The 287,006-nt window shown below is 41.1% G+C and overlaps 17 protein-coding genes and 1 pseudogene across 24 annotated transcripts in view; 8 read left to right on the forward strand and 10 right to left on the reverse strand.

Annotated features, from left to right (window-relative positions):
• Positions 1-3,045: 3,045 nt before the first annotated feature.
• Positions 3,046-27,382, forward strand: LOC137880574 (semaphorin-4G-like). The gene is made up of 16 exons (XM_068721990.1): positions 3,046-3,525; positions 8,876-9,151; positions 13,650-13,798; positions 15,039-15,101; positions 15,230-15,328; positions 15,479-15,572; positions 15,653-15,766; positions 16,764-16,918; positions 17,798-17,973; positions 19,070-19,214; positions 19,981-20,203; positions 21,301-21,416; positions 21,517-21,671; positions 22,202-22,260; positions 22,780-25,333; positions 26,475-27,382. Exons 2-15 carry the CDS (start codon positions 9,022-9,024, stop codon positions 23,781-23,783), a joined length of 2,682 nt encoding a protein of 893 aa, XP_068578091.1. The 5' UTR covers positions 3,046-3,525; positions 8,876-9,021; the 3' UTR covers positions 23,784-25,333; positions 26,475-27,382.
• Positions 27,383-45,090: 17,708 nt separating this feature from the next.
• Positions 45,091-84,097, forward strand: lzts2a (leucine zipper, putative tumor suppressor 2a). 2 transcript variants are annotated; one of them, XM_068722024.1, is made up of 9 exons: positions 45,091-45,324; positions 61,798-61,894; positions 76,730-77,383; positions 78,266-78,928; positions 79,067-79,189; positions 79,370-79,516; positions 79,823-80,338; positions 80,750-80,854; positions 80,992-84,097. In XM_068722024.1, exons 3-9 carry the CDS (start codon positions 76,763-76,765, stop codon positions 81,172-81,174), a joined length of 2,358 nt encoding a protein of 785 aa, XP_068578125.1. In that variant the 5' UTR covers positions 45,091-45,324; positions 61,798-61,894; positions 76,730-76,762; the 3' UTR covers positions 81,175-84,097. The 2 variants fall into 2 exon arrangements, with proteins under 2 accessions (XP_068578125.1, XP_068578116.1); XM_068722015.1 differs by lacking the exons at positions 45,091-45,324; positions 61,798-61,894 and adding an exon at positions 65,192-65,499.
• Positions 84,098-84,864: 767 nt separating this feature from the next.
• Positions 84,865-98,074, reverse strand: pdzd7a (PDZ domain containing 7a). The gene is made up of 15 exons (XM_068722001.1): positions 97,882-98,074; positions 97,094-97,231; positions 96,728-96,902; positions 96,035-96,211; positions 95,398-95,545; positions 94,098-94,158; positions 92,878-93,405; positions 91,653-91,808; positions 91,023-91,195; positions 90,088-90,179; positions 89,890-89,981; positions 89,631-89,699; positions 88,063-88,728; positions 87,641-87,741; positions 84,865-85,362 (listed from the first exon to the last, which is right to left on the reverse strand). Exons 1-15 carry the CDS (start codon positions 98,072-98,074, stop codon positions 85,186-85,188), a joined length of 2,946 nt encoding a protein of 981 aa, XP_068578102.1. The 3' UTR covers positions 84,865-85,185.
• Positions 98,075-100,731: 2,657 nt separating this feature from the next.
• On the forward strand, positions 100,732-109,779 carry sfxn3 (sideroflexin 3). Its single transcript, XM_068722049.1, has 11 exons — positions 100,732-100,821; positions 102,824-102,996; positions 103,119-103,289; positions 104,649-104,747; positions 105,228-105,303; positions 105,415-105,500; positions 105,607-105,734; positions 105,912-105,961; positions 106,137-106,186; positions 106,283-106,330; positions 106,440-109,779. Exons 2-11 carry the CDS (start codon positions 102,833-102,835, stop codon positions 106,534-106,536), a joined length of 969 nt encoding a protein of 322 aa, XP_068578150.1. The 5' UTR covers positions 100,732-100,821; positions 102,824-102,832; the 3' UTR covers positions 106,537-109,779.
• A 241-nt stretch (positions 109,780-110,020) lies between these two features.
• On the reverse strand, positions 110,021-115,534 carry LOC137880616 (peroxiredoxin-like 2A). 3 transcript variants are annotated; one of them, XM_068722079.1, is made up of 6 exons: positions 115,457-115,534; positions 112,426-112,611; positions 111,874-111,965; positions 111,626-111,766; positions 110,824-110,988; positions 110,021-110,744 (listed from the first exon to the last, which is right to left on the reverse strand). In XM_068722079.1, the coding sequence occupies exons 2-6, from the start codon at positions 112,568-112,570 to the stop codon at positions 110,649-110,651; spliced, it is 639 nt and encodes a 212-aa protein (XP_068578180.1). In that variant the 5' UTR covers positions 112,571-112,611; positions 115,457-115,534; the 3' UTR covers positions 110,021-110,648. The 3 variants fall into 3 exon arrangements, with proteins under 3 accessions (XP_068578180.1, XP_068578171.1, XP_068578163.1); XM_068722070.1 differs by lacking the exon at positions 115,457-115,534 and adding an exon at positions 114,304-114,437; XM_068722062.1 differs by lacking the exon at positions 115,457-115,534 and adding an exon at positions 113,564-113,812.
• A 139-nt stretch (positions 115,535-115,673) lies between these two features.
• On the reverse strand, positions 115,674-118,073 carry LOC137880629 (peroxiredoxin-like 2A; annotated as a pseudogene).
• A 6,586-nt stretch (positions 118,074-124,659) lies between these two features.
• Positions 124,660-134,996, forward strand: mat1a (methionine adenosyltransferase 1A). Its single transcript, XM_068722036.1, has 10 exons — positions 124,660-124,917; positions 127,073-127,150; positions 127,583-127,705; positions 128,848-128,960; positions 129,839-129,982; positions 130,547-130,672; positions 130,759-130,851; positions 130,931-131,113; positions 131,248-131,381; positions 132,948-134,996. The coding sequence occupies exons 1-10, from the start codon at positions 124,851-124,853 to the stop codon at positions 133,048-133,050; spliced, it is 1,164 nt and encodes a 387-aa protein (XP_068578137.1). The 5' UTR covers positions 124,660-124,850; the 3' UTR covers positions 133,051-134,996.
• A 5,834-nt stretch (positions 134,997-140,830) lies between these two features.
• zgc:154058 (Transmembrane protein 150A-like) lies at positions 140,831-161,963 on the reverse strand. The gene is made up of 8 exons (XM_068722116.1): positions 161,717-161,963; positions 160,991-161,227; positions 156,998-157,045; positions 156,150-156,236; positions 154,849-154,916; positions 149,861-149,988; positions 145,060-145,237; positions 140,831-144,340 (listed from the first exon to the last, which is right to left on the reverse strand). Exons 2-8 carry the CDS (start codon positions 161,053-161,055, stop codon positions 144,078-144,080), a joined length of 837 nt encoding a protein of 278 aa, XP_068578217.1. The 5' UTR covers positions 161,056-161,227; positions 161,717-161,963; the 3' UTR covers positions 140,831-144,077.
• Positions 161,964-162,846: 883 nt separating this feature from the next.
• Positions 162,847-166,421, reverse strand: ftr14l (finTRIM family, member 14-like). The gene is made up of 7 exons (XM_068717494.1): positions 165,834-166,421; positions 165,622-165,717; positions 165,245-165,478; positions 164,989-165,148; positions 164,733-164,858; positions 164,004-164,140; positions 162,847-163,549 (listed from the first exon to the last, which is right to left on the reverse strand). Exons 1-7 carry the CDS (start codon positions 166,230-166,232, stop codon positions 163,169-163,171), a joined length of 1,533 nt encoding a protein of 510 aa, XP_068573595.1. The 5' UTR covers positions 166,233-166,421; the 3' UTR covers positions 162,847-163,168.
• A 1,594-nt stretch (positions 166,422-168,015) lies between these two features.
• On the forward strand, positions 168,016-174,091 carry si:ch211-198a12.6 (uncharacterized protein LOC563253 homolog). 3 transcript variants are annotated; one of them, XM_068722128.1, is made up of 2 exons: positions 168,016-168,171; positions 170,526-174,091. In XM_068722128.1, the coding sequence occupies exon 2, from the start codon at positions 170,644-170,646 to the stop codon at positions 172,303-172,305; it is 1,662 nt and encodes a 553-aa protein (XP_068578229.1). In that variant the 5' UTR covers positions 168,016-168,171; positions 170,526-170,643; the 3' UTR covers positions 172,306-174,091. The 3 variants fall into 3 exon arrangements, with proteins under 3 accessions (XP_068578229.1, XP_068578238.1, XP_068578247.1); XM_068722137.1 differs by lacking the exon at positions 168,016-168,171 and adding an exon at positions 168,336-168,966; XM_068722146.1 differs by lacking the exon at positions 168,016-168,171 and adding an exon at positions 169,019-169,433.
• Positions 174,092-175,518: 1,427 nt separating this feature from the next.
• On the reverse strand, positions 175,519-195,801 carry stox1 (storkhead box 1). Its single transcript, XM_068722158.1, has 4 exons — positions 195,369-195,801; positions 180,406-180,558; positions 176,738-179,417; positions 175,519-176,077 (listed from the first exon to the last, which is right to left on the reverse strand). The coding sequence occupies exons 1-4, from the start codon at positions 195,697-195,699 to the stop codon at positions 175,924-175,926; spliced, it is 3,318 nt and encodes a 1,105-aa protein (XP_068578259.1). The 5' UTR covers positions 195,700-195,801; the 3' UTR covers positions 175,519-175,923.
• Positions 195,802-205,239: 9,438 nt separating this feature from the next.
• Positions 205,240-223,820, reverse strand: ccar1 (cell division cycle and apoptosis regulator 1). 2 transcript variants are annotated; one of them, XM_068722177.1, is made up of 26 exons: positions 223,795-223,820; positions 222,504-222,665; positions 222,157-222,332; positions 221,870-222,031; positions 221,047-221,079; positions 220,461-220,657; positions 220,146-220,272; positions 219,412-219,525; positions 218,468-218,657; positions 218,157-218,301; positions 217,896-218,051; positions 217,143-217,368; positions 216,701-216,814; positions 216,286-216,452; positions 215,210-215,420; positions 213,949-214,032; positions 213,620-213,808; positions 213,184-213,375; positions 212,813-213,034; positions 212,589-212,718; positions 212,203-212,291; positions 210,698-210,838; positions 210,472-210,592; positions 210,130-210,312; positions 209,156-209,361; positions 205,240-206,231 (listed from the first exon to the last, which is right to left on the reverse strand). In XM_068722177.1, exons 2-26 carry the CDS (start codon positions 222,613-222,615, stop codon positions 206,151-206,153), a joined length of 3,768 nt encoding a protein of 1,255 aa, XP_068578278.1. In that variant the 5' UTR covers positions 222,616-222,665; positions 223,795-223,820; the 3' UTR covers positions 205,240-206,150. The 2 variants fall into 2 exon arrangements, with proteins under 2 accessions (XP_068578278.1, XP_068578270.1); XM_068722169.1 differs by having other exon boundaries at positions 217,896-218,075.
• Positions 223,821-223,974: 154 nt separating this feature from the next.
• On the reverse strand, positions 223,975-229,338 carry zgc:110319 (uncharacterized protein LOC796111 homolog). The gene is made up of 8 exons (XM_068722313.1): positions 229,229-229,338; positions 228,616-228,716; positions 228,350-228,485; positions 227,593-227,659; positions 227,388-227,499; positions 227,233-227,296; positions 225,054-225,228; positions 223,975-224,733 (listed from the first exon to the last, which is right to left on the reverse strand). Exons 1-8 carry the CDS (start codon positions 229,336-229,338, stop codon positions 224,665-224,667), a joined length of 834 nt encoding a protein of 277 aa, XP_068578414.1. The 3' UTR covers positions 223,975-224,664.
• Positions 229,339-230,479: 1,141 nt separating this feature from the next.
• Positions 230,480-234,531, forward strand: si:dkey-228d14.5 (uncharacterized protein LOC796266 homolog). Its single transcript, XM_068722331.1, has 7 exons — positions 230,480-230,631; positions 231,786-231,833; positions 231,918-231,980; positions 232,063-232,130; positions 232,212-232,342; positions 233,001-233,178; positions 233,864-234,531. Exons 1-7 carry the CDS (start codon positions 230,567-230,569, stop codon positions 234,055-234,057), a joined length of 747 nt encoding a protein of 248 aa, XP_068578432.1. The 5' UTR covers positions 230,480-230,566; the 3' UTR covers positions 234,058-234,531.
• Positions 234,532-235,191: 660 nt separating this feature from the next.
• On the reverse strand, positions 235,192-241,927 carry eif4e1c (eukaryotic translation initiation factor 4E family member 1c). The gene is made up of 7 exons (XM_068722343.1): positions 241,889-241,927; positions 240,790-240,881; positions 237,289-237,384; positions 236,823-236,886; positions 236,526-236,639; positions 236,296-236,435; positions 235,192-236,169 (listed from the first exon to the last, which is right to left on the reverse strand). Exons 1-7 carry the CDS (start codon positions 241,904-241,906, stop codon positions 236,055-236,057), a joined length of 639 nt encoding a protein of 212 aa, XP_068578444.1. The 5' UTR covers positions 241,907-241,927; the 3' UTR covers positions 235,192-236,054.
• A 2,197-nt stretch (positions 241,928-244,124) lies between these two features.
• On the reverse strand, positions 244,125-272,933 carry tet1 (tet methylcytosine dioxygenase 1). Of its 2 annotated transcripts, XM_068722191.1 has the most exons (12): positions 272,651-272,933; positions 269,806-272,081; positions 250,796-253,073; positions 250,242-250,332; positions 249,677-249,770; positions 249,087-249,295; positions 248,845-248,995; positions 248,508-248,597; positions 248,209-248,346; positions 247,914-248,090; positions 247,605-247,749; positions 244,125-247,474 (listed from the first exon to the last, which is right to left on the reverse strand). In XM_068722191.1, exons 2-12 carry the CDS (start codon positions 271,912-271,914, stop codon positions 246,420-246,422), a joined length of 6,537 nt encoding a protein of 2,178 aa, XP_068578292.1. In that variant the 5' UTR covers positions 271,915-272,081; positions 272,651-272,933; the 3' UTR covers positions 244,125-246,419. The 2 variants fall into 2 exon arrangements, with proteins under 2 accessions (XP_068578292.1, XP_068578300.1); XM_068722199.1 differs by lacking the exons at positions 269,806-272,081; positions 272,651-272,933 and adding an exon at positions 257,475-257,600.
• Positions 272,934-274,420: 1,487 nt separating this feature from the next.
• On the forward strand, positions 274,421-281,754 carry slc25a16 (solute carrier family 25 member 16). Its single transcript, XM_068722209.1, has 10 exons — positions 274,421-274,666; positions 274,862-274,990; positions 275,894-275,986; positions 276,082-276,215; positions 276,425-276,488; positions 276,921-277,042; positions 277,193-277,259; positions 277,390-277,552; positions 277,670-277,738; positions 278,849-281,754. Exons 2-10 carry the CDS (start codon positions 274,894-274,896, stop codon positions 279,003-279,005), a joined length of 966 nt encoding a protein of 321 aa, XP_068578310.1. The 5' UTR covers positions 274,421-274,666; positions 274,862-274,893; the 3' UTR covers positions 279,006-281,754.
• Positions 281,755-282,399: 645 nt separating this feature from the next.
• alox5a (arachidonate 5-lipoxygenase a) overlaps positions 282,400-287,006 on the forward strand; it is a 5,907-nt gene continuing 1,300 nt past the window's right edge. Inside the window, exons 1-12 of the mRNA XM_068717506.1 lie at positions 282,400-282,673; positions 283,569-283,767; positions 283,884-283,965; positions 284,051-284,173; positions 284,772-284,878; positions 284,965-285,137; positions 285,230-285,376; positions 285,466-285,669; positions 285,742-285,828; positions 286,093-286,271; positions 286,464-286,585; positions 286,937-287,006. The exon at positions 286,937-287,006 is cut by the window's right edge and continues 31 nt beyond it. Of these exons, the coding sequence (XP_068573607.1) occupies positions 282,524-282,673; positions 283,569-283,767; positions 283,884-283,965; positions 284,051-284,173; positions 284,772-284,878; positions 284,965-285,137; positions 285,230-285,376; positions 285,466-285,669; positions 285,742-285,828; positions 286,093-286,271; positions 286,464-286,585; positions 286,937-287,006 (1,643 nt within the window). The 5' untranslated portion in view covers positions 282,400-282,523. The remainder of the gene's footprint in view (positions 282,674-283,568; positions 283,768-283,883; positions 283,966-284,050; positions 284,174-284,771; positions 284,879-284,964; positions 285,138-285,229; positions 285,377-285,465; positions 285,670-285,741; positions 285,829-286,092; positions 286,272-286,463; positions 286,586-286,936) is intronic.

The raw sequence follows: 287,006 nt of genomic DNA on the forward strand, positions 1-287,006 counted from the left end.
TTGGAGATACTGTAATATACTTTTACATACACCCTTCATTTTCAGACATGTATAAAGTACTATGTTTTATTTATGTCATCACATTTTATCTTACTACATGGCTAGTGTTCTTATTTCGACGAATGCGTTTATTGCTGAGCGGACCTGTTCTCTCATCAAACACATTTCATTGTACTGTTGATCCTGTGTGAACTTACATTAGAACAATAAAACTGAAACTGGGTTAAAGACGACAACCTCAGAAGGAAATAACAGAAACACAACTAGTGTACCAAGTACTGTAAATGCTTTTGTATTTATCCATCATGCCAACACCTTGTGGTGCTCCATCTTCTGCAGGTTAAACAAATTACAGGGCTGAAGTGACTGCTGGTGACTGTGTGTGTTCATCTTTCACACCAAAGACTCCCTGTGTTAGGAGCAGAGCTGATGCTACTATGTCCCTGTGTTACCCACAGATATATGGCACATAAAGGGAACATGACAAAGGGTCCTTTGTTCTCCAGTGGTACATATATGCTCTCCCATGGTCCTATATGTTCCCCCCACCCATTCTCATTCCTAACTCATCACTATATAGACGCTTGGTCAGGACCCATTGGCGTCACTTTGGTTTAAGCAGCAAAACTACTTTAAATTTAGTTAGGTTTAGGAAAATATCATGGCTTGGGTTCAAATAAGTATGTTTTTGATAACCTGATAATAGGAACAGGCCGGTTCCCCAGCTCTTTAAAGCACATCATGGGAACTTGAAAAGGATGTGACCTAGCTCTATTTGCTAAATATGGCATGAGCTATAGTGGGAACCAGTCAAAGGGAACACGGCATGGAGTTGAACACAGAGATCTGGGAAAAATTAGTCCCTGACAACATCAAATCTTTTTAAATGTTTTAATTAAAGCATTTTGAACTGGGGAACAATGAACCCTAGATACTCTCCTCTTTACACAATGATACAGTGAGCTTAATGCTTTAGCATGCTAACATGCTCACAATAACATTAAACCTAAACATGCTGATGTGGAGCAGGTTTACAATGCACACTGTGTTGATCTAGTGGGTTAGCAGCATGCTAACATTAGCTTACTAGCACTAAACTAAAGTCAGCAGGATTCATCCTCTGGGGACCTTGAATGTCTGTAGAAAATGATATGGCAATGAATCTCATAGTTGTTGAGATATTTTAGTGGTGCACCAACAGACTGAATGACGAACAATGTCCACCATGTTCACCACCTTAGGTTGTGTTAGATCACATTCCTCAAACAATGTTTAGATCTAGATATATATATATATATATATATATATATATATATATATATGTGTGTGTGTGTATATATATTAAATATGGCTAGAATTTCAACTGACTGGTGTTAGGTCCTACTGCATGCTGTGTTGTGCAGATAGATCTCTGTCACAGACTGGTAGGCAAAGTGAAACAGTTCAACACATTTATTTTTTAATTATTATTCCAGCACACACTGGGAGACACAGGACACACGAGTGCTGCACCCTTTGATGTAGGCAAACTTAATATATCCACGACATACTGTATGTCGTCATGTGAACCAACCGGTACCTCTGTTGCCATGGTAACCAGGCACAGTGACACCTCTTGGTCCATGAGTTCCTCCGTTGGGTCCCTTTGTGAGCTTTATGGGGGTTAATGCAGCTGAACATTTAAGACACAACCCCTATGCTGCACAAATCCCCTGCTGCATTGCAATAATGAGTTGAGATAAAAGGCTGAATTCAGCATCAACACTGCTCACTGAACATGACTCACTACATTTATAATTGATACACACATTCATAATGGATTAAAAGTACTGATAAAGACTTTTTTTTCAAAAAAGAAAGTCATACATGGAATGACAGATAGCAGCTGTTTTACACTTCATAATCAGAGCTCTCGTTGATCCCTGCAGCACATGAGCCCTTTGTTTTTATGAGCAGTGTGAAGGTCTGCAGGGTGAATACACACCGATACATATCTGATCTATGTTGTTACTGTTGTCTTTTACGCAATATGTTGATTAAAGTACCATGTATATCTCCTCTGGGCATGTTATTTTATTGGGTTTGTGTCTCTCTGGGTATAGGAACAGGGCAAAGTGATGGATCTGGCTTTCCTCACAGACACCCTCATTAAATGTTGAGCTCCCATGTACATAACACCCACATTTACTGAGATATGAGATACGCTGCACCATGAATCTCACCCAATCTAGAGATGGAAAATTTAGATATTTTACCCGAGGGTCTGGAGGAGAGGAAGGCGAGGAAACAGATTAGCACCTTAAGGTGGAATTATGTCTGCAAGCCTGAATGTGAGTGATGGGAGTCTTGCATAAAAGTGTTTTGATAAAGAAAGAAAAAAACAGAACGAAAGCTTCAGTGACGTCCATTGTCTTCTGTGAACCTGCAGTAAGCATATATCGTTTGATATTGATCTTTGAACCAGGAATAACAGGTTTTTTGGCCACTTGCGGACATAAGTCGTGAACACAACGCTGACATATGAGTTTAACTGGTGAACTTAACTGCTATTGTAGTTTTATTTACATGTCCAGCAGTTACTGAACACCATCACTCATCTGGAGAGTTTTCCCAATTCTCAAATCCAAAGTTCGTCTTTCTTTCGACGAACTAAACAATATGGTATTATGGGTATTGGCACACACAGTTAGTATGTCCCAATAGTAGTATGTCAAATGCAGTATGCAAAAAATAACAGAATGTCCCTTTGCATCGCATTTTGCATTCTACAAGTCAACGTGCTTTTCTGGCTATTCTGACCCACAATCCTCTGCGCAGCTTTTATATGAGCAAGAGGGCCAAAGTTCGAGGTGAAATGTTATGACAAAGTATGTCCCAATGCAACAATGTGTACTTAGCTAGAGCAGCTGCAGTGTGTACTTAAAGTAAAACAAATAAAAAGTATGCGACGTTGAAAAGTATGCAGTACTGAATAAATACAGGGCGTACAAAATGTAGAATCCACAGTCGTAAATAATGTGCGGTCAGATCAGTCAAACGTATGTGACGTCCTACAATCAGCACACCTGGTTGTGTGTAATCCCCTCTGTGCGCGCTAGGTGTCAGTGTGACGCCACCCTGCAGCATTGATTGGACAGGTTGCATCCACTTTGCCCCAATACTGTGACTGTCCTCGCGCTGGCTAGATCTCGTGATACCGATAGCCCACAAACAAAAGTGTCACAGCGAACCAGGAACCGTCTCTTTATCGAATAACAACAACAACAAAAAAAAAAAAACGACCGGCCTACCTGATTCAGAGGTAGGTGGAGAAGAAGTGGTGAAGCGTCGTGGGAGGGCGGGCCACCTGTGACGGCACATGAGTGGAGAAGAGCCTCGAGTCAGTCCCACTGTTAGTGCTCGTTGTCGTTCAGTGGGTGTTTGTGTGTTTCAGAGGGTGTTTCGGCGTTTAAAGTCCACTTGGATTATCTTGAGCTCAAGGAAACGTTCGTATCTTTCTCTTCGGGGAATTTGTACGTGATTCAGGTAAGACACACTTCATATTTCACAACCGCTGCTGAACCCACAGAAAAATACCTTTGAGTGTATCTTAATGTTTCCTACAGTGATACTTGTGGTGTGGTATGATTCTGTGTCGTCGAGGTGGAATATTTGTAATCTCCTAAAATCTTTATGACAGTTATGCAATGGTCCTGTGCGGACTATAATATGTAAAGGCTTTAATAGGCTATCCTCTTATTAAAATATAGGATCATTTACGTTTCATTGTGGGATATTTGCCGAGGAGTTGATCAGAGAGGTGTAAGTTATCAGAATTGGCATCATAAATGTGTGTACAATTGGCTCATTGCTGTATTTGAAGCACCCAGTGACCCCTTCTGCTTCACTTTACTGCACCACCGCGTTACAACTCATCAGGGGCTTCATTTGGTGGACTGACTTTCAATCCGTGAGATATATATCAACAGGGATGTGGGCGAACTGGGCAACATGCAATGAGTAAAGCTGCGTTCTGTGATTCGCATGGAAAAGATTTAGCAAAAAACAGCTCTGATTAGAGTAAACCAGAGCTGTAAACACACACTGATGATGTTGAGCATGATTGATCTGTTTAAAGATGAGTAATCAGCCATATCCTTTGTGACTGTGATGTAATCCTTTTAGTATGGGGAAACCCATTGGACTCACTTATCTACCTGCTTCAAGATGCAGTGATGTGGTAAATGGAATGAAACTCCTGGAATGTATGCAAAGATGTGGTCATTTAACACAAAGTATCTTATTGTTATGTAGATTGTGTCCTTGATGTTCTCTTTCTATAATTGATCCCCCCCCCCCCCCCCTTCAATTCTTCAACTGGTTTTAAGCTATTCAAATGTTTGACCGTGTTTCACACCGCGTTCCATATACCAAACAAGTGTTTGCACTTTATTTGTCCAAATAATACTCTTACTAATAACTATTGGTATTCCTGTCAACATCTACTGTATGTCTGTCCATGCTGGAAGTGGGATTCTTCCTCTGTCGCTCTCTTCCTCACCAAATCAAGGCTCTAAAGCCAGATTATGAAGCCCTTTCGAGGCCAATTTGGAATTCCATATACTCTAAATGAAAACGTTTAAAGACATGATTTGACTGTATGCCTCACATTTTCTTAAATGAGGTTGATAGTTGTGTTTTTGAGTGTCTAAACTTCCCTCCAGACCCCCAGAAACATCGAGTTTAGACTTTAGACTCTCAATCATTGCCATCTTTAGACGGCTGTTAACTCCAGAGTGGAAAGATTCAAACAAATGACACAAATAAGCTGTGAAATGGCGGTAAAGAACATTTCAGTAACGCACTGACCTTACGCGGTTGTGTCTCCTTTTATCGTGTTGTCATAGTATCTCCAGTGTCGGTTTACAGAGCTCAGTGTTGCATTCACAGAGTGACTGTACAGAGTGTAAAGCTACAGTACTGGGAACAAGTAGAGTTCAGTTGGCTTCCTCTTGTCTGTGACACAAGTGTGTTTTAACGCAGTTTGTCTGTCAGTTGAAACACAGCTCAATGGCTTTGACTGTCTTTTCTACTATTTGTCACACACACACACACACACACACACACACACACACACACACACACACACACACACACACACACACACACACATCCAACAAAAAAACAGAGCATTTCTAGTCTTTTGAGACGATCGTCTGTGGATGGAGCTGTCACCACCGCAGTGCTCTAGTCTCTTCCATTCAGGCAGGTTCATAGACACTTTATAATTGCCTGATATAAATCCATCTGTGTGAATGAATGTCATGGGACTGAGAGCTGGCAGCGAAATCAGGAGGAGGACCGATTAGAAAGGTTAGGTCGTGAGTGGTACAGTCACTGTGGATTTCCTCCGGGCCAGCCCTCATTTTATCTTCGACTTGTCTCTTTCTACATTTTCTAAATTTTTTTTTATTGGTGTGCTCAGTGGCCAATTAACTATTGAAACCTTCTGCATTTAGGGGATCCGGGGCACTCGGAGCAAGTCGGGACTAATCTGGATTTTTTTAGATGAAAGAGAATCAGTAATGTCACAATTACTGTCTCTTTGCTCTGCGCTGCTGGACGTTCAGACAGCATTTTACCTCCTTGCTCTCCGATTTCTCTCTTTTTATTCTCTCTTTCCATCGTATTCCTGTGAAATATTTACATCTGAATAGACTCCTCTTCCTCTCAGCATTATGAGACCTCATCAGTTGACTGACAGACTGATTGACTGTTAGACCCCGGCAGTCCATTCATGTGATTTGGTGTGCATGAGTCAGATAAATGACTTACAAAGAGCCCCTCCATGCACCTCTTCTGCCATCTTTTTAAGGGGAGCTTGGACGAGGCTGAGAGGCCGATTGACACACCGTTACAGAGTTTGACAGGCCCCAGGAGAAGCAGCACATCCTGAAAGAACGTACAGCTGGAATAATTGGTGTCCCCAAGGTATATTTGCCATACTGGGAACAAGATAGAGCTGTAAAAACTTTAAAAAGTAGACGCTAGTTAAAAAGTGGTGTCTCCCAAATGGCTTCGTTTCAGGAAGTTGTAAAAGCAGCCTTGTTTTCTCTGTGTTGTGAAATGATCCTGATGTTTAGAAGTCAGGGAGTTGTACATTGTTCTTCCCTCCTACATTTAACATTTCCAAAGCATTTAGATTGATTCTAGCCATTGGTTGAATTTCACTCCAGTAGAGATATCCTTTGACAGATACCTAAAAATAATGATCAGGGACGGTTTTATAAACTCTTCCAGTGTATTTTGGGAAAGTCCAACATCCAAGAATGTATAATCTTGCTGCTCAGAAGTCATATTTTAATGCAAGTACGTGACAAGTAATGATTATTTATTAATACGTTTTTTTAATTAATCGATTAATCGTTCAGTCTATTTAAATGTCACAAAATAGTGGAAGATACCCATCAAAAGTTGTCGGAGCCAGTGCCAAAATCTTTTTAATAAGCAAGCTTTAGTCAGAGACCGTCTTTTAACAATGTAGTAAAACTGAGTTAAACACCAAATGGTTGATGGTTCCTTTTCTGTCAGACAACTAATCACTTCATTGTTTCAGCGCTAAACTAATTAACTTTTCCTTTTCCAGGACGTTCATGATAACTTATTGTTTTTACTGGCCAAACACAGATTAATTAGCAAAACAGTCCTTACTTGCAAGTGTATCACTGTGCAATTTATCTAAAAACAACAATGAATAAATGTTCAGCGTGATGTGTATTATCTCAATATATTTTACTTAAATCTACTGCAGGTTTCACGTCTCTCTTCTGAGTTCTGCAGAGAAATCCACCGACACAGGTGACCACAGAAAGATAGAATATTAATCTAAAAACACATTTAGTTTGTTTTTGGAAATGTTCTGAAATAATACACGGTTTGTTAATTAATCGGCCGAAACATGCAAAACCACAACTGTGGTCCTTTTTATTTATTTATTTATGTATTTATTTATATATATATATATATATATATATATATATATATATATATAAACATAAACATATATAAACAATGAAAGTAGATTTCACTATGATTTACACCATGTTTAGGACTAAAATCACATGTTACCATCAGCACCGGCGCCCCCCAGGGGTGCCTCAGTTTGCCAGTCCTGTTCACCTTGTGCACTAATGAATGCACATGCAGCACTGCTAACAATTACATGATAAAGTTTTCTGATGATACAGCCATCCTGGGTCTCATGTCTGACACATCAGATACAGCTGTATACAAACATGAGATTCAGCACTTTGTCCAGTGGTGCGACAGACACTTCCTCATCGTCAAGAAAACAGAGGAGATGGTAGTCAACCTCAAATACATTGGAGACCACTCACCACGACCAGAACATAGCACAGGTTGACTCTTACAGATACCTGGGCATACACATTGACAACAAACTGACATGGAGTGTTCAGGTAGAAAATGTCTGCACTAGAGTCCAACAGCGGCTACACTTCCTTCGTAGGCTGAGGGTCTTTGGTGTCCAGAAAGTGTTGCTCCTCTTCTACCACGCCGTAGTTGAGAGTATCCTGCTGTTCAGCATCTCAGCCTGGTTTGGCAACCTCAGTGTACCGTTACTACCAGCAGAGTGTCTCTCTGACACACACCTGCTGCAGTGTGTGTGTGTGTGTGTGTGTGTGTGTGTGTCACATTATGCAATGCTCAAGCCAGCTGTTGTCATGGTGTCAACCCTGAGGGACTGCTGGGACTTTCTGTGAGAGTGAAGTCACCACAGATGCTTGTGCTAATGGCTGCACTTTTCTGCTCTTTTCTTTGCACCTGTGTGTGTGTGTGTGTGTGTGTGTGTGTGTGTGTGTGTGTGTGTGTGTGTGTGTGTGTGTGTGTGTGTGTGTGTGTGTGTGTGTGTGTGTGTGAGAGAAGGAACAAGCAGCCTCCCTGGACATTTGGCTCTTTAGTGTGCAAGAGGCATTCTTTGTTGAAGTAAAGCACTAAGGAGTGTGGATGTTTACATTTGGAAATGCAGAATAATTTTAAAGGGACAGTTAAAAATCTAAATTGCATAATTTTGTATTTATCCATCTAGGTTATGGTGCGAGTTGCCTAATTTTGGAGGTATTCTTTCAGCAATCATTCCTACATGAAACTGCTCACAGCATGGTCTGTTCTAGAGTAATAAATAGCACTACAGGTACGATGACAAATATGCATTTTTGATTTCGGAGTGAACTGTCCCTTTTAGAGACGGCGGTGTATATAAAGAAAGACGGGTATGCTCCAGTGGATGGAATGTGTTTTCAGTGTTGGTGTACATGCACTGGTCCATGTGATTGACACACACACACACACACACACACACACCTTAGTCGTGGTCATATTTCACAATCTCTCCCCTCATGCGTTTGGCTCCTCTCATGGGCGTCTACTGTTTGAACCGGTTTCATATCTTATCGACCCCACCAGCGTTTTAATTCTCAAGTGTTTGCTTGTGACATCGGCACGTAGCTCTGTTTGCCGGTCATCGTTTGGTTAATGATATTTGCCGTTGTGTGTTTGTACTGGGCAGCTGCTGCTTGCACACTGCAAGACTTTACAACGTGGAGAGCCGGCCCCCGGTCTCGAGCAGCAGCATTGATCTACGAAAAGCACCCAATATTTTATTGAGCGAATGCACTTTGTGTCTCTTTCATATCTCTGTCGTCATCCTTGTGAAATCCTCCACATCAGCTTATTTAATATGTTTGAACCTGGACATTCAACTTCACCAGCTTTCCTTCTTTTTCAACTTTTACTCTGAGGTGACACTTTTTAAGTTATTTTTGTACATGACTATTAACACAGATGGTTTTGTGTGTGTGTCTCTTATTTTTTTCAGGTTTCTTTGGCCGCCTGCCAGTGAGTGGGTGTTTGTGAGTCGTTGGGTGAATATGTTGGTGTGAGTGCCTTTTGCATGTGTATACGTCCTGGTCGGAGAGTGTGTGTGCGTGTGTGTGTGTGTGTCCCGTGAGACGCTCGACGGAGATGCAGGGAGCTCGATCCTCTGCGGTGCGGCTGCTGCTGCTGAGCTGCTGTGTGTGTGCGGCAGCCGGCTACCCGTTCAGAACGCCCCTGGACCTGGACGTGACTCCACGCATCACCGTGCTGAACAGTGGTAAGCAAGAACTCAAGCACACGGATTCTTGAACAGCTTATGGTGCAACATGTTCCTGTCCAACGGTCAAATCTTTATCATTTGACAGTCAAACGTTGAACTGTTTTTTAGTTAAATATCTTAAGATTGCTCATAACTCAAATATTAATGCAGTGCTTTACATTCAGACCAGCAGTAACATGTTTCTTTAAATACAGATTATCTCCTTTTGGGGAGAAACTCTTTATATTGTTCAGTGTCTTCAGTCTATTGCAGGTGCCGTCTTCTTTCTCTTGATCTTGTTTTCAGTTTCTTTATTTTCTCTCTCCACTCAATCGCATTTGTGTGCACACCACCTTGTGCACACACACCCGCTCGCCTCCGGTAATTCTTACACCTACTGTTCTGCAAATCATGATTTTTTTAATTTATTTTTTTACCAAAGTGTGATTATAATTGATTTACCTTGTGTGAGTGATGGCATGTAGCCGGAGGCACATGAGTGAATGGCTTTCACACTTGGATCTATGCGGAGCGTCCAGGGAGACCGACACCACCGGAGGTAGTTTAGGAGCAGCGTAACCATGACAACTATTGTAGTATGGCGTAAGATGGCCGTATACAGTCATTTTTCGTGTGTGTGTGTGTGTGTGTGTGTGTGTGTGTGTGTGTGTGTGTGTGTGTGTGTGTGTGTGTGTGTGTGTGTGTGTGTGTGTGTGTGTGTGTGTCCTTAAACAGTACTGTTATTTGATCCTGGACTTTATTTGTTGATACACAGACGTGTGAAAGACATTTTCTCACGTCTCACCTTCGACTTGCAGCCAAATTTACTCTGTTAGATCTACTCGTAGAACAATATCCCTCCTCTCCTCTCCCCTTCTCTTTTTCTAAACCGTTGCCTTTCTCTCATACATCACCTACTTACACTATCTCTATCCATGTTTTTCCCCTCCTGCTACGAACCTCTCTTGATACCTTTATCTCACTTTCTGTAAATCATCGGTTAGTGCTGAAGCCGGCCCACAGGTCCTCCTACACCTCTACACATCTCCTCGTCTGCTGCCCCGTCACTCTCTCATCCACCCCCCCACCCCTCCTCCTCCTCTACCATGCATCTCTCTGCCTCAGCACCTAAGCTCTGTCTCTTTTCCTTCATTTTGTCTATATTAGTTTGTACTTTTCATTGATTCTCTGACCTCTTTCAATTCCTTTCCCTCTGGTCTTTGTTTCTTTTGCGTCCCTCCTCCTGATGAGAAGACTTCGATATGCAAACTTACCTCTAATCCATTTAATCTCTGTTTCTTAGCAACCTAAAGAAGGCAAAGCCTCCAAACTTGTGTGGGGTAGTTAAATCAAACACGCACGCATACACAAGCCGTGTTCACTCCTCATCGCAACGTCGCCATAAAGAAGGTGAAAGAAATTTGAGGGAGGGACGGTCATTATGGGTTATTAATTTGACGAATTCACAGTTTTGAGGGAACAAGATGCTAAAAGCTGTCAAAACAGAGAGATAGCAGGTTGTTAAAAAGAATGAAAAGACATCTAAATACCTTTTCATTACGCACACTGATTTCAACCTGTCAGGTATTTTGGGAATTATAGTCAGTGGATTCAACTTTGTTTATTCAGCACTGCCTGTCGGCCCGCCAGGATACGCTCGACCGTAAACAGACCTGACAATGAATTTAAGGCTGTCACGTCACAGCCCGTCGCCTACAGGTTCAACTGTGTGTTTGTGTGTGTGTGTGTGTGTGTGTGTCTGAACACTGTGTACTGTGCTGATCAGCTGAGGTCCCTCCAAGTGTTTGCTCAGGTAATAATATTATCTGGGCTTCTCTCTCTGCTTCCCTATGGAATGCATCAAACGGGTCTTTTCTCTCACGATCTTGTAAGATACAGTTAATAAATCTTCCTCTGCTGCGTCTCACTCTCAGCGAGGTAGTTTTCAGTGACATGGCTCCAGCTGTCAGGCATTGTGTGTCCTATTGCTCGGATTACACTGAGGAAAACTTAGGCGTTGTCTGTGCTATAATGCATTGTGTTCACTCACAATGAGGCACTCGTATCACGTAGGGAGAGGTGTTGTTCTGAAAGTCCCACACAGGTAGTACTCTTCTTCCTCCTGCTGAGAATGAGTGAGGAAAAGTAGACACCTGATTACCCAGGAGCAGTCTGGGAGGGGAACTGACTGCTGCTGCTGCTGCTGAAGTGAGCAGTGTGGATTGTGTTTTGCAGCAGCTGAGAGGAATCTTAATGACGGCTTACTTGATAACCATGCAGTCTTCAGTGTGGAAGAGAAGTGGTCGAGGAAGCAGGAAGTCTGACACTTTCGAGTTGAGCTACTGTAGACCAATAGGCAGAAAAAGTGTCTCGCTATCATGTTTCTATTGCTTTTAATTGCTGTAAACACTCCACCCCAGCTGATAGATAAGTATGCTCAGCGTTAGTCACATCAGATATTTTAATTAGACATTAAACTAAAGCTTTGCTGTCATTTTTCATGCGGTCACATAACAGTTGTGGGGATCTTTTGTAGGTTAAAACATGCCCCTGTGACTGTTGACTGTGGTGTCATGAGTCCTGATAGATCGTATGTTTAGGACTTGCATAACTCTCTGGCATCTCAGGACTGCAGCGAGTGACCTCATGACATGACATGACATGACATGACGTGTGTGTGTGTGTGTGTGTGTGTGTGTGTGTGTGTGTGTGTGTGTGTGTGTGTGTGTGTGTGTGTGTGTGTGTGTGTGTGTGCGCTGTACAGCGTGCGTCTTTGCTGAGTGTTTGTATGAGTGAACCTCATTACTGTCTCGTCCTGTCGAAACATATGCATCCCAATATAGCCTGGGAAACTGGACAGGGTTCATGCACACAAAGCAATAAAACCTCAAACCACAGAAACCCACATTAAGCAGAAGTGGATCTCTGAAATCTGATGTTGTGTTGGGCCTCTTTTCATTATCTTCTCCTTCCTCAGCAGAGCTGTGTGGGATAAGCATAATCCCTTGGCTTTTATTGTCCATGGTGAGGTTGTAATTGCATCTCTGGTCAGTGCTATGTATAAATTATGTTTGTGAGGCTGAAAACACCAAATTTAAAGGATTTTGTATCTAAGCTAACAGCAAATATCAGCTCTTATGTATGACAATGATCCACCAAATAAATATCTTCCTCTAGCGAAACCATGAGGTTGATATTTGTGGTTTTGAGTGCAAACTATTGGATGCATTGTCATGTAAAGACATCAATGTTCACTGATGCTGTATGTGCTGTTTGTCCGGTTATGTATTTGTCCTTTTTTTTTTTTTTTTTTGTCTGGCGAGGTTTGTTTTTATTTATTCAGGTCTTTCTTTCGAAAAAGATCTTACTATTTAATTTAGCTATTATAAATATTAACATTTGATAGGACAGAAACCTTCAAACTTTGTGGCCTTTCTGCTTAATAAAAGACTAAATTGTTGTCAATTAATTTTCTGTTAATTAATAATTGACTAAACATTTCAGCACTAACAATGAAAGGGAAAGTCGGTGGATAAACAGTAATGACAGAAATGCCTACCCTAAAGCATCGCTACTGTTAAAAAGCAGCTATGATAAAAGATCTTGCTTTTCCCATTTTGTTGTGTGTGGGTTTGTATTTCTGTTATTTCTGACTGAAAGCAACGAACTTTGAGGTCATGAAAGTGATTTTCTGTGCAGCTGCAGTACAATGAAGTTTAATAGAATTATTTTTTCTTGCAGTCTAAAAAAAGAATCTCTGATTTGAAGCGAGTCCCTCAGAGTCAAAGAGCGAGGCCTTCTTAGCGCTTTGCACTGACGTTCGGCAATCATACAGAGAGAAATCCATCACAAGCGATGAATAGATTTCTGTTTCTCCCTTTATTCTCATGCTGTCAGGTTTGATTGAAAAAACTCTCACTCTTGTGCTTTTAAAATGTCCTTACTCTGATGGCAAGAACTTTATGCAAATTCTTCTAAAGGCATTCGGGTGTCTAGTTTTTTTTTATTGGTTTCTTTGTTTAAATTATCACATAAAAATCCAGATGACAATATAATCTGTTTGTGTTTAGGTGTGCTGCATAATATAGAAATCACTCCAGTGTTGCTACAGATGATAAATATGTCCATTCCTGGAGTATTTGAGAAAATATGATTGTGAACAGAGGAAGCTTTTGAAAAGCAGCAGTGGACAGTGTTTGTGCAGAGATATTCCCAGGTGATAATGTGTGTGTGGCCATATGAATGAGAATCAGGCTGCTATGTCCAATAATCACACCGGGGATATGATCCCGATATTATCAGTGGAAGCTCAACAACAAAAGAAAAACTTGTTTTTGTCTGTCGGTTTTTGCTCCCTCTGACTTTCAGTGTGTCGTCTCGTTATGTATTTTAAGGACACTAGAGCTGTTTTGATAAGTAGATGTAGCAGAACCAGTCGTAGTGTTACAAGTCATGTTCATTAACAACCAATCCTTCTCTCCTTCTCTCCTTCTCTCCTTCTCTCCTCCTCTCTCAGGTCTGCAGGGCTGCAGACGTTTCCAGTCCTCTGCAGTGAGCTACAGCACCATGTTGCTGGAGGCTGACAGTGAGCGTCTCTTCGTCGGGGCCCGCGGGGCTGTTTTTGCTCTCAATGCCTCTGACATTTCAGCCGGCTCTGCTCTCACTGTGAGTTTGTTTGTTTTCTGTGTCGCTTCATGTTTTGCACCTCCGCTGCCATATCTTTAACTCTGCCACAACTTCATTTGTATTCCACAACACAAGAACTTTTTTTGAGGCAACATTATTTCGTTTTTGAGGCAAAACTATTTGTTCCCACGTCACCCCCTTGTGTGTTTGTTTATTGTGTGTAGTTGTGTTACTTTTAGCACAGTAACTCACAGTTTCACCACCTGAGCATATTGCTGCATAAACTTACATATTAATGTGAAAAAAACAGAAAACTAACTACTGTATCGTCTCACTCTAAATAGATACAGAATTCATGTTAATCTCATCCACACATTGGAGTATGTTGACACAGAAATTGTTTCTAATTTATGCAGTAATTAGCATACTATCTACCTCAATCTAGTGTTGCCAGTTTTAACTTAAAACCCCACAGACCCAACAAAGAGTTAAAAAGGTTCATTCTGATTCTGATTCATATTCCAGGTTGGTGATTATAATATAAAGTTATGATCCTCACAATTCTCTTCATGTCAAACACAATTTTTGACACTATTTATGGCTGGAATTTATAAGAGATTCTGCCATTGCCATTCAATGACTCTACACTCATTAGTTACCTTTCTATATAATATTTACATATCTGGTCTCAAATGGCGTGAACATGCACAAGTTATTCACAATGAACAATGCATCCATGTGCAATAAAGTAATGACAGAATCCAGAATAGCATAACAGATGGTATTTAAAGATTTAAAGAAAACATCAAATACCATTTAAATGTTAGTTGCTGGGATTGAGTCTCAAACTATGGCATGCTGCAGGATAATGTCTTCAAAGTTGACCGTCACTTTAAACACCCAGGGAAGCTGAAAATCCTCTTTCCCCGTCATGCTGCTGTGTTTGTTACCTGGTGACAACCTGACATTAAGCTGTAATGCTAATTATGTTAATACAGCGTTGGTGTCTGTCATTAGGTATAATTACTGATGTGTTGTGTGTAACATTCCCTTGCAGACACTCCTGCAGTAAATGCACCTGTTACAACTGTCTTTGTGTCATAAGAGTTTAAAAAGATTCGATGCTGTTCAACAACGCAATGACTTCCCACATTACTCTTGATTATCTGCTGTCAAATCTGTTGTATTTTATTAAAATGTATGGAGGTCAGTGATGTGAAACCATCTAATTTGTTGTGTGCTCTTCCTGTCTCACTGTATCATATGTGGTGTGTATTAGATTGAATGGGAAGCCTCCTCTGAGCAAAAACGTCAGTGTCTGCTCAAGGGAAAAGACAATAAGGTAGGCATTTAGTTCTTCTAAGTCCTTTCTTTTCATCTTTTCGTACTGGCTTCTCTCCTATGTATTGATAATCGTTTCTTCACCATAACACACACACAATATTTTCCTTCTTTCTCATCCTCTTCCAGACGGAGTGTTTCAATCACATCCGCTTCCTCCAGAGGTTCAACTCGACTCATCTCTACATGTGTGGGACTCATGCCTTCAGACCCCTCTGTGCATACATAGTATGTCAATTCAAAACACATTACAGACCTTTCATTGCTGTTGAATCCCTTTTGATATTTAATTTCTTATATCTCTGTGATTCCCTTATGTATGGTTTTACGGTGGGACTAAATGTCTTCCTCTTTACCCAAATGTTTTGTCCTGTATAGAATGAGGAGAAGTTTGTGATGTCGTCTCAGCCTGAAGAGGGCAGAGACAAATGTCCCTACGGCCCGACGACAGGCTTCACTGCCCTCATCATCGGTATGCCTTTCAACAGTTATCAGTCATCTCCAGAGTTTTACCAAAAGACTGTAGAATCTGATCCATTGGTTTTCCTCTAGACCAGCAGATGTATACAGCTTCCCAGTACGAGTTTAGGAGCTTTCCAGATATCCGCCGCAACTCTCCGTCCCCCACACTGAAGACAGAAGATGCCCCTACACGCTGGCTGAACGGTGAGTTAATCTCCTGGAATAATAAAAGCCCTTCAGCATTTCTAGGTGGCAGGGTGGTCTAATCTGCTGAAGCAATTTAGACACTGATTTTCATCAGCGGCAGTTAATCAATAATACATTATTGTACTTCTATTGATTGCTCCAACTATTGTTAAAGCGCTACAACTTAGTTTTACATTGACAATTATATTTTTATGCCTTTGCGCTGGCAACAGCTGTTGTTGTTGTTGTTGTTGTTGTTGTTGTTGTTGTTGACAGATATTTTTAGGTTGTCTGTTGGATTTTGATGAACTTTTCCACTAGACCCACCGTTAGGTTCTCACTTGTGGTTTTAAACAAAACAACTTTTTGAAGGCTTGTCATGAATCTGGTACACACAAACTTGATGATCCCTAAACTTTTCATCTTGCGTCATCATCCGTTCAATTTGTCCAATATATATGACATTCTCATGAGCCTCAGCTGTTTGTGTTCAGAGCTAATTATCAATGCTAATCCACTAAACTAAGATAGTGAACATGATAAACATTATACCTGTTCATAGTGAGCATGCTGGCATTGGCGTTTATCGTAAAGTACAACTGTGCCTAAGCACAGCCTCACAAAGCCACTAGAATGACTTTGGACTCTTATGTTTGTTTTTATATTCCTCCCAAAGCCTGGTTTGGGGTTTAAATGACTCAAATCGTTGTGTTTTGCAGATAACATCTTCTCCTTTTATTGTTTTTTTCACCATCTGTTCTAACTGTGTTAGTGCTTGGATTACCATTCATTTTCTCTTGTCTTATAAGTAGCCATCTCCTCTGTTAAAGATGTGGTTTTTTTTTTTTTACTGTTTTGTTTTTTGGTTAGACAAGTAGAATATTACGTTAATAATTATGTTTGGGGAAACTACTATACTTAGTTATAGGGTATCAAAGGCAGGTTGTTAATTCCTTCATCAAAAAGGAAACAACAACACAGCATTAGTCAGTGCATCTTTTCCTCCCCCATACAGAGGCAGACTTTGTGAGCTCGGCGCTCGTGAGGGAGAGTTTGGGCAGCAGCACTGGCGATGATGATAAGATCTACTACTTCTTCACTGAGAAGAGCCAGGAGCAAACGACAACCTACAGCCACAGCAGGGTGGCACGCGTGGCTCGCATTTGTAAGGTGAGTGTAGATTTAAAAAGGATGCAGGATATGATTCACAATTAGGAGAGAAGTCTAGCTTGAGTGAAGTATTTGATGATGATAGAAGGGGTTGCTGTAATAGATGAGGGGCTGGATGGGGAATGCATTTGTATCATGGCCCCATTGAGATTAGAGGAGCAGAGTTTGTAGCTGATGAATGGGCTGCAGCGTCACTGTGGCTCTGGGTGCGAGGGATGGATGACTGCAGGGGAGAGACGGACTGTTTAGCATCCTCTGCTGCCTGAAATGTGAATGATTTACATTTCCTGCTGCCCACGAAGGAGTTAAGAATAACGAGAGCTCACTGTACAGCATAATAACCTTGTTGTTCGCTCCTGTGGCACCTTAAAATCAAGTCAGCTCTCAAGTTCTCTCCTTGAAGATGTGGCAGCATATTTGTTTATTCATCTTAATAGAAATGCCCTGCGGCGGCATGTGTGACATTTGCAATTTGCCACAGGCTGAATACATTTTAAAGTTTTGATCAAAGAGTGATGTCATTTGCTGGATTTCCAAAAGAATCGTGGCCTTGAGTCAAGCTTTTCCAATACGAACGTGTCAAGAATTTTTCACTCTTTAGGTGTGCTGCAGTCTACTGCGGGACAAAAATACACACTTTTTTACACCAACCTGTAGATTACAGTGGGGAGTCTCACAATACCTATGGGAAGCCATAATCTTGTTTCGTTATTGCTTTCCAATGCCATCTGTTGCACTCTGTAGGGGGCTCAGTTCCCCTTGTATGCCACCTTGAGTTGATTGTTCGCTCTGTTTTTCATTTATCCAAGCCTTACCTCATATGACCCTCTCCCCTCCCTCGTCTGCTTCTCCTTTTCTCCCTCACCCTTCTTCCCTCAGGGAGACCGGGGAGGCCGTTTAACTCTCCAGAAACGGTGGACGTCCTTCCTCAAGGCCAGGCTGACGTGTTCTCTGCCAGAGTACGACTTCCACTTCAACATGCTGCGCAGCATGTTTGTCATGCCTGGCCTCACGCCGCAGGATACGCTCTTCTACGGCATCTTCGGCCTGGAGTGGTGAGTGGGAACGTGTGTCAACGGGGACTTTGAGGATGCAAATGTAAAAGAGTGAGAAAAAGATGAAACGCAGCAATCGATACATTGAGAAAGTTGGAGGAGACAGTAGGGGACTAGATGAAAGAGAGGGGAACTTTTTCATTCGAACGATGTGGAAAAAAAGAAGTTCGATCGAGGGGTTTTACCGCAGTTTGAGGAGAGAATATTAATTAGAAAGCAGTTTAAAAAAAAAAAAAAAAAGTTAAGGAGAAGTTAACCTGTTAACTCCACACTGTAAATAACCACTGATGAAAATAATACTGAAAAGGAGATGTTTTGCATTCCTATATGAAGAATCGCGTGAAAGACTCATTTCCTGTGACTGCTTCACAATAAATGTCACTCCATGGTTTGCCAGTTAAACACATTTAATGTGAAACAGTGGATAAAAAAAGTATGTTTATGTTCAGCAGTAACTTAAACTGCCCTGACACCGTAAAAAGAGAGATTCCCAAAAGCTACTATACAGAGAGATAATTACTGAATTCTTCAGTAATGCATGTAAATGCATCAGATGGCTGTTGCAGAAAAAATGCAGACTATCAACAGTATCAAAACTGTAGTTTGTTTTCAGGAACACCTTTAAGGTTATAACTGCAATGGCCCTTTGGAGGAACTAGTTTTCACTTTTCAATGTGGTGCATTCACTGCAGGGGTGTGTCAGCTGAAAAGTGAATGTTATGCCAAAGCAAAAGGTTTTGTGGTGCAGAAAGCATAAACAAACAATGATTATCTTTTCTGCGTTTCTGTTGTTGGGATGCTGCTGTGTCCTTTTGAGCTCTAACTCCTACTACACCCCTCTGAAATCATTTTGTATCACTCTCCTCCATCCCTCCTACTTTTCTCAGAGATGTATGACTTCTATGAATCCTCCTCCTATCTCTGTCAGTGCCCCCCCCCCCCCCCCCCCCCCCCTCCGCTGTGCATCTTTCTAGGTGCACCGCTGATCTACTGTACTTCAACTGCTGTCCCTATGGCAACACTGGGTTTACCGCTGTTATTGTTTGTGGCCTGTGCTCTGGTCTTTTTCTCACTCTGTCTGTGTTGCTCTCTGTAGGAAAAACGTCAAGGCGTCTGCAGTGTGTCGATTCTCTCTGTCTGAAGTCCAAGAGGCCTTTCAAGGACCTTACATGGAGAACCAGGACTCTGGCTCTAAGTGGAAGGAATACACTGGAAAGATCCCTGACCCACGACCTGGAACGGTAAACACACACATGCACAAAGACGCAGACACTGCTTCCCTCTCAGCCTCTTTAACTCAAGATGAAGAACAGGAGAAAAGTCTCCCTCCCATACGCCAACGGAGAGAAGATGAAACTGATCCAAAGTAAAGATTACGAAGAAAAGATGCAGAAAGATGATAGAAAAGATGAGGCTCAAAACACAACCAGCTTATGTCACTGAAACCCATTTCCATGCCGATTAACTCCAGCCCGTAGCTTTTGGCGACAATGGCTTAGTGCGGCAGTCAGGGCCGCGGCATCGTTAGCAGACGCAGACATTATCCACTGTAGTGTCATTTCAACACTTTGTAGGACTTAATTCTAACGTTGCTATTAAACGGAAAGGAACGGTCAAGGGCTTTAACTTGGGACCGTGAAAGCCTCTTAGAGGAGTTGGCTGAAGCTAAGATGTTCCCTTAGTCAGGTACTCAGAGAGCTGAGTCGCCTGCATGTCAGCTCAAGCCGGATGCTGAACTCACACAGTCTCATTGTTGTCCATGCGAAAAGTAGCGTTTTCCCCCCCGACCAAATCTTACACAGGCGCGCATTTTCTTCTTGATCCTTTAATTTTCCCCCGCAGACCATCTCGCTAAGCCTCGTGACATCCTCTCTGCCTTCCACCATCCGTCTCTGTTTACAGAGAACTTTATTACATGTGAGCCAAAAATGTCTCTCTTCTCCCTGCAGCCCACATCCTGCCTCGTGACTTGCTTCTCATCGCTCTCTTTGGCTTCTTTTCCTGCAGTGCATCACTGACGCTCTGAGGGCCAGGGGCATCAACGTCTCCACCTCCCTGCCTGATGATGTGCTGAACTTTGTCCGGAGGCATCCTCTGATGTCCCGGCAGGTCCAGCCTTCAGACAGACGACCACTTCTGTTCAGGCGGACCACAGACTACACACACATGGCCGTAAACATGATCCAAGGCTTAGATGGACAAACATACCATGTATTGTACATGGGCACAGGTGTGTATGAATTCATGTCAGGTATAATTGTGTGATAATAGTTCGATATTTGGGAAATGTCGAGAGTTAAATGAGAAGATTGATTCCACTCTCATGTCTGTTCAATAAATGTAAAGCTACAAGTAGCTTAGCTTAGCATAACTATTGGAAAGGAGGCCTGGCAAAGGTAGCAAAATCTGCCAAAATCCATTGTTTTACTTATTGTTGAGTCACCGTGGTCAGGCTAGCTGTATCGATTACTAGCTGCATATATCTATGATGTATTTCTGTCAGTGTTTTCCATTCATTTCACTATGATTTGAGAACAGAGACCCTGTTAAAAATGGTAACTCATTATTTTGTCAATTAATGTTTTGGTCAAATTTACAATACTGTTCCATGATTATTAGGTTGTTGATGTGTTCAAGGAGTCTTTAGACTCAGCTGCCAAAAACAATTGTAGTGTCCAACGTTTTCTTAGGCCACTTAGTCTGCAAAGTATCTTTCTTGCGGAAATCCAAAGTCCATGAGGCAGGAAAAGTGTTGGAACAAGGGTTCATTCAAAGATATACATCATGTTCTATTTCTACTTCTACTTCCATAAACAATATACAGAACACAAATATGTGCTCAAGTGGCTCATACAGCAATGCATTAAAAGTGTACAGAGAATCAAACCCACTAGCTAAAAAAAGTAAAATAAACCATGTGAATAGGACAATTACATTTAGTTTGTTTCTTGCATTAAAAACATTTTTTGCGAGAGAACTCCACATCTTTGATGTCTGAACTTTCTCGAAAACACCAACCACGGCTGCAACTATGATAAGAAACACAGGCAAACGAGTGGATTGCCTATCTTAAGTGTTAGTTTCAAGTGTAATTTATATATAAATCAATCCAAAACACAGTGATTTGTTTTGGAAACTGGTTGACAGAAATGCATGTTAACTGTGTTTGTAGTACTGGCTGCTGCTGGTTGGTATGGTGTTTAATTCTGATGTTTCTCCTCTGTGTGTGTGTGTGTGTGTGTGTGTGTGTGTGTGTGTGTGTGTGTGTGTGTGTGTGTGTGTGTGTGTGTGTGTGTGTGTGTGTGTGTGTGTGTGTGTGTCGCTCAGATGAAGGCTGGTTACATAAAGCTGTAGAAATCGAGGGTCAGCTTCACATTATCGAGGAGCTTCAACTGTTCGAGAAAGCACAGCCTGTTAACAACCTGCTGCTGTCAGCAAAACAGGTATCGTGTTTGACCATCACATGCGCACGCACGTACGCACACACATTTAATGAGTAATCTCTCCGTCCTAAAGTGTTTAACTCATCTCTCTCGCCACCAGATGAGTGTATACGTGGGCTCTCCATCAGGAGTGGTGCAGCTTCCCCTCTCTAGCTGTCACAGATACGCCTCCTGCTACGACTGCGTCTTTGCCAGAGACCCTCACTGTGCCTGGAATAGAGCCCAGTGTGTGGACGTAATGACTCAAGCAGACAGGTGGGTGCTGAAGCGTGTGTGTGTGTGTGTGTGTGTGTGTGTGTGTGTGTGTGTGTGTGTGTGTGTGTGTGTGTGTGTGTGTGTGTGTGTGTGTGTGTGTGTGTGTGTGTGTGTGTGTGTGTGTGTGTGTGTGTGTGTGTGAGAGATCGGATGATTAAAGCGCTGCAGGTGCCCTTTTGTGTGTTTGTTTTGACTAACCTCAAGTATCACAGTGCCCTGTAACAGTGTCAGCTCCCAGAACTGTTGCATAATCACATCTCTGGCAGAAACTTGATGCTGCCTGTGATGGTGAACAGAGCATGCAGCTGTGTACTGATTTGAACCTGGACAGATTTGCTTACTCGGTAGAAAGCTGTTATGGAGGCGATAAATGATATGAGACAAAATACAAAATACACAAAATACAAATAGGAGAACATGTAGATCTCAATATACTTACCAACAATATTCAATAGTTTTAATGTTACTGCAAGTGCGTGTTTAATATTTGCATGAATATACTTATTGTTATGTTTTCTCCTTCGTTACAGATCCACTTTAATCCAGGACATCAAACAGGGCAGCAGAGGATGTGAAAACACACAAGATGGTATGCAGAAATCTCATCTGCAGCTAGGTGCTGCTGCTTAAAGTTTGCTTTAACCACAGTTAATGATGAAAGGGAGATTAAAAATAGAATGTGTTAGGAAGGACTCAAAAGATGCTTAGTTGTCATCAGATGACATGAAGGCCTCTTTGAAAGTTGATTATGCACACTGCGTTGGCAATATCCTCTTTTCCCTTCTTTAATCACATTTTTGCCATCTCTGGAGAGAATTCGGTTTGATATTCAAGGCAGGCAAATGCCTTCTCTAACTTCACAATTTCAATCTGATAAAATGTAGCGTCGTCTGCCCCTCCGTTGTTCCCTCTCTGTGCAAGGTAAAGCGATGGCAGGAATTAAAAGATATGGAATTGGAGTTTATGCCTCAATAACTTTGGACAGTCTTTGATCAGTTAAGTAGGTGTTTAGTAATTACCATATGAAATGAGTCAGCAGCTATGTTGGTGAGTTTTCCAGTAAACTTAATGTGAAATTAGACTCTGTGTATTCGTATCTGTGTTGCAGACGTAGTCGTGCGGAGCCGCTCTGTGCGGGTGGGCGATGACGTGCTGCTGCAGTGTGAGCTCAGCTCAAACTTGGCGACGCCCCTCTGGACTCTGGATGGCAGCGAGCTGCAGGGCTACGGCCTCAACTCTGGCTTCAGAACTGGCACAGACGGCCTGCTGATCATCGAGGCCCGGCAGGACCAGAGCGGGCTGTACACCTGCTACGCTGTCGAGAACAACATCCACGTCGCCATAGTTGCCTTCAATATCACCATCCGCCTGGACCTGCCCCCTCCCCCACATGTTGAGCCAACCGAAGACCCTTACAGTTTCTTTGCCACCCTGCATGCCTCCACTGAGCATCCCTCCTCCGAGAGGCCACCGGCCCCGGCCCCTCTCCTCCCCCACTCAGAGCTGCTCTCCCCCAGGAACATGGAGGCCATATATCTGTCCCTCATCACCATCCTCGGAGGCCTGTGTGTAGTCCTCACCGTGGTGCTCGTCTACGTGGGCTTCTGCCTGCGAGTGGGCAACAGAGGGAAGTACTCGTTACGAGCCGCCGCTTCAGCCTACTCGAACAGTAAGAGGCACCACAGGAACAGAAAACAGCACAGAAACTCCTCCCACATGGAGCTGAAGACCGTCTCAAGCCACTGTAACGGTAATGGCATTTGTAATGGACTTTCAATGCATCACAATGGCAACATCCAGGATGGAGGCTTCCTCCAGATCGTCCCTGGAGAGGCTCACTCATCACCCAACAAGGAGTCCCCTCCCCCGGCCCCTCCTCTCCCACCAACTCCGCAACATCCCTCTCCAGAGTGTGACTTCCCCAACGGGTTGTCGGCCACGCTGCCCAGCGTCCTGCGGAGGATGAACGGCAACAGCTACGTGCTGCTGAGGCAGAGCGAGTCTGAAAGCACGTCACCGCTCTGCTACTCCTTCTCCGAGGAGCTCAACAGGATCTTAGAGAAGAGAAAACACACTCAGCTGCTGCCCAGGCCGGACGAGAGCTCCGTGTAGAGAGATGTGGCTCCCCCTGTGGTGGGAGGGCAGCTGTGTTTTTACCTGGTGCTGAAGTGCCTGTCATGTGACCCATTATTGTTAAGGACTAACGCAATGAGAGAGTCTTAACTACATTCTTTACTTTTGATTTTTTTTTTTTTTTTTTTTTACGAGTCCATATTGAGACATTCCTTCTTTTTTAACTTGTGAGCTGCTTGTTAACCTTAATTCCCAAATTTCCCAATACATAACATGTGAGAATGACAAATGCCAGTGAAGGATCGAGTATGAAATGACAAGAACGTGCAATCTACCTCACCTTTCTACTGCCCAGGAGGACCTCTGCAGTCGGCCTGTAGTCTGATCCGAGCATCAAGGCACAGAACGGGACTCACAGACTCCAGCGAGGAGCGAAGCCCTGTGGGAATATAAATACATGTGAAGACTTCTGCTGTGTGGCGGCCATATTTGGCTCGATTCAAACTGGAGGGCAGCTAGCCAAAGTTTGTTTGCACTGACTAGTGCACAGATGGCCTATGCATTTTTAAACATGTCGATCACATATTATAAATATTGAGGGAGGTGGACATGGTGAGTGAGGGGAATTTGGTGTGAAATATTTTCACTTTTAATACTGACTTAATCAATTGCAATAATCAATTGCAATATTATAATAATCATAACATTGTGTTATGATTATTATAATATTGCAATTGATTATTGCAACTCATGGCAGCACATAATGATTTATACCAGCCATCATTAAGGAATGGTGAACTAATCATTATTTAATATTACTACTAACCCTAATTCGGAGTTAAGTAATTAACTACATTGAAGATACATTTTACATTGTTTTAAATGAATCATTATTGATATAATTTACTTTAATTATTGATTAATTTCTGAAAATATTGATAAAATTAAATCAATAACTTTTACTGACACAATTACCTGATATACAGGTAAACTTTTAATAATTGTAAGAGTATTTTGAAACACAACTTATCATAAATGGTTAAATATTGCCTTAAGGTGAAGCCTCATGTTGGCCTTTAATATAACGTCGCAACTCATGTTCCTACAAACAGTTAACAAGTAGCCACATAAACATAAATTTACAATAACATTATTTGGGTCCATTTTATATACAATTCATTAGATGGTAAAGAATAAACAAGGAAATAATGTTTAATCTTTACAAAATTGAAGAAATATTGAATATTGATTATTTCACCAAGTGTTAATAGACAACCTGAAGGAAATATGACAGTATTATTGATTCTGATGCACTTTAAATAGTTTTAAAACACAAGGTAATATTATGGACATTGATTCTGCAACCTGTCAAGAACCAGCAGGATGGAGGAGCGTTTTGATTGGCTGTTTCTCAGTATGAAGAGCTGCTGCAGGGAAGGACACAACTTTGTCTGCTGGACCTCGTTCGACCCAAGAAAAATTGGCCGTGTCTCCGCTGAGCCTCAATCCACCGCTGAGCAACGGCCGACATGAGCCTATAGTGCAGAATGACATACTGTGGGGTACAGCATTCACCGAAAGTATCAAAGGTAAATCATTTTCATATCTTGCCAACACATCTCCTACACAGGCACGTTGCCAAACGAGCACTTAAAGGAATAGATCACGGAGATAAGAGTGTGTGGTCACTTAATCAGTGCATATAATGGATACATGCAGAACACAGAGCACAGAGTGTTATCTCACAATTCACTGGATTTATCTGAATGCTAACAGCTTGTTAATCCCACTGATGGGCTGTTTATAATTTGGGGAGAAGTTCAGGTTCAGAGATGCCCGAATGAAAACATCTGCTACAGTCTGATTCACAGATGTACTGTATCACCTCAGACATTTATGAGAGAAACCCAATCACTGATCACATTAAAACAAACACCAAGGCTCAATTTCTAGAAATCAGGGTGATGGAGGAGCTCCAGTTTCATTCTTGACATTTCTTTTGCAGTTTACAAGGAAACTAATATGTTTAATATTTTGTTCTTTTCACTTGCATCACAACTTTATCTTCAGACTAATCACTATCATTCAGTATCACACTGTATATTTCCCTTATCAGTGTCCTCTTGCTGCATCTCCCTGTCAGAGGGCAGCATTAATTAAACACTTGTCTGACCTTATTGCTGAAGGCGGGAGAGGAGAGACGGAGTGAGTTTGATAACTTCCCTGGAGATTTACACCCTCAAACTCCCAATGATTTGCTCATACCCTCTGGGTCAGACTGGGGTTTTGTGTTTCGTTACTATTTATCAAAATAGAAACGCAAAAGTATCAAGTCCGTATGCTGCCTGTAGCACTTCATAAACCACCATAGACGATGCTGAAGCGCACTTGCATCACTGCACTGTGGGGTCAGGGTGTGAGATACTGTACCTTCTGCGGTGGTCCGCAATAAGCCAAACTTTTCAGTCAGTGGCACTGATCAAAGACATGAGAGGAGAAGCACACTTCTCACTTTAAAAGCCTTTATTAACATCAAATTGGTTTTCATTCCATACTAGTGTAAAAACACTTAAAATCAGTGTTGCTAATGTATAAATACTTTGAGCTGTGTTTGAAAAAGCCCAGGCAACACAGTCATTTCTGATGTTCTTGCTTTTAATTATAGTAATGGACAATAGAGACACATTGTTGGCACTGGCCTGAATATCCTTTCCATCTTTTTCGTTGCAGGTGTCATGTGCACAGCTCAGTTTGAGTTTCTCTTGATTTCATTCCATCTCTCCACCAGAGTCCGGTGGCAGGACCCGCTTTAAAGATGTTCTTTAAATGAGCAGTGAAATAATATTCAGCTTCATTACTGGACAGCGGAGCCAGAAGAGAAAGAGAAGCCGGATAAGAGCAACAGCATGAGAGTGCAACTACAGCTCTGCTTCACCACAACTGGAATGAAAACTGTTGGCTGCAGTGTCCTACTGAGCAACTTTTGTTCTTTCGGTCAGTTTGATGCAAACTTATTAGACCAAAAGTATGATGGCCTTTTTTCCACACTTGCTGCATGAATTATGTTTTCGACACTGCTTTTCTTTTCTTAAAGTCAAGGAAACAACAATAACTCTTAATAGTAATGTAAAGTGCCACGGTCGATGTTTAAAAAGAGCTCTGTGAGCCTTGAATGCAGAAGAAATGGATTTAAAGAAAAGAAGTGTATTTATTTTGTAATTTTGTACATTGTGTTTTGGACGTTATTGTCATTGTTGCTGTTAAGTTGCCACTTGTGGACACCTTCCTGACCGATAGGAGGGTCACAAGTTGCCTGTGTTAAATCAAAATGTGATGAATAGAAGCACGGTAGTCAAAAGCATGCAGAGGCTGAACCAGCACCACAGAATTTAATATTTATAACCTACTAATGGGAGGAAAAACACACCAGTTTACTTATTCACTCTAACCTATTAATTAGGGATAATTTAGCTTTTCTCTCACTGTAATGTCCACATATTAGTTTTTATCGCTGTCGGCATGTTACCTCATGCTTGTGCACACAGTAAATTCTTTTACTAAACTAAATGCAAAGAATAAATGGGCAGTATGTTCCTTGACATTTCAGTCATGAGTTCAAATAAAGCTTTGTACTTCAACCTCTTCCTCTCCTCGTCATTGCTTGTGTATATTCTCACATTTATCAAAGATGGATAGATGAAACTGGTATGTTAAGAGGAGGCTGAGCGAATTGAATGAGGGAATAAATGTTGTCAGACTCTCAGGCCTTTGGCTGTAAATAAACACGACACAGACTGGTATGGAAAATGTTGCTGGGAGGTTGATGTTCCAGGACTGGTTCAGATCCAGCTGGTGTGTCTAAGGGCATTGTTGTTGACAAAAACCAAATGTACAATACATGTCCTGTGGAAGCATTACAGGAGAAAATGTTACCACAGCTTTTATAAAGAGCAGCCGATCCTATTTTTAATCTGAACCGTTTGAACTGATCTTTCAGAAATGCCACAGTCGATATATACCACAGATTTTTCCATCATCCATATGACCTTTTCTCATGTTGCTGTGTGAGCCGGCAACACCCAGGTTTCACACAATAACTCAGTTGTTGTAATAGATTACTGGCAGCACGACAAAACACCATAAATAGGACAGCCGTGTCATGTACACACAGACGAACGCAGCCAAAGGGCCAGTTGTAACAGTGCCAGGTCAGGCAGCTTGACATGCGATTAACAAACTGTCATGGTTGGTGTATTATTTACGTTAAAGCTGCCTCGGTTTTAATCAGGGTCAACATCGAGAGCCTGCTCTGCATATTTTTATTTAATTTACTGAAAATGTGTTGATTTAATAAAATGCTGCTTCTTCAATGAGATGTGTGCTGATCACCGTCCTGTTTTACACAACAACTGACTTGATCAAAGTTGTGAAAGTGCAGGTATTGTAGCCTAAATGTACACATGACAAAGGAGAGGTGGATCAAAAGATAAATCTGACTACAATGTTTTAACATCTAAATGATACATTAGCATACCAATTTGTGAAGGCATTCATGTTTCTCCAAATGGTGCATCATAATGACGTTTGTGTCTTCAAGTGTCTTCATTTATGACCTAGACTTTCTAGAACTAATCACAATCCCATTAGCTGTGCAATAGTGTTAGTTAAATAGTCAAATATTAGCATATTTATACTTAAGATGTTGGTTAACATTACCAATGATTAGCATCAGCATTGTAGCAGTGCCATTGTGTTATGTTCATGGTGGCATTAGCATATAGCTTCATTTATAGTCTCACTCTAGTTCTCTTGTGAATTACTGGATAATTTGACCATTTTGGGGCTTCTTAAAATGATTGAAATCAAACCAACTTTATTGTCACTATCCCTGCAAACAATAAAACAGTCCTGTCAGTTCAAGATAGTAACACAAAAACACTGCTGTATACACTATAAACATACTGTACAACATACATAGTGACAGTCTTTCTTCATTGAGGCAAAGACATTGAAGTATTGAACACTTTTAATCACTATTCATTATTCAACTTTCAACTGCGTGTTATTGGTGAGAAATGTGCTATTTTGTTGTTGAGACACACTGACAGAGATTTATCTCCCTGTGCTATTTGTAAAGCACTCTGTCTCTTAGAAATAACCCGTCAAGTAACTTCATCTGAGATTAAAACATCTAGCTGTAAATGAATATCATCCCAGGAGACACGAGATGAAAATGACAGATGATAGTGAAAAATAAGATTTTAGCTTGCAGACATTAGTCTTATATCAAGGTAACCTTCAATGAGAACGTATAGAAATCATATCGTTCCCACTCCTCTTGTTCTTCCTTTTTCTACTGCTGGCTCCATCATCTCTGCTCTTCTTTGTCTTGTTTATTTGTGGTTCTAGATTCTCGTTTAGACGTCAGCAGAGGTGTATTTGTGTTTGTCGGAGAAAACAACAAGATTAAAAAGACACACCCATAAAAGCGTGTGTGTCCTCATATTAGACACAGACACACGAGTGTCACATGGAACAAATCAGAAAGCAAAGTCAGAGTGACTCATGAAGATTGGCGAAAAGACAAATAGCTTTTACGTAACTATCTACCCATTGTTGCGCAAAACTACTGAATACACTCACAGCTTTTTGATGAGGATACAACATAACAAAGAAATGAGAAATACTGAGCTGGATTTAATGTTTGATGTTTGATTTCTAAGGGTTCATTTTTCTTCTCCCCATCACCCCATCAAAAGACATTCCCCATTCGTTGCCTGATTCTTTGCTCCCCATGTGATGTTGGAAATGTCACACAGACAGAGATGTGCATGGTTTTCGAGTTTTGACAGCCAGGATGAACTAAGAGGATCCTGAGCCTCAGTAAAGTACAGTACAGCTAATGCTGCTGGGACAAGCGTGACACAGAGTCCTCTTTAAATCCTTCCCTCTAGTCTCGCTGCTGAAAAATAAATAAAAGGATAAACAAGTAAAAGAAAACCAAGTGTTGTATCCATTCAGTCTGTATATTAAATGAAAACACTGATGGTGTTCAGAGTCCACTGTTATTTCTGTGTGCAGTCATTGTATAGCTACATAAACAGCCTCCTAATAGTGTCAGTTGCTGTTTGGTTTAGTGGACGTCACCGTTATGGAACGCCTGTCTATTGAGCTGACAAATGGGGAAGTGTGTCACGCTGCACTTCCCCCCCCCCCCAAAACAAACAGAGAGTGTTGTTGTTTCATGCAAACAAGCAGCTCCTCTGCCTCCTCCCAGACCGGTTTGACGCCAGAAAAGCCGCGCGTCTCCGCTGTCACACACCGCGCACTCCCATATCAATCAGCCCTTTATCTGCTTCCTCAACTCCACCCGACCGGCTCGCTGTCTGTCTGTCACTCGTTGCTTCAGACAAGACGCATGCCTGTCAAACGCAGACAGCCTGGCATCTGCAGAAAAACCAGATGAACCTGCGCAGAATTTCAAGTTGTGTCCTTGAAACCCCCCCATGACAAACTAGGTCCATTATTGGTGATTAAGATCATTCCGGAATTGCCAAAATTGGTATTTAAAGCGTATTGGTTGTGTTGTAATGTAAGCTTAATAAACCACTCCAGGCTTTCGTTCCAGTGGTCTGGTCTAAACAGCAGCCAATTTCCTCGGATTTTGTTTCTGACAGAATCCAACAAAAATCAATACGAAGGCAGCTTTTTTCCCCCCAAAACAATCGCATTAAAAGATGCCCTGTAGTTTTGTGATCATGCAGTAGCAGTGGAAGGAGAAGGAAATTAGAGTTGTAGCCACCAGGTAGGGCACAGACACACCCGGGTGACACGTCACCTGGAGGATCAGCTTGACAACAAACACATTCTCAACCATGTTCTCAACCATTTTTTGCGATACTTCCACTCCAGATAAATGTTTTGATAGCAGCTCACTGCAGTTTCATTTGAAGCTTTGTGAGCAATAACACGATACTAACTCGAACATGTGATGTTGTTCCTCTCCTCGGCATTATATAACAGTTAAACAGATTTAGACAAACACAGACTGCTGCTCAGGTGTTGTGTACCTATGCAGATGTAAAGCCGATTCACAGTGACAGTTGACACAAATATCCTGGAGGGGCAAAGACAAATGTCTGATCTTGGGAACTTTTAACTTTTCAAATATTGACAGTGTGAACACAGCTCAGCGCACACATCTTGCTCAGCTTTGATGTTTTTGGAATCGGCCAGACAGACGAGAGCACTCAGTTTAAACTGGGGCCCAGTAAACTGTGCTGCATGTCATGGTTATATGTTCACTGTGTGTGTGCTTCAGTATTGACTGTGTGTGTGTGTGTGTGTGTGTGTGTGTGTGTGTGTGTGTGTGTGTGTGTTGCAGGGCCAATGGTTTCCCCTTTGGACACGTCATTCTCTCACCTGTGGCGCCACCTAGTGATTCTCTATTTACAATAATATCAAATGTACTTCTGCTGTTCACCACTGGAGGTCATAGACAGTCTGTTTATGGAAAATCCTCCAGTATGAATTCTCAAATCGCCTGCAAATATACTGGGACATATATGCTGAAGTTTCAGTGTAACTCCATATGTATTAAGTTTCCTGCCCCAACACATTTAATCATATTTTCCCTTTAGGCAGGACACACCCACCACATACCGTACTTGTCTGAAATCAAACAGCTGTGGAGATAATCCAAAGGAGACAAAACAATCCGAGATGTAAGTAATCTAATTGTGTTTCATGTAGTATGTGGGTATTAGTATTAACTTTTTTCTAGTCCAGTGGCCACTGAGTTTCCACTGCCTGCTTGGCTGGATGACATCTGGACTGAAGGAGCAGGATTACCTCTCTCCATAAGTTTGATGGCACAGACTCAAGTCAAACGGCCTCAATGACTGATGAAAATATTGATGATTCAGATTGTGGCAGATGAGCCTGAGTTGATTTTCTCTAATTGTGAAACTCTCTTGTTGACTTCTCCTTAAAGACAAACACAACTCCATCTGGCAAAATAAAACAAGCCTGCAGGCGGACATAGTGAGTAGGAGACTAACCTTGACCAAGAAAACCTGGCATCAATTCTTCTTGACAGCAAGCATCCAAACTGATGAATGTGTCACCGGACAACAGTGAGGCTGAACTACCGCCAGCTCCAGAGGCGCTGGTCCATAACTGACCCTGACCTCTGACCTTGCTGTGCAAAAAGAAAAGTCCACAGGGTGATCCAAACATTAAACACTACAACAACATAACATGCGTAACTGTCACTGCGTGGCAACTTTAAAACCTTTCAAACTTTTTGTCTGAGGTAAGACGTTTTGGATTCTTTCATGACCACACCAATCCCTTGTTTAAATTAGTATGTAAATATCAACTAAGATTAATACAAATAAACACTCCAAAATCAAATCACAGCCATAATATTGTATGCAACTGTACAACAAAACAATTGTTTTTAATGAACAACACTGTGACACTTACAGGATGGTTGTTATGAATAGTATAGTAAGACACACTCAATAAGTTGCAGCAGTGGTGGAAGAAGTACTCAAAAGATAGAAATACCACAATAAAAAATACTCAAGTAAAGGTCATGTATTCCAAAATGTACTTATATTATCGCTAAATGTGCTTAAACTAGCTAAAGTAAAAGTTGTCATTATGCATCATGACCACTTTCAGAATATCATATTATTAAATAATATAATAATATATATGTAAATGATAAATATAACTATATATGATTATAACTACAACTACAACTGTCAAACAAATGCTTCCCTCTGAAATTGAAGTAGAAGTATAAAAGTCAGGAAGAAGAAAGTGAAATTCCTCCTCACAAAAGCTACAAAGTCTTTCTTTAACCATGTGTGGTCAGTATACAGGGAACAGAGAACAATGAAGAGTACAACCTTCACTGCAAAAACAAGAGCCTGTTAGTCAGGAAACAGTGTTGCAGATGAATTCATTTGCAATAAACGTTAACCTTATTTGCAGCCACAGGTCTCAGTGAAGTTCACCCGTGTTGCTAACCGGAGGAGAAGTTAGATTGGTGGCCGCTTAACTGACTGGAAAGCTCTCTTGTTGAACAGCGCGTACCCTCCATGCATACATTTAATCTCACAAGCAGAATATCAAATCAATTTCAAATTCGTGTGAGCGTGGTACAAATGAATAAGACCAGTTATACACACACACACACACACACACACACACACACACACACACACACACACACACACACACACACACACATTGAATCTGTCATGGGGTCCCAGCTCTTGTTTCACTGAGTGTGAAACACAATCAACATCAGGAAGGAAAGGCAATTTCAGGCTTCAGCAACAACAACACTTGTCTGTATTTCAGTGTCATTCTTGTTTAGGGTGGATGGAGAAGTCAGACGTATAGTGTGAGTGCATGTGTGTCTCATTTCTGCTGACTTACACAATTTCCTACCTACTGCCATCATTTCCTCATGTCATTTTTTATTATTGGAGGCACATGTTGCCAGCACTGTCCATGCGTCAGTACACTGTCAAATTATTTCACTGGAATACACTTTGCTGCTGCCATATATCCACCATCAACGCTGATTGTGGGTGTAAGGCAGGCTGACCTAATAGAGCCTTCTTCTGCCACATGTGCATTAAGTGTTTATTTATTGATTTCATATTTTTTCATTTTTGACTAAATTGAATAAAATTTCGAAGAGAGGAATTCAGACTTTGTAGATTCAGATTTTCAAAGTAAAATGCAATGCAATCCATATCAGTGGTGATTACATTTCAAAATTAAATATTCAGTTGCTGCTAAAATAATGAAGGTAATGATAACTGAGCGAACTCAATCTGCTGATGAAGACCAATATGGTGAAAGCTCCAGAACCAGTAAATAAGTGGACCTTGAGTTGAGATGGTTTTGTTAAAAAAAACATAATCTGTGACAGACTGCTGTTACATCACACATAGACACCAGAATACAGGCAGTAGGGCACAGATGAGATGACATGGAGATACTGACCGTCTGTGTGTGTGTGTGTGTGTGTGTGTGTGTGTGTGTGTGTGAGTGTGTGTGTGTGTGTGTGTGTGTGTGTGTGTGTGTGTGTGTAAGAGAGAGACCATGAGTGTGTGAGATGGTGCATAAATGTGTGTAACTGAATGTGAAGGCTTAGGATGGGGCGATGATAGGGGTAGAGTTAGTTTTAGGGTTGGGTTTATAGTTAGGATGTGTGTGTGTGTGTGTGTGTGTGTGTGTGCGTGCGTGTGTGTGTGTGTGTGTGTGTGCGTGTGTGTGTGTGTGTGTGTGTGTGTGTGCGTGCGTGTTTAACTGAGTTAGGGGATGCAGCTCCAATCCTGGATTAAAGCTCATCTCTCTCTGTGTTTATCTCTCAATGGACTATCTGTGAGGCAACAGAGGGGTTTGACCCAGTTGGACACAAACACACACACACACACACACACACACACACAAATGCACACACACACACACACACACACACACACACACACACACACACACATAAATGCAACACAGTATACAACAAGCACAAAATGATATACAGGCAAAAGCACACAGAACTGCACCATAGAATAATGAGGATATTACTACCTTGATGATTGATTAATAGAAATAACTGTACCAGGTGTCCAGTCAGCAGGGAGCAATTCATGACTTTCTTTGTGTGTGTGTATGTGTGTGTGTGTGTGTGTGTGTGTGTGTGTGTGTGTGGGTGTGTTTGTGAATCCACTTGTTACCTTCTCTTTACACTTAGTGAGCCATTATCCTGCAAGCTCTGCATTGCAGCAGTTGCGTTTGCCCCCCCCCTTCATCATCATCATCATCATCATCATCAATACCTGGTCCAATAACTGATGATGCAGTTAGTGAACTGGCTAATGGGAACAAGAGTAATATACTTTACTAGCTCCATCTATTTTTATGAGGAAGCTAAACGTTATCAACTTAAATCAGCAGGTTCTTTGACGAGGCCTCGTGTTAACCATCAGAGGAGGGATTGAGGAGAACTATGCAAACAAGTATGGCAGCATATGTGCTAAAAGAAAAAGCCAGGATGTTCCTTCAAAAGTCAAATTTCTGAGATGTTGTTCTGCTTGTTACTGCAGGTTGTGCTTTTTTTTTTTAGCTGAAAGGGAAGGTCAGACAGTCTCCGGGGTTGATATTAGTTCAGCTCTGGAGCACCGGTGAGCCCTTTTCTTCTCCTTCCTTCCTGATCACGGCTGATAGGAGTTTTAACGGTGTCGCAGTTTAGTGTTTGTTATGAGCCCAGGGGTCGACCCAGCGGCCTCGGTAACTACATAAGTATGTTCTTTTTACTCTCCCAGTCCTACCCTCTCTCTCTTAGAGTGAAATATGAAGTACTGTGAAGATAAAATGATGTAGTCGTCCAGAGAGATCTCTTGGAGCCTTCAAGTCCTGAGGAAACAGAGAGAAATAATTGTGGGGTTCAGTGGAGGTCATGGGAGGAGCACATCAAGCATGTTTTCAGTAAATTCTTCTCCATTACACTGGAGTTTTTTTTTTTTTAAAGCAGAGTTCGAGTGGCTGAATTCCAATAACGATTGAATAATCCCTAAATTATTGAATGATGGTGTTATTGAGGTTGCTCTACCTCAAATCATCTCCAGATTTCCACCCTTTTGAATGGCGACGAGAAATAACCGAGAGCAGAAGACTGAAACCTCCCCTCATTTCTTTCCAATCCTTGTTTCTCCATCCAGACCCCCAAATGTTAATCTCTTATGTAATAATGGTCCACATACACACACACACACACACACGCACGCACATGCTTTGAATTATTTCTCAAGCCCCCGCTGTAATAACACTTCCATATTTTTTACAGCCTTCTGCTATTAAATAGAGCAGCCCTGACTGACCCTGGGCTGTAGAATAATAACAGCAGCCATGCTGTCTCCAACTCCTCTGGGAGAAGATCCTGGCATTTGCCTTCTGATGGTGAAACACTGGCAGTTTAGAGCACACTGTTGGGCATACAATCAAAGAGAGACTCAGAGAGAGATGCAGAGGGGGTCAGGGGGGAGACTATGGATGGAGACTCTAAAAACAGATGCCGGCCCTGTCTCCCCACATTAGTGCAGTGTACCCTCCTTGCTCTCCTCCTCTGGCCTTTTCGCTTCCTCTCACATGTACCTCTTACCTCTTGACATAAAAACTATCTTGCGGTCCCTCCTCACCTCTCTGCTGCCACTTGTTTTGCTCAAAAACATCCTAAAACTCTTATCCAGCAGTCCTGCTTTGAACTCTGATAAACCCTGATGTGCAAGAAAATAATGTAAAGTTATCAGCTATTCTGAGCTCTCGATTGCATGTCACGGTCTTCAAGTTGAGTTCAAGAATGTTCTTTAGCGTTGGATCCTAGATCTTGCCTGTTTTATTGTCTCATGAATAAGCCATGTAACTAATAAAGGCGTTTTATTACAACTTTCCCATTGCTGCTAACGTCAGGGCCTGAAGTTAGCATCTCTTTTAGCCTTGCTAGTGGCTAGTCCCTCTATGATGGCAACATTAATCCACCACTTTGGTCCAGACTGAAATATCTCAACAACTATCAGACGGATTGTCATTCAATTTTGTTCAGACATTCATGGTACCCAGAGGATGAATCCTCAGATCCCCAGATTTCTCCTTTAACACCACCTCAAAGTTTTCAGTTATCCCGTCAGATGTCTCAAAATCTGCTAGATGGACATTTGAAGATCTCACCCCTATTTTTCTATAATAGAAGGAACGTAATTATATTTGGTACATGGGTGTGGAAAACGTGTGCCAGGTCAGGGGATTTCTATTTCTTGCTTAGTAGAGGGGCTTGAGCCTGACTCCTCCATCTGAAGACTGTCTCCTTACCCTTTCATTAAAACACACACACAAACACACACACCCTCTGCACATCCTTTTACTGTGACAAACAAAGAAGCCGTGTATGACTCATACTGTGTTCCTCGGAGCTCAAGGACCCTGCAACGACAACATTTATGACTCCAACTCAGACATACTGTAGCATTAGCACGAAAGGCACTATAAATGAATGTGTGTGTTTGTGTGTGTGTTTGTTTGTGTGTGTTTGCTTGTGTGTGTTTGCTTGTGTGTGTTCACGCACATCTGCTGAGTTTCTGGAGACGGTCACGCTGTTTGCATCACCTCAGCCAACCCAAACATTTCCACAGCTGCCTGTTATAATCTAAAGACCCTTCATTCTGTTTCCCACACAACAGTGCCTCTGTCTGCAGGTGCGCTTGATTTAAGACAAAGTTTTGTTGTGATGTTAATTTCCTGTATGTGGTGTGAATGAGCATGATGACACACACTGAGCACAAACTCTTTTCCAAGGTGTCTTTGTGTCTTGACCCTCACACACGAGTCTGTGTGAAAAGGTGTGGAGGTGATTTAAGAGTTGTACCGTCCTGCAGCCGCGTCCTTGACATCTTTTGATATTAGAAACATGCTGGTAGCTTGATCTCGCCATCGTGGCAGGAAGCAATAAGTCACCCACCATCAACATGTCACTGTCCAACCTTCAACATGTCCAATATTGTGAACACAGACACACATCCTGTGACTGCATTTGCGATCACGAAAAAAAACATAAACGGTGCAATGTGCAGTCAAAAATAACATATGTGCAGCATGAAAGCATATCTTATGGATTTATAATGGGAGTGAGGTGAACAAAATGAGTTAAAGGTCTGAAGACAGAACACTTGGTCATGAGTCAGACATTTTAAAGGTCAGTAAACTCTGATTCCACCAAGGTCACTGAGGCATAAAATGTTATTATTCATGCAGAGCTGACGGCAATGAACAGAAAGTTATTACAAGGGTTGCAGAATTCAAAATTACAAGTGCTCTGCTGAGTGTTACATCATTTTCGTTTTTTTCTTCAGTGCTCTCATTCATCGTTTCTCAAAACGTGCAGTAATCTCATCATTAACCTGCAGGGATGGACAGTTTTCCTGCAGCCAGATTTACACAACATGACAGCGTGCTGCCTGCAGCCTTCGTCTGACTAAAATAACCATCTGCACTGAGTTCTCTGGGACACGTGCAGCATAATTCACTGCCACTTACTGCTAACTACAAACACACACACACACACACACACACACACACACACACACACACACACACATCATGTAATCTGGGTCAGTATGCTTACTATGAGATGTGACAGTTTCATTTCACAAAAGAATACAAACTATAAACTTCATTGCAGCTATTTTTTTGTATGAGTATGAGCTGCAATTTATTACTTCTATAGTTGCTCCAGTCATCCATGAAAAAAAGAAAATTACAAGGAAGACGTGTGCATAAATAAGTGCATAAATAAGCCCGAATATGTATATGTTTTACTAAAAATAATGTAGCAAGTGAGAACATTTGACTGTAAGTGGGTGCAGGATTTCTCGTGTGTGAGTGTATGTGCTTATAAGTACTTTTGTGTGTTTGAAAAGGGTGTAAGATTATAATTATACTCAACCTACCGTTTTATGTCACATAAAGAAATTAAACCCTCAAACCTTAAAAGCACTTATCCTGCGCTCACATTCTGCACGTCCAAATGTGTCTGTGGCAGTTCATTTAGATACTATGACATTTACTCACTGTTTTTTTCCCATATCAATAATGTAGGATTATAATTGCTCTCCTTTGAAGTGGCTGTTTAAATAATCCAGGGAGGATTGCTCTCGGCATCCCATTTTCAGCTCAACAAGGAAAATGAGCCGCTGCAAAAAAAAAGAAAAAAAAGAAGAAAATCCTGAATCTGGAGGTTGAGGCTGAGAAGCGGTTTCAGCTACTGAAGGTAACAAGTTTTAATCTGACACAAGGAGGTACAGCATAGGGATGACTTTTGATGGAGCATTAGTGAAAATCAAAACACTTAGTTTAATGATCTTGATTCTCCCTTTATGATTTATGAACGTCGATGCCAATGTGGAGAGAAATCCTTGTGTGTTGATTGTAACTGACAGCTCTGACAACAAAACCTAATATTCATGCTTTTAGACTGCCATTTTTTTCTGCAATCAGAACACATTGTACCGTAGCTGCACTTTAAATGTCAACACAGGTCAAGTCATTTATGTTTAGCCAACCAAAAAAATGCACTACCAAACTATAAAGAAGGAATGCCAAGCACATCACTATGAATCACTATACAAAAATAATTGAATTGAATTGAATCACTAATGGCTTTGTATGAGACTGGACTCCTTTGACGTGGAAATACCCCTTTAATAGTCACTGTAATCGCAATACATTGTAATTTACAAGCTATGCTTTCAGAATCGTTTGCAACAATATATAGTTAATGTGAGAAAATCCTTAATTTAGAAAGATATTGGTTGTATTACAAAATAAGACTTTTGTTCTCTGTAACTTGGAGCTATAATACGACTACAAGCATTCTTTTAAACAACTCCAGATCCTTTTTGAGCTTTGTCTCAGTACATATAAGCATGTTTTTCTTTAGAGACAGATTGGAAAGATGAGGAAACAAAATTCTTGCATACATTTATAGTATAAAAAAACAGATTACATAACCCTTTCCTGAAAAGCACAGCATGTTCTCATTGGAACTTGATGAGGAGAAAAAGTCTTATATCCATATTCTCACAGCAGTGTCATGTGTTTATATCGTCATTTCTAAAGCATGTTATGGTTGTATTTATATATTTTTATGAGTATTAATGATGTCTTGCCTGTATGCAGGAGTTTGGTCAGAGTTCAGCTACAGTACAGTGGAGCAGGGGATGGATGAGCATATGGGACGGTAATTAAAATGTATGAACGTGCATCAGGATGGGGAATAAAAGGAGGATGAAAGTGGTGGCTGGCGACTGAATAAATTATCAATGTGGTTATTTTGGTTGCACAGACAGGCTCCTAATGAGCATGTGTAGAACAGCGGTATTAAATAATCATCTTCAGTGCGTGGTGTGAGTGAGTTTGTGCCGCCACGGCCCCGACTGCAGCAGCAGCAGCATCAGCAGCCAAGTATTTCATAGAATTAGACAGAAAGTGAGACACTGAGCTGTCATTTAGCTTTACAAGCAAAGAGATGAGAAGCTCTGAAGAGACAGCAGTATCAGAACAGAGATGAAGCTGTTTTCTGCCCCAGTTCCTCTGCTTCCCAGCCACACTGATTCTGATTATAGACAAAGAATCCATCGCCGGATGAGCTCGCAAGCTGGAATTTGAGGGAATAAAGTGTTTCATGCTACACTGCACTCTCCTGATTTGACCATTATGGAAATATGGAAATAACACACAGCGCAGCTCTGGGATTGGGAACCTCTAATTGGGTGCTTGACAGAGATGTTAGAGTACTTGAAGCATTTTTAAAGGGCCAAAACAAAGATAATGGCATTATTCAAAATCCCACGTTGTTGTTTTGTTTGGCAGATTCATCCTGGATGCACTTTGAGCTTCATTGTTTATTGAACTGCTGAAATTCATCTACTTGGCAAACAAGGCATAAACAATTCATGAGTCGTTAAACATCAAGTTTGGATGAGTAAAGGGTGCTTTATGTGGAAACAAAAGAAAACAAAAATGCAATAATGCACTAGAGGAATGATTACAAGTTCTTGTGATCAATTTTAGAAGCGTTGCCGGAAGTACTTTGTTACTTCTGAATCATGCTGAGGCTGAGGGTCCACTCTGGTCAGGTATCTGGCGGTGGATGAAGACCCTGAGGGGACAGAGCATGTGTGAGTCATATGATCCAGGCTTTCGACCTTTACACAGACAGACACAGACAGACCAAAGCGGATTGGAAACAAAGGCTTGCAATGTATTATTTCTGCTGAGGCATGAGCGTGAGGAATTCTCCATTAATCTGTTTCATCTTGTTTTATGGAGCTGCTACACCAAACGCTGTGTGAGATGTGTTAGTAGAGTTGTTTCTCAGAGTCCCCCCACCAGGAGCCCCGTGCCTGTTCTCACGGTATCAGAGCTGCTGCGGAGGCATGTGAGTGTGTGCTTGACTAACACAGCATGTGTAACTAGTGGAGCATATACACTGTATATCTATATACTATAGCACCTTACCATGCAGTGGTTCTAATCCAAGTTTGAAATATTTTTATGTTTTATTTTTAGGAGGAGGAATGAGTCCTAAAACCCAGAAATGAGTCTCAAAGTTGGTGTTTTTTTTAAAAAAAAAGGGTTTTCGGTTAGCTGCCTGAAATAAGATCTGTGGTTAACACAACCTTAATAGATTTTAACATTGTGATCCACGATATAAAATGCATCAGTCTTGTGAATTCTGAAGCTTATAAGTGTTGCTCACAAGCGGCTAGATGAGACAGAGACTCGTTATGTACTCACTCTCATGCAACCGTGGCGTAGTTAGCTTATAACCTAACGTTAGCTTTTTATTTCTGGCAATTCACGCCTGGTGTTCATTTGTGAAGATTATCTTACAAAATGTTTAAGTATCATAAACGTGTACAGCCACAGAGCTAACCAGTGCGATGCTTCTGTGTTGGCCTACAAAAATACGTCATCCCTGCAGCACTCTAATTGTCTTTACAAGTCTGCGGAATCTACAGCCATGTTAGAGGCTGTAGACTAGTGCACAGCGGTGCTTTGATCTAAATGCTAACATAAGCATGCAAACAGTGACAATGCGGAAAATCCTGATGTTCAGCAGGTCTAATGTTTATCACTTTCACCACCTTAGTGTGTTAGCATGCTAACATTTGGCCTGATGATGACAATAGAAATAAAGTTAAAGGATTATCAAAGTTATAACAATTCATCCTCTGGAGAACATGAATATGTGAAACCAAATTTAATGTCAATCCGTGTAAGCCTAATAGTTATTTTGCTGTGATATTTAACTATGAATGTGAACGTGCCGGTGAAGCTATAGACTAAAGTCAGCAGATCACCAAAGTTATTAGAGTTCATCCTCTGTGGATCATATGTACAAAATGTCAGAGCAATTCACCCAACAGTTGTTCAGATATTTCAATCTGCACCGAAGAGGTTGAGCGACTTACCAACTGACATTGCCATCCATGGAACCACACTGCCAACACTTGCTAAAAATACACATTTTAAACAAAAATATGAGAAACAATTAGATGAGTAGGACTTTTTTTTCTGCAGCATCTTCCTCTCAGTGATTATGAAATAAACAGTCTTGTCTTGTACAAACGTCACAGGCTGCCGAGGGCAAGAACTGCATTTAGAATACACACTTGAGCACACAGAGATCTACTCAAGCGCACACACACACACACACACACACACACACACACACACACACACACAGCTGCAACAGCACCCAAACACATACTTTGCATATTTTGTCAGAAGACAATAAACTAACTGGGCTTTAGTGATGTTGGAAAAATATGTGATGCTCTACCCACAAACATGAAGCCCAGAAAATGTTTAACTTTAATCTTCTGCAGTTTAGTAAAAAAAAAGATCTCCAGCCTCCCCGGCCTAATGAAGTAGACTCCAAAGGGAACCCACTGGGGAAAAGGAGAGGTTGCAGCACATTTGCACGTTTCAATTCAGCTGGAAATCATATTAGCATTGTGGGCTGCCGAAGCCTGAAGTTGAAATGAACCATGGAGGCGATTTAAAGGAGAAAGGGATTGAGAAAAGAAGGGCTGATGGTGAATTGGGAGGGTGGAGGCTGAATGTGGCAGAGAAGGAAGAGATGAAGAAGGGAGGTTATTGGACAGAGTGGGATTAGGAGAAGAAAAGTAGCAGAGGTGCTTGACACTCTGGAGGGAGAGACGAGCAGGAGGAGAAACAGGGCGCAGAGTAGAGGTGGGGGTTATGTACTTGGCATTGGTGCAAGATATAAATTGGCATGTTTTACGCAGAGGAAGGGAGGTCAGTTGGAGTTCAGCAGTGACAGGCCTCCTGAATATCCTCCTCCTCAGGCAGGAGGACCGGCTGCACATCAAAGGGAATAAGGTGTTGCTGTGGAGGCTGCAGTGTAAGATAATAGTTTAAAGCTGCGCTTTGTTTGAAAACTATATGCAACTACTACTACTATGCAAACTAGATGTTTCTACCTTCATGTTTGAGCTGTGTACAGTTGTATATAATAGTGAAAAAAAAAAAGATTGTTTACGTCACATACTGTATGTGGTATAAATGTGATGCTGCACTGCAGATGCATCCACCTTAATGAGCTCTATAATGCCGAGACATAAAAGGAGCAAAAGAAATCAGTGGGAATCATGGCACTCTCTTAAAATACTTGTCATTTTCTCACTGGGGCATTTTATGCCTTTACACATGAGTCAACAATAGAGAGATGACAAGAAATCAGGAGGGAAAGAGAAGACAAAACAGGGACGTTGAAATTCATGGTGCATGGGCCAATGTTCTTAATACATATGGAGGGATTTAAATTATTCTTGTTTTAAGAATAACAACAAATCCAAAAAGAAGTGAAAACATGTCCAATTGAAAAAAAATTGGATTAACTTGCAACTTGTTAAGATGAAACCATTTTTCTTCATGAAAACGTCTGTGTAAATCTATCATGAATGGCCAGTCTATCACACCTGCTCGGATAACGCTGTATGGTTTTACATTACTGTGGCAGCTGCTCATTTTGACTGACAGGGATTTTTGCACTTTAAGATCTTGTGGAAATCAAATCCACACATCCCTCAAACAAATTAGGTCATTCAGCCTTTCATACAGCTCCTCTTTCATGGCTGAATCAGGCAGGTGGCAGTCTATTGTGCTTAGAAGAGAAGACCCCATATTGTGTTTCAGGCTTGTTAGAGTGGACAGGAGGCAGTGGGCGGGAATCTCTCAACCTGAGAGTTCAAAGCCATTAAGGAGCTCACCTGTAACCAGCTGGCTCCCCTGATCTGGTTGTTAAAACCTCATCATAGAAATATTGTGGATGATTTATTTTTCATGTCAACACTATCCCTTTCTTCGTATGAGCAACACATCCCTCACAAATCATCAGAGTTGCATGTGTTTAAGTACTTTTCAGTACTTTGGCTCAAGCCTTTTAAGCAGTATTTGAGGCCTAGAGTCCCCCAAATGCAGCCCATGTAAATGACTGTTTCATAATATGCATTTTATGGTTCCACAACCATCTAAAGACAGTGGGTCCAACCCAGGGGTCCGGACCCCCAAAGAGATCCCAAGATAAATCTGAGAAAGTCACATGATTAATAAAAGCATAACAAAAAAAAAATAGGTATTTCTGTTACACCAAATTAGTTAGATTTGTTTTTCTTTAGTGAAATCGCTCTTAACTTATGTGCACAGTAAGGCATATGACAAAAGGTCTCAGGTAGATATTTGTTTTATTGGGTCACAAGTTAAAAGGTTAGAACCTCTGGTCAAAGACATGGATGTAGAAGGAACAGTTGCTTATTGTTGTAAATTGATTTGAAATCATTCTGAAAAATAACACAACTTCCATAAATACTGAAATGAAACCAGCAACTAGCATGTGAGGCATTTAAAAATAGGCTGGGTTATGTATTTTGGAAAACATTTTGTTATTTATTTTATATTTTGCTCAAATGTTCTGACAAAAAAGACGCTGTCATCTATAGGCCATCCAATCACTTCAGTCGGTCCCATTGAAATGATTGGTCAGTCCGCCTACCTGCACACCTGTGTGCTCATCACTCATCGCCTGTTACCATACACTTCCACAAGCTGCTACCTTAACAGCTGTGAGTACAAACAATATAAATACATTATATTTCTATGGTACTGACAATAGCCATGTTCGTGCTTCTCTTTAGTGATGACGGGCTGTCAGTAACTTTCTCGCTAGCTTTAGCAACTTTTGAAGCTAGTGCTGCTAACGCTAGCTCCTTTCATTAAGAAAGAGTTGGCAACACTGGGATTGGTTTTTCTGTTGGAACATTTTAAATGTAGCGTACAACACTACTACACTTAAACTGCCAACTATACAAATTAATGAGTCTATTAAGTAGTAGTGACAGTGATTTACTACAAAAAGTAACCCTATATTTAATAAATAAATAATGTATATCAGAATATAAACCCACAAAAAAGAAACAAATTGCAAGTCTAAAACCAATATGCACCGGTACAAAAATAAGCATCTAACAGTTACTCTATTATGATAAATACAAAGTATCAAATTCATAAACATCCGCTGGAGAAATTGCGTCATCGGTCGTCGCAGCCCCCCCTCGCGGAGCCCCTTGCCCTTCCTTCCCCGGTCCTAAACCTTTCTGTTGTGGATCAGCAGCCCCTTCTGGAGCACAGAGTCAGCCCGCCCCGCTGAGCAGCAGCCCGGGCTCCGCCGGTGACGGTACCGAACACGCTCAGCCTGGACAGCAGCGTCGGATCAGCAGCGGATCCTCCGGACGGGTTTGTGTTGGAACAGGAGCACCAACTACAGAGGGAACGACAGATAAATAAGAGAAGATCTTACTCGCCGCTTGCTGTTTGCAGAAAAGTTGTACCCCGCAAAGAAAAAAGGCGACCGGATACTCGCACAACACATTTACTGTTGGAGGAAACATTGCTGGTGAAGAACATCTTGCTGGAGGTGAGTAGATCACGCAGCGTGCAACAGTGATTTAGTGGGACACTTTGTATTTTTGGTGCTGCATTCTTCAACAGGAAGGTTAAATAATGTTATTGGCTTTGTTTTATAGTGTCCTTATCTTGTTTTTATAAAACTAGCTAAACTTATTTCATGCTGTTGGCCAATTTGTGCAAAATGAATCATAAACAAGTGTTGTTTATGGCCATTTATGTCAAAATGGAGGTTGATGATACTAAGTTATGGGGTGGATGGTGCTGCGTCAGAGTGTGCATGGCTTAGTCTACATGATTAATTGGTTATTGACATTTGACTTGTCTGAGTGATTAAAGTACTTGAGTGTAATGCGCAGTTGTTACAGTTGAAAGCAGTGACTGGGTTTCCAGTTTGTTCCTTTGAATTCAGCTGTTTTTCCTCACGAACTAGTGTGTGTGTGTGTGTGTGTGTGTGTGTGTGTGTGTCTGTGTGTGTATGTGTGTGTGTGTGAAGAGAGAGAAGGGGTACAAGGGAGAGAAACTAGAGAATAAGCATTGCTCTGTTATCTCCATCCAGCTGTTTCAGTCATTGGGGTTGCGGCTGCCCCTTGCAACTGGCACACACACATACACACACACACACACACACACACACACACACACACACACACACACACATATGCATAACTGCTCTTGCATATCACTTTTCTTGTTACGTTAGTTCTGCCTCTTGATATCTGCAGCTGTTTTTGTTTAAAGACCGAAAGAAGCAGAGAGGACGAAGGGAATGTGATGAAAAGGAAAAAGTCACACAAAGAGAGAGAGAGGGGGACCTTAGCACCACTTGTTTTATGCTCTCAAGGCCCACTTTAATATATGGATTAGTTAGTAGTTGAACTGGAAACGCCCAGGGTCTTATTGGACCATAAATAATCCACACAGGAGCAGATAGAAATGCTGAAGTGTGCCTGAGATGCTCTCCATCTTCTTCTCATCTGTGGTGAACACCCCTCGCTGCGGCTGATTGATGGGTTTGACGTCATGTTCTCGCAGCTATACGACTTAAACTGAATGCAAACATCAAGACACCCAGCGCAGGGATGCATAAACGCTGCAAACATCGATTCCTGGTCTGCACGGAGTTTAACTTTGTGTTTCGGCATCATCAAGCCACCTCACTGGGAGACCCTATATCATCCTGCGCTGTCACCACAGCACAGGCAGGGAAAGGATGGAGGACGGTGGGACACATACAGAGAGAGAGAGAGGGGGGATTTGGTGGTGGTGGTGGTGGTGGTGGGAGGTGATAACCAAGCTGTCAGGCGATCAGGATTGGAGCGGCTAAAGAGGGGGGGGGGGGGGATCATTTCTATCACATGGCTCCTTCACAGACTAGAAGCCCTGAGGGGGCGACATGTTAGGCAGCCGAGCGAGAACATGACCAAAGTCATGGTTCAGCATTCTTTTGATAACATGTAGTCCTGAAACACTTTGGTTTTTCTGGTCTTTTTCTGCTCTCCCTTTGCAAGTTTTACATGACTATGAACTACATTTCCCTCCGCTTTCTGCTTCTACTGTCGAATAAACCGACCTCGTCTCCATTCATGTCTCCATTGAGTTAACAAATATGTGTGAGTTGAGAACTAGAACACAGCCAGAGGCACAACCACAGCTGATGCACATCTGCACAGTACTTGCTCTGACGATGCTGAAACACTGAAGACACGCCTACTGCTCAAAATGCAGCGGCAGCTTTTGCAGTTTAATTTGCTCATTAGATAATCTCAGCTGAAAATAGCACGTAAATGTGCGCACAGGGGGCACATCTGTGCACTCGGCGCAGCACTCTTACATAACAAGCAAAGGAAAGTCCCACATTAAAGTGATGTATAGAGGGAACAGTCTGATCCACACCTGCAAGGCTCAATTATCAAAATGCCTCTCCAGCCATCTGGGATTGAAACGATGCAGACTTCCATTTTATTTTGCTGCAGCGGTGATGATGTGTGAGTGGTGGCTGTAATTAAAAGCACGTCAGCAATATTTAATTCGTTGTCATCCATCATGATGTAACAGATCCCAAAAGCTTAACACAAACAGAAACTCCTCCTCATAATGCTCCTATTAAACGCCACAGTAGGTACGTTTGAGATGAACCAGGAAGTGTGTGTGTCGCTTTCTAGTGTCATACTGAGCTTTCATGTGTAAAGTGGGCGCACCATAGACTCCTCTGAGAGATGTGTGCACTCAAGGGAGCTCAACAGATGTGTTTTCTTGGTTTCGTCTCGCGTTTCCCCCTCCATAACCCATTTCACGTCTCAAGTTTCATGTCAGACAAGCAGGTCTGCTTGATGTCATGCTGCAGTTCCGTTTTCTAGATGCAGGTCGTGGGAGTTCTGTTGGTTCTGGGATCCAGTTTTGCTTGTGATTCCCCTCAGCTGAGATGTGTCTGAACAGCGGGAGCGTCATTGAGATCTCCCTCAGAGTTTCTCGCTGTCAGCCCGTTAAAGCAAGAGTGAGAGCACAGCAGGGGAGAGAGGAGTCGTCAGTCAGACTCAACACACACACGCACACACACACACACACACACACACACACACACACACACACACACACACACACACACACACACACACACACACACACAAACAGACTACTCTTGTATGTGAGACTCTAATTAGTAGCTGCCTGGGTTTGCAGTGACCTTTCTTTTTCTGCTTTTAAAGGCCCGTTCTGGAAGTATTGCAACAGCATCATTAATGGCTTCAATTTTATGTTCATGCGGTTCTATACGATTGATTATCTGCATCTGCTGTAATCAATCTGTTTCTAATATACAGCATTTTGATGCTGTAACTTTTAATGACACACCAGCAGATGGATCTGTCAGAGCACAATACGCTGGTAAGCTCCTAAAGTTGACAGTAAAATGAATTGTTGGTTTTGAAACGAAGCACACATATGTGGAACATTTGTAGATTAGTTCATCGACTTGCATTCCAGAAATGTTACTGTGGCCAGAAGTGTGGTATATGTTTTTTTTTTTATGTCTGCCAATGATTATTTCTAATGATGGATAATTTCTAGCATTTAAAATGCTTTGAGAGTTTAGCTTTGAATGTCAAGCTGTTATACATTTTACTCCAAAACAACAGTGTTTTTTTTTTTAGTTTGAGCCTTCCAGAAGGTTTCATGTTTACATCCGACTAACAGCTTTGAATCACAAAACACCAGTCATGCTCATCTTGCTTTTTAGTTTAGGCTCAATTTGAGTTTATTGGACTTGAATGGAGCTTTATTATAGACCGTGCACTGTATGCCTAAATACTTAGCCAGGCTTCATTCAGAGACATTAATCTCATTGCTTTATGAGTTTATTAAACCATTGTTTGACTTAGTTTTGTATTACAGCTTCTTATGAAACGGAATGAAAAATCATAAAAAATCTGTTTGAAATATGATATTGTTTTTTTGCAATAATCGTAATTTTTGTTGGTTCTGCTGGCTGACTTTCCCTGATGGTTCACTAAACAAGCTGCATTTTGTCTCTTCTTGAGTATTGAATAGTTAGCTGCTCTGACAATTAAATTATAGATTTTAGAGCTTTTTAAGAGGCCTGACTGCTGCTGCAGCAACTCCATAATATCATTTCATTCCTCATTAAATATTTAAGGACATCTGAGGAGTTTTCTGAACTCTTGAGTTATTGATAAATCCAATCCCAGAAAGATTACAGCATTCTTACAGTATGCTAAAGGAAATGTTGATGTCAGTGCAAACTCCCAAACAGTGACGTGTGCTGATGGTTTCCTGTAAAGCAGCCTCTTCTGCAAATCATTTCTACTGAAGTAATCAGTTTTTTTTTATTATTTATACACAGCCTTAAAACTGATACAATGAGGACTTTTTGTATTATGCCTGACATCTAATCTCTCAAAATAAATGAATGAAGGGTTCACACTCTTGACATTTTAATTTTAGGTTATTCAGGCATCATGCAGACTCATCTAATTACTAATCGAGTGATTGCAGTAGAGGCCGTCACTGGTGCGCTGATGAAGAGGACCAGGTCTGTGCAGTGCAATCAAATACATCTGTGCCATGGATAAGAAAACAGAAAGAAAGAAGGGCAATGCGTACAGATTTAAATCTTTCCGACAGTCCTTGAACACATCATGTGTGACAAAGCAACTGAAACTAAGCTTAAAATTGTGATATTTCATCAAACTTATTATATTTAAAATGGTGACAAAAGCAAAAAACGCTCCGAAACTGCTAGGGGTTCAGAGGGTTAAGAGCACATTTCCGATAAAACATAAGATTTAAAGTTGTTTTTTTTTGTTGTTGTGCGAGAACTTTAACAGATGAGTTGATTAAATCAGCTAATCAATTAGTTGACAAAATCATATGTGTTAGTTAACTAAGAATGTATTTGAGAGAGGGCATCCCTAAAGGTTGTGCTTACTAAACATCAGCGTGTTCAGATAACTAGTCAAGAGGAATATGGAGCTACAGGAGCTCCATACAGACATCTGCTCTGCCCGTTCATCAGCTGCACAGACTCTGGTGGACCACTCCTGTCATCGTCACGTTGTCCTCAGTCTCAGCCTGTCATTACCCCCTTTTGACTTTTACCGACTTTAAAACACCCAAAAGCAGCCGCCATTAAAAGCTCCGTGAACTTGCTCACTGCCTGTGTGTTATCATGCTCGTGCAGAGAAGAGACATGAAAACATGAAAAGAGACTCAAAATGTGTTTTTCTTGCGTAAGTAGATTGCATGTCAATTAAATTGCTGTTGTAATCTGATAGCTGAGATGGCTGGGCGGAGATGAGCTCTAAAGGCCTTTGCAGTCTGTAAGAAGAGTCGGAATCAATGCAGAGTGGAGTAAGTCTGTGTTTAATGGACATTAGTGGGCAGAGCTCTGGCACAGATCTCATTAGAGCCAGGAATGCTGAAGTCTGCCAACTGCTCCAAATATCCATTAGTAGGCCAATCAAAGTGTGTTTTCTCAACACTCGTGTCTTCGTTCACTTTGCCCTCAAAGATACAGTAGAGAAACTGCTATTACACACTGAAATCAAGACATAGTCACAATTATGCGTCAAATAACGCAGCTTAATCAGTGCTCTAAGCGCCAAAACCATGACGCTCTACGCAAAGGGTAAACTTTTGTCATCACAGGAATTTAGCTTTAGGCAACAAAAAACACTTAGTTAAGTTTAGGAAAAGAGCGTGGTTGACATTAACTTGACTAGCGAGTGACAAAGGAAATTGCAGTTTTAAGTTCTCAAAATGGAAAATCCTGCCTGAGTGCAAAGTATGAGTACCATCCCTGCACATGGAGACAGTTTTCATCCATTCGAGCGCTGCCCTGCCTTCCTCCCTCTCTCCTCCTGAGGAGACGGTAAAGTGGCCTCATATGTCACAAAGCGTCACTTCACTGCTGTCAAGAAGTTGATGTATGAGGACCGAAATGGCCAGTGCTGAAACAGCAGACCACACACACACACACACACACACACACACACAGATACACGCAAACGCAAGATTGATGTATGACACTAGTATTAGGTCCAGAATGGAGGCACTTTGCCCGGTAGCAGATGAACGGTTTTAGGAAGCCGGGAGACGACTTGCAGCTGCAACAATCAGATGGTTTTTATTGGGAGCAATCTTGTCTCTGTGAGAAAATCCATTCAGGAGTCAAGAGACGTGTTTCTTCTTCTAGCTTGAAATCAGAGAAGAAATCTGTCTCTTTACGTGACTAACAACACCCCTCTTTCTTACAAGTGAGAGAGCGCTTGATTAAGCTGTTTGTTGATTTGCTTCTATTGGAAACCTGATTTGTGCCAACAAGGGAAGCAAAACATGAATTATTGATCCGGTTTTAAAAGCTCATCGGCCCCCACGCTGGTGTGGCTTAGCTGTAATTTTCTCAGGATTTTTAGAGGGGCCTCTCAGATATGATTCTGTCTTTCCAAACACCCCATTTGTCTAAAACAACTACCTCAGCAGAATTGAATCAGTGAGTTCTTCAGCATGGGGCACCTCTGAGCCAATAGCGTAAGCAAAGATCTGTTGACACCCAGTTGTTTGGAGATGTGTCTGATTTATAGATTAGGTTTCCTCCACCCTCTTGGCGGAGTGAAGCCGTCTCAGAGGATGCGTCTGCCAGATGACCTCGGCAGAATGCGCATCACCCCCCCCCCCCCCCCTTCTGTGTCAGCTGACTAGCTTGGGTAAACTGTGGTCAGCTTGTCTCAGAGGAGAGAGACGAGGGGGAGGCTGGGAAGTTTTAACCATGAGAGAGAGTTTACATCATGACCCCAGTGTATCTCTGCATACTGTATCGGTTAAACTACGTAATTGATCCCTCCTATTTAATTGCTGACAGATGTCTCCTCCCTCATCTCTTCCTTTCTCATACACACATGTTGATGCCTGATGTTCCCAGAACTCTTCCGGGAACCTCTGGGATCCCAGCCCTGATAACGTAACTCCCACCACCCTCGCGTCCGAGCCAGCCCTCGTCCCTCAGCGGTCCCGTCACTCGTGGATCGCCAGGACTCGGCTGGTCTGGGAGCCGTCCTGTGCTTGTGAAACATTTGGAAAATTTTAAACATAGTTGCGGTTTTATGAAGTTATGCTGTCACTGGTTCCCTGCTCGGCTTCAGGGGGACTTGGGCTCACACTGACGAGCTGAATCGTGGAGGTGTTGTCTGGCTTTGTGTCGCGGTGTCTTTGTCTGTTCTGCATTATCCTGCAGACAATTGGTTATGGAGGATTGTGTCCATCTGCTGAGTGAGATTTCTTGGAAACCAGAGACACAGTGCGGATAAAAAGATGAAGGACAGGGTTCGTCTTGTGGCTGATCAGCAGAAAAGTGAAACCAAGTCCTCAGCATGATACTGTGTGTGTGTGTGTGTGTGTGTGTGTGTGTGTGTGTGTGTGTATGCACACGCGTGCGTGCGTGAATGTGTGTGCATGTGCGCGTCCAGCTGAATTTAAAATGTGCTAAACAATGAGTCCAGTGTGATTCTTTTCACATGCACGCGTCCTCAAGCCTCCCTCGGCTTCCCTCTGCGATTTGACATTCAAAAGATGTATTGTCCAAATAAGCCTTTGATATTCATATTATTATCATTAACAGGCTGGATCAGCGCGAAGCTCGCTGTGTTTGGGGTCTTGCTGCCCCCCCCGCCTCTTGGCCCAGACTGAGGGAAGACATAAGTAGGTCAAAGTTTAGTGGAGCGTCCTGTCTGAGCAGGAGGATTGGAGAGGTGGAGGGGGGTTAATAAACAATTTCATAATGCCAGTGTAGCTTACTTCTATAGAGAGCTTGACCGTCTGCCTTCTAGGAAAACGTTGCAGGTCATCTGCACCAGTAACCATTTATGAATGTTGTATTTCAATTGTAACTGAAGGGCTGGTGGCTGATTGTAAAGCAGACTCATTAAGACCCAATTTATTTTTATTGTGCAACAAAGCTCTCAGTTTAAACCTAGTTTTGGTAAACTCTGATCTTAGATTAAATTAATCCTTGTTGGTGCAACACAGCCTCAAGTATTTAGCCATGCTAGCGGCTCTGTGAGGCTGTACTTACGATGGTTTGAGCTAAACGCTAATGTCAACGTGCTTATCACTAAACACAAAGTACAGAAGAGGTCATTTTGAACTAGAACTACTCCCATGCGATGTAATGTCTTATGTTTCCTTGTGAGATGATTCAATCAATAGTTGTGTGCTGTAATACCTGATATGAGGTCCGGTGTTATGAGCTCACTCTGCTGGCCTTGTTGACCCTTCTGAGCCAAGCGTACCTCCACAGATTAGGATGTCTGGTTACTGGTGGGGGACTGGCTGGGTGAGGGGTCAGACTGTCGGCTGAGACTTGAGAAGAGAAGAGCTGGAGGGTTGAGGGTCATGTGGTGGGAGCTACGCCTTTGTTTTATGGGTATTGTATCATTACATTTGAAGACATGTTGTTACCGTAGCTCCACTTTGACAACGGAATTGTCTGGCATTTGATAATAGAAAAGATCTGGAATATGTATAGTTGCTGTCAGCTGAGTTTGTTTAACATGAATATGTCCCAATCCTTTCTGTTCCTTCCTCACTATGAGAGAGCTTTTAAAAACTCAGACGTTACCGTTGATGGTAAAATAAAGTGTCAGCAGACCAGGATTTGCTGCTGTGCAGAATTTAAATCTTAGCTCTTGTCTGCTGTCAAAGATCAAACAAAAAGATTGAGGTGGAGACGGAGCGGTTTTGGAGAGGTAGCGGTGGCGGATACAGAGATGAACGGATGAAATGAGGCCAGTGTCATCCTGACTCGTTTACTATGCAGGATTGGGAGGGGATTAGCCTTGCTTACATAACTCCCCGATCTCCCCCCTTAACTAGCCCATCTCCCCCTTTTCCTCATCCCACACACTCTCTTCTGGGATCACAAGATTGTTTTGGGCCTTTTTGTTATTCCCGTATTTTGAATATCTTTCTTTGTTTATTTTTGTCTTCGGGAAAAAAAATCCTCAGAGACGAAAGTCAGAAGGAGACTGACAATGGGGATTTGGGGAGATGATGAAGGAAGGGACGGAAATTAGGAAGGGACAACGGCATGCAGGGAAGAAACATGGAGTTGGTCGAGAAAATGTTGTGCAAAGTGAATGTGATAAAAAGTCTGCAGATAAAACAAGAAGAAAAGATGAAAACAGGAGAAAAAAAAGGGGGGGGATTGTTGGGGGTGAATGAGATAGTCTATATATAGTTTATCCCTGCTGTTAGATCGCCTGGCCTGGCGCAGCAAAGCTCAGCATCCATGTCAGTCCTCATGTCAGTCTCCATTAACTCTATACACACACACACACACACACACACACACACACACACACACACACACACACACACACACACACACACATAGTATATAGCCTATACCCTGAGGCCGTTGTGAAAACGTGTGTACACGCTGACCTTTGCCACTGAGTAAAAGAAAATTACACTCTGACGGTTTGTGTGTTTATGTGTGGCGCTGAGGTGCTAGAGTTAACAGTCAAGCAGTCTCTGAATTAAATATTCTGTGAAACGTGGGGGGTTCAGTTTAAAACATACACAAAATCAAACAAACCCTGATTTTGCTTCTTAATCTTGGGAATAAATTAACCGTGCACCATCCTCTGTGCCCTTCAAGTTCTTTCCTGTTTACATTTGCATATCTGTGTTGTCTTTGTTGTTTTGTCCTCTCACATACATGCAGCTACAAGCACGCATGCAGGTGAATGCATGTGTTTCAGGCAGAGAAACTACATCGAACATGTGGTCTTCCCTTCTGGCTGACTTTGATGACATCGGTGCACTCGTTTATGGTACTTGCTGCAGGCAAATGCACACACACACACACACACACACACACACACACACACACACACACACACACACACACACACACACACACACACACAAAGACACATCACAGGCAGAGAAACAGCTCCCGTTTTAAACTAAATTCAGGTTTTTTTTTTCAGTGTTTCTGCGAATAACGTAATGTAGGAGTGCTGGCTCAGGGTCATTTTGGTTCCCTTTTAACGCTTGTTCAGTCCCAGATTTGCCTCTGCTACAAATAATGCTTTAATTTTGTTAAGTTACGTCAATAACAAACTCTTACCACTAGCAATTTATATTTATTTGGGTTTTCTGAGGGAACTATAGCTACAACTAAATAGATTTTATTTTTGAATCAGCCCACTGTGTGAAACGTTACATTGCATTTTTTTGACTTTCAGCTGAATGCTGCGAGGACTGGCCAGCTACTGTATAAGTTCCTGTATGATTCATGGAACAGTCTCGGGGTTACACAGGACCTCGTTTGTTTCTGCTGTTTCTGCCCCCGGCTCACCCTGCTCCAATAACACACACACACTGTGGCTGTGGCCGAGGACACACATATACAGAGCACTCATAGACGCAATAATTCACAATATATGCACATGTGCCGGTGCCTGCACGCTTGCAGACAGACAATAATGAGCCGTATCACTCCCATCATGTTGTGTCACACATACAAACAGATTTTAGAGGCAGAACTTCGAATCTTGAGATAAATATTCTTTTTACTTGTTGTTGACCTCAAATTTAATATTGTGCTCTTTTGCTTCACTCTGTTGTTGGTTACTGGTCTTAGTCTTAGAAAGAAAGTTACTACATTACTCAAGTACTATACAATATTGAGATACAAAATTTCCATTTTATGCCATTTTATACTTTGACTTCATTACATTTATGAAGAACATTTATCTGGCACAAATGGGTTCATTTTCAGATTTTACATAAATGAAACATATGATAAGATCATCAAATAACTACATTGGCTTGTTTTTGGCTTGTGACCCATTTACCAAAAAATAAACTGTCCTGTTGCTTGGAGTATTTTGTCACATTTCACTCCGGTCTATGAGTTTCAGTCTATGATGGTTTCATTTGAATATGCGTTTGAGGCCCAATTAGATACGATTATCCAAAGTTTCTCAGAACAGCACATGTTGCAAAAGAAGAAAAGTAAAAAAATAATGAAAATTTGCAGAAATTGTATAATATAACAGTATGACTCATTCTGCATAATAAATACTTTCAGTTTTCATATTTTAGTTACATTTTGCTAATAATACTTCTGTATTTTTATCTACAGAAAGTAGGATTTTGAATGCAGGACTTGTAATGGAGTATTTTTATATACTGGTATATTGGTACTTTTACTAATATTTCTTCCACCATTGGTCTATGAACTACGTACATATACACCCTCAGAGCGGTTTCCATTTGTTCACAAACCACCCTGACATAGTTACATGGTGAAACGTGATGGAGACAAAAGTCTTTCACTTTTCTGCAGCCGGCGTGACAATAAGCGTGACAGCATGAATTCTTTACATTTAAGGTCAATGCACAGTTAAAGTGCAGCCAGATGCTGACAGATGCTTCAGTGTGTTTCCATGGAATATGTGCAGATCTCACGTACATAGCAGACAACCCTGTCTCATTGTGACTTCTCCATGCACACGATGTTCCTACGCTAGGAATTTGTGCATAGAAACTGACATAGTGAAAGAAAAGCTGAAGACAGGGAGACATAAAATAATATGTGAGGATGATTCACATCCTGCAGACAGACAAATTATTACAACAGCGGCAGGCTGATAAAGCTGGAAACAGTCAAAAGACAAATCTTTGGCTCTGGCTGTGGGTGAAGCGCTGAAAAGGCAAATGAAAACCTTCCTGAACTTTATTTAATTTTTTTATTTCTCTTGGCAGTCAGGTTTTGCTTCTCCCGTCCACGTCTCACCATTTCCACACAGAAGACCGTCATTAGTCACCAGCTGTCTGTGAAAATGCAACATCATCCCTTTTGTTTCTAGTAAGATTTCCAATGCAGAGGTTGTGTGCTGCTGTGGCCGAGCTTCAGCAGCTGCTCTTAAGATCGGTTACAGAGATAAATTCGACCCACCGCTGCTGCCCCCCCCCCCGATCCCATGTCATCTCATCTAATCTGGCCACCGAGGAGGACGACTTGAGATGTGAAATCTTAGAGGAACATTACAGGGTGGAGGGGGTCGAGAAAGGAGAGTTAGAGGAGGAGTGTATCGATTAGCCGTTTCACTTCGCTGAGTACTGTACATGACGAGGTCATTCTCGTCTGGCAGAGGTGGAAAGAAACATTTACTCAAGTGCTGCGCTTCAATAAATACCATTTTTGAGAAGCACATGATGGGTTTATAAAAGACAAAAATGTTTAAAGATTGTGACCCCCTACAAAAAATACAGCGTCTAATTTTTTCTTGTCACATTTCTGATGGCTAAGAATCTTCTCGATTCGTGAGCTTTAAATAAATGTTTGAGGCCTAAAGACGTGAAACGATCCATTATTTCACAATAAAAGCAAAAATGAGAGAAAAGTAAAACCAATGGAGTTCTGCTTGTGTAGCAGAACTTTGTCGTTATATTCTTTCCAACCCTCATTAATCATCTCACCACCCCTCAGATTTACATAAACCAGCTGCAACAGAACCATGCTTACACATTGATGCATCAGCATTAATGATCTTATAATCTATTATGTAATGATGTATCTATGTTCTGCAGTACTTTTATTGGTAATACGTCTGTACTCTGACATTGTTCTAACTTAATTAAGTAAAGGACATCGTACTTCTTCCACCACTGGTCTCATGCTTTTCTTCCAGGTGTTCACTGCTGGATGAAGATATTTAAGAAATTAATTAAAACAAAGCTGGAGGGCCCAGTTTTGTACAGGATGTATTCAAATAATTATTTCTCCTATTAATTGTTGTAACAACAGCGTTCCCCTGAGGTCTGAATATTAAGTCTGTTTTTTTTTTAAGAAAAGCCTTCATTACATTGCCAGACTTCAACAGGCTGCCCTCTAGTGAGCAGTACTGGATCTACTCTACAGTGAGCCTGACCTGAGCTCCTTGATCACAAGTGAAGTGCAAACTAACCGCACTGGAGTTTAATATATACAGCAGATAGATCTATCAGAGCAGCACGGGCAAATGCAGTTGTTTTTTTTGTAACCTATAAGATGAATGACCCTCATTAATCATGGCCATTTGTCTTCAGTTGTAAGAGTAGAAGGTCAGTGATTAAACCTTGTTCTCTGTAGCGTCGCCAGCTCTCCGTCTCTATATCTCTCTGTCCCTCCCTCGCTCAGAGGTTCAGAGAGAGAGAGTTGCATTTCGCTGCTGCTCTGCTCTGCTTTTCATGGCTCTGATGTTGTCTGCCACCAAATCCCTGCTGAATAAAAGTCAGAAATTGAAGCAGCAAATCATGTTTTATGTATGTGTGCTTACACAATGAAAGCAGGCTGGAAAGTGGGCCAAGCATCACACAGGGCATATTATGGCAACAAAGCAGCTTTCCACTTTCTTAGAAAAAAAAAAAAAAGACAGCGGCAGGCGGCAGTGCCAGGCTCAGAGTACAATATGGGTGTCTGGTTAATGACAGCGGAAATGGAAAGACGGATACATAGAAATTGCAACACCTGGATGCTCTATTCCTGGGAAGTGTTTTACTTGTCCCACCTACTCTATTCTGGTGTTTGTCATTCTTGTCTCCTTTGTTTCCTTTTGCAAAAGTCACCTTGGCACAGATTTAGCCACGCCTTCTGTGTGACGGTAGCTCCTTTATCCTTTACCCTCCTTTACTCCTCCCTCATCAGCACAGCATTGGAACACAGCAGAGACCTGGAGTAACCCAATAACTGTAACGATGGAAGCATTGCGATTAACAGAGTGAAGGCATGCCGGCTGCATAACCTTAATAACACCCTCAGCTGAAGTTAATGCTGCAGCACGCTGAATCATAGTGTCATTGTACTCACATTAACTGTGGTCCCCATGAGCACATATGCTGCTGACTAATCTATCTACCAGTGATCTATAGGATTAATAATCTCTATCTAATCTGCGCCCATGGGTGCACATCAGCCCATCATACAGGGGTGAGATGTCATCTCCTGATTAGAGATAGTGCTTGAACTCCGAGCCCTGCAGAGATTATTACAGCTTCGCCGGTCATGTCGTTTGGCCTGAGGTGGGTTTTATGAAAATTAAAAGATGGCTCAGATCTATGGGTTCATGTGTGAATATAATGTACATGTGTGTGTGTGTGTGTGTGTGTGTGTGTGTGTGTGTGTGTGTGTGTGTGTGTGTGTGCGTGTGCATGTTTATGTTTCTATAAGCCTTTCCTTGATTTGTGGACACACTAGCCGGGTGACTGTATGGCAATGGCGGTCGGTCAGTCCAGTACTTTGGTCCAGAAGTTGGCACATACATTCGTGGTTGCCCGAGGATGAATCCTAGGGACTTTGGTGATCCCCTGACTTTTCCTCTGGCGCCACCATGAGGTTGATTTGTGGTTTTGAATAAAATAAAATGTCCCGACAACTATTATTATATGAATTGCGACATTCATGTTCCTCTTCAGGATAGGTTAGGATAACTTTGGTGATCCCTTAGCTCATCTAGTGCCATCATTAGGTCAAAATTATGATTTGTCCAATATTTCAGTTATTGACAAAATACCAGACAAAAACCTTTTTTATGTGTTCGTCTTAGAACTTTAACCCTTTCACAGTGTGCTATCAGTTCATTAAAGTTAATTGCAACCATTTGGTTACCTGAAATGTCTGAATAAACCCCCACCCTGTTATTTCACCAATTTCAGCCAGAATCCTCCCGTGTCCCCCCAGGGAAGACCTCGGCTGTCTGTCCTCCTGGGGCTCCCTGTTAGGACAGACTAATGTCTTTACTCCCATCAGCTGCAGATGATCAGGCTGTGTCACACCGGTGTTCTCAATAACAAGTGCAGGGCATGTGGCCATTAAATCAGGCCTCAAATGGCTGAAACACAATAATCATCTAATGGCAGGAATCCCAGATCCTGATTGCCACTTTAATTAGTTCCTACCTTCCCCTGAAGCCTAACTGACCCCCACATTTCATGGAAATCCATTCATAAGTTTGTGAGATTTTCTGTTGACCGACCAACATATGATTTCCTGTCATGTTTGCTCCATAATAATGCTGTTTGAACTCCTCTTCTTCTCCGCTTTTGTGGTGACGGGTAAACAATGCACTCTTCTGCATGCTTCTGGGGTAATTAGTATTATGCCGTTCATGTGGAAGCTGTATGATGATTTCATCCGTTGTTGATCAAAGTTCGACCTGAATATCTGATTTTCTATGTAGCCAAAAGACAACATCCAACTCCAGCAGTTGCTTTGACAATACATTTGTATGACTGTCCATATTTCTACAGTCTGTCTGTTTATGACAATAGCTGTGAAAGAGCCCCGTCAGCATCTGTTGGTGGCTCCTAAAAGCAGCTCTGAGGCTCAGGACTGACTGACCCCTGCACCGGGACACGAGACCCAAAATCAATAGTCGTATTGGATCACTTATCAGAATGTAACAAACTGACTGATTACCTCATTGGCTGCATGTGTGGAGAGTGGAGAAGTGATAGGAAGGGAGCAAAGAGACAGTCGGGGTGAGATGAGAAGATAAAAGAAATCATAAATGAAAAAGGGCAAATTTGCATTTTTGGAAAAGAAGATAATATCAATAGTGGACAAATGGAAGAAAATATTGTTTATTTTATTGGACACCAAGGAGTGGTTGTACTGACAAAATTAAACTTCATAAGGTTTTACCAAATACCTTGCCACTACAGTCTATATGCTGATATTTACATACAAGAATATTTTTTAGAAGCAAAATGTAGTTCTGTGCATATGACCAGTAAATGCACACATTGCTCATCTGAACTCAGATAAGCTCAGAGATTTGTTTTGATTAACTCTTATGCAGCCCAAACTAGGAAACACTGATTCAAGATATTACATTATAACCAAAATCAATATACCACCAAGCTCTACTGCCTTTTTAGCTCATTTCCTTTTATAATTTTGTCTCTCTTTTTATGAGTCAGAGAAGGGTTCTCCACACTTTGAAGCAGGAAGCACATGCAATGACAGAATCTCACATTCATATGTTTAATGTGTGAGTTTCGAGTTTGTATCAAAAAATGCACAGTATTATCATTGTCATGTTAGAGTTGGGGACATCGTTAGATGCTTGGTATTTTGGGTTGTATTTGTCATTGCGTGTTCAGAGGCCGGTTCCACAAAGATAGACTTTAACTATTGATCTAACTAATAGTCACACTTCAGACATCTAAATTCTGTCTTGATTGTCTTAAGTAGATGCCTGCATTTGGCAGAAGAGAGATGGCAGGAAATGAGGAGAGATAGAGATGAGGAATGACATGAAACAAAGGTCTCCGGCTAGAGTGGAACTGGGGACATGGCGTTTCATGGTCGGCACCTCAAACACTCAGTGTCCTTTAATAACCAACGATAGTCGATATTTTATGAAATTATTAACAACGTGAAAACTGTGTGAGAATGTGAAAGGAGTCGCTCCCCTCTGCATTACCATAGACTGAATATGAGAAGTGAGCGTAGTCGTTTTAAAGCGTCGAGTTGGCCATCGCTATCTTGTGTTTTTTTGCAACCAGAAGTCACACAAGGAGTGGAGTTAAGTATAACTTCACTTGTCAGACCCGGACGTTGCTGCCTCGGCATTACAGAGTTGTATAGTGACTTTCACCTCATTATTTAGATGTTCGGCCCGCAACTTTACTGTTTCTGTTGACTCTCGCCACTCTCATACTGTTGAGTGAATATTGGGCTTAGCTTCTTAAGGTGCACACGAACACAACTCCAAATTAATGAAAATGTTGCTCTTTAACTGCTGGATGTGTAAATATTGTCAAGTTCACCAGCTTAAAAGGTCAATGCTGTGTTCACTACTTGCTGCGCACAAGTGACCAAAATTTTTTATTTATTATGATATAAATGCTGCAAACATTAGTGTAATTTGAGGTGAGGTCAGTATTAACGCTTTGTGTTTTTTTCCCTCAGGCCAGAGTGCAGGAGGAGAGGCTCAGAGAGGAGCGAGGTCCTGGGATGAGAGCTTCACCCAGTCCTTCAGGCGGAGCACGCTGGGAGACACTCTGAGGTAAAGAACCACACACAAATAAAACACCCTCTGCAGACAAAACCCTTCTCTGACGACGTTGACCTTCCATATTTGCTGACTCATGCGTCCCCCGCTCTTCCTACACCTCTTGTTCTCTCTCTCTCTCCCTCCCTTTCGGTGTTCTTTTTCTTTCCCGTCTTTCTGGGCGCTCGGGACATTGATCAATGGTCTCGGTTCTTTGTGTGGGCTCAGTTTGGAGTGACCCGCTGTGGTCACTTTGTAAAACACACACACACACACACACACACATGCACACATGCACACACATTTATGGAAATGGGGGTCTTGGCCTTTGTCTTTGAAGTGTCCGGTTAGGGATTGGGTTTTGAGATGGATGACAGTTAGAGTGTGTGTCACAAGGGGGGAGGAAGGTTTAGAGGAGGAAGAGATGAGGGGTCAAGGGGTCAGATATTTGTGGCTAAGCCTGTGTTGTTCCATACGGCAGCCGGGTGACAGCAATACCTCAAAGAAGTCAGAGAAGGTGTGTTAGTCCGTTTACACATCTAATTTTCTCTACACTCCCTCCTCCGCAAAGCCTCCCTATAAACTAGTTTGTGTCAATCGGTGTTGGATAGCTCCAACACAGTTTTTTGTTTGTGTTTGGGTGACGAGCAGTCTCACAACAATGAGTTCAAGGCCTCCGGTAAAGGGCTGTGTTTGTGAGATATGTTGGGTGATAATAATGTGTGGTCCACACAGCAGCAGCTGTCTTCCTCTCTTCTTTCCACCGTCTCCATTACAGATCTCCTGTCTGCTCTGGTCTCCGCCTTTCTTCCAGTCAAGCTCACCCTAACCCAGCCCAGCTGTCCCCTTCCTTCATTAGTTGGCTCACAACGATGCCCACTGCCTGCTGAGACAAAGTCACTTTCAAAATACATAGGACTCCTACTTAGTACCTTATTTTTTGGTTGATACGTGTTTGATACAATGTAAAGCTGCAGAAATCAATATTTTTTATAAAAGCCTGCAAAGATGCATTTTAGCATCTTTCAGGTCTTTGTTATAATTTTAAGATAAAATAGAAACTCCTGCTGATTCTCTCTCACACACATACACACACACACACACACACACACACACACACACACACACACACACACACACACACACACACACACACACACATTGTAACACACATACATAATAGACTCAAAAGCTTTCTGGTGTTGTATTTTCAGCATGGAGACGGGGGCTGTGTTAATGGCAGTAAAGTGCCAAGTCAGAGAACAGGAGTGAACTTTCTTCTCACTTGTTACCGTGGGACCCAGAGGGAGGTATAGGGCAGTTCCAGTAAAGAGAGACACACACTCCTCTACAGCGTTACTCAGTCCTCCTAGAAGCACAAAAGGTAAAACCTAAAGTGGTTCATTTTGTGTAGTACACAGCCGAGCAGTCTATGTGTGATTTGTAAGTAGCTGTATAGTTTGTACGTTTACCATGTTAACCATCTTACTTAAGTTTGTCATTATGCAAATATTTGCTTATTAGAACTAAACACAAAGTACCATTGAGGCTGATGAGAATGTTTTATAGTTTTGGAGGTATTTGCAAAGTATTGGCCAAATCAAAATGTTGACCTGATTATTGTTAGAGGAAAAGCGGATCCTCCATAGACTGTTTATAAGAAGTGTTTTATGGACTACTGCTTTGGAGCTTCGAGTTTGGCATTTTTGCCATCGTCATCTTATTTTTTGGAGACAGCAGTGACCATATTAGTAGAGAGGAGGGAGGCTAGCTAATGCTAGCGACTATGGTTAGCAAGGTACATCCATAAATTACGTTAACTGTGATATTAGTTGGGATGCCAATTTTGGTTAGCAAAAAATATGCTTAGAACAAAATGTACTTAACAGCCTTTTAGTACAACCGAACACAACACAACGCCATGGTAGTAACCTGTTAATCACAAGGTAGCCCCGCCCTAAAGCATACCCTGCTTTATCGTCTATTTTACTCTAAATGGGACCATCATTTGCTAAATGAACATCCTGCTGTATTGGAGAAAACTTGTAACTAGCGATTGAGATCAGAAACTCTTGTTCCTGCTCACTATTTGAAAGAAGGCAAGTCAAATTCCTCAATTCACCAGAGTTATTATCAATCATCCTCTGGGGAAAAATGGCTATATTTTACTAACTTTCATGGAGATCTATCCTCTAGTTTCTGAGATATTTCAGTTTTCGGTCAAATTGACTGACCAACAGTCCACAAGCAATGCAATAAGTGTGGCTAAACATGCTAAAATATTTATATATACATCTATTGTTTCAGTTTTCTCAAATGCGAGGTTTTGCTGATTTTCTTTGTTTTGTTTAATTTCAATTTGAATGTCCTTGAGTTTTGTACAATCCGTCAGGCAAAACACAACATTTTAAGCTCCAGGAACTTGTGATGTTTCACTTTTTACATTGGTTGCCAACCAGGTTTCAAGATAAACCTGAGAGGTCACAGGATTAAAGGATAGCAAAGAAAAACAACATTTCTGCCACACAAAATTTTATTTAGTTTTTTATGTAATTTGTCAATTTTTTTTCTTATGAAATAATACATACCTCCCTCCAGCTGCATAGGTTGTTTTTTTAAGAGAATCATCCTGAGAACAATGATGATGAGAAGTCACAACAAGGCTTCTTCTGATGGTGTCACATGCCACAAATGTAGAATAACCGCTATTTGCAAACAAACAGCATCAACACATCTCTCAAAATACAAGCAAAACCTTTTGAATCTCTCTCCACTCATTCTGTTATACCTGCTGATTAATACTCTACACAATAGAGCGTGTGGAGTGTGCAGGCACAAGATGAGCAGAAACATGTTATGTAATATACCCCATTTGAGTGAATTGACCCCCTCCCTCCCTCTGTAGCGGCTGCAGCTCTTAATGTAGTCGATGTTGTTTCATAATTGCACTGCTATGTAGCCAAAGGATAGATGCTGAACATTTTGGTGAGAGGACGTGTTCCCCTGAATACCCCTGTGAGTTATTCAGCTCGCACACACACACACACACACACACACACACACACACACACACACACACACACACCAAACAGAAAGAGTGGATAAAATAATTAAAAAAAAGTTAAATCTGACGCAGGATTGTGTCGATGCAGAATGTGTGAAAGAGAAGGGGATGGATGAAGCTCAGGCTGAAAGGAGAAAGGGGTGGAGAGAGAGAGGCAGAGGAGAGTAGTGTGTGTGTTAAAAGAGGGGAACCAGAGGCAGGGGGGCTGGTGGACAAAAGTGAGAGAAGGGAGGGAGGAATGAGGAGGAGGAGGAGGGGGAGGCGGCGCTAAGGCAGACAGCAGGGAAGGAAAGCTGAGAAGAGGAACAGTGGAGTGAAGTGAGAAGAGAGAGGAGGAGGAGGGCTTCCATTTGAAAGTCCTTGTGTCAGGATATGAGGTCCTGGCACGCTGCAGGAAGCTGGAGCGTTGTAGAGAAGAGGTAGACGACGGGGGAGACGAAGGAGAGACGGGGAGAACCTGAGCCAGCAGAGACTGGAGTGATTTGTACTTTTCTTTTTTTTTTTTACCCCGAGGGACAGAGACAAGTGGAGGCAGCGATGCAGAGCTCTCACTGGGGTGAGTGTGGAGTGAGGAAGAGAGTGTGTGTGCTGGTGCATGTGTCTGCATAATAAGTGTGTGCGTACTAAATTCTCCAAACTCAGGCTCTCTTCACCCTGCCCTTTATCCCAGTTTGGCTCTGTTACAATTTTAAGACAAATTTGCCTGAGGTAACTTTGTATTCATGAGCACCTTGAGTCAGTGTGAAGCCGCTTAAGAGGGTGTCGATTGCAGAAATAACGGGAGGTTTGTAACGGAAAGAGTTTGAGTCAAAAGTTGCTCGGCAGGCCCATTAACGCGCCAACACTGATTTTAACAGGACTGGAAAATAGTTGTGGAATGTCAGTGAAGGCCAAAAAGTTGTTGTCTTCTAAAATCTGAGTGAACTGAGATCTAACTGGATGAATAATGATCCCTGGAAAACTTGGTTTCCTGTCAGTTTGCCAGAGATTGAAGGTAGCTGGATGATTCAGAATCAGCTGACTGGCATTAGCTTGAAGTTAGTTTTCTAAAGTTGTTAGCTGCTCTAAATGACTCTGGAGACCTTTGGCCTGCACAAGCTTGGACAGACAGACCCGCCAGCTTGGATTTGTTGAGGTGGGATGATGAGCTTTTGGTGTGAGCCCAGGTTTTCTAATCCCGACCCTGTAATCTGCTCATTACGGACTGGCGGGGTATTGATTTGAAATTTCAGCCTTTCGAAAAGCTGTCCCACCCTCTGAACGGTTAGCCTGGAGGAGGAAGAGAAAAGAGGAGGAGGAAAGTGTTATTCAATCTGTCTGCACACACACACACACACACACACACACACACACACATTCAAGATAAGAAAGAGCATGAGGCAGCAGATAGATTTCTACCAGAGCAGACAATTAGGCTGCATCTCAGAAGTGTGACCAATACAAAACATGTTTTTATCCAGAAGACTCAAAGGGAATCTTGGGCTTCTTTTGATGATGAAGCACTTTGGGAGACACAGGCTTCGGTTGTTTCTCTTCAGTCTTCCCTACGCGTGTAATTACAAGACTCCTCGTGTGCCCTGGGCCACATATTGTAGTTTCTCATCAAGTTTTGTTATGGCCCAAGAGTGATGTGTCAGCATTGTATGTTTATAGTCGGGACGGATAGAGGGCCATCCATTCACTCAACTCTTTGTAGTAGCTGTGTGTTTGACCATGTCATGTTGAGGTTTTGTTTGAGAGAAGACTGTAATTACGCAGACTGGGTTTTGGCGTTTTGAAGGAGGGACGTTCCGCTCTATAAACATCGAGACTGTCAGTGAGCAGGTGACGAGACACAAACGTTGACGTAAAGTTTAACTCAAGGGGAGTGAGAGTGGGGGACACAGAGGCCGAGAAGATGTGTTACCTCATCTGCTCTGAACAAAACAAATGAAGTAAATGTGTCTCACGTGTTGCAGGTCACATACCTAACACTTTCCAGCTGTGTTGACTCATGCTTCCTGTGTGGTTGTATGTGTGTATATGTACAGCTTTAAGTAGCTCCAAATAAAAGGTATTGGGTCCTCTCTCTCCTTTAGTTTCCCATCCCTTTCCACTTCTTTCATTAGGGTCCGATAGCCAGGTCCAAGTTGGTAAACTACTCCGATTTGTTAAGCTGGACCAACAAACAACTCATCAAGTCTCTCTCTCTCTCTCTCTCTCTCTCTCTCTCTCTCTCTCTCTCTCTCTCTCTCTCTCTCTCTCTCTCTCTCTCTCTCTCTCTCTCTTAGATAGTCTTAGAGGAAACAAAAACATTTGTTAAAGGATTCGAAACAGGATTCAGCTTCTATTTTGACTCCCTGTCCTCAGCTTCGTTGTTTTCCAGTAATCCCGTCGAGGTAAATGTCATGCCAGGTATTTATGAAAAGCCTTGAGTTGAGAAGCATGGTGGAAGACTGAGAGAGAGAGAGACAGAAACACAGGAAGGCCGAGAGACAGCGAGAGATTAGACGTCGGCCTGGCCTCTGTTCAGTTTGCTGAATGAGTGTTTTCCACGCCAGTTTGCCCCCCCCTCCCCTCCATCTTTCTCCAGTTTACAGCGAAACGGACAGTGCGTCTGAATACGTGTGCACATGTGCTTCTTTGCCTTGTCAGATATTTTCTCAGATGAGTGGAAGTGAATTATACATCGAAGCTGGCACAGTTTAAGTGAGGCGTTGCTACTTATGTAATAGCTGCTGTGGAACTCATTTGCCTGGCTGTATTTAGTAGCACTGTGTGTGTGTGTGTGTGTGTGTGTGTGTGTGTGTGTGTGTGTGTGTGTGTGTGTGTGTGTGTGTGTGTGTGTGTGTGTGTCGGTAGCATTGTGTGTGTTAAATACTGTGATTTCACTCTGAAGCTGTGACACCTTTGCTGACTTAACTGCTCTCCTAGAATCAAGGCTCCCGTCACTTCCCTCCTCCTCTTCCTCCCTCACATTCTGGGTCACATTGTCAGTCAAAGTGTTGTTGTTTTCAGTGTGAGATAACAGGCCCCTTCTTCTCTGCTCTCTGCCCTCTGTTCAACTGAAACAATGGCCTTCCACTGTTCATACTGCCAAAGCAGCAGGTGGGTGAGGAAGGGAAGTTTAGGGAGGGACAACTTTACTCTTCTCTCTACATTTGGGACAATGAAAAATCAGAACAGACTGAGGACCTGGATTTTCCAAAAATATATTTAACTGTAAATGGCATGCTAAAGTCAAAATGACCTGCACTGATGAGAGATCAGAGCTACCCCTAATTATTGTATTAAGTCCAAGTCAAAGAGTGAAGGCTGAACCGGCCACTGATCCTGACAGACAGTAGTCCACTGGCCAGACTAATCTCCGTGTCTCTACCACCGGCATTCTTGGTATTTCCAGTGTCTGCGGGTCTGACCACTGACCGCCGCTGGATAACTGTCAGTGACTGGAAAACCTCCTGGAAAATCCAACATTTGGAGCGGACCAGGAATGTCCCCTTTTTTTACTGATACCTCAATTTCCTTCTATGCCAGCTGACTGTAAACCAGCACTCTCCAGCTCTCAATTGCTGTGCAGGGCTGGAGAAGGAAATGTGCATCCAGGCTCAAAAACTGTCAAGTACTGACATCAAATGTCTTGTCTGATTCATAATTTATTTACTTATTATTTGTTTAGATAGTTCCTAATTTTACTTATAGGAACAGTTTTGTTGTCACGGTCAACTATCCAGGAAGTCACTGCTTCTGGCCAAGAAATAGCTCAGGCTCATAATCCCTCATGAAATCACAAATTGTAATCTCTATACAAACAAAATGTTGCATGTTAATTAGTTATCTTTAGAGGTGCTGGTAGGTGGATTTTGTTCACTTTGGACAGAGCCAGGCTACCTGTTTCCAGCCTTTATGCTAAGTTAAGTTAACAAGGTGCTGGCTGTAGCTTCATATTTGCCGTACAGACATAGCAGTGGTATCAATCTTCTCACCTAACTCTCGGTAAGAAAGCAAACAAGAGTATTCCTCTTGAACTTTGGCTTCTTGCCTCTTTTGTTTCAAAAGAGCTATTTTGTTGAAAAACTGCATTTCTGGTATGTCAGATGATACCCTAGTGTTGCTAAAACAAAAGAATGACATTCAGAGGACAGCTTTACTGTTAATGTTTACAGTAATTATGTACCGCATGGTGAAGCTTGACGTGGGCACAAACATATGCTTTGCAATACCTTGACAAAATATTCATGCTCTATTCCTTTAGTCAGCTAGTTTTCTCTGTGAAGAGACCAACAGGACAGCTCAATTCAAACAGGTCCTTAAAATAAGCATGTGATTGACAGTTTGTGTCCCCAAATGACTATAGTGTTTTCACAAGGCTGTGACGCTGCTTTCATGTCATTGACGTCTACTGCATCCCATTTCAATAGATTGCTGGCTGCTCTCTCTGTCAACCCCCACAGGGACTGTGTGAGTTTCTCTGCAATTATATATGCGTGTGTGTGTGTGTGTGTGTGTGTGTGTGTGTGTGTGTGTGTGTGTGTGTGTGTGATAGAGAAACAGAGTCGAGGCTTCGGTCACCCCACTTCTCCAGCAGCCTCTCACGTTGGAATTGAGGCCAGATGCTTTGAGATGCTAAAGAGCCAAACTGTCTGCTGTCAGACTGTCACACACACATACAAAACTCACTCACTCATTCACCTTTTCACTCACTTTCTCTTTCTTCCTTACTTCCTTTTCCCTCTTTCCCTTATCCTGTCTCTCTATCTCATTTTCGCCCTGTGCATGAAAAATGTGGGCCTCCGCTGCCATAGCAACACTCCCAAACAGAGGGAGAAGCTAAAGTCCGTAACAGCAACAAGTCGGTTGTAAAAGAAGAGAAGGGGAAAAAACAGCACTGTGGGAGGACCTGTTGCCAATTACTCCTGCACACTTTTTCGAAACCTTATTTCTGTGTTGTTGTTTTTTTTATCACCACAGAAAACCTGAACTCACAACTTTTGTTAAGCTACAATGACCATGTTACTTTGCCAAAGAGGACAATGTCTCCCTGGTTTGAGTGAAAAGAGACTTGGCAGTGAGGGTCTGACTCTGGGTTAATGAGGACTGAGTAGGTTTGCACGCATTCAGCACTCACACACACACACACACACACACACACACACACACACACACACACACACACACACACACACACACACACACACACACACACAACCACTGCAAGACTTTAAAGCCAAGCCATGTGGGGGTAGGTGACAGTGAGCGACCACTCAGACAGACAGTCATTGTTTTGGAATAGAGGCATATTATAACCTCAGGTCTTCTGGCAAAACATTAAAAGACTTCAACTCATTTTACAGTGGAGTCGACTGACTTCACTCCAATACCATTTTCTTGTCTGTTTGAAGTTTTATTGTGGACTTTCAGTGAGTGGATGCGTGACAAATAAATGGGAGAGTAGATTAGGTGTTGAGTGATTGCCTCGCTGAGGTATTGTGTGTGTCAGTGTGTTGCTGCCTTGCCTGTACTTGTGGATTTTCTTTTGTTGGAGGCCGTGGAGGATTATTGCGACTCACCTAGCCTGTTGCTTTCCTCTCTACCTCTGTCTTTATGTCTGTCTTTCTCTCTCTCTCTCCATCCACTGGGATCACTGGTCTCAGGATTAATCAAGGCCACCCAGGTTCTGTTTACCAAAGTTGAAGTGTTTGGGTCCCACTGACTACTGTTTTGTGTTTTGTTCGGTGAAACTCTACCAGGCAGTGACCACCCATGAAAAAACGAAGTTAATCAAATGGTTATGAATGATTCTTATTATCACTCCTATACAGATACTTTCACCTTTGTCCACACAGTGGCCGCTCTGATCTAACAATTCTATACTTTCCACCTGTTGCTCTCCTCTTCACACTGGCTTTGCCTTCGGTTAGTCACGCTGTGGTGTTGCTGTTAAAGAAGGGGCCGATGAAAATCTAGCTGCATGGACCAGTGAGCAGGGAGCCGTTGGAGAGGGGGGATGGAAAAGAAAGGTATGGAAGAGAGGAAAGGGATATGGGTGAAAATAGTCAGGAACAGGAAAGAGGGATGAAAGTGGAGGAAGGAGGTGGAAGACCTAAATAAAACCATGGAAGTTAGGAGGATGTCACCTAAAACAATGGTTAAATCTGCACTAATCAATGTTTTTATATTAGTAATGGACCTAATGGCTCAAAGTGAAAGGGGTCGCTGAGAGTTAACACACAACTCTGCAGTTCCCCTCAGCTCTACTTTAGCATCGTTTAGCTCATTGTTGTGTAAAGCAACAACATCCGTACACTACCTGCTCAGCACCATACACAGTGGAGCATTTATCAGCTAAAGAGCCAGATATTTCCCTCAAGAGTTGGTAGAAACCAAAACAGAGTTAAAAGGAGAGTGAATATTGGACATATATGTAGTGTTCACATGATTCCCAAGTAAAAGCTAATGTGGCTCCTTGTCTGCTGGATATACGTAATTAAGCAATTGTTTGCTAACATGCTTGCCATCAAATTTATAAGGTGATAATGTGTAAATGTTGTGTGCTAAAAAATTAATTATTGCAGATTTAAGTGAGACAGAGTTACAGAAAATGTAGTTTAATCAAGTAATCATTTAAAGATTTTCATTGAGCAAGGAACGTTTTCTGGTTCCAGCTTCTGCAATTTTGTCAGCCAGCACACTGGAAACATTGCATTTGTTTGTATCTCCATGAAACAAAACCAAGCATTAGCATAATGGCTAGCACTGCACTTTTATAGTATGCACATTATCCACGTTTTAACAAGCTTCCACAACAAATCTGCTGCGTATGCTCCAGATCTCATGACAACATGCACCCATAAACTCTCTGGTTTTCCAGGACTGAGGACACTTCAGCAGGGTTTGTTTTCAGTGATAGCTCACATCACCTAAGACTATCTCTCCTTGTCTGTTATCGTTACAATATCTGAAAGAAGCAGACATGTGGAAGTAAGATGATAAAAACGAGAAAGGTAATGTGTTCGGTGTTCAGCAGAAGAGGAGCTGGTAGGATATGAAATTATGTTTTCCTTTTAAGAGATCTTAAGGTGCTCAGACCTCGGTGCCAAATAATGTCTGAACAGGATTATAGATTCCTGGTGCCTCTTTGGAGCCACTCTTTGGGCTACCTGGTATTGGAATTCCCTTAAACCCCCACCCAGCCTGCCTTTGTGTTCTTGCCGCTAAACCCACTTCTTATTCCCGCTTTTTATAACTCCGCCCAGCAGAGTCTGCGGAAAAGCTCGGAGGTTGCATGTGATTGTGAGGGGCGATCTGCTGCTGCTGAATAATGGACTTCCTCTCCTGGCGTTATGAACAGACTTACCATACCGGGATTATTTCCCCATCACTGACCCCACTTCTGGATCCTATTAGCGTGCAACATCTGAACCCCTTTCTTCAGTCAGTTTTGCTCTTACTCATCCTGGGCCAGTTGGTGGCATGTGGAGGATAAACTCTCACAACCACTTGGTGTATTTCCAGTTCCTGTCAGAAGCAGTGAGGATGCTTTAAAGCCATTCAACAATCGTTTGATAGTTTTAGAGTGTCAGGAAGTGGTGTAAAGTGGCCCTGGGTTGACCCCGTAATAGCTGGCTGCAACACTATTGGAGTTTATTTTTGAACGATGAATCAAATACCTCACTGACAGAAACGCCTCATGAAAGACTATCAGAATGATTTCAGGCACTTGAGATGTTTTCTATTTTTAGTGACAATGTTTCCTGTCTGCTTGTCTTCTGCTGCTGACAGCAGAGGAGGATGTGTGTAATGAGGAAGGTGGAGGAGTGGAGGGATGGTAAAAGTATTTTCACTTTCTCAGAGGATTGTAGCCAGGAAGTGGAGGAGAGGAGGGCTTCAATGACTTAAAGAAACAACCAGTGAGCAACATCAGAGGGGGAAATTAGCTTTTTGGGATTTGTTGCCCGAGTAGCCAGAACAAAAACAGACCATTGGAGGTCAAAGGGGTGGGAGGACAGAGTCAGACCAGCTCCCCTCCACTCATCAGGGGGTCACAGGGTTAGCGCTGAGGGGGATCACGGTTGACGGTCACACAGGGTTGTTAATTCTATTATCCCTGCCTGAGAGGTCCTTGTCAGGCCTGGGAGTGAAGAAGAGGTGGGCACGGCTAGATAAAAGGTGAAAGGAGGTTCTGAGGCATGATTATTTTTGGCATGGAAAGAGATCACATACCACACATATCTTAATCTCCTTGACTCATGTGTGCTCATGAAGTCTGTCTCCTTTCTTTCACTCCTCCTCGCTCCCTGTCGCATACTCACAGACATGCTCACGATTTAGTCAATATAGCCAACCGGCAGGAGTTCAACCACCCTGCTGTGTGATCATTCACAAATAATTAGACCGATTTTTTTTTCCCTCAATTCCCATGTAGTGCTGGATAAGACGCTTTTTGATCTGACAGCCACATCATTTGAAGCATACTGAGGCCCCGGGGCTAACAGAATACAAGCTATTGTTTCACAATGTTGTGCTGCACTTAAAGTTAGAAGAACTTTTAAATGGTAATAAAACAGACTCAATGTATTCTGATGCCTCTATATGACCTACATAAGTAAACGAGACCATCAGCAAGATGATAGGCTGGTTTTTATATAGTTATTCTTAATGCTTGCTTGGAGGGAAAGGGATGTAAGAGAGAACCAGAACCAGGACTGCACGTAGTAGACTGTCTGACAATGGTGCAGCAAAAATAAAGGTTTTCTAAAGGGACTCTGGTGCTCGGAAACACGACCACTTCACACCAAAATCAACACACTCAATATCAACACAAAATAGTAAATGTTTGTCCCTATGAGTACATAGATAGAGGAAGATTATAGAGGGAGTTCTTAAGTTTTAAAACAAAAACGTATTAGTGTGGATGTAGCCTGAAGTTTCTCCCTGGGCTCTTTACAAGCAAGCCCACTACTCCTAATGCTTAGAGTGGATTGAATGCAGAATTCAAATTTAATGTTTATACCTGTATGTACCTGACCATTGTGATAATGTTTAATTGTTTGGTTAAATTGTTCTCATTTCATCAGACTATTTTCTATTCATGACTTGCATGAATGATGTGGGCCCTGTTGATGCATCCGGGGGTTTTGTGTGTGTGGATCTTCATGTACATGCACGCTGGTGTGTGTGTGCGTGTGTGTGTGCGTGTGTGTGTGTGTGTGTGTGTGTGTGTGTGTGTGTGTGTGTGTGCGTGCGTGTGTGCTAGAGTGTCAGTCAGTATGATTGTGTTAGTCCTGGCAGTGTGCAAACATAGATGGCATGGATTATTCCACTAGGCCGAACAGATTTGGACTTGGCTCCACAGACTGAGGATATGTGTCCCCTCTCTGTCCCCCCCGGAAACTAACACTGATAATACTATCAGCAAATGGAAGACTTAATCTGCTGCCCCTTATTATTGTGTTGTTAATAATATGTATCCATGTTTATCATCCTAAAAATAGTGCAGTGACCAAGTGAGGCGATTATTCCTTTCTTCAAAGATAATTTGATTGGCGTGTGAGCACTGTGATCTTGAAACAGTGAAGTGACTAGTTTTCAAATCCTTTTAGAAGTAATGCACGGACGACTGCTCACCAGGTTCAGACAGGGACATTCAGGAAAATCACAGAGCAGCTGCAGATGGTGATGACCGTGACTCATTCTCTCTCTCTTTGTCTGTCATCCTCAGTCTCTACTAAATCCATTCGCTTTTTCCTCTTCCTGTCTCGTTAATCACATTGACAATTATTAGTGGCGTCACCAGAGACATAGAGTGTATTTAATGAGGGATGAGCCTTTACTTGGGCGTCTGGGGATGTGATGTTTCAAATAAACAGCTGTTAAGTGGCTCTAGATAATGAGTTTTGTGAGTGGCAACATGCCTAAAATCAACAAATAATTTGGCTTCATTGCTGAAATAGTTTTTAATTGTAATAAGTTTGTATGTAAAGTAAATGTGTCACATTTTGATATTGCAATTAGTAAAGATGATGCATTCAATGATTGATGCATTTGAACAATTTAAGAATATTAATAAGATGATTTGCTGCACAATTCAAAGCTGACAGAATAGCTATTTATCATATACTGAGTCTCATTCACATATTTTGAACACATGGATGAGATGCCAAGCACCAATCACATTAGAGACTGTCAGTGGCCTGCAACAACCATGGTAATTATGTGTTCTTGTTTAATTAAAACACATGACATCTACACTAGCACTAAGGTGCAAATAATACAATTATTAATAGCAGATTTCCATTTAGCTGCCTCGGTTTGAGGGTTCTGGTACTGTCATGCTGGCTCACTGTCCCACCGTCATGATATTAATACCGGGACACTTGAATACAACAGAGTCATTGTCAATGTTATTAGTAACACCTGTGTCAAAATGTCTTCTGTTTTTTCTTGTTTTCTGCTGAACTTGCAAATGGAAAACGTATTAAAACATGCAGCACCCAGAAGTTAAATGAAATGCAGCCATCATCCATCTTATTATTTGCACCTGTGCTTTTCCTACTGTCTTGAATCAAAAAAAGACATCTTTGCACAGGTGTAACTGACAGCGGTAACAAGGGCCTGTTTCATTCAAGTGAAACAATATGATCCTGAAACACATTGATGGAATCCAGCCGTCATCAAACTGTCCACTGTTAGGACAGTGAGAAAAAAAAATGTCACTTCAATAAATCTTTAGTCGGTGTATCCTTCTCTGGAAATATGTGGAAAATACAACTCAAGAATAAAACTCAAGTCATAATCTTTACTGACTAAAACCAGCTGCTTGACAGCAATAGCTCAGAATTGTAACACATCTTTTTCTTGTGTCTGCTTGCACATTTACTGCACTGCCCACTTTGAAAAATCAGTGAGCGTTGATCACCTGACACAGTTCAGTCTAGACATTGGTATCGCTACACTCTGGTGAAATATGTTAAAGATGCTGTGCTTGTAGTGTCAGTTTTCATCGTATCATGTCTTCTATCTCTATGTGTTGCTGTGCAGCCTTAATTCAAACTACTGGTTTTCACACAGTGCAGCTCTTTGCTGGGTCCTAGTTCCTGCCCTGTTGGTGCATTATAATACTACTACTAATAAAAATATGTATTATAATGATTATAATTATGATAGCTTTGTTTGTATTTATAAGAGGTTATCAACAGAGTGCTTCACATACAAAACAAAACACGGCAATAACAAATACAAATTAGTCAAAGAGCAACATACTAAATAAAATAGTAAAACCCATAAAACATGATAAAGAATAGAGTCAGATGAAATCACGGAAGGCACTGCGATAAAAGTACACCTCGGGGCTCTTATCTCAAAAGCTCTGTCCCCCTTAGTCTTCAAAGACTGAAATAGATAGAAGGGCCCTTCCAGAGGATCTCAAAGTATGAGCAGGGGCAAATGGGGGCAAAAGATCTGAGAGATATTGAGGAGTCAGACTATTTAGTACCTTGTAAGTAATTACCTTGAAATTCATTGTAAAAAGTACTGGAAACCAGTGTAAAGAGGCTAAAACGAGGGTGATGTATGTTTACTCTGGTTAAAATGGTAAACATGGTATATATTTTTGCATTATGATTCACTCAGATAAGGCAGAATACATTACTTAGGAGAACTTTATTTACATTTTAGTGGGCTAAAGGGCCATAAACTTGGCTGTGACGTCATTGGCAGTTAGAAAAATGTATTATGTGTTATAAATATTGAATAGCTTCATCTGTTGCAGCTAGATTCTGAATACCTTTTCTTATTTTCTCTCTCAGAGTGCGTGGTGTGTCTGACGCCGTCGGGGTGCCATGGCTTTGGTTCAGGCATTACCTGTGACCGTGACTGACCACCCGAATCCAGGTCTCGACGTGCAGCAGTGCCAGCCACTATCATCCCATTCCCCCTCAGGCCCCTGCCCCGGCCCCTGTGGGCCCTGCAGCTCCGGGATCGCCATGGGTTCTGTCAGCAGCCTCATATCAGGCCGGACATATCAGGAGAGACACTGCCGGGCCGCCAGCGAATTCGCCACCAAGTCACGACGCTCCACGCCGGCCACCAGCTGCTTCCGACTCCAGGATAACACCCTCCGCAGCGGGAGCTCCCTGGAGCAGCTGCTGGTTATCAGCAACCAAACGCTTCCCCAGGCTCAGGTTCTTCCTCCGCCGCTGCCCACCAAGAAGCAGCCCCGGCCTGGTAACTCTGCTGGGACAGGCGGTGGCACGTCTGCTGGAACAGTAGATGGTGGCACGAATGGAAACTTGGGGTTTGTGAGCGACGAGGTGGTGATTGGAGACTGGAACGATAACCTGGTAGTGGCAGCTGCAAGTCCCTGCAGTGACTCAGAGGACCAAAGGGACAACAGGACTCTGAATGGCAACATTGGAGGGCCTCCTCCCAAACTCATCCCAGTGTCCGGGCAGCTAGAGAAGGTAAGAGGAGCAGACTGTAGAGCTAGACCGATAGATCGGTCAGGCAGAGATACTCAGCTTATTGCAGGTGTTTCAATGTATATGTTGGCTGATAAGTAACAAGAACCTGCAGCATAGAAAACAGTTTGTTTCACCTGAAATTATTATTTTAAATGTGATATACATCGAGGGCAATAGGCTGGAATATTAAGAAGAAACACTACCTCACTGGAAGTGTTTAAGATCCTTTGAGCATGATACTTAATCTCTACAAGCTCCATAAGTGCTGTTTCTTCTTCTTTAATTACAGCTCAAGACATTAAATATCATAGCGAGGACTTTTTCTCTGCTTTCCTTAGAATACACACCAATGTGAGCCTTTTTGGCAGCAGATTACCTCAGCTGTTTAATTGGCTATTTATTTCCATCGATCCAGAGAGAAGCTTAATAACTGGCCTTACGGTTCTGATGGATCATTTGACAGCTGCTCAACTTGCAGACACATGATCAGTGTCAGAGCTTGCTTACATTCACATTATATTTAGTGAAACCTGAGGAAGATTGTTGAGAAAAATGCTTACAGAACATATGAGGAGCTTTCACCCTCTGTCTTTGTCTCGCCTCTTCCTCCAATCTTCTCCCTCTTTGTTTCTCTGCCCTTTAATCCCCTCCCTCTCTTGCCTGTCTCTCTATATCTTAGATGATAGGAAAATCATTAAGAAAATTGCTTAATGAAGCTCATGAATATCAATTAAACCAAATGAAACAAATCAGAGTCTGGGGGGGTGACCTGCAAGCATATCACTCACCTCTCTCTAATGAGTTTTATTCAGCCATTGTTAATTAGCGCTGCTGAGCTTTTATCAACCACTAATGCTATTTTTTATAATTATGTACTTTCAGAACATGGAAAAAGTGCTGATCCGTCCTACAGCGTTCAAACCGGTCATTCCCAAGAATCGTCACTCTGTGCAGTACTTGTCACCACGGCCAGGGGGCAGCAGTCTGTCAGAGAGCCAGGCCAGCCTCAACCTCCTGCTGCCCCTTGGAGCGTCCAACGGCACCAGCGGTGCGAACGGCATCGCAGGGAGCACCAGTTCCAGCTCTGAAGGAAAGCGCAACTCCTACAGCGGAGGTCGTAATGCTCGGGGCAGCCAGTCCTACTCCATGTCAGATTCAGGGAGGAACTCCCTCTCCAGCCTCCCTACTCACAGCAGCACAGGCTACAGTCTGGCCCCCAGTGAGGGCTCCAGCTCCGGGTCTGGCTCCGGGGTCCAGCTGGAGCCCGTGCAAGGCTTGGGCCGAAACACTTCAGGTGCAAGTGGGAGCCATGGCCACACTAACTCAGACAGTGGACGTTCCTCATCCAGCAAGAGCACAGGCTCGGGGTCGCTAAGTGGGCGCGGGCAGCCGCTGTCGGACAGCGGGTCCTGTGGACACTCGCCGCCACTCGTGGAGGGCTACGAGGCGGTGGTGAGGGAGCTGGAGGAGAAACTGAGGGAACGAGACCTGGAGCTCCAGCAGCTCCGGGAAAATCTGGATGAGAATGAAGCTGCCATCTGCCAGGTGAGACATAAAGACACTCGCCACACCAAACTGACCCAACCTATGACCTTTAAAACACCAAATGAATAACTTGATATAATGTGAGTACAGATAAAACATTTACCTCTGACCTCTCACTTGTGTCTTCTGCTCTGAAAGGTGTATGAGGAGAAGCAGCGTCGCTGTGAAAGAGAGATGGAGGAGCTGAGACAGAGCTGTGCATCAAAGATGAAGCAGGCTTCTCAGAAGGCCCAGAGGGCACAGCAGGTGCTACAGTTACAGGTATGCTAAGTACTTAAAAACCTTTTAAAACATTTACAAAGAAAGAAAGACACAAATGTCTTGTGCTTTAGTTGTGAGTCTAGAGATCCCTTCTTTGGGGGTGCATGTCTTATTCTACATCAACATATCGGTTTCAGTATTTAAGGCAGTTGTAAAAGATGGATGTCTGTGTGGCATCAGGTATTTCAACTACAGCAGGAGAAAAAGAAGCTGCAGGAGGACTTCTCCTCGCTGCTACAGGACAGAGAGACGCTGGAAAGGAGGTGTGCCACCATCCAGAGGGAGCAGACCCAGCTGGGGCCACGTCTGGAAGAGACAAAGTGGGAGGTGAGTGAGAGTCAGACACTGGAGAGGTGTTGGGTGAGGGTGATTAAAGTGATTAAAGGTCACTCTTTGAGTCTGGCAGGGGACCTTTGCTTTAATTTACTGATAAAAGCATAAAATGCCTTCAAAAGAAAGGTGTCAGAGTTGACACCAACCTCATAAGCAACTAAGCTTGAAAGTATCTTAGGTTTACCTTGAAGGAGCAAACAAATCCAAAATGTCAGTTTATAATCTCATAAGAGACCATTTGAACTGTATTTTCAGCACTTTCATCATCTTTCTCTAATTTTCTTGCTCGTGACCCTTCAGGTGTGTCAGAAGTCAGGAGAAATCTCCCTCCTGAAGCAGCAGCTGAAGGAAATCCAGTCCGAGCTCAGCCAGAAGGCCGGAGACATCGTGGTGCTGAAGGCCCAGCTGAGAGAAGCCCGTTCTGAGCTGCAAGCCAGCCAGGCTCGATCCCACGAGGCCGGGTTGGCCCTGCGGACACGATCTCTGGAGCTAGAAGTCTGCGAGAATGAACTCCAGAGGCGCAAGAGCGAAGCTGAGCTGCTCCGGGAGAAACTGGGCCGTTTGGAAGAAGAGTCGGCCCGCCTCCGTGACACTCTGTCCATTCACAGCGGACACTCTCTACCTGGAAATCTAAGCATGAAGGGGCAATGCATGAGCCTCTCCCTCCAACAGGGTAGAGGAATGGCAGGGAGGGGCGGTCCCAGTCCGTCTTTGTACCGAGATGCAGAGGAGACTCATCTGGTCTGGGGAGGGGAGAGTGATGAAGCCAAGGCTCAGAGGCAGAATGCAGAAGCAGTGTTGGGACTCAGACAACAGGTACAAGGTTTTTATTAAGTAATGAAAATGACTTGGTGAGGAAAATATTGTACTTTTTACTCTATTACATTTATTTCCAATGTTATATATTCAACTCCAAAAGTTAGAAGTTACTATTAATGACATCAAAATGCTCCTGTCACATTAATGCATCAGAGGTAATAATTAAACATTGTAATGTATGATAACAATCCCAATTTTTCTGCATAATGAGTACCGTTAGTATTTAAAACAGAAAAATACATGTTTCTGGTAGTACTTCTGTACTTTTACTTAGTACAAGCTAAATATGAGATTTAGCAATGGAGTATTTTTACACCGTGGTGTTACTTTAACTCAAGTAAAGGAACTAAATACTTCTTCCACCACTGAAACGGTGCAGTTTGTAACATTTCTTTCTCGTTCATGCAGGTGGACAGGCTGAAGGCTGAACTCATGTACGAGAGGAGGACCAGTGAGGAACAACTGTCACGGTTTGAGGATGAGAGGAGGGTGTGGCAGGAGGAGAAGGAAAAGGTAAAAAGTAAAAAGTTTGACTTCTTAATGATTGACTTTCAATCTCTGTCATTTTCATTCAATGTCATACAGGACAAAATAGCGTACTCTGATCCTCCCTACTGATTTACTTACTTCCCATACTTCCCTCCACACAGGTAATCCGCTACCAGAAACAGCTGCAGCAGAACTACATCCAGATGTACCGCAGAAACCGGGATCTTGAGCGAGTGATGAGGGAGCTGAGTCTGGAGCTGGAGAACAGGGACATGGAGGACTATGAGGTTCACAGTGGCAGCAACGACATCCACTTTGAGGAAATCACCGCCACTGAGATCTAAACACACACACACACACACACACACACACACACACACACACATGCTCTTATAGTAATATGTGCACAGAAACATAGAAACACAACACACAAAAGACTCTGGGGATGTTAACCAAACATTGAAGTCCAGGCCAAATACTGCACTATCTTCACCATGGCTTTACCTGGACCACTGAGCAAGCATTCACAACTCGTCACTGTCAAAAGGGAAATCTCCCAAAGGTGCATTCTTACTTCAGTACTCCAATAACTCCTTATAAAGTGTCCCTTCTGGCACTTTTAACAGGTTTTACTCCACTACAAAGCCAGCACAAAGACTTATTTTCTTCGGTGGGAGCAAAAGCAATGAAGAAAGTCTTTTTTTCCTCAGACCACGTTCAAATCAGGGTATCAAAAATAGTCGGGAACTTGAAGCAAAGAATTTGTATTTACAGGCACAGCAGTGTGGTCAAAGTACAGTCACCCCTTTCGCGATAGCACACAAGGTTAAACACCCGGCCACCAGCATGTAATGATGCATCATGGCAGCAGTCCCATCAACAACACCGCTGCTGGCTATTAATGATGATCTCATCAACCGTCCAAACAACAGCAACTGCACTAGTCGTCCAAGTAACTGCCGAAGGGAAACTAACACCAAACATTTGCTCTTTGTATTTCATGGTGTTCAGAGGATCAGCAGTTCATTTTAAAAATGATAAAAAAGGATAAGAATATTGTTGTTCCTGTGCTCGATTTCCTCAGCAGTGTGTATTTAAAAAAGAATGTATTGTGACTGTTATCACTCCAGAGAAATGCAGTATAAATGGTCATCATAGCCAATTAAAGAATCTGCTCACCCAGGGAAACATGGTACCGTTTTGCACAACTTTTCTGCGCAATTTTGTTCGGGAGACAACTCGTTCCTGTGGAGCAAATCATCAAACTTCAACAAACCAGTTTTGACATTCACATGTGGACATCCTAATCTGTGATTTCCCAAACCACCAGGACACAGAAACCAAACGTTTAAAAGACGCTGCTTATGATTTCTAGACCACCAACATTCTTGCTGTTGCATCCCGACCAATGTGTCAACTCAGACAACACAGCAAGCTCTGACATAAACATGTGCATTTTACAATTATGTAGCACAATAGGAAGCAGACTGTAGCATGGAAGATATCACCAGGATGCTGTTGATTCTCCTCTCTCTCTTTCTATTTCTGCCTTTGTCTCTATGTCTGCTCTCTCTTTCCATCTCTATCTCTGCTTTTTACTCAACTATTTTTATAACAGTCAGCAGTCGGGAAGCTAAAAATGGAGCATATTCTTTCAGTTCGGTCGTGACATCACTGAGAGATTTAAGGCATGCTTATTCAGAGTTTCCTTTTATTCTCCCTCATTCCCATTTGTGCTCTTTATTTGGCTTTTGCCAGCCAAAAGCCAAATAACACTTTTTCATTTCCCCTAGACTATAATCTTCACTGACTGCTATACAGGTAGCAAGACTGGCATGCCTGCATGTCTTTGTTATATCAGATTTTAGAAGATGGTGGTTCAGATAGCAGTGAGGTGAGAATTTGCAGATGCAGTAGTTCCAGCGCCGAGTGTCCTCAAGGCAAGTTGGCTGTTAAAGCCCAGAATATAAACCGGTGGGGAGCATGTTAACATTTGAAGCTGTTTTTTTCACAGTATATGCAGGGCTGTGTATAACACTGAGCATGATGGGTCTCTACGGGAACAAAAAGTAGTAGGCTGAGAACTTTTATTTTACAAAGAGTCTATATCAAGGAATAACAGTTAAATGGAAATCTATATAATGGAGGAGATGTTGTATATTTTTCTATATATAGCACCTGAAGATATTTTGTTGTAGTACTGATATAAGTGTGGGTTTAACATACAACGTATAAAAAACTTCTATATGTACATAAATATATATATCACATACCAATATTTCAAATGATGGATCAGTTATAAATGGAGGCGGCAGCATAGAAAGAGTGCACCTAATACTGTAATGCATGAAAATATGTGTACATTATGTAATCTGTGTGATACAAACTTTGCAGCTGATCAACACAGTTGGGAGCTTTTATTTTAGGCTCTTTTGACCTGTTGTCTCTCCATTTTGATTGATCTTTCATTTGATTGTCAGTATCATAATATCGCACCGATTCATGTCTTCATCTTTGGGTTTCGTGCTCGTCGTTAGTTTATAAAAGCATGAGACGGGTCATTTTTGACTGACTTCTTCGTTAAGTTGAGGTCAAAGCCGATGCGAACCAAGAAAGTGTTATGTTTCTTATACTTGAAAACTCAATCGAACCCCTTTCAGAAAATGTGATCAGCATATTTGATCAGTCTATAATTTGCATGACCTTACCACATTCACTGTGGTTTGAGAGATTTTGTAGATTATTACAAGCCTGCATCAATTAACATAAAGCCATGGGAAGTGACTTTGATTGGAGCAAGTTGTGTTTGTCCCACCATATTTAATTTGTTAACAAGACCTAGACTGTTACTCGCTCACCACAGATGAGGTTCAGATTAACACAGGTGATGCAAACCAAACTGAAATGTACTGTGTGCGTCTCTGACTTCCGCTTTTTCCTCACATCTCAGTTCTCTTCATCGTTGCATAACTGTTTTTTGTGTAAATATGTAAAACACTAAATAGTATAACAGAGTGACATTGTCTTTTATTTAGACAAAATATCTATTTCAAATGTAGCCACTGTGACTAGACCAAAGCAACGTAACACATTTTCTTTTTTGTGGCATTTTTCTCATCCTTTTGTGTGCATTTTTTTTAAATGTTTACTTACATTGTGTCTTCAGTAATTCATAAAGTATGTAGTTGTCCATGTATATTTTTATGTGTACATTTCTTGTACAAATGACTGTGTTTTTAATTAAAGAACAAGTTGTCACACCTTAAAGTTACTGTTGATTTAACTGCTTTTTTACCTGAAACACATCAAGTGTGAGCAACGTATGCATACTGAATGAATGTTTATTGCAGTCAATCAAATACCTGAAGCACTTTGTAATAACTCAAAAGGCATAGACACGCTCAATTTCATCTTTACATTTAATTGCCTGTCTGAATTGAAACATTTCACCTTGAGGTTTCTGACTTTTTCATTTATCAATGTTTTTGTTTTTTCCCCCACTGGCCATCTGCAGAAGTAAGGCACTACGCACACTGATTCCAGTTACCTTGCTGCCCATATCTCCTCTACTCTACTTTGATTTAAACTGTGCCACTGGCCTTCATGTCCTGCATTTCTCATTGACATGTTTTTCCAACTCCTCCACATGTCTGTATAAGCTCAGGCCACAGCGTGGTGTAATTAAGCCTCTAAAGTGGCGGATTGCTCCAAAGCACAAGCACTTCTGCCAGAAAAATGCAGCACAAAAATACTGAGCAGCAATTTGTAATAATCCCCCCAGACATCCACTAAACCCAAACTATCAGTTTTGACATAATACAGGGGTTTAATCTGGGTATAAATCTCTAAATCTCATAACACAGGCTGAGGTAATCTCCCTCTGGCAGGCCTGCGGGGCTGCAGGACTGAGATGCTCCAACTGAAAAGTGCAGACCACTGGCTCCACAATCAGCAGAGGTCATGTCAAACAGTGGCACAACTTTAACCGAGGAGGAGTTCATGAACCACATGATCTTATCATACTTACTTACTTTTTGTCTAGTTAATGTGCAATATATGCGTTTAGTAAAAACAAAGCAAAAAAGTAGAAAAAGTGATCTATAACAATGTTAATCTGGATAAATAAACAGTTTCAACATGTCCACCTTTCTCTTTGACATAGTTACTGTCATAACTCTGCCTTACAGAGGACAAATGCTTCTGTGCATCCATTCCTCTCCACTATGACTGGAGATCTATACATCCCATATCCTCTCTTCTGGAATGAACCCTGTAGTTTATTCACTCCCGCAGGAGTTGCAGGTTTTGGTGTCCTTCATGCCTGAACTGCAGTCTAACTGTGAGGCACACAAAGGTTAGTCTGCAGGTCTCCTGGGGCTGGTGGGGGTTGTAGGGACCTTCGAGACCTTGACCACAAAAACCATCGGATCTTTGGCCTTGTTGCTGAACGCTCTGCGAATTACATCCACCGCGTGCTGATGAGTCACTCCCTGCAGACTCTCGCCATCCACAGACAACACCTCATACCCTGCCTGCAAATGCAAACACAGGGTAAACATCTTAATGTGCAAAAACTCTTTCTAAACAAAGAATAGGATTGATTATTATTCATATGTCATGATTACGTGTATCTCTGTATGTTTTTCTTCCCATCTGTATCTTTTTTTTCTGAAGCGATCTGTCCCTTATACACAGTTCCCATAAATCTGCACTGATTGTGTCCCTTGGCGGGAACCTGATTTATGCCAGAGAGAATTGGGGCCCTCCCGTTAGTTTAATATATTCACACTGAAGGCCGTCACTAGTGCACATATAAAGTTTCCCCTTCAGCACAAGGTTATTGTAAAAAGAACATACACTGAGACAACCACACACACACACGCACAGCTGGGACCGCTTTCTCGTTGTTTCCTGCAGGATGCGAGCAGAGAGTGGCAAAACTTTGGAAGCCTGAGGAGAGGAACTTCCTCTGATGTCATCAGCATTTGACGAGGATGCACCTGCCTCGTGTGCTCAACCTCAGTGAAGGTTAGCAACACATAACACAAATACACAAGGCCATTGTTGTATTTCCACCAATCACGTCTTTTCCCTTTCCCTTTTCCTTTCCAGTGATTAGACACAAAGAGATTTGTTTTCCCTTTATTCTGCACTATTGCATTTGATCTATTATAGGTCAAACATATTTGTATAGGAGGCGGTTAGACTTGTGCTGCTCTGTGTTTGCCCAGACAGGTTTTCTTACAGCTCATCACACAGTCTGGTATTCACCAAAAACCTTATAGCCTTCCGTGAGGACAGTATCAAAAGATTTAGCTCCATTTAACCAAAGAGGAGATTAAAGTGCTTTTTTTCATTTTTGAAAAGTAATTTATTTGAATTAAATAGATCCCAACCTAATCTGCCCCATCCTCTTTACAGCCATTTATGGAGTGCATTTATGAGGTTCCTCTTTTCAAGCCAATGGACATCACGATCCAAAAATAACACGGCCTGTAAAAATGACTACAGCTTGCATGAAAAGATCAGTGAATCGTTCACAATGTGGTTTACCAGGCCATTACAAATAAATTCAACTAGATTATTTAGCTAAGGAGAGGAGAAGTATTGGCTCCATGTATTACCTATTGTAATGGAAACACATATGAGATGCTCATTGTGGATGATAGAAAATATTACTAAATCTACCAAAATATATAGAGATATTCTCTAATTTACCTCTAATGTCATCGAGCCAAACCTCTGCTCAGGTCTGTCCCTGAAACAAATTTTATAATGTGGATAAACGTTAATTCTTGTGAGGCCACACTGAGAAAGGCCATTGTATATTAAATTGATTATCAGTTGTATGCACAGATTGCAGAGTGGTTGGTTTGGACAGAAGGGGTCTTGCCGCATTACTCTGAAATTTGGTTCAGTCATTGATGGTTCCCAGAGGGTGAAATACAATCTGTCTCGCTGTGTCACGTTAAGGTTTTTACACATCCCAATATCCTGCTTTATTTTCCATTTCCGCCATTCCTTTCACTTTGCTGCTCTTACTGATTTCATGCTTTCTCTCAGTTGTTTACATCTTCTCTTTTTTTATATTCTCCTTGCTTCTTCCAAGATTGGGTGCTTACCATGTGTCTTCATATTGTGTGACTGCAGGCACTGAAGAGGGAAGTCCTTGGAATTTGAAAGCCTGAGAAGATACTGGATTTCCCCTATTTTTGACACTCTAATCAGGTATTAGACCTGGGTATTGGTAACTAGCTCTTAGGAAACACACCTCTTTTCAAGTATCTTAATGCACGTGTTGTTTGTCTCTAGTCCAAAATTAGCCTGTGGTTAACTATAGTGAATGAGTGTGTGTATCAGGTGTGTTTAAGTGAACCAAGCCAAGATCACGGATGACTGTTAAGCTACTGTGCAGGCAGTATATTACCAATACATTAGCAGACCAGCACCTGTGTGTACCTCATCAATAATGGAGGCGATTGGCTACTTGAGATGCCTCTCCACTATTTTCGTCTCCATTCCTCATTGCACACCTTCAACCTCTCCGTCATAGACATGCGTACTTATAGCAACAACAACTCAACCACAGGACAGAGGTCGGACAGGTTCATACAATACAACCAAGATGGACATTAATGTGCTTTAAAACCATGGTGTTAAGAGGGAATGTTTAATACTTATGTTCAATGTGTTTATCACCATTTGCAAGAATAATCATAATTTTTCATTTTTTAAATCCTTTGTCATTAAACTGACACCCATTTTGATATATTGAGGTGTGTCTTCCTGTCTCTGCCATATTTAACTCACCTTGAGAGCCTCATTCATAGATGCAGCTCCTCCTGGGAAGACTTTCTCAATCTTTATCATGGGCTGGACTCTAGACTCCATACCTCCAGAGATACTAATACCTGTAAACACACAGAGAAATACAACATTCATAAACGGGATTGCTTGACAGTATTATATTCAAACTAGTCTCATAGCGGGTATACTCGTTGGTCATTTTTAGTTATCATTAGAGCATTAACTCTTCCCTTCAGTTTAGTGATACCCTGACCTCTACTGGTGAGGTAATGGCTATGGGAGGATGAAAACATTCAAATGGACAGTTTACAATAGTCATTTAGCTGTTTTTACTGTATGTACTTGCAAGCATATTGAACACACTGAAATCAATCGATTAAACTTAAATCAAAGTGGAAAATACACAGTTTCTGTATTAAACTCACCCAGTGACTGCTTGGCCTTAGAGATGGTCAAAGTGTTGATTTCATACTCCTCAGATGGCAGAGTTAGTCTTCTTTTCACACCATTTTGTGAATGTCCATTTAGCTGCTGACTGCTCTCTCTGCCTGGGGATGCACTCTTGTCTCTCGGGGCCTCAAACACATCATCCAGAGGGCTTCTCCCTCGCCGCGGTGAAGGCACACGTACGCTGACCTCTGTGTAGCCCTCCTGCCTGCTCCGTCTGCCATCTATGCTGTCAGGACTCAACTCCCTCAGCGTTCTCCCATGCCCGTTCCTCACAGGCGACCTCCCTCGTTCAGGAGCTGCATCTCCTCGGTCGGACACTGACAACAAGGAGACCTCGCCATACTGCGACGCCCCGCTCTCTCTTCTGTTTGAGGAGTGATGGGTTTGGCGCCCATGTTGAGCGCTGAGAGGTGATTCTCTGAGGAGGAAGCTGTGGGGGGGTAAGGGGCTCAGGGAGCGGGAGCGCACATTGGTAGAGACATAGTTGTCCACAGGTACATCCAGCAGAGGGGTGAAGGCACGAGATGGAGGCAGATAGCCTGACTCTTGGCTGGACAAACGTAATCTCTCCAACTCCTCAATCAGCTGACACTCCCGCAGTTTGTCCTGGACCGGCTGGAGGTGGAACCCACCCCTGTAGTCTGGACAAACATTACATCTGTAATTCAGCTTTAACCCTGCAAAAGTTTATTTTAAAACTTCTGTTGAACTTCTGCATATAAACACAGTGATGACTTAAAAGATTACTCCACAGATTTAGCATTGCACTCACGATGGACAATTCAACAAATTATCAAAAGTGCACAACCAGAGATATTGCCTTTTTTATTCTTTTTCTTACTTTTCAAAACCTGGTGCCCACATTACCCACAATGCAACCGTTTGGATCTAGAAAAGCACTCACTAAACGCTCTTTGAAATGTCACTGTCATCTTATATTCATAATTTCTTTGCAAAACAAATCCTTTGTGAGTCTAAGCACCAAACTGAAATAATAACGTTGACCCTATGACCCCTAACCTGTGATTTTGGAAAGTGAGACGGCTGCAGTCGGTCTAAAGTAAGACTGTATTGATTGTGTCTCAATGACTCTTGAATGAAGAAAAGGATAAAAGCATCTCTGTGTTGTTGAAGTGTCACAATGGCCAACCAGGCTCGTCTCAGCCCTTTCTGTTGGCCACAGATATGTAACACAAGCCTCTGCTTCAGCGCAGCCACAGGAAACCTGAGATATTTTGTGCATGGCAATGTGTGTGTGTGTAAGTGTGTTTTATATGAAGTTGGAAGGTGGCTGTGTGTGTGTGTGTGTGGTGTTTCAGTTTGACACTACAGATATGAGGTGAGTTAGGATAGAAGTGAAGTGAGGGAGGAAAAATAAGAGCGGGAGGGGAAGGAGACAAAAGGTGAGAGGTTTAAGCCCCTAGTGTATCTTGTGTTGCTCTGGGATTAGAGGACATCAAGCGGACGGAGAGGGTGACAGAAGAAAGAGGTGAGGTCTCGAAAGAGAAAGGGTAAGAGGAAGGAAGAGATACAACGAGTGTACCTGGGATTGGGGTGATGAGGTGACGTCGAGGGGTTCCACTGCGAGGGGAGCGCAGAGCTGGAGAACGAGCTAAGAAGAAATAAACTAGATATATCACTGGTTTTCCATGAATCCTTTATCTATGGATAACCTGAGCTGCGTTTTCTAATTTATATATTTCTTTTTTATCTTTCATGCATACAGGAAATTGTGAATTTACGTTGAGCTCTATGAATAAAAAGAATCTGAAAAGTGACGTTAAGTACATTCCTCTGCTTACCAGAGCGACTTTTGAGGATGTCGTATGCCTCCAGCTCAAAGGGCATGACCATGCTGTCAAACTGACCCAGCTCAGTAGTAGGTATCAGCATCCTGCAGAGGATATTGATCAGCATCAGTTACATGCATATCAAAACATACAGTATGTATATATATATAAAAACAGAATTATACTGTACATATACTCTATGTATCTCACCTTATTTCTCTGAGAAGTAGCAGTTTCTCTGGCCTGTCCAAGATTGCCAAAATGGGGCGCACTAAATCCTCAATCACAATGTCGGACAAAAACTGAGGGAAAAGTTAGATTGGTACACAAATTAGAGGAGAAGAATCAGAACAACCAACTAGTGTGGTTGGGTATATAGAAGGATTTCCATCAGGCTATTTTCTGACTTTTAAATGGGTTAAAATTCAGTTTACTTGTCACAAGGAGTAATACTCAGCATGTGAAAACAGCCGTATAATTTCTTCTCTGGCTCTGGAGGGAGTTTGGAAAAAACAACCCTGATGATGTCATAGAGATGTCATCAGAATTGTCTCGGGACAGAAAGTGTGCGTTGCAAACTGAAGCTGTTAAGTTTGAAAGAAGAAAACATTTAGGAGGAGGAGTGTCAGTTCATTGTGAGTCCCCATACTTTACCGAAGTGTAACACTAAATTCCCTTTAACTTAAGGTGTATAAACCATCAACTGTACATTGTTATGATCGACATGATATGTTGCATGATGTTACTGATTTGTTGCATGTACATTAAATATTAGCTTTTCCAAGAACACCACTGCACTCTGCTGTTTTCAGTCTTTGGTGTTTAATTATTGTAACAGGTGAGTCATACTGTGCTAAATAGACTTGATATATTCTGCAAGGAGCTGATCCCCTGAAATTGGCCGCTGAGTGTGAGATGGTGCCAGATGAGACAAGGGGATCAAATGATGGCTGATATTTGATCCTAATCATCAACGACATGCCAAATCCGTCTTTTTTCACAGCCGCTGCCAGACACATCTATCACTAAAGGACACTCTGCAACACGAGGAACAATACTGCACACTTAAGCCTGAAAGTAGTTTGACAAAACTAACAGAGGAGAGTGCCACTGAGGTGTTAGTAATTTCAGATCGGAGAACTCACCCGCCGACAGTGTCTCATCACAGCTGCCACCTCATCCTGGCTGAGCAGTTTCTTTGCCATGTCCTCCACGTGCTGCAGGGTCTCTGGTCGGGGCAGCGGGCTGCTGTCTTTAAGCCCAGCACGGGATTCCCTCGGGGAGGTCAAGAGCTGGAAGGATCGACCCTGCTCCTTGTCTGAGGAATTAAAGGGAAAACGGAAATACACAAGATCTGCATGATGGCATGAGATTTCAATACAAAATGAAGATTTTATCTCACAAACCCAGGGATGTCCATGCAAAATGATGAATTGAAGCAGATGAATTCACATCTATGTCTGATGTTTGTCGGTTCCCATCCCATATCACTACTGACGTTAACTTATGAACGTCCAGAAATGAGCGAACAGCTGCAATGGACTTGAACACCGCAAATGACAAAAATATGATCTGAAACAGGACACTATGCATTTTGCCTGCTTCCAGACCTCTGAATTGCTGCCCATATCTCTAATTTGTTCAGTGATTCAAATATGATAACTGAAGTGAAACAAAATGGCAATTCAGTCAAAACCGTAGGCTATATTTTGCTTGGTTGAATGCAGAATATGTGCCTGGAAAGAAAGATAAAAGGTCTGTGACTGTGCTCTCACCTTTGTTGGCATGGTGAGATGGGGACTTGGAGCGGCTTTTCTCTTTACGGTCTTTCTTGAAGAACAGGTTGACAAAGGTTTTAGATCGCTGCAGGCTGGTTTTACCCTCTCCAGAGCTCTTCTCCTTCTGTTGTCTCTGCTTTTTTTGTCTGTCCTCTATAGGTGGAAAAAACAATACAAAATAGCATTCAAGTCCCTCTAAATCAAACAGATACTGTATATTTTCCCAGCCAAATGCTGTGAAACATGATGACTTTAAATGACTTTAACATCTGCAAAATTATGTAAATGAATGCAAACAAGTAATTTAACTAAATCATACAAAAATCTTCCATTAAGTGGTGTTGAACCATAGCAAGAATAGGACATTCTGCATCTCTGTGTTTGGTGTTGAAAACATAATTCATTCGTACTTCATTCATTTCATTTCTTTGTACTTGTCCATGCTTAAATGTTGGCTGATAAACTCTCTCCGCTATGAATACAGACTGTTCATTTCTCTTCCAGTCAGCTCCTCTGTTCAATGCAGTAAATCTGCCACTGTGTAAAGTAACACAGTAATACTGATGAATTGCAGCGACGCTAACCTGAACACACCCCTATCTTTTAAAGGCACTACAGCGAAGTGCTCCTGCTTACATAACAAATGGCAAATCGGCCCTGAGCTTCACCCCAAGCACCCGCTGGCTCCTGGAGGTATGAATGAGCTAGATGAATTGAAAAGGAAAGGCTAATAACTCAACAGCCCTGCCAATGCTTGGATGAGATATTCTCCATATGCTTGTTCTTGTTCATTTCTCACAGAGGTATAACAACTGAGAGTAAAGGATGGTGATTAATCAGAAGCTTGCGTTGAACTTTGTGCTCTTGGACAAATTGTGTCTGGAGCTTAAATCAGCCATGTGGAGTCTGATAGAAAGATGAGGGATCATTAAACTGATTGATAGCCTGCAGAAAGATCTGTGAGGATTTGGGAATTGATCTCATTACAGGAATGCAGGTACTGCCACAAAAATCAGCTAGAGAACTGAACGTGATTGTGGCTACAATACTCACCATGACGTGTTTCTGGAAATCGATGATACTACCTCTATAATCAACAACCACAATACAGAGTACAACCTGACTGATAAGTGAAGTTGCCTCCCTCAAACATGTTTTGCACAGTTTTTAACTGGAAATTCTTGTTGTTTTGCCAGAATTTCGTTGAACCTGCAGGTCTCACCTGACACAGTGATATGGCTCCGGGAACGTCTGATTGGCTTTCGTGGTCTGCTCAGGGCCATCAGCGCTGCCGTCTTAGGTGAGTGTTTCACTACTTCTTGGTCCCCAGGTGACAGCGTCCTCGTACCTCCCTGCCCTCCTTCTCCAGGTCCTCCCATCTCCCTCGGGCCTTCCCCTTTCCCTCGTATGACTGTGTCCTTCAGCAGCAATGTGGCACCTACAGTCCGGCTAGTTTCTGTGGCGACCAGTCTGTCTGGGTACGACCCATTAGTTGTGGGGTGGTCTGGTTGGTTCGGGGGGTGGGGGTCGGTCTGCATGGCGGTGTCAGCAGTTCGCTCTGTGCTGCTTTGACGTCGGGAGCGGTCCTCCGTGGAGATGGCGACGTCTACCATCTCGGAGCCAAAGACATGAGGGAAAAGAACCTGGGAGAGACCACTGAGGGAGCTGAGAGGGGTGCTGGAGGACAGCGAGGAGGCAGAGGAGTTGGAGTCTGAACCCTGGGAGGATGGTGCAAGGCCCCCATTGGCCACTGTAGAAAACAATCCATAATTAAAACGAACAATGGTGATTAGTGTGTGTTTGAAAATATTATTGAGTGTGTGCAATATGAATAAAACTGTTCAATTGTTATATCTGAGCACAACAAACACACAGACAGACACAAGCTGCAGGGTGACATAGTGAGTAAGATTTGCAAAGCTTAATTTCGTCATTTTACACAATCGGCTTTGTTTGGATCAAAGTCTGTCTGCTCTCATGTCCTGTTAATCCTCTGAACTTTTGAGAGACAGAACATGAACCCGGAGTTGTTCTATTTCTTTCTTTTTTTAATGAAACTCCAAAATGACTCTGCATCTTGACCTAGATGTCAGGTCGTGCTCTGTTCCAGACGACTGAGCTGCCTTTGAGTACACTGAATTAATCCCTGTCTGTGTTCAGAAATATCAAACAAGGACTTTGACTCCTATGAATATGTATAAGCAGGATACATGTGGCCCCTGTTCCACTTTTTTAAATAAGATTTCCAAGTAGAATCAAAGTGACTTCGCAAATGGAAATGATGATTAAAAACTCCAAATCACAAGGTCACATCTTCATTATTTTTGTTCTATAATACTTAGTTTAATGTAGGTCATTCTTTTCATACTACTGTTCAAGTCATTATTTCTATAAAAACTCATCTCTCTCTTGTAAAATCATATTGTGGTATAGTCAACATACAATTGTCGAGCCAGCCATATTCTGCCACCATCTCCTTGTATGCAGGGTATCTGCCAGCTTCCTGTTGAAGTGCAGAAACAGGAAATGTTCAGCAAATGTTTATCATAACATAAACCGTGATGATAAAACTACAAATTGTTACATATCAAAATGTGTCTTACACATTATGTAACTCTGTTACCACAAATGGGTCTAATATAGGACAGAGGGAAGACATAAATTTCAGCTTTCTGTTGATTATAACCTGATCCCTGACTGCCTTTGAATAATGAACGTCGTCCCTGGCTGTTTTTCACACGTGGAACCTGAGATCAGAGGAGTAAAATGAGCACACAGCAATGTCAGCGAGCTAAGAGAGCACTCAGACACACTGCACAATACACATGTGCCCATTCATACACACAAACACACACACAATTCCTTTATCTCAAAATGACACAGGTTAAGTGGCGCGGCTTTGAACACATGCGTACACAGACATGCGTAAAGAACTCGAGGGCTGTAAGCCAGCTGCCTGCTCTGCTGTTCAGCCTCAGTCTGTCCCCTCCTGAGAAGAGCTGGTGTTGTTTAACACGCTGTAACATTTATTATGTCACAGCACTTTAAAGCACCCAATCAATTGTTATGTTTCAACCGGAGCAAATGATTAACACTGCAAAACAACACTGAACCACGATGTATAAAGGACCAAGTGGAACACAGTTCTGAAATCAGACGAAAACCTGCATTAACTGTTCTTTTGGACACTTGAGGGGAACAAGCTGTAAACACAACATTTATATACTATCACCTTATGAAGTTGATGTGGTTATCGTTTTTGATGCTTATTTAGATATCCAGCAGACATGGAGAAACATCAGCACTCATTTGGAGTTGTGTTTCTGTCCATCAGATGAATGTAAGCCCAACACTCACTCTCCTTTTAGCTCTATTTTCTTCTCCACTGACTTCTATTTCGCTCTTTAGTTGCTTAATGGTCGACAATATTCACCAGCTAGTCGCTAATAGTGTCTGTCTGCTGCTTGGGGCTGAGCATGTATTATACATTGGGTTAGAGTTTATTAGCTTAAAAAAAAGGGATGATTAGAGCGGTAACCAAAATCAAAAGTTGCAGGTCAGACTGAAACAATGAGCTTAAAGAGGCTACAATGTGCCATAGAGCTGAGGGGGACTGCAAAGTTGGGTGATAATTCACTGTCATTACAAGCTACAGTATCATTTGATTCATTATTAATGTAAAAACTATTGATTTGTAGACTTTTAAATTTCACCTCAAGTTTATCTATAAAATGTCTCTCACCCTGATGGTCAACATGACATGAGTGTGGCTCTTCAGGACCTCGACTGCATTGCTATGGGTGATGTCATCAAAGCTGATCCCGTTGGCTGCTAGGATTTGATCGCCCATCTTGATGCCATGCAGCTCTGCAAGCCCGCCCGGGTCCAACCTGAAGAGATTTAGACACACAAACAGTATTAGGTTATACTTGACTTATTATATCAATCAACACTTTCACGTCATTTTCTACTCTACTAAGTATTTAAAATATTTTATATATACTAAATGTATGTGTTTTGTTCACACTACAAACTAATCAAAGCAGCTTCTTAACTTTTGTTGTAATAGTGATGAAGTCAACAACATTTGCCTGCCACAACCTTCTAATTGAGGTCTGATTGCTTTGATTCAATAAAACAAGGACAAACAAACAAAACAAAGCAAATGAGATTATCTGATTTTTAAATTGAAGTGGGAAAATTGTGTTGTTAATTGCCACCCTTTTCTCCTTTTTGCTCAAGGACACTTCAATGGGCTAAGCTCCACTGCATGCACCCACTGCACCACCCTGAATAATTTTGTTCTTCTGATGCCGATGGCCTCTTCAGGTAAAACAAGCATTCGCTGAATATGTTTTCAAACCACACTTGTTTCATACTTAGAAACATAAATTCCTAGTCCGAACTCTTTGCCTCCTCTGATGTTGAAGCCCAAACAGTAGTCATCTGAGGTGGTGAAGAGATGTACGATTCTGCGGAGAGCGCTGTCTGAACTGGCCTCTGACGGTGTTCGACCGCTCTCCTCCACCACCATCCGCCGGTGAATCAGATCCACCCTACGCACACACACACACACACACACACACACACACACACACACACACACACACACACACACACACACACACACACACAGACAGACACATGCAAAAGATGACACATATGCATGCCGGAGATACACTGCTTTCCTCTGCTGCAGTCAGGCCTGTCAGTATTGGTTAATCAAATAGCAATAAAGGTCATAGAGGTAATCCATCCACTGCTGCCACATGAAACCAAGATACAGTATATCCCACAAGAAAGATAACCAGTGTGAGCTACAGTTAAGCAACAAGACTTCACAAAACAAGGGCCATGCAAAGGTCAGTGGTGGTAACAACAAGGTTGTAGTCTGTACTTTGCATAACAATAGAGCAAAGTACAGTGATAATATTCAGTTACAGTTTGATAAAGTTGTTGAATTAACTATGAAGTGTAAATATTTAATCGTAGATCCAATGTACAATATCATTTTTGGCAGCATTATTCACATTGACACAACTGAGCAGCACCTCTCAGCTGTTTGGCCTCACCATGTGGTCTTCTCCTTGGAGTAGCGGATGCCGGGGATCTTGCCCACCCGTCTCACCACCATCCGCAGCCTGTTATTGCCCGTCAGGACCTTCACAGCGCTGCTCATGGTGATGCTCTCCAGGCTCACCCCGTTCACCTCCACCAGCTTATCACCCACAGTCAGCCCGGCGTGCGCTGCAGACACAGGTGGAGCTCAGCATGATGCACAAGAGTAAATGTCACATGGAAACAGAAGACCACATGCCCAGATGTACGCTCACTGAAAAATAAGCTTGCCATCACCGTGAGAAACATATTCACACACACACACACACACACACACACACACACACACACACACACACACACACACTCTTCCTAATAACCTGCAGAGCTGTCATCCTCCACCTTGCTGACAAATATGCCGAGTCCATGTTCAGAGCCCCCGCGGACACTGAAACCCAGACGCCCATCTGGAGTCTTGTCGACTGTCACTGTGTGAATGTCTTCACAGTCATCCCCTCCTGCAACACAAAACTAAGTCAGAACATCATTCAAAAGTAATTTAAAACTGAATGAAAACCAATTAATTTGCAGAAAGCATTTATTTGGGGTAAAGAGAAGTGAAACATAAATATTTAATATCTAATACATTACAAATTTGACCAACTTCATGCCAATTCCTCAAACCTAGAAATATTAATTAAATGTTCCTCAAAGTAGTGTGAACTTTCCCAACCATGAGTCACTGAGATATTCATCTGTTCTGTATCTACTAGGGCTGCAATTAACAATAATTTTCATCATTGATAATTTTGCAAATTATTTTCTCAATACATTCATGAATTGTTTCATCAATAAAATGTCAGAAAATAGTTCACAGAGCCAAATGTTAAATCAGCTATCTACTTGTTTGGTCACAAAACTAAAAGATTCAGTTTACTATTATATGAGAATAAGAAAAACAGCAAATATTTACATTTTAGGAACCAAAACCACTTAATTGTTTTGGGTGAGTGGATGAATAATTGACTCAACAATTAATCGACTAATCATTTAATTTCTATTATCTATTGCATTATTAATAATACCTGACTAACAATAGTCCTGAATGTGCCTCTGCAGCCAGTGGCCCTGTGTGTGTTACAGTGATTATGGAGGACTGTGAGCTCACCATCAACAGGTGCGTTGATGAGAATGACTCTGCCCATCGGTGAGGAGGACCTGTGTCTGTGGCGGTGCTGTTTCTTCAGCATGTAGCGTGTGGTGCTGTGGGAACCCCCGGTCTGGCCTCCATGGTTTAAGTGGGGGTGCCCCCCTCCATTTGTCATCTCCCTCCAGCCAGAGGGGTGAGAGGAGTGAGCCATGCTATGTGTCTGGCAACTCTTCCCTCAGTCATCCAGACAGGAGGATATCTGTGGTCCACTGTCCGGATGGAAGAGGTGCAGCCTGGGATTTAGGCAACGGAGGTGAGGAACAAATGTGGTGGGGAACTGGACTCTTTTTTGCTCTTGCTGGTCCAAAAGGGATGATAAAATACTGCAGTTGTTCCACACTGCAGGGAACTTAAAAAGCTCTAGGTAACATCCCTGATCATCATTAAAACCAGTTTCAGACCATTATTAAAGCTTAGCAAAAGAAACCAGGATCCAAAATAAAAAATGTGACGTAGAAAAACTCAAAATTAAACTCAACACAGCTGAATGAACAAACTACACATTCATTTAAAAACGATGGCAAAAAGTAGAGCTCCATGATTGAACTGTGGACCTTTCTTTGTAGGTGAAAGAAGTTGGTATAATCCACTAGTTTCCTTTGCAGCCTCTGAATCCATCTCCATAGAGCCCGTGGTGCCTTGTACCCCCTGCTTCAGCTGAGAGGCTGCCGGCCTGTCTACAGAGAAGTCAGTGTTGCATGGTGATTCCCCTCGGGTCATGTTTAATTAAATGGATATCTGTTGTGAGGATTATATGCTGTGATGAGTAATGATATGTCAGAAGTTCCAGATGGGATAATAGCAACTCAAACTCATTTTAATACAGTAATGACCTATAACCTTGAATAGAATAAAAATAAAGTAGAATATCTCTCCTTACATTGTGTCAACCGAAGAGACGTTGTCATTGAACTTCACAAGTTTTTCTATTATTTAGCACCATGGACAGCGACACGACATAAAACAATAAGGTGAGTTTTGATGGTTAAGTATCATCTATAACTAACTAACTAAACTTGTTGACTACTTGTTGACATTGTTCCGGTAAACTTGAAGGCGTCTTGCTTCAGTCTAAATTCCTGTTAATTCCTTGAAACATTATAAAAACGCTTGAGAAACAACATCATGACATTGCGTCTAAACTAGAGTAAACAATGAATGAGAGCCTTACCTGCTGTGTCCATGTTGTGCCGGACGAGCTCGGACGGACGCTCACTGGTCCGCCTCGCTGACGCATAATCGGACACCTCCGGATTATTAGTGCCGCCTCAGTTGTTCTCCCGGTGACAATTATTGTCTTAAGGTGTAAGCCTTTTACATAATACTCTGCAGCTCTGCAGCCATTAGCGATGGACTAATGATGATTAAGCACACTAATTGCACTTACATTGCAGTAACACCGCCTCAAGACTCTGTCAGTTTGTCCTCAGGTAGACCTTGTTGTTAATATGTTAATTAAGTCCATATTTCCCCGTTAAACTACAGAGAGGTGGGTGTGGAGAAAGTGATCTGTGGATCTTCCTGACTGCCTTAATTCGCTGTGACTGTGAGGTGGGTAAACAACCCCACCCGGTGGTCAGATGTGTCACATCACAACTTGTATGCAGATCAGATCCCAATCTCCGCAGATATGACCAATCATATTAATTACACTCATGGACGGGTTATGAGACAATGCGCCCCTGGCTCAGACATGCAAAAAAAGGCCGTACCTCTCCTACATACCAGTAAAACAAACACATTTTTAGTTGTTTAGCCTCTTGTTATGGTTTTGTGTCTCTTCCTGGTTGGTACTTGTCTCTTTGATTGATATTTTGTAGGGGAAGGCCAGGGGGGAGGCTGTGACACCTTGGGCATGTGTCCATTCAGTAATCCATCCATGATAACACTAAACATATGGTAGCCAAACAGGAAACATTGACCTTGAACATGTGTTTTTTTGTATTAGCTCTGCTACATTTTTCACATTTTGGTGTGATTGAGTAGTGTAAATAATCACAGAATCATAGGAATCATAAAGGTTGTTTTAGTTGGGCATAATCATTATTCAACTTTATTAACAAAATCAATGCACATCATAAAGCCATCATAGCTTGAACAAATGGAGCGAGGATAATACATTTACATACATGAATGTACAGTATATCATAATTGTTTTCAAAAGAGTTACTATAAATACAACCAAAATAAACATAACAAAAAAAAGAAAGACAACAACATGCTTCACCCACTTCATAGCACGTTTTTTTACTGAAGAATACACACATACAATATGAATTAATTAATAATGTAAATTAGAATGGAAGGATTGCAGTCAAAATAGTTGCAGGGTGTGACATACTGTACATTACAAATATTCTTCTAGACCTTCACGAAACTTTGCTAAACACAATCATTCAACGGTATTGTCATTTTAGACATTTATATGACTTTTGCTGGAACGATTGACAATTTATACAAATTCTATAAAGTATAATAACACATGGGTGAGCCAGTCAGCTGTTTGTTAACCAATCATGTGTTGTCTACCTCCCACGCCCACGGGTTTCCAACAACTCATGTCTTCCATGACAAACACCGCCCCCATACGTCACTGCACGGTGCTGCTTTCAGAGGCCTCCACAAAGCTCCGATTTTCTAGGTCCAACTTCTGTGCGACTGATTTGGGATTTGAGGAAAAGTAGTGTGATTCTAATATATTATAATATCCGATGAGACACATGGTGAAATGAAGTTAAGTTGGGTACAACAGAAAACAATTTATACTTTCCCTATTTGCCTTCCTGTCATTTGCGGTAAAAATGCGTTTTACCACACTTATAAACGTACCAGAAGGCAGCATAGCTCCACACTGTGATATTGAGAGGTCATACATTTTCGAAAAAGAAAGCCAACCAGGTAACTACGTGTGATTGCTGACCGCGTTCACATCTTTAATGAATTAAGATGATGAAGCACGATTCGACTAAGTCAGTGTTTACGCCGCCTCAACGTGTGTCCTTGTGACGTTAACTAAAGCGCTAGCTAGCATAGTAGCTTGTACACTACCTAGCTAGCTGGCTGGGCGTTAGTTTACCAAGAGAATAAGTGAAGTGGGTTTGATGGCGTGAAAAGGTCTAGCTCAACACATGATGTTGTGGGGATTTTATTAGCTTTGAATGTCCTGTTTTAGTATTCTTTCATCCAGTATGTGTGTGTGTATGTGTGTTTCAATGGTACTATCAGCTGCCTTGCTAGCAAGCTAGCTGAGGGGAACCAACAGAAACTAAAACACCCGGCAGCGTGTCGTGACTTGTGTGTGTGTGTGTGTGTGTGTGTGTGTGTGTGTGTGTGTGTGTGTGTGTGTGTGTGTGTGTGTGTGTGCGCGCGTGCGTGCGTGCGTGCCACGCTGTCTTTTTGATCAGCTACTTGCAATGTGACACTAAAGTGTTCAAGTGTATTTGAGAAGAGCAGAACAATCAGAACTCGTTGTTGTGTTCAGCAAAAATATTCAGTGTCTGTGTCTTTGAAATCCACCATATCAGCTGTTATCTCGCCCTGGAGGAAACGTTATGTTCTTGGGTTTGTAGATATAACCAGATATATAGCCAGAGATATAACCAGGTCATGATCTTGTCGAGCCCTGAACACTGTCAGGCTGGTGCTTAAATATTACATACAGAACATTCCTGTGATAGTTTAGTGTTCTGTCACGCACAGAGATGTCTCCTGTACACTGACTGACTATGTACAAGGGTAAAGAGCTAAAACAACCGTTTAACAGAATAGTAATGGGCAACTGTTTTTCATTTTAAACCAAAAATGTCTCATATTTACTTGTCCCAACTCCTCAAATGTGATGATTTGCTGCTTTTTGTTGTCTTAAGTGAGAGTAAAGTGAATATCTTTGGGTTTGTCTGACAAAACACAATTTCAAGGAGTCACTGTAGGAAATTATATTCAATATTTTTACAATTTTCTGACATTACTCAGTAATGTGAATCATTACCAAAGAGTGGGTCGGGACTCACAGGTGGGTTGCCAGAGATTTTATGAGGGCCGGCAAAAAAAAATCGGAATTTCTTCCATAAACTTTTATTAAACATTTATATCTACAGTATACATGTTGACTTGAATGTTTTGTATTGTTATTATCTAACCAAAAACCCATTAATAAAAACAACAACCAACTGACTTCTAGATAAGGGAACCGGAATTGCAAAATGCAAACTTGTTTCTGGGTTTTAGGACTTTTTGCTGCAGGAGATACAAACACCACAAGTGCTGACCTACATTTCTAGCAGGATTTAGTTTTCAGTTTAGTTTCTTATATATTGTACTAACAGCCACGACTAATACAGGAGGATTGAGATCAGACTTAAACTGATACATGTTTTAAAGAACCTACAGTCTGACAAAACAACAGTAGGCCCTTTACAGTTTTGAACTTGACACAGTGAGAACAACACTTAGAAAACGTTCTCCATGTCTAGCTGTGTGCTTTGTATTTCAACGTGTATTGAGATTCAGAACATGCTAATAGAAAGTCAACCTGGTCGACCAGTCTGTTTACAGTTGTTTGCTCAGAAATGTGTGTACTTGTACTCGGTTGTATGCTGTTCAGTGATGGAGGAGAGGACTTCACCTCAATGCAGCTCTGAACTGTAGCAGAGCTATTAATAGAGCAGAGGTGGAGGCTTAACTGGGCATCCAAGGTTTGTTTTAATGATCAGCAATACTTACTCGATATCCTCCAAAACATCTCAATAGAACAGGGAACGTTTCCATCAAATTTCTTTTCTTTGATCAGACGTTTGTCAATTGAAATAATAATTTTTCATTTTTAGACTATACTTTAGTCTTAAGCGTAGATTCGTAACATAGTGTGAATACTAATTAACATGTCTGCTATTGATTAAAGAAAGCCAGGATGTCTGAAGAGCTGTCCCTCAACATAAACATCAAGGAGCCAAGATGGGACCAAGGCACGTTTATGGGGCGCGCCAAGCACTTCTTCATGGTCACAGATCCCAGGAACGTCCTGCTGTCCTCTGAGACTTTGGAGGAGGCCAGAGGGATCATGGAGGACTACAGGTAGAGGGGTCAGGAGATAAGAGGATAGAGTAGGAGTACAGAAATAAATGTTTTTGAGAGACAACTTCTGTTTTTAAATATGTGGAAAATACTACATCACTCCACTGTTTTGACTCCTTCAGGGCCGGAGTCGCGAAGCCCGGTCTGACGGAGGATGCGCTCTGGAGAGCCAAATACATCTACGACTCCGCCTTCCACCCCGACACCGGAGAGAAGATGGTTGTGGTTGGCCGGATGTCAGCTCAGGTGCCGATGAACATGTCCATCACAGGCTGCATGCTCACCTTCTACAGGTACAGCAGAGGTTTCAATGCATGATTCAATGTTTTCTAAACACCAGCCTGAAAATGGCTTCATCAGAATAGAATGGAGAAAGTAGATGAAATAGAAAAACAGAAATGTGCTGAATATGATAGTTTCCATGTAATTTAAATGTAACACCGCATACAACACGGCATAGAAATAGAGATTTTAATCCCTCCACAGAGTGAAAATCCTCTTAAAGAATAAAAATGTCACTCATCGCTGAATACTGATGAATCATTGGGCAGCTGAGAGGACAGTGAAGTCATGTGATAATGTTGAGCTGAAACAACAAAATGATTAAAAACTAAAAGTAATTCTTATAGTTTGAGATATTTATCAAGTGGAAATTACAGGTTCACAGGTTTTAAGAAGTGGTTTATCTCAAATGAATAAATAATAAATTATTCAGTCTCATTTATACTAAAGCTAAAGGTGGAAGTCTTAAAATAGTTGAAAAAAATGGCAATGTGAAATAAAAGCCTCATGCATTTAAATTTGCACAACAGGCTTTGGAAAAGAGACATTTTCCAGTAAAAATTCCTGGAATTAGATACAAATTAACTGACTGTATTTAATATTTTGTCCATATATATTTATTTCATGATGTCTTGTTAATTTGTTTAACATAGAATTATTACTAGAATTACTTTTGGAATTTTGTCTGGTGATTAAACAAGTGATCAATGGGATATTACAATGTCATGTTTGCATACTACCACAGGAGGGAGCCAAAGTATGACATTTTTAATTCTGTGCATGGTGACTTTAAATAGTAAAAATTGGCAAAACATCTGATTATGTATCAAATGAGAGAAAATACAAACACTTGTAGGCTAACTTGTACTGATTGATTTAAAAACAAACAAGAGAAACGGTTTTACTTCAAAAACCCCGTTTAGTCCTAAAGGAACAGAGTATAATATATACTCTATAATATATATATATATAATCTGAGACAAACCTGTAATTTGGGCTAAAGAAATAAACCTGTGGCTTGATTAACATGACGGATGATTTCATAGCTGCAGGAAAAAAGAACAAACATCTCTAGCTACAATGCTCCACTAACAGGTGGTTCTTGATCTTTATCTACCAACTTTATTCAAAACTTAACTTCTGGGTTTTAAATACTTGATATTTACAGAGTGAAATAAGTAACGAATGATGGTACATGCAGTGTGCTTATTATAGTGAATAACCCACACTCTCTCTATTGTGTGGACTGGAGACAGTACGGTATTTTTGCTTGTATGCTCTACCTGACAAACTTTGTCAAATTTGTTCTGTGCACTGTGAAATCTCACTTCTTTAAACACACTGTCGTTGTCGTTCCCTCTCGTTGACAGGACTACTCCGGCTGTGGTGTTCTGGCAGTGGGTTAACCAGTCCTTCAACGCTGTTGTTAACTACACCAACCGCAGTGGAGATGCCCCCATGACCGTGAAGTACGGAGGACTCCTCACTTCCCTTCCACTCTAGATCTTTCCTGTCCTCCCTCTAAACTAGTGTCTGTAAGGAGGCTGAGGGAGCTGCTGTCCTCTCCCCTTCCCTCACAGCGGTATTACGTTCCACAGTTAAGCATGTTCAGCCCCACGTAACCATGCACTCATGCTGATATAGGTTTTATGCTCCCGGTTGGTGTCATGCCAAACTTGCATTTGCATACTCCTCTCATCATTGTACTGCAAAAAATATCCTTCAGATGCTGCTGAAATGCATCACATGCATGTATGAAGAATAAGGGGGTTGCCTCTGTACATCGCAAACCTAGCATGAATCTGCACACTTACTCAGGCAACTCTACTTTAGTTTACCTGATTGTCAGCCACAGACGTCATGTGCTGCATCTATTTATGATGTGTGCAAATGTTGAAAAGGAAGTGGGTAATTAATGGGTGATGTGCATCCACTCTGTCTCTTTGCAGTCAACTTGGTGTAGCCTACGTCAGTGCTACTACTGGAGCTGTGGTCACTGCCCTGGGTCTCAAGTCTCTAGCTACTGTAAGTGAATAAACAGAGTAAACGGATACAGAGCAAAGATCTGAATATCTATATGTACATTTGTGCAGAGATTTGCTGTCTGTATGTGTTCTTGATTCTGTATCTTTGCAGCGTCTCCCGCCGATCGCCAGCCGGTTTGTCCCCTTTGCTGCTGTTGCTGCTGCTAACTGTATCAACATTCCCTTCATGAGACAGAGGTGAGGTCTCCTAAAAGCCGAATCCCTCTGCTTTGTTCCCTCGGCAGCTTTTAGGAACTCTTTGACGGCTGCTGCTCTACATGACTTCGTTTTTTGTTTCTTCCAGGGAGTTGAAGTACGGCATCCCTGTGATGGATGAGAATGGAAACAGGTTAGGAGAGTCTGCCAATGCTGCCAAGCAGGCCATTGTGCAGGTGGTGGTGTCGAGGATCGGCATGGCAATGCCAGCAATGGGTAATGTCGACATTATATCTACTGTCTTTGCCACCGCACCGTGGTTTATAGCACGAGAGATAAAACTCTCACCCTGTGAGACGCATACTAAAGAATACTAAAGCATGCTTAAGTTAGAGGTTCTCTTTCATGAAACGGAACACTTCACCTAATTTATTTTGATTTTTTTCTTTACAGCCATTCCCCCTGTTATAATGAATGCTTTGGAGAAGAAAGCTTTCATGAAGGTAAGCAGACTGCATCCATCACTGTCATACTGTTGTTGTTTTTAGTCAGTGGATTAACTGGGTCTGCCCGGTCTGTATTGTGTGAGGCTGAAAAGAGTCCTGTTGCATTCCACATGTTACACATACATTGAGACATGCAGACAAACATGTTGAACTTGACTTTGTCTCCCTGTAGCGGTTCCCAATTCTAAATGCTCCGGTCCAGGTGGGACTCGTCGGTTTGTGGTGAGTAATTTACACATAATGGACTCTATTGTCTGGTCTTTCAAAGGTAAGAGTGACACTGTCTAAAACCTCCCTTTCCATCTCTTTGTTTTTCAGCCTGGTGTTTGCAACTCCACTGTGCTGCGCCCTCTTCCCGCAGAAAAGGTACAAACAGCCACACACTCTCCTCGGAGGAAAAGGCGATCAAACTTGTACATGCAGTGTTATCTAACATGTCAGCAGCGCTTTAACGTGTTCAACTATCTCTTTGCAGCTCTATGAGTGTGAGCGGGCTGGAAGCAGACCTGCAGGAGAGGATACGACAGACAAGTCCCAACACCACCACCGTCTACTTCAACAAGGGCCTGTAGGACCAGCCAACACATCGACACGCACACGCACAAGACAAAGATACACTCACACACATGCTATGTACACGTCTGTTGTCCTGTGGGCGCAAGTGGGAGGGCAAAACTGAATTTATTTGTTTTTTGTTGTTGTTGTGTGTTGCTGCATTTTTTTATTTTAATTTAACCGCATGGAGCTGCTCCATGTATAACAGGGTTTTAGGGTGTTGATTGTTGAGTATTGGCAGAAGGAAAAACACTTTGAGAAGGAAGAGCACTGACTGTTCTCTCTGTACATGGCATTCCTTAGAGAAGAAAAATGGACTCCTGTGTTTTTTTTAAAAAAAAAATTTTTATTATTGCCGTGTGTTTTCTGTCTTCCTTTGGTCAAACCTGCCGATAGGGAGGCAACTCATGAAGTTACTGATTTGTGTTTCACTCTCAAATATTTCATGTTGCATTCAGGTTAACATAAGTTTGAGGTACTTTGGTTAATTATTCGTAACTCCAGACTCAAATGAAGGCTTGTGCTTTTAAGGCTTCTGAATTATTTTGTTTTGCCTAGAGCCCCCCTCCTTTCATTTAGATTTCCTCTTTCCAATTCCTGGCTAGTCAGCATTGTGGTATTCTGTTTTGAAAAGTAATATTTGAAGCTATTACACACTGACTAAAGTATGTTGAAATTATCGCCACCAATTCATTTCCTCCTCGTAGTTCAACCATGTAGCTCTACTGTGTGTTGATTAGCTTTGAATAATCAAACCCTTTGTTGTACTCTTTAACCCCTGCAGCTTCTTGCTCTCTTCAACTCTCCTGAAGTGTACTTATGCTCCTTCATATTCATAGACTAGGTCATTACGTGCTAGGTAGAATGTGGCAAAGAAAATATGTAGACATGATACTGCAAAAGCTCCCAAAGCACAGCCATAGAGCGCATCGGTGAACACTGAGTGTGCTTTCTATCAACATAAATATGTACTGTTGAGATCACTTTATGAACGAGTGCAGTCGCTATCTTTAGTGGCATATTAATGAAATATTTGATTGTTGTAGTTTGTGGTGCTTGTTCGGAGGTTGTCAAGTGGAGGAATATACTTTGTTGTGTCTAATTTCAGGTCCTTAAATTCGGACACGCAGGGTTCTGATCAGAGCCATTGATGTCCTCATTGTTTCCAATGAAAGTAGCTCATGTTGCGTGACAGAGTCAAAATACTAAATGCTTATTTCTAGGTAGGGCAGTGGGTAACGGTGTGCACAGTCTTTGTTGTGGCTTTGTGAAAGTGGTCAGTTTGAGCTTCTCTGATGAAATTCATTCACATTGTTACTGAAACACGTGACTGTCCGGTTAGATAGTGTTGATTGTGTCAGTGTGGAAATATCAGCTGGATTTATCCCTGTGTTGTCTCTCTGGATTATGCAAGAATAGGTATATTTTTCTTTGATATATAAATACATATATGATGTACAATATATTATGGAGCACATGTGCATGAGGATTTTTAGGTATTTTAACTTGAAGGTGTGCCTCTGTTAGTGAATCCACCAGATGGGCCCACATATGCATCAGAAGAGTTTGCTGCTAATGAGCGAGCGCACCTCGAGGGCTAATGAGTGTTCAGATTAGAGGATCGGTCCTCCAGCGGGACACAGTCACAGAGTACTATGATTCAATGTTTGTGCAAAGTGATGTTTTGTGTATGATAGTCAAAGAAAACGCTACCCAACAGTAAGATTGTTCAAACTTCCATTCACTTCCATCAAGCATCTGTAGTCACTCGAGTTTGTGTTTCAGGAAGTTGAAGTTGAACATTTATCTAAAGTAAACTGATTGTGGGTGTTAAGGGACTGTAGCAAACTGCACAATTATCAACTTCTGTACAGAAATGCACAATGATTGTGTTTAAATGTGATACTGAAACTGAAGTTTAATTCCAAAGTGCTCTATGGATCATTTTAACTATCCTCAAATATACGACTCCTCACTTCTGTATGAGAATGTGGAGGTCTTTGTATTACTTTAAAACGATGGATCTTATTTTGGAATGAAACTCTTTTTTTCAAGGTTTATCATTGTCATTCATATTTTCATTGAAACATTTAACAGCCGGACAACAGCTACAGTTTGAGTCCCTTGCCCCCCCCCCCCCCTGTAACACAAAGACATGATCACATGCACTGCAGGACAGTGTTTCAGAGTTAGCATCACTAATGTTTCCGATATTTGATATGTACCCCGGCTGCATCATTAGGACATAGTTACCGTGTTGTGTGTTTGGGGTGTTTTCCTGCGGAGGATGAAACTGCACTATATAACCTTTGCTGTGCTGCTGTAGGAGCTAGATGGATTTGTGTTGCTGTTTAAGGAATGAGTTTGTGAAGATTGTTTATATTGAAGATTGTATTTGTTTATGATGTTGACTGAACTTACTGCTAATTAATAATCTATTCAATGTTTGGCAGTTTTCATTGCTTATAACCAAGTCGCTTTAGCTTCTGCTTCTGCTTTTTTCCTTTGTTTTTCTGCTCTTGGAATTATGGTGCACAATTGCCAAGAACAAAACTGGGGGGTCTGAGTCAGCATTTAGATAAATTTGTAAACGTGTATCTCAGCTTGTGACCGTAACGTGTCGCACCAATAGATCTTTCCAAAGAGGAGACGGGTATGAATTGGATTGAGGAGAAGAAGAGTGTAGCTTTTCATGTATTTGTTTCAGCTTTAACGTATGGACCTTTTTCCAGGCTTTTCTCATTCGTTTTTGTTGTTTTTTTACAGAAATGGTCCTCATCTTTGTAAGTGTAACTCTCATAAGCTCACCAAATGTTTCAAAAACATAGCAAAGCATAGTCATTAACACAGTTTACAGATTGGACATATAAACAAATCCCAACACAGTTTAGTTAAGTTAAAGATCATATTTTTGGCATTGATTTTATTGACAGTCAATAAATTCTCATAAACTTCACATAACACCGGGGAATTTTGGCAACCTGGTTGAAAACCCACTAAGTTAAGAATTTAGTTGTGCATGAAATTAAGAAAATGTCAAATCTTTGCATATTGAAGGCACAAATCAAAAGACAATCCGTTATTTGTAACACTCCATGAATGTTTTTGTTATGTACTTACAATTTACACCCGTAGATCTGTCAGTGTTGGTGCACAGTGTATTCTCCCTCGATTTTGTATTGTGATTAAATATATTTCCTTGATGTGGAATGTATTTTACTCAGAGCAATAGAATAAAATATGTAACATTAAAGTCCAAACCTGTCTGCTTAATTTAACAATATTAAACATATTATAAATGTTTTTGGGGACCAGAAAATTTACTCAAAAGGGTGAAAAAACACACACGATGGATTTGATACATAATTCCACATTTTAGACACAAACTGGACCAAGTCAGTTTGTCAAGTCATTTCTAGAAATACAAAAACATCCCTAAGAGTTGGTAAAAACATATGTACAGATGAAATCTTCAAATGAAACACAGGAGCACAGTGAAGATCTGGTGATGAGGTCTTCTTTATTTGTTACTTATGTACAAGAACACACACACACAAACACACAAACGCTTCATTCAGGCAGCACCAACACTCCTCAACATGGCGACAGTGGCTGAACCTGTATGTGTTTGAGCATCAAACCTGCTCCTCTCAATGTTGAGTTTGGATTCAAGTTGTCATTATCACACACACAGGCCGCACTCACACTGGTCCGCCATGTTGGAGGCCCATTCAAGGTGCCTGACCAGGAGAAGCAAACAAAGACGATACACAGGAACGTTATTACTAATGTACCACTAAAAGACAGCTCATTAAATAATCAATTGATTTATGTGGTTCTCTAAAAAGCAGATTTCAAATTACCTTAAATTAAATGGCATTTAAGTCCCTTAGTACCTGATTTTAATACCCGTCTCAAAAACACTAGCTTCTAGGTGTCTGCTGAGGTACAATCAGTGACAAATCCTTAAATTAATGTGCAAAAAACAGAGGTATGTTGTGATATTAGACAGTGCAGACATACATGTCATATTTCAGTGATGGACTTCTCGGCATGTAAAGTTAAAACTGCAGTTATGTTTTGATCTAAATACAGTGTACCTTTTTGTTTTTGGGGGGAAAAAGAAAAATTATTCTGCCTTTACAATCTTCTCAACAGCCTCTAAAACATCAGCAATCTGCACTTTATTGCCAAACTCCTTCTCGTGGTGTTCCAGGAGAATCCCCTGCAAACACAACATACAGTTAAAATACAGTTTTATGAAGCTCTATTGATTTCTCCTCGACTAGTCCAGTTACACTTACCTGGTCTCCTGCTCCGAGGACAAACACTCCGCCCAGGATGAAGCCCTCTCCGTTCAAGTTGCCCTGGTAGCCTGACCTCCAGGCCCGTATGAAGTTCTGCCACACCCCGAGGCGAATGAACCCCAGACCCCCCATCTTTCTCTGCAGCGGCCCGTAGAAGACTTTCTACAATCACACAGTTAAGTTTCAGTCAACAATCAAGAGAAATAAAATAGCCTTTTACTTTAGATTTATTCAACTATTGCTTTAACAGACAAAATTACATAACCATACTTGTCAACTCAAGTTGCCCTTTGGCAGATGAGAACAGTAATGCGGAAGACGATTTATAATCTAGTTCTCAAGCTATGTGACTCATTTTCATTTCCAAGCAATAATGATTGATAGCCTATTCCCATACTAGGATCATTAAAAAATATATAATAATTGCTCATTCAAGCAACACTCTAATTAATAGCCATTTACACTCCACTGATTGATTCGGAGATCCACACCTAAATTATTATTATTAATCTCACAAGAGCTGAAACAATTAGTCAATGAACAGAAAAATAATTAGCTAATCATTTGTAATAGCTTGTAATAGCTTGTGTCTCCAGAATGTAAATAATATCTGTTTTTCTGACTGCTTCTGTCGTAGAAGACCAACAAAAATGCAAATAAACAAGTTAGGACAGGTTGTCATTGTCAGTACTTGTCGGTACTTAAAAAAAAAAAAGGAGTAAGACTGTTTTGTAGTTTAGACAGACTGAGAGGAGGAAGAGTGGCTCTGGAAGATCTGATGTTATCTACCACTGCTGACCTTTTCATCTATGTAGATGTCCCCATTGAAGTGCGGTCTGAAGTCCTCGATCTCTGTGCCGACGTCCTCCTTCACCACAGCTACCAGATAGACCCCGAGCTCTTCCAGCCGGGGCTTCAGAGAGGACAGCTCAGAGGCCTCCTACAGATACCATCAGAGTAAATATTACTCACATACACTGTACACAATTCAACTCTGAGTCAAGTGTAACACCTTCTCCTCCATCAGTCACAAACATTTTGTATCACCTCTCTGCACAAAAATCATCCAGGGCGTCGTACGGCCATGACCACAGCCCCGTTCTTGTCCCACAGGCTCTTGGCTTTGATGACGTTGTTGCCTGCAGACAAAACAAGAACAAATAGTTTCTAAAACAAGGCTGACATGTCTCTGATAAAAAAAAGAAAGAAAGCATAAGACTGTCATGGGTTTTACTGCTACATAATCAATCTGTTGTGTGGAAGATAAAAGATGCAGCCTTCACACGGGAGAAAAGGCTAAATGTTCATGGTCACATGAAACATCTAAATGTTTTGGAATATCACTAACTCTACCTTCAGCTTTGGACAAAGACCTTTACAGTGATCTAATCTGTAATACCAGCAGATTTGAGAAAGCAGCTTTGCCCTAAATCCCACACAAAACCTCATTCAGTGCACGTACAACGCATACAAATATACAACAGTAAAGAAAACTGGAAATGGCTCATTCTCATATGGGTTCAACAACAACCGGTGTTGAGACTAACAGGCTTATTGGTGGGTGACATAATTACACAGCCAATCAGAAAGGCTAGCTACCATCTTTGGTGGAGCGCAGGTCCGCCTCTTCAAGGTTCTCCAGTGACGCCTCAGCAGTTTTAGGAAGACACAGATCAGTGTTGGCTAGGAAGATCCCGGCAAGCGCCGCTCCGACCGCACCCAGACCCAACGACCACATCCCCATCTCGGACAGCCCCCCCTCCAGCCCGAGCACAGAGGAGAACACTGCAGCACAAACAACATGAGAGAAATGAGTCATATGTTTCGCACATGATCACAATGAAAGATAAACATTCTTAGCTTTAACAATACAGTTTTTGCAGTTTTCTTTAACATTATGAGGTGAGTGTTGTACTTTCTTTCACTCTCATTTCTTACACAAGGAGACCTCAGACCTCCAAGGTTGAGACCAACAAGACCCATCTTGCAGATTTGGTCTTGTGTTTGAGGGTATTGTTCTGTGTACCAGCGTAGCCTCTTATCACATTACTCTCATCTCAAGCTCCTTCTTGACATTACATAGCTCACGTATTACTAAGGAGATGGGCTTCTGCCAGTTTGTAGACACTAAATTTGACTGTAGCTGGTGTTTTTTTAATGAGTCACTCTGAGACCGCTAACATTGTGCTTTCCTTTGTCTTCAGTTAGAAATCTTGCAGTGTCATTGTAGGGCAACTAACAGTTTTTTCATTATCAATTAATCTGTCGATTGTTTATGAAGATACTGGAAAAAAAGGTGACATATTCTTTGTTCAGCAACTTCAAAAGCAGCAATTACTCACAAGTGAGAGGCAGAAGAGTTTGTTTTTTTTCGTCAATCAACTTATCTATTAATCGACTTTCAGCTACAGTATTATATACAGCTGTTTTCAAGTACTGAAGCAATTCATCTATGAACGATGGATGAAACTGTGAAATTCACAAAGGTTATTCAGTGCTCCTATCAAACCATTTTACATTGCTAGAAAGATAAGATTATTATATTATAGAATGACTAATTTATTTTGTCTACTTTCACAACACTTCAGTGTCATGAAGGTCTAGAGTCACTCAAGCTCAAAGTGGGTGGAAAGCAGAGAAACACTGTGCACAGGTCACGGCTGTTAAAACAACTAGCTCAAAGTTTGGGTTGTGGTCGGCAACAGCTAGCTGTGAAGGCAGTCACATATGTCCTTGCCTGAAGCAGGCTTGTTTGGGTCAGGACTGGCTTTGGCTTTACTCTGGTGAAACAGAGCATTCTGGGTTCTTAGGAACTGGGGCCTGGCTGCGGTGGAGGTCCGGCTGCTCATGGTAGCGCTCCCCAGAGAGAGGGCAGAGCAGCGCAGGGACAGTCCCCACCTCAAACCTGTCCAACACCTGGACAGAGCCAGCATCTGGGCCGTGGTCAAAGACTGACCCTCTGACTACAAAGACCCTCAAGATTTCCCTGAAAGAAAGAAACAAGTCTTTTCTTTGTGCCATGCTGCATTTGATTTTACAGACTTAAGAGAGAAATTTACATTGAGATCTGTGTCATGATTAGACTGCCCAGATGAAACATTATACCGTCAGTTTAACCGGTTAGCCAAGTTCTATGTAAGCTTAAAATAGGAATTTATTACCCACCCTGAAGAGTGTGCAATATGAAAATGAAAGAACGATAAAAGCATGAAGTATAAAAGGTGTGATTTTTATCTTAATAATCTCACTGGGGTATAACAGTTCTCCATTTGCAAACAAACTTCCTATATGCACCCAAAGCTCTCGTGTGTGGTTAACACATCAACACATACAGTAGATTACAGTGAAAACAAACATTAAATGAAGTTCACAATATTATACACAGAGAAATTAATAAGCTGAGAATTAAAAATGAACACACTTGCAGCTGTTACAGAAAAGTAAACTGATTGAAAAGTAAGAATGTCATATACTAACTTGTCTCCATTTCCAAAAAGCGAAGAAATTCTTATTCTCCTGGGATTAAGCTCATCCAGTTTCAAATGGTAAATCACCCAAATACATTTGTGTCCTGACACTTAAGAACAGGGAGGACAAAGGGCTGAAAGAAATGATTACAGCAGCAGCCAACAGAGACACACGGCCACGCCTGCAACTCAAGGAAGAGTCTAGATTTCCTGAACGCTCTGAGGAGTGAGCAGTGAGAGTAGCTGTCAGCACTGGTACTGCCAGTTACGAACATTATGTAATGTTAGCCAATACTTTGAACACAATGATACAAATCTAATGAAGAAAGAGTTGTATTATGTATACAATGAGATGCCTGGACGATGCTGGGATGAAGGATCACGTTCTAGTGTTCAAAAGGAACTGTACTGCTGTACTTTTTGAGGTACTTGAGTGTTTCCTTTAGATTCTTCTTCTCCACTACCACCTTACTCTGACCGCGTAGACTTTTCATACATAACGTGATCTGCTTCTAAAATATAATTACCTCCACCTCAAACTGATTTTTCATTTCATGATTACCATAAAAACATGAAGATGTGTCATAGATTTAACTACTCTTGCTTTACTTTATGTCCATTAAAAGCTGAACAAAGCTTAATAATCATTGTCCAACAAACCTAAATTGATTTGTACCTGTCACTAACGTGTAGTTGTGTGTATTATTAGTACAGCTGCCTTGTGTAGTTGTGTGACACCGTATTTCCTGTTTGTTCAGGCTTCATTTATTATGATACAATCAGGAAGCCAACAAATAATGTAGATAATGACCTTCACACTACCAATGTGTGATCAATGACTTTACCTAGTGGCTCAACAGACTACACGTATAGTTGCAACCCAATAGGACTAGAATATGTTGTCGTATTTGAGATGTTATAATCATGACGGTTACATAATCTATACATACTTTCAGTGTCCTACAAAGTTACTGTGGCTAGTCATTGGTGACGACAGTGTCGTGGCTAGCAGTTAGCTCAGCTAACTTAACGATGGAATTAGCCGTTGGCTCATTGAGTCTGGGCCTGGAGCTAGCATGAGTTGCTAAAGCAAGTGCACCTGTTCAGAGGCTGTGACTTAATATCAAGTTAACGGAATAGTTGTGTAATAAGGGCACACTCACCGAAATCAATGAAGCGACAAGCAACGGCTCCCTGAACCAACGTTTTGTAAACAGATGTCTGCGCAGGCGTACTAAACGATTCGGGGAGCAGGGAAACTAATCGAGTAAGATGGCTGGAAAAGAAGATTTGAACTTTGGCACGAACCAAAACAAGGCAAAACATAATACACGGACAGCTAAATACACAGATAATCTTTCTGTAAGCAGTATTGGTTAAGTAGTTTATTACATGGCAAACACACAATGCGTTTAATCACTCCAACGGTTCACTCTCCCTCATGTCATGCCAATACCTCCATGGTAAATGTTTGATCTGTGTGCAAGCATCAGAGCTGTTCTCTCAGCAGAGTTTAGAAACAAGTCTTCATTAAAACACACAAAAGACCATCACACAACCAGGACCAGAGCAGCAGACAGTGGGCCACTAAATAGTTAAAGTGACATATGTTAACCACAAAGTTGTGACACTGCTTAACATATCAGCAAAAGGGGAAGACCAGAAAGGATTTAAATTTACAAATGCAAAATGAGAAGAGCACAGCGTTTTAAAGGAAAACGTCTGGGTTAGGCTTAAAGAATGCAGACAAACAAATGGAAGCATGCTGCAACCATTAGTATGTAATGCTTCACTAACAGTCCATTCATTCACATATTTGAGGTCTATCTGGCCATGTGGTCTTGAATTTTGCGGGCTGTTCTGAGTACTGCCAGCATATTCACTTTATCCCCAAAGTCCTTCTCGCGGTGCTCCAGTAGAATACCCTGGGGGGGGGAGCACAATCTTACAACATCCAGATACATTTGTCAGAAAATATTTGTTCTGTAATTGACTGCCTACCTGATCTCTGGGCCCTATGACGAAGACTCCACCCAGGACAAGTCCTTCACCTCTTAGGTTTCCCCTGAAGCCCCTCCTGTAGGCCCGCCAAAGGTTCCTCCACACGCCAATACGCAGAAACATGGAGAGAAACATCCACCTCTCTTTAGGGCCGTAGAAGTTTCTCTATGAGAGTAACATAAAGCCAGTTTATTGTCTTAAATTGTGTAACCCTACATGTTTCACTTAACATCTTAAAGCCGTGTGTAAATGCAGACCTTCTGATCCACATAGACCTTCCCAGTGAAGTACTTCTTGAAACAGTCTAGCTCCTTGCCAATGTTTTCTTTTACCACGGCAAACAGAGGGACTTCAAGGTCCTGCAGCTGGGACTTCAGAGAGGTAAGCTCAGCAGCCTCCTAGAGAGGGACGGACAGAGAAAATCAAATAGCATGGGAGAAAGTTAACCAGCTAAGTGACCACATAGTTCTTATTACTGATACACGTACAGGCATGTGATTTCATACCTCTCTGCACAATAATCATCCGGGTCGTCGTACAACCACGACCACAGCTCCGGTCTTGTCCCACAGAGTTTTGGCCCTGTGTCGCTCGTGGACTGAAAGAGACGAAGGTGCATTATTGACTTTAATGTCGCTGACTCTTGTTCATCAGGGATAACTGAAGAAGTCTGTTTACTACCTTGTCCCTAATGAATGATGCAGTCACTGTTTGTGGATTGATTTGTGTGCTGTCGTACTCTAATCTTAGACACCAAAAGTTGAATTTTGACCTAAAGTTTTCATTTGTGTTACTTGTAAAGACAACAGGGGTTTGTGTCAATCAATCCTAATTATAAGAAGTTCAGAGAGTTAAAATAGTACAAAATTCCCTATTTCTTTGTTTCCCCAGACAGTGTTTCCTTGTTGAGCTGCGATGTAAGAATAGCAACACAGAGAGAATTTCATAGTAAAAATCTGTAATTTGTTTGCAGTGCGAAAGTGCAGCATGTCTGCAACATTACAGATTCAGCTTGTTTCTGTTTTCAGACTCACCCCCTCCAGTGGTCTTCAGCTCAGTTTCCTCCAGCACTTCTAGGTTGGCCCATGCTGGTTCGGACTGGAACCAGTCTGTGACGGAGCTGATGAGCTCTGCAACAAACAGGCTCACCGTCTTCAGGACTGTGGTCACACTCACCATGACCCTAAACTTGCTCCGCAGGCCACCTACAGTGACAACATGTACATGTGAAAAGATTCACTTTCAAATGTGCTTCTGGTTCAGGATTTTTTTACAGGATTTAAATGTTTTCCCTCCTCAGTCAGATAACTTTAGCATGACTTTTGCTTTACACAGCTAAACAAGTGCACACATGTATGCTTTGTTAATTTATTTTTCTAATTGATGTACTATGATCAACATGTTTCGCTTTGGTTCCTTTAGAACCCCAAACACAAAGATTGGATAGAAATTCCATGTCATTGTTCAGAAAGCAGGAATGCACTGTTCCATTTGACTGCTTGACACTCATTTAGCATTTGATTGGGTTTAACAACAAGCATGAATTACACATATTAACGAAAGTAAAATATCAATATCATGAAAAAGGCTTCTTTTTAATGGCTTAACATTTGTTAACTTACAATATGTCAACCAAAAGTGTAAAAAGGTCATACTCACCAGCCTGTGCCTCGCTGTTAATGTGGAGGAGTCTGATGTTTGCAGCTAGCCCCTTAAGCCGTCTCAACTCTGATCAGTCTAATCGCAGCAAAAGCCTTGCTTATGTGAACATAACGTGATTGGAATTCCTCAAAGACTGCTGTGAAACAAGGCTCATGTTGAGCTCAATCCTCAGTACCAGGATCAGCATGGTGCAGAGTGGAGCTTACATCAACGAGCTATGTAACAGCTTTTTTGAATATTTATTTAATAAGTTATGTTTCCTTGATTATGTCAAAGCCGTTACCATCCATAAATATAATAACCAGCATCTGTAATTCAGTATTTGAGAACAATATATTCAATATACACATCCCTTCAGTCTCATGATCTTTTTAGTTAAATTAATAATAATCACCTGAATTTGCTATTTTAACTGCTGATGTATATATACAAACACGTGTCAGTGGAGAGCATAAAAATGTTTTTGTAAAATTAGTCTTTTCATTATCTCCATCTCTTTCAGGTCAGTCCCAAAGTAGCTGCAGATAAGAGGTCCTGAGATCACGCTGCAGCTGTCAAGGCTCAGAGCAACACCGACCCCTGCAGGAGGTTAGTGGCATTACAGACAGGACACACCGTGAATTCAGGGCTACAAGCTTTTATTACAGCTTAATCTACAATAGTTCAATTAATCGATTAAATATTTGATCTATAGATATAAGATGTATATAAAATTTAGATAAAAAGGCAACTGACATTTCCCAGGGCCTAATAGGGTGAAATAGGTCTTATCCAACCATCAACCCAAAGATATTCGGTTTACTATCATGCATGACAGAGTTCAGCATCAAAGCCTCACAGGGGCTATAGGTCCTGCATTGTTTTTTGTAAAAGGGTTTCAAGGTGACTGTAGTGTGTGTGAGGGGGGTGAATGTACATTTGTGTCAGTTTTATTGCTTTTTAATTACACCTTTTAAGTACAGTCAAGTGAAGTGAACACTTTGTCTCACTCCTGCATAGTGTGAGTGATACAGGTGCATTGCTAGAGGGGCACTGGGTAATATTTCACTCATTGGTGGCAGCTTCTCAGAGGAATGTGCTGAGGGTCCAAAATGGGCTGGAATAGAAACGGGATAGGATGACACTACAAGCCCAGCTGCTGCACTCCCTCTGGCTGCTCCGCTTGGCCATATGCTGGGCTGTGTGTGTCTGTCTGGATGCATGTTTTTGTTGTCGTAAACCATTTCACGTGATCTACTATAATACATTATGGATATCCACTGGATTTTTTTAACTCAAATTACTTGACAAAGTTAGGCTAACGCTTGTAATTCATCTCATAATTAGCCATTTGTAATATAAGACTCAATGTACAGTGATGACAACACACTAAATATCTAAACACTACAAGTGAAGTCTAAAGGTTCAAGTGAGGTCTAGGGTTTTGCTGTCGTATTCTCACACACGTGCAAACATACACACAAACACAGAACAGTCTCTTTCTTGGACCAATGCTGCTCTAGTGGGGAGTGTGCGGGACCAACAGCCAATCACAGCTGAAGATTTGCACACCACCTCCTTTGTGGTGTTCTCGCATTGGTTGATGCATTAAAAAAAAGTGAAGCCAATCAGAGCAAATTGGGCAGTAGTGATGGAAGGACATGGAGTGCAATAGTATTTACTGTTCGAGAAGAGAAATCTGCTTTTGGATCTATTTGATGGCAAAAACAGATTTCCATTTCTATTGTTTTGAGTGAACTTGAGTGATAATATTTTAAATAATTTAACAACGTAATTACACCTGATAAACAGTTTTTAGGCTAAACCTTCAGATTAATGCAAACAGAAACCACAAAATGAACACAACAGAATGACCCTCACCCCAAAGAGAGTCAGCTAAAGCTGTAAAAACACAGAACAAAAACTGTGATAAAAATCACTGTAAACATACAATAAACTAATTATGGTGTCAGACAGTGTGGATTATCTGTTGTACATTGGTATGTAATTCCTTATGTAACAAATTGTACACACTCCACAATCTCTCAATTATGCAATAACAGTTCATGCTGTGACTGCCATCCAGATGAAACTGGTTGGTAACCAGACGAGCTCTGTGTCCTTGTACCTGGGGAAAGACAAACAGGTGTTAACATCCCCCCGACGCTGCCAGGGTTCATTTATCTCGTCCTGTTCTGGCAAGTTTGAGTTTGATTTACTCTCGAACCCCAAAACCCTGACCCCTGCTTTTAAAATTGAAATGTGTCAATATGACACACGTTTCATGTAGCCAATGAGACTGAAGGAGGAGTCGCTCTCATGTGGGATTTGGGATTAGTTCAGTCACATTGTAATTATTTCTTCTTAATGTGTGATGTCAGACACTGGAGTTAAATCATTTCAATGATTAATGCACACTGTGTTTGTTCAGCTGCACATCATTAAAAGTGCCAGCATGAACATGCGTGTTCATAAAATCAAGCGGACATTCAAGACTTCTGATATACTCGCTGGACGGCCATTGACTGAGCTATAGTTGTCAAACAACAGCAACACAAAGGTCATCAGGCCTTTATCATTTTGTACTTCATCTTCTGAGGGGCCCAACGGCTCCTAATGTTCAAGCGGATTCGAACTTTAAACTTTTATCTACAGTTGGTTTCATAAATACACCTCTTCACATTGACATATTGAAGCAATAAACTTAATTTTAGACTGTATCTAAGAAAAATCTCTTTACCGATATGATTATGTGAATTCATTCATTGCTGAATGATAAAGCACGCTGTAAGTGTTGTTTAATTCAAACGGTTTACTTAATATATTATTTATTATAATTCATTTCATTGAGAAGGTACATCTTCTTCACAATCAGTCATGACACAGAGAAAGCAGTGTTGGCAAGTAACTAAGTACATTAACTAAATTACTGTACTTAAGTACAATTTTGAGGTACTTTCCATTTTCTGCTTTTTAACTTAATTACATTTCAGAGGGAAATACACTTTTTACTCCAATATTTTATTCGATAACTTAAGCTACAAGTCACTTAGCAATTCAGATTAATAATTCACAATATAATACAAAATAACTTATGATATCATTATAGATTAAGAGAAGAAAAGACTTAATTGGCCCATGGTGGGAAAATGAAAGGCTACCTGGTAAAGTAAGTAAGTAATTGAAATTAGTCCTACCTTTACAGCTACAACATTAAAGCAATGTTCATATTAATCCATCAATAATCATAATCCGATAAATAATATAATATACATTATTGTGAAATGGGCCATTCAGAGTATTTATATACTGTGGTATTGCTACTTAAGTAAAGGATAAGAGTACTTCTTCCCCGTGGCCCCTCACTCTAGTATTTTTACATCCTTGATTATTTTATGAGATGGTGTGCACATCACTTAAAATGTAAGGCTACTGGAAACCAACATCAACAAAACATAACTTATTTGAAGAGTTTGATTCAGGTCTTCCATAAAAAGACCGCTAAATAGGAAATACTGCGTTAGATATGAAGTAGATTTACTCTATGGAGTTACAGAATGATTCAACACTTCAAATTACTGTAGTTGTAGGAAATATGGCCTGACCTTGTGTATCCTGATTGCATTGTTTTGTCCATGTGCATGATAACTATTGCAGTCTTTGAAATCCTTGGAAGTCTCTGTTTAACAGTTTAGTCTCATGTAGAACACAGAAAAGTCAATAAGTCACTTTGAGGGTGTTATCTATAATATTTTCCTAATTCTCCAGCATATATTCACCCTCTCACCGCTGACACATTATCAAAGCTCTGATAGCAGTTATCTTTCACCATAACCAGAACAATCTTGTTAGAGTTTTCCTGGTCAGTCATTAACAAATGTTTAGAGGCAATCCACACAGACTCAGAGAGGAGTCTGTTTTACAGGGCAGCACGTAGTGTAGTGTCTTGAATGTTTTCATCTGAACACACAGACTAGTCAGGCCAAAATAAACAGTGTATCATCCACAGGCAACACACTGTCCCGTCAGACTGGCTCTTGTCTTTTCTTGTTTAATCTAGTTCATGTTTGTCACATTTAACGGTCCCTGACCTCTGATCTATGTCTCCTTGTAGACCATATCTGTATCCCAGTTCCATACTACATGCCAAATCTAAGCAGGTTTTAAACATGTAGAGCACTGGAAAAGTTACAAAATTCTGAGATGTTTTTGTCACAAATGGTTTTTTAACTAGCTCTGTGATTCTCTAAGATAATAAATTATTAAATGAACTAAAAGAAAAACAGATTTAATACAAGTTAATACCCAGTTGTGGTTGTTCATCCTTTTAAACTAGCAAACAATTCACAAATCAAGCTTCTCATCTGTTTATCCATTGATTTGATTATTTCAACATCAAATTATTCAAAATGTGCATCCATTACTTTTAGCTAACTGTTTCCATTTCTCTGCTTGCCTTCTAACTAGCTTTATGAAATGGCTCATCTGGGGTAGGGTATGTGGGCATTTCCTCCCATAAGAGTTCTGAGCTTGTGTAGTCTTTGGGATTAATTGATTTTTACCTGTCAGTAGGTAAAGAATAATATATAGAGCCCGTCAGCAACTTTTATATCATATTCAGCATGCAGCTGCTGGTTGGTACTAGGTTTGATTTGACTCTGCTGGCCTGGGGTAAGATAAGGTCAGCTTGCTCCCTACTTAAGTGGCATTTACTTTTTATGTTAACACAGCTGTTTCTAATTCTCACCCATTCCTTTCAACAACAAAAACACAAAATCTCTGCATAATGTGTGAAGCTATAATGTGTGCATTTTTAGACTTTCTGTAAAATTGTGAAGAAAAAAAGGTCATGCAATTACTGCTTGCATTACCTCTTTGGTTAATGTAGATTGTACTTTTAGCTTCTCTGGTTGAATCTGCTTTAAATGAGGTTTGAAGCAGTAAGGAAGAGTAGTATTTTATTCACTACTGACATCTTGTTTACATCCTTGTCTCATTTCATGAAGCCAACTCAGCACCAGATGAGAGAGAATTGGAGAGAAAGGGTTTGTCCCTCTGCACTGTTTATATTACAATAAATAGACATTTGTTTATCTCTCACTGTCTGCAGAGCTTATACCACATGAAAAGGTACAGAGTCAGTGTCTGTGTGTGGTTTACAGTCCCATTGTTTCTCCAGGTGTATTTTTGTTGGTGCACATACAGTATTTTTGTAAGCATCACTTGCACAAACAGTCCTCTACAGTCCCTGATATTCTACTGAAACACAGGCACAGAGAGTCACCTTAAAGACCACGAGATATCTGAGAGGCACATCTTCATTATTTGATCTTCTCTCAGGAAATGACTCAATATTTTCTGCAGTTGTGCACAGAGACAAGAGCCTCAGGGTAGAACTTAGATGGAAAAGAGCATTTAGACAACAGGTGACTGTCTGCTCCAAATGTAATTATCGACAGTGATGCAAACTCACTATTTACATGGTACTGTACTGATGTACAAATTTGAAATACTTTTTTATGCTATTTCCACTCCATTACATTTCAGAGGGAAACATTCCACTTTTACTTCACAACATTTATTTGACGTCTATAGTTAATACTTACATTGTGTTTACTTATCTACAATTTCAATTGCACGGTATCTACATTGTGGTATTTCTACTACTTTTACTTAAGTAAGACATCTCAGTACTTCCTCTGCATCAAACAGTATTTTGTATCTATTCTGCAAGAGTCCCTTAGTTTTTAATATTAAGTACATTTTGCTTAATGTCCTTCTGTACATTTAGCTAAATAAAATGTTTCACATGTTTAAGGCTGCAACAGACCATTGTTTTCATCATCATCATCACACCGATCAATAATGTACAAGCATCATTTTAATGTTGAAGCTGGTCAGAGTGGAGCTGATTTGAATTGTTTTGTACTGATTGGTAGTTTAATATATCACAATTCATTATAATTGTATAAACTACTCATCAGGTTTTTGTGTAAAATCTCAATCTGCAAATTAACCAGTAACTATACTAGTCACATAAATGTAGTAGACTAAAAAGTAAATTTTTCCCTGAGACGTAGTCGAGTATTAGTATAAAGAAGTATAAAATGGAGGTACTGAAATACAGTGCAAGTACCTCAAAATTGTACTTCATTCAAGTACAGTGCTTACATTTTTTTTTTTAAATGATTAAACCATGAAGGAGTAGTTGCAGATTAATCTTTCAATAGACTAATTGATTCATTTAATTTCTAATTGAACAAACTCTCAACATAATGTCAACAGGAGTAATTGCATCATTTTTTTTGCAGTTGACAACCACCTTTCTCTCTCTCCCTCTGTCCATAGGCTGCCCTGACCTGGCCGAGTCCCAGCAGACAGAGCTGTCCCACTGGGTTGAGGGGGGAAGGGGAACCCCCTAATTAAGATGTCCCTGCTCCCACTCACAAGCCTTCCACCTTAAAGCAGAGATGTCAGAGCTGGTGAGGACTATAAACATACTGTCAAGCATCATACTGTACACAAGGGGTTAAACAAGTTGTTTTCACGAGCTGTAAATACTCTCCCATCATCCACTCCCCCCTGGAATGGACTGTCCCATGGATTCACATAATGTGTGTTGTGTTGTGGTGTGTGTGTGTGTGTGTGTGTGTGTGTGTGTGTGTGTGTGTGACAGAGAGAGTGTGCGCGTGTGTTCTCTTAGCCATATATATTGAGCCATGTGGACACAGACGTGGAGTTTTGTAGGATAGACTTTGTATTGGCTGCAGGGCTTTTGGCCTCTCTTTCTTCATTTCTCTCTTAAAGAGAACCAGCAGGAATATAAAGCAGCCCTCTAGACTGCTTGTCGGAGGGAACTGAGGAAACTTTTCTCCCTGAGAATTTTGCCGTGTACCTGGCCCTGTAGAAAAAAAAATGAGTGACATGCTGGAAGAGGGCTCTTTCATGTTCACATCGGAGTCCGTAGGAGAGGGACATCCAGGTGAGTCTTCAATCAAGTTGAGCTACTTGTGTGCAAAACAGTGTTTACTGTAATATTTTTAACAGCTTGTCAATTTTTTCTATAATTTGTTGTAAAAAAACAATTAAAAAACACAAGATTTAAGTATGTATATTTACCCATTTCTTATCTAAATAAGATCTACATATTGATTTAACATTTCTACCAAAACTGTAGAAATATGCATATGAATAAACTTTATGCAAGTTGGACAACGGGTCCAAAATAGCTCATCAGTGCTGGGCATTTACTCGCCAAGCATGGTTGGTATTCCATTCACAGCAACATGTGTTTACTGCCCCTCACTCTCACTCTCACTCTCACTTATGGGCAGCAGGAGGTGAATGTGTGTGACCCACTGGTGTAAGGTTGCACACTCAGGAAATAGTGTCAGACTCTATCCTGGGATACAACTGGCCTGTTGACGTTAAAGTTGTTATAATACAAGCCAAAATGTACTGTTACTGAACGATGTTTTCCTACAGCCTGAACCTCATTAAAATGACCCCTTACTGTTCTCTGTGGATTACGGTTTGATGTGGCTGTAACCTCATTCAAGTCCAAAAATTAACAATCCCATGTTGACAATACTTTACTTTAAGTAAGCATTTATTAGCAATATATAAATATTCATTTAAATGGTTTACAACACACTAGTTATAAGTAGATATAAGTGTTTATTAATGTATTTGTCAACAACTTTTACTCTTGTGGGCACCCATAAGTGGAGGCTGGTGTGTGATTATTGGCAATATATTCAATACAGTTGTAATTATTTAAAATATGTCTTCATAGGAGAAGTTATAATTGCTAACAAATACGATATATTCAACCCTTGAAAATGTGTTTATGGGTGCTTAAACCCGTAGGGCTTGTGGTCGGACGGACGTTTTTTGTGTGTTCTGTATACATGGCAGGTAAAAACAGAGGGTTGCTGCACATTATATTGTGTTACAAATCATTTATTGAATGTTTATATAGTGCTTATAAAAGATAAATAGGACTAAAATAAAAAAGTAAAGTGTTACGCAGATGTTCAGACTTAAAACCTAATGATAAAAGCTCAAATGTAATCTACCCTCTACATTTCTTCTTTTAGACCACCCACCTGACTCACACCACCTTTGTCAATGTGTTAAATGTGTTGAAAATATGTAACGAGTCAGTAAATTGATAATCAGTACACTCAGTAAACCAGTTGGGCAGCTTCACTGATACTGGCAAAATGTGACTGAGCCCCCAAGATGATGTAAAACCCCATTGTTAGGAAATAAATTTCACTGATTTTGATTTGGAGAAATTCATCTTGGCTGTGTTTTTTTAATTTAAATTTGTATTGAAAAAAAGTACATATTTATTATAGAGAGATATCATATCTCACTCACTAGATCATGAAGTAGACAATACTTGGATTCGTTTAGGTCTTATAAACAATAATAAAAGTTGAAGACGTAGTTAACAAGGAAAATAAATGATGAGAAAAACAAACACACATGGTACTCATAATCTAAAAAAGACACTTAAGCAATTTACAAACCATCTTTTAATATACCATTTAGTGCGTGTCATCTTAGTCCAGGTCATAACAGCAGTGCTGGGAAGAAAAGCAGATGGCAACATTTTCCAGAAAACATGGTCAGCAGTAAGAATAACATTTTTCTTTTTTGTTAATTAACGATTTCTTATAATAGCAGAAGGTTAATAAGGCATTAACTAACAGTTAAGCATAATGATATATTTCAAAGGGTTAAGACTTTCCTTACACTGTACATTCACTGATGGTGTGTGGCCTTGGTAGAAGGCTGCTGTACAAACCTTTTGATTTGATAACACATCTGGGCTGTTCTCACTGAATAAACTAAAATCCAACTCTTCCTGTTTGGAATATTAATGTGCAACCTTTCAAAGAAAGTTTTATAAAACCTAAAGTAATAATATATATATTTATATATATATATATATATATATATATATATATATATATATATATATATATATATATATATATATATATATTCTGTCCTTTAAGTGCTGGAATTACTGCCTCAAAAGGCTCATAGATCAATTATAAATTGAAATCACGGTGTCTTTTCCCTGAATCTAAACTTTTTGTTTTATGCTTGTTGCCTCTCCACAGACAAGATTTGTGACCAGATCAGTGATGCTGTCCTGGACGCTCACCTGAAGCAGGACCCAGATGCCAAAGTGGCCTGTGGTGAGTAAACTACAATTCAGATCGAGTTATTTTTGAATTATTTTTTATTAAACATGGAGACAGAGAGAGAGAGAGTTTATGTAAGCGTCATCTCAATATCTTAATTTGTTTTTTTTACCATCTGCAAGTGAGACAAAGGGCAAAATTTGGTCAGTTTTGACAGAGATAAGTGAAAACAAACCCGCTAGCCTGAATTTAAGTCATCTGGATTGTTGAGTTTATTTATTGTTTTTCAATATTAACCTCTGAGTTTAACAAGATGACCACTATGAAGAGCAACCCTCTGAATTTGCTGATAACGGCAATCAGGCCTGTCATGTGTTTGCAACATCTATTTCCAAGCGAGCAAAGTCAAAAGTAGACCTGTGTCCAAAATGTTCTAAAATCACAAGGTGTTTAAAAGTGTGTGTAATGTGTTGATTGTATTGACAGAGACCGTGTGTAAGACTGGCATGGTGTTGCTCTGTGGAGAGATCACATCTCGGGCCAACGTGGACTACCAGAAGGTGGTGAGGGAAGCCATCAAACACATCGGCTACGACAACTCTGACAAAGGTGAGAAAATAACTTGAAAATCAAAGATTTACCATATTATAATGCGAAAATTCATAATTATGAATTAACATGAATGGATATAAACAAACACAAAAGTCACCGCAACCTCAGCCTCTCCTGAAAATATCTAAATAAAACAAATATGCTTCTCACAAAACAGACATCTGAGTTTTGGTGCAACATTTAAATTATTATAATTTTCTAAAAAGTTAAAAAAGAAATGTCCCTGATTCTAGACCAATCACAACAGAACATTGACGTGATGTAACGGTATGGAATTTGTACTATGGCAGCTGGCTAACATGTTTTCTCAAGAAAAGAATACCAAAAGTCAAAGAAAAAAATTAGTTAATGTGTCTGTGAGAATTGTAAATAAATACTTCTTCTGTAATTAAAGGATTTTCCTAAGGCTGGGAGACTAGAGGAACCTAGAGCCACCAGTAAAGGGTGAACCACTACGTTTCTCATCACTGTCTGATGCAATCACAACAGTTGATCTTTGGTTTAATCTAATATTATCATGAAATTAATTAGAAACAGCTAGTTTAGCATTTTGCAGCCCTGATTCATGGTTATAACACAGAAACTAAGTGTTTCTAGGTAAGAAGCCGTCGCATTTAACATATAGTTTGTACAGTGATACCTTGAGGGGGAATGTTTGTAACATAAGAAAGAATTAATGTTAGCACTGTAATATGGTAATTACCAATTTTGACTTTGAAGAATTTGAATGTGATGTTAAAGGTATCACCTAAAATATCAATCTACATTACCTCATTAATATCAGGTTATTACTCCATTATATTATTTTTGGATCCAAATATGTCACTGAAATAACCATTTTATTGTTGACAGGTTACCATACTGTTAGCAAAATATTACTATACTAGTACTAAATAGTTTTGCCAGTTATTACACTTTGTTTTGACCCTTATTACTCTGTTATGTACATTTCTGTCTAATATTACCCATTGTTAATACCAAGCATTTATCTGGTTATTGCTTTCCTAATTGCATGGTATTACCTTAATTACCAAACGTTTACTTCGCTATTACCATTTTATTATCAAGCTGTTATGTGAATTGCAACAAATAACTGAAGTAATATGCACTCTGCTCTGTCCTTCACTTTCCTTCTGTAGGTTTTGACTATAAGACGTGTAACGTGCTGGTGGCTCTGGAGCAGCAGAGTCCGGACATTGCTCAAGGGGTCCATGTTGACAGACTAGAGGAGGACATTGGAGCTGGAGACCAGGTGCGACTGTTGCAACAGGACTATGAGTCCTTTGGCTCATGTCGACTGAAGGGCTGGGTGATAGTGACATAAGTCAAGTATCATAGTTTGTTTGACTCAATACTACAGTGTGAAATAATTGAGACAATTCAGCAGAGGTGGAAGAAGTACTCAGATCCTTTACTTAAGTAAATACTCCATTACAAATATAAGTCCTGCAAATGTAAATGTACCCATTCTGCAGAAAAATGGCTCCTGTGACTGACACATTAATACTGGTGCATGATGGTTGAAAAGAAGGAAAAACAAAGTTCTACTACACAAATTTAAATTAGTTTTTTGGACTAGAGTAACTATAACGTACAATATGAGAGTAGCAGAATTGTACTTACTGAGACCTTCAGTACTTGAGTAAATGTATTTAGTTACATGTCACCCCTGAAATTTAAGTTAAGTGTAAATCCATCTGTAACATCGTGAAAATTTCAACAGTTGAATTAAGTTTTGCGATATCTATAATACCACATTTAAGAATGTAAAATAAAGCTTGCTGAGTCAGGATCTTCGTATAAATCTCTTCTCAAAACATAGCTTCTGAAAGCAACTTATTTTACTTCAGTTATCTATTTCTTTTAGTTTTCTTTTAACGTCTTTTACCAACATTTCTGTTTTAAGAAGGGCTCTATTTGTTCATTATATCTTACATAATTTTATATCTATCTATATCTTATATATAACTAGCTCTAGCTGACTCCTCACAGGCTACAGTGTAGTGCAATGCAATGCATATCAATATATTGTCTATCCTTTTTTTTACAAATTCAGCCAACATGAATATTTGCTGCTGATGATGATCTGTGTCATTATATAGTTTATATCTTTCTGTTCTGTCTCTGCAGGGTCTGATGTTCGGCTACGCCACAGATGAGACAGAGGAGTGCATGCCTCTCACCATCGTCTTGGCCCACAGACTGAACTCAAAGATGGCTGAACTCAGACGTAATGGAACCATCGCCTGGCTGCGTCCGGACTCTAAAACACAGGTGAGGGTTATGTGTTGTATTACAGTACGTTTCCTCCCAAAACACCACCACAGCAGTCTTTTTGTGAATTAGTTTATTTTTTCTACTGGATGTCTTCCAAGACATTCATTTTGCAGACAAAATCGGATCAGAAGTATTTAACAAAAAGCTCTGTGTGTTGAAAGAATAGGCCATTGACTGATTTCGAGGCAGTTAGCCGCTGACTGCAGCTCTGTGACATTAAGTGTCAATTGCTTTTGTGTCCCAGGTCAAATATAGGTTGTTAGAATGTCAGGCAAGAGTTTTCAAACACAGAGCTTTAGATTTACACAGATTGGACTGATCACACATTTTCACTACAACAAAGAAGTATTAAGGATGTGTCTATGTAGTTACCTTTCTATTGCAAATATAGCCACTTTTGTGGGGATGTTAGATGATATCAGGGGGTTCAAGAGAGGATCTGCACAAGAAAACTGATACAATCACAGGAATCTTTAAGCATCCTGTAGTTTAAGTCGGTAATTATAACAAATTCCAACATGGTGTACTTTTTGAGTTTTTTGAGTTCTTTGTGCCTCACAGGTGACGGTGCATTATGACCAGAAGGACGGAGCCGTGATCCCCAAGAGAGTTCACACTGTCGTGATCTCTGTCCAGCATGATGACTTCGTCTCTCTGGAGGAACAGAAGAGAGTCCTCAAGGAGAAGGTAGAGCCTCATAAACACACCCACTGGACTGTGACTAATGTATTGCTTAGGAAATTAAGGTTTTAATATTGCATTGATTCTGTTAGGTGATCAAAGCCGTGGTTCCTGCTAAATATTTGGATGACAAGACCATCTACCACCTCCAGCCCAGCGGTCGCTTTGTCATTGGAGGACCTCAGGTGACCGTCACACACAAACTGTTTATTTGTCACGTTGTCACTGATTTTTGCTCATCTTCTCTTCTTCTCTTCCCAACAGGGTGATGCTGGTGTGACAGGCAGGAAGATCATTGTAGACACATATGGAGGGTGGGGTGCTCACGGTGGCGGAGCTTTCTCTGGCAAAGACTTCTCAAAGGTGGACCGCTCCGCTGCCTATGCTGCTCGCTGGGTGGCCAAGTCTCTAGTCAAAGCCAAACTGTGCAGGAGAGTTCTGGTTCAGGTGAGCGTACAATGTCATTCATTCACCCATCCAAACATGTGTGAGGGCTTAGGCTATGCGTAGATGACCCGTGTTTGAGGCATCGACATGCTGATAAAATAATTTATTTACCTGTCTGTCTGTGTGTGTTACAGGTGTCTTATGCTATCGGAGTGGCCCAACCTCTGTCCATCTCCTTGTTCACCTACGGTTCATCCCAGAAATCAGAGTCAGAGCTTCTCCAGATTGTCAACAAGAACTTTGATCTGCGGCCAGGAGTCATCGTCAGGTAAACATGACAACGTGACCTCTATATCCTCATTACGCAAGATAATTTTTAGGCTGCTTGTTGTTACTACTAGGGGGCACCAAAGTTGGACATTTTCAAATTGTACACATAGTGGCTTTAAGATGGTGGCTTTTGTCTACAATTACATTTCCCTCAAGATTTTTACAGTGAAGGCTAAATGCAGAAACGGATGGAGCGATTAGATAAACATTCAGTTGTCCACCCTGTTTTTATGACATACTATACTGTGACTTTTTTTTGCTTTTAATATAGTCATAGTATAATATGCCATTAAAATGTTATTCTTTGACATTTTTCATGACATACTCTACTTTGCGAGTGTCCTCCTCCCTTGTGCTGTTCGTCATGTTTCACTATAATTTTTTTAGATGCACATAAAAGTTTCAAGTATTCTTAACCTTTTAAGGACAAGGCGTGGAGTCTCGATTGCCAATGTCACAGCCAATCAAATCAAGCGGGCAGGCTTTACTACTTTTGTTCAAACAAATCTTTATTCAACTTAAGTTATGTCCACGTTTCTTTCTGCCTCTTGCTCTTGCTGCATGTCCAACACGTTGTCACTCCCAGTGTTAAAGTCACGCATGACAACTATGACTTGTCAACAACAACTACCCACAGACCCAAGTCAACCACGATGCACAGTGTCGACTGTGGTTTTAATAGTTAACTATTCTGGGAAACCCCCATGACATACTATACTATGACTTTTATTACACACTACTATGACTTTTATGACTTTATTTAATGACATACTATACTATGACTTTTCACTTACATTTTTATGACATACTGTGTAACTTTAAAGATAAGACAAACAAAGATTCCCTCGGGTAGAGGATAACTTTACATTACAGTCATTTAGCCAACGCTTTTATCCAAAGCGACTTACAATTCAGTATCTATCTACACACTGTAGACGCAGCTACGGGAGCAATTTAGTTCTTCTTGCTCAAGGACACATTGACATGAGACTAGCAGAGCAGGAGCCGAGGATCAAACCGCCGACCCTCTGATTGAAAGGCGGGCCTGCTCTCCACTTAGCCACGGTCACCCGGATAAATATGTTCATACTAAAATGTTGTGGTTCTAAACATGTTTTTTTTTATTGTTTATATATTTTTCAAATGGACTGAAGCCTTGGTGTTGGTTAAAATGTAAAACGTTTTCTTCCACATAGACACATCCCATGTTACTGATTTGAACATCATCCCACACATTGACTATGATGCTTTAAATAAGAAGACGATGTGACCGAAAGGTTTTGAAGGACAACATTTTGAATTGTATGCGTTAAAAGAAGAAACGCAGATTTTTTTTTTTAAATTAATTACATTTAAGGGTTTAAATTTTCCCTAGTTGTACATTTTTCTTCTATGCTGTTCATAATAAATTCCTGCAAACGGTTTTGTTGGAGATGTGAAAACAACCACAACTAGATTTATAAAATGACGACAACACATACACAAACAACGTGGGTATTATCCTGTGATGTGCTTACTGTCCCGTCTCACCTCTGATGTTGCATTTCTTCTGTATCCTCTCTAGGGAACTGAATCTGAAGAGGCCGATCTACCAGCAGACAGCCTCTTATGGCCACTTTGGTCGACCAGAGTTTACTTGGGAGATGCCCAAAAAGCTTGTCTACTAAATCCTCCACCTGCTTGTCCTGATCGACTTATGTGGAGGCTGAACAAGATGTTTCTTCATGGACTACAACTGCCAGCTCTGTCATCTTATAAGACATTTTTTTAATAGGAAGAAATGAAGCCAAAGCTTTAGGGATGAGTCAGCTTTAAAGAGGTGAGAAAATAATGATATGCACGAGTGGTTGTAGCCAACAATATAGCCCAATGGGACACTCTCCCAACGAGAAGAGACACATTGCAGAGGACATCTCAGTAACCAGTCCACCCCCTTCCTCCTTAAACATCCAGTTATTGGTGCTTCAGACATATACATACAGTCATTAATACAAGATCTTACCTGCTAACATAAGGGAACACCACAGCGCATACAATTCTCTTAAGATAAATACTTCCCACTAGAAGATGTGTTTTACCTCAAAGTTGTGAATATTCCTTTACGTGACCAGTATCATGTACAGAAACAACCTCAGCGCTTAATTTACTATGGTTGATTTTCCATGTCAATGTAATTGTTGCTCAACCAAAGGCTCAGCTTTAGAAGAAAGAAGAGATCTTTTTGTCATGACCAGTGTTGGGCAAGTTACTCAGGAAGTGTAATAAGTTACTTTTTACCTAATACTCATTTAAAATTTAATAACATTTTTTTTTTTTTTTTTAAGGAGACGTCCTTACCAGAGCGCATCATAGCCTCTTTTCTCAACTTTGAGACCAGTGATGTGACTGGCTGAAACAGTATTTAATAATCACCACACCTGCTGATCGATATTCACCCTCACCCAGCTGTTTTGAACATTGCTGCACATACATAAACCAAAATTTAAGGTGCGCACTGAAACGCCCGCAGTCTGTGCACCTACATTACTACTACAGTACTACTACATACTGTGCTTGGCATTTATTGGCTGTCTCTTCCTCTGCCTCAACGCAGTAACAAAGCGTTAAGTGGATTATTTACTGTAATATAATCACTGTTTTACAAATTGTAATCCCCTACACTACTCCTTACTGGGGAAAGTAATATTATTGCCCAACACAGATCATGCCTGCAAAATTCTTTTTCTACATTTCTTTTTGTAAGGAAGCTGTTTGCAATGTAGTACAATCACGTCGTACAACAAGACAGGTCATTAAAACGTGGGGAGAGTTATATGATATCTTTAACATATGTTACAATCAATCAAATGTAAAATAGCCATGCAGTCTTGTGTTGCCACCTGGTCTTATTTTCTATCATCCTTGATAGAGAATCAGCCACCAGTTGAGCTGCTTTTATTGTCGCGCAGCTCAACTGGTGGCTGATTTGTATTTTATGTCTTTTTATTAACCTGCAGGCCTGTTGCTGTAGATGTGGCTCATTTTAACAAATAACTTGAAGTCTCTTCTCTCTTTGCTCTCTGCAGTGGATTACCAAGCTGCACGCTGTTGAGACTACAGCATTTAGAGCACCACTGATGTCTTTAAATTGCTGCATTTTAACAATGCTACAAGTGTATGCTGATCTCTTTCTATATCTTTGAGATATTTAGCTAAATTCTTACTTAATGTGAAGTGCTACGTTTGCTCTGCAGCTCTGTATTGCAGATCGAGATCTTTCCTCTTGGATTTAGAGGAAAAAAGGGAGTGTTTATTAAAACATTTTTCTAAACAGGGCATTTAGAACATTTTATTTTAAGTCAGCTTTCACCATTGCTTAATCACAAAGTATTTAATCAAATTCTCACCTTCTGAATGGATTTAGGAGTGTGAACAGTATTCACCTTAAAGCTTCATGTCTGTAAAGATTTAGGACTTTGTGGTACGTGTAACAACCCGTGCTTTCATCTACTGCCACATTGTTTTTGTAAGAGAGGCTTTACTCTATTGAATGTGTTGATCTTCTGTCAACTCTGTTGGTAGAGAAACTGAAAAATGTAAATAATTAAACAATAAAGAAAATTAAAGATGTGAACTGTTGTCTGGCTCAATCCACAACATGCCAGATTAGAGTTATGTGGTGAAGATGAATTGCATTACATCAAGTAAATGATTGTGTTTTATTTGTTGAACATATATATAAAGTATATAAAAAAATCGAATTTAAAACCTAAACCTCTTTGGTTTTCATTATCAAAATAATATACAAGGCACATAGGGAGCATTTTGCATTTCAACAGAGAAGAATTGAGTTAGTTTGTCAGAATGTTCTCACTATTGATTTACTGACTGCATTAGTGAGCTAGTTTCTTATTGTATTATATTAACATATAACTATGTTGAAGTGAACAGTGTAAAGCTTAGTTTATACTCACCATAGTGAAGCTGGCGCAAGGCACGCAACAGAAAAAAAGTGCTTGGTCGTGTACCTCTGAATATTTTGTAGCTTGGCGCGCATTATCACATGACTGTCACAAATATTTCACTGATAAAAGCACTATTTACATGTTTGCTAACTAATGAGAGGAACTATGCTATTTTTATGACTTTTATGACATCTTTCTATACTATGACTTTATCACAACTTTTTTCATGAAATACTAGACTCTTACTTTTTTTAATGACATACTGTGTTATGTGTTTTGACATTTTTCTTGGCATACTATACTATGATTTTTTTAAGACATTTTATGGCACATTATGGTATAACATTTTCATGGCATTTTTTTATGATCTACTATACTATGACTTTTTTATTATATGTTTGTGACATGACTGACCCTAATAATACAATACTTTTTAGGAAATACTATAATATGACTTTTTGACATTTTTGTGACATACTATAGAAAGACTTTTTAGGATTTCTTTATGACACATTATACTGTTGCATTTTTACCAATATTTTTTGACATACTTTAGTATAAACTTTAATTATAATTTAATGTAATGACACTTTGAAGAACATACTATACCATGATTCTTTTCACACTTTTTATGAAATAAACTAGCATGTTTTTTTATGACATTTCAAACTAAATACTATACCATGACTTTTTATATTTTTTTTATGACTTACTATACTATGATTTTGTCCTTATGTTTTTATGTCATACTATACCATGACCTATTTATGACAATTTTTATAACAAACTATATCCTACATTTTTAATAATTGTATTCTCTCTGAGTGACACCTTGAGATGGTCTGCTATTAACCTGAGGTGAAATGATTTTGTAACTATACACCATTTCCTCTAAAATCCCATCTGAAGTTAGACAAATTGTCTCATGAATGTGATTTGAAGTTAGCTCATGCATACGATTTTGAAGGGCTTTAATTTTGAAATGCTACATCCGAATTTCCTGGTTCTCTCTGGGTGACACTTTGAAATGGTATCCTATTAAGCTGAGGTGAAATCATTTTGTAACTATCCTCCATTTTCCTCTAAAATCTAATCTGAAGTTAGACAAATTGTCTCGTAAATGTGATTTGAAGTTAGCTCATGCATGCGATTTTGAAGGGCTTTAATTTTGAAATGCTACATCAGAATGTCCTGGTTCTCTCTAATTGACACCTTGAGGTGGTCTGCTATTAATCTGAGGTGAAATGATTTTGTAACTATGCACCATTTGTGATTTGAAGTTAGCTCATGCATGCGAAAAAGTAATAGTATAGTATGTCAAAAAAAGTTTTAAAAAAAAGTCATAGTAGAATGTCAAATAAAAGTTTAAAAAAAAGTCATAGTATAGTATTTTGAAAAAAAGTTTAAAAAAAGTCATAGTATAATGTGTTGAAAATAAAAAAAAAAAAAAGTCCTAATATAGTATTTTGAAAAAAAGTAATTTACCTGACGCTTTCTCCAAAGCGACTTACAATTCAGAATCTATCTACACACCGTAGATGCAGCTACGGGAGCAATTTGGGTTTAAGTGTCTTGCTCAAGGACAAATTGACATGAGATTAGTAGAGCTGGAGCCTGGGATCGAACCACCGACGCTCTGATTGAAAGGCAGGCCTGCTCTTCACTTAGCCACGGTTATCCTTGTATAGGGTGTACCCATTGTATAGTATGTTGAAAAAGACATACATATAGTAAAAATATTAGACAAATTGTCTCATGAATGTGATTTGAAGTTAGCTCATTCATGCGATTTTGAAGGGCTTTAATTTTGAATTGCTACATCAGATTGTCCTTGTTCTCTCTGAGTGACACCTTGAGTTGGTTTGCTATACACCTGAAGTGAAATGATTTTGTAACTATGCACCATTTGTGATTTGAAGTTAGCTCATGCATGAGATTCAGTAATACTATAGTATGTCGAAAAAAAGTAAAAAAAAAAGTTCATAGTAGAATGTAAAAAAAAGTCATAGTATAGTATTTTGAAAAAAGGTAAAAAAAAAAAAAAAAAGTCATAGTATAGTGTGTTGAAAATAAAAAAGTCATAATATAGTATTTTAAAAAGTAAAAAAAAAAAAAAAAAAAAACCCTCACCAAAAAAAGCCTTTTTTTCATTTGACTTTTTTTTAATTTATGGCGTAAACTGGCTTCCACAGTTCTGCTATTAACCTGTATGAAATTATTTTGTAACTATGCACCGTTTCCTCTAAAATCAAATCTGAAATTAGACAAATTGTCTCATGAATGTGGTTTGAAGTTTGCTCGTGAATGAGATTTTTAATGTCTTTAATTTTGATATGCTACATCAGAATTTCCTGGTTCTCTCTGAGTGACACCATGAGGAGGTCTGTATGGAAGCCAGTTCCTGTATTTATACCAAAAAAAATGGATTTTTTTTTTTTTGCAGAACCCCCCCCCCCCCCCCTTACTAAAAAAAAGCCTTTTTTCTTTCATGTGACTTTTTTTTTAATTTTATGGCGTAAACTGGCTTCCACAGTTCTGCTATTAACCTGTATGAAATTATTTTGTAGCTATGCACCGTTTCCTCTAGAATCTAATCTGAAATTAGACAAATTGTCTCATGAATGTGGTTTGAAGTTTGCTCGTATATGAGATTTTTAATGTCTTTAATTTTGATATGCTCCATCAGAATTTCCTGGTTCTCTCTGAGTGACACCATGAGGTGGTCTGTATGGAAGCCAGTTTCTGTATATATGCAAAAAAAAAGGTTTTTGCAGAACCCCACCCCCTTACCAAAAAATAGCCTTTTTTTATACAGACATTTTTATATACTCTATAGTATGACTTTTTATGATTTCTTTGTGAATTACAATGTTTTTGATTTTCTTGACATTTTTATGACATTATATACTTTTTTCATGAAAGTTTGACTTTTTTATGACATTCTTTAATGAAATACCGTAGTATGATTTTTTTTCCATTAAATTTGTAATGGCATACTATACTATGACTTAATGATTTTTTTGTACATTCTACATCATAACTTTTTATGGCAATGTTTTTTTAACTTAAAAACCTATGGCTTTTGTCATGACATTTTACATATTACATATTGACATACTATACTATGACTTTCTATGACATTTGTATGCCTATCCTATCAAAATCCTAATCACGATCATTTTTTATTTGCCAAGAATGCGTGCACATACAAGGAATTTGACTTATTTTCTCTCTCTCATACGTACACAGAAATAAAAACACCAGGTAGGGCAGATAAGGGTAAATAATACACATGACTGTTATGTACACAAGTAGTGAAAAAAGCTGGTGTAAAAATAACTACTACATAAATATATACAAAAATCTATTATGACAACTATTTAAGTCATAAAGAATACCAATAGTGCAAATAAATACATACCTAATGGGAATACAATACCTTGACTGGATGATTATCTACAATATGTACATGTAAAGATGTATATATATATAAAGTGTGTAGGATTTATAGTGACAGTGCAGATGATATGTACATATTAAGAAACAAATTGCATTAAAGACTGAAACATTGTAATCTTTAATCGCAGTAGTGGCTTTTTTGGTGTTAGAGGGCTATTGAAAGTGTATTACTGATGTTAAGTGTTTATCAGAGTAACGGCCTGTAGGAGGAAACTGTTGTTGTGTCTGGATGTTTTGGTGTATACTGTTGAAGTGCCGCCCTGAGGGAAGAAGCTGAAACAGGATGTGCCCAGGGTGTGAAGGGTCTGCAGTTATAATTCCTTCCCGTTTCCTGTTGTATATGTCATAGATGGAAGGCAGACTGGCTCCAAAGATTTTCTCTGCAGTCCTGACTGTCCGTTACAGTCTGTTCCTGTCCTGTTTACTGGCTGATCCAAACCACACACTGATGAACATGCAGAGAACCGACTAGATTACTGCACTATAGAATTGTATCAGCAGCTCCTAAGGCAAAAAAGAAGAAGTCATAGTATAGTATGTCATAAAAAGACATAGTGCAGTATAACATTCAAAATTCCATGGTACAGAATGTCTTAAAATGTCAAGAGAGTCACAGTATAGTAAGGCATGAATAAAGTATAGTGTCATGAAAATGTCCTTCAAAGTCAAAGTATGGTATTTCTTAAAACTGTCATATAATGGCCATAGTACGTGATGAAAACTCTAATAAAAAGTCATAGTATAGCATGTCAAAAAAATAAGATAAAATAAAATCATAGTGTATTATTTCATGAAAGAAGTCAAAGTAAAAACAAAAGGCATACAACTGTATGTAAAAAAAAATCATAAAAAAGTCATAGTATAGTATGCTGATAAAAATGTCATAAAAAGGTTATACTATAGTATTTCATAAACATGTAATTAAAAAGTCATGGTATAAAATGTCACAATACAATTATTAAAAAGCCATAATATAGCATGTTGTTAATTAATTGTCATGGAAAATTATACTATAGTATGTAATTCAAAATATAATACAAAGAAAGTTATAGCACAGGTCATGAAAATATAATTTTTATATTGTAAAAATGTCATGAAAAAATAGTATGAAAATGTAATGAAAAAGAAATAGAATAGTATGTCTCAAAAGAAATCATAAAAAAGTATAAGTATAGTATGTCGTTAAAAATGTCAACAGAGTGACAGTGTCTAAAAAAAAAATCACAAAAGTCATAGTATAGCATGTTGTTAAAAATATAAAGAAAAAAGTCAAAAATATAAAAAAGACAATATTTCATTAAAAAAAAGCTAAAACATCAAACACTGAAAACAATAATATCCATATCATGTACAATATTACACTTCAATATTATGTGCAGTATTACTTCATATTATTATATCATTGCCAATATTACAGCCTCTTATGGCCATTTTGGTCGACCAGTTTACTTGGGAGGTGCCCAAAAAGCTTGTCTACTAAATGGTCCACCTGCTCGACTTATCTGGAGGCTGAATGAGATGTTTCTTCGTGGGCTTCAACTGCCAGCTCTGACAACTGATCGGACATTCTTAAATAGGAAGAAGTAAAGCCAAAGATAGTGGTAAGTCGGCTTTAGATAGATGAGAAGATAATTAAATGCACAAGTTGTTGAAGCCAGTGGAGATAAAGCCTAATGGACACTCTCCCAATGACAGGAGGGACATTGGACACTAATTTTACTAAAACTAGAAGTCTCTTCTCTACACATACACACACACATTAGAGGCTTTACTCTGTGTTGCTCTTCTGTCAACTATTTTGGAAGAGAAACTGGACAATTCATATAATTAAACAATAAAGAAAATTAAAGAAACATGCAAGATTAAAATTGTGGTGTAGACAAAAAATTGCATTACATGGAGCAAATTATTATTTTAACAGTTTTTATTTAACAGTTTTTTTTAAATTGAACATTAAGGCTTATATATATATATATATATATATATATATATATATATATATATACATACATACATACATACATACATACATACATATATACGCACATAATCATATGACTTTTCATCAAAATAGAATTTACAACCTAAACCTCTTTAGTTTTCATTATCAAAATAATATATAAGGCACATAGTGAGTATTTTGCATTGAGCAACAGCTGCTAGTTTGTCAGAACGCCTTCACCAATCATTTACTGATTGCATGAGTGAGATTCTTGCAGTTATTTAACCATGTTGGTGTGAGCAGCATAAGCATTCTGACAAGCTAACTATACAGGAATGTTTATTTTTAAGCTTTATAGAGTCTGGATTAACAAAAATAATCTATTATATCATGGCCAACCACCTATATTAAGCAAAACATTAACATAACAAAACAAATGCCATTGAAACAAAGACAACAGAAGGCAGACGCAAGCAAAGTTCATTCTGCTTTGAATCAAACAATGCAGCTGGTGTCGTAACATTTTCCTGAGTGCAAAAGGTCAGACAGATCGGTAAAAGTGGAAAAAAAGGAACAGAAATTAGAAAAGTTGATATGAAATGATGAGGACATTGCAAAATGTGAATCTGACAATTAGAAAATGTTTTTGTAACGTTCAACTGGAAACGGGGGCGTTATGCATCGCTTCCTTACGTGCATAAACCATTCTGTGAAACTACAAACTTTTAGTAAATGTGTAATGACAAAATGTTCCTCGCTAGAGCAGCATGAGCAGCACCATCATTTAGCTTAACACTGAAAATGCATCAGATATTTACTGTGATGTGTTAGAAGAATGCATATTGTAAAAGTTCTGTGTGGTCACAAGGTCAAGTTCCACTTAAAAAGGGATTCTAGGGAGGAAACGGCTGAACTAAATCCAGAAGCACAGGCAGGAGGTCGAGTAGTGGTCAGGACTTTGCTCAACCTTCTTTGTAAATCTAGACGTAAAACTAAAGCAAATTTGGCCTAAACCTGGAGGCGACTGACTATTCACCATACAAAAATGTTTCAATTAGAAAACAAGTCCTCCTGTGACCTGGATAACCACATTACAGCTCAGATGCAATAAGCAGTTTGACCAGTAGAGAGAAGCAGTTGATCAGAGCAGTGTCTAGTAGTTTCCACCGTCCAGCTCATTCCACAGAGCAGTGTGTGCACGAGCTGTTCCACTTCAGTCTTCTGTAACAGATTGTAAAACTCTGCCCCACATGTGGCCGGCTGTGGTATGAGGGACTGATATTTTCACTGTATGAAAGCATTCTAACGAGACTATTACTGTTGTAAACCCTCTGCTTGCTCTGTGTTTCTTTCCCCAGAGAGCTCAGAGTGTGTTAATGTTACACTGAGATGTTGAACATTTCCCAAAAATATATAAACAGATATTCTGGCAGAACTCTGTATAACAACACAGCACAGAACGTTAAAGAAAAAGCACAGAGAAGAGAAGAGACAATGAGGCTAAAACTAAATAAAAACGACACTGATAGACATCAAAATATCAAGTCAGTGTATATATTAGCAGGGAGCATTTTTCAATGTAAACGACAAATATCCACTTTGGTATTCCTGGCACTTACAGGTGTGCATGCAACCTTCTGTCCCTGCTCCTCCATTAGTAGTACTACTACTAGTAGTAGAGTACTACGTCTCCATCGTATTGCTTTCATTGATTATTATCACAATCAAAGCTGAACTCAGGGAACATGACAGGAAAAGGCCTTGTGTCTTTTAGCACCGATGCCACAGGCAAACTGATATTTGGTGTGAATCCTGCTGTACAGCAACACGTCGGCAGGACGGTCAAACTCAGTTACGTCTTACATAACAAATCCTTTCTTTTCCTTTTGTCCCGCTACATCAGTTAGACATGCTGAAAAACTCTTAACTATGGAGGGTTCAAAGAAAGAGTACGAAGGCAAAGTCATGACAGCATGTTGTGCTCCTCCGTGTTGGGGAGTAATGAGATGCAGGCCTACGTCCATAGGACCTGAAAACACATGTGATGCCTCCTCACTAAACTCAATAAACCCACAGTGCTCTGGCTTGAATTAGCCGCTACGCATTTGGCCTCTGGACACTGTATCATCTCTCTTTCATATTCTTTGGTAGAACCCTACAGAGAGGAAGTTGAATCATTTGAGGTTTAAGGTTGATCTAGTGTATTTATCCTAACAGCAGGGGGAAAAGACATTGTCGTAAAGGTTACACTTACTAAGGCACCCGGGTCTGTGGTTTGTTCTGTATGCAGTTCAAATAATCACCAGAAGCAACACAAAGACAATGTGTGCTAGGTACAAGTCCCATGGATACTTTAAAAGCTGCATTAAGCAATTTCTGACCAAAAACCAAAGTGATAAATTGTTATGGCTAACGTCTGTGCCTTCTTGCACATCCAGCGGACAGAGAGCAAGATTATTATCCTAATGGCAGCCTTAAAAATATAGTAAAAATAATAGTCCAATATTCACTTTCCTTTTAGCCTCCTGAGAAAGAAATATCTGTGTCTCCAGATCGCCAAATTGTCTACTATCTTTACAATCCACTCTTAACTTTGGCTAGAAAGTAGCGTACAGTCCGCTTAACGGAATATGCACACTGAATAATCAAAACCGCTAAAAGCAGCTACAATCTATGTAGAGCGATAATTCTCAGGGGTTCACTGCTATGAAGAATTCTTTGACTTGACTTGTTAATGTTCAAAATGTTGCTTAATGCAGGTTTGAATGATTGCAAAATGCAGAGCGCTGCCCTGTTCTATCTCCAGGATTGACTAAAACATTTATATACTCTTCTATTGACACCTCTCTCTCTCTCTGCCTGTCTCTCTCTCTCTGCTTTTCTCTGTCTTAATACTGTCAGTGTGGCCGTCCAGCAGCCTCGACTTCTTTACATACGTTGAAAGAATCATGGCTGTCACCTCAAGAGGAAATGCTCCATGGCCACTTAATGAGACCAGTTACAGGATCTCGGGGGGAGGGGTGGCAGTACGTTTTCTTGATCTGATTGACAAAGTACTCCTCTGCTGGTCACAGGACTTAGGAGTGGGGAGAAAATTTGGTTTCACACTTGTGCAATGTGCAAAATACAAACAAAGTTATTTAGAGCCACTGAGCTCTGATTGGAGCGTGATGCAAACTAAAGTCTCCACTGTGGCAGCAGGTCTACACCCCGAGGGTTGAAATAGTAGAATCCACTCTGCCATGAGCGTCAACTGGCCTGGTTCGTTTCAAAGCTTCAGACAAATGTGGCTGAAAATGAGAAAACTCTTTTTTGACAAGGAATAAACAAGCCAAGACGAGCCAGCAGTCTAGAGTATGGACATGTTTTCGGGTTGGTAAGGATGAGAGTGTAAAATGGGCCCTCCCAGAGATCCCAGTGGGTCCACTTTGTGTTCTTTCCCAGCAAGTCCTAGGGTCCCTCTAGCCAGCACCACCATGGTATCCGACGACATACCGGCAAACTCAAAGGCAAATGTCCCGTAAAACAACATGATGATGACGCAGAACACCCATTCGAAGATGGCTGACGCGTGTTGAAGGACGAAGCTCTCCTGGCAGAAAAACACACCGCCTGAAAACATGGTTAAGGAGAACAGCAAAGCAGTCACCATGAAGCCGCTGTGTAGACAGCCCAACATTGATTTACCTCAGTACAAACGTTCTTTGACTGCTAAATTACTGTCTGAATACTGTCTTAATATTAGTTGCCTTGGTAAAGAGTATTTTAGACATCTTTACAGTGCAACTCAGCATAAGAATAGTTTGACTTTTTGGGAGTATTTCTTGGCCAGGCGCAGGAATATCCTTCAGTCCCTGCAGATGTCAACAAGACTTGAGGAAACCTCTGCGCACAGCCCTCCATAAAAAAACACATTGTTTGTTTTACACTTAATATACACAACATTTTGTTAATATTAAGTGACAATTAGTGAGATTAAAAGGTGCTGGTAGAATTACCTTCAGACAGAACCAGGTTAGCTTTTTGCAGTGTTAATGCTAAGCTAAGCTAACTGGCAGTAGCTTCATATATCCCTTATATTAGCAGAAGTGTTGAGTTCTCACAGCATTGACTGTAACATGCCCTCTACCGTGTCCACTATACATTTTTGAATGTATATCTGTAAAATATGGCCCATAAGATGAAAGACAGGATTTGACATTGAATCCTGGAGGGAAGTTTGTAGTTGTAATGTAATGTGAAGGAGACGTCTCCGTCCTTATCCAGGCTGGCAGCGCTACGCTCTATTCTGAAGCACTTGACAGCCATCTGTTAGTGGCTAGAGAGGATACTGAGGACCAAGGCTATGAAGGCCAACAGGGTCATGCAGAGCCGGAGGTGGGCCACGTTGTACTCCCCCTGGGTCTTGGCGAGTCGGTAAGTCAGTGCCGACTGCAGGCACACAAACAGCATGCTGGTGGGGAAGGCGATGCCTGCTCCGACATAGTGGAGAACTTTGGCATTATCCACCTGTCATGTAGAGAAAGCAGACAGGAGGAGAGGGTGGGGGAGAAAATGGGTGAGACAAAGAGAATACACAAAAGAAAACACCACGTGAGTAGAATCAGAAGGGGGCAACATCACACAGCTTCTGCATCAAGCTCTTGGCTCTGATTATTCATTGTTGTGTAATACTTTGTTCGAAGCCTCCAAAAACTTCTTTTAATAAAGAGCCAAGAAGAATAACTGGAAATGAGAGGATGATGGGAAGTAAACGACAGCAGCACCACAGAACGCCTTCTTATCCCTGCTGGTCACAAGAACGATAAGAAACAATACACAAAAGAGCTGCTCAGGAGCATGTGACTAGAGCTCCAACTGCAGGATACACACACACACACACACACACACACACACACACACACACACACACACACACACACACACACACACACACACACACACACACACACACACACACACACACACACACACACACACACACACTTCAGATGTACTGATCAGAACAGATAAGAGACTCAATGGAGCATTAACCAAAGCCAGAAACACATCTCCAAGGACCAGACTAATTTAGGTAGATGACACAGAACTGCTTTCCTTGGCTGATGCCGAATGGTTAAAGCCTCTGCTCCACGAAACTCTTAAAGATCATTAGTGCAATAGCCTAGAAGTTCTTCAGTTTGGGCTTTTAAGCCATTTGTCCGTTGAACCGACTAGTACATACTGAACATTCTTGTGCAGTAGGCTAATCCTTGAAGTGAAGATTTCCAGAAAATTCAATATGGAAAAGCACACACAGCAAAAAAGGATTTTCTTAGATCTGTCTGTGACATCTCCAGAGCCGGGAGTGAAGACGGGAGATAAATCAGAGGAAGGGGCCTTTACACGTTTTTCCATGTTTCTGATCAAAAAGCAGTGTTCACAGTGGGAATTCTATTTTAGTCTAGTACCTTCCACAGTGAAGTGGTTGTTACAAAATCCTATTTCTTCTACTCCATCAAACTGGCACTGTGGGGGTCTGAGTGTTGTAGTACTGCCAATCTGTTTCTCACTATATTCAGTAATGGAAAAAAACACACGCACAAACAACAACCATATGCTTTGTTCTCCTGGTACCTTCCTATACTAACTGATGTTTCAAACATACCTCGATCCAGCTTCTCCATTGTCTGATGTGATAGGTAAGTAAATAGCTTTGAGTTTTTGAATGATGATTTTTGAATAAAACAAGCAATCTGAAGATGTCACAAGAAATTGTGAGGGGCATTTTTTTTAACAATTTTTTTGATATTTTATAGACTGAAGACCGGCAGATTAATCAGTAATGAAAATAATCGATACTCTCCACAGTGGTGTGTGCTGTGTGTGATGACTGGTGTCCTAGATTCTCTCACTACTTGCAGTCATTACCCGATGACTTATTGATGTGTTCAGTAAGCCTTTGCTGTTCTACTTTAAGTATGTTTTCACACTTTGTACAGTTGCGGTCGCAACACCGTCGGTTGGAGACAAAGGTAAGGATAATGGAAAAAGTGATGGGCGGTGAAAGCAGTGAGGTGGACTGAAATGTGGCAGCAGAAGCAGAGAGAAACAATGAAGAAACAGGAGAGCCGGTGGGGGAAGCTCTCATTATGGCTGCACTCGTTTGTCGGAAAATACACATCTGCCTCTTTCACTGCTGAAATGTAATGCAGCTAAAAGTCACCATAGTGTGCGTCTTCAATCTGTCATTTCCTTAACACGTGGTGCCACACCAGTTCTGAGACATAATCTCATGAGGGGAGTAATACGGGTATGCTTCATTGATCAACCATCTAAAATGTGTTTAAAACTGTGTGCTGCATTGTGAATGATTGCGTATCAGGATAATAAAGAAGGTTCAGTGGGCAGGGGGATGATGGGTGTGAGCATGTGGTAACAAGCCAACTGACAACCAGTTTTCTGTCAGTTTTAAGCTTTCGCTTCCAGGAAACTGAAACAAACATTACGTGACACGTTAAACTCTTCCAACCTTTTACAACACACCTGCTGCACCAAACTCCTCCCAAAATTTGTTTTTAAAAAGCAGAAAACATGAATAGTGACCTAAGCCATCATCATGCACATGTTACTCATGCTTTCAACGTTTACCCATGAATACTTAAAGGCCTTAAAACAGAAACATTACATAGGACTCAATTTGTCCAATCTTTTATAATATTTTAAAATGTGCAGTGTTATGCTAAAAAGGGAAAGAATTTCCACAAAATGTTTTTTTTGGAGCTTTTGGTTTTTATCTGAAGAGCCTTGGTCTGCGGTTATGCAGAATAAATCAATTTAATAACCTTTCATCTCTTCTCCTCTGAGACAAAATTATTATACAACAATTAATCTGTAGCCGTGTCATATCACAACACATTTAAAACAACACATTTAAAAAAACACAACCACAGTTCTTTTTACACTTTGTACGGATTGAACAAACAATATAATGTTGTAATTAATGAGTTGTAGAGATTATGGGAGGAAGGTTTGGCCGTTTGCCAGTCTTTGTGCTAAACTAAACTAAGCTAACCGGCTTCATCTTTATCACACATACCATTCATCCCCCATCCAACATAAAGTAAACCGAAAGAAATTAGAAAGGTCAAGAGAGAAAGCAGAAGGGAGAGAGCAAGCAAGGAAAATAGCAAAACTGAAACTTATATTCAGCTATTTGATTCGGAGTGATGCAATGGTCAGTATGTTGCACATATCAGAAAAGGCCATGCTGACAGCGGGCAACATCTGTAAGGGAGCATGCAGGGTTAGCAGAGTGCGGCCAACTTTTACGGTCCTCTTTCTTTCTCTCCTCCTCCTGAAGGCCTCTTTCAAGCAACCCATGTCACTCTCCTAGACCTCAGTGTGGTAGTGATGTGCTTTTCCATCAGCTATTTGTGTGCTTCTTGGCCCAAACCATCAGACCACCTGACAGGAAAAGCGCCAGTGGCCACACCACAGCTGCGCTGCCAAAGCCTGACTTAACACACAGCTACAAACTGTCTCAGTGTGTTGTGTTTCTGGTGCTTTCACCCTCTTTGAGCCGTCGGGTTCAGCAGATTTTGGCTGCTGTTCTCTCCTCTGAATCCAAATTGTTTGGTTCGTGGATGTTGCGTTCATTTGTTTTGGAGGTTTGCTTCATTTTGCCGGCATAATATTCCGTCGTGTGGTTTGAACAGTTTTAACAATGACGTCGCTATTTCCATCCCACTGGAATGTCCCAGACTATAAGAGATGCAACGTCATCTACGTTCACTTCTGCGATTGGTTAAAGACGGGGCCTCTGCTAGACACACCCTGTCTGCCCTGTCCTCTCCATGCATGGCCAGACTTGATGACTCACTTCCCCCTGGCTCTTCCCGTATAATTCCTCCCAGTTCTGCAGAACAGATGCCCCAAAGGAGAAGCGGGAAGAAGGTGAAGACGACACACAAACTGCCATGCACACCTTTTTCCACACAAACACTCCTGTAAGACAGTTCTCCTTCACCTTACTCATCACACACAGTGAATGATGTCATGTCATCTGCAGAAAACATTTAGCGAAGTGTGCTTCTCATTTGTACCCCATCTATCAAATAGAATCAGTAAAGACTCTTTCTCCACTTGTGTTTCAACAACAGACAAGATGGTAAATCAAATAGGACAATGTTGCAGGATAAAGTGCTATGAAAGTGAAATTACCCCCGTCTTAAAATAATGAATCATAAGCAAATAAAAGCAAGACTATTCGAGGACAGAGGACCTAGCGGCGTGTGTTTAACTTCTCAAAGAATAAAATGTATCCAATGGTACTGAAAGCTTGAGATACTGACATGCTGAGAATACAGATACACTCAAGGAAACATTGTTCTACTTTATAATGAAACATGTTTTCATTAAAAGGTCTAAAGGGCTGAGGTGCGTCATGTTTTCTCCCTCCTCGCCTCTCTCTCATCACTTCCTGTCAACTGTTTAACAATCTTTTAAAAGTTGAAGGACAGAACCAGATTTCATAGACGTATCCAGCCTTTCATCAAACCCCCCCCCCCCCCCCCCCCCCCCCCCCCCCCCTCCAAAAACTCCCCAAAGACATTTCACACATAAACACACACTAGGCATCTAGCCAGAGATCCAAATATTTAAACTTGAAGAAATAATTTTTCCCAAAGAACAAATTTTCTTTTGGAAACAAAAACAGGGAAGGAATTTAGATCAGGTTCCGTCACTTTAACTACCAGAAAGATCAGACTTTTAACAAACCTTAAGATTTACTCTGAAATATAAAGTGTGATAGAGAGAAACACTGAGACATTTCAATGACATGTTTTGGGTTTTAACTACTGTTTCATTTTCCATAATGCTGCAGATTATATTTATGATTTGTATTCATAATTATTTGCTCAATAAAACATCAGAAAACTGTAAAATAATAATATTGTTGAACCCAAGTTGGTGTCATTGTATGTCTTGTTTTTGTTGACCAATACTGCAAAACTCAAAAAATATTCAACTTAATATGACGTAAAATCACAAAAGGCAACAAATCTGGAACCGGAGAACTTTTCCATCATTTACCACAAAGATTGTGATTGAACTGCATCCGTTCGATGAAAGTAAACTGGATCAGCGTACCTGAAAGTTGCCCACCATGATGAGTCCGGCGGCACAGATCCAGCCTGTGGAGAGACTCGCCGTGTTGAGAACACAGTTCTGGTGCTTCTCAATGACGTGGGCGTAGCGGAGCAGCACAATCACCGCAACTACAGCACAGGAGAGAGACATAAAGACACAGAAACAGAGAAGATGAGGCTGTTATTAGGACTATTCAGCAGATTAGGAACACATTCAAATCAACAGTAGTACAACAGTGACATGCTGCATTAAAGGAAGAATAGCGCTTATTCTGGAAAAGTACCCTGCACACTGTTGGTATTCTATGTTACTATTTCACAAGGCCTGGCTTCAATTTAACTCAAACACTCACACACCTCACTTTGCCAAAAAACACACAAGATTTCCTTGGAAGGTGATTAAAAAAAATCCCACAAAGTTGAATTTCTCTGCCTAACAAAGTGGGAACATGAGAAGCAGGAAATGGCGGGAAAGTGAGAACGTTAATTGGGTGGGGGTTGGTCTACGTCTTGCATAAGATTAAGAAAAGGCAGAGGGAAACGAAGTACAGTACATGGGACAGATGACTGCTGATGTGCTAATGGGCTGTGACTGGGGGTATTGTTGGTGCACCGTCGAGCTGACCCCCGCCTGGTTTCTCTTTGTTAGCTCCTCGCGGCTGGTGCTCGGCGAGGGCCGACTGGGCTTGGTGAAAGCGGAGCACAGGAGGCGAGTGGACAAGAGGAGACAGAGAATTAGAGGGGACAAGGAGCCCCTCATGTCTCGACCTGAAGGCAATACATTCTCATACACAATACAGTCTCCTAGACTAAACTGCTGTCTTAAATCTGTCACACTCTGTGCAAGAGACGGGCTTTCTGTGCTGCCAAAAGAGAATATAAATGGAAACCGTGGCCACGGAGAGGAAAGAAAAACGTCAGTGCCGAACTTAACAATGTCAGGCTTTGTCTCCACTAGTCAGGGTTTGGATACGCTGCGGCCCGTCTGGCTCTGAGCCAGCGTCTCAATGAGGACACTACTGTCACATGGTTAAATGTAGAATGTTGAGATGTTTCGAGTAGTTTCCTGTTAGTACAAAATGTTAAAGTTCATGACTTTCTTCTACTAACTGCCAAGAAGGTGCACTGGGAATAACTTGTATTATTAGTATTTAGTAAACTTAACTATAATAAGTCTTACTGTAAAAAGCATTAGTCTTTTTTATTTTTATTTTATCATGGATTTTTGGAAAATAGTAGTAATTGTGATCCCAGTACATTTTGTTGTAAATAAAACATTTTGCAATAAATCAAGATTTAAAAAATGACAACCCTAAATCTGATCGGGACCATACAAACATACAGATAAGCAATGCAACATATACAGGGCATGTATTAGATATCATTATGTCATGTTATAAAAATGCATATCAATATTACTTCTGTTCAGATCCTTGTGAGTGAATGTGCTCGTTTGTGTTTCTCTCTGTTCCCTCAGCACTAGAATTATGTTGGCAAAGAGGTTTCAGTTACAATCATGGAAAAACAAACAGCAGTGTCTCCAGGCTCGGAAACAATCATGTCTTTTATTTTTTTCCTCTATTCCTTTTTTTTTTTTTTTAAATGGAGAACACACTGAAAGGACAAAAAAGTCAATTTATTTCATTAGATTATGGCATCTCAGGCTCCCTGCTGCAGACTGGCTGGCTGTGGGTTTTCCCCATTTCAATGAAATGACTCTCTCATCATTACAAAAGAGCAGTGAACCTGCTGCACGTTACACTAATATGATGTATGCTAGGCCTGAAGGTTATTAAAGACATGGAGGAACATTTCCACCATTGCTCTCTATGAGGAAATCCTTCATGGTTAGCTTTTATGTTGTGCACTCTAAAGGCACGTGTGTGCTGCTTTCTGGCATATTTCTTTGAGGATGCATGTCATGCTGATGAGTCACAAGTTCCTACATCATAAAGGTTACATGCTAACACTGTCCCAGATTTGGTCACCTTCCACACTGACGGCCGGAAGTTAGACCAGAGTCCTGGTTCAAACACACTGGTGCATACACACCGATGGGGCTCTTCTATGGAAGCTAGCTTACAACAACATGGACAAACTGTAACGGATGTACAACCCTGCTGTCACAAGCACAGGCTTGCTTTTGCCTTCACACATAGACGTGAGCGAATGGTGTTGAGTGCATTTTCCCACTAAAAGTCCCATCAGCCACACCACACCTCACAGTTAAATAAACCTTTCTGTCCCCACAAGGAGATATGTTTCAACCCAAACACCCGGCTGCATTCTCTCCCACAGGAGGTATGCCGAGAAAGAATACAAGCTTTGTCTTTGAAACATTTTGTGTGTACACTGGCAGAGAGGTGGGAACTGGGATAAAAACGAGAAGTACAATTATGAGGCAAAATATGTTCATTGAGTCCATGTTATCACTGAGCCAACTGTAACAGGCACAAAGTGAGACATAAATCAATAGGCTAAGAAGCAAAGCACTGGCTGTTTACAATAGCCCGTTGTATAGCTACATGCCACGTCTACTTAACCTACTTTTGTAGAGACATAATAACTCCCTTTACAACAGGTATTAACATGCGCTGTGTTCAGACTACTTGGATGGTGAAGAACAAATAGACACAGAGAATCATGCAACAAATGCAAGAAGAAATTAAAGAAGAAGATTGAAGCCCTCGAACCAGCTGCAGTGGTGGTCAAAGATCTATTCACCCAGGTGTAACTGCAGCTTGATTCAAAATTTCATTATCCAGTTGCCACAAAATAAACTTCAACCACTCTTTAGGCATATAAAAATAATATACAGTGAAGAAGTGAGGTGAAAAAGGTAACTGTGACGTTACATAACTGTCAGAAACGGACTTTCATAAAACTGATGGGTGGGGAACAAGTGTGCAGTTTTACAGGATGTGTTGCAATCTACAGTTTTTTGCAAGGGAAGAACAGATCAGATTTCTTTATGTAAACAACAGATGCAGTTGGATGTCTGTCCTGTCTACTTGTACTTGTGTAATGTATTTTCAGTTTAGACTGATAAATCAGCCAGGCCAACATATTGGCTGATATTAGCGTATGTCAGATTTGTCTATTGTTGGATTAGTAACAAATAAGGAAGGACAGTGTCACCATAACAAAGTTTGTCCGGACACTTACATTTTTACAATTGAAAAATTCTAAACCAGACTGTCTGGCTTAACAGTTATACAACACACACAATGTGTACGGAGTAATGGGCCGATGTAGCTCTGTAGGTAAACACAGTTAAGTTGCAACAGATTTACACCTAAATCAATTCAGACATGAACCGTCCTCCTGGTTGAGCAATGGAGTCAACAGTGGAGACAAGAAATCTGCAATATTGCGTTGCTTTTGTTTAGCTGTAAGATTGAGATGTCACAATGTTTGACAGCTACGGTGTTCGGTTGACACATACCTTTTTCTGAATTGATTTGTCTGCCGTTCAGCATGCTTAACTGTACAGCCACAGTGCAGCACTTAGCCGACATATCTCTCTCTTAGACAAACACTTAAATGTACGCGAGGTCGACAGACTGACCTGCTGTGGTTCAGGGGTCGTGGTTGGCTAACAGTGCTGCACAGATACTAGACTTTCACTGCTGCCTGAGCAGACTTTCACACTGAGCTGCAACAGTCTGGTCCCTATAGGAGGATACTAGAAGCACAGTATACTAGTAGTCTGACTCCATATACATGAATATACACACAAACACACAGAAAGGCTGCCCCGTTCTTGCCACAGGACCACAGCTGTTATTTGTCAACAACATACAGGAAACAGCTTATTTAAAATCTACAAGGATCATTGTCACATCATGGTCTTTATGCTGCCTCCCTCTCAGATGTATCAAGCAACTGTCCTGAGTCAACCAATCAGACAAACAGACTGCAGGCCTTAAATAGCTGCTGGAGGCATGGAGACTCCTTATGAGAAGACAAACAGGGCAAACAGACCTCTCCCCTGCACTCACACACACAGACACACACACACACACACACACACACACACACACACACACACACACACACACACACAAGAACACGTCTAAGTCACAGCTGGGAAACATTAACTAGATCAGAGTAGTCAGACCTACCCGTCAGACCTACCAGTAAACACAGAGAACAGCGCGTGTAGACTCACAAAACACAGTGAGCAGCACAGGGGAGCTCATTCCCTTCTTGTATATCATGTGTGTTTTCCTTGTGCCAATGAAAATACACACTCACCATGTGCTTGAACATTTGTGTATAATTCTACATGAAACCATTTTTCCTCCCCTTTCATTCCAAATGACAACATGCAAGGTTTTCACTGGCTCTTGGACGGTGTGGTTGTAGTTTTTTCACAGGAACAGCATTTTTCTAAGGACTACAAAACTAACACTAAAGTTTTAACATAAGCAAGAGAGTAAAACATTTAGTACCAACTACAAATGAAACTAATATCTCCTGCTGATGTAGTTTGAGAAACAAACTTTGTTATAATTGATACCTTATGAAAGAAAGTGACGTTTCCTTTTTTATTAATCAATGCTATGCTTATGTATTCATTTAACACATTTATTTGATAACAATATTTTATATATTATATATAACTGAAACTGTTAGTTGATCGACAGAAGATTTATCAGCAAATATTCTGATAGTTGATTAATATATTTTTATATTTATACAATATTTGCTAGTTTTCTTAAATTATATAGACAAATTGATCAATAGAGAAAATAATCAGGAGATTAAAGGAAAATGAAAACACTTGCTAGTTGAAGTGCCAACCTTGTGACTTCTTAACTTAGATAAAAAGTAAGTGAGATGGTGACATAGCTATAAAACAACGCTATAATTGGTCTTTACTAGAACATTCAGCACAATGTTAAACATCTACCATATACAGGAATCAACCCTGTATTTATTAAGACCTTTCACATCCTTTTAACCTGTTTTTTAATGTCTGCTTACCCATGAATGAGCCTGTGCTGCAGATGAGGCTGAAGAAGCAGCTCTCTGGAGGAAGAGTCCCACATTTACTGAAAGAAATAAATCAGAGAAATACTGTGAATCAAACTACACTCACAACACAGCAACAGTACCACTAATTCCCCTCCTATGTTGAGCAATATATCATGTTGTTAGAGATAAATTTCTGCTCATACAGTAAGGAAGTGTGTGTGGGGGGGGGGGGGGCACATTTCCTTACATCCCATCATCGAGTCTTTGGCTTTTCACCCACAGCGTGCTCTTTTCTAGGGATGGGAAATGTTTGTAGGAGAGGAAAGCAGGAGACAGTCGACATGAGCCGTCTGTGCCCGGACTCCTGCTGCCTACAAAGCCAAAGCCGCCTCAGCTGACTGCAGTCACAGACACACACATTCTTCAGCACACTGACGGAAATGTAAAAATCTAGTAAGTCAACAGATGACTTTTAAATAACTCTTTGATGTATTTAATATTTGGATGGATGGTTATGTACATTTAATCAGATATATCAGTTTTTATTTGACATAGTTTGATTTTAGTCAATTACTCACCGACTTCAATGGCATATAGCTGAATATACAGTAATATAGCTGAAAAATGTGCATCTCTTCCACCATTGCCGCTAAACTGTAGATCACCAGCGGCACTGCATTAGCAAAGATTACCTTTGAAACATTCAGACATTTCTATTTCTCTGTTAAGTTGCACATATAGTTTAATATTTGTGGTTACATAATCATTCTCATTGCATTTAGATACAAAAAATACATAAGCAGTGATTTATTTGCATTTTTTATACGAACCCCAGGATTAACAACATACAACTGGCCTTTGATGTTCAGTGCTCAGTGGGAGTAAAGGCTCAACAAAAGAGCGGGAGTGTCTTGATTTCCTCCCAAATGTAAGCCGACGCCTCTCTCTGTGTGTGTTTACATGGTGAAGTGCAGACCCATGCTTTGCCTCTGAACTGCCACGGTGGCAGGCAGGATATTTCAGCTCCAAGTTATTTTCAGAATGCACACACACACACACACACACACACACACACACACACACACACACACACACACACACACACACACACACACACACGCACACACGCACACACGCACGCACACGCACACAGGAGAACCGTCTCCTTCAAGCTCACTCGCTTTTTATCAACAATGTGCCGACAGGGGTCATGTAAAACAATGCCGCAGTGTTCCTGTTTTTAATCTCCAGACACAAAGAGACAGAAAAGAAAGGTAGGGTTGGGTTGAGGGTGGGAGTCTCTCACTGACCTGATGAGAGGTACATTGTCTAGTGTGCAGCACAAGGTTGGCCCGCTCTGCAAATACAGATCCTCTTCACATGACTGGTTGTATAACCTGGAACATCAAAAACACACACACACACACACACACACACACACACACACACACACACACACACACACACACACACACACACACACACACACACACACACACACAAACGTTAAGTTAATGTTAAAAGACACACAATCACATTTATTCTATGTTCGGTACAACTTCAATCCTGCTGGGAAATCACCAATTGCCAAAATTTGGTTCAAAACTAAAACAAACCACAGACATATTGCTGATTATTATCATCACATGTATTCTCAGAATGTCTGGGATAAATAATACATTTGTAATGTAATGTAAATGTCTTTAGATTAAAGTACAGTAATATAATTTGCCATTTTGTCAGGTCACTAACAGGCTTTCTTTTGTGTTTAGGGTTGCGGAGTCAAAATGTCAGAGACACTATCAAATAGTAGCTCTGATGATAGAGATTAACCTCCGTTTCTCTGAAACAAACCAAGGGTCCAGAGAAATAGTCGGTTACTCATTGACGGGGCATGATTTAAGAACAATGATTGATGTTAAATCCTACTTTAGATCTATGTTAATGCGCTGCAGTTTAACATTTGGTTTGTGTGAGCGAATATTTGTGAAGGAGAAAATCCCATTACTTAATGTAAGAACAGAGCTAGTTGCATTCCATAGAAACACAGACTGGGAAAGACACCGACATAGCACCAGATTGCAGTGCAAGATTTTGTGAGTGTGCAGGAATCAACAGAGGGATCATACGGCAAAATGCAGGATAAATACCAACATACCAGTTATCCACAGGGCAGACGTGCTGATTGTAGAGGGCCATGGCATACCTGGAAGAGAGAGAGTAGGATGAGCCACAACTAAAGGCAACAGTCATGGTTCATGTGATTTTAGGATTACAGTGTCATCCAAAGAGACTTGATGAGTAATAATTCAGAATAATAACAGATTTTTAAATTACCACAACTGAAAATGCAGTTAACTCTCTATGTACGGAGCTGGTTTTGAATTGGTCATCTGTACTATTTTACTGCCAAAATGTCATTTGTTCATATCCTGTCGGCCTGACCTGCCACGGAGTTGTACCTGTTTTGTTTTTTTGTCAGGTGACCTGACATTTGAATGTTTCTTCTCACTCTAAACGCTCAGGACAGAAAAGACCGGTTTGTGTCGGTCAAACTGGATTGTTACTGCGGAAATCCAACAGTAGTGTTTATCTGGTCGGGTCAGTGACCAGCTTCATCCACAGAGGTCAATAACCAGAGGATCAAAAGATCAGATACTGTATTCTGAAAGCTCAAGACCCTTACTGTACTTCAGATAAAGACTTAGATGCTCCTTTTATAGTCAACATGCTCCACAGTAACCACATAGAATTATGCATGATAGTTTTAGCACTAAATCTGGTTGGACATCTCCGAGGGCAAAGAGAAACTCTGCAGGAAAAAGCAACCGTCATGTTATCCCCTCGTTGTTCATACAATGAGTAAAGGCTGATCAAAGTAATACTTTTAACTGAAGGAGAAAGATGGAAAGACGAAGTCAGACACAGAGAGTATCTGTCCTGATTTGTGAAAGCAGCCGTAGTTCAGCGGGAGGTTAAGTACCAATTAGGAATGTTTTCCAGGGCCGATGGTATCCGACTCACAAACCGGTCTTTAAAGGACAGAGACGTATAATAAAGACACACACAGCCGCTACCCAGAAGGCACCAACAAGCACAGACACACATGTCAATGCACGCATACATGATTCATGACAATATTTATTGGACGCACAATATATTCTAAATGTGACAAAGATTTAAAGTTGAAGATCCTAATTTAAGTTGATGTGATAAAAATACAGTGTAACATAGCTGTATAGAGTTATATCATCTTTGCGTGCTTCATACCAACTGAAAGAAATCCGGGCAGGAAGTCACTTTCAATAATAATAATAATCCATAAATATTGCAAATATGCCTTGACTGTTTCATAGCAAAGCTGCACAGTTTCACACACATTCAGCCCTGGTTGAAGGCAGCATCAAAAGGCTTGGTGAGGTAACATCCACTGAAACGAGTCGGCTCAACTTAAAATGCACATGTTTTAATCCATTAAATACACAGATGCTTGCCATCAGTCATAGCTTATGTTTAATATTAAATTGTGTGGTCTCATAAAATGGTATCTGTATGTATTGTACACTACGAGGGATCTACCCCAAAATGCTCATCTTCAAACGCGTGAGCAAGCAGAGGTGAGGAGTCAATTCAGACGTCATTATTCTTGCAATTGGTTCCTTGCCAGACGTCACATGTGACTGGTATAAAATGCATGTCTATTGACCGACTGCGGCAGACGTTTGGTTGACTGGTTATTGGTTGGCATTCGGGTGTGTGAATCACCATGTGAGAGTCCTATGAACCAGATGGCAGACATGTAAAGAGCACTGCTCGTGCATAATGCAGGGGGGAAACCCACTGGGGTGAGTGGAATATGGCCGTCAGGTAGAAAGCTTCCAGAGCTCCAACACAACGACACCAACATGACAAAAACAAAAGAAAAAGCGTATAGCAACTGTAGAGAATAACCAAGGGACTTCATTAGATAAAATATAGGAACAGAAAGCGCAGCCAGCTAAAGTTGTAATTTTCTACAACTCTTGAGGCCCATTTTTTAAAAATATTTGGTCAGTTTCCAAAGCTAAAATAGCAGCAGTGCAGCTCCGGGACATTTCTAAATAAAGAGGTCTTTTTAGCGGCATGTGAAACTAAACTAGTGCATTCTGTGCTTGGAAGAGTATATACGCAAGTAATAATAGGTTTGTTTACATAATTAGACCTCTATCAAAGCTCAGCCGTGGTTGTAAACTGTAATTGCATGCCTGTGAGCAATATATAGTTGGAACAGACCATATTTTTTTCATTATTTAGGGTTGAACAAGGACTTAACAGAAGGATCTGGTATGGCCAGTGAGAATTCCCAAAACTTGTGCAGAAATAACACATCAGGAAGCACAGGAAAGGGTGTGATGCTTAAACTATGAATTGTAGCTGCAAGAAGTACTGCTCACAGGTATAGTGGAGCCACGCAGATTTTTCAAGCACATTGCTTAACGCATAAAAGGTCAACAAAAGGAAGCCGAGATTTTTTGGGTGGGCACAAGCCTTCCTTTGCCTCCACACAGACCTTTCGTACACTGTGCATCGTGGCCACCAGATGCTGAGGGAAAGTTCTGCTGTCGTACTCTATTACACCTTCCAATATTTACCTTACTCCAAGCTACTCACCCACAGTGAAAGAGGGAGTTACGCAACATGTCACATCCTTTGACATTCTACTAGTCTAGAAACAAGGCGCCCTTGTCAAGGTAACGGGAAGGAAATGGGTTTAAAGGGACCGAGAGTCAGCAGCATTTGGCATCTTAACTTTCTACCTTAGATACAAACGTCAAAACAAGGAAGAAGTGTGCAGCACTAGCACAATTTGTCACATGCACATTCTCCAATAGGAGAATAGGTCCTATATGCTGTTGCAACATAGGTCTGAAGCAACATCAACAGCTAAGCCCTGAACACACACTCCTGGTCGGACTATGAAGCGGCCATGTTGACAAAAACTAATTGGTGTGCATTGTCTCAGCTTTGGCATCCAATTAGACGGCGTACTCCCCACGGTACTGATCATAGAGGTAGACTACAACAATCTGGAATTGGGCCATCTATCTGTCTATCTGTCTGTCTATCTATCTATCTGTCTCCCCTTGGGGTGAGCATTCCTCCTCCCACAGTAATAACAAAGCAGAGAGCTGTCAGCCCAAACATAACCAGGAGGTAGTTACTCTTTCCTCTCCGGTACAGCTGCTCAGATACCATGCTGCAGATAATGAAGAGATACTGTGAACCTGCACATCTCTCTTTTAAAAGAGGAGTGATAATCCCGTATCCTTCCTGGAAAGAGTTAATCCACATGCAAGCGCCATGGCTCCTAGGACTTCTGGGTAAATATGCAGTGTTGCTCTCCTGGAGGCAACAGAGGCTCAGGTATCAAAAGGATTTTTGACAGAACAGATTTGTAATTTGTAAGAATGTGGCCTGGTTATCACTATGTGTATTCTATGTGAAAGACCATTTGCATAATTGCATAATGTGTATATGTTTTGCTATGTGCAATGTGAATCTAATAATAAGCTATAGATGCAAAAATACTTACATCATTTATTTTTAATTTTTTTTTTAAATTGCATTAAATACAAAAACAAAGTGTCAATGGCTTTGCAGGCAGGACAAGTGTGTGAAATCCATTTTTATGGTTCTATTAAGCAGTAAAACGGATTTTATGGAGTACCCTAGTGGGAATTTGCTTCATTGTTACAGTTTTGCACATTGTTATGTCGACGTGGAGATTCTAAATTGCTTTTGTTTGTCTATGCAAAGTGTATACAAATCTGCCGGGAATCAGGTGATTTATTTGTGCCAGGTCGCATTTGTTACAAAAAGTTAAAGCAAAAATTACGTGTTTCTATGGAAAATAATGTTTCTTTGACTTTTGACAGACGCTCACTGTATTGGCTGGAATAATTACTCTTGCATCACAAAATCTTACGCTCTTATATCATAAGCTATGTATCATCCTTCACGTAAAATGAAACTTGCACTGAGAACCACCGAATATCAACGCAGCAGACAGTTTTACAAACCACTTCAGTCTCACGTCACTTAAAGAGGTACTTAAGAGCTTAAAAGATGGATTTTACTCTCTTTTTACTGCCAAAGAAATGTAAATACTTACACAACCCATATTCCAGTGATGGTCAAAACTGGGAGGCTGACGGGCAGTATCATCCAGAGAGACATCTTCCAACACCTGGAGCAGCCACTTTCTTCTTTTTCCTCTTCGGCCAGCCGAGCAATATCTGCTCGAGTGGTACTAACATTTAACTGAGTGTGAATGACATCTGCATCGCCACCGACTGTTTCATCTTCTTGAAGATGGGGGATAAGTAGATGGACTGATGTGTCCTTTTAGCTGGTGAATGAGAGGAGTGAGTTAGGTCAGGATCATTCATCTACTCATCAGAAAGCAATCATCAAGCCAGTTAAAGTAATCTAAGATCTAAAACTTTGTAGTCAGGGTTTGTGTGATCACATCACTTTAATGTACAAAGATGACAGTACGTAGAAGGTTACATTACAAACAAAAGCACCTGCTGTATTGAGATTCATTAGATTAGCAGATAGAATAGATTCAAGATGTTGGAGCCGTGTGATGTTATATTGGAATGACTGGACCTTAGCTGGTAGTTATTGTTATTTTAACTTTTATCAAACGTTTTTTAGACTTTGTTTAACTGGTTTATTTGATACAGGTAGTGGCTTTCCTTTATAATAAGTAATATAATCACGTAGTTTTACTCACATTTTTATTTACAACTAACGTTTTGTAGGCTACATGCTCTACAAGCTGCTCACCTTCACGTTCCAAGCTAGCATCAAAAGCACATCTAACGTTACTCACCTTATTCCTCTGTGCTAGCGAGCAACTTTTTGATGTTTTTTGGTAACTTTGAGTACGCCGACCTGTCCTCAACACCTCTGGGAGCACAAAACTATTCCACACCGGACTCGCGCGACACGAAGGAGTCTTATTTTTGTATTAAATCCTGTCTTGTCTTTCCCGAACGAATGAGATCCCGTTAGCCTGTTTTTCGCTTTGAATTGAAGAGGGGGGAGGCTCGCTCTCACGCGCATTCGGACTCGTTGCATCGCCGCCACGAGACACTCTGGAGGATCCAGCTGTTTGACTCCGCCCACAAACCTGTAGTGGAGGTGTGCGTTGGGTTTGTGTCTGGTGGCAGACCGAGTGAGCGGGTCGGCGGGGTCGAAAGCCACATAACGACTAAAAATCAGTTTCATTACACTGTGTGTCGTCTTTTACAGTATAATTATGCAGACATATCATTTCACAGTTGACGTTTTGAATGTGTCAAAGTTTGGTCACTGAGAGAAGTAAACCCAGCTGTTTCCTAGCAAGCAATTCAGATGAAGGAGGAACGATACTCATTTCCTTATAAGTTCCTTGTTGTAGGCTTTATCAAAGTCAATTTAATGTGCCTCTTACAAAAAAACAACGTCTATGTTTTTGTCTTGTTTTTTGATGGGTCGTTTGCTTATCTCAGCCGATAACCAAGTACATATAGTGTACATAAGTACTGTATGTAATTTGACACATCTGTAAAGAAAGGATAACACAATCTGAATATGTGTATGTTTGTGTGTGTGATCCAACCAACAACATGTGTTCTGCTGCCCTCTGGAGCTTTAATTTGTTAATGTCTCTCTTGTACCTGTATCCCCTCATGAGGGCCGAATGATGCGGACCTAACGTCTGGTAATTATTGATCAGCTATACCCTCAATATTATTTGATCTCCTGTTGATTTTCATGCTTTGAACAAGTTGATTACATTTGTCACTTCAAGCATACAAAACGCTCTAAAGAGCAGTGGCATATGGAATATCCTAGGAAATGGAAGGGTATTTCTGAATTAATGGAGCCAAGATAGCTAAGAGACTGAAATGTTTGTGTGAAAAAGAAACAGCAACTCCAGTGCCAGATAAATCAGTAAAACTTTAAACTTTAATTAAATGTATTATATATCAGTATCGCATGCTTTAACATAGTATAGAAAATATATGGAGCATTATATGGAGCATAAACTAACTTTAAAATCAATTATTGCATGTTTCCTACTTACAACTGACACATTTGTTTAACTTTAGCCCAATAGACAACAATCAATGATCAAAAGACCAGAAACTTCATATAATTCATACATAATGAAAGAATATAACTTTTAGCAAAAGGTAGAACAAAAATAATTAGTCAAACACTCTGTCTCAAATGTTTACAACAAAATTGAGAATATTGTGTGATTGTAATGCTAATTACTAGCACTATGGCAACTCTCCTACAGTTTTATAGTCGTACCAAAGCCCCACACACTGAATGCCGGGTAGAGAGGCTGAGTAAATGTGGTCTGGACTCTGTGCAGAAGCTGCATGCCATCAGAAACACTGTAAAATGCGAGTGTTCCTGCTGCATAATCCAGGTAGATGCCGACACGAGAGGAGATTGGAACTGGAAGATCTTTGCTCTTATTGTTGTGCACAAAGGAGAATTTGGAGTCAGAGCAGTACAGACTCCAGGACTTGTCGTTCCAGCCCAGGCTGCATTCATTGCTGTTTCCTTTACGGCGGATTCCCCTGTAGGTAACGGCCATGTCTATCTCTGTTCCCCTCCAGTCCACCTCCCAGTAACAGCGACCAGTCACGCTCTCCCTGCACAACACCTGCAACGGAATGGATGAAATGAGAGATTAAAAGACAACGCTTGTGCATGATTTATAACAGCTGTTAAAATGAGAGTTTGCTCAACTTATGCTGAGACATCACTCACTGCAAGTGCACAACTGACATCACTTTTATCATAACAATAACTTCAAAGACTTATACTAAAAGCTTGATTTTGATAGCAATTTTCAATGAATTCCAGGAAGAAAACTAATTTTAAAAATGAAAAACACTTGAAATATAATTTTCATGAATAATCAAAACCTGAGCAGCTTCAAGAGGGCAAATCAAAGATAAAGTTCCTGGAAAGTAAAGTCTCCTTGAGACTATATTCAGGACGACCGTATGTCCCCTTCTTCTTCATCATGTTGCTCTGTACCATTCACAACATATTAACTCCCCCCTCCTGTTTTCAGGCACAAAATTACATCCAGGGGGTCGGTAAATGCTCACCTGCTGCCAGTGGTCGAATCGATCTGGGTGGTCAGGGTAGTTCTTAGGCTCACTCTTCATTGTAGCTGATCGGTTACCCTCAGAGAGGTGAAGGCTGCGATGGATACTGTTGACATCCAGAATCAACTGGGAAGAGTCTACACAATGCAGGACACGGCCACTATTAATCCTCTATGCGTTGTTGTTTAGTCTGTTTGTCTGTATATGTTTCTTCAAGACTGTAGCGTCACAATTTTAAATTCTTGTGTTTTGCATTATGTTAAACATAAACCACCTACAGTAACTAAATACTCGGGACAGTAATACATTTACAAATGACAAAGTTAGGGCACTAAAACCTTTGATAAATAACTCTAAATAACTAATAACTGATCAGCTTGTTAAAATGCTTTCCACAGGTGGACTGCCAGTAGGGAACACCTGTGTTTGTTTAAGTGATACTGGACTGTAAAGTTTGGTTTCTTACATTTCACCAAACCAGTTCTGCAAGCAGCATACCTTCCGTAACACTCAGTTCAGTTGCTTTACCACATGGTGTGGTCATGCTTTTGTTAGGGGTGGAGACGCTTCTGCTATATGCCACCATGACTGTCATTTGTTTAAACAGGAACCCTGGAATATGAGTGGCGTTTGATATGACTGCCAAGTAGCTTTGTAATGTTGGTGCTAAAAGTTTCACTACATGTTAAAGGAATCCTTCTCTGTAAAAAAAGTAACCTAATAACTCACATTTTAGGAAGTCTTGTCTTGTTTTTGGTTCTTCTCTTGTCCTCGGTTCTTCTCTTGTCTTTGGTTCGTCCCTCACAATGGATTCTCTCTTTGTCTCACCTTCTTGCGTGATGTAGACATCCTTCACTATGAAGATGCAGATAAAAAAAAACACTTCATAAGCTTCAACAGCAGACTAAAACAACAACCCCTTCCTGAATGGAACTGCAGAGACGTGTCGGTGCTACTTGAGATGAAGAAAGGCAAATGTGTGCACCTGTTTCTGAGACTTTGCTCATTTCTGTCTTGCTGACTTCTTCTACTTTTAATTTCAGTGTACCGATGGCTCTCTTGGTGGCGTCAAAGGAGTAATTGGGAGCAACACTAATGTTGTTGAGGTCTTCATATCCTGAGGGACCTGATAGTGACTGATAGCTCTGGTAAAAAAAAGAGTGGAAGATAGAGATGAGTCTAAACATTGCTGCTACTGTTTTCTAAGAACCAAACAAGGTCTTCAGTTAGTACAACCTCACCTGCAGGAAGTGTATGTGATCATCGGTGTTTGAGAGCTTATCCAGGTCGGTGTGCTTCTTCCTGAGCAGAGTGATCTCTTCCTCCAAGCGGCTCAGCAGTATCTCGGCCCGTGTCACGGTGGTCTTCTCGTGGGAGCGGACCATCTCCTTGACTTCATTGTACTTCCTCTCGATGGAAAGCAGAAGCTCAGAGAAGATACGCTCGTTCTCCTCTAGAGCAGTTTGAGCCGAGTGCTGATGAGATACATCCGAATGAGAAGGAGAGAGTTTGTTCAAATATAGACGAAAAGCTGTTATTTGTCAAACCAGAAAACCATAATGTCTTTTTTTTTTTTAACATCATCCAATGTTTAAAGTAGTGAACATTTTTTACTCACTTTAACTGATTCAACAGCATGTCGGAGATCCTGCCACTTTTTAACTCTCTGGTCAATCCTATGTTGAGATTTATACAGTGTGGTACCAAGTTGTTTCTGTAGAGGGAATGGCATTAAGTGTTCATGCCAGCTTTGTATAATAAAAAACACAATTCAAATCTATCATTGAGTATCTTGATCAGAAGTATAGATTGACAGTTTTCACCACTCACTTGTTTCTCGGTCCTCTCAGTTCCAGCCGGGACGATGTCGTGGTGTTTGTGTTCATCCATCATGCACAAAACACACACCAGTGTCTCATCAGAGCGACAATAAGCCTCCAGCAACTTGTCATGCTGGGCACAGATCTTCTCCCTCATCTGACCTGTAGCTTTGACCAGCTTGTGCTTCATCAGGGCAGGGTAGTCATAGTGAGTCTGGACATGGGTCTCACAGTAAGACGCCAGGCACACTAAGCAGGACTTCTCTGCCTTCTGCTTCCTCGTTGTGCAGAAGTCACACAGCACGTCCCCGTTCTTGGCCTGGGACCTGGACTGGTTACGACTGGTAGAGCGTCGGGAATTCTCCATGCTGCCGTACCTGTCTAAATCCAGGGTGGTAGGGTGGGACATTGTTTTAATAAATAGACGTCCAGCAGATATGAGAACAAAATAAAAAATCCACAGGTGGTTTAGCTTGGCAGCGATTTGTTAACCTCTTAAGAAAATGTGTTGAGATCAACAGCGGAAGAAAAGACTCCAAAAACAGGACGAGTTGTCCACAGAGAAAAATTAGTTTCTGAAGTTAACAGCTGCAGTGAAACTGTGTGACTGACGCTGTGTGTAGCAGAATGTTAGCTATGTGGTCTACTTTCAACATAAAACCTGTATTCCTGGTTGGGCATTTACTAGACAGGGAATGGGTGTTGCTACAAAGGTGCTGCCTGAAACAAACAGAGCTGAGACAAAGGAGAGACTACCAAATTCAAAAAGGAGCCATTATTGATCTACAGTACTTCATAATTAAATGTCATACTAAACAGTATACACTTTTATCTATAGTTCTTATTTGAGGATAGCTCATCAAACAACCTTCACAGAGTGCGACATTATTTTTAGTGTTGATATAACCTGCTGTTACCTAAAAGAATCATTAGCTCACTCTGATTGTATCTGCACTGTAAAGGAATGACCTTTACTTGGGTTTATGTGTTTCAGGATCACATTATGTTTTGTCTATCTTTAGATTTCTGCCCGTGATATGTACAATATGTTCTGCACTTACTAACATCATCAAACACTGGCATTGGGGAGAACAGCATCATCTTGTGGGATTAATTAATTACTACATGAAATAATATACCCCTCTGTGGAGCCTCTATAAAGAACTTCATCTAAAACAGGGGTTGTCAAACTTCTTTATAAGAACTTTCTTGTGCACACACATCCATTTCTTTGAACAACTAATTGACAATAATTATAAAACCAGTTTGTTCTTTAGGCGGTGCTTTGATCACTTCAACACATCCATCTTCCAAGATGCTTTCAATTTCTTCCTTGTTCCTCTGCTTTCACAAGTTTGTGCCAGTGGCCTAACTTTCTCTGCTCTACTCGTGCACTGCCTTATAAACCTATATCTTTGCATACTTACACAAACGTGGCCAATACGCCATAGTTTGCATTTTATATTTTCCCCAACACATTAGGCTGTTTAGATCCTATCATAGTGGCAATTATTAATTTTTATTTGTGATAGACTACCTTATTTTGTGTCAAGTGTTTCTACAGGTCAACTAATGGAAAACACAAATACAAATTTAAATGCTGTAGAAAATATCTGCATTAACAGTCCGTGGTAGAAGTAATAATATCACTGTGTTCACAGTCCAAAGAAATATTAAAGAGGTATTGTCAGCAAAATACACTAAGAGTAGGCCTATTGAAAGTAAAAGTACTTATCATGAGAAATGGTTTGTTTCACAATATTATGAACTCATATTATTTGATGCAATGCTAAAAGCTGCAACATTGAGGTTATGTACACATTAATACACATTATTCTGAAATGAGGCATTCTGCATAATGACTCATTTTACTTTTAGTATATGTTGATGCTAATACTTTTACTTGGGTAAACATTTTAAAGCAGGACTTTTACTTTAAAAAAAGAGTATTTCTGCTCTGTGGTATTGCTATGTTTTACTTGAGACAGACAGACAGACAGACAGACACAGACAGACAGACAGACAGATACTTTATTAAATCTGCTGCTGTTTGCTGTAGCAGCATTATGATTGAGCTCCTGTTTGTCTCCCAGGCGGTAGGGGGTGATATTGGTCTCTTTGCTCTGTTGAAAACACAATAGCTGCTTTAGCTAAAGTGCGTCGCTCATCCAACGTTGGCGCCAGATGAGCTGTGGCGCCAGCAACACACGCAGGCAGAGAGAGGAAGACGCACACAGCAGTTTGACGAGCCTCACAACAGCTTGCAAAAAAAGCCCTTCTCACCCAGAGTTTGAAGCATCTCAACGATTCTCCTTTTTCTCTCTCTTCAGCGATCAAAAGTACAGCAGGTGGGTGTGCATGCAAGTACTTGTACATTTAATATCTGTGTGATCCATACTCGTGGCGATTATGCATCGTTTTAAATTCAACTTACTTTATCGTTAATAAAACCGGCGTAACGGCAGAGGGGATTCTCTGTTTGACAGACTATAATCGTATTTATGTATTATGATGGTAGTCAACGTATTGTTTGTTTTGTGTCTCCAGTTATGATAGTACCGAACTTTGTAATGGAAAAGCACAGGCCGTGACTCGCATTGGTTGATACATTTTGTCCTGAGAGAGAGAAGCAGTAAGACACAACGTTACTGGTACCAGGAACTATCTCATTTTTGATTCTTACCCAGGTTATTTAGAGACTTGTTCGTTTTAGAATCGGCCCAGTCGTATTTTCTTCCATCGGACTCCAGTTTATCATTGCATGCGAAGTCAAGCTCAACATGGTCGGATGGGCGGTGAAGCAAAGCTTCCGCTGTAATGTGTTAAAATCTGTGTTAGTACTAAACTGGAGAACAGCATTTAGCCGTGCTAGCAAACTGGATTAGCTGGCTTGTTAGCTTGTAATCGTGGCTATGTAGCCAGCACGCTAACATCGTCTCGGCTGGATAGCCGCTAACACCAGCAAGGCCGCCATTGAAGTCGTGTGTGTCTGGAGCTGCCGCAGTAGAGGAGGGCTTTAGGTTTATTATTCATTGTGCCATCTCAAGCTGTGGCGTATTTACTTGCCCTTTCGTCTTTTTATTCGGTTACTGTTTTTCAATATCGGTTTGCGGTGGAATTTGTGCATCTGCACGGATTCCTGTGTAAGTAAAACGCGTCCCTTTCCCGGGCTTTTCGCTCTGCATTCACCGCCCGGACGGTTAGCCATCTTTGTTTCAGCTAGCCAGCTCCTGGCTGGAGTTACGGTGCGGCTCTTAGCTTGCTAACCTACTTACCGTTAGCCTACAACGTCGTATTCAGAACCACTACATGTTAAACCTTTTATAAATATCGTCTCCATATGTCCGTGTTGGCTGAGCGTTGCATGGTTTTGACTTTACTCGGAGATCGCTCCGGGGGCAGCTCTAATTCAGTATGTTATGAAGGGCGGAAGCTAACTCGGCTAACTAGCTAGCGGCAGCCATCTTAGGCGAGCATGTAATCTTGGCTAGCTGGAAGTGCTGGTGTGGCACAACAAGATGGCCCGTTAATACTCACACAAGGACAATTTCCGCGTCGGCAGTTGTGTCATAAACGGCACAAATTTACGCATCTAGATTAATATTTTAATGTAAGTATTTCGCTGCCTTATTAAGTCTTTTTTGCATTTACTCGCATGTTGCTTTTGCTATGAAGCTAGTTAGCGGGCTAAATTGCGAACACATTAGCAGCTAACACAAAGCTGTTAACCAGTTCTCCCTCGACCATAGCCAGCTAACTAGCTGCTATGAAGGCTATTTGTAGCTGTTATTGTAGGCTAGCAACCACCGGTTCAATGTTTACTAACAAAGCGGTGCTGTTTAATTGACCCTACACATTTCAATGTGTGTTTAGTAGTAATGCACAGCGAACTGTGGCGATAAAAGAAACGTGTAGGTCGTTCAGGTTTGGTAAGGCGGATTAAGTCAGAATTGGGAGCTTGATCATGATGCGGTCCACTCTGATTTTATCAATGTGAAGCAAGAAAAGTGAAGCTAGCAAATAGCTAGCTTGATAAGTAGTAACCTCATTTTAAGCCAGTGATCAGATAGGATGCGTGTGCTAAAGGAAAATGCATATACTCAACTATCGCTGTTTGACTAAATTACGTTTTTAGCATAATGCTGCAAACGCTGAGAAGTTTAAGATTACATGAACTTAGTCCAATGGATAAACAATAGTATAGATAACTCATCTAATATTTAGGGCATCCCTTTGTCTTGTGATCACCTTTTATGTTAATCAAACACACCACCAACTTTACCACCTGTCACCTGATTGTTGCATATAAGCAAGCAGTTCATATGTGATTATAGGATAGTCTTTATGAAGCATGTGTCAAGAGTTGTAAACCTGAGATCTTTTCAGTCACAATTAAGTCAAAATGTATAATTCATATTTTAAATGAAGTCACAATTTTGCCAAAACACCACCACTGATCTTTTTTTGTATCAGCGGAACAATTTAACAGCAGTGATGCTTAATTTGGACTTTTATAAAAGCTGCAACATTGTTGGGTTCTAATCAACATGTTGACAAACAAATTGCATTATGTAAAATTAGCAAGATCATTTAAAAAAAAAAACCTTTAGGAATAGCTCTGCAAATAGTACCAGTGGGAGACTGACAGGTAAAAAATTATTGGCAATGTTATTTTTTTTCTCTTTCTCTCCCTCTGTTGCAGGTCTCACTGACGAGAGCACCAGCGCGGCACCGACCAAAAACATCTATATCCCCCAATTCTTTTGTGTGTGTCATCGCCCGGCAGGAAAACGGAGGTCGTGGGGCTGGAGTGTGTTCTCATGGCCGAGTCAGAGACTGAATGTGACACACCCGGCCTTGACACACTTGGGTCGGAGTGTGTCATAGCCCACAGCCATGTCGACCTTCACTATGGAGCAGAAACTGAGATCATGACAGAAGAAAAGCGTGGATTAGAACTGGAGATCCACGGCTCAGACTTAAAGATCCAGGGACTGGGGACAGAGCTCGGTGCTGTAGCCTGTGTGGATGCAATTGTAGCGGAGTCGGACCATGATTACATAAAGGTTGAACACGGTGAGATGCACTGTTTCACGGCTGCAGAAATCAAGACGTCAGGAACCGAGACTCTGCTGGGTGAGGTGCTGCTCAAGGAAAGCGAGCATGTGGTGAAAGTAGAGTCTGACCATGGTGGGGAGTTGACAGTGGAGTCTGAGAATGGTGTAATCATACATGAAGCCCATGGCCTGCAGTGCAACGAGTGTGGGGAGATTTTTGGCAGCATTGCCGATCTTCATCAACACTTTGAGATCCATAAGGACCTCAACCCTTACATCTGTGTCCACTGTGGTGAGAGCTTTGCGGTGGAGGCCAGCCTCAAACAGCACATGAAGATTCATATGAAAGAAAAGCCCTATGTTCCCCCTGGAGTTGAGATTATGGGCAAAGATGTAATTGATGCCTTCAGCCTCAAGTCTCATCAGATGATCCATTTGCCAGACAAGCCCCACAGATGCTCCGAGTGCGGTAAGAGCTTTGCAGCTGCGATCACCTTGAGAGAACACATGAAGATGCATTCAGAAGACAAGCCTTACAAGTGCACCCAGTGTAGGAAGAGCTTTGTCCGCAGAAGGCATCTGAAAAAGCATCAGGAGGTTCACGCACGTGAGAAGCCATATACATGCGGCCAGTGTGGCAAAGGCTTTGCCACAACTTCCAACCTGAAGCAGCACCAGAAGACCCACGCCGCTGTCGTGCTCGGAGACAAACCCCATCGATGTGCACAATGTGGAAAGTGTTTTGCGGCTGCTGCCACTCTGAGAGAGCACCAGAGGATCCACTCGGGCGAGAAGCCGTACAAATGCAACATGTGCAGGAAGAGTTTTGTCCGCAAACGCCATCTGAAGAAGCATCAGCAAGTCCACGCCGGAGGGAAGCCCTACACCTGCAGACATTGCAACAAGGGCTTCAATCACTCCTCTTCTCTCTCACGCCACCACAAGACCCATCTGCAGAATCCAGTGTTTTCTCCACCTCAGCCTGGGAAAACCTTGTCCTACGGCACTCCCCCAAAGCAGAGGGTGCACCAGCAGGGAGACAAGCCCTACATGTGCCACCACTGTGATAAGGGCTTCAATCATTCCTCTTCCCTGTCCCGGCACCAAAGAGTCCACTCGGAGGGAAAGAGTTACACCTGCGCTCACTGTGGCAAAAGATTCAATCACTCCTCCTCCCTTGCTCGGCACCAGAGGGTCCATTTGGAGAATAAACAACAACAACAACAGCAGCAGCAACCAGAGCCACCGCAGCCACCACCGCAGCAGTACAGCACCATGCCCACAGGCAAGGGATTCCCCAATAACGCCTTCCCAAAACAGCGCACCCTGTCTGTTGAAAAACCATACAGGTGCTCCCAGTGTGGAAAAGGCTTTAACCATTCATCTTCCCTCTCCAGACATCATAGGATCCATGTAGATCAGTGAGCGCTCTTTCCCACCCTCACATGCTGTCCCATGCAAGCAAGGAAAGAAATACCCCCCCCCCCCCCCCACATCATGATCCCATCATTGGCATCACCACGTCGCAGGAAACATCAGGCCAACTTCTATAGACAACAGGGGTCAGGTCAGCACATTGCCGCGTTGAAGTGGAGCAGGTGATAAAGAAAGGAGAGTAACACAAGTCTTCAGAGGAGGAAGGGCCGAGTAACCTGTAATTCAGAGCGGAGTCTGGGACTTGTTGATCATTATAGAGGGTATGATGATAGATTGTGAAGGAGCTTCTATTCTTGTTGGGGATTGTGCTTCACTTGCTCCAGGACCTCTTTTGAACACTTTTAATAAAAAAAAAAAAAGAAAAGAAAATGTGATTTGGTGATCTAAAAAATATGCTTCGCCCCCTGGTTAGTCTTTTTGATAAAATAATTGAGTTTATGTACCTTCAGGTGGACATGTGCGCTTTTCAGCTGCAACTTTATCCAAGGCCAACAACACAATTGATAAACAAGAACTCAATTTAAATAATTATTTCTTTTTCACCCACATAACCCATGTGAAACCAACATCAAAAATCCAATGTAAATAGTTATTGATTTTCTTTTATATATATATATGTATAGGTGACTAGTGTGCTGTTCCAAAAGATAACATTTTTGATAGTAAGATCCATTTTGTCTCCACCTTTTTTTCCTTTTTATGACTTTAATTTGTTTTAAGTGTTGGAGATAAACATGTTGCAGGTGTTCTCATGCAGCCTGTTCTTGAATTTGGGCTCCGTCAGATTTGAGCCATCTTGTATATTTATACGGTTGTTTTCTTGTATGTCTACGATGGGTTAGCAACACTGCTGCATCGACTGTACAGAGAGCAATACTGGCTAACACCCTGATTATATTACGACATGCAATTTAGCCATTAGGAAATGCATAATAGAAAATAAAAACCTACTGGGTAGCATATTACATGACCTGTGTCCTAATTATTTACTGTGCAGTTTCCGCTGTACCCCTCGCACCAAATGTACACGAAAATGCAACATCACACTTTGTTTATACCTTTGGAGACTAATTCAATTATGTATAGACTATAGGGGACTCTTACTCAAGTGGGTCTTCAAACTTATCACAATTCTGATCTTAAAAAAAAAAGTTTGTGTATACTGAAAGACTATACCCGAAAATCTCACTTTTACAAGGCTTAAAAGACTTTTTCCGAATTCCAATGAATTGCGCTCTATTTACTGTTCTGTGTAAAATATCTTTTACAAACTGATGTATTTTTTTAGATATGGCTTGGGTTATATGAAAGGGAATGAAAGATATACAGTTTTTATGGGAGTGAACATTACAGTGAGCAATATTTTCCTTTTCCTTTTTGTTAACAATTGTGCTTCAAACTGTAGCATAGGTCTCTTCCTTGTGTTAGATAGGTGCCTTATTGCATGCTATGTAGAAATGTATGCTCAGCTGTTATTTGAGAGAAGTTTTCAGGGTTTTCAGGAGTCTTTTGTTCTTATTCATACTAACTTACCCTACATTTTAATTTGTCACTGATACCTATTGCTTTTTTGCTTTCATGTATATTATTACAATGTTTACACTGTTACGACCATATTGTCTTTATTTTTTTCCCCTTAATTTTTGTCAATGGCCTCATTGTAGAGAGAAAAAATGTAAATGATCCATATAGGCTTCTCTTAAGGGCAAATCCTGTAACACCTTCCCAATTTCTGAGTGGCACATATATGGATAAATAAAGGTTGTTGACTCTCTTGTGGCGTTGAATCAATGGAGTATGATTTTGAATGGGAGAAGCGTTCAACCTCGCAGCTAAATAAGTAAGATATTGGCACATATCAGTAACGGTGACACTAAATGAGATTAACTTAAGCAAGTTTACTTTCTACCATAAGTTTCTACTAAGCAATGAAATAGTTGATGCACTGCCTAAATGTATCCACATGGTGTCACTCTACCATCGCAAATGTTTTGGAAGACCCAACACCAGTCACATCAATTCAATGGGGGAAGTTCCAGAGGTTGGGTAGGCACTAATGCACCTCTTGAGTGTTTTATATCACATTTTTTAGGACCCATATCCTTCTTTGAGTCTCAAACTGGAATTTCACCAATACTGATCCAGTCGGAGCCACCATAGGTGTCATTTGATCTATATGGGGAAAGCTCTTGGGAATGGCCTGTGAACTGTAAAAACTGTCAGGAAACTACCCACCTTCTCACACTCACCTGCTACACTGGTTTACATTCCTTCACAGCTGGAGGTCAGACTTCAGATGTTGCCTGTTGAGGTAGACGGTTGGGATTCACCATCGCTGTAATCATCAGAAATAGGAGCTTCGCAGAGCGATGTCTACATTACGTCCCTGATATTTACACTAGAGATAGCACTGTAACACGCTTTCTTTAAGCTGATGCAATTGTCCAGGGATCTCCCACCAACAGAAAGTAATTTAAATTGATGTTATTAATAGTTATTGTACACAGTTACTAAACTGGGTAAGCTTTACAAATATATTTATTTTAATGAAACTGGCAGTTTTATTCAGTGATATAATTAAACTAAATTAAAACATTTACATCAAGTCAACAATTGGATAAAAGTATTATTGGGCCAACAACAATATTGCTTTCTGATAATAAAGCTACTGTGGCCCTAAAAGCTCAAAGCGCTGCAAGTTTTAACATGAAATTGAAAAAAACATCTTCACCAATTTACACGCACATCATTCAGATGTTATAGTCAAAAGCAAAAAGTTAACGGCTAAGTCGAAAGCAGATATCTGCAAAAAAAATCTTAATCACTTAATCACTTTGCGTTAAAATGAGCCAACAAAAACGTACAGTTTAGTTGATTTTGCATCACCGCTGATGGGTAGTCAGTGACTTCATGAGCCATCCTGGCCATTGTGACCTTCTTGCAGGGCTTTTTCTAAACGCTGCGCATGTGTTGTCAAATTGGTGAAGATGTCTCTTAATTTTTTTAAGCTGAGTCTATTTGCACCCGTTTTCTTAATTTGCAGTGTGTATAACTCTCACGGGCACCGTATAATAATTATATTGCTTAATTTGTTGCAGGTACTCCTCTTCTGTTGATATTAAATGTTTTATAGGGAGTAATAACATGACACAAGAGAAAACCTTAGTTGACATATACAATTTTATTTGTGATAATTGCTATATGACAAGAGAAAAAAAGGAAACTAGGAGATGCTATTGCTGCTGTGAACACTTTAACTAATGAGGCATGTAGAGAAGGAAAACTGTACATATACAAAACAATATCAACAAAAAATGCTGTCAATACACCATTCATTTAACGGCACATACATAAAGGAAGTCCATGAATGGATAAATCATAGTGTATTACCTTTTGTATTATTTACAAAAAGATATATATATACTGTACATCTGTACACAGCCCCCTGTTTTAATAGGTATCAATATGTGGAGGTAGGCAACAAAGTGCAAACCTTCCTTATTGGATATGTTTCTGACCTTGCAGTTGTATAGAACTGGAGAGTCCAGCTCACGGTTTTGGCCTTTTTACGCTGAACTACGTGAAGAGATCAGCTTCGGCAGCCTTCTATACGTTCATGACAGGAGTTAGTTGTAGCAGGGAGCTCTGCGCCCGAATGGCGCTGCTCTTTGAATGCAGTTTCTCCAAGTTTTGTAAAAAGCCTCTCCTCTTGAGACCCTCCAGAATGACAGTGTTACTGGAGGCCAGACTGACGCGAGTCCTGTAGGGGGAAAAAGCGGGCATGAGGTTGATATTTTCTATAAATATGCTATTTGAATTAGGTGACGTGCTCATGCACCACATCTGTCCACACATATCAGGGGGCACAGCGAGTTCAGTGAAAGAAAAGAAGTCTTTTCTTCCTCTTTGATTATAACATGAGAATTTAAGTACTGCACAGCAATTACACATAATTATCAAAATGACTCCCTCCTGTCCAAATACTGGATGCTATAATTGGTCACAAGGTGTTTGTTCAGCTTACTTTAAAGGAAAAAACACAAATTGGGAGTAAGGCCAATCACAGACATGTAACCCAGAGGTTAACTAACCTCAGTACAGTGTTTATTTTGCCTGTCTCGAAGCTCCTCCAGAATGTTATAGGACTGAGTCTGGTATGGGCTCACAGTCGGAGAGATAAGACCAGAGCTTAAGGTGTGAAAACTGATAAAAACATTGGCCTAAAGTGGTTCTGGGCTGCAGGATTAGGACCTTTTTTCTCTTCATAAAACCTTTTCATCAGTCTCAGTCTGACTTTCAGTAAGTTCAATGGCTTTGAAAAGATACCCCTGGTCTCAAAGTAAGCTATAATGAAATGGAAACACAATATCACAGTATCTTATTGCAGCTAAAGTGAACAACTTTAAAAAGAGGCACTCACCGAGGAGAATCTATACCACTGTCCCCTGTGATGCTCTGGTTCTCTCCTATTTCCACCACTTCACCAATCTCTGCCCCTCTGGCTCCACTGGGCATGCTCAGAACGCCCCTCTGGGTCTGAGGAACGCCCGTCTCATCAAGCTCATCCGCCTGCACCACCTCCACCTCAGCGGCCCAGTGAGCAGAGTCACCGTCGCCCTCATCAGCCGATTTACGGACAGTCTCTGTGTCTGAATCTATCTCACTGGTCTGGCAGTAGTCAAAGATGCTACCGTCTGCAACTTCAGCTCGTTCGGGACAATCCACATGGCGTCTCTCCACCTGGATCAATGTGTCTCGTCGAGGGCTGGATTCACTTTGGGCCTCTGGCGATCTGGTTCTCTGATGGCGATGATGGAGTCTCCAGCTGGTCTCTCCAGGTCTGGTGGGGCTGAGGGAAGCTTCCCTCTGGGTTGGTGGGGGTATGAGATCTGTGAAAGTGCTGTCCCTTGAATCTTGAATCGAAGCGACTTGTGCTTGGTGAAAGTTGGAATTATAATAGTGACGGCGGGGCCCCTGATATTGCAAATCAGATTCATGGTCATGGTAAACCAACTGGTGGCCATGGTAGTCCGCTACACCTGTACGGTACGCATTTGCAGCATCAATGATCTCCTCCTCATTCAGACACAAGGAGCTGCAGGCATCCTCATCCTCCTGTTCTTCCGCTCTCTGATAGAGCCTATAGTCGTCTTCTATAAAGCCGTCAGTGTCTGTTATTGATGGAGGACTGTCAGCTATCAGCTCTAGCCTTTCTCCCTTGCTCACAGTCCTTTGCTCTCTATTACTAATAGTGACGGGTCTTATCTCCCGTTGTTCCTGGGTGGTTGTAGTTTCACAGGCCTGCTGGTGTGAAGAGAGCTCTGGTCTCTGAGTATCATCCCTTTGTGGGTTGGAGAGTCTGAGGGAGTGTTTCCGCTGTAAAGAAGGCTTGGGCCAGGGCGGAGTTGGGTGATAAGAGTGGTTTAAGACCGTCTCATAGGAATGGGTAGGGAGAATGGCGTTAGTATTTGAGTATTGTTGAGAGAGGCTGTCATCTATAGCTTGGCTGTGGTCTGGTACACCGTTATATTCGGTCTCCTGAAAATGCCCATTTTCGCCTTCTCTCTCCCAGCTCTCCTTGCCGTTTTCCTCCCTCTGATGTCGGATCTTGTCGTCTATCCGAAGCGTACTGCTCTGTGGGTAGGCTGAGCTGTAGTCCGGGGGCAGCTCACTGTTGATCTTGATGTCTGCTTGGAGCAAATGGTCAGCAGTAAGGTCCATCTCATGGACACAGTTGTACCTGTCCTCAGATGTAGGGGATTTCCCTGCATGCTCTCCATCTGCTGCGATCACTTTGACCCGGTGGGGGTCCCAGGATTTGGAGCGGTGAGACGTTCGATCCTTCCTCCCTAGCCCCGAGACCTTGCCCTCCTTCACCTCTCGCCTTCTATGCTCTTTGTTGATGGTGGCAGGAACAATGGGCTCAGCTTCTTTGATTGGATGAGTCTGGAAAGGGTTTTCAATGCGTTTTTTATAAAGAGATTTCCCCTCAACAGCTCCACCTTCTTCCACTTGATCTTGTTCATCAACAGGGATTTCCACTCTGAGCCGAGAAGGGATCAAATCCTCCCCCTCTGGATAATCATCCGCACATATGGGAGCCTTACTCTTAACCCTCTCCTTCTCCTTTTCCTTCTGCTTCTCTCTGGAGGAATGGGCCCTCCTTTTGCTGCGAGAGGTCTTCTGAGCAGATCTTTTGCCTGCCTTAGAGGAGTGATGGTGCCTGGGTTTTGCTAGGATCTCAGTAGACATTCCCTTGTCTACTCCCTTATCGTCTTTATCCAGACCCCTGTCCAACACTCTGTCTACCCCTCTTTCCCTTCTCTCCTCCAGCTTCTTCATTAAGACCGTGTGACGTGTCAAGTTGTCCACAGTCAGTTCAGGGTTGATGCGTTTGATGATGGCATGCTCCAGGTCACGGGGTAAGTTGTTCAGGTCCTCCTCGTCTCTTACCGGCCACTCCTCTGGAGGGAACTGGGCTGAAAATGATGTGTACTCCTTCTTTGGTTTCTCTTTCTTACCTCCATTCCTTCGGAACAAATTGAGACCAAACTTCCTCCCCGGTTTGTTGTCTTTTTCTTTGCGGCCAGTGGCGTTAGTAGTGGCTGTAGTTTTGCTGATCTCACTTGCATGACAATCTGCAGCTGTGGACGTGGACTGATGCTGCACGGTGGGTTTGTGATCCAACGTTCGGGGCCACTTTAAGCTCTTGCCTGTACATTCACTTACGGAGAACGAGACAGAATGCTGGTCTGGGACAGTGGAGGGAGGGACGGTGGCTGTTACAGCAGTGGAGGCGATATTAGTGGATGTTTGCAGAAGGCTGAAGCAGCTGCAAGACTTGCAGTGCGCCACTGGCTGCGTTTGAGTGCTGTCAACACAAGCATCATTGCTCAATAGGTAAGTAATGGGAGGAGGTGAGGGAGGGTCGTCTGCTGAACCAGAAGTCCACCAGCTCTTCTCTCGGACCATGTTGTTGGTGATGAAATAGGTCTGAGGCGTGACGATGAAGTAGCCCTCGCCTGTATGGTAAATTTTGCGCTCTTTGATCAGATTGCCTAGAGCATTGTAGAGGATGTCCTGAGTCGGGATGGTTATCCCTGAGACATATAAAGAGAAAAGAGCGTTAAGGACAAAAGACAAGCAAAGGGACAAATTGTGTGTAATTTGAAAATGATCTAATAATTCCATAAAGCAAAAGTTTGACACACAAAAGATTTTAATTCACTTTCTGGCCGAGAGTTAGATAAAAAGATTGATACCACTCTCATATCAATCCATATACAGTCTGGAGCAGTTTAGCTTAGTTTAAGACAAAGACTGGTAATGGGGAAACAGCTAGCATAGCTCTGTCCTATGGCAACAACATCCACAGAGCACCTCTAAGATCACTAATTAACACAATACAGTATATCTTGCTTGGTGTAAAAACAGAGAAGTTGCAGTTTTACATAGGGTTATGTACAGGACTCAAGAAATGGTCCAGCATTTAACCTCTCTTAAAATGGCGACATGTCATTTTACACTTTGGCTTTTGTGACAAAAAAAACAAGATACATATTTCTATTTAGTGAGCTTTATAGGTGATGGTATGCGGATTTCGTTGTTGAACTGTTGTGAACTATGGTGTATGATGCAATGTTGGAGGGTTACAGCAAACGGAGCTACAAATAAAGCGATGGTGTCCACTCAGATGCTCTTTAGTTGCACTCGGTCTGACAGAACTTTCTGGTACGCTCGAATGGATGGTGGTCGTTATACAATACAACATTTTCAAATAGAAAGCATTTGTTTATGTCTTTAATTAGAGGTCTTTTCAATGATTACTGCTATGACACCCTCCCTGACGACGCTTCAGTGAAACAAATCAATCATCCTTATGTTCTAAGATCGTTTGTCAGCGCATGTGTTATCATGACGATATTTTAACTCTCCTTGCCTGTCTCCAGTCTTTTTGCTAATCTAAGCTAACCAGCTGATGGCAATAGCTAACAGACAGATATAGGAGCGAATACCCTGACAGCGCATTTACCCAAATGTCTAAACATCCCTTTAACAAGCAAGCTGAGGTGATATTTTATGGATTACCTGGGTGGGCTTTGCTCATGTAATTGATAAGTGCTTCCTGGTTGACGGTGATTTGAGAGGAGTTCATATCTGAGATGACTGAGCACAACACCTCAGCCAAGGGAATGAACTGGGACTGGGGGACAGGGGACATCTGCACCGGGGACAGGTCACCTGAAAAACACACACACACACACACACACACACACACACACACACACACACCAGCAGATTATTGAGTGAAACAGGTGGGCCTGTTGCAGTAAACATACACAAACACACCTGGGTTTGAGAGGTCTCCCTCTCTGATTTGTGTTGCCAGTGAAAACAACTCAAAGCACTGAAGTTGCGTTCCTCTCCTAACCACCTTCTAAATCATGACCGATGTGGTCTATTTATGTGAGTTATATGAACCATGCCTGACTGCTTTTGAAATTCCATCAGGACTGGGACAGACCACGGAATTCCATTACTCCCACAGAAATGACCACAGGTCTAACTGCTGGGCTGATCCGATATCATACGGCCCTACACGTCTAGAAGGTGCCCTTAGACAAACATGTTACTGAAAGTGGGAGAGACTAGGAAGAATGACACGGACAGCCTTGGAAACATTTGTCTTACGGCTATAAAAATATTATGAATCATTCTGTATATGTGTACTCCACATCCAAATCCCACCAATCTGCACAACGCTGCAGACTGACAGTGTTCCTCTGACGTGCAAACTGTGGGAGTCCATTAAAGCCACAAGGCTTTCAAATCATAAAACTAAGCTGTTTTTAAAGACAACCAGACATTTTAGAAACATTTCATTTCAGTATCAAAAACAATCAGCAGAGTTTCACACATGGAGAAATGTAATTGAAACAACATGCAGTGGTTAAGTTTCTTCGAGGAAATGTTTTTGTGTGTGTGTGTGTGTGTGTGTGTGTGTGTGTGTGTGTGTGTGTGTGTGTGTGTGTGTGTGTGTGTGTGTGTGTGTGTGTGTGTGTGTGTGCAAAGCCTATAGTGTAGACAGAGAGCAGGAGGTTTAAGATAGTAGTGCCATAAAGACTCTTCTACAACCCGTTAACAGGATAGGACATCAAAACTGAACGTGGACTTTAAACGAGTTGTATCCAAACAATTGGTTATCTTGAAGGTCTCTAATCATCAGTTATAACAGTTATTGTGTTCAGAGAAAAGGAGGAACTAATAACACAAGTATAGGAAAATGTATCTTTTCTTTATTAAACAGAGTTCCTTATTCTACAAGTGACAACTGATTTTTTCCGTTCAACCTGCATCACTGAAAGGAAAGAAGAAGAATTTCTGATAAACGGCGCTGTTACTGGCCTGCATAACATTAGAAATGTTTATTGTCAGATATAAGCCTTTAGGTGGTTAGTTTTAGTCCAAATGTTTGTGTTTAGGTTAAGATTAGATATGGTTGATGTTATGGTTAGGATAAGAATGTGAATGGGGGTTTTGTTTGCTGAGCATCAACAGTGGGTTCCCCAGGAACGCATTACGAACCCCTGAGCGATAATGTAAAAGAGAAAATGATAACATTTTATATTTAAGAAACAGTTATTTCTTTGACAAAGCTTATTATGGTTTGAAATACTGACACAGATGTCTGCCTTTTTGACTAATTCTCTACAAAAACATACTACATACAGAACACAAAGAGTGATGTTTACTAATGAGAAGTGAGCTCAATGAAAGCACCAAAACAAACCAGATCCCTCTGCTGATGAATGATTAGCATCTGGGTTGGGTTAACACAAACTCCCTTCATATGAAGAGCAGACACAAGGGCATGGACATAACCTTACCCACGGGACTGGAAAATTGGTTTTGGTTAATCAGCTACACCTAAAAGGAGCATAATGGGTGAAAGAAGAGAGATGACACAAACAGTCCTCATCTGCTGTATTTTATTTACCATCAAGAGGATCTAATTCAACTTAAGTGCAAGCACAAGTCAAAAAATGCCACACACGTAACTTGAATTCCACTATATAGCCAGTTCGGACTCTAAATTGTTTTTGTTTTCCCCATGCGATTTCAGGTTTCCAGTTGTGCTGACAACAACACTTTGTGTATACATGTGTGAATTAGGCTTAAACATATGGAGCGTGTGACTGTGAGTGATTCTCCCATCAACCCCCACTTGACGTAAACTAAACATTTACAACCCTCACACTTGAACCACTTATGTCCAAGGCAAGGGAAACAAACAACTGATCAAATATCTGCCATGGTAAAGAATGACAGAACACGTACTTACCAAACACATACAGCACTTCTTTGGTGTGGCACACACAGTGTAACAAAAAGGTTTTGGGTAAGATGCCTGAAATAAGGTCTGTGGTTAAACAAGTTTATGAAACTTTAAGGTTTTGTTCTAAGATATAAAATAAGTCAGTAAATACTCCTCTCATGAATTTGGAAGATTTTGCATGCCTTAAAATATACGATTGCTCACAAGTAGCTAAATAAGACTACTAAACGTCATCACACCGACTCGTCCACCTTCACTGCCTCATTGTACTCGCAATCATGTAACCCAGCTGTAGTTTGTTTATAACCTAACATTAGCTTTTTACTTCTGCCGATTGCATTTACACTTCAACAATCATTAAAGTGGTGTTCATTTGTGAAGATTATCTTTCGGAGCTAATCCAAAAATCCAATTGACATTTTGTCGAGGGAACCTGTGCGATGCACAGGGAATATTCTAATCAAGCTGCTACTCAATCAGTGTTTTACTTAAGTTGAAAAAGTTGTATCCTCAGTAAGGACTATGTCAAGCAAAGTCAGTAAAAAAAAACAATTAATCGGCACAGTGAGCTCACTTAATGCTCATAAGTCTCACAGACAGGGGTCTTTCTTTGTAAAACTGATCCTATGACACACGGTTGGACTGTAAAAAACAAGCCATCTGGTATCCCCCGGCTCCGACAGAAGACGTTAATCTGACTAAACCTCAGAGCGGATATCTCAATAGCAGTCTCCCTGGGCAGTGAATTAGTGCTGCTGACTTAGCTACTCATTGTTGTTAACTTCCTATAGGAATGTCTGGCAGGCTGTCCACATAGCAACCGCTTATACCCACCGTCAACAGTCAAAAGGACATGATAGGGTCAGAGGAGGGGGGGTAGATAATTAATCACAGGGAATCAATTAAGTAATCACTACCTCTTTAAAGTGACTTCCTAGATATCTTTGCCCAGATGCAGTTTTGGTAAACAGAGTGTTGTCCTCTCTGACTATGTCCTGGTTCAGAAGGATATCCTGTCGGACACCTGCTAATATGACTTATACTCTAAATGGAGTTAATGGAGCAACAGCATGTTCCTCACATGCCGTTAAATTAATTATGGTCTGATAGCAGCAAGAGAACAGAAAAGTGAGACTGACAGTGTAGGTGTTAGACAGAAGGAAAAAAATACACCTACAGCAGTTTCTTTGTGTAATGCAAGGATGGGCCCAGCAGAGAACTAGTGTTTATTGAGTCTAACATTAGCAGGCGTGACAGCTCACCGTTGTAACTATCGTCTCTCCGGGGGGAACAGACTTCTGTTTTCCTGTAATCTAAGACCGGGCCACCGACATTACACTCATTGTCATACACAGCATGAATACCCTGCTGGTGGCCATAGCAACAAAACCCTGCTCGGCAGTCAAACAGAAGACGAGACTAAACCAACTTAAAATGGGCAGCAGTTCAATGAAACCACTTAAAGGGGCATTCCACCAATTTTACATGTCACAGTCTGTTCCCTCTTAATGGTTAGCCCTTTTGCACATTAAGAAAGTCAGTCTGTCATAAAACTGTTGAAGTATAAGACTGTGAAGATATTTTTTTAGAAAGACTACACACCCTAAAAGTTGTGGCAGTGAAGTCTCTCTCTGAAGTGACAATGCCTCTGTGTTTCCGGACGTACTCATTGGATCAACGGGTCTTAAGTGCTCTTTTGCTTCCCGGCTGACAAAAAGACCAGAAGTCGCTGGATAGAACACATCAGGTAAGTTAATATTTGGGTGTGTAACATAGCTACGTTTCCTAGATAACTAGTGTTGGTGACGTATATTGTGACTCAAAAGAGATGTAGTTCACTGAGCAGCAGCAAACAAAACTAAAAGATGCAAAATTATCTTTGAATTGTGCCAGGAATTAGACATGTGATGTCAATTTCAAACGGGATAAAAAAATTATTTGTCTCTCGACGTTGACTACCGCTATATTATTTGTAAAATAAGGTTCTGTAGGGAACACTGGTAGAGGAGGTACTTCACCTCTCTATGATCAGCTTTTCACTCTGCCTTTGGCTTCTGACGTGGTCGACAATGCGTCAAACAAACTAGTTTTTTTTCCGAGCTTAACCTAACTGCAATGAAAGAGGCCATTGCCTTGCATTATAGGATCTGATGTTTATGGAGCTTAATCCACACTTGGGACTAAAAGTCAGGATTTCTCAGCCTCTGCTGAGCAGATTGTTTCTTGCATGTCCACAAATGTTATGAAAGCACAATACTAAACTGCTGGAGTAAAGCAATCCCTTGTGACCTACCATCACAGGCATTACAACTCAGAGAGGAAATATGTTTTTTTCCCATTCAGGGTTGTTTCATTTAAATCATCATATCAATGAGTATAGATATTATTTTTTATATTATTTTTTTATCCCATATGTCATCCCATAACCTCCAAAATTGAATCCAAAGTATCTCAGTGAGAACCAATGGCCTTATGCATACTTCACATGCCAATTTTGATTAAAAGAGAGCATTGCAACTCTATATAACAAGTCTGATATTCTACTTTAATGGCATTCACCATAACATTAAAATAAAGTGACAAAGCCCACACTACGCTTTCTGCTCCATGTAGAGTGAAAAACGTGCATTTTCTTTCAATGTCGTATACTCGTGAGAATAAGTTGCTGCCTGGGAGATGAAAATGAGAAATGCCTGAAGTTGACTGCTCAGATTGTGGAGATGATTGACAGAGACCTTCTCTCTTCGATCCCCGCTGAGATCCCTTTGGCTGCTGACACTGATCAATGCCACATGTGTTCACATGGCTCCGTTGTTAGCTGGCCACATGAGTCCCATTTCATACGTGATTGCATTACCTCCAGTCTCTTGGAAGAAAATACTAACACACCACACCATACAGAACCCACTGTAGACCTTCCATTAGCTGCACCCTGCTGCTCCGAGTGGGAAGATCATTCAAAGCATCTACATATTGTGACAGATATGGTTTAAACTATATTCATGCCTTGATGGGAGACCAGGCGCAAAAGCAAGAAAGAAGGTTGCACAACTTGTGACTGAATCTCATCCTTGACCTTTCACCTTCATGCTATCACAGGTCAAACCTAACTGAAACATCAGGCTCGTTGCCACAATCCCCCACTCCATGGCCTTTCCTGAAACACACACACACCATCTTATCTCATCCTGGTATCGTCTAATCTTAGAGCCCCAGTAAGCAAACAGGCTAATCTTTCTCCCCCTCATTAAGGACACACTGCATGGCATTCAACATGAACTTGAGGCCTGCCCAAACTGCAAAAACCCCCTGTCTCCCATCGACTGAGACCTCGTGAGGAACACGCTTCAGTGAATTTACAGTTAAGTCTCTGGTGAGACAATGTCAAACATTCATACGGTCAGATTTAAAGTAATGGGAAGAGATGCCAACTGTAATTTATGTTGTGACTGCCTCCCAGTCCCACGACCGCTTTGCTTTGTTTCGGGTTTCTTGGTCTAACAGGCCTCCGCAACCCCAGCCTCCCCTTCTCGAGTGTGTGTGTGTGTGTGTGTGTGTGTGTGCATCACACTTTTTAAAAGTGCTTTACGAGTTTGTGTCTCTCACTCCCATAGAACACACAGAAGTGGGCGTTGCCGTTAAATGGCCCAATAAACTGAGTGAAAAGATCCCTTCAGAGTACAATCACAGCCCGAACGTCCCAACAACCAAACCTGGCCAAGTCTAACAACATGCTCTCTCCTGTCCTTCCACTCTGAACACACTTGGACAAACACTGTATGGCCATCAACATGATATCAAAATGTTTGAAATAAACATCTTTGGTACCGTTTAAATACTGGACATGGCTTTCCTATAAATGTCGCCACCGTCCCACTTAAAAACACATCACTATCAGTAAAATGGACAGACTGAGCCACTGATCATTTTACAGCTTTTTTTATTGATTCACAACAATAAAACCAACATTTCTGCCCAGACTTGCAGGCATTAGGTAAATGTTCAATCTGACCCACTGACAGTCAGTATCTCAGAGTACTTGTGTTTAAATATTAAGTGAAGCATTGAAGTAAGAGAAAAAGAGGAAAATTTGGACTGTGCCCTCTTTGCAATCAGTGTTTGAGAAAATGTCTTTGTTGGCAAATTGACTACAACCTAGAGAACCGTCGGCATTATTTAACCTAATTTAAACCTAGTTATTGGGATATTAACACTAACTTTTAAGAGCTGCATCTAAACTGAACCGTGGTCATTATTCTGCAGAGAAACACATAAGATGAAAAGTCAAAACACCATGACTAAAGAGGATTCATGAGCTACAACTTTGAGCGATGAGGAGAAACAGTCAGGCTTTGTGTTGACTCACATCACCATAGAAACCTTTACTCTGGCAGCAAACTGCCACATGCAATACAAAGAAAAAGAAAAGGAAGAACCAGCAGCAGGAGTGTAATATGGGTTTCTATTATCCAGTTAGAGCCTTGGGACTCACTTTGCCAAACCAACCCTTTGACATTTAACATATGTTGGCAAGACAGCATAAACAGGCTGTGACTAAGCATCGCAAACCAGCATTCACAGAACTTTAGTACCTCACATAGTTAGTCACCACAGATCTTGGATGAAAATCCCTGCAGCTGTAATGACATTAAATAATGTTCTTACCATCTGATTCCCGGTGAGAACAATTTGACTAGCAGCTCATGCCGAAAAAATTAAATCACCTGGTACTGAACTAGTGTGCAAAAACCCTGTGATCATGTTCTTGTGAAAAAGGAAATACACCTGAGCAGGTGTTTAACAGAAGGCCTGTATTTTATAGCACAGCGCAAAGTGCTCTGTGTAACATGATACCAAGACATGGTAGTGCCAGCAGACAGGATTTAAACCACAACGCTTTATTTTCCCATCTTTTTACATCATACTTGATGGGTCACCACCCGACATATCTGGCTCTCGTCTGCTCGTGAACATGAACATCACCCCACAGTCTGCCTGTGTCGTTTCTGCCAGAAGGCTGGAGAGTCAAAGCACTTCTAAAGGGCACCACATCACCTTTTCTTTGTTCTTTAAGGTCCATGTTTTTCACATTTCTGTATAGAAACTATATCCACTTCCTCTGCCTCCCCTCGTGCCAGATTTGTCCCAATCTCCCGAGTAACTACTTCATCTCAGCTTGATTCTAGATATAATGGATTTGAGGCTGAGCCTAACACTTCATCTTAATAGCAGACGCTCAGTTTTAGGGATACTCCAGAGATTAGTGCTATGGGACTTGCAGAAAGATTAAGGACAAATGGTCAAAATGATTTCCACAGAGGTGGTGATATCCTGACTTTTAGAGCCTTGTACAAAAATACCTTGCATGACATCACAAGGGTTACTTTTTCAGACTTTGAAGAGTTCATTCAGAGCAATAGAAATTATTTAATTGTCATCAAATAGATTTTCCAGTGTTTTTTTGTTTTTGAACAAAAACATAGCTAATTTTAATTTAAGTCATTAAAATGAAAACTTGAATGAATTTCTTTAAAATTATAATTTTAGCTCAAAACCTGAATATCAATATTATTTGGGATCTCTCGCATCCCTGGTGCTCCTGGTATTCTGGTTGTTCCCTCTTTCAAAACTGAATCTATTATTATGGGTGATCTTAATCCTGATTAGTTATTGATTAATGCAGACTTTTTTACCAAAATGCGTACCAATCTTAATTTACTACAGATGATAATGGACCATGACCACACTGGAGGACTTAAAACTGATTTGACTTTGGTGTTATGATAATTACCCTAATACCTGCATTACACCAAATTAATGAAAGTCAAAATAGTTTAGTTAGTTTAGTTTAGAAAAAAAATTCACTGTATAAGCTTTTCTGCTAAATGTGACAGATTGGAAGCGTTTAAGGCGAGATGGGTATACTGACATTAAATCACTTTGTAATTTATTTTAATTCTAAAAACAGATAAAAGATCCAGTGCGTGCATGATCTGTTTTATTCAAGACAAGAGAAAAGTTTGTGATTTGGCCAGATGTTATGCTGACCACTGTGACTGGCTTGCATTCAAAGTAAATACATTTCCTCAATGAAGAATGCTAAATCATCAATGTAATTTATTACTCCTGCACACACTGAATAAATTGTGTCAGGCCATAAATTCTACCAGGAAGCAAAGTGGCATTTTAATACCTAATTTAAATAGACAGATCAGTACATCGTGAAAATAATATTTTATCCACTGAGGGGCATGGATGACCGTTCATGTTCTCCAACTGCCCGAAGTACGGAGTAAAAGTTAAATCGAGAACAATCCATCTCCAAAATACCTAAAAACCAACACAATTTTGTTCTGTTTCCTGATCCTCTATTAGAAATTGATTCAGTCAATAATTCTCTGATGTTAATCAGAGTTTTGGGCTCTGATTCAGTCATGTGTTGCTGGTTTCAACTATCTTGCTGACTGATATGGGTATAAAAAATGTACCTGTATTTAGCACATGTGTGTACAGAAGTTGTTCTCGAAGGTTCAATATTAGGCCCCGTTTTGTTCACTATACTGTTACCAGTCACTTTCTTGCATTTAAGTTATGATAAAAAACTAAATTGTGCTTGAGCATTTAATTCTACACTAAGCACATTAATAGTTTCTAGTTTCCCCAGTTTTGTTTCAAAGATCCAAGTATTTTAACCCCACTCTACCCATGTGGCTTTTCACCACTGACACAAAAACACACACACACACACACACACACACACACACACACACACACACACACACACACACACACACACACACACACACACACACACACACACACACACACACACACACACACACACACACACACACATAGAGGGTTTCCAGCACCCGTTAAAATCAAGAGGGAAGGCAGTCATTGGTTGCAGATGAAACCTATTTCCTCTTATTTAACCGAACTCGAGGTGCAGCAGATTCCTGTGTTTGTTATCCCAGTATTTAGAGCAGAGCTCCTGTCCAGTGTCTGCCATATGATCAATCGCTTTTTAATGCCCTGCAACTGGTCAGCACACAGCTCATTGAAAGTATCTTTCACTCCTGAAATAGAAAAACACAGCACTTTGCTATCACAGACCCTATGTTAGCATTCCATTGCATTTATCAATGCTAAATGAAGCAAAGAAAACATCCTGTCAGGAAACTGAAGAGTAATAGTAACACCAAATTTAATGCAATATGGCCTTACTTCTGTGTCGACCCATTTGTCTGACCAGAGAGTGAATGATGATAAATCCCAAAAGGGAAACTCAAGCGGCCGCTGACAGGGCGTGCAAGCTGAGGGATACAGAGGAACTCCTCCACTGTTGTTGTTGGCTTCGCTCCACACCGCCGCTACGGGTGAGCCCACAATCTGGGTCGATAAAGAGGCCGATATGCCTGATTCACACCAGGGGTGAGCTTCCTGCTCGATGGGAAAGGATGTAGCTGACAAATGATGTGCTGAGAGGCACGCACACACACGAATCGTCTCACACATGTGTGGGCACTGTGGACGCCTGAGAACAGAGGTCAAGGTATCCTCATATAGTATCTCATATCTTCTTTACTAAACCATCTTTTACAAGTGCAGAAAATAGAAAGACTTCTTAGATTAATGCAGAGACATACTCTTGGCAGTGGCACAGGGAAAGATAATACAAGTGATTCTTGTATTATAACACTGCAGCCTAATCAACTCATACCAACAATGCAATTTGAAAAGCAATTTAAAACTTCAACAAAGTTGCACAAGTCACAGAGGCTGCTTTTCTTTAAATTACATGGAGTCAAAACCTTTCATGTTACAATTTAATTAATCTCCAGTCAACTGTTTATTTAGCATCAATAAAATTAGATGTTCTTTGATCTACCAACCAACAACAAGACATAAGAACCTCAGTTGGTATAGTAGTAGATTGGGTTTATGGTTTCCAAGAACCTTTCACCTCTGTTCTTGCAGGAAAAAGATTGAACCAAACGCTGTCATAATACAAACTCTTCATCATTTTGAGCCTGAAAAACAGCAGCATATATTTTGTGTAACAGCTTAATGTCATACTATTAGTGTCGAGGGAGCCGGAGAGTGATTATCTTTAATCATTATTATTATTACTGAGAGCAGCTCAGACGGTAATGTACCCCAGAGGGCACTCATACAGTTGCCACAGGGCACAAGGAAAGTTCAACCATCTCAACTAAAATACAGAAATTGCAAATTAATTAAAATATATCCCCATTTGAATGGATAGGAAAATAAACAGCCGAATGGTTTTACAAATTGATATGCCATTCCTTAGCAATTTTCTCAAGTACCAATAAGAGTATGAAAACAGTTAGCAAGTGAGCAGAGAAGTTCAAAGAAGTTACATTAGCTAAAAGTAATGGATACATGACTGACAATGTTAAAAGTGAATAATGATAATAATAATTTAATAAGTAAAACAATTAAAATAGTTAAAAATATTGAAAAAACACCCGCTTTTGTTGCTCTGGTATTAGTAGTATATGCTAACTTTACCAAATCAACCTAAACAAACGATTCAATAGTATGAACAAAAATACAGTAACTATATACGCTAATATATAATCAACAGGGTTAAACAACATCCAGTTTATATTGAAAAATGACAAGTCAGGCAAAGAAAGTTAGGAACCACTGAAACCACTAACAGAAGCTGAACGGACCAGTGAGTGAAGAACACCTGGATACTGTATTGATGTTTGTTTGCCTTCGAACAAACCCTCTGAAGCCGGCTGCCCTCAAGGTGGCTTGTTAGCAAGGAGGTTGTAACCTTTGACCTGTGCTGCTTAGTTAGGACAGGGTGGGCCATTTAAAGCTGGTAAGGGGGTGTCATGGTTAATAAGGTAACATCTGGAAGAGTTATGACCATTAGTGAAGCGCTCTGAGACTTTGACAAAATACCCTCATGAAAGAAGACACCCCCCCTGCATGAAAATAAAAACACTTTCAAGTGAGAAGTAAAGAGCAGAAATGAGGCTCTCGAGCCGACGAACTCAGGAAATGATCTAAAGAGTAAATGAAGCATTTCAGGAATGCTTCACCACCTCATAGTATGACGGGTTAAATGAAACATACCATTTAAAAAGAAAACTTTGCTTAAAAGTGTGTTCTACAAAGGCCAAAACAAAAAGTGTTTTCTATGGCGAAAGTGAGAGGCTTGTCTCATTCAAGTCCATGTTCCAAGAGGACGAGGACAGTTTACGGAGCTATATGTAGTGAGGATACAGGAGACCTCATTACACCACTGGCTCACTCTATATAAATGTTTCAGCTCATCCTGCTGCGGCGACAATAGCAGGACTAAATAATGCAGAACCGGCTAACAGTCATTGTGCAGCCTCTGGTTTCAACGGGAGAGTCTGGATAGTTTTTTCAGAACGAATTTAGTCTTTTAGGGAATTATGAGGTTTTTTTTAAGACTGTTGATTTGGGCATTTTCATACACAGTAACACTTCAGTGAATAGTTTTAAATTAGATAATAAGATCAATAGCGCTCTCATGCGTTTGTTAACTATGGAGCTAGAGCCAACAGGCGATTAATCTAGCTTAACATAAAGACTGAACAGCTAGCCTTCCTGGATCTTGCCAAAGCTAAAAAACCATGTCAACCAGCACCGCTAAATTTTGTTTCCTGCCTCCAGTCTCTATGCTAAACTATCTTATCATCTCAGTTTCATAGTTAATGCTTCGACATGAGACTGGTATAAATCTTTTAACGCTTGACAAGATAGTGAACAAGCACTATATAAGCCCAAAACATAGAACAATTCCTTTAGGCAACATGCTGATTATTGCAACACGAAAACCATCTTAACTGGATAAGAAAATAAATTAAAGTAAATTTGACCAATTTGACAGAACTGGATTACTCGTCAATCATTTTGATAAATGTGGCATCTAGACATTGTAGGTTGATTTCTATTGGGGTTTTTATTCTGTACATGCAGTAAAAAAGGAGTGAGCTGGATAAAATGCATTGTGTCGGTGAGCAAACAGCAGCACCACGAACTGTGGTGAAAAGTTTAATTTAGTTACATTTATTAAGGCACAACACCAACAAACTATTTTCTCCCATTTTCCTTGTCATATTGTGTGTTACCTGTAGGATACCACATCCTGATAATTAAAGAATGATCAAGTAAGCTCAAACAGGTTTACTGTCAACCATATCTAAATCTGATTGTTAACAGCATCCAGGTTACAGTGTAAATATAAACATATAAAATGTCAAAACTCTTAGCAAGTAAAAGAAAACTACTGATCATTGATGAAATGACTGTGCTGGAACGCTGGTATTATTCTGTAAACAGCTGTTCAAAGGAAGAAAATGGATGAAGAGATAATTTAAAGTAAAGAATGAGAAACACGTTGATGAGTTGAAGCAGAGAGGTCAACACCAGTACCAGTGGGGCCCATTCCCACTAGGATAACAACGAAGCCTGTTCATACTAACTCCTCACCCTGTTTACCTCGGCCTAACCTCACCACCATCCCCTCCCTCCATCAACCCTCCCCACCTCCCGCACACCTCCTTTTCTGCATATTCTCCCCTCAGCAGAGGCCCGGAAGAACAATCTGTCTTCACTCAAGCTATTAGCACTGATAACCAGAGAGGACCAATGAGGAAGTAGCTCAAATTAATCAAAGTGTATTGTTTGTCTGGAAGCTTTGTGTCACTTCAATGTCTCTCTATTTAAAAGCAACTTAAGACTACATCTGGTTCATTTTAGCTAAACATCTTCTAAACTAGCTCCTTGACTTCCCTTTAAAAAAACCTGCTCACATCAGTAAAGTCACGTCTCAACCTTGCTCTGACCTGGGAAAGGAAATAGGGCTGTTAGAAATTCAATGTAGCCTATAACTCATAACATTTCTGTTTTCTTCCTGACATATTTATATCAGGACAATGTCATGGCCTCAAGTCCATGCCTGATATCAATCTAGGAGTCTGACTTCCACAGTCTCTCACTGACCATGAAACGAAGGGACATTAATCCTGAGTAACAGAGAAGCAGCGGTGGTCGGCAGCCAGTCGCACAGTGATTCACTGCTGACCAATTCTCAGGGAGGAGGCAGTAAAGCAGACTCTGACAGCCGGCCAGCGCTAATTTCCATACAAATTGCTGCGGTGTGAGGCGAAGGATTTGTTAAGGAGGAGTAGGAGGTAACATGTCCACACACAGACGTGTTTGCTTACAAGTTTCTGGTGTGAAACTCAAACACGAGGAGTCTTTTGAGGTATCAACGCCTGCCTTGCATCCGACTGTGAGCTCATGCATGTCTGTGTGCAGCTTTGTGCTGACACTGTGCATAGCAATAAGCTCAGCATCACCTTTGGCTCATATGGTGTTTGTTTGTGAAAGTGTCCCACAGTAGGATGGCATGTCGGCCTTCACCTCCCCCTCCTCTGCCGCTTCACGCCCTCCCGGGTCTCCCCTTGTGTGGTCTCGTCCTCCCCTTCACATCACATTCCTCCCTCTACTTGTCCGTGCACTGCTCGATCTAGCAGAGCTGACGTATTGACACAAAGTCAGCAGGTAGACAGCGGCATCCAGACAAAGTAAAACTCAAACACAGATACACATTATTGGAAAGACAGACCCTGAAACAGAAGCAAAGACAGGTGGAACAAATGGGGTGCCAATGGGTATGTTGCTGGGACCATGTTTCAAAAACCAAAAGGAACCTGCTGCAGCTCAACTATCCTCCCAACATTTGGAAAACCTCCCTCTAACACTATTTTTGGAGTGGTAAAAGATTTCCATTCACTGTTTTTGTGCAGCTATATGCTGCTTTAAAATACATCTGAGGACAGGAGCCCAAAGAAGGGGGGCAATTAGAAGTAATTATATGGTATGCAGAGCTTTGTTAACAAGCGTTGGTAAATATATCACTGTGTCGATAACAATGGGAGGCTGATTAGTAGCGCAATCCTCTCAAACCCACCAGACCATTGAGAGAGAGATGAGAGATTTAAGGAATATCATCTCTCAGGTAATAAACACCTGCAGTGTTGAAAATGATTTTCACTGCTCATCGCAGCAAAATGTGGTGTTTTAAAATTATACCCACAAGGAGTTTTGGATAAGAAGAATGGAGAAGAATCAGGTAGGCTGAATATGAGGGGGAAAAGATATAAGTCTTTGTTTTGAGAGGGAGTTTGATGCCTCTGCACATTGCAACATCCAAGAAACAAGTGACAAAATGAGGCTCATAATTATCCAAACCTTGAGTTAGATATCAGACACACTAAAATGTAACTACTGTTGACTCCATGAACAGAACAACTTTTGGGTTAATACTTTTGACATCAGACTGAATGGAGTTTAGAAAAAAATGGTCTGAAAACCCAGAAAAGGAGGAAAGGTGTTAAACCCTGCCAGCTCCATGTTGTTCAGAGTTTATGGCTTTCACACATTTCCCTCTCTGTGGTAAACAACTGTTGCTGGCTGTGTGACTCTACAGTGTCCCCTAAAAGAAAAAAACACATTATGCTCCTGCATGACTGAGGTAGCTGTTCACCTTGGTGTTTTTATTTCCACCTGTAATACTGCTGTTTGCATATATTTGCATTGCGGCCTGCTTCGTTCGGACAGTTGTGTTACTATCAGTGTTTGCTTCATATTATGTTATCTTTGGTGAGAGTTCATTGACAGGGTTGATGTTACATACCGACAGCTTTAATGATAAATCCCTTTGGTGACCTCAGAGCTCTGCGCATCCATGCTTCTCTCAGCACCTCCAAGTTGTTTGCATTCCCTTGAACGAAAAGCACCAAGTTTTCCATCCATCCCTGAAAGTACACTTCAGCTATGGCCTTAACGAGTCTCTTATTCCAGGAACTGCGCAAATTTTGCGCTTTAAAGTCCGCAAAAACTTCCTGTCCACTTGTAATATTGGCAGTGAGCTTTCCTCCGCCGGCGCGCAAACTCTCCTCGTCCGGACCGAAGACTACGGCGAGCGAAGCGGCGGAGAGCTGGACAAGCCGCTGCTGGTGAGACATTTCTAACGCCTTTTATCGGCTCCAGAGGGAACCTACCATGCTAGAAATGACGACGCGCTTATTAAAAGACAGTTCTTCTCTTTCAAAATCCAAATAAACGCCGTGTTTTGCCACGCATTCCTCCAGTGAGCGTCTGAATCCTGCAGCGAGTGAACGGGAGGCGCAGCGGACGTCCGACTGGTTTCTCTCGGCTTCCAGGGAAACCAATGACGGCGGCTGAGAGGAGGAGCGCTTATCAGCCTGCTGTCGGGTCACACAGGTAGACCAGACCTCCCACTGACTGCTCACCGGTGCGTGAGTGCATGCGTGTGTTTGTGTGTGTGTGCGTGTGTGTGTGTGTGTGTGTGTGTGTGTGTGTGTGTGTGTGTGTGTGTGTGTGTGTGTGTTATTCAGGAACCTGCCGGGCAGGTGCTGTTCCATTAATGGCATGTTTTGATTTTGAATGTCCTTATTTAGTTTTTTGTTGTTGTTGTTTTTTTTGCTTATTGCTTTGATCCAATCTTTTAGCTATCATCATCTGCCATAAAGATCTCACTTAACTAAAAGTGATGTTTCTAAAAACACGACTTAATGATACAAGTAAACAGGAAAGTCTCCTGCAAGTTGCTACACATCAACAAATCTTGTCCGTAAAAAGAGGAAAGGTCTAAATTAGGATCAGAAACATGGAGGGCTTGTAAAAAGTGCAGAGAAAATGTTATATACATGAATCACCATCAAAGGAGACCCTTGACTGAGTTGCCAGCAAAGCTTGAAAGTAGCTTTTGGTGGGTGATTTTGAATTAATTAATTTGTTGTTTATTTCCTTCTCTAGTCTCCTCTTGGCTAGTTGCTGCCACACATCAATCATCCAACAGACGCCAGAGCCAATTGTTTTGTGTTGTAAAAAGGGATCTCATGAGAAATGTGAAACTTGAAATATTGCATTTCACAACAATGACTTAAAAGAAAATGGTGTTCAATCAAAGTTCTTAATCCTCAGGAACATATTTACCACTTAAATGAGAACCAGTTCCCCCCGTGCTCTCAAAAGAGGGACCCCATTAGTCCCCGCTTTTACTGACACTGTACCAGGCAGAGTCTGCAGCACAGACAGACACCTCATATATCACAGTCTCAGAGAGCCTGTGGCTTTAGTTTCAGGAGCACTCAGGCCCCTAAGAGGCCGGGGGCCAGTCTGCCTCAGTGTGGTATTAGAGCCCGTGCAGCAACAGGATATTGAGCTTCCTCTGTACGTGAAAAGAATACATCACCTCAGCCTACACAGGATGAATTATGTGCAGTCCGTCCCGGGGGGGGGGGAAGCAGAGTCGAGTGAAGTTAGAGGGCAAAAGAGAAAAGATTCTGTGTGGGATAAAAGATTTAAGTCTTTTGAGTTGAAGAAATTCTTTGTGGCTTGTGATATTTAAAGCTTTTGATAATAATTTTAAACATTGTCAGTTTCACAATCGTTACAGACGCATGCTGTGCAGCCAAACTTTCTTAAAACCCACAGGACTTTATTTCAATTCTAGAGGAGATCCCAAAGTTTCCAAACAAACTAAATCTGTCATGCTCAATTTGGGGTAAATGTGTATAAATCGATATTTCCATTTAATGGAACCGTGCAACCATAAAAAAAACATGAAGTCTTTGGTTTAAATAGTTCACTCGATGTAAACATCAGATTCAAGACAGTGTGAAATAAGATGATTTTTTCCAACCTTAAAGGTAACCTGTGGAGTTTTTTAACTCTGGCAACACCATGGAGCTGTTTTTTATTTTTAATATGTGGGTCCCGGCTTTATTTGTCTCGTGCATACACACGAGGATGCAGATTCATTATTTATCAGTTTTGAGTTTCAGTTTTGTACTCTCACCTTTCCAGCTAATGTATCCCAGTTCACTAGCCTCCACACAGATGCTCGCAGTGCTTCGGGCATGAACGAGAGACGGTTCTGTTTTTGAGCATTTCATTTTATTGGTGAGTGGACAGTATAGAGAGCTGGCAGGAAATGAGTGGAGAGAGATGGGGGATGCAAGAAAAGTCCCCAGCCGGACTCAAACAGTTTGACATTGTGATTACATAGTCTGCACCCTAAACCCATAGGACACCTAAAGATATAGATATATGAAATACAATGGGAAACTGATTGCTAAAGGGAGTTACAATAAAAGCTTAAAACTTTTGTTTGTTTTGCGTTGCAGATTTCTTTTACTAAAAAACAGTGAATTGTGGCATGTGTGGTATTATACATGCACATGCAAACACACAAAAACATTTGCCGTTGTTTGCGTTACATGGAAGTTTGCGGAAATGGTCCCATTGTTTGATACCGTTTACTTCCTCCAGATAAAAATATTGGCACACACTTTGTTTAGTGTGAACATGAACAATGGGACTTGACCCACCGGCCCGTCTGAGGGCTCTTTCTTCAAAATGTTTAGTCTGCTGGTGGGACTGATTATCAAGAAGTTCAACAAGTTACCATAATTATATGAAATCCTGCACTCCGGCCCCTGATTTTCAATTAGCATACGTATATCTCCCTCTTGCTGAGCATGAAGCAATTTTAAAGTAGTATCAGGTGTCTCTTAAGGCCTTGACGTGATCGCTGTGTATATTTGAATATGATAATTTCAATGAACCACAAACCTGAATCTAAAGTTTGAGTCTCTACATACAAGCTAAAACATCTGGTCCTGCCATAAGATTTTGGCCCTCAGGACATTTTCTGACTGAAACACCCCCAGAAGGCTTCCCCTTACCTCCATGCCAAGAATAAATATGATCCAAATCATCCCTGAAACAGAATTCCTGCACATGAGCCAGTAGGGATACGGTTTAACTTCTGAATCAATAAAACCTTCATTTTTTTAAAGTCTCACATGTGTTTTAGAGGGTGTATCACATCTTTGTTAGGGTTAGGATGGCACTGAGTCGTAACTCAGACGGTCAGTGCTGCCTCATATGGTGGAGGTCAGAGGTCCTTAGAGGGTCAGGTGTAGGCCATTTGTTTTGTAATCTGACAAAATGATTCTCCAGAAAGGACCATAGAATTTAAACATTTAAGAGAAACAAGGCTACACAGTTATGATTGATATTGTATCTTTATCTCGACATGCTACACATATTTGCTTGATTAAACCACTATTAATACATTATTAAATATCACTAATTTGTGACATCTTGTTTGTTTAATCTGTACAACCAAAAAGCAGAAACACGTTGGGGTTTGATGGGGGTTATATGCACACCAGACTTGCGGTTTCCCCGTTTGCAGTCTTTATGCTAAGCTAGGCTAACTAGTGGCTTGCTGTAGCCTCACATATTTATTTCAGTTTTGTATGGAATAAGACATTAAAGAGAGTTGAAGAGATGAAAAGATCAATACCCCTCTCATGTCTCTGTGTTTACTGGAGCGGGAGCTGGGACGAAATTAGCTTAGCTTAGCATAAACATTGGAAGCAGAGGGGAACAGATAGCCTGGCTCTTTCCACATGACACAAACAAGAAACATATTACTAAAAGTCCAACCCAGTCATGAGAGTGGTGTTCTTATTTAACTCTTTTATGGATCCCAAGACGAGAAATTCAGATGTGACAGCAGCATGGAAACAGAAATAAGTCAAATGAAAAATAAGAATAGCCCTAATAAAATAAGAGTTACAGTATATACAACTAGTATAAGAAAAACTACACAAACTATACAGAAAATGAGTTATACAAGAGCCTTTAAAGACAAAGTTACAAGGTAAATGACAAGTTAATAAATCTGTAAGCACATCTCTCAAAATATGGAACTATTCCTCCTAAGATGCAAAGCCAAGGATCCAAAATATAATTCAATCATCAACCCTGCTTGTTAAGATCTTTTTTTATCCATGTTACAGTTTTTTTTAGGCTTTATGTCTGAGTGAACATGTCCCGGCGTCTGTCCTGGTACTCTATTATTACGGTTTCATTATTTCAGCACTCTGCCATCGCTGCCGAGATCAAAGGAAGACCAGGCTGGTTTGTGTTCACTCTCTGCAGTATTGACATTCAAGACAGTAATGCACACTCCAGCGCTTCAGAGCACAAATCAATGCACATCTTAAGTGAAACCTGCAGGAGCGACTCACTTCAGAGTCAGTTGGGAGCCAGACAAACATAATGATAGTGGTTTTGCCATAAAACATGATTACTTAAGTCTGGATTATAATTGGGTCATGTTGTTTTAATAAGTCTAGGACAGAGAGGGAATCCAGCAAAGCACTTAGTTCTCAGAGAAGGAGGTTTGCTTTTAGACTCCAAGCGTTTTAGAAGACATTTTTACCAGGAGCAACAGAGAAAAGAAAGAGATTTAGAGTTACTTTGAGCACTGTCTAGTGTGTTAAGGTGATGAGTGATGGTTTACACCCACATCCTTATGAACCACACACACACACACAAACAAAAGAGCCTGTGGACATGCTAAAGATCACAGCCGTGTGAGAGATGTCTACAGCTGCACTTTGAGGCTGTGTGAGAGAGCAGGAGGGTCGGTTGGTTTGGTCTCCTCTTTCTTCCACAGTTTGTGCACTATCCATGTACACATGGCTGAGTTCACAGGTGCAACCGACTCATCAAACACTGACCTCCGTAAAGCAATAACAGTCTCTTTTTGTTACCAAGAAGCTGTCTGTGTTCCCGTGTGATAGATTTCTCACTGCGTCAAGTGGTGGTGTGCACAGACAAAACAATACAGAGATAGAAGGTTGGTTTATTTTTCAGAATGAAACAATTGTTTATTATTTAATTTTCCGTTAAATAGTGCTAAAACAATTACTATTCAGTAGGCTTTGAGCTAAGGTCAGCACAGTGACAATGTTAACATGCTGATTTTAGCAGGCATAATGTTTCAAAAAAAGGAAAAGGACGTTCTTTTTACTCAACAAAATATATATGTTCTTAGCAGGTAAAGTTTAACATGTTCGCTTTTTAGTTCAGCATGTTAGCATGCGTCACCTTGGACTAGGCAAATCAATAATTTATGTTTCATTTCATGGACAACTCCGCCATTGTGACTGATATGAACTTAATGAGGAATATCAGTATAAGATATTTGTCTTTTCCCTGAAATGCATTTCATGTTTGTACCTTATAAAACAACATTGTTTTGCACTCTGTTCATGTGCACCAGTTTCTTTGGATCTTTTCACTAAATGCAGCTTAAATCAGACGCTATCAGCTGATTGGCAGACTTCACCAACATCAAGGCTTACTCCGGTCTGTGATGTGTCACCTGTCACCAAATTAACATCCAGGCTGCCACTATAACTATATTAAACCAGGATCTAAATGGCCAGAGCTTTGAACTGAAGAAGCAGAGCCTGAACGCCTCCGTGGTAATGTGACATCAAAGACGTGTGGCGTATATGAGCTTCATTAGAGGAGAAAAAAAATACCTTCTATTATTGAACCATGAAGGATACATGAAGTAACACATGCTCTTATTATAACACAGAGAAATACAAACATGCAGGAACACACAGAGGACACTGTTGGTAGGAAGAACCTGCCTCCACTGTTCCCAGCTGCTTCACGGTGACGTAAAGCATGCAGGAAATGCTTCATGATGACTTCCCGGGTTGTTTTAGAGCTTTGAGAGAGGAAGAAGTTCAGGAAGCAGAACTGGAGGAGGCAGAAACGAGGTATGTCAAAGACAGTAACTGACAGTAACTTGCATACAGTACTAAGAACATGTTTGATATTTAAAGGGACACATATTTTTCTAAGGAGTTGGTGGAGACCAAAATCAGAGCTAAAAAGAGAATGAATATGGTGACTCTGTGCACCAAGCCCATTTGTTTTGACTGAAGACGTATTTTGGTGCCAATAATCCTCTCATCTAAGGATCACACAAAGCAACTCAGATTGAATCAGATCAGAACATGTTGCCATGAGATAAATTAACATGAATATAAAACAGATGGTTTGTTACTGATATTTAAGTTGGTTTGAGTTCTTGGCCTGTTCACCATGCACACCTGCAGCTTTTCCTCCGACTGGTAGTTACCCTACCAGCTGGCCTGACCTATGTTTACCACACACACACACACACACACACACACACACACACACACTGTTGGTCCACAGATGTTTTGACCCATGTTTGCATGCACTGTGTCAAAACCAGCTTTGCAAATTTTACAATGGAAATGTTTTGTTTCTCCATATAACAAGCTGGCACTGGAAATCTTGTGTTCCCGCTGTATGATTATCTTATTGAGTGACATACTTTCCTTCAGGGCAGCATACAATGGCAATTAGGGACGATCTGCTTTTCCCCCAAAGTGTAGATGCTAAGCCCGGATGAATGCTGCGCTTTGTGTTACTATTGTTAACTTGGGAAATGTGAAACTTGCTTCAAATTGATGTGAAGCGGTGTAAAGTTGCATTTATGGGCCACCTGGTTTTGTAGCCATCTAAGTGAGCTATCGTTCATACTTACACTGCACTTGAGGAGGAGACTGTAGCAGTGGACCGCGGATGCTCTGCTGGTCTTCATGGTCTTGGGGCGGCGGTCCGCACTGCACAGAGCTGAGGTGTTTCTGCTTTCCCGCCGGCAGACGCCCCAGAGACACGCTGTCAAAAACAACCGTGGAAGTTTCTCACACTGTAACCCAGTATTCCCAGGGAAAGGCCTTTGAGAGGGGGATCGTTTCCTCAACAACTACACCACTTTGCTGCGCCGCTCCCGAGGAAACCGAGTTCCTGCAGCTCCAGCTGAACAGGGGCCCCCCTCTCTCTCTCTACTCCACCCGGGGCCCGTGCAGCCCGCTGAGGAGACAAGCAAATGCTCAATAGAACCTCTCATGTATCAGTTACCTAAAATATCAAACAGTACGTAAGAGGGTGGTTGACTTGTTTGTTTGACTTTTGTGGTCAGAAAGATTTCTGGCAAAACTCAGAGATGTGCAAATAGTGAGAAGAAGTTTATTTACTCCTTAGGATGTGTGAGGGAAGCTGGGTCATTTGTCATCTGAATGACTTATCTCCATCGCAGTTCATCACCCAGGAAATTCAACTCTGTGCTGCACAATACAGTCAGATGATGAAAAGAGCAAAGAATAAATCTTGTTCAGCTCCTGAGGTGAAAGAAAGTTCAGCAAAGACAGAGCTTTGGTGCTGCTGTGAAGATAAAGGACACAGTCGGGGTTCAGTTACTTTAGATTCTGAGGTTAAAAGTAGCCTTTTTGGCACAAAAACACAAACATACATTTATTATACTTTATTTTGTTTGGGCTGAGATCTGCATTTGTGCCTTATTGTGTCACCATCACAGGCAGGATTGTCCAGGAACAATGCAGAGAGCAAACAAACCCTGACAGGCTCTGAAAAGCCGACCCATTGGGACTCTATAGAGGCTGTGTGAGGCAGAGGGGAGCTGCTTTTGTCACGACAACTACAACTCTGAACTTTTGACATGCACATAGGATGGAGGGTGTTAATGGAAACGAGTGATTTGCCAATGTGCTGATGAGGGAGTGAAGAGGATTTAAACAAATCCACGAGCCTATGCAGAAGTGAGAATTTGTTAAACTAACAATGAGACCAGTGTAACGTCATACTACAGACATGCTCCACAACCGCACCCAACGACTTCAGAGGTCTGATTTACATGAAAAGCGAGGGAGGGGGTGAAAATGGCAACGTGATCAGTGACAAAAACAAACTCCCTTATTGCTAACCCTGTCTGCTCCCACTCCTGGAAACTGCGACCCAGCAGTGAAACGGCCTGATTGTCAGCAGACCGGTCTGTGAGTGCAGCAGCTCTTTGATACCAGGAATAGGGGGGTTAAAGAGGGGCGGGGAAGGGGCCACAAAAGCCTTCTGTTTCAGCCTGGGAGTGGGGTTACCTGCTCTGCTCTCTGCGGTGGGGTCTAATTTCACACATATCATGTGCACATGCATACGCATATGCATGCACATCCAAGTGCAAAACCACTTTCTCTTTCTCTCTCTCTCTCTCTCTCTCTCACACACACACACACACACACACACACACACACACACACACACACACACACACACACACACACACACACACACACACACACACACACACACACACACACACACACACACACACACACACACACACACAGCTGCAGGAGTTTGAGGCGTGAGGAGTGTGCATGTGGTTCCTCGGGGGACAAATGAGGTTTGTTTGTCAAGCATTCAGAGCACGACACCAGGACAAAAGCAGCCACATAACCAAAGTACTGGGTGACAGATAGTCATTGTTCTGTAGGAAATGACATAGACAAGCTGCTGGGAGATGTTTCCTGCTAAGTAAGGTTTTTTTTTTTAATGTGAACTAGGTCTCATTCTTGGTGGGAATAAATTTAGCAGCCAGTGTCAACAGCTGCAGCACCTCACTGAAATTCTGAAAAATGAGCAGTGAATTTAAATGGACAGGGGTACAAACACTGTAAAATAACTATACTATTAAATAAATCAAGACACACACACATTTTATGTGCAGTGAGGTAAATCAGATAGAGATCTGGATGGTAGTTTTCACTGTTTTACCATGTTTTCAGAAATCTATGGAAGAAAAAGAGATTATTGAATGACTAATCACTGATAGATTAATGAAAAACTCTTATACTAGCATGCAGAAGGAACATGTGCTTGCTTGTGAAGGGAGTGGGAGAGGAAACAAATGTAGAACTACATTTTACACAAAAGTCCAGTGGCGAGAAGACATAAAAGAGACATCTAAGGGAACAAAAGCTTCAAAGGTAAATGATCTACAAGAGGCTGTTAAGCAGGATCCTCCCCGTTCCTCAGACAAACTCAACGACAATAATGTTCATCATTAATAATAAGGGTCCAAAAAAGTCTGGCTACTCCCATAATCTCCTTTTCCAACCACAGGGATACTATTTCTGATAAATGGGGTGTAATAATAAACTATTAGAAACATTACGTTCTCATAGGAAGTACAACACGGTAAATAATCTAATAAATAAATACAGAGTAAAGTGTTGCAACAATTGCCAACAACTACATTACACTAAATTACAAAACAAATGTAATAAAATGAGTAGCTATGCTTAAACACGGGAATTTGTGGAGAAGGTAAGATTGTCAGGTTTTGTGAGCACAAAGATCTGACAAAGTGGTCGATGCAACAATGACTGTTAAGCTGCTTTAGAACTGTGCCACGGCAGAATACTTAACACTATAACTGGCCTCGTAAATATCTTCAACATCTATAAAAATTGGTTCTTAATTGTAAAACGTACATTTTTTCCAGGACATGAACCAAACGTCCTCACAAAGTGGCTACAGAACTGCTAAATGACAGTGACCGGATCCAAAAAGTATTCAGTGGCATATTTTGTAAACGCCAAGTGCACTAAAGTGCATGGATCTAATATTTCATTTTTAAATCAATTAAATATGCTAGTCTTTTGTGCATTTTAGTTTTTTTGGTTCATTAATACACTGTGTTGGCAGCAGCTATTCTCTCATAGCAGGAGAAGCACAGCAGTAAGTGATAATATTACACAATAATGCAGACAGTGTAGTGTTAAAATGGACCACTTTACTCTTTCACAACACATCCATAGAGCACATTTTCAATATCAAAAATAAAATTGCCTTCTTTGGAGCACATTTCATCGTAATCGTGTCTCTTTTCTAGAACAAACCAAACCAACGCACACAAGTTCAGAGATGGATCTGAAAACGTTCATGTCTTTACAGCAAAGATTTCTTCAACAGAACATTCGTTGAGCTAATCTTTTGGTTCGTGTCCAGTTTTCTTTTCCAGACAACAAGACGGATGCTCGTAACAGTAAAACATGAAACAGTGCAGCAGTCGGTGGAGAGTCAGGAGTTGCAGACAGCAAAAAGGCCCAAGAGAAGCAGGAACCATGCACAGCCATGTGTGAAAGAACCCAGCCGAACCAGTTAAATCAGCCAAATAGAAGAACTACAAACTGAATGTGTTTATTGAACACAGTTGTGGTTTAATAGCGGATGTTACCCTTTTCCATCCAAAATTAGTGCCTTTTAAATATATATTTTCAATGAATTCTCTTGCACATAAATAGCCTTATTATTGCTCATTAGAAAAACAAACATTTATGAAAAGTACAACTCATACAAACTGGCATTTAAATCCATGACAAAGCATTTTATTGGCCATAATGAAGCTAAAGCAACGGCAAAAAGAAATGTTAGCAACTGAACTTAACCGACTATAATCTGAAAATAAGCGTTTCAAAGATTTGCCGTTGTTCAAATTATTCTAATTCTTTAGAAACAAATCTATTGCACACAAACAGAGTTCAAATTAACACTAGTTCATTAATGAATTCATACTCGTACGTGGAAACCAATACGTCCAAAAAACAATCAAATTATGCTTGTTTAGTGAATATTTACAATTTTTAAGAGTCAGTATTACAGCTTCATCCATTTTAAATGTCACTCATTCATTGGCGCCATTTGTTTGAGATGTCCGAATGTGATCGCCGGTAACTTCATCACCAGACTCGTCTACTTCTTGATCCTGAGAGAAAGACAGAACCACAGTCAGTGAATACGTCTCCTCTCCCACCTGTGACCCTTCACCCCTTCACGTCAGTCTGATGGCAGTAGAACTCGTCGCTCTCATGTCTGAACAACAACCCCGGTCACTTTCATGCAATGATCACACTTTTCCATATCACAAGTCTGAATTTAAAGCCTTCAGAATAACGTAAAGACTGCAGCAGCACAGTGAGACATGCAGAGATGGAGTCTAAATGTCTTGTACCACCTTCTAAGACGAGTTGGACGGTGGCATCTATCATGTGAATCCCTGGATATTAAATGTTCATCAGCAGGTTCCTGTAGTGGTCCCAGTAATATTTGTTGTTAAAGTCTTCTGAAGTAGCATATCACAAGACAATAAGTTAGGTTTGAGACCAAGAATATGACCATAAATACTGATAGATTAAATATCTTTTAACAATTTGATTCAACTGGCAAAATATTAACACAAAAAGGTAGATCTCCTGTTTAAGCATTTAAAATGAAGTTAAAAACAATTGAATTTCTAGTAATTCCCTCTCACACACTTTTACAAGACACACTATCCTTTGACTTCCTATTTTAATTATTTGCTTTTATCAGTAGGCCTATTTGTGGCAGTCCTCTTCTCAGATGTGCTGCATTGTAACGGATATGTTCTACAGATATCCGTTTGTATTTGTTTCAGTTGGAAAAAAGTTGTTCAATCAGTGTTTGTCATGTGTCTGTTATGTGTCTGTTGGTAATTGTTATTTTTGTGCTGGTTTATAGTTTAACATACAGTGCATCTGGAAAGTATTCACTTTTTCCACATTTTGTTTTGTTACAGCCTTATTCCAAAATGGATTAAATTCATTTTTTTCCTCAAAATTCTACACACAATACGCCACAATGATAATGTGAAAAAAATGTATTTGAAATTTTTGCTAATCTATTAAAAATAAAAAACGAAGAAAATCACACGTACATAAGTATTCACAGCCTTTGCTCAATACTTTGTTGAAGCACCTTTGGCAGCAATTACAGCCTCAAGTCTTTTTGAGAACGATGCTACAAACTTGGCATAACCTATTTTTAGGCAGTTTCTCCCATTCTTCTTTGCAGGACCTCTCAAGCTCCATCAGGTTGGATGGAGCCATTTTCAGATCTCTCCAGAGATGTTCAATCGGGTTCAAGTCTGGGCTCTGGCTGGGCCACTCAAGGACATTCACAGAGTTGTCCCGAAGCCACTCCTTTGTTATCTTGGCTTTGTGCTTCGGGTCGTTGTCCTGTTGGAAGATGAACCTTCGCCCCAGTCTGAGGTCTAGAGCAGGTTTTCATCAAGGATGTCTCTGTACATTGCTGCATTCATCTTTCCCTCGATCCTGACTAGTCTCTCAGTTCCTGCCGCTAAAAAACATCCCCACAGCATGATGCTGCCACCACCATGCTTCACTGTAGGGATGGTATTGACCAGGTGATGAGCGGTGCCTGGTTTCCTCCAGACATGACGCTTGGCATTCAGGCCAAAGAGTTCAATCTTTGTTTCATCAGACCAGAGAATTTGGTTTCTCATGGTCTGAGAGTCCTTCAGGTGCCTTTTGGCAAACTCCAGGCAGGCTGTCATGTGCCTTTTACTGAGGAGTGGCTTCCGTCTGGCCACTCTACCATACAGGCCTGACTGGTGGAGTGCTGCAGAGACGGTTGTCCTTCTGGAAGGTTCTCCTCTCTTCACAGAGCAACGCTGGAGGTCTGTCAGAGTGACCATCGGGTTCTTGGTCACCTCCCTAACTAAGGCCCTTCTCCCCCAAACACTCAGTTTGGCCGGGTGGCCAACTCTAGGAAGAGTCCTGGTGGTTCCAAACTTCTTCCATTTAAGGATGATGGAGGCCACTGTGCCCATTGGGACCTTGAATGCTGCAGACATTTTTCTGTAGCCTTCCCCAGATCTGTGCCTCGATACAATCCTGTCTCGGAGGTCTACAGACAATTCCTTGGACTTCATGGCTTGGTTTGTGCTCTGACATGCACTGTCAATTGTGGGACCTTATATTGATAGGTGTGCCTTTCCAAATCATGTCCAATCAACTGAATTTACCATAGGTGGACTCCAATCAAGTTATAGAAACATCTCAAGGATGATCAGTGGAAACAGCATGCACCCAAGCTCAATTTTGAGTGTCATGGCAAAGGCTGTGAATACTTATGTACATGTGATTTTCTTCGTTTTTTATTTTTTAATAGATTAGCAAAAATTTCAAACAAACTTTTTTCACGTTATCATTATGGGGTATTGTGTGTAGAATTTTGAGGGAAAAAAAAGGAATTTAATCTATTTTAGAATAAGGCTGTAACAAAACAAAATGTGGAAAAAGTGAAGCGCTGTGAATACTTTCCGGATGCACTGTACATGAACCAATTCTTGTTCCCTGTGTAGAATGACGTTGGGCTGACCCTGCAGACAGCTGCTATACTGCACTGCCTGCCGTAAAATTGTACATTAGAGCACTCTGCTGGACAAACTATGTCATTACAACAGTTTAAATTGTAAGCCAATACTGACATATCTCTGATAGGCTAATATTGGCCAATAAAAATATCTAATATTTCAATCATCAGCTATTATGCGCAATATCAAATTTCATAAACTAGGCAACTCTGAAAAAAATGTATCATTGCTCGTGCTCACTATGGTCATTAAGACTTCAAAGGAAAAATACATTTTAATATCCATCATCATCTCAGCCTGAGAGAGAGAACAGAAAACACTCTTCCTCGGAATCGTAATTTTTTAACTAACAGTTTGTCCCTCTTGCGCATAAAAATCACACAAGCACATCTGTAAATGTCAGAATAAAGCCATAAACAGTATGTCTGAATGATGAAATGCCTTCATGCTAGAGTTAAGTCGCTTTTTAACTTTTTGGTTTTTAAATGTTGCACCTTTTTCATCACTGCCAGCAGCTCTTTGACAGTGGACTTCAAGGTGTCGGACGTCTTGCTGATCTGGTCGAGGTAGATGTTCTTCTGTTCGTCGGCAGCCTTTAGAGTCTGCTCCGTGTGGCTCAGTGTGCCCTTCACCTCCTCCAGCTCCTTAGACAAGGCTTTGTTGGTTTGCTCCACCTGAGCTTTAACCTTTGCGTCTTCATCTGCATTGAGACACGACACAGAGTTAGATGGAGGAATAGAAGACGACCGGTCAACGTCTCAAACTGAACTATTAAATAGCACCGGAGAAAACAATGGTTTGCAAATTATTTCATGTTTTGAAATAGGCGTCTACCCGTCATCTGCTGAAATCTGAAAAATATACATCTAAAAGGGTGCATAACGGTAATCTTAGCAACCAACAGGTATCACTTTTTTGTCATTAATACAGTCAATATCTACACGTTTTGACAATTTCTTTGTTAAGCTAGCCAACTAGCTAAATTATGCAAGCCCATTAACATCTCTTTCACTTTGTCCTCGAGTCTGTGGAAGTTGGGGATTTAGGCATCTCTCACATTTACATTCAATATAAAAATAAATGTTTAAGGAAAGTCTGCCAGAGATGATTCCTTGTTAAGAAACCGAAGGGTTTAGACTCAGTGAGAATGTCCCGTGTATGTCGACCTAACAGAAAGCATCCTTGTGTTTATCACCATAACTTGCTTTGGTAACCCGACTACCACAAACAAGCCGGCGAGGATTCAAATCAAACCGGTTTAAGCTTGTACTCTGAATGTGGCATTTGTGAATAATGTGCCAGTCCACATTTCAGAAATCACACAAGGAAGAATACTGAATGAAGTGAGACTGGGCGTCTTTGTAGCAAAGCTCAAATTGAGCCAGATCATTGTCCAGAGGGACTACTGACACAGAGTGTAGCCTGCAGCTCATTTCCATATACAGTAGAATACAATTCAAAATCATACCCATTTTGGCATCCTGCACCATGAGCTTCTGTTCGATTTCCTCTCTGGCTTTCTCACTCTTCTCCAGTTTCTGCATCATGCTGCCAATGTCCACCATGGCTCCATTATACACGATCAGATTTCCAGACTCGCTGGCCTCAGACGGTGCACAAGCTTTAGGAGCAGGAAGTAGTCCTCTGTTACCTGACAGAGACGGAGAAAAGAACTTCATAAAAAGGAAAGAGATCTCCACAACAGCCCTTTGCTTTAGGGTAGCTGTAGCTTAATGTTATGACACGCTCGATGTCATTATAGCTTTAAAAATTCAGCATAATTGATGGTATTAAAACAGTGATCACTCACCTATGAGGTTTTCAATGTGAGCTTCATTAAAGAAAGGAATAGGTTCATCCTTCCCTCGGTCTGTCAGTTTACGGTAGTAACACGACTCTCTGACCACTGGCTTGTTTAACAGCTTCTTTATCTGCAAACAGATGTGACAGGCAGTGAGTGAATAAGACTAGAGACCAAGTATCAGCGATGCACAGATCCAGAAACAAATCGTTAACAATTATGTCTGTGTGATCACCTGAGCACGAGAAAGGTGCAGTCCCAGTGTGTACAGGATCTCCTCCAGGTCTCTCTCCAGCAAGTAGCCACAGTGGCTCTGGTCAAAGTAGACAAACGCCATCAGCAGCTCCCTGTTGTGTGTGACCATCTGCTTCTTCTCCTGGTGGAACAACAACAACGATGACCACATTTATACCTACAAGCATGACTATGCTACATCAATGTCTTCCTAATATGCCTAAATCAAAAGCTAATAATTAACCATTTAACCGGAATTTTTACAGATTAATGCTATCAGTTAAACAGTGAAAAGAAAGCAGAGCAAAACTCAGAGTGGCAGCCCAGCTTAAGTGAGCCTGAGACCACAGACTGTATACGAGAAGTAGACGTTTGATTTCACCCTTTGATTTGTGGACTGCGGTAATGAAGTCTCAAGTTAGACACTTTGGCTTTCTCCATCTTGGTTTTGTGCAACCAGTGAAAGGAAGTGATCATATTAGGACTCTGGTAGGGTGGCGAGCTCTCAATCACAAGGTAGCCTACAAGCATACTCCCCTTTATTGTCTATTTTACTCTAAAAGAGACCGTAATTTACTAAATGGACATCCTGCTGTATTGAAGAAGACTTGAAACTAGCGATTTAGACCATAAACTCTTGTTTACAATGTTTACTGAGGTAAACAAGTGGCAATACAACTTGTAATTTACTATTACGTTGTGTGTTTATTAAGTGTGGCTGTGAATACAAGAAACATTGAAATATCCAAAATAAGAAAGCAATGTTTTTCTCCACTTAAGGCCTCAGAAAATGTGGAAGCGTTATCCATCACAGGTTCAGCGTGGTGCATGGTTTCTCATCATTGGCCAAATCATACTAAGTGAGAAATGTGGGGTCATTTTCTCACAGACTTCCATACAACCAGAGGAGTCTCCCGCTGATGGCTGTTAGAAAGAATTTAAGAACCAGAGGTTGCTGCTTGCCTGACACAGAGTTGTTGTTGTTGTTGTTGTTATCGTCAGGGCTAATTTTAAGCAGACAAACACAGGATCTAGCACATATTCAAAAACAATTAAACTGTACACACACTGTGCTGCTACAATCACAGCTATAATGCTGCTGTAATGCAATGCTGCTGTAACATTACTGCCGACTACTCCATATTCATCACACATGTTCTCTTTCTCAACTGAAAACTCGCTAACGTTGAGCCAGAATGACACGCAGCTGACAACCTTGTAGCTAAACTAGGAGACTTATTGTGAAAGTTGCTGCATGCGTTCACAACAATGCACGCAACAGACACGTGAACTGTGGAATCAGTTGCCTGTTTTGCACATAAACTGCAGCTGGCAATAAATTATGGATTTAACCTTTTTGTGCGTCCGGTTATTGTTGCAGCTGGGTGGCTTGTTAACAACCACAGCACCACTGCATGCAAGGCACTAATCTTAAATGGTTAATGATCCATCAAAAAAAGAAAAAAATTATTTGCATCCCTATACAACATTAACCAACAGACCAACCTTGTCTTTAGAGGACCTCTCTTTTGACGACTTGCGGTCATCCTTGCGGTCTTTCCTGTCTCGGTCATTGGAGTCGTCATCATCCTTGTCTAAGGAATTTCAATACAAATATCAAGTTGGAAAGTGGTTCAACAAGGTTGAACAAGTGGCAAAACAACTTGTAATTTATTATTACGTTGGGTGTTAATAAGTGTGGCTGTGAATACAAGAAACATTGAAATATCCAAACTAAGCTAGGTTTTTCTCCTCTTAAGGCCTCAGAAAATGTGGAAGCGTTATCCATCACAGGTTCAGCGTGGTGCATGGTTTCTCATCATTGGCCAAATCATATTGTGGGAAACTTTAAAATGATTGACCGAGTTGTGTTTAAAGAATTTGAGCAGTACCATCATCATCCTCATCCTCTGCATCTTCAGCCTCCATGGGGTCATATTCTTCAGCATTGGCCGTGCTGCAATCATCTTCGTTCTCCTCTTCATCTCGAGACGACTCCTTCTTCACAGCCTTTTCATCGCACTGAAAACACAAAGTGATACAACTGCATTAAAACTCACATCATCTGTGGGGCAAATGACAGACTGAGAAGACCAGATAGGTTTGAGAGGCTTGCCTTCTTCTTTTCCTCCTCATCCTCTTTAGTCTTCTTTACGGCTGGTTCTTCAGCCTCCTCCTCTTTTTCCTTCTTTATTTCACGCTTCTCCATCTCCTTCTTGACTTTCTTCTCCTTTTCCTTCTTATCATCTTTGGTAGGAAAAGCAGCCAGGACTTTATATATGCGGTAGCCGAAATCTCTCTGGAGCATCTCGTTAAACAGCTCAGCGAATAAGGAAACCTAGACAGAAACAGAGGGCAGTTTATGATCAACCTCAATAGAAAAGGTCACATTCAGCTAGTTTTCAAACATCATCTATTGTACATGTACACTGTAGACTTCTTTCATCTTCTCCAACACAGCATAAACGTGTGACCAGCAATTCTCACCTCAAAAGAGTGCTCCTTGTTGTCTTCCAGCCTGTAGTCTAACAGCACACTCAGGGACATCACACTGCAATCAAACTTGCCGTTCTTGGCGGCCCAGTTCGGGTGTACGATGATGGTGGGCTCATCGGGGAGGACGTAACGTCTTTCTCTCCGCTGGCGCTCAAGCTCCTCCTGCCTCTTCTTCTCCTCCTCCTAACAGAAGAACACGTCAGTTAGGAGAGCACTTTTTATAATTTATAATAATTTTGAAAAGACCACACACACACACACACACACACACACACACACACACACACACACACACACACACACACACACACACACACACACACACACACACACACACACACACACACACACACACACACACACACACACACACGATTGTGGTCCCACACTAACAAAAATATAAGTTATCTAATATAATACGATGTACCTCTCGGTCTTCCTCAGTGCGAGATGGCTGCTCTTCCTCAGCAGCCTTTATCTCCGGTTTTTCTGGCTCCTTGGACTCCTCCACCTGCTCCTCCACCTTCAGCTGCTTGGTAAGACGAGCGATCAGCTGCGACTTTAACCCCTTAGAGCTCAGAGAGCGACAATCAAGCTCTTTGCGCAGGTCATTTACCTACAAGGGGAGAAATCAAGGACATGGGAGATGCACATTTAACCTCGGGAGGAGAAGTAATCAGAACACGCACAATATATAAGAATTAACATTTGTAAAAAGGTTCAAAGATAGTTCTAATAAGTTAGTTCCAATCTTACCTTCATTGATTTCGGGTCAAGTTTAGCCCAGTGAGTGGGAATACTAACGTCCTTTGATTCGTCGTCATCCTTCTCTTCTTCCTCCTTGACGGGAAATCATTAAGATAGAGACAGGCAGAGAGACAGAAGGAGGTGGGAGAGCAAACCGTCAGTGCACTGCTTGTGGCCTGAGTGAGCTTTAAAGTTGATCCGTGCAAGAATCAAGGTCACATCTGTCTCTCATTGTCTCATCCTAGTGAGCTCTTGACTGTGTTTAAGACCACTGCTACTGAAGCGTACACAGGGAAGCTCTCTAGCTCTTATAAAAACCAACAGAAATGCCCTCCAGCAGCCAATCAATCAATCTGTGGAACACAAAAAAAGGTAAAAAATCAATGAGAGGTGTGTCCAAAAGGAGTGGAGGTACATCAGGTGAACTGAAGCTGGTCTCCAAACGGAGTGAGGATAGGGTGGCCCTACCATGGTCTATGACTGGGGTACTGGTCATTTATGAGTTTTATACACCTACGTCAGATAGGAGCCATCTGTCCAACCAACTGCCCTGGAAAAACCAAAGTCTACATATAGTCCAAATGAGAATGTAAAATCCAACAAGAACAGACAGAACAGGACTTTAGGGAGGTTCTCTTTTCCAAGTCAGACAATATCAAAATTGATGTAGAAAATCATATAAAAATGCACATTTCTACAACAAACACAATATTTACACACAACTGACTCCACAGATTCCAGCGTAAAGAAACATTTTAGATCCCAGCTTCAGAAAATCACAACTGGCTCAAATTTGAGTAACTATTTTAAGATGATTGCTAAACCAATTTCGCAAGCACCCACATTCAAAGTAGGTTACGCAAATATTGTTTTGAATAATGCACAACAAAATACCAGTAGCATGAAGGATTATACCCAGATTAGCACCCAATTATGAGGCGTTTGAGAAGCTGGAAGCTGTTTTATCAGTTGTGATCGGGGCCTACACAACACGACCTAGTCTCACTGCTTCCACTGTATGTGTCTGCTGGATGTGAGGGAAGGTGGATGTGCTGATGGAGGAATGGAGGAGTTGGAGCAGAGGAGAAGGGACAGGTGGAGGAGTAAACAGAAGACGCCTAGGTGAGGTTTGGTGGAACAATAATCTGCCTGTGCGTGTCTGCGTGAATGGTGAGGTGTGCATTGTGTCTGATGTGTAATCTTTTTTTGTAATTCCTGTGCCTTCCTGTGAGAAGCGAAAATGAGAAGAGAGGGATTAGCGGTTCAGTGCCTGTTCTCCATCCGCCTCCTTTCGCTCGGCCGACAGCTTCTCAGCCAGCTGCTCCCGAAGTCGCCGTGACAGCACCTCCCACTCTGAGCGGGTAGGAAGACAATGCCAAACATCCGGAAGAAACAAAACCACTGTCTCCACATGAGCAGGGACTGTCCGTCCCTTGTGTGTCTCCTCCGGCCGATGATAGCGAATCTCTGCAAAACGATACCTGTCGCAAAGGAAGAAGGTGCATTGGAAAGAAACATTTTGGTCAGGGCACAGTATAAAAGGCACGCCTTGCTAAGGCGAGCCTTCTACAGCTACTCCCTCCCATGAGCTCACTGAATGATTGTACGCATCATTACAGTGAGCCTTTCTCCCTCACAACACAGTACAGACACATGGACCCAGTCTGCAGCTCTCCAACTCTTGTCACAGGTTACGGCAGCCATTTTGAGAAAGTTGACAGACAATCACATGAAATAAATCACATCCCCCAAAATTCATCCCCATTATAGCTTCAGCCAATTATGGATGAGTTCTGCATTTAACCTTGGATACACTTAACGCACTACATTAGGGTAGTGCAGAGAGAGACAGAATCAACAGGACAGTGAAAGCCAGTTAAATATGTAAGATATTTAACAGGAAGAATAGAAAAATAATTAAAAAAAAAAAAACAACGTAATGGTAGTGTCTTCTGGTCCAGGCTACTGCTTCCAGCCACAGTCCATGCGTTTGGTTTTTCATCACAATGAAATATGCATTTACTGTATATGTATAAAGAGTGTGACAGAAAGAGAGAGCCAAGACAACAACACACAAAAAGCCAAAAAGAACACCGCACAACACAATAAATAATAACGGTAAATAATAGGCAGCAAATTAATAATACATTAATCAGTAATATTAAAAAAAGGAAACACAAAGAGATCACATCATCAACATGTCCAGGATGACATTTTGTATAGAAGTAGTCAAATTAAGCAGCATATTAGAGTTACTCAATTTGGGATTTTAGTACCGGTTATTAAGTTTAAACAGAAACACAATCGATGAGAAAAACAAATATGGATTAGAATAACGGCTCTTACCACTGAGTGCACAGACTAAGATCTATGCCTGTGAGTGCCTTGCAACAGCGTATGGCTGTCTTTATAAGAACCGAGGGATCCTTCTCTGGGTCCGCTCCGTCCAGAGAGGGAGACCAGTGACCGCCGATGGCCATGGCCTCATCTTTACCTCTCATTCCCACCAAAAACTAAAGGAGAAAAACAGATGGGCACAAAGGAGAGCCACAGAGTAGAATAGGTTAGATGGAAATAGGGAATGACGGTATAGAGGTTGGAAATATCAAAAAAGAGAAGAGAGAGAAAGACAAAAAAGGTCACACATATGGGAGCCAACGTCAGTTAGGACGCGTACACATTCTGAGTACTCGGCATTGGAAAAGATTACATCAATGTAGGCTCATGTGCATGTTACAAGCATGGAACATGTGTGATGTACCTTGACGAGTCTAGCAGGATGTTGGAAGGAGTCTTTGACTTCCTGGGAGTCCTCGGCCAGAGCACAGGACTTGTGATAGAGCTCCTCTAAACTGGGGTTAGCCAGTAGCATCACCTGCATTATGAAGAGACCACATTACAGTCATTATAAAATCAAACCCTATTTTGACTCTATATTTTTTCTCCAATAGCCATTCAGTGGAATCTTAACACTGTATTGTATCAGCGCTGTACGAGGCCACTGCTAATGCAACATGTTTTCCTACAGATGCCACAAATTAACTGGCATTAAAAAAAAAGTGACACAATAAACATAGCACAATGATCTTTTTCAGATCAATCAATTGGCGTGAAAACAATAATGTAACAGTCCCACTGGCCTCTGCGTCTTATAGAGTATGAAACACACAATGGTGCCGTGTATTTGTCATTGGCAGTCATACCTTAGCACTGTAGGTGTGGTTGGCATCAGGAGGGTCCAGCACAGCTGTGTTCTTGACCAGAGGATCCACCTCTTTGTGTAAGATGTGGAAGTTACAGGCGTTGCTTAACTGGAAGGGTCTCGTCAGAGGGAAGGCATCCACCCAGGTGAAGACGGCATCAAAGAAGTCGCTAGGAATGTAGAGGCTCTGATAGCGTCTTCTCAGCTCCATCATATCACAGCTAGAGCTGGAGAACCCACAGAGAACAGTTAGGACCTCCACAACACAAACTGGGACATACTGTTCACTAAAAATCCATTAAAATGTTAAACACATTCCAACAGGAAGTGGACTCAACATCCAAATCTGACCTCATATGCGAGATAATTTCAGGGGGTCCCAAGACATATTAAATATAGACATATATCGCATTAGATTGCCTGTACCAGTGATATAACTTGCCTCAAAATAGATTTAATTTAGTGTTTGTGAAAGTCAAAGTGTGAGGGAAAAGTCAGGAAATGCATAACAAATCCACAGATACTGGACCACATTGGATAATGCCAATATAAAAAGGTGCTAGCTTTTAAAACAATACAAAATCTGGGCTCTTGCAAACACCAACCTGACTATTCTGGGGGGGGGTCGGGACTCAAAAAGGTCGAGAACCACTGGACTATCACACCACTGACGTGTTGACATCCAGTACAACACTTCAGTGATCCATTTCAGAGAAAAACTGAGAGCATTAAACACTGAAAAGATTATACTCACCCATCTAAGCTGAACTTGGAAAACTGGACGGTGTAGCGAGGAACCACCCTGCGAGGTCGCCGAGGTGAGCGGTCCCGTCTGGGAGAGCGGTCTCTGGAACGTTTGCGAGTGGGCGAGCGTTCCCTTGACCGCCTGCGCTCACGGTCTCTGTCCCGACTGAAGAATTGATGAGTAAACACACTAAGATGAATAACTTATGCTGAAGGCATATTTTAGAGACAAATATTTGATTATCTGAAATGATATCCATCAGCATTTCACCTGCGTTCCTCTTTAGTCCTGAGGATGAGCTCAGGGCCGCGGTCATTACGACTGGGGAAGCGAGGTGGAGGCTCGATTCGTCGTACAGGCTGCGGCTGTGGCATGAGCCTCACTGGGGGCTGAAGCAGACCTCCTGGAAACACATCTAGAGACCAGGGAAAAAAATGCTTGTTTAATCACCTACCAATGCTTTGATTTAGTGGTCAATGTTGTGCCAAAACAGCTGCAAAGATACTGGTGATCATCATCACTTGTCTGACTGCTTCATAGCCAATACTAGATAAATTCAATCTCCCTGACAAGTATTTCACCTTTGGGTGGAGGCTGTGGTAGCAGAGGCTGAGGAGGGTTTTGGAGGAGAGGGGCCAGAGAGGCAGCAGACAGCTGGGCCTGCAGGAGGGAAGGAGGGGGAGGCTGGGTTGGAACACTGAATGTTGGGGGAGGTAGCGACTGCATCATGGTGGGTGCTGCCTTCATCATGTTAGGAGGCTGAGGCTGGCTCTAGAAAAAGGAGAAGAAAAAAAAGGAGAGATGAGCTGAAGTCCAACACGAAACAATTTAAATTTTAAACATTTAAAATGGTAATGACAACATATAACAAGATGTACTGTACAAAATCTTCACTGGCTGCTTGAATGAAAAAAAAATGGTGCTGAGATCGAATCAGGCCCTCTGGCTGAAGAAGAACTGGTAGAACCAAAAGGCCACACTGCCCCCACATTCATAAATATCAACTCAACTACAAATACCATCATGACAATTACATATTTCTCACTACTTGGTAAGGCACTGATTCAATGGTTAGTGATTTGAGGGGTACTTCAAACAAAATCTCTATCCAAAGATTACTATAATCCAACACAGCCTTTGTTTTTCAAACAAAATAATTATATAATCTGGGTAAAAGGGCCATAGTCTACAACAAAAATCATATTTAAAAAATGCACAATGAAGCAGTAGTGTAAAAGCTGCGTCTCTGTGAGGTGAGTTAATGTTCCTCAGAATAAAGAAATGTGTTGTTAATCCACTACAAAATTGTGGTTCTATCCGTTTGGCAATGACAGCAAACTAAAAGAAGAAGAAGAAGAAGAAGAAGAAGAAGAAGCAAAAACAGCAGTTAAGAATAGATGCAACTATAGTTATAGTTTAACATGAACAGGTTAAGCTAGAAAGCCAGGAAACAAAGAAAAAAAGTCAAAGAAACTGAGTAGAGAGAAGGACCAACAAAGTGTGTGATTCAAGGCTAGGGGGTTACATTTTGTCTGTTGTCCAAAGTGGAGTGCATGTCTGAGTAGCGCAGCTGCATCCCTGGCTCAGCGTAAAGGCTGCCAAGCTGTGGAGGAGCTTGAGGTAAAGGCTGCTGCTGATGCTAGGAGGGATTGAGAACACAACAGTCAATTAAAGACAGACAGGTACAGATATCAAAGTCGAGAAAAACACATTAAGACCATCTTCAGACTAAGCCCGATGAATGTCCAGGATTTAAAGTGAACCTGTAGCTCTCACTTTTGGAAATAATTCAAACAGATATGTTGTCATCAAGTCAGCAAGAGTTTCAATGTTTAGTTAGGTCAATAAAGCTGAAGCCTGAAACTAACTGAAGCAAACGTACAAATACAAAGTTCAGAGCAACCACACGGTAAGTTACGAAAATGTTTCCCATCTTTGAAGGACTAGACTGGGGGACATTTTTTTGGAACCGTAGTTCACATTTTGTGTACCTCAATGAATCATCAGGACTCTTTTTCAAATATAAAAAACTGTCCCTTTAAATATTATTAAACAGCAAGTACGAATTCAATATTCAAACAAAGTGTGTCTATACATTTTTAGAGCAGACAGGGCAATTTTGAAGCCATGAACAAATGCAGTGGAAACATAAATATTGCGCTGATTGTGTCTAAAAACGGGAATTAAAGTTCAAGCAGAAATCTCCCAGTTTGTATGAATGTACCCAACAATGTTATCCTCTCCTTCATGAGTTCTCACCGACTGGTTTGCTAGCTGAGGTAAGGTCTGGATGCGCTGGGCGTTCCACTTGAAGGGCATGTTGGGGTTGTACACAGCTTCCACTAGGACCCTGTCACCCACCTGAGGCGTCTTCCCCTTTACAGCACTAAAAAGACACATTAAAAAAAAGCATTACGACATCTCTATACAAGTCAAGTCACCTCAGAGTCAAAAAGGCGCATGTGTCTTTTGGAATAATGGGTATTGGCAAAGCCATTAGATATTGGCAGTGCCAAAGTAATGCATACAATAAAGAAAGGCATTTAACATATCATTCCACCAACACTCTTTTACCTAAGCTGAAAGAAGACATCTTCATCTACAAAGCCAAATGTGTCATGTAGCTTGTTGACGACACCAGTGAAGACTCGCTGCTTCTGTGGCTGCGTCTGCTGTTGATGACTTGAGCGTGGTGTTGGGTAGGACACGGTGATCTGGGCGGTCTGCTGGGGGTTGGACAAACTTAGGCTGGTGGGCAAGGCGACGGGGGGCTGAGGTAAAAGAAAGGAGGAACCAAAAAAGTGCTACTATGAATACACTTTAGTTGCATGTGAATCAGTAAATACCGTGGCCACTCAAACAGAGACATTTTGATACCAAATCAAAACTAAAACAATGAAGAAAACTGCAAGATAATCATCACGAATCAAAAAAGCAAAAATTCTTCAATCTGGTCTGGTCTGCTGTGGAAATGTTTAAAATGCTAAAGATGTAAACAGATTATAAACTAATCTTGGCGTGTATGTCTTTGAGGTTGTTTTTATCTTATACACCTTCCTTATTGCCCAATGCATGCTGGGATAGACTCCATCCCCATGATACGCATGTATATATGGATGTAACAATATATATGTATGGCAAATGTGTTTTTGCACATTACCTGAGAAAGAAGTGCCTGTTGAGGCTGGGGAAGCTGTGAAGAAAAAAGAAAACACCATGAGTGAACATGTTGTTGACTTGACAGCCCATGGTTGATGTGGACATGAGCTATATTAAGTGCTATGTATACACAGTCATTTCAAATTATCCAGCACATTCCCATGATCTGCCTCAGGATAAATGGCTATGTTAAGATATCTGAGGAAGAAAATGAAGTGAAGGGGGGGGGGGGGGGGGGGGGGGGGTTCAATCATGCACACACATACCCTACGTAACTCAATCTAATTGTAATCTAAACTCCCGGACTCTTATCATTTCATTACCTACGTCATAAAGCTTTATGTTATTGCCTGTATGCAAGTCAGTTTTCCATGTCTATGTCACTACATGTCTTTGTCACATTGATTCACAAATAAAAAAGAAATATAAAGAACTAAAACTGAAGGAAAAGATAGATTCCAGAAGTCAATTAGATTCCAGAAGTCAATTTAAAAGAGTACAAAAAGATTTTACCTACAGACATATCAAAGCGTAGGGCATTTTTTATTTACTGCTCTATGACCTAACCTGCGATTATTTCCCTAACACTAAAATGACCATTGTGTAGGATTTAGTAGCATCTAGCTGTGAGGTTTCAAATTGCAACCAAATGAATACCCCTTCCCTCATACCTCCTTTTCCAACTACAATGGCCATATAAAAAAAATGTCCATATCATATATGTTGTCTAGTCTAAACCAACCAATATACTGTATATTATCCAAGGCAAGTATGAGCAGAGGACTTTCCAAAATGAAACAAAGCAAAATCAGCCTATGTTTCACCTGATGGGGTACATTGTACAGTTGCTGTGGAGGGGGTTGCTGCTGTTGCTGTTGTTGCTGCTGCTGCTGTTGCTGCTGCTGCTGCTGCTGCTGCTGTTGTTGTTGTTGTTGTTGTTGTTGTTGTTGCTGCTGATACTGCTGGAGGGCTGTATTGAGCTGAGACTATATGCGTTACAAAGAACATAGGAGAGATAATGGTTTATTACAATGAAGAACAGCTTTAGATGTCTTCATGGCAAGAAGCATAGATTGCCGAATGTGCTTAGGACTCCATCGCTGTGACTGACCTGCTGTAGTGCGGCTGCGGCAGCTGCTGCAGCCTGCTGCTGCAAGGCAGCAGTTTGCTGAGACAGCTGATAGTTTGCAGCAGATTGGTTGCTGAGAGAGGCTGCAGCCAAGGCTGACTGTTGAGAGTAAACGGATGGGGATGCTCCCAGAAGAGATGGCTGCTGCACACCAAGAGCTGCAAATAAGTAAAACATGGCTCCAGATTCAGAGAGTTGTGGAAAATCACAATGAATGGGCAATGTTGGTGACAGTAGAACTCCATATAATCAAAAGATGACATTACATATTTGTGCAACCGTGAGGGAGGGAATGAAACAGCCCAGACCCTGAGGTTTGCTACACTCACAATGCAGGCTATTGAGGTCAAGGGACGGTCCTGAGTGGCCCGGCTGGGACACCGCTGTGGCAGCAAATTGAGTCGCCCACGGCGGGTTCTTCTGTCCCCCGAACTGGGCCATGACTCACTCACGTTAAAGGCAGTCTCTCTTCACCAGGCCAATGCGTGTCACTAGAACCATAATCAAAGAAAAAAAATAAGATAAAATGAGGCACATTAGCAGGAAGACAAATAGATAACATGGGTAAAGGAATCTTGATAGTGAAATACATTTGGGGTATCAAAGATGACACACTGTCATGTTGAATTGACAAACTTGAACTGTATCCCCATATCTGTACAAAGTTAAAAGGACATGAATCCCAAGCAGCTAATGTGGATTGTCCATAACCTGCCACTGTTTACTTTGCAATGCAGTAACTTAGGTTATATACAGAGAGACGTGTGCATTAGCAGACAAAGAAGCCAACAAAGCAACAATTAGCTCTCAAACAACGTTCAATGTAGCATCGTAGCTTGATGAGAAGCGTTGGACAAAAACATAACATGTTCCATTACGTATGAAAGAAACGTATAGTGTGTTGTTTACACCGACTGGACGAGCCACGACATCCAACTATAGTACCTACGATTGTTCAACAATATGTTAACGCCATTAGCCTGACACGAAATAAGCAATTAAAGGGAGCGATGTGACGTTAAGTTAGTACCTCGAGAGGACAAATGATTTATTCGAAACACACGTACTATCAAAACATGTTAACGGTAACCTTGATTTCAGCAATGCGCCGTAGATTAGTAACTGCTTACACAGCAACCTCGACAGGCTCAACAGCAGTGTGGCTAACGTTAGCAGCTTTAACTGACAGAGGGCCAGCGCAGGCAGCTAACAAGCTAACATTTACGTCTATTTACTGTTGTAGTAAACTAATTCGCGTTAACTAAACATTTTTTATAAGATAACGTATGTATTATGGCTTGGTCAAAACTGTTGCATTAATGCGCAGCGTGGCTACTGTGACATATAACACGCTCGTAGATACACATAGCTAGCTAACGCTTAGCATTAAGACGTTGTTAGCTTTGTTGCTAGATTAGCCTCGTGCTGGATTTGTTTTCCAAAGCGAGGCCCGAAGTAACGTTCGCCGTCTGTCAGTTAACGGTAAATGGCTAGTGTTTTAAAAACAATAAAAACATACAGCAAATATATTAAACTCTATCAACAATTGCACTTTAAATATCCACAATAACTAACGTAGTAAAGGTTTTAATTAAAACATTGTCAACACAGCTTGCTTACCGCTGTCCTGCGCCGGCCAATATAGACATGATCTGCGCATGCGCGGGTAGATAAACTACTGTCCTTGGCAGCCGTGATTTAATGAATAGTGGTTTGTTTGTATCGTCAAATAAATTGTTTCCGTCCCTATGCGCCCGTGCCTCGAAATCATGGGTAATAAAATATGATAATCATAAAGTATGAAGTATAAATGTTGCTTTATTTCCCGTAACAGTACGTGAGTAATTTTTTCTCTGCCCACGTGCGACATGTCAGGAGAAACAATAACTAATAATAATGAAAAAATAATAGCTTTCAGACTGAACTTTGTTTGAAACAGTGCTACAGTAAATCTGAAAAATGGAGAACAAAGCACATGCATATCATACAGGTTTTGTAGGCAGTTACACAGTAAATTCCCGCTTGATGAATAATTGAAGCCCAAATAATATTTTATTTAATTTCTAGACGATGCATTAACTAGCAAAACGGTTCAGTTGTGTTTCATTAAGTATATGGCAGCAACAACTGAAATACCTCATACAATCTTCATTCTGCATGGCCATAACCAATGTCAAAAAACGTTCACAATATTTCCATCATATGAAAATATTCTTTCAAAATATATATATTTTTAAAGAAATAAATACATCACAACATTCACAGTCATCACAGCAGAACATTTTGACTGGCTAGAAGAATGACTGTATATTCTTTACTGTACCTCCTTTTCTTGGTAACAGTGGCATACAGTATATGTACACATTACAGCGTGAACTCTTAACAGTATATAGTATGCACACAAAATAGCAGGTTTCTGCACGATTGTGCAATGGTAATTAGTGGAAATAATACATGGCTGTGTTTTTACACAGTGGAATATATTTGCCTTCATTTTTGTAATTTGCGTTCCAGCTCTGAGAAAACCTTGGCATTGATTTCATCCACTTCATCTTCCACCTGGGCAAAAAAGACAATGGACAGACTGTTAAATGTGACATAAAAGTTTGTAAAGACATATTTTACCGACCTTTTAATCACGACAAAAACGTGGTATAGATGCAAGTAAGTAATTGAACATTTACTGTCTAGCTTCATTGCTCAGTTTTTAATTAAAATAAGATCACAGCACAATTTCCTGCATATGATAATTTTAATATCAATACAGAAACTTCTGAAAACCCTCCTGTAATGAAACCATCGTGATTCTTGTTCTCAAAATAAAATCTCTGCTTATCTACAATAACAAATCCTGCTAGAAGACTGATCTGGTTAGTCACCTGTTCCACGTTGTTCACTTCTGGGATATAAAACTGCAACATGTTCTGAATGCCGTTCTTCAGGGTAACGGTAGAACTGGGACACCCTGTGCAGGAACCAACCAGCTTCAGCTGGACTGTGCCTCCCTCGAACCCCTTATAGATGACATCGCCTCCATCCTCTTGCACTGTAGGTCTTGTGAGTGAAAGAGACCACATGAGTTTGTTCAGAACAAAGCAGCCAAAAGGACAAACAGATTAACACTGTTATCTCAGCATGACTGTCATTTACTACACTGTAAAACATCATTGTTAGGAGTACTCAGCAAAGAAATATCAGAAAGGAAATATTTGATCAGGATTGAAATAACATTTAAAATACATAAAACTATCAAACAGCGAGATATCCAATAGCAATAGACAAACTTTGGCCCTGTTCAGAGTAGACCAGTTATCTATTGGATATCCTGGGCCCCCTTCTCTTCTCGCGCTACACAACATCTCTGGGTTCTGTTATTCGCTCGCATGACTTCTCCTACCATTGTTATGCCGATGACACCCAGCTGGTCTTGTCATTTCCCCCCGGTGACACCCAAGTGGAGACGCGCATCGCTGCGTGTTTGGCTGACATCTCGAAGTGGATGACGACACACCACCTCAAGCTCAACCTAGACAAAACTGAGCTACTGTTCCTCCCGGGGAAGGGTTGCCCGCACCGGGACCTGTCCATCACCATTGATGATACCGTGGTGACGCCAACTCGGACTGCGAGGAACCTGGGTGTGACCCTGGATGACCAACTGTCATTCTCGGCAAACATTTCATCCGTTACACGCTCCTGCAGATTCCTGCTCTACAACATCAGGAGGATTCGTCCCTTCCTGACTGACGAGACGGCGCAGGTTCTCATCCAGGCTCTTGTCATCTCCCGCCTGGACTACTGCAACTCTCTACTCGCCGGAGCCCCGGCGTCGGCCATCAGACCTCTGGAGCTTGTCCAGAAAGCCACAGCTCGCCTGGTGTTCAATCGCCCCAAGTTCTCCCACACAACTTCCTTTCTCCGTTCTCTACACTGGCTACCTGTAAGAGCTCGCATCCAGTTTAAGACTCTGGTGCTAGCCTACAGGGCAGTATAAGGAACAGCTCCTTCCTATCTCCAGGCCATGGTCAAGCCTTACACCCCCACCCGACCACTTCGCTCTGCTGCCTCGGGGCGATTGGTTGCCCCGTCGCTCAGAGGTCCTGGCAGCCGATCGACCCAGTCACGGCTGTTTTCTGTCCTGGCCCCACAGTGGTGGAATGAACTTCCCACTGACGTCAGGACAGCGGAGTCGCTGCCCATCTTTCGGCGCAGGCTGAAAACCCACCTCTTCAGGAAGTGCTACCCTGAGCCTTCCACTTAGCGCTTATTGTTTTCATACTAGCTTTTTGCACTTATTGTATTCGTATTACTTATAGCACTAACTGTTTTTCTTGTTTCTGCACTGTACTTTGGCTCTGAGTTATGCTCTGCTTCATGCTCTTAGATGCTTGTTTGGAAAAGGAAATGTACTTATGACTTCTGGTGACTAGTAGTTCTTTTGATTACCAATGTTGAATGCACTTATTGTAAGTCGCTTTGGATAAAAGCGTCTGCTAAATGACTGTAATGTAATGTAATGTAATCTGTGTCTTGGGTTATCTGATCACAAGTGGACCACTCTGCGTGCAAGTGTGAATGCACCAAAATTGCATTGAGGACGCAATGAGATCCGATAGCTCAGACCACTTTCGAAGGTAGTCTGGGACACATATTGCCAAATTCTTTTAGCAGTGTGTCCATGAATGTGTACTGGGCCACATAGTGTGTGTGTGTGTGTGTGTGTGTGTGTGTGTGTGTGTGTGTGTGTGATTTGAGAAGGTGATCCACATCAGCTTGTGTAGCTGAGGGTTACATTGCGCCTATACATTATGAAGATAAAATGACAGCAACACGTTATTGCTCCCACATTGTCAAAAGCAGCGCATAACAGCTTCATTCCTTCCGTTCCAACCTTTCACAATAAAAGCCCTAGACATATAGGCCCAAAACTTCATCAAGAGGCAACTCAACAAAATAGATTCATACGTATATTGTTTTATAGCTTAATAGTTTGTCTGCGATCTGTCTATGTTTTTGTTAACTAACCCCTAAATTGACCCCTGGTTATTAGTTTTGTACCTGATTCTGGTGTCCAGAAGCTCCTTTATCATAGACACAACATCATCATCATCTTCAGAAAAACCTACAAAAAAAAAGAGAGGATATTTACACGGTATACAGTCAAACAGGTGTGTTACTCCAAGATGCCTACTATGGGGACATCGCATACTCACTGCTTTCATGGTGCACTGCCCCCGTTGTTATCGGGTCGCCACTCTCAAAGAACTTAGCAATGGCCTCCAAAGCGTGACGCTTAATGTTGGTCCATTCCACATCCTCATCTGTCTGACAGGAAAACAAAGTTTGCACGTGTTGATTCCCCACAAAGATTTCATAGGAACAGAAGAGACAAGCCGTACGAGGACATTTAATACTTACTTTAGTGACTGTGATGAAGTCAGGGCCATAGAACACACTTTTTACTCCTTCAATTTCAAACAGGTCCCTGAAAGAGACATGTTATCATGTTGATGTTCAACCAACATACAAACTATACAGATGACAGCATGAGGTCATTCATATGAGTTCATTTGGTGATAAGGACTTCCACTTGTGCTGACTTTTATCTACAGTGTTACTGGTGATTGCATAGCTTTTTATGAAGTTGTCGTTTTGTCAAGACAAAATATGTCTACACAATTCTTTCATGCGGTCAGAAACCCTGAAGTATCTCATCCTGTAATTTTCACATTATGCATTTGTCACATCTGCTGTATGTTCTCTTCTACCAAAAAACTCAATCACTGTCAAAATTAAAGAAACAACCATGAATAGCTCAATGAAGATACTATCGATAGTTAAACTCTCTCTCTCTCTAATATCTCAACTTATAAACATTTTAGTTTACCAAAACATTTTTGTTCTTTTGCCCGAAACAATCTTTTATGAATGTGCAGCTTTTTAAAAATAATATCTGCCTGCCTAGGGAGAATAAGTGTGTCCTTTCCCTCAGTTTATTGTTTTCTACACTATGATTTCTTAACATGAGACACACAATCAGTGTGCAAATACAGACAATTGATTCTGGTCCTGGTGCTACAGTCCAAAACTGTGATTTCTCCCTTTTTAAATTGTCTATTTTATAAAATCAGAAACGATACAATATCACAGTACAACTGTTAACTTGGCCCACAACCTGGCTAAAGATGAACATCCAGCTGAGCTTGGAGTGGGAAAGTCCAGCGTCCCACTTCCTAGGACAGGTTTACCGGGGAGAAACTTCAAGCTTCTGGGGTTTGGAGTGTCTTGAGTCTGGATGGACAGCTGTCTTACTGAAAGACAATATATAAAAACAATTCCTTTGTTCAGTTTTGTATGCTTTTTCCCCTTGTCTTCATTGAGCAATATGTTAGCAAAAAGATGAGTGAGTGGGTTGTATTTAGGTGTCCAATGGCTCCTCACTTGAGAAGTGAATGGTTCCTGTCCCGGGCTGAGCCTGAGCTGTACTGAAGATCTGGATCGAGCACTGTGATTGGTATGAGCTTCTGGTCTTCACTGAACGCCTTGAAACGTGAAGAACATGTGTGTGTTAGTCAACATAAGACTTAAACTAATTCATCTCTTAAAAAAGGATTGAATCGTTAGGTGGCAGTGATGGTTGAAAGCCACGTCAGTTTCTTTAGCTGTTATCTCGGTGTGTAATGTTACAAGTCTACAAACTGGTGACTGCTGACATTGATGTTTACAGTCCAAGCTGGCTAACGTTAGCGGCTAATTTATATGCTTGTGATCTGGAAAGACACGTGTGATATCAAACACGACAACAAGTGAAAATAACAAGACCAGCTGTGCCGATATCTCCACCTTTAACGTTAAATTATATAGATTAGAGTGACAAACCGTTAACATAGCCTATGTCGCAGTTTGCTACTTATCCTTAGCTTAGCTAGCTAAACGTATCATCTCAACCACACGTCGGCATGTCACGTTGATACGTAATACAGGAATTGCAACGCATCATATCAACAGTACAAAGTGTGTATGAACGATATGTCACAGCGGTTAAGGTTCAAACCTAAAGTTAGGCGTAGTTATTGTCCGTAACAACTGCCGAAGTCCCCATCGCATGTGCGCCGCCATTTTGTTTGTTTTGAAGATAAGGACCTCATGTGGCGGAAAGCACATAATGCAGATCAGGGGTTTGGTTAAATATCTGTTTCTAATACTGAGCTTTCTTTAGTTAATGTCGTCAATTCTAAAAATGAAAATAATTTATTGGTATTAAGAGACAAACATAAGTCAAATAAATAATAGATTTTCTTAATTTTATTGTCTTTGCTCATATATTTATACTTACAGAAAACAATAAATGCATGAGGCCATGTCTCCAGGTTGTTTTTAATGTTAATAACACATGAGCCATTGCAGCAGTGGTGGAAGATGTTATATAGTTTGTTGCACTTATTGTATTCGTATTACTTATAGCACTAACTGTTTTTCTTGTTTCTGTACTGTGCTTTGGCTCTGAGTTATGCTCTGCTTCATGCTCTTAGATGCTTGTTTGGAAAAGGAAATGTACTTATGACTTCTGGTGACTAGTAGTTCTTTTGATTACCAATGTTGAATGCACTTATTGTAAGTCGCTTTGGATAAAAGCGTCTGCTAAATGACTGTAATGTAATGTAATGTTATATTTTATTTCTAGATTCTCATTTTATATAAATATATATAGAATAAGCATTTTTGGAGAAGCCTCAAGACTGTTTCACAGGAAATGTTATACATATGACAAATAAAAAACTTAACTTAACTTTAACTTTAATCTGCAATGTAAGCAGTAATTCTAGCAGTTGAATAAATGTAATGGAGTAAAAAAGAATACGATGTTTCCCTCAAAAATGTAGTGGAGTAGATATATGAACTTCAGAACTGTACTTACTGGAATAAATGTACTTAGTTACTTTCCAGCACTGGATGACAGGAAAACAAAGTACTTCACTTAAACATTCAAGGCATTCCTTACACAACAAAGTAATCTGGTAATGTGTACCAGTGGCTGACTTAATATGGAGCAATTGTTTTGAATAAAACCAACAATGTGACAGCATCAAGAAGGCCAATCCCATGTTTCCCAACATTTGTTCTGACAGGGCAAGGTGGTGCTCCAAAGGAGTGGCAGAGAAAGAGAGACTCCCATAAAAGCACGACTGTACTCTGAATGGTGGACGAGCAGTGCAACTGTGTGCTTGAAGAACCTGAACTGCTGGGTTTGGTCTTTATTTTTGGTTTCAGTAGGTTTGAGTCTGACTCCACGAGCAACCCCTCAAGAGATCTACCACTGAGTGTTTTGAAGACACCTTGATTTAAGGAATCCCTGTTGTAATTTGTTACTTGCCTTTTTCACCACCAAGACATGGTGCTCTGGATTATTTTCCCAATCTCCCTCTCGCTGGTGTCCTTCCTTGGAACATGGACTATGTAAGTTTACCAGAAATTCACACTTTCTTATTTGTCTTTAAACTGGTGAAACTATTAGAACATGTGTTTTTACAAGATCAGCTGTTGTATTCTGCCACTGTCTGTGTGCTGCCATGCAAATGCCAAGTTTAGTCTTCTAAGTAAATAAATCAGTTCATCAGTATTATTCACATCTGAAAGCTGAAAAGCTTGTACTTTAAAGCTGACCATGAAGCTAAGCTAAGTATAAGGTTTCATGACAATGTGAGTCCTGATTAGCACTATTTAACTACTTCATGATTATCAAGATTTGTATTTGAACTGTATATTCCTGGCTAAGGACATTAAGATTCCCGTATTGATAACACTTGGCCTCAAATAGGAAATGATGAGATGGCAGACGTGTGTTTCCCATGCTTTTATTATACTATTTTAACTTTATGTAGGTCTTTGCTGTCTTTGAAAAGCGTATTCGTAAAAGTTCAGAGTCAGAACAGCATGCGACGCTCACCTGCTATTTTGAAACGGCAGTCTTAAAATATGTGATCCGGCTTGTTTCTCTGTCGAAAGGCGAGGACACCAGACTTTCAAGATTTGCCAGTACGCAAACTGATGAATTCCTTCTTGAAACGCAATATGCATATTTTTAAATGTACCAGTATTCATGTTAATAATCATTTAGCTCTGTTAGCTATTAGTGAATACCTATACAGTGAGGTTTTTTTCCTCATTCTGCTTTGTAATCTACCTCCATTTAGAGTTCGTTTTTTTGCCAATTGCAGGAGCTCGTTATTCAGACTGGAGTCAGATGTTCTTTCTTTTTCAGTGTCAGAGAAATATTTGTGATGGTTTATTGATGAATCCGTGTGAGTGGTATAGTGATGAATGAACACCACAAGTTAGATGCTGGTCAAAATGTCAGTGGTGCAATAAAATCATCGGAGCTTGGGGAGCAGTCAACCTCTGTTCTAACTGCGGTCATTTATTGCCACACAAGATTTTGACGAGTTAAAGAATATATATTTAACTTCCCAGAAATCCTCGTAAATTAATATATTCAGAAAAACTAGAAGATTATGCTTTTTGTGTGTTAAATTACAACACATCAATTGATTCTAACACATCAAGAGCCCAAATATTAAAAAGTGTGTCATTATTTTGTTTCATATTTTCAGATATGGCATGGCCTTAGCTAACAATCATGTGTGCTCTCTCAGTGACTGGTGAGTTGTCTCATTATTGTATATAGTTGACCATAATTTTTGGGATGTGACAGAATCTCTATAACCTCATTTGTTTGTTTTCAGGGGGATAAAAAACTACTGCCAAGTGAATCGGACCATTGGTTGTTGCTATGTTCCCACTATAAGGTGAGAATGCACATTTTTATTATCCTTTCCAATATAATCAAATAGGGAGGTGCAATTAATTAAACATAATATGTAATTCCAGCTCAAGTGGAAAAAATGCACCAGAAAATTCACTTTTTACAGCCACGATCAACTCTGGATCCTTTCTGTGTGAGTTGACCTGCTAAACATCTAACACATTACACATGATGTGAGTGATATTTGTTCTAACCACTGTGATCTCCTCTTTAGTTCTGCTGTTCTGTATATTCCACCATGCCCATATTATGGAAAGACACGCTTGTCACTCCATGCTGAGCAAGTTTGCGCTTGTCTTTGGTGTGGTGGCAGCTTTGGGGGCATTCGCAGCTGGAAACTGCAATGTAAGTATTGCACGTCCTGCTGAATGTTTGAATAAGTTTAATTAGCAGCTTTAAATTGCCATCAAAGGGCCCTTATAACCTGTGAGAGAAATTCACCTCACAGAACAGTAAGCAGATTGGGCTTACTATCATAAAATACTAACAATAACGCTGAATAGCTTCGGTTTGCACCTGTGCTGAAACGGCAAACAAAGGTGGGTAATATTTGTTTTACGTCACCTGTAATGATTAATTAGAGCACAAGCAAAATTTGCACAGGCTTCTACAACTCTTCTACAGTTTTTAACACAAGATGGATCGGTTTTTAGTAAACTGTACCATTTTTATTTGACTAATATCAAAAGTGTATTACAGACCTAATATCAACATTTAATTTACTGATGTTAAGTAGACTATTAAACAGGAGGGAATGGGACCAGTTACCATTCACCACCCAAATGCTGAGCCTATGTTTCTCTAATTAAAAAAATAGCAATTTGTCAGGTGACATAGTTGTTTTGTCTCACTCCAACTGCATGGGGTTGTTTCAATCAATAGTACAGACATTCAACAAGCACATCTATCAATGTTTATAACTATATATCTATATATAGTTTTATATATATATATATATATATAAATATATATAACTGTTCATCTATCTGTCTGTCCACCACAGCCAGGTTACCTGTCATTGCCTCACTACCTCGGAGCTGCCCTAAGTTTCATGTGCATCTGCTTCTACACTGTCCTGCTCACTTCGCTGACCGCAAAGTGTGTGCTGACCGGATATGAGAAGATTCTCTACCCATTCCGAATCACCTCCACTGTGGTTCAAACCATTGTCACCATCTGCTGTATCCTTTCATAAATCTTAATTAATTATTTGTATTTTACACAATTCTTCTTGTTGAGGGCAGTTAGGATGAAAGGCGTTCAGTGAGTTGTGACATATCCGCAACAGACTTCAGCAGCGACGCCTGAGTTACACTCTCCAGCTGTTGTATCGCACTAGTACATTCCCTTTGTGCCATATTTGGATCCAGTCTGTTGCTCTTGTTTTCAATGTGGGACAGACCACAACAATCTCTATTACAGAAGTAGATAAGAATCAATGGAATTTTAAGCTACATCAATCTTTCATCATTGTTTTCCTGTAACACTCAGCTTACAGACTGCACAGTGAAACAACATGAGTGCTCCAAACTGGAGTAGGTTAGGGTTGAATGTCAAGCTTAACGGCACCCTGACATTAGTTGGAGATGTTTCTCAAAATTTGGCGATTGAACCTCTAGGCCCCCGGTTCGAAGTGGCTCAAGACAAAATGTAGTGCATTATAAACACTAGCCCAGGGGTGCAATAACATACTGTATTACAGGATGATAACATGCTTCCTTGTATTTTGTATGAAGTATTTAGGCTGTTCCTCAATGCTCCTGAACAGATCTCCACTTGGTTCAGAAGCAATTTACAACGACAGGTTCTTACAAGTGACTAACCACTACTAACTGTTTCATACATCCTTGACCTGAAACCCTTCAGATACTGTTTTGTTTGCCCAGAATGAGTACTATTACGTTCACTTGTCGGCTATATTTGAGTGGATGCTCAGTGCCAACCTGGAGCTGTTTGAGCTCAGCTTTGTCGTGGAGTTTTGGTTCTTCTCGTCCTTCATGCTCTCAAATCTGTTGAGCAGACGAGAGGAAGAAAAGCCTTTGATGATGACAATGTCCTGATATGAGGCTGCCAGGGTCCAGGTGAAGCACATGAGCAATGACGATGGACTGAGTAAGACATCTGAGTAAGACATCTGGAAAGACACCTGCACTGTGACTGGAGGACCAATAATTTTTTTCCATTATTCTGCTATTTATTCTGGATTTAAAGCCATTTATGGATTATGACCACTTTCATTCTACCAGTTTGCCTAAAATTTCATTATTCCTAACTGTAGTTCTTATTTATTGAAACAAGCTTGTACAGCAAATGACCAAACCATACCAGTTGTATTACGCTTTTGTGAAAGCCATGTCGATGCCCTGCCAACAGAACAATTAACCTGATGTGTCTTAATCCTTGTTTATTCGTTTTTGTTACAATTTATCAGATTTTAATATAATCAACAATGAAGATTTCATTTGGTACACTAAATATGACAAAGTCATGAAAATCTCACCGTTTGCTTCACAATAAAATTATTTAATCACATGCGTAGAGCTTTGGCAGTTTAATAAAATCATGAATACTGTAAACAGAAGTTGTTATGCCGTTGCGGTGTATACAATCAGATATGTTCCCTATGACGTCAAAAGATCTGGTTTGGCTGGATGACTGAGTGACAGTCAAACAAAATGGTGAATTCACTGACAGACGTAATAAAAACAAGGAAGTGTCCTTTCCATTACATATTTTTAGGTGTGGTCTGTTTTATGTGCGAGTCAGAGGACAAACTTGAATGAGGATCTCTAAAATCAATTCACCTTTAAAGTAACATAAAGGCCATGAAAATGTACTTTGTTTTTCCAGTGAATGAATACAATATTTCGTCCCAAACTGAAGTTTGCTGGATGTAACTAGCAGCCTAAAGTCTTATTTTTCCACAATTCAGTGCTATACTTCAGACACTGTGAAACCATAAATGTCCACAAAATGAGACAACGTCGATCTGATTTTAATGCAAAGCACTTAACCTTTACTTGAAAGAAGGTAATATACATCCTGGAATTACAGATAATAAAGATACATTATGAGCAAAATCATTTCACAATGAATATCATCTTTCCTTTGCATCAACCAAGAGAGGAGTGCGACATTATCTACAGATTTTATTAGGAAGAAAACAGTGAAAAGCACACCTAATTCTGTCAGCATCTTTACTTTATGGTACACTGTAAAAAATGTCATCTATATGCAGAAGTCCACATTATTGACCTTAATAACAAAAAAGAGAAAAAAAAAAAACAATTTGAAAAAACACAAGTTTCATTGATGTCTTTCAACGAAGTAATTAATCTGCAATGCATACATTATAAATAAATGTAAGGGGAAGAAAAAAAGTTCAAAAACTACTACAAGCAATATTCCACAATTCCAGCATGGCTGAAACAATAAGTGGCCTTAAATCCAAACCCTATACTTTGGAGTGTGACCACAGCTTTTACAAACCTTTAAGATACTGTAGATTATTTAAGCTGGTGTGTCTGAAAGCCAAACTCATGCTTAACACTTCTGGATAAATCAAGTTAAAATTGCCCTTAAAATTTGTTCTGTGAAGGGATAAGTTGCCTACCATCTTAACCTGTGAGGCGAGAAACTGTTTTTGTGAGTGAGAAGTTCAGCATGAGACAAACACAAGGCTGTATAGTCAAGAAAGTTTTGTTTTTTTGCAACTCCAAGCCATTTAGTACTGAAAGAAAAGCTAGGGGAGGTCACTGGTATTAATCACAGAACTCGTCAACTCTAAAAAGGAAATCATTTGTGTTCTCTAGTTAATGTGTGACATTTTTAACCAAATACTCCTTTCGGGTCTCCTTCCTATTTATAACCACGACCCCACTGGTTTCTCACGTTGGGGGAAGCTCCAACTGTACACACTTTAAACAATTCTCTTTTCAATAAAAAGGAAAAGACACTACAGTAGTTGACAACTCAAAAAAAAAAATATTATTGTGATGATGCGGTTTGGTAATTGTTTAAATCTACAGCAAGTTGAAATTGGGGTTGGAGGAGTGTTTCAAACGGAATACATGTTCTTGGTGGTGGATCCGCTCTTGCTGGATGTGTCGTCGTGTGACTGGTAGCCGATCAGGGCTTTGATGGGGATGTTCAGACGCTCTTTATAATTTTGCCTGTGGAAAGACAAGAAGAAGAGCGCTCTGTGAAGACTAATGCAAACCAAGTGTCTCCATCTAGTGACCAGCTACAGTACTTTCCATCACTTGTGCATTATTTCCTCTACAAACGACGTGACTTACCCTATCGTCATGATGGCGTCCCTGTTTTGACAGTTGCTAGTCCAGATGGCTATTTTGTCACCTTTTGGTCTGACGTTGACCACAGCTCCACACACATCTTCACTCGCCTCATCAAACGATTCACCGACTAAACACAAGAGCTGCAAAATACACAAAACACGACATGAATCATACTGTTGTTTCATAAATCCAAACCGTTCAGAAGATAAAGGTTCATCAGTTCATCTAACCGTCTCCATCCAGTAGCGGTCCAGGTCATTGTGTCTCTGTTGCTTATTGAGAGTCATCAGCCATCGACCCCCAAGCTTGTTCCTGTCGTCCTCCCACATCGGCTTGATCCCATCCTGACACACAAAGTCAAAGGTTCAATACTTCTTGGTTTCTTGACATTGTAGCACTTTAGTGAGCCATCTCTGATGCTCAAACAACTCACATTTTTACATGCTGCAAACATCCCACAGGTTGAAAAGGGAAACTGTAAGTCCGTAATAAACAGATTCTATTTTTAATTTTTTTAAAGGCCTTACCTTAAATAAACAATAATCGCAGCCAAAGCCAAGTTTGCTTGGTTGCTGTATGTGGTTGTATAATCTGTAAGAAACATAGAATAGTGTTAAAAGCATTCCAACATGTTGACTTAAGTGATCTGCCATCATTCAGATTGATGGTCCAGTGAAGAAGGGGATACATATTGAGCTCTTTCTACACAAGCACCTCAAGCTACAAATGCAGACAACAGAGGAAAAAGTAAACTTGACAAAGAGTTGATGCACACTCAAGCTGCCTTCATCTGTGTTAGAAATAGTTTAATGAGGGATCATTTATCAAAATTCAATAAATCCCTTCATGTCTCCATGCTTATAAGATAAGGAAGATACCTATTTTCAAAAATACCATTCTTATGAAACTCTTCACTTATACCTATAAATCACAAAATCATAATCACATTACAGGATTAGTAGAAAAAAAACAAACAAACAAAAAAAAACTTACGCCCAAAAGTCTTCCACCGTGTCAAACTTGGAAATGAGACGCAAGTTCTCTGTCCAGCTTTTGCTCTTGTCATTTTTAAAATACCACAGGGCCCATCTGAGAGAGAGGAAAAGACTAGAATTAAAACACTCAGTATTTATAGGACTGTGGAAAAATTACTAAAGTAAAATGACAGAAAATCACAATAATTATTCTCATATAGAAGAACAGAGAAAGCCGGCCATCATCAGCACCACAAGTGCAGCCTTTGTTTGTGACGGGCGCTGTTACTCTTTCATCTATTCCCAGGAGGGAAGGGGCTAGCAGGGGAGGGATGAGGGCAAAGAGAGGACACTACCACATGTACTACTACTACAAAACAGCCATCAAGCCCACCCATGTGTCACAAACATAGATACTACACTTGAACACAAACCACAGCTTGATACTGTACTCATGCCATGTAGCAACTCCACTGACACACATTGTTACACAACACAGGTGTATTATTAGTGGAATTAGAGACGAGACAGCACACAGGCGTGACTCCTCTGGTGAACCCAGCAGTTTGTTTACCCGCCTAAACAAACATGGCCGACAGTAGGTCAAGTCACTGATGGATTTATTAAGGAATCATAATGCATTCAGCCCGTTTCCTTCGGCGTGGGTGGCAGATGGCCAAACACACAAGTAGCTATTAGGTGTAGGCAGTATGACCTAAATTTCACAGTATTTTTGGGCGCTAAATCCAACCTGTACTGCATTATCATTACAATTTACAGGCAAGCCGAGGTCGAGGCAACATGAAAGAAACTAAATTTCAGTAGAAGTTTGAGGGGGACAAGAAGCGCACGCTGTGTTTATATTGTGTTTGTTTACTAGAAAGTTTGTGTGTGTTTTGGGGTGACGAGGGAAACATGGCAGAGTTAGTTTTAAAGAAAACTAAAACTGCACTAATGTGGCATATTTTGAATTTGATGCCAAAAGAAGAAAAGTTGCGTTGAATGGTTGCTGTGAGAAATAAAGACACAATGTCTCAGTTGTCCTCGGGCAGGATGAACTGATCGGGTAGAGACTGCCGCTTCTCTCTCTCTTCTTCTTCTCTAGTGTTTATTCGCGGTTGAAACAACACGTTAGAGGTGCATTACCTCCAATAAGTGGACCGGAGTCGCTAGATTCTCATTCATTGGCTCTCTTAGTCATATTATGATCCACTCAAGAGCGGCTGCTGAGTCTAGTGAGAGACTATGGTCATATTCGGTACACTAGTCTAGTCCGGTATTTGGTTTAATATTAATCCAGTTTGAATAAAATACAATTGGCTGATAGATTGGTATTGAATTTTTTTTTTTAACTCAGTATTTGCTTTAAAATTCTGTATCAGTCGGTCTTTATGTTTCAGAGAGTAACTGTAGGTCAATCTTTAAAACACCAGAGGATTGTTGGCATTTCCTCTAAAAAAACTGCCATTTCCTATCTCTAAAGAAAAGAAAAGCCAAGACTGGAAATAAAATCATGGGAGCATCAGCATTACGGATATTGGTGGTTTGCTATTGTTAGCCCATTTAATAGAATGTATATTAATGCAGAACATTTTCCACAGCAGACTGCAGCTTTTATGAAACCGAATGTGCTTATCCGACCTTCCTGCAACGGTTGGTTTCCCTTCATTTTAGTTACATGTGAAAATGTTGCATGACTTGAAACTTGAAAGCGACCATCATGTCTACTTGTGCTACAGCTCAGCAATAGAGAAGTGCAGCCTGTTCAAAGCCATCTGTAGATTCAATTTCACAACTCTTGTCAAAAATAAAAGCAGACATTAATATTGTTGCATTGTCACTCCTAAATTTCAAGTCTCTGCAAGTTGATGATAATTAAAATGACCAGTATGACACCGCTTTGCTGGTTTGAGTTCACTGAGCTGTTTTTCCTTTAACAAGTAAGGCTACATTTTATTCTTGCTTTGAGGTAAGAAAATGTTTTTGTAATATTTCTGTCAAACCATCACCAGATGTATCCGTCTCACTCAGTCATTCTGCTGCAGCAACAAGACATGTTACAACAACATGCACTCAGTTGCCAGTTTATTAGGTACACCAAGCCAAAACTAATGCAGTCTAAAACAACAGTTTTAAAATAAATCCTACCTTCATGGTGGTTATAAAGATCAGTTTTTGTTGAAGATGTTATGAGAGATGCCTCATCAGTCGGAGGCTGGAGTTTGTGAAGCTGTTGAATTGTGTTGCGTTATACTGACAGATATTTCTATCATTTTGTCTAGACCATCAATCAGGGTAGGCAACATAACAGCAACATCTCTGTATAATGCAGGACTGTATTAGGAAGCATTAGTTTTAGATGGCTGTACTTGAAACTGAGTGTATACTTTTAAGTAACATTTCACAACACACCAGTCTTACAAAATTCTAATTAATTCAACAAGCCTGGGTGTCCTCATAGTGAAGAACCATTGTGAGGAAAGACAGAAGCAACGACATCCAGCCTTCTTACTGAGACGTCCACCATTCAGGGTGTGACAGTGAAAGCATCCGAAGACGATAATCCCACCACAGTTTAAATCAAATCTGTGCGCCTAAAACCAGAACAGCTAAAGTGACAGATGTGAACAACTTTGACCTCCGAAGCTGAACAAGCAGAATGGCCTAGAAGTGACTTACTCAGTCAACTATTCAGCATTTCCTAACCCGACTGTACAATGCTCCTGAATAGGTCGTCACCGCCACAGAACTATGATAACATTTCCAAAAGGACAATAGTGAACAACAATTGCAACACTAACATGCAGAGTAGGAAGCAGAATTATTCATCCTCTGCTTTTGATTTAAATCTCAAAACAGATCATAGAATTTAACTGTAAATTATTTACTATCATAATGATCTTTTCTCCAAAAACCTATAAATACAAAACACAAGTTACAAGGTGTTTAACAGTCAACACACATCCTCAAGAGTCACTATGGAGAAGTAATTTAACTAATTTCTATCATCAAATCCAGCAGTACCCAAACATTGTAAGGAGTAAGTTTAATCACTTTAAGTTGTAACTCCACAGCAGTGACTAACATTCAAAATCAGTAAATACCCTTCCCCCAAAACAACACGAAGACTTGTGCTCGTCAGTGCTATATGCAACCTCTCAAATGTGCAATTAACATGTTGACATGCACTGCAACAAAAAGACTATTAACCTTATGCTAAACCGGGAAAGAAAACAGTACTACCTATTCAGCTTCACTGCCTTTGACTTGCTACAGGGTATACATGGCCTTCTTTTAGACTGAAGAGCCCTCCTCCATGTTGTGTCCATTATTAGTTTCCTTCTAAAAATTAGCCTCAGTCCCGTTATTTATGTTAAAACATATGTTACCGAGCAGATAGGTTACAGTATTTGTTTCAAATTGCCATTAAATCTTCATTGATGTGAAAGCTGCTGTCTGTGTGAGCACATGCACCTTGCGGTTGCAATATCCCATCAAACAGCAGCTGGTTTATTCTCACTTGTTTTGCAAGGGGTGCTTGATATACTGCTCAGGATTCGCAATGACGACTTGGCTGTCAGTTTGTTGTGGTTCTTCAGGTTCAGGTGCTTTCTGTGGAGAGAGAAACACAAACAGCATAAACTTTATTTGAATACAAAAGAATATATTAATTCAAAATATCTCATCCCTGTACGTCTACTGATCACCACCATAAAAGTGCAGAGTTTGTACAGGTTATATGCAAAGCTGAGGTAAGAAGATGTATTTATATTTTACTAAACTTGTGATATGAGGCTGGATAAGGCCTTGAGGTTACAGTTATGTCATAATGCAGCTTAAATCATGTCTTCACCTGATCTAGAAGTAATTATTACATTAAATTACCTCTTTGTCAACCTGTATACCTGGTCCAGCTGAATTAATAACTTGTTATTCGCAAGAACCTTCGTTATTTGAGGTGTTAATTGAAAAATAAATAAATGTTTATACTGTTTCAGTGTATACACTATTCGTAAAATCATCCACCTGGTAGGCCATCACATCCACGTTACAGTTATAGGGTTTTTCCTCAGAGACCATAGCTCTATCACACACACACTATTACATATCTTAAGAAACGTTCATATACACACATAAGGTACTTTCAGTTAGGCAAGTTAACATCGCTAGCATTAGTTTGAGCAGACGTGCTAAGCTAGCTACAAGCTAGATACACACGTGTCAAGATTATCAGACATCTAATCAATAATATCGTGATATGAGTATTTAAAGGTGCTGATGGTTGAATATAATCACCAATATATTGACCCCAATATCGAAGAAGGTTAAAACAAATCATCGATTGTAGTTTGAATGAACGACGTCCAGTCAGTCCCTCCCTGATAACAAAGTCAGGCACTGCCTTTCACATCACATGCTAACAGCTAACAGCTAACGTGAACTGGGATCCACGAGAACTGACACATCTGTGAGGCGAAACACAACAATTCCCCCAATTTAGTATGTGGCGTTTTGAGGAAGCAAGCTTTAATAACAAAGTCGTTGGATTCGGTGAAGATGTGGCTAGTCCTTCCATGCACATTGGTCGATTTTTTTCATCTATCTCTTGTCTCTCTTACCGGCTCGGATGTCGCCATCTTGACTGTAGAAATGTTCTGCTCGTTCAGCGCTTCTGCGTCACACTCCAGCCACTCACTCAACTACGGAAGCCGCCGAAGTACAGTTCACCCGCGAAATGAAATGACACACATCAAGCTCAATATATATATTTTACATCTAGATTAATGTAGAATGAATCTAGAATGTAGAATTAAAACATGAAAGTAGGCCCAGAATCACAGGGTTAAACACAATAATTGATGACATGGGATTGTTCTTGGCTCTTAAAATCCACCATCTGTACATAACTATATGAGAGGCCCAAGATGCGTACAAGGGGCCCATATTACTGTTTGTATATGAGCAGCCTCACTGCACCTATTAACGAAGGTGACTGGAACAAGGTGTGGGGGCTTGATCTGGTTTCCAATGTCACAATCAATGTACCGGTTCCTGGAAGAGGAACCTAGTGTTTTATTTGGGTAAGATTGTCGTGGCGAATGAAAGCCAACAGCCCATCCTGGTGTAATGTAAACTCAAGGCTGGTATGACAGTACATGTGATCCCTAATCTTGATCCTGAATCCTCACTATGACTGTTTTGTTCCTCATTATTAACCTTTCAAGGAATTTACCAAAAAGAGTAAGGTGATAACTCTCTTAGATTATTCGGATTGTGTCCATGGTGTCATCGCTTCAACGTCACCACTCCAAGTGTAGCTAAATACAATTTTAAGTATTCAAGTCTAGACAGCCCAGAACTGTGTGTGAAGAAAACCACTGTGTCACTCCCTCACTATTTATTATAGTTTACTTTATAATATAATTATAATTGTTATATATTATATAATTGTTACATCCTTATAATCATAATTTTTTTGCCATCATTAAAAGGAAACTATACTGTGCGTACATTTTACAGTGAAAATCTAGACACTCAACCTACTTCTTTGTCAATGTAATTATAAAATCAAAAGTTTCAGCTGTCAGTCAGTGGTGGAAAGTAACTAAGTACTTCTACTCAAGAACTGTGCTTTCAGATATTTGTACTTTACTTGAGCTTTTCCATTTGCTGCTACTTAAGTATACCTACAGTCTATCATGTATACAATATCATTTAGCAGCTATTATTGCACTTATACTCAACTACATATATTTGTTAATTATATTTACCAATTACTTCACAGATTCAGATTACTAATACAAAATATAAGCAAAGTAATTATGATAAATTAAGATAAGACTTTATTGATGGAAATTCACTAACTACTCAGCAGTATAAAGAAATCCAATAATATGTTTAGTGGTCCATTCAGCATTGGGACTTCAAGTACATTTTGATGCTTATACTTATGTACTTATGCACTAAAGACTGCATGACTTCTACTTTTAAAAGAATATTTTTACACTGATATTACTACTTCTACAGAAGTGAAAGATCTGTGTACTTCTTGCACCGCTGCTTTCATTCAGTCACTACAGACTGCCTTTTTAATGCCACAGCGATGCCTTCATTCTTGTTATCTAACGTAAAAAACACACCAATAAGTTACGAGCTGTGTGCTACACAGATGTTAAAAGTGGGGAAACGAGAGCGCTGGTATTGGAGCAATACTTGATACCTTGAGTTGAAGAATCAGAATCAGCATCAGTTGAGAAAAAGTTGGATGGATGCAACTAACAATTCTTGTCAAACTACAATTATGTAAAAAGACAGAATTGTGAAACTGCTTCTAAAAAGAAAACATTGATTGATTCAGTATGATAGAGGGAATTAAGCTTGGAATTAATCTATAATATAAATATAGACAAAACACTTCTCCATTTTTTTCCACCACTTATTTGTCAATATGATTGGGTTGTGTGGTAACAGTAATATTTATGATTCAGATTATATTTAGATAACTTAACTCCTAAAACACTCGTGTGTTTGTTGAAAATATTAAATTAGCCATCGCAGCAGATAAAGATTTTCTCACATTATCAATGTTATTTGAGCAAAAAACTAAAATCATATCACCAGTTTTGGAGACAAACTGTAAAAAAACAATTGGTGATTCATCCCCACACATTAAGAGGACAACTCTATATTACTAAAGTGAAATTCCACAGTGGTGAGTCACACAGAGTGCAAGTGTGGGAAATTTAGAGAGAAAAAAGAAAAAGGCTTTTTGAATAAGAACTAACTCATAAAATAAGCTGTGTGTTCTTGCTAAAAACAGATCAGCTTGAACAAATAAGGACAGAGGAAATCATGTTCAGGTCCAAAATATAAATATGACTTTATTTCACAATCCCAAAAAGAGATTAGCCATCCACATAAGTAATGCTAAATTTAGTCTCTCCTCAAGTCTAAACTGGATATACTTTGAGCAACATACAGTAATTCAGTTTCAAAATAAGCAAGATCATCCATTGTCTAAACACCATTAACAGTACAGTAAAAACAATATGGTTCACATACATATTTACACATTTTCAACAAATAAAAGTTTTTATTTTTTTATTTTTGAATGCTGGTGCTAGTTCTTAGTTCCTCGTCGATAAAAAGACTTTCATTGTGGACTGAGTACGTCCCCCAAAGTAAATCAAAAGACTTTTTTTTACAACTTTAACTTTGTCATGTCATGTGTTCAAAAATGTTCTTTATAAATCAAGTGACTTAAAAACGGTTTACATTCATTTCACTTTGTGAGCATGATGTGCGTTTTGATAATTGTTACACAGTTTGGTTATCCGTGGAAGACATTTTTTAAAACTCGAGATGGACATCTGCACAATAATTTGCTTTTTACTGGTACTTGAAAAACATCATGATCAATGGTGGGAGATACCAAAGCATCTCATTCTGTCAGCCAGCAATTATCCACAGAAATGATAAAACTACCTTTGCACTGAAGCATATACCAGATCAGTGTGCATTGTATAAAAGCACCATGCCATCACTGTACAGTATATAACCCAGTCAAGTCAATGCATGTACCTTGACATCTTGTCCTATTAGCACCAAAAGGAAGTCAAAGTGTGTGAAAGACCAAAATGTTTCTCACAGGAAACATTATACCACCAGTGTTAGTGTGAATATCAGTGATGTCGGTTGTGCTGAAATCTCATTGATGAGTTCTTGAAATAAAGAGCCTCTCTTTCATGGGTAATAAAAAATAAAGATCCTGATTCACCAGGAGCACCAACCTCCTTATTGAGACCCTGTAAATAAAAAGCTTTAATCTGTAAACAAAGTGTTCACAAGAGTCGAGCACCTGAAATCGTCTTCGGCAATTGTCTGAGTGGGATCTGATGTTTGAGTGGTTTTTCAACAAAAGCAGAGAGGAGGATATAGAAGAAATTGTTTGATTACTCAGCATCGGCTGACACAGTTTTGTATTCAAATCCAGAGTATGGACATAAAAACTGGTAATATTCTGTTGACATATGTGACACTTTGTAATTTCTGGGAAAGACGGAGGTCTTATTAGCACCATCAACATTTTTTTAAATCCTATAATCACACTTGTGCCCTATGAAAGAATTTCTGAATTCCTTTTCCAGAAGGTGAACATAAGTTAAGTGCCAAAAATTATAAGCACTTCATTGTTGTAGCATTTCATGATTCCTCATTATGTTACATTTTGAATTCTATTAGATATGAATGCCATTTTCAATCAAATAAATGCGGAAATACTGTAAAAATAAAAATGGGTTCATGCTAAACTGTCATATACTGTATATCTCTATCTGTACATACATAATCAGGCCTACGGATTGGGAGATTTTTCAAGTTAAGTTTAGGAAAATAAAAAAAGTGCTTCTTACTGTAATATGCCATACATATCTGTGGATAAAAGACAAACCACCAGGACATAGAGAAATAAAAAAACAAACAAAAAAAACAAGTGTGTTTCTTTCATCGGCTGCCAACAGAAGTCAGAGGCAGTAGAAGAAAAAGCACAATGCTACATGTGACAATCTGTAGTAAATATATGCACAATATTAGTCTTGCTTTCTACATTATGTGATGTAATGATGTTTAACAGAGATGTTACAGTAAGAATGGCACCAACGTAAAAGCCAATGAGATTCATCTTATGAAAAGCGAACTATTGGCTGAAATAAAGAGAACAATCCTACTGTACAACATAAATTCTGAGCGTCAACACATAATGCAGGTTATCATAGAAATCTTGCAGTAAACAGGCTTACACCAGGAATTAAATAGAAATCGTTATGATAAGAATAAATAATCACCTTTTTTGCTCTTAATCATGTATATAAAACCAGATTAAAAACATTTTAAAAAATGCTTCAAAGCACCATCTTTTTACAATAAAAACACAGAAACTCACAGTTAAAAAGCCAACACAACTTTGATCTTCCTCATCACTTTGAAGGCAGAGATGAAGAAGGGCAACGTCAACAAACAGATTTTAGAAAAGCACAACGAAAACGATGTAAAAATGAGAGTAGCAGTTTGAAGTTGATTGAGGTAAGGCAGAAGCACAGGGTGTAGGAGATTAATCTCTCTCTGTGTGTTTGTGTGTGTAAAACATGTTGACTAAGTCCAGCGATTGTAGGGGCCCGTCACCTGGGTAAGAGCATAAGGGGACGCGGTGACGACACCATCCCTCTGGAGAGTCCACGCTTGACGTGTGGGGACATTCATGATCCTCCTCGTCTCCTCCGCCCCCTCCCCCGTTTCTCCCTGTAGCTCTCCACCTCCAGCTCCGTTGCCGTTGTTCCCCACACATTTGCTCAGGCAGTCCTCCATCCTTAATCTCTCAGCCTCCTCCTCCCGTTCCCGTTCCCGCTTGGCCATTTTGGCGTCCCACATAGCCATCCCGTGGCCTGGTTCATTTAGAGACTTGTGCTGGTAGAAGACCAGGGAGATGCGGGTGGGGTGGCTGCGGTTTGGCCTGAGGATAGGGGTGGTGGCGTGGAGCTCCCGCCGTGCACACTCTATCAGGATGGAACCATGTGATGGGGCCACGGCGACTCCGCCTATGTTACGGTCAAGGAAGTTGTGCTCGCTGTCTGACCACACCTCTTCCTGTTTAAGTTCCTCTGGTTCAAGCGGGGGAGTTTGAGGGGGAAGGGGGAGAGATGAGAGCGAAGGAAGGCCATGACCCCTGACCTCTGCCGCGACATCTTCTGCAGCCCTGTGGAGTCCGTTGAGCCTGCTGAAGAGGCCCTCAGAGGTAGGTCTGGGGGAGAAGGAGGAGTGAGGAGGAGCACTCCCACTGGGGGAGGGTCTGAGCAGAGGAGAGCAGTGCACCTCGTTGGGTTCAGTTTTAAAAGTATGGGGGTAGTCACCAAGGGCATTATGTGGAGGTATACGAACACTCTGGTCACCAGATGTTGGAGAATAACCATTCATGCCGTCACTCATTGTCTTATAATTAAGAGCTGAGCCATTCTGTCCAAACTGGAGGCCAGGCAGGCCGTGGTGGTTGGGGGAGATGACCCGCTTCTGTGGGGTGACCTCTGCACCCAGAGTGGGGTAGCTGCTGGTGCTCTGGTTGTAAGTGCTGGGTTGATTCCCCTGAGGTGGGTACCGTCCAACGCTGGCAGGTCTGGGTGGTAGTCTGTATGAGCTGTAGAAGCCCTGTGGCTCTGTTTTGGCATAGAAAACACACATATTTTTAAAACACTGATGACAACAAGAATCATTTATGCTTTCTGACCTCAACGTATTACTGATTATAATAGATTAACAACAGGACAAGAGACTTGGATTTACTACCTTTTTTGGGGGTTTCACTTTTCACTTTCCCAGGAGTGAGAGGAGTCAAACCAAGCTTCTTCTCCAGTTTCTCTGCTTGAGCCTTCAGACGAGCTTCTTGCCTTATCTTCCGGGCTGATTTAACTGGCTCAGCCAGTAGACGCACCTAACAGATAGAAAAAAAATCAATGGTTTAAAACATGATACATGTTTTAATGTTGTTAAACATCAACTTTTGCAACAGAGGACTCAGACCACAGATGGTGCAGTCAGAATGAAAAGAAAAACAACATAAAAATAATGAATAATAGCTGCTCCCTGCTCACTCACCTCTCGGGGAAAAGCAGACAGAACTTGCAGAGCACCACTTCGGATTTTGTCCCACTGACCGTCAACGTGACCAAACTCATCCCTCTGAGAGATCCTGTAAAGTGGCAGAACGTGGAGCTGCTCATCTTCTGGTATGTTACGCACTGCACGGTTATCTTCCTTGGTTAAAGTGCAAACCTGAAAAAGGACAAAGACAAAAGGCAAGTTGTTCAACGTAACAGTAGGCCGATCAATACCTTAAGAGATGGACACATGAAATACATAAAGCATGGCGTCATACTTGTAGCTTGCTTACCACAGTGCTGCCGTTATTCATGTTGTGAGTGTCCTTGTGAGCGTGGGCACAGAAATCCACACAGGCTGTAACCCCAGAAAAAGGACGTCCCTCCCTCATACCCAGCCGGCAGTCACCCCCTGCCGCCTCATTTTCCACCTATTAGAGGTGAAAAGACAAGACATGAGAACAACTTGGTTTGTGTGATTTGAAAACAATAAGAGGACAATTAACATAATTTATATTGGAACTACAGTAATAGTAGCCCAAGACAGCTATGGATCATCAGGTAAGTGTGGCAGCTGTTTAATGTTCCAGACCTGGTTTTGGAAGGCCTCAGGAGCCAGTCTTTTGTAGAGTGGTGCGAGGTCAGTGGCAAGATTCTGAAGGTTGCTCTCTATCTTCTCCTCCTATAAGTAATGGACAGATTTAACAGTTTTGGGGTGAACATCTGATTAAAAAAATATACAGGTGAGATTGTCATAGCCAACATAAGCCACTAGGCTGAATTCTGTCTTTATCCCAGATAAATAGCTAGCACACTGAGATTACACACAACATTTCCTCTCACATCACTATAACAACAATGGAAACAAATAGAAGAGATTGTAATAGATGATCTCCTCTATGATTTTTTGAAGATGACCACTCCCTCACCTCCTCCCGGTAGTCTCCATGCAGGCGGAACTTGCGGGGCACTTTGCTGCGGGCAAACTTACAGCCATTGAAGTACATACTCCAGGAGCATCCAAAGGAAAATGAAGCTCCGCATGTGTCTTGGTCCAGGCCCTGGCATGCACACGTACGACTGCGAAGATGGAGTGGCGGGACGAAAATAAAGAAACGAACAAAGTTGGGAGGAAAAATCATCATTGCAAAACAAAGGAAGAAGCACTCACTCTTCATTGAGGGCACAGCGACGGCTGGTGGGGGAGCCGTGTTTAAAGAGGGTCTGTGTGAGCTCCTGGTAGAGATTGTCTGCCACCGGTCGAGGGATTCCCTCCCACGCCAAAATGAGGATCACCAACACAGCAGTGTCACAGTGGTGCCCTGGCCTCCGGCGGACCAAACACAGCAGCTTCTCCTGTTCACTGCCGCGCCGGATCACCTGTCAGATGATTGTCACACAGAAAACAAACAGATGAACGTTAGCACTGTAACACAGCAAAAACAAGCATTGTTTATACAATATCACAAAATGATACCTTCAGGGTAAAGGGTTCGAAGCACTGTGAATGACCTGCCAAACTACAAGACTGCGCTTCACGAGAATAGTTTAAAGATTGTAAATCTTAGGTGGAAGCCTTGACATTTCTGTTGAGGGATGTTATTGGAAAATATGTGTTGGTTTTTAAGGTTTTGGTAAGGGTAAGAATCTGGGAGTGACTTCCATCTCTACCCCTATGGTGGGATCCACAAGAACACTTCAATATACAGAAGACATATTCAGGACATTTAGGGTGAACTACCATGAACACCAGCTACCTACCCATTTAGCTATCGGACACCCCTGGGAGCTCTTTCCTTCTTTCCCAGTGTAAACAACAACTTCTACCCTTACTGCATTTCCTTTGGCACCATATCTGTAACACACAAAAGAGAAACTATACGTTTATAACTATAAGCTCTATTGATCACAGAGCACATACCAGTAACAACACATCTTTTAACATTACATTGCTACCCATACCTGAGGGCAACTGACAATACATACATCCATTTGATAAAATTACTGACAAAAAATACATTTATCATTGAAAAGCTCAATGACTGCAGAATGACACTCAGTTTTGTGCGGCTGCAGATAGACTGCGATGAACCTCAAGATGTTTTAAAGAGGCTGTCATCTTGTCTCAGCTCAAAGGGTTTCCTGTTTCAACATGTTGAGTGTGTCTGAGAAAGAGGGTGTTTCCTTTTATTGACAGACTCTTTGGCTGTGACTCCACCCCATTCCACCGAGCCTGAGGTTGACTAGTAGTCTCTCCGCATATTTGGTAGAAAACACACCCACATATACATACACGGTGTAAACAGAGTGGAAGTAGTCACTCTACCTGTTCTCCATCAGCTCCCTCACTGCAGGAACACTAGGTCCTGCCCCAAGGTGGGTATAGTAAGGGCCTTCCTCCTTTTCAATGATCTGGTCTGTGGGGGAAAAAAGGAACATCAATTGGATATCATAGCAACTTTACAGAGTATAGGAATGTACTTCAAAAACTGATGTGATGCTGGTATATTTTGGATTAAAAACTGATGTTCTTGATAAATTAGTCAGATTACCGTAAATGTCATATACACAGTAAATGTAGCTGGATCTCAGTTCAGGGCTTAACAAAGCATCCCAAAGCCTCCTCCAAATATGGCAGAGAAAAGTGGCCTCCTTTTGCTTGATTGGGCCTTGAATTAGGACACAGCTTGTGTGTGTGTATGTATGTGTGTGTGTGTGTGTATGTGTGTGTGTGTGTGTGTGTTTGCATCAGACAGAGAGAAACAGAAAATATCAGTGTGAGGACTTCCACGCTGGATTTAGTTACAATGTGGATAATAGCCAATGTGATACCAATGCAGACACTACACACCTAAAAAATCGTAGGTAGCACCAACTCACCCACACATTGACAGGATGGAAGATCAGCCAGTTTTTTGGAAGGCGTGTTGAGCAAGTTCTTGGTCGGGGTATCCAGAAAACTCATAGGAGACTCCAGAAAGCTGTTGACGCTGTTCTTGGATGGAGTTGATTCTGCAGAGTGGCCCAGATCCCCATCAGTAGCTGTGGACAGCACAGTGACAGGTCCTGTTCTTTCCAGCTTGTAGTAGCCCTGCTGGCTTGGAGGAGGGGACTGATGACCCCCTGAGAAGCCATTAGCCAGGCTGTGGTGACCAGTGGTGTGGCTGAGGAAAGTGGTATTAGCTAGGTTGGTTTTAGGATCAGCACCGTGCTGCAGCCCACCACAGGGCTGCGCTACCTGAGTTAACAAATGCCTGTCATACTCCTGCCCTGGTCCTGCAGCATGGCCATTGCATGGATTGTGTTGGTGGAGTAGACCATTCGAAAGGGACCATGGAGGGTGTTCTTGACCGAGAGTGTGGTTGATCCTTGTTAGGGTGTTGTAGTTCTGAGTCTGCGGCCCTAAGAGGGCGGCACTGTGTGCGTTGCTGTGATGGATGAGTTGTCGCCTTTCCTCCTGAGCCTCAGCCAAGTATCTCTTCAGGTCAATTTGAGCTTGAGGCAGAAACAGGTTCCTCTTGTGGTGAAGGCCTGATTTCCCCTGAAGTTGAACCTTCTGGCCTCTGTTCCTGTTGGCCGTCTCTCCATTTGGTGTGCGTTTTGAGAGGGGGGTCCTGCAGTTGATTCCCTCATTGGGTCCATCACTTTTCTTCTTCCTGGGCTTTGCGGGCGTAGCCCTTGTTTTTTTCACGGGGGGCTTTTTCTGACTGGGTGGTAGCTGGGAGTTGTAGTTGTATTTGATGGCCGACACAGGTGTTCCTTTTGGAGGGTTGTTCTCTGACCGCTGGCTGTGTCGAGACTGGATGATGAAGGCCAGGTCTGCCAGCTGAGCTGCCACCTCCTCCTCCTCTCTGTTTCTCCTCGCTTTACCAACAACCCTGTCTCTGTCCTCCCCAAACAAGCGCTCATGATCTTTACTGAACTTCACGTCACTGGGATATTTATAGCTGCATCCCGACTTGATGACATGAGAACTTAAGCCCGGCTCTGTCCTCCTGCAGGGTGCTTTATCACTGTTTGAGCTGGCTTCTAAGAGGTCCTGCAGAGACAGCTTCGTGTTAGAGCTTGACCCCTGGGAGCGCTGGATGACGTTCCCTTGTCTGGCCACAGGGGGGCGTATGACTGACGTCTGGTGCTGTGGTGAGCTGATGACTGAGACTTTGTTGTAGCGGATGGTTGCTGTGGGTTTGGCTTCTTGCAGGCTTGTATTTGTATTGGAAGTTGAAAATGGGGCAGCAGTAGAAATGGGATGTTCACACTTACTTTCAACTTTAATGGACCCTGGGGTGCTTTGAGGTATAGCTGCCAGTTGAGTCAAGGCCTCAATAGCAATAGCCTGATCAAAACTAAGATTTCTTCTCTCTGCCAAGGACTGCACGCTTGGTTGCAAAACACTTGGAGGAGGTTCATTTTTGATAAGCTGGGGAGTTCTTTGCAGGCTAACAGGAGTGCTTTTCTGACACGAGTCATTTTTTAAGTCCTCAGGCTCTTTTTTGACAAAGTACAAATCTGGCGGCTCTGTTTTGATGGAGCACAGAATGGAAGCACGTGAGCTGAAAAGTTTCTCCTCCAGTCCCTTCCTCTCTGTGACAGAGAGACACACCACGGCGGCCAGCGTGGACAACGGGTCTTCGCAGACCTCATCTTCATCACTCAGCTGTGTGGTGGCCTGTTCAGTGATCCACATCCATGGCTCCTCCAGTTTGATCTTCTTCAGTGGAACTGACATGTCGTCCGGAGGAGTCTTGGGCCCATTCTCAGGGCAGTCTTTAGGGATTGCAGCGATTATACTCCTTTGAGGCTCTGATGCAATTGTTGTCCTTTTACATGCAGACTTCAGATCAGAGTGTGACCCAGTGGTCGTATTAGCACCGTTAGGTTTTGTTAGGTTCTCAGCAGAACCATTCTGAAAAGTCACAGAAGAGCATACGTGTTGGTGAAGTGCAATGCTGGTCACCTCCAGCCCGATCTCTCTTTTAACAAGTGCCGGCCGTCCGCCTTGGTCCAAGGCCAGGTTGTGGGTGAGCGAGTGGGTAATTGTGGGAGCTTGTGTGTGAGGTATGTGGCCTTCTTCCCCCTCATCTTCCTCCACTGCCGTGTGGGTGTCATCCATCTGCGCTTTGCCTTTGCCATTTACCGACCCACTTTCGGGAACCACCTGAGACACAGAAACAGAGAGAAAGAGAGGAACAAGAGGAGAGAAGTGACTCAACAAGCTCTGGCAGTATACAGTGATTCGGCTTGTTCCAAACAGTCACGGCTAACAGCACAACAGATTGCCTCCCAGCATGGCATGAGCATCTGCTGCAGCCACTATCGAGTCTGTGGAAAATATTATTGCCTGTGAAAATAAAGAATCTGCTTTCTATAAATCTTGTCCGAAACCAATCTCCAAACAGAGCAAACAAAAAGTTAAATTGTGTGAATTCACAGTCGAGGGTTCAATCGGGACTACATTCCTGCATGAGCTGTGGAGTGTTGACAGCCACGGACCCACAGGTAGCCGAGAGCCAACGAGTGAACATTTGCAGTCACGGACTGTTCTTGATTACGCCACTACCAGTAGGTCACTGAGGGCATGTGTTCAGCGTGCATGCACATGTGGTGTGTGTGCCGGGTGTCTTCCTGGACATGCGTGCATGCATGTGTATGCAAGCACATGGGATTATTAACACACACCCCGCCATGTTAACCCATAGGCATTGTAGAGTGAGTGATTAACCCACTCAGGGTCTTATCCAGACACAGTGCAGCTTGACCCTTTGGCTAATAACGATTCTGACTGCCAGCAGAGCTACAACCATCCAAAGGTCCGCAATATTGACATATTGACTGCCTCCAAAAGCCATGTTGTAAACACACTAACACAGACTTTATTAATTGCAGAAAAGTCATTACCATAACTCCATGAAGAGGAATAAAATCAATTGATTTGGGGAGAAAAAGAAATTAAGGCAGTTTTTTTGAAGATGTTCTTTCTGTCAGAATATTGTAGTTTAAGTTACCTAAGAAACTAAAAGGGCAAGAAGGCAAACCCATTCTGATAAAAATCTGGCATATATAAGTAAAAGCCTTCTTTATTCTTTATCCTCTCGAGTGAGCATATGATCAGCTGAAGTCAAGTACAGCTGCTTCTTATTTTAGGATTTAACCCCGCATCACATTCAGAATTGAAGCCTTCAGCAGTGGAAGACTGATTAAAATGTTGCAGCGTGACAAAGATTCAAAAAACACTGCATCATGTGCCAAAACTCAGCTGACAAAAGGATCTTAAACTTGTTTGCAGAAGCTGGAGGATACATGTGCATTTCTGTGAGCTGTGTGTACTGTTGATATTAATGTATGTGTGTGTGTGTGTGTGTGTGTGCATGTGTGTGTGTGTGTGCATGTGTGAGGCATCCCATTTTCCTTCTAATGAACTAGCACAACTGCAGAATAGCTGTAGATTTGTTCTTTGTCACTGTTTACTTAGCATAAACACCCATTAAACTCCATCATTGCCTCTGTTTTGATGCATTTTACAGCAGGAGATGTGCAAGTTGACAGATCAAAAGTAAGCAGCAACGGTGCTTCAATATAAAGGAGACTCCTATGAACCCACAGACCAAACAGAAAACATTTTATCAGTTTCATGTGCTCTATTCAACTGTTCTCTTTATTTATATCAGACATGGGGGCTGGGCTCGGTCCAGCTTCTGAGAAATCATGAATAAAATGGTAACAGTGTGTCTGACTTTCACGTATTTACAGTGAAAACAGAATGGAGCCTTGTGACATCCCACATGTGATGGCTGCTGAGAAAGAGCATGATCAGTCATTCATGAGTAAGAAGGCAGTGACAAATAGGAGATGATCAGTCTTCCAGAGCTAAACGCATTCAATTAAAAATGGAAAATAAAAGGTGTCAAAGGCAGCTCTGAGTTCTTAGAGGATTAATACTGAGCAATCTCCTGCATTGGGTGTTTGCAGACGCTTGTTAGTTGTCTTAAGAAGATCTGTTGCTGTGCTGTGTGACATCAAAGAGAAACACAAGAAGAGTTCTTTAAAACTACTTTACCAAGACAGTTACTGTATATCTAATAAAGAGGTTTGACATCAAAGAAGCTGCTGTGTGATTTCCGTTGTTTGATTTGAGCCTAAAACAAATTTTTCGTGGTTATGGAAAGAGATTAAAGAGAGCAAAAATGCAGCAAGTGTTAAAGCTGTTCAGACAATTGAAGCCAATGTCATTAGAAAAATGTCTTCATCTACATCATCTGCAATGATTTCCAGTCTTATTTATGACAATCTATAAAATCTGGTCCAGATGAAAGCCCTTGTTCTTTGACTATGTGAGATTGGCACTGGTGAACCTGCTGTTTACCCCTTGATGGCTGAGATAGATGAAAATCTTTCTCATATCTAACTCCAGTGTATCTGAGCTGGACATATTTCAACATGGCACCACTTTGTGTATGCTCTTGGCCAGTTATCCACAGGAATACAAAGCACATTGCCAAAAGCTGTTCCTTAAAACAATGTTAAATAGGTGTGGGGAGGATTTAACATTAGGCAGAGGTTCAACTGTTGTTGGACAATGCAAAGGAGAGCTGCAGCGACCATAGAGCTGTTCATGGTTAATAATATGCTGAGATTAGACGGTGGACCCAATTCATCACCAAGTCATTGCACTGATGTGGCATTCCCGATCCCTCTCTGATTCCTCCCCAGTCCACCGTCTGTCAGAGCTGTGCCGTATTACTAGAAACACGCTGCTGATGCAACAGATAGCTGGAGCTCAGGCTGAGGCAATACTGAAGATGCCAATGCAATGGGGGGAGATAGCCGCTCCACAGCCTGTGGAAACGGACCACCGCGACGTTCAAATGGACGAGGAAGAGTGAAAAAGATGGGGAGCAGGGAGAGGGAGAGGGGCGGGTAAAAGGCAGTGTGTGTCTGTCACAATAAACTGATTTCAATGACAAAGCAGCTCTGGACGGCTTCCAGCACTGCACCAGACACACGCGTGTCTCTCTGCATGAGTTTGCATGTGTGCAAATGTGCATCTCCTTTGTGCATCCAAGTTTTCACGATACAAAGCTGACATCAAAGAACAGCCCCTGTTTTTAATTATGTTACATTTTGAAAACAAAAAGCCTAATGCAGGATGTAAATGCAGAGTCATGTGCTCTCATTTAGCCTGGGTCTGTGATGTGTTCAGGGCTGCGTGTCTTTGTGTTGTGAGTTTGTTGTGTCTTCCTAACATCACTCACACAGCACTGTGCTTATTGTTTTAAATGCAAACACAGTTTTCTTCTTTTAGACAAACACGTATCCAACTGCTGTGCCCGTCAACGCTCTGAACATCAACAAAACATACGTTACAGTAGCCAAGGGCGAGTGCTTTACACATAGACAAGGCGTTCAGAGACCTACCCTAGCAACAGAAGTGTAACCGTCGCTTGAATCCTAACAACTCTCTCTGGATCTCCAAGGAAGCTCAAAGGAGTGTGTATCTGCTGTTCCCCCAACAACACAGACATACAAACACACTCACATATACACATAAACATGTCTAGTCCAATAATACAAAAAAGAGAGTGCTCGGAATTCATCAAATAAATCTGGAGCGATTCAGAGTAACTTTCAGCTGTTGCTCACTTCATGGCTGTGCAGAAATATTACACCGCTAGGATCCTCACCTCACAACACTCTCAGAAACTATACACAGAGAAAAGCACGCTTCCTTCCTGGCTGAGGGTGTAAGTAGTGGTTTAGGTATGTTTCTCTATACACGTGAGAATTTCCTTCATTCATTGAGTGAGCGTTTCCTGTCTGCGCTGAGCTCAATGTCACATAGTGAACACAGAAAACACACTACATTAAAAAGAGAACAGCGACAAACAAGACCTTATAGGTGGCAATAAAACTAATTCACTTTAAAGCACTGTGTCTCAGTACACCAGTATGAATTAGAGCTTAATTAATAGTAAAAATATACAGATTAAGACAGTAACAGAGGGATCTTTCCTCCAAACCACACAATAATATCCTTGCTACTGCAGTCGAACTAGTAAAGCCAGCCAAACTACAAGTTAGGACCCATAGCTCACAAGCACTCCACTTCTCTCTGCTAAGCACTCAGAAAACAGCAGGTGCAGAAATATGGCTGTCCAAACCCCTGCACCAAAGAAAAGGGGAAGCAAAAGGGGCTCTTCATACGGCATAAGAGCTAAAAAAGACATGCAACGGGGAGAGAGAAGAGCGATGGCTGTTACCGTGGAAACTGACCTCTTTATTGCTGACTTTGTTGTCACATCCTTTAAACCCACCTGGAAAAGACAAGCCAAACACTCACATACAGAAGCCCCGGTCCTCAGTGACTGAGTAGGTACAATAACAACACCAGCTTCCAAATAAAGCACTCCAATCAGCTAAATCCAGCGTGGCAGAGAGAGAGAGAAAGAGAGAGAGAGAGAGAGAGAGAGAGAGAGAGAGACAACGGAGGATAACCTCTAGATGAGCTCCACTGTAGCTCAGCCATCTGCAGCGAGACAATAGACCCAGGGGCTGCCTTTACCTTGTCTGTCCTCGGAGGAAGCCCCTCCGGTTTAGGCAGCATATCCCTAAAAGGTATTGGTGGCCATCTTGCTTTGCCTTCCTTCAGCCTCAAAAGAAAACGCTGGCTACAGTAGCCGTGCGCAGGGCGAGCTCCTGGGTGTCATGACTAGTGCGACTGTGAGCCGCTGTAGCAAAGTGCTGCTACAGCAGACATGCACACACGCAGACATTTAGACACACACACACACATACGGGATGCCTTTCGCAGACGCAGACGGAGCCTCATCAGCCAATGGCGTGAGGACCTTTGTGGCTTGTAAATTATCTTCCATGCCTAGACTCTCCTAAACAAAGGATCCCCTATGTGGGCTTTTTACTCCAGCCCTACACACATGGATTGGTGGCAAGCTGTGGAACGGATACTGCACACATGCTGGATCTGGATCACAGGAAAACAATCCCATCACCGCTGAGCTATTAACCCCTGAAGCAGCTCACCACACTGCTGTTGGGCTCTTGGTGATTTCTATTGAATTCCTTCCTTGTGTGTACGTCTCCCTCCGTCTTAAACTACTCCCTATGAGTTTTAAGTCATGTGACCTATTATCTATTATACTGAATATTTTTGCAGCATGTCTAATTTCCACATGATCTAGACTCTAGACATTGTGGAATACTGTGGCGGGAGCAGGAAAGAGGATGTTCACAACATCCACACTGTCTCAACAACCCTTTCCCCTCATTCTCGCTCATCCAACCCAAAGCGTTTTTCTCTTTCTCAACAATTCCCTGAGAATGAGCTGTGGTTAGAGAAAAAACAAGGCGACAGAAAAGCAAAAGGCAAAGAGAGAAAAATGTTATGAGAGAGTAAAGCACTTCCCCCCTTTTAAAGGCAACCATGTGGCCAAGACGCCAAGGTCATACCGGGACAAGGAAACATGCAGGCAGCCCGAGCCGGTGCCTGTCGGCAACACTCTAGTAAACCCACCTCAGAAGAGTGTTGGACAATGGAAGCAGAGAGCGTGCAGCTTAATCCATACACAACAATGAAAACTACATCAACGTAGTCTTCATGCAATAAGCATGCAAATATCAGGATGAATAAATAAACAAGCATGTCATGGTGGAAGATGACATCATTATTAAGGGATTCAGCAATAAGCCATGTCAAAATCTCAAAAGGTATTCATAAGCATGTCACACCCAATATGCCTTATGGTAGCCAATATAGCACATGATCACATGTATTTTTTAAAGGGAATAGGTTGAGTCCTCTATAACAACATTAACACATGTCAGTTAATTTATGAATATGTTAACTACATTGTTTTAACACTTAGATTTGCATGTTTTTATCTGTTACTATCCCACTGCAGAGTTCAACAGTCAGTCAGTTAGTCAGTTAGATGCTCATTACTTATCATAGTCACACTCCTGCATGCTGTGGCTTCACGTATCTGTAGTCTCACATTATCTTTATTTAGAACTTCAAACAGGCTGTGTTCAAATATTATATCGTTAGCTAAGTGTTAGCAGGTAGCTCATGATTTAGTGTACATCTATGGTTAGCATCAGTAATATAAGCATTAATAATATAAGTAATATGCAACAGAAGTCATGTACTCCAACAGTAATAATCACATGTTTCCTGACACACTGTAAAACAAACACTGATGCAGACTAAACACTTGAAATATACACAAGGCATGTGTGTGGTGTGCTGGAGCAAACTTCATCCCCACACTCCCCATAATATTTCCCAAGCACTGTCAGCAACAGAAAACCTCAGTCCACATTACAAAAACATATTCTCAGCTTTTTTTTAATCCCAATGTGGATCAGTGCCTGCAGATTCAGAATATATACGGCCAACCCATGTGTACTACGTACGGTAGCTTTTACTGTATTTCAACCCTGAACTGGACAGAATAAATGTATATGGACACCTGCCAAATCAATGTGTAAATATAAGAGCATTTCACTACCATTTACATGTGCCGAAATATGTATAATTTTGTATTTCGCTGCTATAAAGCAAGAATAATGAGCCATGTTTACCACATTGAGGAGAGCCATATCTGGGTTAAATTAGATATTTTCAGATACATTGTGGCAGTTGTAGCTGAGCTCTCCTCTGAATGGGAATGTCTCAGGTAGTCCAACAGGTTTGACACTTGTGGCAAAGTCAACAAACTAAACTGTCAAACAGGTTACACCAACCTCAACAATAACGCAAGCCAGTATAAGATACACCCGACCACTAGCATGACCTAGTAACATAAATAAGTTGCACTGGGCTTCTCTATCTTCATAACAGTCCTTCTCCTGCAGCCACTCCGTTCCTGCGTCCAAAAATACTCCACAACTACTTACAATATTGCACCGCACCCTTAATTTTCAGCTCTTTAAGTGTCCCATGTGTTTTTTTTCTCCCTTTAACAAGCTACCCAGCTCTCGTTAGGAACAAGTAGTCTGGACATTAATCACCCTAAGCTACAGTATATGAGCATGCAAGTGAGGTAAAGAAAGTTGCTCTGCACCACAGTCGTAAACTTTCTCTGACACATCTGGAGTCTGACCCATTGGAGACCGGCCCGGTGATGGAGCTGTGCCAAGCGCGATTATTGCCAATAAGTTGTCATTACAGCCATTACCGCTGACGCTAATATAAACTTGTCTCTCATTTGCATGGAAAACCTACATATCTTTGATGAAAGACAGTAGTTTTGGAGTTTCTCTTCTTCTTTCTTTTTTGTGTAAGTTGTGAGTTTCTACCGTCAGTGAAAGATAATGGAAGTTATAGTGGTAACAACCGTGGGGGAAATGGGAAACATAGCTCTGTGCTTGTACTCGTCCCCATGTTGCTCATCTAGTCCACTCATGCACAATCTCTCACACAATCACACAGATTCAAACTGGTGATGCATCGAAACCGATATCAGTCCGACACTGACTCAAGTAGCTGGAACGGGTATCAGTGAAAATGGGGGCGACTTTAAGACTGTGACTAAATGTCTGCACTCTCTTTTACATGCTCTCTGCTTCCTCAACAAACACACACAAATACAAATGCAGGTTTGTAGCTTTCACACATCCTGTATTGACAGTTTGTAACCCATGGGGGGGGGGGGGGGGGGGGGGTCCAAACCCCCATTACCACAACACCAACACCACACCCTAAACCCACACGGACTGGATGGTCAGCATGAGGGGACGGTGGGTCACTCTCACACCTCAGCATAGGCCAGGAGAGGAGGGAGGAATTTTAAAACCTGTATGCATCGACCTAATGTCCTATTTAATCTTGTGTCTGTATTATCCATGTCTTTACCTGCTGATTTTGTTGAATTTGTACAAACACACACTGAAGTATTAACTCTTATCATAGCTCTGTGGTTTTGAGTTTGGGACTAGCTTCGCTGTGGCTAAATATGTGTTTCACCTTGAGAAGGACACAAGGAGGAAGGGGAGTGGGTCCATCGGTTTTAGTAAACACTGACACACACGCACACACACTGTCACTGACCCAAATACACACACACACACACAAACACTATGCAGGCAGAGCAGCATGGGGCCCCAGATCCTCTCACAATGAGACAGGAAAGGGCTTACTTAAGGTTGCGCTAGTACAACATGCTGAGTAGGCATTTTGGCCATATGACTGCACGTGTATGCATGCACTCTCACACACACACACACACACACACACACACACACACACACACACACACACACATATGTGTGCAGACAGATGAATGCAAGCTCTAGTGGTGCATTAAAGAGTGACTGCACTCACAGTACAGCAATAGAGAGGCCTGAGAGGATAATGAATGATGAACAAAGGGAATTATGGACAAGGCAAAGGGATGCACATCATTACAAATCAGTGGATGGCTGTCTGGGGTAGAGACATAATGACAGGAGGGAAATTATAACCCCTGTCAGGTGTATAAGATATATTCTAAGGTAGACAGGTCTGGTTGATGCATGAATGAGCTCTGGTTTCTCCAGAAGGAGGCCATTGTGTACCCTTGGTAGGATTTGAGTGGCATTTCTTTTGGGGGGCAAAGTGAGAATTTCTTTTCACCCAGAGAAACCAAGTGGCACGACTTCAAAGCTTATCCAGGGACTTATAGCCTTACAACAGTCAGGACACGGTACAAACTCACGGATGCAACGAACCTAAGAGGGCTCAGGAGAGGAGGAGCATTAGTCGTATCAATGTTTAACTCAAATCTCTTGCTGAATTATAAACATTATAGATAATAAAAAAACATAAAATCTTGAAGAAACAGAATTGCTGCTGAGCTGCTACAGCTGAATGTATATTAAAGCAAACTGAGTGGAATCCTTCATTAAAGTCATTAAATCAATGTCTCTCAACCTGGCACCGCCTGGGCCATACATCTGCTCTGATGCATGGTGGGGCTCAGGCCAAATAACTCAGCCCCAAATCAAATAAAACAGACATTTCCCCTTGTCCACGGAGCCCTTTTCTGGGCCACTACCCAAGCCCTGCAGCTATTACAGATAACTACCTCACAAGGTTGTTTTAAATTTAATTGGCTTGGACCCAGTTGACAGAAAATACAAAGCAGCTCATGTAATAAAATGTGTGTCTTTGCAGAGGTAGAAGAAGTCAGAGGACAGAGAGTAGGCTACGCAATCTGCTTGGTCATAATGAGTTGGCCCTGTTAAAATGTTGGCAGTTTCTCTGACGTTTCATGAACCATCACTACCTCATCACTACGTCAGCCCCCTTCAGTCCAACACATTTGCATAATGTGAAGGAAAAAGTGTGGATGTGCATCTTTCCTTCAGCTCATTGCCAGAGTGCCCACATGCACATGTGAAAGAAACTGTACTTATTTTAATGAAAGGAGAGTGACACACCAAACTCTATCGTGGCTTAGAAAATAAATTAGTTATAACAAACAAAACTCACAATTTTCTACACGGTTCTTTTCCTTAAAGGCAGCCAGTTTTCACTTTTCACTTCAGTACAACAATCGACTTGAAGAGAACTTATTTGAGATGGATAATGCATCACAGTGAACATGTTTACTTTAACAATTGTAGATATTACTGTACAGTAATTCAAATTTATCCGTACTTGTAATTGCAGATATTTATTACTCTTACCCTTTATGTTGAAATATGTCATATCAACATATATGAAAGGTATATTATATATATATATATATATATATATATATATCTCTTTTTGTTTTTGTTTGCAGAGGTCAATAAAACTACATGTTAAATGTGAAATCTGTATATTGTCAAATTATTGCTCCTAATAGAGTTGAGCATCTTGAAAACATAGTTAACAGTATAACACAGTGCCACAAAATACTACATATTGTTAGTGCACCTGTGTTACAAATATATAAATGATGCATAAAGAGTATGTATAACAGAATAAGGATCATGTAATGAGTTAATGGGCAAAATAACCCAAATGCAATAAGCTTACTGAATGCATTGATTTACAGAGATAATGCAAGCAATTTTGTCATGTTGAAGGCATTGCAGGTAACCTCAGCTTGCTGCTGACCCACTATGAGCAGGACAATCTGAGGAGTTTAACCTAATTACCTGGATATAGGTTACCGAGTTCACAGCCTTAAAACCCACAGTGCGTGTCTGCTGGTTATCTCCACTAATCCTCCTTACGACCCTGAGAATACTCCATCAGACAACCGAGGCGGGTCAAAGGTGAGCGCCAGACAATGAGGTCGCCATGGCAACCGTCAGCACTGAAGACTTCCACTGCTCTGTGTGTGTGTGTGTGTGTGTGTGTGTGTGTGTGTGTGAGAGAGAGAGAGGGGGAAGAGGAGCTCAAACCTGACACAAGCGTCTGCTGGGACAAATCACTCTCACTTCACATTAAGCTGGTTCCATTTGAGAACAATGAGGGGGTTTGCTGCATACAAAACTGAACTGCAAGCTGTAAAAACCTCCATGCACACACACACACACACACACACACACACACACACACACACACACACACACACACACACACACACACACACACACACACAACACACACACACACACACAGACATGTGCATGAACATCCCCATTTGACATTAAAATGCAGGTAAGAATCATTCACAAGCACACAGACACACACAGCTTTGAACATCAGTTACAAAGCAAACAGTCACCGTTGGGTGCTGCACCAGAGTGCTGTCTGAGGGATCGGCAAGTGTTTTCCAAATACACGTGTTGTCTCAGCTGGGCTACTCCTCTGGCAAATGCATTGCAGCAGAAAAAAGATAAATTAGTTTGCAGGAGGAGCTGGTGCTGAGCTGGGGCTGAGCTGGCTAGCTGACTGGAAGCATGCAGACTACTATTTGTCAAAAGTATAGTCTCCCTGCAGCTGTAGCTCCCTGTGCTGATCTCATTACTCCCTTAGCTGTGTAATTATGGTGCACCTCAAACTTACCCAAAGTCTACCTCACCAGGTGCATGGTCTTGATAAATGCAGTGACAGAAGGAGACAGAAGCAAAGATAATAGTTAATACTATCTGTGAGTGCTGCTTTTTGTCTAAGGGAAATCACATACAGATATTTTATAACTAGAGCGTGGCGATAATTCAATATGTTTATTACTCGTCTTTGATTGAATCATATTGTGATGAAATCATATCTCGAGGTATGAGTCATGTCATTATTTGTCATGTAGGAGTATATTGAATTACTGGAAAATATGCTATGTTGGGATATATAACGTTTTTTTAAATATGAAATTACCTATATCGGGATAGAAGATTTGGGCCATATCGCCAAGCCCTAGTTCCATATACTGGAAACAAAATAAAAACAACGGGTCAGTGTTCAGACAACCTCCCATCGCAGATTGAGACTGTGAAAAAAATATCTATTTGAAGTCCGGCCCCCACATTGTCTGCTTAGCTAAATTCTGGCCCTTGGACAACTGCAATTGATGACCCCTGCTTTAGATGAACCCAGGCTTCCAGTTGGTGCACGAGAACAGAGTGATCGATCGTGTCAAAAGCAGCACTCAAATCTAAAGGCATTAGGATTGAGCAGTCCCCTCTGTCAGCTGAGACCTTCACAAGGCCACGACTTGGACATGGAGAGCTCTAAAACCTGACTGAAAGCTGTTAAAATACGCTGTTATTCATAAAAGACATTCATTTCACTACCACCGTAGGTAAACAAAGATGCCAAAAGTCCTATTAATAATCAATAATATACAAAACACAGGTAGGTATATGTATTTATGCATATATACACTGAAATATGAAATACTGTATCAGCTGACAACAATGGAAATGATCAGAACTGCAAAAATGTCGACATCTTGCATCCATTTATGAACTTAATTATGTATTTAAGAGCGTGTGCTAATGAGCTACAAGCACTGACTGACTGAGGGACAACCGTTTATACAATAAGTGATGGATGATTTGATGATAGCTGTGTGTTCTAATGTGCAGAAATGTGAAAGTTTAAAACATCTATGAGTGCTGACATCTGCCTCATCAGCCCATATAACAGTGCGTCAGTTCTGCAGCCTAGAGCTCTAAACATGTCAGGACTGTTTTGGTTAAATTAACTCTGTAAATACTGGAGCTTTTGCACTCTATGAACTGTAGTATTTTGTCTCTGGTGTGTACGCGTTAGCATGTGTGTGTTGGTGTGTTCAGGGCCAGGTGAGACCAGGGAGGGAGACCTGTCGTCACTGCATAATACAAAGTGAGGCCACGAGGGGGCCATCAAGCTTTAAAAAGGCTCACTTTGTCTCTTATTAACACACAAACCATGGACTTTTCCTTTTTTGAAACAGTTGTTAGTGTTTTTGTTTGTCTTCATATTCATAAGTCTTATACTGTTCAATCTGTGGTCTGTTTTGTGAGTATTTTTTTAAAGTGTGTTAAGTATGTAATGTTTTATGACACAGTAAAACCAAACCACAGTAGCTCACCATGGAAAAACCAGAAACAGAATCCACATGCCACTACATGATCTCCTCTTTGGCCTCCGTAACTTTTTTCACAATCTCCTGCCGTTAGAAACTTGAAAGGGTGTGTGAGCATGATCAGCAGGACTGGCCAGCAAGTGTATTACCGTATTACTCAGACTATAAGCACACAAAAAGTAAACCCTCATACACTTTCTTCAATTATATATTTTAAATAAAAGACTAAAGGTAAAGTTACTTCACCTGTTCTGCATCTAGAATTAACTAAAGGGTCGTGATCAGCAGCTGGTGCCGGCTCCACCGCTGCAGTTGTATAGAATCAAACAAATACCCGTTCCCAAACCCCAAACACAGGCATGTATGCCAATGTGATGTCAGTTAAGAGAACAACTGAGAGAGAGTCTGTGGCCATTCAATCTTTGTGTATGTGTATTTCACTCACACACACGCTGACCCACATTTCCTTCTATTCCAAATATGTTCAGAAATCTCTTCCTGGCGTGATATTTTTCTCCTCACACCCTCTTACACTTACACAGAAATAGTGCACAAAGGTCATAACTACAAGAGTGTAGGTTTTTATTGGGCCATTTCTATACACAATATATCCCACACTTTAAATTCTCCCCCTTGATAGTGTTTTAAAATTCAAATACATTGAATTTGAGGTAAATCGCCCTTTAACCCCGATTATTTCCGACACTGATCACTACTTATACCGCAGGTATTATATAATCAGCCTTAATCTGCCACTGCTACGACTCGGAGGGCTCTGCCAGTGCATGCATGCACGCTTGCAGAAACAGCCACATGGACCCTCACTCACAGTTGTTCACACAGAGCCCTCCCCCAGCCACCACTGAAATATGTACATGGTTCTGTGGCTCTGGTAGCCAGCTGCTGTAAGGAACTCTTATTCCCACTTACCAAAATGATTGAGAAAATGTCTATTAGCCATCTGTCCCTACATAAGCAGGTTAATGATAAAAAAGCACCATATTCAGATTTACTTTTAGCGAAGACCTCATCTGAATCATTTTAATACTACTTTACAAAGTTACATGCACAAACAAGTAAACAGCGTAACCCTGCATTAATCATTTTGGCCACTAGGTGGTAGAATAACTCCAATACAAGCTGACAACCACTAGTGCTGGGCGGTATACTAGTTTTAATTTCCCGTATGATATGAATTTTTCATACACCGTCATCCGAGTCTGTGGCCATTCAATCTTTGTGTATGTGTATTTCACTCACACACACGCTGACCCACATTTCCTTCTATTCCAAATATGTTCAGAAATCTCTTCCTGGCGTGATATTTTTCTCCTCACACCCTCTTACACTTACACAGAAATAGTGCACAAAGGTCATAACTACAAGAGTGTAGGTTTTTATTGGGCCATTTCTATACACAATATATCCCACACTTTAAATTCTCCCCCTTGATAGTGTTTTAAAATTCAAATACATTGAATTTGAGGTAAATCGCCCTTTAACCCCGATTATTTCCGACACTGATCACTACTTATACCGCAGGTATTATATAATCAGCCTTAATCTGCCACTGCTACGACTCGGAGGGCTCTGCCAGTGCATGCATGCACGCTTGCAGAAACAGCCACATGGACCCTCACTCACAGTTGTTCACACAGAGCCCTCCCCCAGCCACCACTGAAATATGTACATGGTTCTGTGGCTCTGGTAGCCAGCTGCTGTAAGGAACTCTTATTCCCACTTACCAAAATGATTGAGAAAATGTCTATTAGCCATCTGTCCCTACGTAAGCAGGTTAATGATAAAAAAGCACCATATTCAGATTTACTTTTAGCGAAGACCTCATCTGAATCATTTTAATACTACTTTACAAAGTTACATGCACAAACAAGTAAACAGCGTAACCCTGCATTAATCATTTTGGCCACTAGGTGGTAGAATAACTCCAATACAAGCTGACAACCACTAGTGCTGGGCGGTATACTAGTTTTAATTTCCCGTATGATATGAATTTTTCATACACCGTCATACCGGTGCATAGTTGAAACAACTGCTGTAACTCTTCAACCGGCAGCTAAATATATTATTCGCGCGAATGGCGCTACTGTCGGAGCTAACGCTACTTGTGTATTGAGAGGGACCCCTACGTTATGGTTATAACTTTATAACACAACAATTAATAACCCACAACTAACTCTCTTTAATAGAGCAACACCACGGCACACAACAGTTTGTGACACATAAACAATTTGTAACACTAATAATTGTACATTTATAAAAGTACACCGCCGAACGGCATGCTGGGTACAGCTCGCTAGCTAGCCCGTCAGCTAGTCTGTTAACAGCTGGGAGAGGCTTCGTCGCTACAGTAACGTTACATTAAATAACAGAAAAGAGCGATGCAGGATGAACAAAGAGAGATCGGAGATGCACCAATACAATGTGTGCCTAAGAGAGGAGCTGTGTCTGCTGTTTGGAAGTTTTGGTCCCGCTACGAGAAAGACGGGTTCAGAGCAATGATTAAAACACTGGATTCAAGGTAAGTCTTACTTCAGTCAAACTTCGATCCCAACATTATACAAACAACATCGAAGCAAGCTGGAAGCGGAGCTACGTACAGTCGGCCACTTTTCTACAACAGTGTAGGTCAGTTTATAGTGTTTATACAACTATCTTAAAAGTTCTGTTTTTACTACGTTGCAGTTTGCACAATAAAAATTGTTTACATTCTGCAACTGTTTCATGCATTCTGATTCCTTCATATATTGTAACATGTTGTGGGGCCGAGCAAACCCTCTAGTAATCAAAGCCTTTATACATGATGACATTAAAATGTTTTTATATTCTATGTACTCCTGACAGTAGAGTAAGCCACTATAAACCTATATAAAAACACAGTCAAGGGAGAAAAAAAATACTGTGATATACCGTGAAACTGCCAAAATCTGAAAAAATACCGTGATACAAATTTTTGGTCATACCACCCAGCACTAACAACCACACAGCGCTGACAAAACGTTGATACTGCTAAAGTTAGCAAACACTTGCCTTCCTACACATGCTGCATACACAGAGCAATATTATAACCTCATTACAGTTGTGTTTCTGGACACTTGACAAATCTAACTCCCCAACTCAACAACATTTTTGCTCTGTTTTTGGTCTCAACCTGAGAAAATATATGGGCCGTTCATTTGGAGTTGAATGTACAGGTAAGTCCAATAATCACTCTCTTTTAGCTTTGTCTTTGGTCTCTACCAACTCCTGAGGGACAAATGTGTCCCTTTAGTTGCTACATGTTCTACTATGTTCACCAGCTAGTAGCTAACTGTCTCTGTCCACTAAAAACAGCTGCCTGCTGAGGCAGAAAATTACATTATGAATAGAGTGGTGAGAGTCTGAATCAAAACATTTACGTTGCTGACAGAACAGCTAAACAATTAGCTTTAACTTGCTACAGAGCTCTTTAAAGTTAATGGAAGCTGTATATTCAAGGGACAGTGTCTGTAGGTTCATCACAACAAACGACTCTTTTCACATTGTCTCATTGTTTTCACATCATCATTTGATAGAAAAATATAGAATACAGCTGTTTTAAAATTGACTGGGAAAAATTCCTCTCTTAACAAACTTCCTGGGTGTTCATTCGTTGTCTTAATGGTTCTAAAATATGCCTTCACAATGTCATTCAGTGCCACTGTGCAAAAGCATCCGGCTCAAATTGGCCTTAATTACATCCCCATCCCCAAACACAAACATGCACATACACAGTCACCGTGTGCAGCTAACAAAATAGCTTATTCTCTAGCTTTCACCATGGCACACACACACACACACACACACACACACACACACACACACACACACTGACGAAGAAAAACAGACACACACTCACGCACGTGTTAAGCTGCTGGTCATGTGATAGCTCCTTCCCCTCTTAACACGGGGCATCACCAACACTGAATCGCATGCATTCATACCATCTCTATTCTCTACACACACGTACACCCACAAGCAGTTCCCCTTTTATCACTCAATACTTTCCCCAACATTTAAACAGGAAGACACCATGAAGTTAAGTGTGCAGCATCTGTTGAAACCGAAAAATGTGGAACACAATGCGAAAGTGAATCGTTCCGTTTCAACTGTTTGGCTAATTCAACTCGTGATCATTGCTGCTACCAGTGGGCTGTTGGGAAACCTCGGAGATCAAAAGCAATGCTGTCATAGACAGTAACAACTCTCTAGATGCAAAAAGAAGCTCAAGTATATTCCCACTGAACTACATTTACCTCTTTGTGAGAATGAACTGAAGACCTGACTGCAATGAAACCAACTGAAATGTGTTTAAATGTAATTAAATGCACTTGTACGGCGTAACATAACTCTCACCTGTGCAGCAGAGAGAGTGAGCAGAGATGAAGGTCTTCTCCTCCTCAGGTCCACGCACTTTCTCAGCTTACAGATCTGATGGCCAGTGCTGCGGTTGAGGCAGCAACTGCATTGGCCACAGCTGATCTTCCTCTGGCATGGCTCACATGTTCCACACCTGCTCCGCTTCTTCTTCTCCTTCCTCTGTGGTTTGGGAGCGGTCCAGGAGGACAAGTAGGCCCCTTCTGGCCCAAAGGATCCAGGTAGAGCAGAGGGACTGGACTCCCCATACCCTGTCTCCGATTCAGTGTCGAAAGAAAAAGAGGATCGAGTGCTTTCTGAGCTGCAGGAGAAGGTAAAGCTGCAGTCCAGAGAAGGAGTCGAGATCTTTGGCACTGGATCCGGCTCGGCGACCACAATGCTGTCCTTGCTGAGGTTTGGTTGACACTCAGCTGTCAGGGCATCTGTGCTCAAGGGAGGAACGAGTGACAATGACAGCAAAGGTGTGTCCTCCTGGCTGTGGCTCTCCAATGGCTCCCGATTAGATTCACTATCTTTGGTCTGCGTCTCTGCTGGTGTGCAAGCTTGTTTCTCTCCCGGAGGAGAATGGATCGTTAGGCTTTGCAGTTGGTGTGGTTTGAAGGAGTCACTATGGATAATAACCGGCGTATTTCTTTTTACGAGAACAGTCTGCACCATCAGGGCGGTTTCAGCAACAACTGAGGACCCTGTGAATTGAGGTTTAGCACCATGAAGGGTTGGTTGCATGTCCGTCTTACCCTGGCTCAGAAACTCTGGCTCAACTGCCTCTGAGGTGGAGGGGGCTTTTGTGGGATTTGAGGTAGCTGCGTTGGAGACAAATAGCCCACATACAGGTGATTCTGACTGTGCTGTTAGTCCATCGTCTGGAGGTTGAGAGCCTGGAGTGCTGGGTCGAGAGTCAGCAGGATTGATGGAAACATCAGTCTCCTTTATGTTTTCTTCTCTCTTACAACTACCCAGCTTCTCAGCAATCTCCTCCATCTCTTCCACGGTCTCCCTTTGTCCCTCAGCTGTTTTTTCTTCCTCTAAACTCTCTTCTCTCTCATGATTTCTCTTTTCTTTTCTCTCAGTGACAACTATCACTCTTTCACCCGTCCTGTTTTCTTTTAGGTCCAATGTTTTATCTTCCTCTTGGTGGACAGCACACACATCATCTTGCTTACCATCACTGGCATGATGATCAGGCTTATTTCTAAGGACAGATGAAGTGTCGTTTCCCTCACAGCCGCCCTGCACCCCTGGTGAGGGACTATCTTTACTTCTGTCACTGCAGAGTTTGAGCTGTCCATCAACATCGTCACACACCCCAACCACACACCTCAGGTCACCTTCACTGTTATGACTGACAGTGTCTTTCTCCTGCTGGGTCACAGCACTGTCACAGCTGCACTGCACACAGTCTTCCAGTACGTCGCTATGCGGTGGCAAATCTGCTTTAAGAGGGCTTCCCTCGTTAGCATTGTTGACTCCTAAATCCTGGTCTTTGATTCTCGAAGGAACGTCAAAATCAGTTTTTAGAGCGACTGGAAGTATTTCTTCTGCATCACAGGTGTCCAGATTCTCATTTTCCTCATCAGGGGTTGAATCGTTGATGCTGGTGCTTGAGGGCTTGTTTTTTGTGTTTCCTTGTTGTGATGCTGCTCGTCTCCCCGCGGCCCCCCTGTTGTTTCTCCCCAATCTGCGAGGTTTAGGAAGCTGGCAGGGAGTAACAGGCACCTGTGCGCCACGCAGGGACTTCCTTCGCCCCAGGGGGTCTTGTAACTCGCCACAGTGGTCAGGCAGATTGCTCGGCCGTCTAAGCCTTGCAGATCCTGTTACATTTACAGTATGGTTAACTCTGCCAGCGGACCTCCCAGGGCCCTGACTAGCAGGCCCACTCACCCCTCTTCCACGGGGGCTTCGGCCTGATGGTGCTTGGGCCCTGGCCGTTGACCTTTTGGTTTCTGCAGGTGTTTTTTGGGGCCTCTCTGTGGTTCTTCCCCTGGGTTTGTTTGAGTTACAGGTTTGCCTCTTGGTGCTAATCACCTTCTGGCCATTTTTTCTCTGAGCAGGTGTCTGTCTCCTGGTGCGTTTGGTAGTAGCAGGCATGGCTGAGGGAGTGGAGGGGAGGACTTCTTGCAGCCAGCATGGGAGCCAGGTGAATTGTTATCTTTCGCTCTGGGCAATTATTTGTTAAAAATGTTCCTCTTCTGTGGGGTTTTTTCTTGAACTACAAATTACGATGCTGTCATTATTGTGTATTTGCAGTGCATAACCTATAAAGAGAGTAAATAGAAGGAAAATCAAAACACAAATACTCTTTGAATGTATTTTCAGTGTCGTAAAGACAGACTGAGCACAAAAGAAACTATCTCAAAGACATCAAGTACAATATAATAAGCTAAATCTATACAGATGTGCTTTACTTTGTCTGCTGGAAATGACACTTTTGCCCCGCCTGAAATATCTACTTGGACGAGCAAGTGCTGTAAGACTGACGTCAATAACGAAAATCCAATGCACCATATTTTGAATAAATATATAAAATCTGAATAAATATAAAAACAAAAACAAATAGTAGCTTCAGGAATGGACTAACACGGCTGAAACAGTTTAAAGGGCAGTCACGTTGAGGAGTGGGCTCAGGCTGGAGGTCGGATCCTGTTTTCGTCTCGCTGACTGGCGGAAGAGGGTTTATTACCGTGTAAAAACGCCTTCAGCGTCGCTGTTTATTATCATTATTTTACACTTGACCGCTGTCATGTAACGCGCCGTGTAGATACGGGTTGTTTAGTTGCCCGTGAGGTTTTTATTTACTCGTTTACGGCTGAAATGCTTTACATACCACAAAGCGACAGTTGCACTGTCTGAACTGCTAATAATACTCCGCTCCAGCGAGACAGCGAGACCTTGTATTGGTTTCCCTCCTCGGCAAATATAGACTGCTGGCAAGTTCAATCCTCTGTCGACGATGACACATGGACTCATGATAAAAGCACCGACACGAACATGCATCGAGCAGGATTAAGTCGTTTCTCAACGTGCGCAGTGTAGTCTTTGCGGAGCACGACACCCGTTAAAACGTTAAATCCCTCTAATGTGAGTCCATCCAGGGCAGCCCCACTCACTCTCCCTCTACCACAAGTAACCTACGAGCTCCTCGGGCCAAAAAACGCGTCGTCGGCACTGGAGGGAAGAGTGGAGGAGAAAACCTGGGATGGAGCAACGTTACAAACCAAGCGACGGTTTGTCAGAGAGCTCCCAGCTCTGTGGTTCAGCAAACAGACGCAGGGGTGTGCTAAAACCGATCGTAACGGATCACCACAGCAATTGATAGTTCATAATTTATTGGAACATTATGTTAATGATAGCTAGCTTTTCTAAAGAAAGGGTTTAGCCCTCTATGGTTTTACTTTTTATTTAAAATAAAATATTCCACAACATTTTTGGGGAGCTTTGGGGTCCCTGCTAATACATATATCATAAAATGTGTCCCTCCACACACCTCGCCAGATTTTGGTTTGTTGCCTCAACAATGTGCCACGAGGATACTGAAACACCAAGGATTTTATAAGAGGAATAAGGAAAACAAGCAATATATACATTTAGAAAAAGTTTTAATGTTAAAACCAACATGTAAACCAACATCCAGATGACTGTGTGTGTAATAATTATGACACCATAGTCATTGTTTTTACTTTATCATCTACTAATAATTACAGAAATGGACACAGGAACACGTTATTAGCGTAACACAGGATCAAGCAGTTTGTGTCATTTTTTAGACAGTTAGGAGGTCAGTCAGCAGAGTTAGGTGTGTGTGTGTGTGTGTGTGTGTGTGTGTGTGTGTGTGTGTGTGTGTGTGTCACATCTACACACACACACACACACACACACACACACACACACACGTTACTCTGCTGACTGACCCCTGACCTGATTGTCTCAAACGACCCTAACTGTCTGATCCTGTTCCTTGCTCCCATAAAATGTTCCTGTGTCCATTTCTGTAATTATCAGTCGATAGTAAAGTAAAAACAATGACTATGGTCATGATTATAATCTCCACACTATAACAGAATATATCCTGAACATAAGTGGTCTAACTGCACAACAAAAACATCACAATTTTAGTATATAGATAAAAACAAAATAAGTCTTTAGACAATCAAACATACTTCTTTACATACTAATGTGCATGCATACATTTTTATTAAAGATATTTTCATTTCAACATGTTAAAAAGCTATAGTGAACTTGCACTGTGCAGCTTTGTTTCTTGGAAAAATTGATTCACTTCCAAACTAAAGGTCACACAAACTTCAGCCCCTCATTTCATTGGACGCTGACATGTGATGGTATTTGCTTTTGTCAAGTTAAAAACAATTAAAAGGCAGTTGTGAGGTCCATACAGGTAGCTTGTAGCCTGATGGCAACACTGTGTGCCACAGAGGGTTTAACTAGAACATTATACAAATTATCAGGGATGTAATTTGGCGATAATATGATATCGTAAAACCAAAACTGAAATAATATTCCGCCGTTAAATCCTCCTCGTCCCCCCTCCCATCTGGCGCCTTCATCCTGCGTCATCACAGCGCGACTGTTAGGTCAGATGTAGTCAGTCGGCAACGGGCAAAGGGCACGAGTGCGTTATGTGAATCCTAAAAGTGCCTCAGTATCAAGGCTTCAAGACAGTTTTTTGGTAACGCCACATTTTAACAACCGGGATTATACCGAGGAAGTAACGTCAACGTGTAGGGACGCGAGAGAAGCTGGAGACTCTGCGAATGTGATTTCTTTAAGCGATTGCTTTGGACATACCCTCCACTTTTGTGCCTGTGACAGTTGTGATTACCTTGTGAGTATCATCTTGTGTCCTGGTTAAATCTGCCTGCCTCTTGGCTCTTTGTGTCCCATTGCAATGCATGACTTATCAGCAACCGTATACACCAAACTCACAGTCTGGTTTGCCCGGAAATATCTGTCAGTGGGCTGATACATGCTGATAGTCACATGTGCATTTACAGTATGTGTTTCCCTCCAAATTGCACAGCCATGGATGTGTCAGATTCCTGAGCAGGAAGGATGACATCGGAGGCTGCGGTCTCCACATCTCCTGCCATCAACAGCAGCAAACCTGCCAACAGGGACTACCACTTCCTTCGCTCCTTCACAGCTGGAGGTAGGAACTGACATCAGATTAAGGTCTGTGATGATTGGTAGAACAGGAGGACACCGTTTCAAGCCAGTCAAGGGTTTACTTTCTCCTGCTTTCTTTTGTGACCCAGAAACGGACACAGCCTCCCTACTGATCTTTATTGTACTACATACCCTTGATTAGGTTGCTTCATCAAAACCTTCATAGCTGCCCAGGACGTACCATTCCTCTGAGGACACTGATCTCTGACCTGCTTGTAGACCGTGGCAGGAAAAGATAGAATTTCCATTCAAAGATCAATAAAGACATGTGAAGTGAAAAAAACACTTCATCATGACGTCACAACAAATGTGCACTTCTATTTGAATGGAGAGTATGATTACTTAGTTACAAAATTAATTCATTATTCACATTATTTATCCCTATACACTGAAAGCATCACAGCACAACCTACATATGCTGCTAAACAGAACAGACTGTTCAAACGAAGTTTCGTTGTATAACATGCAACGACAAATAAAGAAATCTAATATAATCTAATCTACATGTGATAACATGGCAGTTAAGTAAGTTTGTGTGTCGTTGTTTGTGGTTCTTCCTCTTTTATTTTGAAACACACATTGCACTTGAACATCTGAGAGGTTGATTGTTACACTTGCTCCCTTTTTTATCTGACTGTTAGCTACTTTAAAACACTTGTAGGACGACCAACGCTAATTATAATGAACTTATAATGAACTGTTCACCTCTCTATAAATGATGGGCCTATTTTGTTGCCGTTTTCACTCAATAAAAGATCAATAAAAAAAAACCTCTACCAACCATTCTGCTGTGGTAACATGAAAAGTTGCAATTAATAATAAATGTATTTATTAAATTAATTTAATTATAAATGGGTTGACGCTGTGTTTCTCTGTTTTTGATTAGGTGTTGCAGGATGCTGTGCCAAGACTACCATTGCTCCTCTGGACAGAATCAAAATCCTTCTTCAAGCCCAGAACCCCCATTACAAACATCTAGGTAGAAACATCAGCAGCCAAACATGGAAAAGTCAATAAGTGTTTGTTTTCACACATCTGTGCCAAATCAGTGAGCGTCCCATTCTTTCTTTGCAGGTGTGTTTGCCACTCTCAAAGCTGTGCCAAAGAAAGAAGGCTTCCTTGGCTTGTACAAGGGTAATGGGGCAATGATGGTCAGGATATTTCCCTATGGAGCAATCCAGTTCATGGCCTTTGACAAGTATAAAAAGGTACAGTGTGTACTTTAGTTTGGAATAACACTTTCAAATGGCAAAGTTCTAAAAAAACTGGGTGATAATAAAACTGATGGCAGCAATTCTAGTGAAATGTGAAAAGCTTTTATGCTGTTACTGTATGTGTTTTTTGCTATAATGACATTTTGCTACAGTTGATGTCTGTGCATTGTTTTTGTTGGTGAAACTGTTCCCTTCTTGTACAGCTTCTCAGTAAACGGGTTGGGATCTCTGGACACATCCACCGCCTCATGGCGGGATCTATGGCAGGTAATTTACCGTCGTCACTGAGAAGAATTGCCTTTTCAGTCTGTGCCAGTTGAATATCATTTACTGTTCTGGCATTGGAATTGTGCCTTTAACTTTTTCTTCCTAATATTAGTGAATATTGATATTATTATTATTTGAATCAAAGACTGGTTCTATTTGTCACCTCAGTACAAACTTTCTCATAACGTGACAAATACTGCATCACCACAATGCAAGTGAGCGTCACCCCTTGTTGTTATGTGTTAATAGATCTCTAGAAAAAGAGATATTAAAGTGGTCAGGCTCACAGTTGGTCTGCATCAGTATAAAGAGACTGAGAGAGAAAGTGGAAACTCTGTCACATTAAATTAAATACAGCTACAATGTGTGAGTGCTTAATCTCAGTAAACCCTGTTAAAGCACAACAATAATCTTAAAAATGTGTGTTTTTAGGGATGACTGCGGTGATATGCACCTACCCTCTGGATGTGATCCGAGCTAGACTGGCCTTCCAGGTGACAGGAGAGCATCGCTACACTGGCATAGCCAATGCCTTCCACACCATCTACCTTAAGGTAGTGTGCCAGGGCTCAAGTTCTCAAACAAGCAACACAGTCTTCACAAACAGTATCAAAAATCTAAGTTTTCTTTCAATGTTGATATTGTTAATAAGTTATACTGTATATACCTCATGCACTTACACCTGTTTTTCTTTTTTTGTCAAGGAGGGGGGCGTCTCCGGCTTCTATAGAGGACTTATTCCAACACTTATTGGGATGGCTCCTTATGCAGGTGATTATTGAGATTATTTTGCAAAGATTGATACCAGCCTCTGGTTATGATCCAAGATCGTTGAGTAGAACTACGAGATGTCCTCCATTAGCGTGCCTCTTCATCTCCCGTCCCTGCTTTCATCCCCCAGGTTTCTCATTCTTCACCTTTGGCACCCTGAAGAGCCTCGGCTTGAAGCATTTCCCGGAGCTGGTGGGACGACCCTCCTCAGACAACCCCGATGTCCTCATTCTGAAAACACACGTTAACCTGCTCTGTGGAGGGGTTGCCGGTGCCATCGCTCAGACAATATCGTAAGTGCTGTCGGCAGGCAGCCAACAAGCTTCAGGCTGACTAAGCGTCTTGAGTTTGCTGTCGATCACACTGATTAATTGATGTTTGACGTGTCACATTGGGCCTTTTCTCACTAGGTACCCCTTGGATGTGGCGAGGAGAAGAATGCAGTTAGGATCCGTGCTTCCTGACTCTGACAAATGTGTGTAAGTATCACCAATGTTCCCACTCTCCATAATCTGTTATGCCATGATGGGCTGCTGCACATTGTACCCATCAGTGCACTTCATAACATAGTCGTGAGACAAATCCTTTGCTCTTAGATATCTTGGTATCACTGAAGAATATTGTTGTCAAAAAACTAGAACAAATAAACAAGTTGCTTTAGTGTTGTGTTCTCATGTGGTCTGATTCCATTTGGGAGTTTTGCAGTGAAACTATAATCTTATGCGTGACCCTTTTAAAAGATAAATGAAGGAGAACTAATTGTAGGAGTCTACTGATACTGAGAGGAATGATAGAGATGAAAGCTGCTCATATGACACGGTGCTGATGAACTGTTCATAAGCAGTAGGTTAAGTGCTCATCTAGCTAGAGGATTAATTGGTACTAAAGAAGTCGTTCCTGAGTGTCTAATTGGTGGAGTTTCCGTCAGCAACTTGTCCTGCACTCTCTGTAATATGGGCTCCTTAATAAATAGTGTTTGGTCCCTGTTTCTTTATTCTTTAAAATCAGTGTTTGAATTCAAGTGTTTTGGACATTAATTGAGGCATTCCCTTAAAACCGTTGATTCCACATTTGGTTTTATAAGCAGACTTTGAGGATGAAGTGCGTGCTTACTGCTTGAGAGAGAATTCCAGAGGGTCGGTGGGCTGTTTGCATTAGATAAAATGTTAAAGCCCAAAGCTTCAAGGAGCATAATAGCAACTGAGCTGTAAAACTACAGCAACATACCGTTCATACCTGTTCAAGTTCACACAATGCCAGTGCAAACGCTGCTCATTGTTCTTACATTATGTGCTTTTCCTTGATATTTAAGATCCATCAGTGCCCTAGAAGGTGATTTGTCTCCTCGTTTGTTTGTGTTATTATGGCTGCGCTTCATCACCAGGGTTTAGGTATCCATAGCACAGGCAAGCCTCAACAACAAACAAATAGATTTATCATGCCGGTAATGTCAATAATTCAAACCGATATGCAAGATTTAGTACTTAATTATCAGCTCAACAAAAGGAATTTGCTTTGGTGAGCTCATTCAAATTTCTCTGTTGGTTTTCTGTCAGTCTAAAAAGTGTTTGATTTCTTTGTCCGAACAGATCATTGAGCAAGACCCTGAAGTACGTGTATAACAAGTACGGGATCAAGAAGGGATTGTACCGAGGCCTTTCTCTCAACTTCATCCGCTGCGTTCCCTCCCAGGCCGTCGCCTTCACCACCTATGAGTTCATGAGGCAGACCCTCCACCTGAACTAGTCGCTGATTTTATACCTTCCGAGTTTCACCTGGGCCGGTCCGCTCTGAGTCATTAAGCAGATCAACCTCAACGCTTCCATCGTAGAGAGATCGGAGGCTCGCTCGCTACGTCTTAAACTCCTCGGTGTGGGAATCGCCTTTTACTTGAGTTCACTGAAGGAACCAGGGAGGTCAGTTAACTCTGAAAAAGGAAACGGGATATGAGGCAGTAAGGGTCTGTCCTATTTCATTACGTCTTACTTCCTGCTTTTGTGTGTCGCCACTTCTTAAGAGAAGATTTAATCAAACACGCAACATGTGGCTTGAATTTGAGCAACTCCCTCATCAGTGTGTGTGAATCCAGCAGGTCAGCGACTCGGTCGGTTGGTTGGTTGGATGGTTTGGGGCAAAGATTGTTGTTGGCAACACCACAACAATCCACGGATTGTGTAGAAGCTCCCTCATTCACACAGATGTCCTCATAATCTTAATAGGTTAAGATGGACTCCAGCTTAAAATGATCAAATATGCAGTTTCTTTCTAATCAGTTACTTCACAAATAAGGGAACTCAGTGAAATACATCATATTCTTCTTTTTACAGACTTGGTGATGAAATGCTTGACTTTTTTTGAAATGTGGCTCGACTTTTTTAATAATCTGATGATTTGTAATGTTTTGTTTCTTTAGAGTTTAGGGTGTCTATAGATTTAGGGTGCAGGTTTTCGGTGCAATTTCTTTAGAAGAAGTTTGTTTGTGTCTTTCCCTTTGCCATCTACACAAATCTAAAATGTATATAAATAACCTGCAGTTTAAAACAAATAATAATTATGCAGTGTCTGAGGTAGCACATGATTTCAGTTTAAGTTTTATTGCCAAACCCTGAATTTGAGCACTTTCTGCATGTGTTTTCACTGCTGAAAAACTTTAGTTTTTTTGCTACTGTGCACTCACATTATTTTAGTTTGTGGATGTAATGATATTAATTTATGTACATTGTTTCTCAGCTGTGATCTGAAAGATATTTTGAGTTTAAGGTGTTTTACCATGATGTAGGTCTGACCTGTCTGGAGGGATGTGAAGGGACTCAGGAGACATTTGCACTTCATCACTGTAGCTTCTTCTTCGTGTATTTATTGATTTAGTGACCTGTTGCCACTGGGTGGCAGCATTGAATATGATTTGTATTATTTACCGTCAGAGCTGGACACAACATTCATACACATCTCTCTACAAAGCAAGTCACCACATAGTGAGCATAATATATGCAGTGTTTTTAACCCAGGTCAGCTGAAACTACTCATGAGAGCTTCTGTATGGCTTTTTGGGAGTTATTGCCCCAGAAATGCTCATCGCTGATGAATGAAGTAGTTGTTTAACAACTTTCGATCTCAAGTGCACCGCTGGCCTTCATGTTTGCGTGAACTTCATCATCTTCCTCCTTCATTCTGCGTCTCGCCTTCCTCTGCATACGATGTCTTACTTCACCAGAGTGATTCATGTGTTTTATTTGAGTTTCTTTGCATGGTTTCAGTCGATGCCTCTGCTTTTAGTTCGCTGTATATGAATGGGTGGGGAGAATTGCAAAGAGCGGAACCTTTTTTGATTTGTGTAAAATGAAGCATGTCTATGTACGACCACTCATCACAGTTTGCTTATAGCTACTAACGAGTCATTTGTTTCTTCTCCAATCACAAATTTGTTCAGAAAAAAAACACTAATTCTGTCTGCTTGTCCCCAAAAAAATCTGTCAAAAAGTCTTGCATACGCTGGGACACCACACTTGAGCGTTACGAGGCAACGTCACATTCATTCCTTCACTATATTTAAATATATGAGGAATTCACTTGGACCGCTGAAGATGTTCACTGTTGGAGGAAGTGGGGTGTGGAAAAGTCTTCAGTCACCTCTCAGCAGCTCCTCAGTTGGATGTTTGCCACCCATCAATCAAAACAAAAACAAAAACAAAAACAAAAAAACGCTGCCACAATTAGACTGCTAACCAGATAGTTCACAGGGAAACCTAAATGTTTCTTGTTGGAAATCGCCCGGCCTCGCCTAACGGCTTGATGCCTTGTGTGTGTGTGTGTGTGTGTGTGTGTGTGTGTGTGTGTGTGTGTGTGTGTGTGTGTGTGTGTGTGTGTGTGTGTGTGTGTGTGTGTGTGTGTGCGCGTGCGTGAAGGTGTAGTTGAACAGAACTACAGAAAATCTCACAACATATAATTCTCCCAAATCACCTTAGAAAGTGCGAGTAAATGAGACACTTCTATGTACGTCTTGATTGGCAAGTAAATGACAGTAATGAGCCCCAGTATCCAACTGTTCGGGCTTCAGACTATAATCACGCTCACTGGTGATAAATGACAGCTATCATTTGGGAAACAAAATATAGTATTCCTCAACATTTTTGCATTTTACGGTGCCTCATTCATCCACTGTGCTTTCATCCACTGCTGTTTGGATTTTTTACAGTATGTCCACAAAGTCTATCAATCCTTCAAGAACAGATCATCTCTGTTCCTGCTGCTCACTGTACCAGATGATTACGTAAAAGGAAATTATTTATATATGTAAATCACTGTAACATTACGCTGTACTACTTATCAAGCTACGTTCGATGTGACAGAAAGAAATATATACTTTTGAGAATGATGTCTTATTTTGTTTGTCATTTTTTTTTCTTCTTTATTTGTACATTTGTTTACATTTGTACCAACGCTTGTGTCTTTATTTTGTCTGTGAGTGTGAACATTTAAAGGATCTTGTCCAATACTGTCAGACCTTTTTTCCAGGAGCAGTAGCTGACTCAGATGTGTTTTAATTAGCTGACTCAGATGTGTTTTAATCCTTTTAGAGAGTTTTCTTTAATCAAACTTGTGAAGAAGGAAAAAATGTATTCCATCTCACACTTTGAGTTTCACACACAGACCTCTGTTAATGTTAATGTTACAGTTGCAGCTGTACCACAGATGCATTTGCATTGATTTCAATGAAGCTGGAAAACACTACCTGTTGTTGTTGTCCAGTGTCACGTACTGATTTGACTGGTAAATGTGAAGTGTAAAAGATGTGTACATTCACGTGTTGCTTTCATGTCCACATCTTCAGTTTAACGCAGTAAAACTGCTCAAATTTAAAACCCTGTGATTCTTCTTCATTCTATTCTATTTTTATAAAACATCCTCCTGTTGTTTGCAGACAAAGATTATTAATTTGATATCAACCCTCCTGTCCCTGCGGCCACATTCATTGGAAATCACCACTGATAACACATCTAGGAAGGACGGTCGTATTGTATTCTGACCTCATTAATAGTATGAGGGCGGAGGTACGTGTCCTGCAACTCCCTCTTCTGCCTGATTACACATTTTCTTCATTTTGCAAGAGAAATGAGAAGTGTACAGTGTCAGTGAAAGATCTAGCTTTGAAGAAGGGGAAACTTGCCTCTCCTAAAATCTTGAGGCGAACATTTGCGTGGGTGGTTGTAGCTCTTCTGCAGGTTTCTTCATCTTCAGAGGGCGTTTGGACCTGTGTGGTCGCCATGCCTTCTTACACAGTGACTGTTTCCACAGGGAGCCAGTGGTTCGCAGGGACGGATGATTATGTCTACATTACTCTGGTGGGCACGGAGGGATGCAGCGAGAGAACGCTGCTGGACAAAGCTCTGTACAATGACTTTGAGAGGGGGGCGGTAAGTGACGTTACACTGAGCTGTGAGGATGACTGTGTGACAAACACATTCATTTTTAAATTCTGATGAATGCCGAGCATCAACAACTAGACACAAACGCTGGGTGAGATTGTTTACATGCTGACCTGAAAGAGGAAGACGTTACAACAGAGATGCAACTTGAAGTTGACTCTGTTGAACAACTTTTATTTTGGAGGGAAAAACCAAAAGGAGTAGAAAGAGGAAATCTAAGAAAATATTTGCTGTTGTGAATGTGAAGCAGATTTGATTGGAATATATTAAAATATTTTAAAATATTTTCTCATCTTTTACATTATACTGCACACTGTTCGGTGTAACAAACTGGAGGCCTTTCCACAATGCCACTAAAATGTATTCTGTTACAAATGTAGCCGAAAGATGAGATATAAGTAGTTTGTTATTAGATCTGTCTTCACATAGTGTTTCATAACCATAAAATAACGACAATATAAAGGTGATAAATATACTAGAGATTAAAATAAAAGTAAACAAAACCACTACTAAAGAGATGGTGCTTGTTAAATGTGGGATAAGGTATTACAACCCTTTTTGCCATTGTAATTTGTTGCCCCTTGCAAACCTTTAATATAAGTTGAAAATATATTTTTAATTTACCTAAATAATGTTGTTATTATATAAAATACTAATGTTTGCTTCCTACAACTTTCTCTGCAGGTGTGAAGTTTCAAATGTATTTCAAATGCATTTTTACATATTACCTGTGAAATCCTTACAAAAAGCACATGCGACATTGATGTTTTCAATGGTGACATGTGAAATGTGTTTTACACTTTTTCCTTAAAAAGAACATCAACACGAAACTAACAATACACACCTGATTCACTAAGTTACTCAGCCGCTGACTAAATTGCAGGTGGACTCTTATGACGTGAGGGTTGGGGAGAACCTGGGAGAGATTTTGTTGGTGAAGATTGAGAAGAAGAAGTACTGGGTGCATGATGACTGGTACTGCAAGTACATCACAGTCAAGACCCCTTCTGGAGACTACTTGGAGTTCCCCTGCTTCCGCTGGCTGGTGGATGACAAGGAAGTGGTGCTGCGGGATGGAAGAGGTACATCAGTTAATTTTATTTAGTTTGCCTGACAGACCACCTGCCTCCTCTCTGTCATCAGTCAAAGTCTGCAGTACGAGCTCTGTCCCATCCCTCATGTCTTGTGTTTTTTACAGCATATCTGCCTCAGGATGATAGGACCAGCCTGGTCAAGCAGCACAGACAAAAAGAGCTGGACATGAGGAGGAAAACCTACAAGCAAGTTCACTCTGTACATGCAGTGTGTGGTTGTGTGTTACAGAAGGCTGCGGCGGTTCATTAACAACTCTGCTGTCCTCTGCAGATGGAAGGAGTGGCAGCCAGGCTTTCCTATGAGCATAGATGCTGACAGACACAAGGATTTGCCCCGGGACATCCAGTTTGACAGTGAGAAGGGAGTGGACTTCGTACTGAACTACAGTAAAGCGTACGTGCTCCCTCAAACAGGCCACTGTAGTAAAGCTTTAACAGGTTTACAGTAGTTGTAAGGACAACTGACGTCCCCTCAATACAGGACAGAGTGATTCAGTGGAGCTTTAACCCCTGAGATGTTTTTTATCTTTCATGATGAATGATTTCCTGGAAAAACAGAAGGGTCATTGTGTGTTTATTACCAGGGACATTTGCATTGCGCCTGCATGCAGGCGTGAGAGCTTGCACATACACACAATACCAAAACGAATCCCAAACTGTTTGCATCATGCAGTACTTCTGCTAAACATTGCAAAAATGTCAAAGCTTTGAAAATGATAATGCTATGTGGACTTGAGTAGGTGAGATGGAAAATATATTTCTCATAGTGAGCTTCAAGGGTGTTGACCGAAATGCTAAATCTTATGGTATGATTACATTTATTTAGCTTTTAGGGCTGCTTCTTTCTGCAAAAAAATCATCAGAACAATATAACATGTTTAGAGTTTAATTGTAAACAAAAATGCATCTGATTTTTTAAAGTACTTGACCTTTTTGATATGAATATGGTGACAAATGTGATGATGATGATCATGATGATGATAACTTTCCAGAATAGAGAACCTGTTTGTGAACCAGTTCATGCACATGTTCCAGTCCTCCTGGAGTGACTTCGCTGACTTTGAGAAGATCTTTGTGAGAATCAAAAACACAATCTCAGGTCAGCCTCACATATATGATGTGATGTGATGTGATGTGATGTGTTGTGATGTGATGTGATGTGATGTTATATTATATTATATCTAGAGTATGTGATGCAACACTGGAAGGAGGACTTCATGTTTGGGTACCAATTTCTAAACGGCTGCAACCCCGTAATGATCCGAAAGTGCACCAAACTTCCTGACAAGTTTCCTGTCACTGATGAGATGGTTTCTGTCAGCCTGGAGAGGGAGCTGACTCTGGAGCAGGAAATAAAGGTAGACGGTGTCTGTTTCTGTGAACCTATTCAGTTATGTCTCACTTAAATTGTACCACTGACGTATTGTGTGAATCAATGTTCTGGCTCCAGGCAGGTAACATCTACATTGTGGACTACGAGGTGTTGGAAGGCATCAGTCCTAACTGCACAGACCCGTGCACGCTGCAGTACCTGGCAGCTCCGATCTGTCTGCTCTACAAGAACACTCAGAACAAGATCCTGCCCATAGCCATACAGGTACAGAGATGGTGAGCAGCAAATGACAGAAACATTCCAGTATAAATCAATTTCTTCCTGCCTCTCCCTTGTCCTCTGTGTTTTCCCAGCTTGGGCAGACTCCAGGGAAAGACCACCCGATCTTCCTGCCCACTGATGGTGAGCACGACTGGCTGCTGGCTAAGATCTGGGTCCGCTCAGCAGACTTCCAGTACCATCAGACCATCACACACCTGCTCAGGACTCATCTGATAACAGAGGTGTTTGCTGTTGCCATGCACAGGCAGCTCCCTGCTGTTCACCCTGCGTATAAGGTAAAACTCTGACTCGTCAACTGACAGATTCATTTGATTGATTGATTCATGGATTAATGTTCCTTCTCCCAGCTACTTATCCCACACATTCGTTTTACCATGGCTATCAACACCAAGGCCAGAGAGCAGCTCATCTGTGAGTGCGGCATCTTTGACAAGGTGAGTTTGTGGATACAAAATACAGAAAAACATAATAATCTCAACAGATTTTTCAGTTAAAAGCACCCAAAAAAGGGAGGAAAAGAACCCCAAAAGGCCTTTTACCTTCCTCTAATGAAACGACATGTCAAAGTTATATGTAGACTCATGTGATTTCTTTGCTTTAAATGGGTCATAGTGCATTCAGTAATGAACTCTCAAAAGCACCACAAATAGCTGCAAGAGTAATGAGGGTGATGCTGTATCTTCTCCATCCTCGTCAAGGCAAACGCCACAGGTGGAGGCGGTCACGTCCAGATGATTCAAAAGGCCATGAAGTCTCTGACTTTCAGGTCTCTGTGCTTCCCGGATATTATCAAGGCCCGCGGTGTGGACGACAAGAAGGAGCTGCCCACCTACTTCTACAGAGACGACGGCTACAAGGTGTGGGAGGCCACCAAGAGGTGAAGAATAACTCTTTGTAGGAGTTTTTATAGACAGCACTGAAGAATAGTTTGTGTGTTTGAAGGACAGAAAACAGCCATAACAACAGATAAACAGTGTGGGAACATTTATATCATAGTGTGTGTGTGTGTGAGAGAGTTATTTTCTCTATTCTTCTCTACTTGACTGCTTTCTTCTTTTCCCTCTGGCAGTTTTGTGTCTGATGTGGTGCATATTTACTACACCAGCGATGAGACGGTGCAGGGAGATGAAGAAATTCAGGCCTTCATTAAAGATGTGTGCAGCTTCGGTATGCAGGACTTCGATTACTGTGGTGGGTACACATTACCGACTTCCTGTTGTGTAATTTTTCTCAAAATGTAGCAACTACATTATTTTCCCTGGGAGAGAAGCAGCTCAACCTTCAATATTTGTATTAGTGTTGGGTTTTCTGGAGAAGACAGGTATGTCAGGGAACAGACAGCATTACAAATTCACATCTGTTCTGTTATAGACGAATAGTTTCAGGGTGAAGACAGGAAGCCACAGGATGGTGATGGTGTCACTGTTGCAGTGTTGTAAAAACCCTTCTGGCATTTCTCCATTACCTGCATTGTGCAAGGATATTTCACACAGGGTTTTTGTACAGATATAAGCTCACTTTGTCAATCTTATCTTTGCACAGAATTTCCCAAGTCCCTGAAATCACGTGAGGAGCTGATAGAGTATCTGACCGTCATTGTGTTCACTGCTTC

The sequence above is a fragment of the Cebidichthys violaceus genome, unplaced genomic scaffold (assembly GCF_023349555.1).
Source record: "Cebidichthys violaceus isolate CVI_PGR_0920_01 unplaced genomic scaffold, fCebVio1.0.p SCAF_10, whole genome shotgun sequence".
Classification (NCBI taxonomy): Eukaryota; Metazoa; Chordata; class Actinopteri; order Perciformes; family Stichaeidae; genus Cebidichthys; species Cebidichthys violaceus.

What these genes read in the sequence shown, in the direction of transcription:
- stox1 (XM_068722158.1), bottom strand. Translation starts at nt 195,699, where the DNA reads ATGTCTCACCAGCAGCGGCTTGTCCAGCTCTCCGCCGCTTCGCTCGCC. An exon ending in CATGAGCAAAGCCCACCCAG is followed by an intron (nt 179,418 to 180,405) that starts GTAATCCATAAA and finishes TATATGTCTCAG; the next exon opens with GGATAACCATCCCGACTCAG. An exon ending in AGTGGTATAGATTCTCCTCG is followed by an intron (nt 176,078 to 176,737) that starts GTGAGTGCCTCT and finishes TTCCCCCTACAG; the next exon opens with GACTCGCGTCAGTCTGGCCT.
- slc25a16 (XM_068722209.1), top strand. Translation starts at nt 274,894, where the DNA reads ATGACATCGGAGGCTGCGGTCTCCACATCTCCTGCCATCAACAGCAGC. An exon ending in CCTTTGACAAGTATAAAAAG is followed by an intron (nt 276,216 to 276,424) that starts GTACAGTGTGTA and finishes CTTCTTGTACAG; the next exon opens with CTTCTCAGTAAACGGGTTGG. An exon ending in CATGGCGGGATCTATGGCAG is followed by an intron (nt 276,489 to 276,920) that starts GTAATTTACCGT and finishes GTGTGTTTTTAG; the next exon opens with GGATGACTGCGGTGATATGC.
- pdzd7a (XM_068722001.1), bottom strand. Translation starts at nt 98,074, where the DNA reads ATGGCTCACTCCTCTCACCCCTCTGGCTGGAGGGAGATGACAAATGGA. An exon ending in CATCAACGCACCTGTTGATG is followed by an intron (nt 97,232 to 97,881) that starts GTGAGCTCACAG and finishes TTTGTGTTGCAG; the next exon opens with GAGGGGATGACTGTGAAGAC. An exon ending in TAAGGCCAAGCAGTCACTGG is followed by an intron (nt 87,742 to 88,062) that starts GTGAGTTTAATA and finishes GTGTGTTTACAG; the next exon opens with GTATTAGTATCTCTGGAGGT.
- ftr14l (XM_068717494.1), bottom strand. Translation starts at nt 166,232, where the DNA reads ATGTCCCACCCTACCACCCTGGATTTAGACAGGTACGGCAGCATGGAG. An exon ending in CTGAGAGGACCGAGAAACAA is followed by an intron (nt 165,718 to 165,833) that starts GTGAGTGGTGAA and finishes TTCCCTCTACAG; the next exon opens with AAACAACTTGGTACCACACT. An exon ending in ATCACATACACTTCCTGCAG is followed by an intron (nt 165,149 to 165,244) that starts GTGAGGTTGTAC and finishes TTTTTTTACCAG; the next exon opens with AGCTATCAGTCACTATCAGG.
- LOC137880574 (XM_068721990.1), top strand. Translation starts at nt 9,022, where the DNA reads ATGCAGGGAGCTCGATCCTCTGCGGTGCGGCTGCTGCTGCTGAGCTGC. An exon ending in TCAAGGGAAAAGACAATAAG is followed by an intron (nt 15,102 to 15,229) that starts GTAGGCATTTAG and finishes ATCCTCTTCCAG; the next exon opens with ACGGAGTGTTTCAATCACAT. An exon ending in CTGACCCACGACCTGGAACG is followed by an intron (nt 19,215 to 19,980) that starts GTAAACACACAC and finishes CTTTTCCTGCAG; the next exon opens with TGCATCACTGACGCTCTGAG.
- mat1a (XM_068722036.1), top strand. Translation starts at nt 124,851, where the DNA reads ATGAGTGACATGCTGGAAGAGGGCTCTTTCATGTTCACATCGGAGTCC. An exon ending in GTCCGGACTCTAAAACACAG is followed by an intron (nt 129,983 to 130,546) that starts GTGAGGGTTATG and finishes TGTGCCTCACAG; the next exon opens with GTGACGGTGCATTATGACCA. An exon ending in CGGCCAGGAGTCATCGTCAG is followed by an intron (nt 131,382 to 132,947) that starts GTAAACATGACA and finishes TATCCTCTCTAG; the next exon opens with GGAACTGAATCTGAAGAGGC.
- zgc:110319 (XM_068722313.1), bottom strand. Translation starts at nt 229,338, where the DNA reads ATGTGCTTTCCGCCACATGAGGTCCTTATCTTCAAAACAAACAAAATG. An exon ending in GGATGTTCATCTTTAGCCAG is followed by an intron (nt 227,660 to 228,349) that starts GTTGTGGGCCAA and finishes TGTCTCTTTCAG; the next exon opens with GGACCTGTTTGAAATTGAAG. An exon ending in GGCAGTGCACCATGAAAGCA is followed by an intron (nt 227,297 to 227,387) that starts GTGAGTATGCGA and finishes TTTTTTTTGTAG; the next exon opens with GTTTTTCTGAAGATGATGAT.
- sfxn3 (XM_068722049.1), top strand. Translation starts at nt 102,833, where the DNA reads ATGTCTGAAGAGCTGTCCCTCAACATAAACATCAAGGAGCCAAGATGG. An exon ending in TGCATGCTCACCTTCTACAG is followed by an intron (nt 103,290 to 104,648) that starts GTACAGCAGAGG and finishes TCTCGTTGACAG; the next exon opens with GACTACTCCGGCTGTGGTGT. An exon ending in AGAAGAAAGCTTTCATGAAG is followed by an intron (nt 105,962 to 106,136) that starts GTAAGCAGACTG and finishes GTCTCCCTGTAG; the next exon opens with CGGTTCCCAATTCTAAATGC.
- lzts2a (XM_068722024.1), top strand. Translation starts at nt 76,763, where the DNA reads ATGGCTTTGGTTCAGGCATTACCTGTGACCGTGACTGACCACCCGAAT. An exon ending in TGTCCGGGCAGCTAGAGAAG is followed by an intron (nt 77,384 to 78,265) that starts GTAAGAGGAGCA and finishes ATGTACTTTCAG; the next exon opens with AACATGGAAAAAGTGCTGAT. An exon ending in AGCAGGTGCTACAGTTACAG is followed by an intron (nt 79,190 to 79,369) that starts GTATGCTAAGTA and finishes GTGTGGCATCAG; the next exon opens with GTATTTCAACTACAGCAGGA.
- tet1 (XM_068722191.1), bottom strand. Translation starts at nt 271,914, where the DNA reads ATGCCTGCTACTACCAAACGCACCAGGAGACAGACACCTGCTCAGAGA. An exon ending in GGTGTCCGATAGCTAAATGG is followed by an intron (nt 249,296 to 249,676) that starts GTAGGTAGCTGG and finishes ATCATCTGACAG; the next exon opens with GTGATCCGGCGCGGCAGTGA. An exon ending in AAGTGAAACCCCCAAAAAAG is followed by an intron (nt 247,475 to 247,604) that starts GTAGTAAATCCA and finishes ATGCCAAAACAG; the next exon opens with AGCCACAGGGCTTCTACAGC.
- eif4e1c (XM_068722343.1), bottom strand. An exon ending in GCGATTATTGTTTATTTAAG is followed by an intron (nt 236,640 to 236,822) that starts GTAAGGCCTTTA and finishes TTTGTGTGTCAG; the next exon opens with GATGGGATCAAGCCGATGTG. An exon ending in GACGCCATCATGACGATAGG is followed by an intron (nt 236,170 to 236,295) that starts GTAAGTCACGTC and finishes GTCTTTCCACAG; the next exon opens with GCAAAATTATAAAGAGCGTC.
- si:ch211-198a12.6 (XM_068722128.1), top strand. Translation starts at nt 170,644, where the DNA reads ATGGCCGAGTCAGAGACTGAATGTGACACACCCGGCCTTGACACACTT.
- ccar1 (XM_068722169.1), bottom strand. Translation starts at nt 222,615, where the DNA reads ATGGCCCAGTTCGGGGGACAGAAGAACCCGCCGTGGGCGACTCAATTT. An exon ending in CCGCAGCCGCACTACAGCAG is followed by an intron (nt 222,032 to 222,156) that starts GTCAGTCACAGC and finishes TAACGCATATAG; the next exon opens with TCTCAGCTCAATACAGCCCT. An exon ending in ATCCTGCTAGACTCGTCAAG is followed by an intron (nt 216,453 to 216,700) that starts GTACATCACACA and finishes TTTCTCCTTTAG; the next exon opens with TTTTTGGTGGGAATGAGAGG.
- si:dkey-228d14.5 (XM_068722331.1), top strand. Translation starts at nt 230,567, where the DNA reads ATGGTGCTCTGGATTATTTTCCCAATCTCCCTCTCGCTGGTGTCCTTC. An exon ending in GTGTGCTCTCTCAGTGACTG is followed by an intron (nt 231,834 to 231,917) that starts GTGAGTTGTCTC and finishes GTTTGTTTTCAG; the next exon opens with GGGGATAAAAAACTACTGCC. An exon ending in AACCATTGTCACCATCTGCT is followed by an intron (nt 233,179 to 233,863) that starts GTATCCTTTCAT and finishes GAAACCCTTCAG; the next exon opens with ATACTGTTTTGTTTGCCCAG.
- zgc:154058 (XM_068722116.1), bottom strand. Translation starts at nt 161,055, where the DNA reads ATGTCTCTCTGGATGATACTGCCCGTCAGCCTCCCAGTTTTGACCATC. An exon ending in GACAATGTACCTCTCATCAG is followed by an intron (nt 154,917 to 156,149) that starts GTCAGTGAGAGA and finishes TATTTCTTTCAG; the next exon opens with TAAATGTGGGACTCTTCCTC. An exon ending in CTTCATAGCCTTGGTCCTCA is followed by an intron (nt 144,341 to 145,059) that starts GTATCCTCTCTA and finishes CCATGTTTTCAG; the next exon opens with GCGGTGTGTTTTTCTGCCAG.